The 260,482-nt window shown below is 40.2% G+C and overlaps 2 protein-coding genes and 2 long non-coding RNA genes across 26 annotated transcripts in view; 1 reads left to right on the top strand and 3 right to left on the bottom strand.

Moving 5' to 3' along the window:
• Positions 1–33,372: 33,372 nt before the first annotated feature.
• Positions 33,373–35,866, bottom strand: LOC148110732 (uncharacterized). The gene is made up of 3 exons (XR_015723797.1): positions 35,782–35,866; positions 35,112–35,292; positions 33,373–33,495 (listed from the first exon to the last, which is right to left on the bottom strand). It is a non-coding gene; the product is annotated as an uncharacterized LOC148110732 (long non-coding RNA).
• Positions 35,867–35,875: 9 nt separating this feature from the next.
• NEB (nebulin) lies at positions 35,876–245,688 on the top strand. Of its 20 annotated transcripts, XM_087860771.1 has the most exons (174): positions 35,876–35,997; positions 36,608–36,691; positions 37,218–37,282; positions 40,609–40,650; positions 42,192–42,413; positions 44,633–44,740; positions 45,212–45,316; positions 45,997–46,101; positions 46,754–46,858; positions 51,728–51,832; positions 59,063–59,167; positions 59,807–59,914; positions 62,337–62,453; positions 64,072–64,176; positions 64,264–64,371; positions 64,467–64,571; positions 64,977–65,075; positions 66,115–66,219; positions 67,191–67,298; positions 67,386–67,499; positions 68,688–68,789; positions 68,891–68,998; positions 69,087–69,191; positions 70,175–70,273; positions 71,795–71,899; positions 72,446–72,553; positions 72,640–72,753; positions 75,688–75,885; positions 78,354–78,461; positions 80,348–80,446; positions 81,212–81,316; positions 81,403–81,510; positions 82,983–83,294; positions 83,411–83,617; positions 86,027–86,131; positions 86,834–86,941; positions 88,735–89,046; positions 89,981–90,187; positions 92,267–92,371; positions 93,878–93,985; positions 94,926–95,237; positions 95,956–96,162; positions 96,623–96,727; positions 96,880–96,987; positions 97,619–97,930; positions 99,069–99,275; positions 100,862–100,966; positions 101,895–102,002; positions 103,548–103,859; positions 104,005–104,211; positions 104,664–104,768; positions 105,744–105,851; positions 108,708–109,019; positions 109,207–109,410; positions 112,619–112,723; positions 113,917–114,024; positions 114,377–114,688; positions 115,147–115,350; positions 115,671–115,775; positions 115,862–115,969; positions 116,950–117,261; positions 117,555–117,758; positions 118,218–118,322; positions 120,146–120,253; positions 121,833–122,144; positions 124,154–124,357; positions 125,357–125,461; positions 126,966–127,073; positions 128,310–128,621; positions 128,949–129,152; positions 129,869–129,973; positions 134,276–134,383; positions 135,740–136,051; positions 137,271–137,474; positions 137,942–138,046; positions 138,982–139,089; positions 140,359–140,670; positions 142,516–142,719; positions 144,026–144,130; positions 144,274–144,381; positions 145,111–145,422; positions 146,645–146,848; positions 147,316–147,420; positions 148,362–148,469; positions 149,749–150,060; positions 151,907–152,110; positions 153,417–153,521; positions 153,665–153,772; positions 154,154–154,465; positions 155,175–155,378; positions 156,227–156,331; positions 157,235–157,342; positions 158,731–159,042; positions 159,831–160,034; positions 161,129–161,233; positions 162,158–162,265; positions 163,106–163,417; positions 164,255–164,458; positions 164,788–164,892; positions 168,452–168,556; positions 168,657–168,968; positions 169,937–170,041; positions 170,610–170,708; positions 170,905–171,006; positions 171,142–171,249; positions 171,670–171,981; positions 173,295–173,399; positions 173,506–173,610; positions 173,978–174,085; positions 174,880–174,987; positions 175,081–175,194; positions 175,637–175,834; positions 176,227–176,331; positions 177,027–177,131; positions 177,231–177,335; positions 180,495–180,602; positions 182,288–182,401; positions 182,698–182,895; positions 183,202–183,306; positions 183,961–184,065; positions 185,166–185,273; positions 186,364–186,471; positions 187,367–187,474; positions 188,566–188,670; positions 188,768–188,872; positions 189,502–189,600; positions 189,950–190,060; positions 197,192–197,296; positions 197,941–198,045; positions 198,510–198,614; positions 201,270–201,374; positions 201,536–201,640; positions 202,272–202,376; positions 203,373–203,477; positions 204,779–204,883; positions 205,515–205,619; positions 207,050–207,154; positions 207,531–207,638; positions 209,175–209,279; positions 210,888–210,992; positions 211,427–211,531; positions 212,165–212,269; positions 212,359–212,469; positions 213,377–213,487; positions 213,726–213,827; positions 213,937–214,041; positions 216,057–216,167; positions 216,868–216,972; positions 217,512–217,616; positions 219,000–219,104; positions 220,494–220,604; positions 221,087–221,197; positions 221,745–221,858; positions 222,570–222,674; positions 225,637–225,741; positions 226,265–226,369; positions 227,018–227,110; positions 228,167–228,259; positions 229,690–229,782; positions 230,293–230,385; positions 231,369–231,461; positions 232,443–232,535; positions 234,240–234,332; positions 235,264–235,356; positions 235,917–236,009; positions 237,337–237,429; positions 237,726–237,818; positions 238,148–238,240; positions 239,442–239,549; positions 239,656–239,839; positions 240,152–240,244; positions 241,324–241,476; positions 241,760–241,866; positions 244,909–245,688. In XM_087860771.1, exons 3-174 carry the CDS (start codon positions 37,247–37,249, stop codon positions 245,080–245,082), a joined length of 24,150 nt encoding a protein of 8,049 aa, XP_087716897.1. In that variant the 5' UTR covers positions 35,876–35,997; positions 36,608–36,691; positions 37,218–37,246; the 3' UTR covers positions 245,083–245,688. The 20 variants fall into 20 exon arrangements, with proteins under 20 accessions (XP_087716897.1, XP_087716828.1, XP_087716833.1 ...); XM_087860702.1 differs by lacking the exon at positions 204,779–204,883 and having other exon boundaries at positions 35,877–35,997; XM_087860707.1 differs by lacking the exon at positions 205,515–205,619 and having other exon boundaries at positions 35,877–35,997.
• LOC148110731 (uncharacterized) lies at positions 235,833–244,914 on the bottom strand. The gene is made up of 2 exons (XR_015723798.1): positions 243,073–244,914; positions 235,833–241,522 (listed from the first exon to the last, which is right to left on the bottom strand). It is a non-coding gene; the product is annotated as an uncharacterized LOC148110731 (long non-coding RNA).
• A 9,096-nt stretch (positions 245,689–254,784) lies between the features above and the next one.
• The window catches only part of RIF1 (replication timing regulatory factor 1), a 60,328-nt gene continuing 54,630 nt past the window's right edge, over positions 254,785–260,482 (bottom strand). For all 4 annotated transcript variants that reach the window (XM_045781963.2, XM_087860698.1, XM_087860696.1 and 1 more), the window contains one exon: positions 254,785–260,482. This exon is cut by the window's right edge and continues 629 nt beyond it. The gene's annotated coding sequence lies outside the window, so the exon portion shown is untranslated.

The raw sequence follows: 260,482 nt of genomic DNA, 5'->3' as shown, positions 1-260,482 counted from the left end.
AGTTCACATACAACAGGAATAGGAAAAGACAAGTATAGGGAGAGAGGGGAATGAGAAAATAATGTTGAACATTGCTAATCCTAATTTTTTTCGAGATGAAGCATTTTGGGTATGGTTTTACGAAAGCCAAGCCAAGATTCAGTGTTGGGGGAGGCCCCCCACAGGAAAGTTTCCTTCGTGTAAGATGATGGCATCATTTCTCCCGAAGGCTGCGCCCTGATTCTCTTGGAGCCCGTGGAAGGCACTGGCCCCACAACTCCATGCAGAGGATTCTGGAAGAGTTCAAGAGAAATGAAAGAGAATTGTAACTTAGAAAACTCCTGCTTCTAAATAGGAATCTGGGACATTATAATCAGAAAATGTACATTTCACAAGTGCCTTCATTAGACCCAAGGAATAGTTTTAGAAAAGGGGAAGGTGTCAGGTTCTAGAGCAAACTTTGACACAGTCACCTATAGAATGTGATGCGAGGGGCATTTCTGCAAGGATTCCCTATTCAGCATGTCTCCCTGCAACCCCTCACTAACCCCAAGAACTTACCAAAGGGCTTGGTATTAAACTGTCATTCTGTTGGTTGGGGTGAGATTTTTATCTCTTGGGGTACAGGGGAAATATCCTTACCTGACATGGTAGATACATTAATAACAACAATAGAAATCCCATCTTCTACAGGGTCCCCCAAGACACCTAACTCAGCACACAGTCAGTGTTGCTCCTCGTGCATGTGACGGTATTGCAGCACTTCAGTGGACAAGTCAGGTCGCCTCCACTTTCCTCTCTCCGTCCCCAGCAGATAAAACCATGCCTCATAATTTAAAAACAAAAGCAAGGCTATGGGGTATGACCTTCTTGATTTTCCTGCCCTTTTATTTACATATTTCTCTTCCTCTGCCTACTTTGGAGAATTTGTTCCCTCTACTCACTCTGACTGATTCAAGGCTCCTTACATGACTATACTCCTGGTTCCATATCCTCTTGCATTAATTCTGTAATTGTTTGCTTCCTTCATTCCAAAACCTTTTCTTGAACACCTGATATGTGCATGCCACTGTGCTTGATGCTGGGAATATATATGTGATAAGATGGTCATGATCAGTTTTAACAAGAGGAGCCTTTATTGGATTTTAGATCTCTTTCTCTTAAATGGCACCGTCTCTATAATCAAAACCACATCTAATTCTGTTCCTATTACAAACAAATAGAAAAAATTTTAATGTCTCTTGACTTTATGCCTTCCCGTTACTACTTACCACTTTATCACTTCCCTCCCTTATCAGCCGCAGCTTCTTGAGAAAATATCATACTATAGTTTTTTCTAAAACCTAAGTTCACATGAACTATTTTTTTTTTAAAGATTTTATTTATTTGACAGAGACAGCCAGCGAGAGAGGGAACACAAGCAGGGGGAGTGGGAGAGGAAGAAGCAGGCTCATAGCGGAGGAGCCTGATGTGGGGCTCGATCCCATAACGCTGGGATCACACCCTGAGCTGAAGGCAAGACGCCCAACGGCTGCGCCACCCAGGCGCCCCCACATGAACTGTTTTTAAAGAAACTTGATCTATATTTGTACCCTATAAAAAAATAAACTGAAAATGAGATACAGACCTAACTATAAAACTTAAAACTGGGGCACTTGGCTCAGTTAGTTAAGCATCCAGCTCTTGGTTTCGGCGCAAGTCATGATCTCAGGGTCATGAGATCAAACCCCGCATCAGGCTCCACACTCAGCATGGAGTGTGCTTGAGAGATTCTCCCTCTCCCTCTGCCCCTTTCCCCACTCTTGCACTCTCTCTCTCTCTCTCAAATAAATAAATAAATAAATAAATAAATAAATAAATCTGTTTTTTGAAAAAAGAAAAAACTTAAAACTATTAAACTTCGTAAGAAAACCTAGAAGAAAAACTTTGTGACTTTGAGATAGGCAAATATTTGTTAGGTATGTTAACAAAATACGAGCCATAAAAAAAATTGAAAGGTGGGGTTTCATCAAGATGAAGAACTGTTCTTTGAAAGACACTGATAAGGGAAAGAACAGATAAGCCAGACACCGGGACACGATATTTGTAAATTACATATCTTACAAAGAACTTGTATTCTGAATACATAAAGAACTCAAAACTCAACAACAAGAAAATAAACAACTCAATTTACAAATAGGCAAAAGATCTGAACACACATTTCACAAAAGTAGACCTTCAGATGACAAACACATGAAAAGATGTTCAATAGCATTAGTCATTAGAAAAATGCAAATTAAAACCACAAGGAGTTACCATTACACACCCACTAGAATTGCTAAAATTAAAAGGACTGATTAAACCAAGTTTGGTAAGGATGAGGAAGAACTGGAATGCTTATACACTGCTGGTGGGAATGTAAAATGGCACAACCACTTTGGAAAAGTTTATCCATTTCTCAAGTTAACCCTACACTCAGCCATTTCACTAGTAGGCATTTTACCCAAGTGAAAACCAAACGAAACAAAACATATGCCCATACAAAGACTTGGACACAAATATTCAGAGCAGCTTTCTTTGTAAGAGTCCAAAACTGGAAACAAGCCAAATGTCCCTCTGCAGATGTGTGGATAAACAAATTGTGCTGTAGTCCTGCAGCGGAATATGACCCAGCATGAAAAAGGAATGAGGGAATGAGCTTTTGATGCATAAAGCAAGTATGGATCTAAAAATTATTATGCTTGGTGTATGCCGGGCAAAAAAGATTCCATGCCCCATGGTAACATTTTTATAAACTTCCAGAAAATGCAGGCCTGTAGCTGTCTAGGGCTGGAGGAGGTGTAGGAAGTGGCATTATAAAGGTGGAATTAGAAAGAGGTGGGATTATAAAGTGGCATGGGGGAACATCATGGGATGATGTATATATTTGTTTTATATTGATGACAATTTCATGAGTGTACTATACATATGTCAGAACTCCTCAAACGTGCCCTTTCATATGTGTGATGCATTATGTCAGTTATACCTCAACAAAGATATTTTCTAAAAGGCTACATAATGTTCAAATTCCATTAATATGACATTTTTGCAAAAGCACAATTATAGGGGCAAAAAGTGGCATGGGGGACATTTTTGGATGATAAAAGTGTTCTATATTTTGATGGCAGTGATGGCCATATGACTATATGCATTTGTCAGAATTCATAGGGCTCTATACTAAAGAGGGGAAATTTTATTGTATATAAATTATGCCTTAAATTTAAAAATAGAAAATCAATTCAATGAACAATAGTGTTTTTGTTAAAATTCCATGTAATAGTACACATTTAAATCAAATGTAATTTTATAAATGTTTATTATTTAAGCCAAAATACATGTACAAATAAAAATTTAAACACTCAATTCAGTGCCATCCAAGTAAGCACCATTAATTCAACAAGGTGGAGAACATGATTTTGCTGAAAATGAAACCATTATGGGTGCAGAATCTTTCTCTGAGACCCCTCAGCCACCCCCAACACCTAGCATAGTGTGTGTGCTCTCCACAGTCCTTTCTTTCCTCTTGGGTGGTCTCTCCCTTCTAACTCCCCTTCCTGCTGGAGCTTCATGGCCTCTCCGCCCCTCAGGGATTCAGTTGCAATTGTGTCTGATTTTGTAGCCTCAAGGATCAGTGGCCATTTTCTGCTCCCCACACATCTCCTTTTAGATATGGGAAAACAGGAGTTTCTGATCCTAAAGCGAAGAGGAGGAAGCGAAAGGAAGCCACCCCCTGGGGCTGACCTGAGAAAAGAACATTTGAAAACCAAACTGGGATGGTTGTACACCTGCTGAGAACATCCTTATTTTTATGCCGAGAGTATCTGTCTCTGTCACAGTACCGAAGGACCCCTTCTCTGACCACAGTCTTGGAAGAACCAGGCTTGAGAGGGCGGCGGGGGGCGGGGGGACAGAAATGTCTCACCCTACCAGGTGTGTCATCCCCTTCTGGGCTCCAAACTCCTTGAAGATGGTGGACTTGAAGTGTAGTCTCTTGTTCATCTTTGTATCCTCCATGCCTTGCACTACCTGGCATATGTCAGTTAACGAATGAGTAAATGAGTAAATGGATCAACCAAATTCATTCAATTGTGATAAATAAAACATCAATGAATAAATGGTGCAACCCAAATACAACTTAAATTTTGCCTTAATTGCTGTATCGGTAGGTGTGATGGGCATCTGGTTCATGTATCAATCCTTAATAACACCCAAGTGATATTTGCCTTTTCTAGATGCCCTGTTATCTGAAAGAGGCTTTGGGGACTGACCTTCACACAGGTTCCGGTGCAGCTTGTCTTGTTAAAGAGCCTCAGAAGTCCACATGTTTTGGGGTTTTTTAAAGTAATCTCAACACCCTGCGTGGGGCTCGAACTCACGACCCCCAGATCAAGAGTCGCGTGCTCCACCAGCCGAGCCTGCCAGGTGCCCCAGTCCGCATGTTTTTAGGATAGGAGGTACAAACTCTGTACGCTTGGGCAAGTTTGAGTTATTTCTCTGCGAGTTAATTTCTTTTGAGAAATTGAGTAAAATGGGGATAATAATAGCCACAACTTAACTGAGTTGATGTGAGGAATGAGTCAATACACATAAAGTGGTTGGTACAGTGCATGCCATAAAATAATAGTAAATGTTGGTATTCTACCTCCTTGTCCTCTTACTACCATCACCACCACCGCAATCTCCGCTAGTATTTTTGCTTTCTATTTCCCATTAAGATTCAAGGATAGCCTTGCTTCATTGGAGGAAGTACTCTGAACTGTGACCATTCTCTTCTTGAGCTCGCCTAGAATTCAAGAAATAGCCGTCTGGCATAATTTCACCTGGGATCTCCACAGGCAACGATTGCTTTTTATTTAAAGTTAAGTAGAATAAATTTGAATGACTTACAAGCTCCTGGGCACGCAGAATTTGTCCTGGAGAGAAAAAAACAACCACCACTTTATTCTTAGGAGGAAAAATGGCACTAAATTGGAATGTATTTTTGGCCATACAGATTCCACAAAATTTATTCTCTATTGAATCTCTAGTCATCTAGGTGAAAAGTGGATTTCTAAAAAGGAGGGGAGTAGGTAGTGGTGCCGTGTGGAGAAAAATGACCTTGCCCTTAGACCTTGTCTCTTCAGGGGAGTCGTAGGCTGGTGGTGGCCAGCCAGCGTTCCAGCTGGATTGAGTTTTGCATCTTCATCCCTTACTGGTTGTGTGATTTGGAACAGATTATTCTCTCAGCCACCACTTGTAGCTTTGCTTTGTTCACAAATGGAAATAACATCTACTTCATATGAGGATTCAATAAGGTCATACAAGTGTGGAGGAAAGAAAATGTGATTTAAAAACCTAATTTCAGCTGCTCCTGCATGAAAGGGCTTCAGCAAAGGAAAATGTATCCTTTTGACTAGGAACGGATGTTGATGGGCTGTTGACTTTTGAGAGGCAAAGCTGCGCACCCATCTGGATTGGAGAGGTTGAGATAAAGTGGGTAGTAAAGGTAACTCGCTCTAAGTAACGAAGTGTTGGGACTTTAAAATTTTCTCCCTGAAACCCGAGAAGAGGAGTTTGTACCGTGCAACTAGAGGAAAAGGAGATGGGGGAACAAGCCCCAAGTGCTCCATTGCAACAGGCAGAGTGGATAATAAAGTGAAGTTTGCTTTTTCTTTGGGGCTCCAACATTTTGTTACCCTTTCCCGTGTCTGGCAAAGCTTTACAGCTTCTTTAGACTTGTTCTAACACTGCTGTGGGCAATTGAGGGAAGGTCATGTTCAGGGCAAGCTGGGGTAGCCCACAGGAGGGCAATAGACAAGTTCTAGAGCAGGGAGCAGAAGCAAGTGGTGAGAGGAACCACCAGGAGAAGGTAACTTCCTCTCCCACACTCTTCAGAAATATTAAGGAGAGAGCTAGACTCTCCTAGTTGTTAATATGTTTGTATTTTATTGTCTTTGTATTCCTTTGAAGCCAGAAAGCTGGAGGACTTAGGGATAAGTGAAATGCACTTTCTCCTGTCCCCACCTTAGTACGAGCTCCTGCCGTCTCTAGCCTGCACTGCTGCATTGCCTCTCCGCTAGTTTCTCTGCGTCCTCTGTATCCCTTCCAATCCATTCTTTATACAATTGCCAGAAAGTATTTAAGGCAAAACGGAGGAAGTCACCACCCTTCTTAAATCTTTTCATTGGATTCCCAATTCTACCTTGACTAAAGTCACAACTCCTTACTTTGACCTGGGATGTCTGCCTCCTCTGTCCCTGCTGCCATGAGCAGCCTCACATGGTACCCAGTGGCCCCCTTCGCTAACGGTGCTCTAGGACCCTCAGGCTGTGAACTTGCTCTTGTTTCTTCCTGAAGTCCCCCTCCTCCGTTCTGCGCGTGTCTGGCCCATCCCACTTTCAGGTTTCAACACCAATGTCATCTTTTTGGTGGGGCCTTTCCTGCCCACTCTAGATAAATAGGTCTCACCCTTTGACCCTGGTTATGTTGCAACAACCTGCCTGTTTCTTCATCACACTTAAGCTCGTTTTGCAATTATTCATCTTTTTGCTTTTTTAGTTACTGTCTCCATGAGGCCAAAGGCTTGGATTATTTCATAAGCCCCACCATACACCTAGCACCTGGTTTAGTATCTGAATCCTAGTAAGCACTCAATAAATATTTAAAGGATGAACAAATGAACACGTATCCAGAGAAACATCGTCCAATAGAAATATAATGTGGGCCACAACTGTAATTTTATATTGTGTAGTAGCCATAGGAGAGCATGTAAAAAGAAACAGTGAAATTAATAAAGTATTTTATTTATCCAGTATATGCAAAATCTTATCATTGCAACATGTAATCAATATAAAAATTACTAATGAGATATTTTACATTTTTTCATACTAAGTCTTCAGAATCTGTTGTGTATTTTTACCCTTACAGCACATCTCCATTTGAACTGGCTCTGTTTCGAGTGCTTAAGAGCCAAATGTGGCTATCGGTCCTGTTTGGACAGTGCAGGTCTGGAGCATGCTAGCCCCTAATATATGGTAGCTATTGGATAAAAATGATGCAGAGCTTCAGAGGAAGAAAGGCCTATTTTAAGAGCTGTAGGGAAGAGCTGTGCTCACCGGCCAAGCCAACAGGAGGAGGCGCACTCACCCGCTAACGTCTGGAAGAGCAGGGAGACCATGAGTGCCCGGATGAATGAGTAAGACAATGGACTCAGAGTGAGGTGGAGATCTGTGCAAAAGCCCTTGCCTTCTAGATACCCGTGGAGAGCAGAGGAGCAAAAGAGCAACAGGCTTGTTGCATGAGTGGGAGGAGAGAGCGGGCAGCAGGCTTTGCTGGGAAGGCCTCTGCCAGCAGAGTATCTCAAAATGGAATCCATCCGGACACCATCAGAGTCTTGCAGAAACATACTGTTCCTGGGACTTGTTGGTGGCAGAATATGTAACATGGATTTTATTTTCTTCTGTAAAATTCCTTCCACTAATTTGTGGCCAACATGCTTCCAGTTAGGATGTTGGAACTAGATAAACTCTGTCTACTGAAAAGAGTTTTTCCCCCAGGTTTCTGGGTAGGAAACTGTCCCCTAAAAAGTAACTTTTAGATGTGAGCCACTCACTAAATAATATTCAGCATCGTATCTGTGGCACAGTGCTTTGGAGAAAAAATCCATTATGTATATTTAAAACTCAGTTTCCATACTATGAGAGTAAAATGTGTGCAGTGCAAAGAGATAAGCCACTTACTCTGGTGAAGCAAAAACCTGTCTCCCACCCATATTGATTAATGATTCTGTTTCATTGCTCAGTGCCTGGTCTCCTGTCGCTGCGAGTTCCTGGAGCAGAAGGACAAAAGGGCAGTTACTGCCAAGCCACCAAGCCCATCTCTTTGCTCTTCAGAAGCAATCTGAGTGGTGAATTCTGACTCATTTTGCATGGAGAGTTCCCAGAAGCATCAGTAGAGGTTCTGTCAGCATGGGTGAGTTTAGAATATTTAAGGGAGAATTCCACACTGCAGGTACGAGAATCCAGCCCACAGCTCAGAGTGAACAATTTTAACATTTTGACTTCTCCAGAAAGTGAAGACCCTTCCTCCCAAGTTGCCAGCAATAATTTTGTTGGAGATCCGTTACTTACAAAAGGTACAGTACTTTTGGTGAGAGATTTCCAAGGCAGGGGTAAGGATGGTGAGGGGTTCCCGTGACAATTTCCTCAGCACTTAGAACGCTGCTAACTTGATAAAATATCAGCTGCTATTTGACAACAAACAGAAACATAGCATGAAAGCACAACTGTTCCTTTCAGACTGTATTAATAGAAAAATCTGGTAAACAAGAAAGATTAGTACAAGAATGTTCTACCAAGCAGATCCAATTTCTCCAAGGAAACATTAATCCCTATTCACTACAGGCTTTCACATTAAAATAAAATGAGTCATTATTGTATCACAGATTATTTTAAGAGATTTTATCAAGGTTAACAGGTATAGAATCAAATGAGTCTATTTATTTCTTTTTCCCCTTCAAATATTCCTAAAGCACATTACAAATATAATCTTAATGAAATAAAACATTAACATACACTTGAAGATTCTCATGGGCTCCTCACCAATTTCATTCCTCATTTTCCAGTAAACTTATTATGTCTCAGTTCCTGGCCTGTTTTCTACTTGCTGTATATGTATGTATCTGTAGGTGAAATACAGTATTGCTTCTGCATATTTAAATTTTAAATAAATGGTAATTACTGCTAATAGTTTGTGTCTTCTTGCATAAATTTCTATGAACATATAAGCATGTATACACACACACACACTCATTTCTACACCTAGTGTTTTTCACTTAATGGATCTTAGATATCTTCTGTATTCACCCATATAGATCTCCCTCATTCAGTTTAACAGCTGTAAGTATTCCATGTTACATATACCTTCATTTATCATCCCAATTTCTTACTAATGGGCATCTAAGTTGTTTACTTTCCTCTATTGCAAACATTCCTGTATTACAAATATTGCTGGAGATATTTCTATGTATAAGTTTATCTGTGATCTAAATTTCAAAGAGTGTGTTCATTTTAAAGCTTGGTAGACATAACTAAATTGCTCTTCAAAAAGCATGAAAGTGCCTGTTTTCCCATAATCTGGGAATTATCAAATGATTTAACTTTAGATAAGCATTGAAAAATGATATTTTATTGCTTCAATTCGTGTTTCCTTAACTATGTGTGAGATTATAAATTCATTTGTTTATTGGTCCTTTATATATATTTTTTTCTTTGAACTGCCTGTCATAGCCTTTTCGCATTTTTTTAATTGAATTTCTTTTTCAAATTGCTATATGAGTGCTTTTGTATATGAGGGAAATTAACCCCAGTCTCACAATTGCACCCTTTGCACTCTTTTTTTTAATCAATTTTTTTTTACTTTGTTTATGGTATTAAGTTATAAGACCCTGCAGAATTTGATTCTTTCTTTTCTTTCTTCGTCTAGACTGAGCTCTTGCCACTCAAAGATTTCCTATTGAACAATTACAGAACCAAAGCAAGGCATTGCAGATAAACCTGCCTCACAATACTGAGGGATCCCAGACTCTGGAATGGCTCAAGCAGGCCCTGTTTATCTGATAGGAATGTTATGTGGAGGATAGGGACATTGCATTAGAAGGTACTAGAGTTCCTTCCAATTCTCAATAAAGTCTACGGTGCTAGGAAGTTTGTTTGGAGTCATTTTTTGTAGTCTTTCAGAATGAACATTTTTTAGTCCCCTTCATGGTCTGTGGTTTCTCACATTTATTATAGGGGAGTTTTCTTTCTAGGCTGTGATTTAAACCCATGTGGCCCTCTGGAAAGAAAAGATGTTGGAGACATAGCTTGGGCTATGGCCAACATCACACACACACTTCTGCCCTTGAAAGTCCCAGCACCCTCCCTGGTACAGGCGGGGAATGAGGAGAAGGTTTGTGTGACGTATGAGGCGTCCACAAGCTGTTGATCAGCCAGAACACAGTGTATCCCCCTCCCAGCCCACGTGCCGTGTGTTTGCTAGCTACTTCTTGAAGATGGACACATTCCCTGCTGTTTACACCATGACACTCAATAAATAGCAAATGGTGGTAGTCATAATAATAGTTGGGTGCCTCAAAATACAAACCCTTGAGTGAAACCAGCATTAGTAGACTCCAAACAACTGTCACATCTCAGGCGCCTCAGAGCAAGCTTGCTATTTGGTGGCCAATGACCTTTCAGTGAGGGCCTGCTCCTGAGTGTTACTGGAGGAGAACCAACCGCTTTCCCATAGTACACAGGGGTGGCTTCCGACAGCTGTGTTTGCCCAACTGTTTGAGATCACCTCTCTATTTAGTCCGTGGACTAGATCGGAGAAAAGAAAACACACAACAAACTCTAAACTGTAACCATGACATGGCAATGAAAATGGCTTGTTTGCTTAGATATTGGGAATGCTCCACAGAGGCCAGGCTGAAGGCTGAAAAGGGTGGCTAAGCTGAAGATTTGGGGTACCCATTTCTAAGTTAAGGCCTTCAAAAGTCTGGATTAGTTTAGCATGAAAATTCTTCAGACCTGGCCTTCCTCCATTGGGCTGCTGACCGGGGGAGAGGCTAGCGAAGAGAGTGAAAGTCTTCCAACAAGCTGGTGCGGTATAGCAGTAAGGGACCCGGAATGTTTCTGGAGAACAGCCTCCTACTTCTGGCTCTACTCTGGCCAAGACATTTTATTTCTAGGCTTAGTTTATGTTAGTTTGCCCATCTGCATAATGGGAGGGTCAGACTTCCTTAGATGATCCTTAAAGCCTTTTTTGGTCTCTCATTCTAAGTTTCATTTACCTTTGCAAAGTTAAATAGAGACCAGAAACTATCCAGGAGACTTAACTTCATCCATAAATAGGGCATATAAACATTGTTTGAAATGTCCTTTGTGAATTTTATATAGGTTTTGCCACTCCCTGAATCACACTTCTTAGACTTTGTACCCTGAAGAGGGTTAGGGAGATGGTAGGGTTCCACGATTCCATTCATTAGAGCAGAGGGAGTTTGACAAGTTGGAACCGTAACAGATACTGATAACAGTGTTGTCACTGATAACAGAAACAAATACGTATTGAATATTCACAGTAAATGAGGAACTTACTATGCCAGGAACTTGGTTAAAAACAAAACCAGCTTTGGGGGACCTGGCTGGCTCACTCAGTAGAGCATGAGACTCTTGGTCTCAAGGTTGTGAGTTCAAGCCCCACAATGGGCATCATGGAGCATATGTAAAATATAATTTTAAAAAAACACAAAAAACAAAATCAGCCTTATGCCCAATAGGCTCACCGTCATTGTAGAGGTTAATTTTAAATAACAAGGCAAAACACAGATGGAGTAGCATTTTGTGGATTTCAGTTGAACATGGGATCAGATGCTTTGTGGATGCAGAGAGCCCTCACAGGAATCTTGAAGGAGGAGACCTCAGTACAATGAAGAGGAGGTGGGAGCTGCTCCAAGACAGAAGGACATGACGAGTAAGGGCACACAAGTACCATGTTTTTGAGACACTGAGCAGATAAGCCTCTAAAAGGCAGGACCAGTGAAAGCAAGTGGACAGTAGACTCAGCTGAAAGGCGTTCAAGGTGTTGGCAGACACTGCTAGTTGCCTACCCCAACATTTTTTCTTTTCTTCCTTCTTAGTAACCTAACCCTGATTTTTAGCTGAGCTCCTTGCTGCTCAGAATTAAAGATTACATAGTCCAACCTTTTTTGCAGTTAAGTGTGGTCATGTGGATGAGTTCTGGCCAATGAAATATAAGCAGAAGTATTCTGGGGGACTCTGGGAAGGTGCATGATTGTATTCCACCTTTCTTCCTGTAACTTGGAATGCTGATGAGATGGCTGGAGATCTAGCAGCCATCTTAGACCAGGAGGATGACTGGAGAATGGGTATCATGTGTTGAAGTTTATAAAGAAGAAAAGCAGGAGGCTGGGTCATTAATAATGCTTGTAGGCTGCATACTAGCCCAAGGCTGCTTATCTTTAGACTTGCTTTACATGAGAGAGAATTTCAAGGCACAGTTATGTAGTATTTTTCTGGTGTGTGTGTGTGTTTGTGTATCTCCTATTTGAAGAAGAACCAGATTGTGGTAAGTATAGTATTCCAGAATAAATTGTTTGGATTTAATCCTTTAGAAACTAGGAAACCCTACAGATCTTAAATCGATCTATAAATTATATTTTGGACATCTAGTATACATCAGACACTGTGCTCGATGCTGGAGAGATGTTATGCTGACTTTCTGAAGACCACAATTCAGCGATGCTTTGTTCATCTAAATTAAAACACAGCTTCCTCTCTAGTAAGATACCCATGTACTTTGACTCATCATACACCATTAGAAAAAATAGCTTGATTATGCTTTTACTGCCCCAAAGCACTTAGAATATGCCAAATTCATGAGAATGTTTGGCCGAGGTGGGGAGGCTGGAGCATTTGAAGCATTTGAGCATTAATATTTTTAACGTTTGCTTAAAAAAAAATAAACTGGGAGCAAATTTAATAACTCCCCTCACCTTTACCTCAACACACATGCCCTAATTACTAAATCAAAAGTGGGGCTGCTGCCTCAAAGCTGATTTAATCAGCTTTCAGGTGAGGCCTATGCTGCCGGCCCGCAGACCACACTTTCAGTAGCAAGTGTTTAGAAAAGGTAATTAATCCTAAGGAGTGTTTTAATTCAGCTTCTCATGGACGCTGTGCCAGCCGGGATGATACCCACGGAAAACACTGACGACCAGGGAATATTTGTGCTGCTCTAATGGTAAGAATGTGGCCCCTCCAGGATGGCAGTCCACTGTATGTTTGAATACTCCTCGTAGTAGCAAGTTAAATGTTTTAAATTTGAGTGGGTAACATACAATGTTACATTAGCTTCCGGTCTACCGCGTAGTTTCAGGTGACCAACTCTACAGTTTGCTATGCTCGCAGGTGTAAGTACAATAGCACTTTCTAGTACAGTTCGTGATGAAGATGATGTTGATGTTAGGGATAATCCTGATAGCGAATCTTATTTTGAGTATTTACCGTGTGTCAGATACCACCAAAAGTATTATCTAATTTAATGCTAGCAGTAAATCTGTACCCTAAGTACCATTAGTCTCCATATTTCACATGAGGAAACTGACTCTTGGAGAAGTTCAGTAACTTTCCCAAGGTCACAGCAAAGTTCACAGTAGCAATGGCAAATATTTCCCTGTTCCTTTAAGGTTAGTGAGTCCTCTCTAGCACCTCAGCCAGGTGCAAGCTGAGTCAAGAGTGCTGAGCAGAGATTTTTAGGCTAATGGGAGGATTTATCTGGCTATTTCAGAGAGAAGGACGTCAATTTCGACTCCCTGGGTTTTGAGGACACTTTGACAGTGCCCTTCAATCTTGCTATCTGTAGTGATATTCTTTTTAAATATATCAGAGAGAGAGGGAGAGCTAAAATGATAAATACGTGTAACTTACCTTTGAAAGGCAAACCTAAACTCTCTGTTCATAAATCTATCTTCTTTCTTAAAGATTCAAAATGAGTGCATTTGGGATACGAAGATAGAAGCTTTCCTCCTGAACCACGGATGAGTCACAGGGACTTAAGGAACTGATGATTCAGCAAAATGACTCAACGAACGATAACAGTAAGTGAACCATTCAAGATGCCTTGGCGTCTTGGGGTTGGAAGGCCCATGGCATGCGGAGGTCCTCCCAGTGTTCCTACTCATACATTGTGCAGCCATCTTCTGGTTCTTTGAGTTGCAAGAACTGCTCCTCACCATGCAGGCTCTCCTTTTGCAGACAGCTCTAGTGACTGGAATATTAACCCCAAATCTACATCCCTGTAGCCTACCCTTGCCCTCCCTTGAGCCGTATTCTGTCCTTGGGAATTCTGCCCTTGGGAGCCGCTCAGTTTCTGACTAACCCCTCTTCCATGTAACACTAACATCTGACTCCAGCTTTGAGTTGTCTGCCTCCGATCAAAAAATAACACTGTGTGTGTGTGTGTGTGTGTGTGTGTGTGTGTGTGTGTGTGTGTGTGTATTGGGGGAAGGAAGGAGAAAAGATGAAGTCGGGTAGCTATTCAAGGACTATCTGGCTAACTCGGGTGCCTGAACATGCATGTTTGAGCTCACCTTTGCTAGGTGCTAACTGGGCTTGTTCATTCTAACTAACTGAGTTTTGTCCGGTGAGCTTCAGCCTGGAACATGCAACTGTTCTTTCTGTTGCCACTAAGTTGTCACATGAGGGAGGATGAGAGTGACTCCTGGGAGAAGCAGGTGCCACTGAGTTTGTCTCAGTCCTTGGAAGCCTCAGAGGATGGTGTCCAGAGGAGCCATTGTTCCAGAAAGCACCCCTGCACCCACAGACCTCCCTCAACCCTCCAGCACATGTACCCTAAACTCTGACTCAGAGGTAGGGCTGCTGTCACGGCACTGATGGAGGAGACTCAGCAGCTTGTGGAGAATCCGGGGGGCCACGGATTGCTGCAGGGCCAGACACATCCCCCGGTGACAGGGACACCCAACAGGAGACGGGGAGTTCAGGAAATTCAGTGCAGGAGCCTAGCTGAGCATGTAGGACCAAAGGGCTCTGGTGTCAGCACTGCAGCTAATGAGCAAAATTCCAGACCTCTCTGATGGCCAGTGTCTTCATTCCGTCGAATTGGGTTTGAATCCCACCTCGCAGGCTTTAGCACCTGAAGTTTGCTGGGTAGCTCTTTGCTTCCTTCCTTTCCTTGGCTCTATGTGGAGGCAGGAAACCACTTACTAAATAGCATTTACTTGAGATTTCCCTTACAGTCCATTGGAAACAAAAGGAGAGACTGAGACAGAGAGAGAAACAGAAATCTCAGGTCTGAGAGGACCAGGACCCTTGGACTTGGAAGCCCAGGTTCTGTTGCTGACAGGCTGTGTGGCCTTAGGGGAAACCATTCTACCTTCCTGGGTAGGCCTCATTTTCCTCATTTCTACCGTGAATGTCATCAACGAGGAAGAAATTTCTGGTGTTTTATAATACACAAAAATTCTGACCCGTTCCTACTCGTTCAAGATTATTGCATACCTTTCACATGCAAGGAACAACCCTGAGGTCCCTGCTTTCCAGGTGCCTGTGTCCTGGGGAGAGAGAGATAATAAAGAGACAAATCCATGGCCAGGGTCAGATGATGATAAGCACCATGAAGGGAAACAAAGCAGGGCAATGTGCTGGGACCGAGTGGCTGGTGGATGCTGGTTTATACACCGTGGGAGGCTAGTGCTGTTTGAGCAGAGAGCTTAATGACGGGAGGAAGGGAGCCCAGACTATCTGGGGGAAGAATGTTCCAGGCAGGGAGCCACAGCAGATCTGAAGCCTGGAGCTCCCAGCAAGAAGGCCAAGGGACTGGAGCCCACTCCATGCGGGAGAGGAGAGCCTGGGGGCGCAGGTGGGAGGTGGATGGAGGAGCCAGGAGGGCTTTCATTCTGTGTCAGTTCTCAGAGACGTAGTTCAGTCTGTGCGTGACCCACGTGGTGAGAGGGGAGAGATGGGGGCTGTCTGAGAGGAGGGGAGGGCCAAGAAGTCATGGTAGGGCTCCTTGGGGAACTCGGGCATTGGTGACTGAAGGAAGGAGACTGGAAAGGGGACACCTTCCAGTTCATCTTATATTTTCAAACTCTAAACTCACGATGTAGAACAATGAGGAGAGAAACCCTGAATTCCTGTGTATTTCCTCTTCGAGTGAGAACATAGAGATAATTAATGTCAATGCCTATGCTTTGTCTCTTGGCTTACTCTTAAAATATTTGCAAAAGCTGAATAATTATGTGGTGTGCAGAAATCATTCTCATATTATCTTCCAAAATCTTTATTTGATAAAACCTTTTGAAAGCAAAGTAGAAGAAAAAGACATCTTTATATGATAAAACCTTTTGAAAGCAAAGTAGAAGAAAAAGCCACAAGCTTCCTGGCCTTGGTTTCTCCTGAGGGAGGAGTGGTGTGGCGTGGCTGTGGAGGCCGGTATAAGTGCACATCTACTTTCCAGAAGCCATATAGGCAAGTTCAGGTCCTCTAAAACAAATAAAAGAAATAATAAAAAGTAAACTGATAAACGAGTAAGAAGAGCCAGGCTGGGACTGGATCCATGAGTCTAAAGCAAAGGGGAGACACAAATGATCAATGTTCCCCCGCTATGCGTCCCTTGCACCTTTGCTGGACGTCTGTCAAGGAGGGACGGCTTCAGAGGGTCAGCAGCAGGAAGCAGAGAAACAGCAGACCGATGCCCACTCCCAAAGTTACCCCGTCAAATCCGGTAGACTTGGATCAGAACTCACTCTCCACAAGTAATAGTGGCCCTCTGGCCATCCCTGAAAAGTCTGCCAGGGACACCAGCCCAAACAGCACAACTAAGACCCTTCCCAAGGTGATTGATGTGGACCACACTGCACATGGGTCCCACTTCCTGACTCAAAACCTTCCAACGGCACAACACAGACCAACTGGATCTGCCCCTGCCATGCACTCCTTTTCTTTAAAGATTTTATTTATTTATTTGACACAGAGAGAGAAAGAGAGAGAGGGAGAGAGAGCAAGCAGAAGCAGGGGGAACGGCAGGCAGGGGAGAAGCAGGCAGGGGAGAAGCAGGCAGGCACCCTGCAGGGCTTGATCCCAGGATCTTGGGACCGTGACCAGAGCCAAAGGTAGCCGCTTAACCGACTGAGCCAGCCAGGCGCCCCTGCCATGTACCCCTAAACGGTTCCTTGCTGATCTCCTTTGTCTCTCCCTTCCGGCCTCCTTGTCTTGGCTTCTGCTGGACTAGGCCAGGCCCATTCCTTGCTCCAGGGCTTTGCATTTGCTGTGTCCTCTGCCTGGAAGGGTCTCCCTCAGATGCTCACATGGCCCACTCTCTCCTTTCACTGAGGGCCGCGCTCCACCATGACCTCATCACAGAGCTTCCCTGGCTGCCCCAGACAGCTTGCCCGGCAGCCCTTCCCACTCCTGTTAGATTGACCTGGCTCTGCTCTGTCTCCCTCACTAGAATGTAAACTCGGGAGGGAAGAGACTTTGTCCCTTAGTCATTGTCATACCCGTGTCACAGTTCCTAGCACAGAGTTGACACTTGATAAATATTTGCTGGATGAATGCTCTGAGATGTGGGGCAGAGTCCTGCTTGCTGGCCCATCCTGTGTCTCAGTATAAGCTTGGTTCATGCGCCTACAGATATCATTTGCATTGATTGTATCCCCTGGTTGTGTGTTTGTGTATGTGTGTGTACATGCACGCATTTGAGTGTTAAGCATAATTGTTACTTCTAATAAATTGCTACTTTCTTTTTAACTTTTGAAAATTGTAAAAATAGGCATGGTTGCAAGTTCGGGAGCCCATTTGGCCAGCAAATAGAGGAAAATTCTGAAACTTCAGCCATGGAAGGCTTGCACTAGGGCTCGGGGAGGGAAGCTGGCATGCCTTCCTGCTGTCTCACCCTGCTGGCACATAGAGGGAATGCTGTTCAGGACACGCCCGGCCCTGGGCAGCTGAGGACAGATCTCGAAGAGATTCTGGTACTCAGATCTCTTTAGGGCCTTCAGAGCCCCCACGCAGCCCCAAGACCTCTGTGGCTTCACTCGAATTGGGTTGGGAGTATTTGATTGTTTTTTTGTTTGTTTGTTTGGTTTCTCTGTTCATATGAAGCATTTAAAGGTCACGAAAAGACCTCAGGACCTCTGAGTTCTCTTCACCTGGCTTCCTGTCTCTTCCCCGGGGGGAGGAGAGTATGCTGATGAATCCTCGGAGGCAGTATCAGGAGGAGGGTGGCACCTGTGTGGCATTCCTACAGCTCCCACTGAGTGGGTCTTTGTGGTCTGGCTTGCACTCGTAAGCACTGACATCATTTAGCATCTGCTAATCCAAAATGCACTAAGCACATATATTTTGAATCTCTGAGATCATTTAGTGACTCTTTTCTGAACGCCTGCTATCATGCATTAAAACAAAAAATCAAATTCTGCCTTGCTTTTTCAAGAGCTAAATTCCAGTATGTAAAGGAGGGGGAAATGCAGCAATTCTGTGGTAAGCTGGTACTGAGGGAACCCCCAGGGAACTCTACAACCACCGGGGTTCCAAAGGCAGAGGTCAGAAAACCTCTGGGCAAGAGTTGTTTTAAATGTTGTTTTTAAAAAAAAAAAAAAAGTGTTCTTTTCAGGTCTATATGAAGAGTTGATTTTAGGTAACGTGCCCCTAATTTTTTTATTTTTTAAAGATTTATTTATTTATTTGAGAGAGAGAGTGTGTGTGTGTGCACGTGTGCCCGTGAGTGGGGGGAGGGGCAGACAGCGAGGATCTCAAGCAGACACCTGGCTGAGTGTAGAGCTCAGGCACCGAGCTGGATGGAGGGGATGCGGTTCTCCACGCAGGGCTCGATTCCAGAACCCTGAGGTCATGACCTGAGCCAAAACCAAGAGTCAGAGTTTTAACTGACTGAGCCACCCAGGTGCCCCACATGCGCCCAATTTAAACCTGTCTGATTAACCCTCTGGCAAACTGCTGACCTTCCCACTGCTTGGTAGGTAGACGGACCTGAGCATTGATTTAGAGAAAAGAAGGACTTACACTAAGTTTTTCATCTAAAACACTTGTGCGCCCAAGTATGCATCTAGGTGAGTCAGAGTCTTCTAGATTTTTCTGGCATCATATTGTTCAAACCATATTTGGCTATCACGGTTCTGATCATTGAATCTGAGGTATGTTTACTGTGGTGTGGTCAGTTTATACAGTGGCAGGAAATATTTTTCTTTTTGGCAACTGATTTGAAGGTTAGCTGCCCTGAGTACTTGGATTTTCTGGATCTTTTCTCAGGCAATATGGGAAACAGATGGTGAGCACATAGTCATTCTCTTTCCCATCTGATCATCTGGGCAACTATCGAGGTTGACCGGATGGTTCCAATGTTCAAGTCACGATGGTTCTCTGTTAGAAATAACTCAATTTGCATCTAAGGATAAATAACAAAATACAACTTTTTCTAAGTGAGGTATAAATTGGATATCTTTGAAGTAATACATTTTGAAGAATTTAAAATGTCCAGCACTTCTGAAAACACATAATCGTTAATGAGTTGATTTTTGTTTTACCATTCTTTTCCTTTTATTATGAATTTCATTTTTATTAACTGACATGTTTGATGATAACATGATTATTTCCAACCAAACAGATGCATAGACAATAATCATTGTATTAGCTTCATTGTAAAGGTCATCATGTATCAAATCAAATGGTGTTGACACCAACATCAGAAATTTATACACATGGCCACACACATGTACATGTGTGTGTATGTATTCACACATACATGTGTTTAATGTATGGAGAGGGAGAAATGCTGAGTTATAGCTTATATCACCCAAATGTATACTTAACACTGAAGTGATACTCATTTTTAATTTTAAGGAGTTGTTTCCAAGGAATCAGTAAGGCATGTCAATTGTCTATAACTTACTTTTAAAAATACGCAAAGGCCAAGTGTGTAGCTCAGGGCTACTCAGAGGTTAGGTGAAGGCTGTGTGGTCCACGCCGTGTCCCAGGTCCCACAGTGTCCTTCAGGCCCATTTGCTGCCACCCTGGTTTCTCACACCTGGCACCTTTGCATACTTACTAAGTTGGAAAGTAGTCTAATACTCAAGGGCTGGAGGCTGGAGTTGGGTCAGCAGGCAGATCCTAGAGGTTCTTTGAGACGTACCCATTCATTCAAACAAGCAATTATTAAGCAACTGCTGTGTTCTGAGTTACTGGTGAATACATACCACTGCTGTTCAGAGCATAGTGAGGGAAGACATAATGCCACGCAGGGGACCCTGTTCTCACAGGTGCCTTGGACCAGCTAACAGAGGCTGGGGAAACAGAGGGAAAAATATAACTTCGTGTAATAGTTTGCTAGGGCCACCGTAACAAAGTACCACAAGCTGGATAGCTTAACACAACAGAAATCTATTGTCTCCCAGTTCTGGAGGCTGGAGGTCAGAAATCATGGCGTCAGCAGGACCATGTTCCCTCTGAAACCTGTAGGGGAGAATCCTGTCTTGCCTTTTGTTTGCTAGCAAGCCTTGGCTTTCCTGGGCTTGTCGAGGCAGCCCTTGAATCTCTGCGTCCGTCTTCACGTTGTCATCATTTCCTCTGTGTCTCTCTCTCCGGGGGGGTGTTCTCCTCCGTGTGTCTCCTCTTCTCGGAAGGACACCAGTCCTACTGCATCGAGGGCCCACCCTATTCCGGTACGACCTCATCTTCACTAATGACATCTTCAAGGACCTTCGTTCCAAATAAGGTCACTTTCTCTGCTCCTGGGAGTTAGGACTTCAACATATCTTTCTGGGGGACATAAATCTACCCCAAACACCGTTTCATTTCGTAAAATTAATATAAAGGTTCAGGAGATGACCATGCCTAGCCTGTTCCACTTCCTCTTTGGAAACTCCTGATCTATTAAAAAATAATTTTTAGGGGTGCCTGGGTGGCTCAGTCATGTAAGTGTCTGCATCCGGTTTGGGTCATGATCTTGGGGTCCTGGGACTGAGCCCCATGTCGGGCTCCCTGCTCAGTGGAGAGTCTGCTTCTTCCTCTCCCTCTGCCTGCTGCTGCCCCTGCTAGTGCTGTCTCTCTCTGTCAAATAAATAAATCCTTTTTTAAAAAATAATTATTTTTAGAAAATGTAGCAGGATTGGCAACATTATAAACATGGTAGAAGACTAAATGTTTTCAGTCAACAAATTAATTTATAACTTATAAATTTATAATTTATTTATAACTTATAATTTATAATAAAATAGAGTGTAATATAATTATGTTATTCACAAGATGATGACAGAATTTACTTAAAAATCTTTATAGTGTATCCTGGGAAGTGGGGTCCAAGTGTTAAGTCTCCTGATGAACGGAGGTTTATTTTAATCCAGTCAGTTTGTCTTGGTCAGTGATTATGTAACCTCATTAGACATAACTTCAGACGCCTCCTCTTGAGGCTTTTTGTGAAAATGAGACTGGGCCACGGGGCCTGGGCTCCCCACAGATAGCATGCCCCCACTTGGGAAAGAAGCCATTTTTTTCCCACTGAAGTGTGCCCAGTTCCTTCCCCTCTGTCTGCGGAGCCACACGGCTCTGGCACAGCCCTGCTCACACCCTCGTGCCCCTGACTCACCGCGGAGCCTGCTGTCTCCCGCCTGCTGCGTGTCTGCATCCTGCCTGCCCTTTGCCAGAGAACGGACGCGTTCCGCCGAGCCCGCAGGTGGCTGCTATTTGCAGCAGTGAGCTCCCCGGTCAACACTGTGCTGACCCCGGGTCCTAAGCCTGTTGGCTCTTGTTCGGTGACCCAGAGAAAGCTCAAGGGCTCAAGACAATTTTCTAAGCGCTGCAAGTGTTCTCCCGAGATGCTGCGATTGCTCCCATAATATAGTCCCCACCTTTTGATGGAGAGGGATTGCTTTGCCCGCCCACATGGCTACTGCCCCAGAGAAACGATAGTCATCACCAACAGTTATGGATTAGGCACTGTGCTCAACTGTCCCCACGACTTCTCTCATTTAGCCTACGCAAAATCTGATGAGCCTGTGCAGATACCAAACTCATGTGATAGGTGAGGAATCCAAGGCACAAAGTAGGGGGGCTAGTGCCCAAGGTCACACACTGTTGGTATCTTTGCAAAGCCACTGACACGCAGGTGCTCTGACCCCAGGGACAAGACCCTTTACCAGTCTGGCCACCTATGGAGGACAATGGCTAGGTGACCAGTGAGTGGGTAGATGGATGGATGGACAAGAGAGCAATAGATTGACCTCTGCACAGTAAGCACAGCTGGCCTGCCCTCAGATGTATCAAGCCCTTCAGATAATGTCACATACCTAAGTCACAGACACGCTCTGAGGCGGTAGCGCACAGGGATTGAGAGTTTGGGCTCTGGGGTGACACTAACTCTCTTTGAACCCCAGCTCCATCACCTCCAAGTTGTGTAACTACGGGCAAGTTTTTTCCATGTCTGCTTGCCTCAGTTTTGTCTTATGTAAAAGTGGGGAGATTATCATAGTACCTTTCTTGTACTCTAAATGCTCTCTAAATGCTGGCTAATGTAACTATCACAGTTATCGAACAACAATACTTTACTTTTGTCTTGTACTCTGAAGCTTTCAAAGCTTACTAAAAGTGTTTTCTCATTTGAGGGGCACCTGGCTGGCTCAGACGGAAGAGCATGGGGCTCTTAATCTTGGAGTTGTGAATTTGAGCCCCACGTTGGATGTAGAGATTACTTAAACAAGTGAAACTAAAAAAAGTTTTCTCATTTGAGCCTCACCAGCCCTATGTGCTAGAGAAGGCCGCATTTATCTCTAGTTCACAGAGGGAGAATTCATCTCAAAGAGATTAGGTACATAAGAAATCCTAGAGCCAAAGATAATAAATGCAGAAAGGGCTGGAAGCCCCAAGGCCTGACTGGGCCCTGAGGGGTGAGACCCTCCCTGAGGAAAACTCTAAGTAGAGAAAAATCTAGCTTCAGCCCTTCCCTCTTCTCCTCACCGATATGGCCCCGTTGCTGTAGGCTGTAGATCCTCTCCAAAATTTGATGCTGCCTGGAAGGGTCGTCCTTTACATTCCTGTGGTTTCTTTAGAGGGGCACCGGAGGGGCCGTGAAGACCCTCCGCAATGGACCTGTGAGAGAGAGATGCCAGTCTTTGAGGGGCTGGACTGCGGGGAGGCTGTGTCTGTGGTCTAGGAGAACTAGGCAGGCGGGCGCCTGCCCTCGCACACGGCTTTGCGTGCACGTCCTGAGGAGCTCAGGTTCACGTTCAGAGCGCAGGCAGCAAGGGAAGCGTTTGAAGCGCAGGGCTGGGACACACTTGCGTTTGACACATGCAAACCCAGCGGCTGCTGGAAAACAGGTGGGAGGCCTGCAGGGGGAGGCTGCGTGGGTAATTGAGGGGAGCAATACTTTTTTTTAAAAAAAAGATTTTATTTATTTATTTGACAGAGAGAGAGACAGCCAGCGAGAGAGGGAACACAAGCAGGGGGAGTGGGAGAGGGAGAAGCAGGCTCCCAGCGGAGGAGCCTGATGTGGGGCTCGATCCCATAACGCCGGGACCACGCCCTGAGCCGAAGGCAGACGCTCAACCGCTGTGCCACCCAGGCGCCCCCAGGAGAGCAATACTGACTGGAGGCAACGGAGGAGAAAAGAGGTTGACGCGAGAGAGATTTATGAGGTGGCACTGACAGTTTACACAGACTGAATAGTGTGGAAGATGAACGGGAACTGGAGTCGGAGCTTTTTACAGCCACATTGCGGGGCGGTGTGTGTGCGATAGGAAATAGTTCCCGAAACTGTTGTTCTCGAACTTCAGCATTCTCAAGTTCTATGGAATACTTGGAAGGCTTGTGAAAATAGAGATGCTAGGCCCTACCCAAGAGTATCTGATTCCAGAAGCTGGAGAAAGACTCCACATTTACATTTCTAGCAAGTTCCTGGGTGATCCTCATGCTGCCAGTCCTGGGACCACACTCTGAGAACCACTGTCTTAGAGAATAGTCTAGTTACATGTTGATGTAACTTGTAGGGAAGATTTAGGCACAGAGTAGCTGAGAAGACGGAGGACAGACTCTCAGGTGGGCTGAAAGGCATGGGCGAGGCAGGAATACGAGACCATGACTTGCCCATAGAGCAGCCTCTTGAGAACCTTAGCATATTGGAGGTGAGACTTCCTTTTATATCCAAGCTCCTTTGCAGTATTACCTGTTTTTGAGAATTTCCCTTCCTCATGTTATGAAATGGCCATGGGATATAACGAGTCTTAGTGTGGTTTTCCCAAATGCAGACACCCGAAAAGGATTTAAGTGAAAGTACTCTTTTAAAAAAGATTTTATGGGGTGCCTGGGTGGCTCAGTCGTTAAGCATCTGCCTTCGGCTCAGGGTGTGATCCTCATGTTCTGGGATTGAGCCCCGCATCAGGCTCCTCTGCTGGGAGCCTGCTTCTTCCTCTCCCACTCCCCCTGCTTGTGTTCCCTCTCTCACTGGCTGTCTCTCTCTCTGTCAAATAAATAAATAAAAATAAAAATAAAATAAATAAACAAAAAAGATTTTATTTGAGATCAAGAGAGTGAGAGTGCACGAGCGGCGGGGGGGGGGGGGGCAGAGGGAGAGGGAGAGGAAGAAGCAGACTCCCTAGCTAAGCTGGGAGCCCGATGGAGGACTCAGGACTTGATCCCAGGACTCTGAGATCATGATCTGAGCCGAAGGCAGACGCTCACCAACTGAGCCCCCGGGTGAAAGTACTTTAAGAAGTGCAGGCAACTCCAGGAGAGAAAGGCATGTTAAGCAGGGAAGAGAAAACACAGCTGCTAGGCCACGGGTAAACTAGAATTGGTGCAAAGCACGTGCCTCAGAATTAACCCAGCCGAGGTGGGTGGGAACTGACATATTTGTGCAGAAGTTCCCATCGGCCGGTGGTGTCTGCTGATAGAGGTGGTGTGGTAGTTCTTTGGCACTCTGGACGCAGCTTGCTGGGCGGTGCCGCTTTCCTTAGTCCGGACGAAAGAGCCTCAGGTGCAGAGTTGCCGCTTCAGCTTTAGAAGTGGTGCGATACAGTCACAGGGCTAAGGGAGAGGCTGGAAGTCTGCAGAGCACCACCCGCGGAACCTCCAGCTGAATACCAGTAAAGGTCCCTGATAAGGCACCTGGTCTGGGCCTTTGGCAGCATGGCAAAGCAATAACCAGCCTTGTGATTCTGTGTTCATTCCATCTTGTGCGTCTGGAGAAAGAGAAAGTCAATAGCATGAACTGAGGTGGAGTGGGGGGGGCGGATTCCTTCTGGTTTTCTAAGTATTTGGCCTCTGAGAAATGTACATTTTAGACTTAATATTTTCTACCTATTCCTAACATGTAGGACTATTTTCTTTCTTTCTTTCTTTCTTTCTTTCTTTCTTTCTTTCTTTCTTTCTTTCTTTCTTTCTTTCTTTCTTCTTCCTTTCCTTCTTTTCTTTTTCTTTCTTTCTTTCTCTCTCTCTTTCTTTTTTAGATTATTATTATTTGAGAGACAGAGCGAGAGAGAGAGAGCACATGAGCAGGGGCAGAGAGAGAGGGAGAAGCAGACCTACTGAGTAGGGAGCCCGATGTGGGGCTCCATCCCAGGACCCTGGGATCATGAGCTGAGCCAAAGGCAGACGCTTAATGACTGAGCCACCCAGGTGCCCCTGTAGAACGATTCTTTACCTACTCCCTATCCACAGAAATATTCTCTGCTTATTCCAAAAAGTAGAAGCAAGTTACAAACTGTTAAGAGGGTTAGGATTTTGTGTTGGATATCCACTTGAGATTAACACATTACTACTTTATCTCGCACTTTTTTCCTGAAAATACCATGACTTGGGTACTTCTTTATTCTTCCCTGGAAGTCCTATATTCCTGGGCATCTAAAGTAGATCTGTGTTTTACTTTCGGTCCCTCCGAGTCTCTGCAGCCTTGGATTCATTTTGAGATCAGCTGGAATGATATTCTGTCACCGTTCAGAGTTAACCAAAATGACAGAGAAACCAAGTGTCTCTGCTACTTGCTAAGCTCCTGGGGTGGTTGAATGAGGCATACCTATAACCAATTAAGAAAGGTACTAATCACATTGAAGCGTTTTTTTTTTTTATTGCTTTTCATAAAAAGCAAAAGGAAACAGCAGTAGGAATTTTCTAGGTTAGAAGTCATTAACCCAGTGGCTCCTGGGGTAGCTCTAAGGTACATCGAAATGCCTCTTGGATGTTTTCCTGTCCAGAGAAATTATCAAGTATTGTTTGGCTTTAAATTTTTAAAAAAAAATAAAAATCAGAGCTGTTATTTACATTTGTTAAATTAAAAAAAATACCATTGCTTTATAATGTAATGTAATGGCTAAAAAATAGTATAAAATATTTTTTCTTGGAGGTCAAATTGGTCTTGTTTGAAAGTTACTCCATGTCAGTCTTCAGCTATAAATTCATCCTGAGACCCAAGATACGGGACATCTATTTATGGAGGGTTAGCTGTGGTGCCTGTCACTCGGCAGTCCAGTGGGGCATCGGAGAGGTCAAGGTCTGACGCGAGCCTCACACAGGGACAGATATTTCATGCTGTCACAGAGCTGAAAGGGTCGCACAGCTCACTCATTTCACAGATGAGGAAAATGAGTCCCGAAGCAGGGAGTGATTTCCCAGAGTAACTCATTATTCAGCTGTAAACTGCATGGCACACAGGTCGGAGATAGGATCGTAAACAGACTCTCTCCTCCCAGCCTTGGTGCCAGTTTCTTTCTGTGCCCGTCCCAAGCATTTGGGTTTGGACCAAGGCAGATCTGGAGTTGCCACCCTGGACAAGTGTTAACGTGGGGATTCACAAACTGTATTTTATGGGATGAAACTGACTGATGTTATTTCAAGATATTGTTCTGTGCTTATGTCATTTTTAGACATGCAGTGTGAAACAAAAGAAGCCAACCACTTTGTGGCTCTGTTTCTTGGAGCCATCACAACTGAATGTGCCTGCAGATCTCAGAGAAGTGTTATGCTCTGCATTTCCCATACTTATCAGCAAGGGAACCCTCTTCTCATGGACTGGGTTGTGAGTCTGATGATTCTCAAGAACTCATACTGGGAAAAGCCAGTCCCAATTCCCTTGTTTACTTACGAGGAAAGGAAGCCACAAAGAGGCTCTATGGGACCAGGTTTCCATTTTGAAAAATAACTGTCCTCGAGTTTAACTAAGTCCCAGATCCTGCCACTCTGGGCAGCTGTCTACTGAAATAATAATTCCAAAAGTATACCAAGCTAGGCTTCGGTTTGAATCTGAGATTATCTGTTTAGTTCAGGTCCCTAGTGCCATCTTGGTTCTCCCGAAGGTACATCTTAGGTCACTGGAAATGATGGAACTGGCCTAGTTTTTGGTGACTTTCAAACCACTTACATTCAATAGGTCAGCCAGACTGTCCAGTCCATGATGAACTGGATTTCCACAATAGACCTGCACTGCAGGGATCTTCCTGGGACTAAATTGGACTTGGAAACAATGGGACAATGGTCATCTACTCAGCCCATATTTGCCATATTGTCAAACATTCCGACTTGTAATGGTATGTGACTGGCCATGAAAATGACCAACCCACTCATTTTCACTTTCCTCCTTGGAAAACAATCTGTTCTGCCCTCAGTGACAATGACAGAAAGATGAGTTAGGTATTAGTTCAAACTCTGTCAAGTGAGTTCGGCATTTCCAGACTGTTCATTACTCATGCAGAGCATGAAGGACTACTTAATCAATTTTTTAAAAAAAGGAAAAAAAAAGAACTATTTAATAAATCATTGTCTACAGATGGCCTGGGTGGGTTGGCCTGTCATATACAGGACCTGATAAAATGCCACCTCCTCCATACAGCCTTCTCTTGCTAACCAGAAGTGATACAACAGCTTCCTCACCTAGACCTGCTCATACAAAAACTAATGAACATGGAAATGTATCTTCAATTTAAAAAACTGTCATCTGAGCTAGAGGAAGCTTCTATGTTGTAAATTGTGTGGCTGCCTCTATGTTCATATTCACATGTATATATACATAAATACACATAATGAGTCCTTTCTGACCATTAGGCCTAACTTTTAACAACAATGTAAGGACTATATATTTAAACTCATATTTGGAATGTCTTTTCCCTGGGGAAACACACACACACACACACACACACACACACACTCTCTCTCTCTCTCTCTCTCTCACACACACACACACACACATGTATGCACACACGGACATACATACATTTAATTTGTGTGTGAGGGGACAGTTGGAGGTACTTGTGCCTTACAAGTCACACGAGATAATCAGCTTTGCTGGTTTTTCTTTATATCTCGGATTGGAAACTCCTTAGAAGTCAGCAGTTTAAGGCTGGCAGATTTTGAGACCCCATTCATTTGTGAAGTATCTGGAGATGGGCAATCAGTTGTAGATTCTGATAATTTACTCCATAGCAATTGAATAACTGGTAGAGTGGGTTCAAAGAACAACTTTGGATTAGGCTGTGGAGAGGAGAGAATAGAAGGAAAACACAGAAAACCCTTGGCTGTTCTCACTTCAGGGCAGAGACTGGAGAGACGTGTGGCCTCAAAGTCGGGTCTCTCCAGCAAGAAAACAACAAAGAGCTCGCGTAGGAAATAAGCCTGTGTCCAAGTCCCACAAGAAATCAGAGAAATGGGCCAGAGGGTAATTTAACATTTTAAAATCCCCCTCTTCCACGTTTCTGTATTTTTCATGGGATCTCACTTTAGGCAACATCAGTAGGAGGAGGTAGGAGTATTTAGAAAGATGAGTGTGCAACATGGGCGAAACTTACAGTGTTTGACGTGGATTTTGGAAAGCAGGCACCACCTGGACAGTTTGATAATTTGGGGGAGCTCCTATTCACACCAAATATCCTGCTGGGTTACTGGATCTGCACGTTCCACAACTGAACATGTTTAATTTTATACGGTATAATGTGTGTTTCTGATGTATTTCCATTCTGCTAATGTATGACTTAAAGTTTGACACTATATAGAAAAAAGTGGCAATTTGGAATGTCAATCTGTATCATTTTCTGCTGCTTAGCTAGGCATTCAGCGTCCTGACAGCATAGCTTCTACTCTATAGTCTTCCGTTACATCTGCACATATACCTTACTTGGCCTAAACCAGATTAATCTTCATTCCCCAAATATGCCTCACACCTTCCCACCTCTATGTGATTGCTCATACTACCTATAATCCTGGAATGTTCTTCCTCCTGTCCAAAATTTGCTCAAAATGCTATGTCTATGCTTGGGATGCAAGATGGCTGACTGAACACCCACATTATCACCTTTCTCAAAATCCTAATGAATTTCATGAAAAAGTTAATAATAATAATAATACATGATAAATCAATAATAACAAAAAAGAAACTTGATAAATAGTGTCTCTTAGAAATTATATACAAAATCTCATTTATAGTGAAAATAAATGCTTTAATATACCTAGGAATTCACTTGTACTGCTTATTGGGCAAGATCTATATAAAGAAAACCATAAAACTTTGTTGATGGATGTAAACAAGGATCTGGATGGGAAGATTAAATTATGAAAGTGTCAATTCTTGCAAAATAAATCCACAAATTCAATGCAATCACAAAAAAAAAAAAAACAAGGATAATTTTCATGAAACTTGATAAGCTAATTCTTAACACCTCTAAAAGAATGAAAGCATAAATAGCCAAGTGAATTTTAGAAGAATGAGGGCAGCTTGGGCTACACTATCAAAACATACTAAAGAGCTATAATAATTAGGGGCGCCTGGGTGGCACAGCGGTTAGGCACCTGCCTTCGGCTCAGGGCGTGATCCTGGGTTCCGGGACCAAGCCCCACTTCAGGCTCCTCCGCTATGAGCCTGCTTCTTCCTCTCCCACTCCTCCTGCTTGTGTTCCCTCTCTCGCTGGCTGTCTCTATCTCTGTCAAATAAAGAAATAAAATCTTAAAAAAAAAAAGAGCTATAATAATTAAAACAGCATGACACTGACTTAGGAAGAGTCAAGTAGATTAATTGAACACGAGACTACACTTTTTAAGGAAATTGATAAGCCATTTCTAAAATTTTTACAGAAAATTTATCATCAGGGAAATGCCAATCAAAACCTTACACCTATCAGAATGGGTAAAATAAAAAAGATAAGAAATACCAAGTATTGGCGAGGATGTAGAGAAAAAGGAACCCTCATGCACTGTCGGTAGGAATGCAAGTTGGTGCAGCCACTGGAGAAAACATGGAGAAAACACACACACGCATATACACGATGGATATTACTCAGCCACAAAAGAGAATGAGATTTTGCCATTTGCAAAAACATGGGTGGACCAAGAGGGTATGATGCTAAGTGAAATAAGTCAGTTACAGAAAGACAAATACTGTATGATTTCACTTGTATTTGGATTTTAAGAAACAAAATAAACAGACCAACCACCCCCCTCTTAACAATCTGGTGGTTATCAGAGGAGAGGTGGATGGGGGGAGGAGTGAAATAAGTAAAAGGTATCAAGAGTACACTTATTGGGTTTTTTTTTTTTTTAATTTTTTTTTTTTTACAGATTTTATTTATTTGTTAAAGAGAGAGAGAGCTCACAAGCAAGGGGAGCAGTAGGCATAGGGAAAAGCAGGCTCCCGCTGTGCAAGGACATGGGGCTCCATCCCAGGACCCCAGGATCATGACCTGAGCCAAAGGCAGATGCTTAACTGACTGAGCCACCCAGGTGTTCCAAGAGTACACTTATTGTGATGAGCCCTGAGAAATGTATAGAATTGTTGAATCATTAGGCATACAATCATATTGTATGCCTAAAACTAATGTAACATTGTATGTTAATTATACTTCAATAAAGAGAAGAAAATTAAAATTTGTATCAAATATCAAAGACAAGAAGAGCCAAAATTCTCTTAAAAATAAAATCTAAGGTGGGAGGACTTGCTTTTCCAGACATCAAGGCAGATCATAAGGCTATAGAATTAATACAGTGTGGTATTGGTACAGAGATGGACAAATAGACCAGTCCATAGGGTAGGGAGTCCAGAAAAAACCCATACATATCTGGAAAAGATTGATAGCAGAGGAGGAATTTCACCTAGTGGGGAAACAATGGAATTTTTAATAAAAGGTGCTGCCACAACTGGGTACCCATATGTAAAAAAAAATAAAATAAAATCTCTTGTTCATACCACATCCCCAAACATAACAATTTCCAGGTAGATTAAGACTTAAATGTGAAGGGTAAAACTCTAAGCTTTTAGAAGTATATATTGGGATACATCTTCATGATCTTGGGGTAGAAGGATTTTTATTCTCCAAGTCACGAAGGACAACACTGATGAAGTTGACTACATGAAAATGAAGAACTCCTGTTCATCAAATGCCAGTACAAAAATAGTAAAAAATAAGCAAAGAGAGGGGGAAGATACTTACAACACATATTAACTACCAAAAGATTATTATCCAGAATAAAGAGTGTTTATAGATCAATGAGAAGAAGGCCAACAACTGAACAGAAAAAATGGGCAAGAGAATTAAACAGACACTTCTCAAAAAACAATAGAACACCCAAATATCTAATAAACATATGAAAAGGAGTTCAACTTTACTGGCAAGTCACAGAAATGCAAATTAAAACCACAAGATTATACTATTACACACCTACGAGATAGACCAAATTTAGAAAGCTTCATCTCAAGTGGTAGCTAAGGTAGGAGCACACACTACTGATGAGAATATAAATCAGCACCAATACTGGAAAACAGGCAGCATGATTTATTAAAGTTGACGATGAGCAATACTCCTTGACTCATAATTTCCACTCCTACTTATATACTCTCATCATTTAATTGTTTATGACCACCAGAATCTGTGTGCAAGAATGTTCATCTATTCTTAAATGAAAAATGCTGGAAATACACAATTCTGCTTCAACCGTAGAATGGATAGATGGAATAGAGTCATACAATGGAATATTCTACAATAATAACAATCAACGAACATGATATTAAGTGACAAGTGAAGTTATAAAAATTGCACATAGCATGAATCTATTATATAAAATTTTAAAACAGACAAAACTAAACTATATTGTTCCGGAATGCATTCAGGTGTGATAAAACTAAAAATAAAAGAAAGGAAATTATTACCGTCAAGGTCAGGATAGAAATGACCTTTCTGTACCTGAGTGGTAGTCATATGGATGCTTACTTTACCATCATTTGCTCACCTGTACACACAAGATTTATATAGTTTTCTGTTTATCACACCTCACAATCAAATAAAGTAAAAAATAAAAATAAAAACCCAGAAAGTAAAAAAAGAAAACAAGAAAAAACACAAAAGACTCTGGAAACGGACATGCATACTAGTTCAATATGTGCTGTAAGTGGCATTTCAAAATCAAATTCAATTTATTCAATAAGCGGTGTCAAAACTGGAAAGAAGGCATTGCCGAATTTGACTGCAAATAAATTTAACACATCTCTAAGGCCACAGACACCACAAACAACTTGGAGGAAATATTCACAACATCTACAAGGCACAAAAGGCTAATATCCATAATATATTAAGAATGCCTATAAATCAATGTAAAAGGGGAGATGTGGGCAGGCAATACACAGAATGAAAGCTACAAAGATCAATAAACATGAAAAAATAATAAATTTTACTAGAATTTTGTAAAGTGCAAAATAGAAAAAAATTATAATATTCAGGGTAGTTTAAAATAATCACAATTTAATCATTTGTAAAAATTATATACTAAACTTATTAAGCTACAAAATAATTACAAAATATAAGAACTAGGAAGTCATTAAAGGCTAAGTCTCCTTCTGGCTTTACCATTCTTAATGTAAGACTTACCCTCATAGTCTCAAGAAGGCTGCTCTGTCCCCAGACATTACATCTGTGTTCTAGGCATAGAGAAGGGAAGAATGGCAAGAGCAAAACAGTACATGCCAGCTGAATCTGACCCTTCCCATCAGTAAAGTTATACCTTTCCCAGAAGCCCTATTCCCTAGAATTACACTTAAATCTTACTGGCAAAACTGTGACACGTTTACCCCTAACTCTTAGGGGTTTGAGGAGAAGTGTATTCTTTAAAAGAGGATATTTTTGTGCCAAACTAAATTGCGGTTTTGTTAATAAACAAGAAGTTGCTTAGTCAACTAGTGGTGCTGTGGGAAGGAAGCACCTAGAACGGTGCTTGGTACATTGTACATACTCGATAAACATTAGTAAAAAAGAATGGGACTTTTCATATGATAATCTACATAATCCCCAGAATGACAGTGAAGGGGGATCAAGATGAGAGCCGAGCACCAGCTACGGAGGAAACCAGTGCAGAGGGAACGGAAGGCTCCCTGAGATGTAGCATGAAGTGGATACAACGACGGAAGGCTACTTGAGGTCCCCGAGACTCCTGAGAGCAGAGGTAGACATGACGTTTGAAGTAGGGAGCAGTCCATCTCTAGGATTGCGCTATTCAATGCCACAGCCACCAGCTGCACGTGGCGATTTAAGTTGAAATTACATAAAAAGTATAACAGCTCAGTTCTGCAGGCACATTAGTCACATTTTGAATGCTCAATAGCCACTTGTGGCTAGTGGCCTCCGTGGTGGATGGTGCTGCTGTGGAACGTTCCCATCATTGCAGGAAGTTCTACGGAATACTGCTTGTCCAGAAGAATTAAGCCATGGGAAAAAAGAGAGAGAGATACCAATTTCCAGAAAAACAAACTCTTGGGCAGGAAAAGAAAAATAATCAGAATATGTGGGGTTCCTCTGAGATTAGCCTTTGCTAATCATGACGTAAACACTGAACTCTGAATTACCTAAGTAGAACTTCACTGGGAGGCTGCCGGGCTGAGACGAGGCTTGTGTCTGGTAAGAGCGGGGTCTCCTATGGAAGAGTGCGAAAGCCTCACATTCCGAGGCGGGAACCTGACAGGTAATGCCTGTGACCAAAACAATCAGAAAAGAACAAGAGAGACATTTTGTTAAATGTGTACAAATAACAAAAGGTTCGCTAAAAGAGTCAAAATGATTGTCTCCGTGGAGGGAAAAATAGAGGAATGGTGGGAACAGGGAGCACTGATTTAGGAATAAGCCTTGCAAAACGATTTGATTCTTAAATGATGTGCAGATATGATTTGATTGAACTAATAAATAAAATAGAATAAACTGCAAAAACAGGGGTGCCTGGGGGGGCTCAGTCATTTAAGCATCCGACTCTTGATTTCGGCTCAGGTCCTGATCTCAGGGTTGTGGGATTGAGCCCCACGGCTGTCTCCATGCTCAGCGCGGAGTCTGCAAGAGACTCTCTCCCTCTGCCCCTCCCGCTTGTCCTCTCTCTCTTTCTTAAATAAATAAATCTTAAAAAAAAAGAAAAAAAAAACCTTGCAAAAACAAAAGCTCTGTTACAATGTCATCTTCTCCATCAAGTCTATTCTGGTCCACAGACATGATACTTCTATACTTTGATATTTACGAACACATCGCCTGAAACTCTGCTCTTGGCACCGAACTCTACCCTGCTTTGCTCTGTAGTCAGTTGTAGAGGTTTATAGTCAAACTCTTACCTGTTCATAAATTCTTAGACTAACTACTGTCTGATTTCAGAAGTGTCACAATATTTCAGTCTAATACAGAATAAAGCATGAAGACTCCAATAAAATGTTTAACAACCGTAATAATATGGAGCACCTGGGTGGCTCAGTTGGCGAAGTGCCTGCCTTCAGCTCAGGTCATGATATCCAGGTCCTGGGATCGAGCCCCCTTTTGGCCTCCGTGCTCGGGGTGGGGGAGTCTGCTTGTCCCTCTGCTTCTGCCCCTCTCTCTGTTTGCCCTGTCTCTGTCTCTCTCTCAAATGAATAAATATTTTAAAATGGTAATAATAATTTTAAAATAATAATAGCCAACGTGTATGGAGCACTTACTATGTGCAAGGCATGTGATAAGAGCCTACCAATAAATCAGGGGGTCATTTCTTCTTCTACAGAGGAGGCCATAGATAAGGCAGGAACGTTGTGTGGCTCTTTCATGCCTAGGGGACATAGTTCCAGGTTGGCATCAGAGTGCTTATGCTTATTTTTTTATTTTATAAGATTTTATACTATGTGTTTTTTAAAAAGTCAGCCTGAATTATTTTTCAATTTAACACCATCTTTTAAAACATAAGGAATTACTAGTCAATTCTAGTTTACATCTGCCAACGGAATGCTCTCATATGACACACATATCTCTTGGTCATAAAGCCTGTGCGAACATAGAAAATGAACAAGGTTTAATTAGTTAAGATGATAAAATGATGCTCAGTTTTATTCACCACCATATGAATCACGGAAGGGGGAGAGGTACATATGTTTGAAATGTGACAATCCTTCCTAACGCTTAGTTAAAAAAGAACTATTCCAATAGGTTTAGTCTCAAATCCATGTCAAGATACAGGTGACCCGCAGGGTTTTTGCCTTAGTACAGAGGTTTAGAGAGAGATTAAATCAGTGAAAATTGTCTTTAGATAGAAAATTGCTGGGTAATTTTTACAAACTCAGTGTCATACACTCTGACTTACCTAATAGAGCATTATCTTCTCCTGGTAATTTACAGATTTCAATTTTATCTGCTATTGCTGTTTGGAAATTGAACCCTTTGGGCTTGCATTCACACTTTGCCTCTAGATGCCACCTAAGTCGAAAATCAAGGGACCCAGATACGTATGGAAGAGGCTCTGTATTCCCAGCAGCTGGCCTTACCTAAGGAGAGAGAAGATAATGAGTATGGTCTCAGGATCCCCCCCCCCCCACCACCAAAGGATGGGGCCTATTCTCTCTAATTACACCCTGTGGCTATCTTAGCTAGGGTCACATCAAATATTTTCACCTGTCATTTCATCTGTTCACAATTTTAAACATTGTTTTTGCCAACTTGAGGTTTCGTGGATTTTATTCCTCTGTTTATTTCACATCAATGCCTGGAACTTACCTGTAGCTCACCTGGTGAGCTGCACGAGGGGGAGTATGTTTACCTCCATGAAAGGGGGAAAAGTGACCTGAAGAAAGCAGCTAAAGAAGGGTCACAGCCCCTCAAAGACGTGCTTATTTTATCCTAAATTCTTTTGCGCAAGTACGGTATTAAACAGGGTGGCAGGAAATGGGAGAGTAAACCTAAATTTGAACCCCATATGCTAGAAGTTAAGTAAAATTCCATTACATTTGAATAGTTCTAAGCAAGCAATTTGTTACCCTTTATCCTTTAGTGGAATTGATGAACAGGTGGTTTTCAGAAGATCACTCAGTATATTTAGCTTCTGAAATTCGAGCAACTCGGGATCTGATTGGCTGCTGGTACCGCGTGATAATTCGGAGCCCAGGCACCACTCTGGCTCTTGCCTGGGGTTCTCAGGAGGGAAGAGTTGGGAGAGGCTTTGCTGCTGAGGAAATTGATTTGATAGATTAAAGGTAAGGCCGGTTTACGGCTTTTTCTGCAATGGTCTTGCTGGAGATGTTCTGCAGCTTCCCTTGAAGTATTTCCCAAAGTTTGGGGTCATAACTGGGGAAATTAGGGGTGGAAATGGGACTAGGAAAGTTTGTAACCCTGTTGCCCTACTCAGGCCCTACTTACATCTGCCGTGTGTTGTGTGATCAAGGTCCTATACTAACGAGCCTACTGTTTGAGTTGGCTCTCTCGTCTAACAGACAACATTTTAAAAAGTTTTGCCTTTGATTTTTTTCCCTAAATATAATGGTATGTAAAAGGATCTATGTTCTGCATTCCTATATTTAGCCTGTTCTACTGGGCTTCATTTGCCTCCGAAGAAGCGGCAGTTTCGCTGGCTTAACAAAACCAGCCATGGCGGGGTATTGGTTTACATGGCAAATATCTTCGGGCAAAGGGACAGCTGCTCCAAGTCATCATCCCCTTTTATCAAGAGAGTCCCACTCTCTGGCGTCAAACTAAGGAGGCCTTGGGAGATCCTCTCGTCGGTGCCTGAATTAGCAGCTTAGACCAGAGACCCACAGTCTTCTATGTACTTCAGTCAACGCTTGAAACGTTTCTTTTATTTTTCAGGTTTGAGGAAGAGCTACAGAAGCAGAACCGAAAAACCCATACAAGCCAATGGTGTTCCGGAAAAAATAACCCCATTGCCTTGAGGTTTCTATTTTTTCTTTTAAAGCTATTGACAGATTTGTTTGTGCGTGTTCTCATTTCAAGCCTAGGACAGACTGCTGTGGTGTTTTAGAGCAGTAGAGAGACCCAAAGCAGCCCTCTTAGAATTTTGGTGCTGGCGAAAAATTCTGACTTCTGGAAGCCGAGCTGACCCCCCTTTCACTAAGACGTTTGCTTGAAAATGTTTTTCCGCAAGTATTTAGAAACTTAAATACCCTGTTTCTTTGACTCCAAATCCTCTCGCTTTCTTACCTCCGCTTCCTTTTACAACTTGAGCTAAATTGGTAGTGTAGCTAGAAGCCGCGACACCTGACCTGTTACTGAGGGCATCAAGAGACGCTGACTGAAGTCTGCGGTTTTGAGAGCCATATTGAAATATCCCCTCTCACGTAGCCTGCGACAATCTATGGATGTGTAGGATGGATAATCTTACGTTCTGTTTCTATAATGTTATGATTTCAGTCCTAGGGATAGATGCTAATGCATTTTCATTTGTCTGGAATATGAGAAGTTTGTAGGTGCCACTACTACTCTGGGAAAATGGCAGATGACGAAGAATATGAGGAGGTGGTGGAGGTAAGATGAAGAGGCTGACTCTGACAGCCGGGTATTTTATGTGGCGACAGCCAAAGCCGTGTAGGTGAATTAATCATTTGAAAAATACATCATCTATTATAACTTCACAAAGAGTCATTATTAAAGCATGAGAAAGGAATATTTTACGTTCAGTTTCACTATAATTATGTGGGATTTAGAATTGAAAAGAAATCTCACTGTTTCCCACTTTTGCTTTTCTTTAAACTCTCAGAAAAACATGGTGTGGGGTAAAGATGGTGTTAATTTGTCTTCTGAAACTACCTTCTTCCCCACCTGACAGCCCTCCTGATCAGAAGGACGGAGGAGATGAAGGGACAGTTCCAGAAACTGAACTTTTAGCTTCCACATAGCGATAGGGGGAAAAGGGGCTACTTACTCTTTGCTTCAATCAGCTGATTACCTAGAGGGTAATATGGGTTAAATGTTCAGAATAATACACTAATGAGATTTTATGCATATGTGAGATTTGGTATGTATGTAAATGTGCACATGTGCCCATAAATATAAACTCATCACACTCACAAGTGACATTTGGAGCCACACTTTCTGACCAACTCCCATTCTATTTACCTAAGGGAACAAGACTAGCTTTTGCTTTTACATTTTGAAAAAAAAAAAAAAAAAAAAAACCAAAACCAAACAAACAAAAAACAAAACCCAAAGTTGACATCTTGGAAAAATTTCCTCCGGGTTATTTGTGGACATCTGACACATTCTACAAAGCTGTTAATTATTTTATAAAATTTTGTTTTTATGTTATGGTTTTTCTTCCTCAGCTCTTGGCTTCAGCTTCACATTCTAGAATCTCAAGGCTTGGGGACTATAATCCATATAAATATATTGCCATTGAATCTGAAAGTGCTTAATAATTTATGATTAATGATGATCTAAACATATAAAAATCTCCAGGTGCCTAAGATGCTTGGAGACAGTTTTGAAAATCTGTGCTTTTTCATCAGAATGAAATTAAGAGCTACCCAGAGCCAAATTCCAAACGACAGTGCCGAAATTTGTCTTTGGAAGATTATTTTAGTGACCAGTCTATATTTAGATGAAGAAAAATTTGTTCTACACATAAAATTAATTTTTTTTACTGAAGGATTTAGGAAGAAAACACAGAATGAATCTTGTGCAGTATAACAATGAACCCCTCTGGCTTGAATGCCAAAGGCTGCATTCTCCATGTTCAGTATTACTAGTGTGCATTTCACAAATTTCCCTGTGAGTTAGAATAATCACTATTCAATAATGACACAGTTAAAAATGAAATTGCCTTTCCTGTGGCAGTAATACCAGTAATACTTTTTAGCCTCCAAGTTAAAAATCCCTTGTTTTTCTTAAAATAATTGTGTTCATTGGTCATTGGATATTGTCCTCAGCGCTAGACCTGATTGATTTAACTAGATGGTGTAAAAATGGTGGGGTCTATTTTTAGGCATCTCATCCTTGCCATTTTATTCCTATTACTACTTCTGGGTCTGACCCGCAGTTGCTGAACTGCTAGACTTTTGCCAGAGAGTGTTCAACCAAGGTCTCTCTGACCTCAAAAAAGATGCCATGAAGAATGGAATGGTGGCAAATTTGAGAAAATGGTCAGGGAAGAGTTTAAAACCAGGAACTAGCTTTAAAAAGAGATCTTCTAGAGGCCTTGGACATCTAAATAAAATTGTGCTTTTGCTCTTTTCTCAAACTTAAACTTGGATAGAAAGTGCATCCTTGCTTCTTTTCCTATCTAATTAGTGGCACAGCTCTAAAAAAAAAAAAAAAAAAAAAAGTGGGATTTGGCATATAAGTTAATGCCGACCATTTGGGTAATGTTGCTTTTTTTATAAGGTTATTTCTAAGCTATGTTTACCAATGGTGAGAGCCCAGAAAAGGTAAACTGGATGGCTACCAGGGAGCTGCTTGTCCTTGGATGCTAAGAAAATCCAAAATACCTGTGCATCATTCATTTTAGTTTAGTATTTCTTCTCAAGGCACTGATGCTTTGTGTGGCCAGAGGCATGGTTCTCTGTGGATCATCATCAAACAGTATTCCCTAAAGAGTCCAAATGATATTTCCCATGTGATGAAGGCAAAAGCATATAAAAGAAATTCTCTGTCCTAAAAGAGCTGGTGGTTTCTCTAGCTATGCATAAGGCCATACAGATGGATATTCGATTTTAATAAAGAAATAGTGTAGGAACAAAGAAAGCGCAAGAGTGAGGGACATCAGGCAAATTTTATGCTAATCTTCCTGCAGATGAAATATAGTCGGTGGCCTATTGGCAGCGGTTAAATAACTCGATCAGAGTGCACTGGACCAAGGGCGGAAGAAAGGCCACCTGAGGGGAAATTTTGTAGTCAGTGTTTTTCCCTCTCCCTGAGTGTGTGTTTTGGTGGCAGAGAAAAGAAAAATGTAGCCTACGATGATATACATTTTATGGACCAAGAAAATGAGCCCAATGTTTCATTTTTGTCCCTTTCCTTGTGTGCGTTGGCCTGAGTCTTCACTTCTGCTCACCCAGCTTCTTGGGTGAGGCTAGGGGCAGGATTCCACTCCCCTTACGCGTCTGAAACAAAATGTCAGCCAGTTCCCATCAGCATCTATTTACTGCCGCTGATGTCAGAAGTAGAACAAAAGTAGGTTTGATTTCAGATCCAGCCTGCAGGCACCTCAGAGCCATCAGCTGCGAACTGCAGCCTAACTTTCCCACATCTTGCGCCTAAAGGTCTTTGCATTTTTTCCTTCTCCCCTTGGCGTTTGTAGATTTTCATCTTCGCATCCTTTTAGGACCATCGTGCTATAGAGGGATGCACCCCTCACTCTGGAAGAGACTCCCCTTTCTTAGTAATCAGGGAGCTACAGGGGTAATTGGGATGTGTATATGCTTTCGGATCTAGTGTTTCCATGATACAATCGGGTCAAAAAGTTCTGTTTTGTTTTATTGTTAGTTAAAAACAGTGGGTTATATCCAGTTCCTTTCTGCCCAACCCACATACTCAGGATATTGTTCTCACATTTTCTCTGCAAATTATACCCTGGGTACCAGAAGAAAATTTTTTATTTGTCATAAGTAAAATAACTGCCCCAGCAAATAGCCCCACACACCTTTCTCGTCACCCTGCATCTCCTTGCCTCGTCTGATGGCATCCATGTTAGTGTCCCTGAAGTTTCATCAAGCTGAAATGGATTCCTTCATGTACTTCCTTCCCACACATAGTGCACGCCAGCTGGGCTAGCAAAATAACCCAGTGGTTCAGCTGAGGCAGAGGAGAGGTGATTTCTGCTTTGTTCTCATGAGTCCTTTGTGCTCTATTTGTAGTATTACACAGAGGAGACAGTCTATGAAGAGGAGCCAGGAGAGGTAAGACACAACCCATGTCTGCACGAACTGCATGCTGATGAAAGCAGGCAGAGCCTTCCCTTCTCACAGACTCCCAGGGCTACAGAGCTGGCAAAGGGAGAGTCTGAGAGAGAGTCGCTCACTTACATGTGCCCAGCGGCGATGGTACAAGAATGAATGCTACCTGTTTGACAGGTTACGTCACTGTTTGTGCTATTCAGCATATCCAAAGTGGCTGGGGATGGTTTCCGCCATTGTTCCTGTGGTATTTTTGGTGTAGGTGGTACTAATCAAAATAACATTGTTGGCCACCAGCGCTCTGTGACTGTAGCAATCACATGGCCTTGGACATGTGATTTGCATGGGGACCCGCGGTTTTATTGTTTAGAGTTGTGACTTGTGGGGCACCATCTCTGCCAACAGGGAAGGCCCTCCAAGACTTTGTCCCTGATGATGCAATGAAATGTTACTTCGACTGTAGCACAAAGCCTCTCCCATGAATATTCCAAGGTGGAATTTTTTAGGGTGAAATACCTCACTCATGCTTCGTTTTCTGAATAGAGCTGTTTCTCTTGAGCATGATGAACAGGGATGGCTATCCCTGGATCCTGCTCAAAGAGCTTATGACTGCCCGAAGCCTAACATTTGTAGATGCTATAAATTGGTTAGTTTCTCACCATCAACGGTACATCGGTAATGGCAGAAAGCAACCTATCAGCAGTGATCTGACAGCGCTAGGGGAAGTGGACATAGATGGCCAACGTCCTTGTTGCTTCAGTTTCTCTTTTCATAATTGACGCTAGAACTCTTCCTTCGGTATAAAGGATATTAGCTGTGAAGTAAATCATGCTAGCAGAGGGATTGAAGACTTGGCTGCTTACCTTCTTTTCTTACATATAGTATTTTTAACTTTGGACTAGACCTAAACTTTGGGCCTTAGTTTCTTCTTTTATACAGCCTGTTGTAAGAAATTGTGATTTCCCACCTACTGCATGCATAGGACTATTGTAAGGATAATTACCCCCTTATGTTGTCATCATTATCGTTGTTTACCTAAGCATTTATTAGTGTACATGGCACTCCAGTTCATTGTGGGACAAGCAACCAGCTTTTTCTTAGACTCATTTAAAAGTTAATATGAAGTCAAGAAGTCGAGCTTTATTTGATCACCTTAATCTTTTGTTCTCTGATCCCAAGTTTGCTTTTACTCTACCCAAATGATTTAAGATTTTAAATGCTTGAGAATATTGTATTTCTGATTTTTATCCAACCTGAAAGCATTTGGGTTCTATTCTACAAATGGAATTTTAAGGCACTGTAGCAAATTAAGAAGGAGTGACCTTTTGACTCCACTCCTGAGCAATCAGCATTCAGATTTATGTAACATGGTGTACCTTCATATGGACAGAGTGTATGTTGCCTGCTTTGGCCTGTTTTAGAGATGGAGAAGTAACACTAGGGATGTAAGTCTGACTTGCAGTCAGAATAATGTCTATATACAAGATCACGCGATCACAGTGTTTACTTCCATAACAGTGTTGAACTGCATGTCCCATTTTCAGACAATAACAGAAATCTATGAAACTACGACAACACGGACAACCACGTCTGACTATGATCAATCAAAACCTTCCAAACCCGCGCTGGCACAGCCGGTGTCGGCACAGCCAGTCCCAGCCAAGCCAGTGGAGAGGAAGAGGGTTATCCGGAAGAAACTGGATACTTCGAAGTTCATGACCCCCTACATTGTACACAGTCAGAAAATGCAGGAACTCTTTAGCCCAGTAAGTTTCAAATGACTTCTGCTAATCTAGTTTTATTATTGAGAAATTACTGATTTCAACCAACTCTGTTTTGGGTGCTTGCTGGATTTTGTTTCTCAACCTTGTATGAGATAGAGACTTATCTGCAGAAATATAAGCTCTTGTGACTCTTGAATTTTCTTGTAATTCATTTGCACCATTGAGAATCAGAGAAAGCATCCTTACTGAAATTATTCCCACAAAATAAGCAGGAGGCTGATTATAAAGCATTTATTGGTAATCACAATTTCTTAGCCCGTCTAGAACCATGAAGTCATAAATATAGATTCAGTTGAAATCCATTCATAGAAGCTAAATAACATCTAAATAAACATCTGAGCAGGATGCCTCTTTTTTTTTTGTTTAAAGATTTTATTTATTTATTCGACAGAGATGGAGACAGCCAGAGAGAGAGGGAACACAAGCAGGGGGAGTGGGAGAGGAAGAAGCAGGCTCATAGCGGAGGAGCCTGATGCGGGGCTCGATCCCATAATGCCGGGATACTCCCTGAGCCGAAGGCAGGAGCCCAGCCACTGTGCCACCCAGGTGCCCCAAGGATGCCTCTTAAGTAGACTAGTTAGCAATATGTAAAAAGGTCTTTAAGAGTTGTATGGTGAAGAAGAACGTGTAGTTTAGAAAACCAGGATTAGACTAAGAGTTCATCTGAAATGAAGATTGGAATGTTCGACTGTACCCTAGAACAGTGTTTTGTTTCGTTTTTAAGATTTTATTTATTTGAGAGAGAGGGAGAGAAGGAGATAGCAAGAGAGAACATGAGCAGGGGATGGGGAGAGGGAGAAGCAGGCTCTCTGCTGATCAGGGAGCCTGACGTGGGACTCGATCCCAGGACCTCGGATCATGACCTGAGCCGAAGGCAGATGCTTAACTGGCTGAGCCACCCAGGTGCCCCAGAACCATGGTTTTTAACTGTGGCTGCACATTGGAATCCTCTGGGAGCTTTAAATCTACTGATACCCAGGCTGTTCTTGTTTAATCAGTCTGAGGCTGGGACCTGTCCGTAAAGACTTTTAAAAACTGCCCGGTCTTTGAAATGTGCAGCTCAGGTTGAGAATCACTGCTGTTGAAGGTCCCTGGTCCTTAACTTTCCGTGTACAGTTACACCGTAACAAGTTACAGTGACCCATTTGAATGGATCTGATTTGTTGATTGTCCATGTGGGCTGAGTTCTCACTAGGTGGCTTGATTGCACATCCTCTGGCGGCTTGAAAAAAAGAAGAAAAGCAGCTCAGGGGAACATTGGCTAATAGAGGACTAAGAGCTTACGTCAAAAGCATCCTGTTGTGATTGGTCAATAAATGGCCACGTCTGGTTTAGTGTTAACTCCTGGGGACTATTTGGTAAATTTCTAGTTTAGATTCTTGAATGATCTAAAACCTAGTTTTCTAAGACTTTGAGCTCTAAAAAAAAGACTATCTTGCCTCCTTTATCATTGCAGTATTCAGCAAAAACAAAATTTTTGTCCATTTATTGCCATAAAATCTCATAAATTCTGACAATAATATCCTAGAATTTCTGATAGTCTGAAGACTATGTTGGCAAAGGTTTATAGTATTTTTAAAGTGGTTAGTGATAAAATCAAGAGTATGATTTAGATTGTCGACTACACTCAGGAGTACCATTGAAGCATTAATAATAAATTATGCAGATTGTTATTAAAGCAAGAACTCATTGTATATTTAGCAGAAATAATAAAATTGCATTCCTTTTCAAAATACTCCATAATTCAGACTTTCCATTAATTCAGCTGGTGTCTCAGCTATCCAAACTGTCGAGATTTAGCTGCAACTTCTGAATTGAATATTTTTGCATTGTATTAGCAATCAAATCTTTTCAGACAATTTCTATATTTATTTTCTAAAATTATTGAGGTTTGGGCTTTTTATGTGTGCATTGAGACAATAAAAACATCGAGAGAATCATTTTAGGGCATTTTCAAGACAATAGTCTGTAATAAAATTTCTACTGTCTCAAGTATCCAACCATGTTTACGAAGAACAATTAACAAATCTATTTTAGTTTTTGCTGAGAATCGGGTAAGGGACAAAAAGCTGTTATAATTGATAATTGTTAGAACTTGTAGAAATTTTTTTTTTTTTTAATCAGAAGGGGAGGAATGCATTGCCTGAAATTTCCACTGCTGTCTTGTCAGGTTTTAGGCTAATGTCTGATATTCTTTTCAGAATAAATACAAGGAGAACTATGAGAAAGCAAAAGGACAGCCATACGCCATCACAACCGATACCCCAGAACTTCGCCGGATCAAGAAAGTACAAGATCAACTCAGTGAGGTGGGCTGCATTGCTAAAGTAAAGGAGAGAGACGTGTCAAAAACATGCCCACCGCTCGGAATCGAGGGCTTTAATGGGTGTAGGGAAGATGAGGAGTCAAATTACTGTGAGCCAGTGCAGAAATCTAGAGGAAGCATTGGCTATAGATTATGTGGCCCTAGATGTGAACCTCAAGAGATTTCTAAAAGCTGGCTTGGCAAGTCAGCTTAGAGATGATATGAGACGGGAAGTTCGAAGTCACTGTGGCCCGCACGGAGAAGGGCAGGGGGGCTGAAATTCAGCCAGGAAAGCAGATATGCAGTGACTGCAGGGGCTGTGCAGATCTTTGGAGATCATTGTTTTCTAAAATGCAGAAACTTGGCTTTGCGGTGCAGACACTGGGTCATTGGGTTACTGCTCTTTGAGTATGGATCTCCCTTAGTATAGTCACATGGGCGTGCCTGTCATGAACTCTGTGCGTTATTTCTGCAGGTTAAGTATCGAATAGATGGCGATGTTGCTAAAACTATCTGTCACGTAGACGAAAAAGCAAAGGACATTGAACATGCAAAGAAAGTGTCGCAGCAAGTCAGTAAGGTGAGGTCCTGGTGTGGATGGCTGGGGTGCTGAAGAGTGTGTAGGTGGCCTCTACCTGGCCTTAGGGGAGAACTGGACAGGCCTGATCCTGCTCGCCGGTCTCCCTCGAATCCAGGGGCTTTGGGAGCTCTAGCGCCCGCATGTGTCAGGCCGCACAGGTGACTGAAGTAGCCATAGGACCTACGGAAAGTCTCTGCCCTGCAACTCGGCTCCAGGCGGCTGCTGCACAGAATGCAGGCCCAGTGTTACCAGAGTCTCTTACTTCTTTCTAAACAAGTCAGGGAGCTTAATTTTTACGAGAAGTCCTCAAATTTCAAATGTAAGCAACTAATTAAAAACATTTTTAAAATACCACATAAGTCAAAGGGGACATGTTCACTACCCCGATTCAGTCAATGGCCAAGAAGGTTGCAGCCTTTGAAAGGAATCTATAGGAGAATCATAATCATGATTTTGTTTAAAAAATCAGTTTCAAGTAAAAGCTTACCAATGCAGGGAAAGTATTATGGGATGTGGACATGGTCAACGTTTTTCCAGTTGATTCTAGTAACACATGGGGACAAAGGCCGCCTCGGTGTGAGGACACTTTGAATGTGAAAGACTTCACAGCACTCTATTCTCTATACCCTCATGCCTGTGGGGGTGACATCAACCACAGGTCCTCTGCTTTTTCCGTCTAGGTTTTATACAAGCAGAACTGGGAAGACACCAAGGATAAGTACCTGCTTCCCCCTGATGCCCCTGAACTTGTCCAGGCAGTTAAGAACACAGCCATGTTCAGTAAGGTAAGGGGATCTGCTCTGTCGCTCCTTCTGTCTTTCCCCCGCGTAATTCAGCACAATACCCAGTGCTCTTAATGATCTGGAATGCGGTTGCCCAATCTCTTTGCGAGTATCCTTGAGCCCTGTGGGTTGCAGGGGTGAGGGTGGGCAGGGAGGAACTGGGAGGAAACCTCTGGAGTAGAGTGCAAGAGAGGGTCCTGGCGGGGAGAGGGGCAACCTGGGCGGAGAACAAGTGGGGCAAATGAGGATACCCCTGGGAACTGGCTCTCAGAGACCCTGGGCTACACTGTGGGTATCTCTGGATATCGCTCTTATTAAATGTTTATTTCATGACAGAGATCGTGCAGAGTGTCTCCTGGCTCCTTACACTTGCTTTAGTCCTTGTTGTAGGAAGCAGGTAAAGTCCCGGAGAGGAGAGGACACAAAATCAGACACATCTACCCTTCAGAAAATAAGATTTCTCAGAAGCAGCAGGACAAGCTATTAATAAATATGACGTGGACTGACTGGAAAGGGGGAAGTTGTCTGTGGATTCCGTTTACCTTTGCTCTTACCTTGCCCTCGGTTCTTGCTGTTGATGGAGGAATTCAAAATTGTGTATTTCATGTAAGTGGGAGCTCACTTTCTCACAACTTTTCACCTTTTTCTTATTTAGAAACTGTACACTGAGGACTGGGAAGCTGACAAAAGCTTGTTTTACCCGTACAACGACAGCCCAGAGCTGAGAAGGGTGGCCCAAGCCCAGAAAGCCCTCAGTGATGTAAGTCAAGTGCACGGCAGCATCATTTGGGAAGCGGCATCAGGACGTCTCAATTTACGTCTTCTGGCCAGATGTTCGTTGCAATTCTTCTTTCAGAAAGACTGAACGTCATTATAGCAGATAAATACATCTAGAATCATTATGATGTCTACTTAGATTTTATAATTTATATTAGCTATAATTAAACCCCATCTTGTTTTTTTATTAGGTGAAGAATCTGAGTCTCAGACCGCATAGGTCATTAGTGGCAAAGCCCAAATTAGAAGCCTGGTCTTGTGATCCCAAGACCAGAGTTCTTTCCACTGTAGCCTGTGCCCTCTGTCCCCTTGGCTAGAGTTGAAGTTTTTTTCTGTGACAATAGAACAGATCCCCTTTTGGGATCATAGCAACTTTCCCAAAATATATTAAGTGAAAAATGTTATTGAAGGCTTTTGATTTGCTATCCTAATTACAAAGTCTGAATTGTGGTGTGCCCCCCTTTTCGGCATAGACTGACACACTTGTTCAAACATGTTTGTGTCATGACCTCACAAAAATCGCTTGCCATTTGTCTCTGTACACAGCGGATATTTCAGAGACACGGAGGATATTTCAGAGTTCGTAAAATATCAGCAGTCCCCATTGGAAGTTTAGTGTCTTCGACCCTGAATATAGTGTATTAGAGGGACTTAGCAGGCGTACAAGAGTCCTTAGGTTGAAAGCACTAGAAGTAGTAGAGAGTAGTAGAGAGCTACACTCGATTGTAGTACTTTCCCTTGTTTTGAGAAGCTTTATTTTTTGACCCTTGGATTTGCTAGAGGCTATATCGAAAATCCAGACTATTGCTCTCATCTTCAGGAGAGCACTGTTTTATAAAATAACAAGTTACTTCTCATTCAGTTGTCAACTAGACCCCTCGAATCTCTGACATTCACTATGGACTTTACATTTTAGTTCGTGTCTTGAAAATTACTGGGATTTACTTCCAATGGATCTTAGGATCTTATCTTGCCCTGTTCTGGGATTATGCATACTCATTTGATGGTGTCTCCAACTTTTGAGATCTTAATCTTTTATCACCTCTCACTCGATATCATTTGCAAATTTAGGGGATATATTTCTATCCCAGTTTTCATATAATTAAAATATAGTATAGGTATACTCCTATCTTTCCATAAAGTAAGTTAGGAACTAAAGAAGCTATAACAAAAATTTAAGACCATCTAGTACGTGGTACCAATTTTAATGTGAGGGACTTCTTGCTTCTCTTTTAAGTTAGGTTTTTGGTTCTGTAGCTCATGAATATATAATATTATCGTGTAACCTTTATCAAGTGATCAGTAGTTACTTGTTGAAAGTCCTTTTTGGCATGCATAGCTAGTGGGATAGAAAAGTATGACAAGAAGTTTTCTTCCTTTCCCTTGAGACTTTATAATCAGGCTGGTAAGATGAAATTGTCATACATTAAACAATAAGAAATTTTTTCAAAAATTTTAGAAAGCAAATTCTATAGTCTAATACTTGCTGAAAGACAAGACGCATGCAAGTGATTAGAGAAGACCATGTGGAAGTGGCAATCCCAAGGGAAGGGGTGATGATGAACAGGAAAGCCATTTCAGGTAGAGAATACCCTTGAACAAAGGGACAGAGGTGGAATGACTTGGGGGGGGGCAAAGAAAGTGAAAGCTGTGGGTGCCTATTTAGGAGAGCACTTTTAAGAAGCTGGTAGTAGGACCTTGAAAATCAGACAAAATAGTTCTGACATGATACGGTAGTCCATAAGAGATATCATATGATTTTTGGAGGGGAAAACAATATGGTAAAAGTAGGATATGGAAAAATTCTGGAGGACAATAAAGTAGATTGAGACTAGGAAAAATTGTGATCATTTGAAGAAGACTGTTTTAGTAATATAGAGGGACCAAACGGATGACAGGGACAAAGGAGAGGAAGAAAGGAATTTGTATTTTAAAAGTGTTAAGGACGTTGGATATTGGAGATGAAGGAGTGAAAGGAACCATAGAGGAGTTTATGACGAAGTCTGAGTGTATAGGGGTACAACTCGTAACGATGCACTAGTGAACAGAGAAATGGAGTTGAGATGATGGAACATTCAGATCAAGGCATTTTCTGGATAAATCAGAAACTTCGTTTTACTGCATAGGTGTGAGAACAGGATGAGAGATGAGTATTTGAGAGTCGTCAGAATGAAAGGGACAGCTGAAGACCTGAAACTGTATGAGAGAGACAGAACAGTGTATGGCCAAGGGCAGAGTTTTGGAGGACACCCATTCTTAGGACATCTGGAAAGGAGAGCCAGCAAAAGAATGAGGGAACAAACGGTTAGAGAAGTTGAAGGAGAACCAGGAAACGCTATGTCATGTAAGCCTAGGAAGGGGTTTCCAAGAAGACACTTAATCTCCACATGTCTCCCTTTATCCATAAATGGAGAGATGAAGGGATACCTCCATGCCACTCTAGTGCTATGGACTTTGAACAGTTACAATTGACCCCATCTTTTGAGCTATCTCAATAGAATACATAATGGAGAATGTATAATAATGAAGTAAAGTCTTCCCATCCTTCCTCAGAAAAACTTGGCAATTAAGATAGGGCTTTTAATTTTATTGCAGATTATGTACCAAGTATCAGATTACCAACATGCCTATTAATACTGTTGTCCACACCATGAACTTCTATTATAATTGGGCACCGAGCCCCAAGCAAGCTGTTGTTCACAGAACATACTGCTGGGTAGGCATGTAGATTTCAAACTAAGCACTTGGGTTTAGAAGCTTTCTCTCCCTCTCCTGCACTTTCTTCCTGTTTCTCTGAAACCTACTTACTGTTTTTCTTGCTATCTGAGCAGAGACAAAATACTGTGCAAATACCAAGAGTCTTTAAGTTGATCTAGAGTGGAGAATTCTAACTAGACAGAAATCTGACCAAGGTTCCTGAGAAATCAGGACTTCTAGATCTGATTTCTCTGAAGGTTTTTGACAGGATGTCATACTTAGTAAGCATTTCTCCTGATAGGACGTTGCTTATTCTCTGAGGACTTAGCCAGCCGTGGAAAATACCAGTCACCCTATGTCTAAAATGAAGTCTTCCCTACTTAAAGATTGAGCAGTGGAAGTCATATAAATAAATGCATTTTAAAATGGTCTTTTGTATCCTCCACTGATCTAATGTCCATAAAACTTTTGTTATAGGCAGTAGGTAGATATTATCGGGTTAAGACATAGTTAGAGTTGGTTAAAGCATGAAGAAGATGACTGGGACCTTGGAACTATCCAACCTCTTTACATTGTAAATAAGAATACTGCCACGTGGAAGGAAAAATAATTTGTATAAGTCTCACAAGTGAGTAGAAGAGTTGGGGTGATAAATCTTGAGATTTCCCCCAATGGCCTCGGTATATGAAAAGCACATTCAGAAATCAGCCTCTGAACCTTTGCTCTGGTCAGGTTCTGCCGAAGCCACAAGGGCTCCCAGGTGCTGTCCTCCCAGAGCTCACAGGCCAAGGAGGGACAGGTAGGTAAACAACAAATCCCAGTGTCATCTAAAACTTCCTTTAAAGGAGATAAGGCTAAGTAAGTTGAGTGAGATCTCAGGACAAAGGTCCTCAGGTCAGGCAGGGCACAGGAGGGGAAACTGTTGCTTGTTCTGAGCCGTGGAGAATGAGCGGCAGTTTGCAGGCAGATGGGGAGAGCCCGGAGCTGGGGCATGCCAGGGAAAAGGTCCAGAGGCATAGGAGGGTTTCTTGTGTCTGGGGATCTACAAATGGTTCTGCATTTTTGGAGGCGGGGGTCAGGACTGGTGGAAGAAAAGGCCCAAGTAGTCAGTGAAGGAAAAAAGGAGGGCAAGAGTGAAGGGGTTGCATGGTTCATGGACATGATACTTGCAGGCAAGGGAGGCCTTTAATAGGCAAAGGAAAGGAGCTAATGAAGAGGGAGCGGTTGAAGCTGTCAAGAAAGAGAAGAGGTGATGGATGGAGCTGGGTACAGAGTGCAGCTGGAGGGAACAGCGGTCTGAGTACAGGGGTCCTGCCCTGCAAGGGCTGCTTCTCTGAGCCATGTAGCAGGTGGGAGGGGCAGGGATAAGTACAGGGACAGAGAAGTGTATATGCAGCCTTTCTTTACCCTATGAAAGAAGCAGCTGAGAGCTGACTGGGGTAAGGACAGTCTTGGGGATTTACACTAGCCACTGTGCACAGAGACTGACCAGAGGCGCATAATGGGCTGTTCAAGCTCCCTGGAAGGCAAAGTGGCAACTGGTTACCATAAATTCAGAGTATCGGGCACACAGCCCCATGCAAGCTCTTGTTCACAGAACGTATCACTGGGTAGGCACCCAGACTTCAAGCTAAGGGCTTAGGTTCAAGAGACTCCCTTTCCCACCTCTGTAGCCTTTTCCAGCGGCCCTTTAAGTCATGCTTAGAGCATTGTCATTCTCTGATCAGTAGAGTTGCAGGGTTTGCTTCGGTAGCGCTCAGCATCCTGGATATAAGCGGAGGAAGCGTGCCGTTGAGTTGGCCTAGAGCTAGGGGTTTGGTAGCTGGTGTGATCCAAAGACAAGAGGTTGGGAGTTGAGGATGCTAGTTAACAGTAATTCCAGTTACAAATGTGGCACAGAGACAAATGGAAGGAAACAGATCTAGGGCTCATAATCTTGGAGAAGAGGGAAGACTTAATGAGATAGGACACACCCTTGCTCTCAGTATTACCAGTGATTTCTATCTGCAAGGATACATTACTATTACGTGATACACTAAAGTTTAAAAACTTCAGATACAGATGAAAACATAGTCTTTAAAAAAAAATCCAAATGGAATCTGGGATGTAGAGTAATTTTCTATGGCTCATGAACATCCCCATCTTTTATTTTCAGATTGCCTACAAAAAAGGTCACGCTGAACAGCAATCTCAATTCACAACTCTGCCAGATCCTCCAGAAATAGAATTTGCTAAGAAAGTGACCAATCAAGTGAGCAAGGTAAGTAAATAGGGCTGGGACACTGTCTCCCTTAAAAACTCTGGCTTAATCATCTCAAACACCAGAGAAAGTAAGTAAGGGGAACCCGAAGATTCAACACCAACCCTGGGAGTATTTTTGCAACATGACCCTAAAAAGTCTACAGCGAAAACAATACATCCATCAACATTGTGGGCCATGTTAATAACTGTTCAGCCAGCTTAATGACTTGGTGATCGGAAAATGTGAAAGCCGCATTTTAAAAAACAGAACCTGTGTCCTGATGTCATTTAACGTTTTGGCTTAGGGAAGTGCTACTAACTGAGAACTGAGTCACCACACATTTTCTTGGAGGATCTGATTGTCTCGATTCAGTGTGAAGACCTCGTACGGTTTTACGCTCTCCGTCAGACATGGAGAAAATAAGAATGCATGAGCGATCTCTCAGACATGGCTTAGTTTGACAGCCGTGGGCCGTGCACCTCATAACTTTTAAGGCCCAGGCAAACAACTTAGTCTGTCTATATTTAGGCTGGTAAGCTAGCTCTGAGGAATGCAGGCCTCACAGAGAATGCCGAGAGACAGATGTGCAACTGATGACCAGACCCATGCGAAAGTCCTATTTTAAATTGGTTCAAATCAGGCCACTTTCTCCTGGGATACTAAATACTTTTCTTTGCTCTCTGTGGAGTTCCCGATTTGGTCTTCTTCTTGAGTTTTGGTGGAACCTCAAGGTTTCTACCTTGTTTAGGTATTTTTGGGGAAAGGATGTCTCCTGGAAAGGAGAAGAAGAAAAGTTATGGATGATGAAGTCTACTCAGTGACGTTTTTAGTGCCTGATATTGCAGACTACTAACTATTGCCAGAGGCTACATGGATAATAGAGCTAATACGTACAGTAAGTTTTCACTAAGAGGAATGCCATGAACCTGAAATTTGCCCAGGGCAAAGCAGAAATGAACTTTAGAACTGTCCATAAAGAGCTGGCCTGCTGAAAGTATGGATACTTAAATAAAGTTAGGGAACAAGGACAATTGATCTTTTTCAAAGAAAAAGAACAAGCTGCTTTCAAATGGTCATTTAGAAAGGAAAAAAAATCTATTTTTAATTTTTATTTAAAGCATATTTTAAAAGATATATTACTAATGCAACACACTTTTACCTTGAGTGTGCAGGTGGGTACTTGAACATGATAAAAAAAAATAATAAATCCCTTTCACACTGCTCTATAATCAGTCTCTCCACTAATTTAGACATGCCAGTTAGTCTAGAACTGCACTCTTCGATGTAGAGGCCGCCATCCACGTGTGACTATTGAGCATTTGAAATGCAATTGTATGAACTGACAGTCCTATATGCGTGGTAAATAGACCCTGGGTCTTGAACACTTAGGACAAAAAAAATGTAAAATAGCTCACTATTTTCATATTGACTACATGTCGAAATCATGTTTTTGGATCTATTGGGTTAAGTAAAATATATTATGAAAATTAATTTCGCACCTGTTCCTTCTTACATTTTAAAAATTGGCTACTAGAAAATGGAAAATTTCAGTGGTGGCTTGCACTATATGCCTGTCGGACTGCCCCACCCCACCCGGATACGGTGGCATCATTGGACATTTCGGAAACCTCACCAGTGCTGGGTTTGCCCTTGTGGAATAACAGTGTAAGCCACAGGGATGGCTGTGGGTGAAAGTCACCAGATTTGGCTCTTCATCCCAGTCTTACCCAAATTCCCAGTTTTTAATGGCTGCTCTGCCTCCAAAGTAACACTCACTTTGGGAAGAAAGGCTTGTGCTTGGCAGCAGTCCGTCCAACAACAGACCATCCAATAAGAGAGGACTAGGACCGCGGGTGCAGGAGAGAGAGGCGATTTAGCTGTGGGACTTGCCTCTGTTCTCTTGAAGTGCTCCCCACCGTCATGGGCTTTGACCCATGTTTCAGGATCATCATTTCCTTGCTTTCCAACATGGATAAAATCTCCTTTATCTACTCACTCTTAGGTATTTAAATTCAGCATTTCCTTGTCTGTGTCCAGCTCTAGTCCTTTGTCTTACAGCCTTCGGCTCATACGTTAATATAATGATTGTGTATCTGCAATGATTATATGGCTTATATTTTGATTATACTGCTTACCAGCTTTCCTTACTGTACCTGTCAGAATCTGTTCTCTCCCCTTTGTCTTTGGCCAAAGCCCCCAGCACCATACAGGCACTCGTCCTGGCTCGGCTGCATTTCACTGCTCCAACACAGATGGACAGGCAGGCAGGGTGGTTCGTGGAAGCGAGCATTCCAGTGAGGTTACCGTGCACACGACAGCCAGCTGAAAGTGGGGCTCTGAATGCAACATCGGGAAGTCCCTTTAGTTTCTCTGTGCTTGCCTCTCTGGTTCATAATGTGAGGGAAAATGTGAGCTTTCAAGCCTGAACTACCAGGGATACCTAACTGGGATCTAGAGTTGAAAGGAAAAGCTCTGTTTCCTCTACTCTCTGTGCACACTACTACTGCTACTACTTCTTCCCCTTCTTTTTTTTTTTTTTTAAGATTTTATTTATTTGACAGAGAGCATAAGCAGGGGGAGCTGCAGAAGAGGCAGAGGGAGAGGGAGAAGCAGGCTTCCTGCTGAGCAGAGAGCCCGACGCCGAGCTCGATCCCAGAACCCTGAGATCATGACCTGAGCCGAAGGCAGACGCTTAACCGACTGAGCCACCCAGACACCCCTCTGTGCACACTTCTGCTACTAAATGGTTTTTGTTTTGTTTTGCCTTTTTTTTTTTTAAACCATACTGGCCAATTCTTTGACACCAACTCGGTGTCCTATAACTCAGTTCAATTCCGACATTATCTACCTGGAGTTAGCCTCAGATCTCACAAGTTAAGGGCTCAGACCCACGAGACTACCCCTGTTTCAGACAACTAGTCATAAATCTGGACCTCGCGTACTTCTGACTGGCTCCAATCCAGGGTTCCCACAACCCCCTCCTCAGGTTTAATAATTTGCTAATCATTGGCTCATAGAACTCAGGGAAACATTTTCTTATGTTTATTACATAATAGAAGATACAGATGAACAACCAGGATAAAGAGGTACCCATGGTGAGGTCCTGTGGGTCCCAAACACAAGACCTTCCATCCCTGTGGAGCTGGGGTGTGCTACTCTCCCAGCATGTGGTTGTTTTCACCAACCTGGAAGCTCTCTGAATTGTGCACTTCAGGGACTTTTATGGTGGTTTCATCACATAGGACTGACTGATAATTAACTTCATCTCCAGCCCCTCTCCCCTCCTCAGAAGATGAAGGGCGGAGTGGAAAGTTCCAAGCTTCTAGGCACTGCTTGCTTTTTGTGGTGACTAGCCCCCATCATAGTGCTATCCAGGAGTTGTCTCAGAACAAAAGAAAACCCAGGGCACCTGGGTGGCTCAGTTGGTTAAGCCTCTGACTCTTGATTTCAGCTCAGGTCCTGATCTGAGGGTCATGGGATCGAGCCCCGTGTCGGGCTCTGTGCTGGGTGCGGAGTCTGCTTGTCCCTCTCTCTCTGCTCTCTTCCCCCCCAATGTCAAATAAATAAAATCTTAAAAAAAAAAAAAAACAACCCTATCACTCAGGAGATTACAAGGGTTTAGGAGCTCTGTATTAGGAACTGGGGACAGAGATATATATATACACATATATATATATTAGTATTATATATTATATATTAGTATATATTAGTATTATATATATATACATATATATATATTAGTATTTCACTAGAATGTTTTCAAAAACATCTTTCAGTAAATATTATTGCACAGCACAAAGATGCCAAGCCCTGATCTTTTAAAACCATGGAAACTCCTCTATCACAAAGAATTACGGAGAGATTTCCATTGAGTTCACCAGAAGAGATTTGGTTGAGTTAGAAAAGCAGCCCTGGGCCCACTATGGACGATGAAAATATCAGTTGGGACCCCCTCCACCTGTCTGAGAGGATAGCATTTCTATGAATGAAGCTGTCAGAAGTCCCAGTATTTAGCAACTCACAGAAAAATTGAAGTGTGATTAACTCACAGGCTTTGTATTACTTCCCTTTGATAACCACATGAAAACCACAGATGTAGATATGGAAAGTAGATAATGAAGCCACGTGTTTAAGTAGGACATTAGGGTGTCTAATTTGTGGCCCAATGCAAGCTTCTCAACTCATTTCTGAGAAGGAGGGACTATGGTCTGGGGAAGGAATTTTACTACATCTATCGACATGCGGTTACTCTCTTGCCCACAGAAGGTGTTCCAGAGCTTGTAATTGACCCAATGTACTGTCCTCTGTGAAATGAACAAACACAGAATCCTAGAGAAAGTTCAGTCGATTCTTGTTGCCAGGTTTCCATTGATTGACTTCAAACATGACAGAAGGGCTCGGGTGGAGTTGGAAAGTTGGGTTTTGGACCCAACACTGTGTCTAACCCATCTCTGTATACCATGTAAACACTCAGGTCTTGTGGCCAGATGTGTAGAGTGAGACCACTTGGTTGACAGAGGAGGTCCCATGTGAATATGTGTCTCTCTCTCCCTCTCTCATTCCTCAAACTACAGGTCTTTATTCTTTCAACTCCTCTCCTACCTGCAGATGAAGAGGAAGGCCATAACTTCCTCAACAGTTAACAAGCTGCAGCCTTAGTCCTTTGTAGTGAAAATCTTCCCAGACTTGGGAGTACTCAGGAGTAGATTGTGAGAGATCCACCTCTAAGCTGACCCATATTAGTTACTGGTTCATGAAGAGAAAGAAGTGGGGAAGGACTTTGGGTGAGAGTGCTGGGTGGTCTTATACTCTTGTTTTGCATGTTGTTTTATTTTACCTTTTTTTTTTTGGAGAGAGAATGTGCAAGTGGGGGTGGGGAGTGGGGAAGGGGCAGAAGGCAAGAGAGGGAATCTTAAACTGGCTCCATACCCAGTATGGAGCCCGATACAGGGCTCAGTCTCATGACCCTGAGATCATGACCTGAGCCAAATCCAAGAGTTGGACACTTAGCCAACTGAGCCCCCCAGCACCCCTGCGTCTTGTTTTAATATCTTTAAAAATATCAGATATCTATTTCTTAATGTGAGAATTAATTTTTACTTAATTTTCTTTAACAAATCTACATATGTGATTCTTATTACTTCCCCATAATGGCCCAACTTCTGGACCTCATTAAGAATGTCTGCTGTGGCCTTGCCTGAGTGGCTCAGTTGGTTAAGTATCTGCCTCTGGCTCAGGTCATGATCCTAGGGTCCTGGGATTGAGTCCCACATCAGGCTCCTTGCCCAGCGGGGAGCCTGCTTCTCCTCCTGCCTGCCACTCCCTCTGCATGTGCGCGCGCTCTCTCTCTGACAAATAAATCTTTAAAAAAAAAAAAAAGAATGCTGCTTTCTCAATTTTAAATTATGTTACAAAGTTTTGGGGATGCATCAGGCCCTGTTGGCCCTACCCCCTAATCTTGGAGGTTTCTTCTTTTGAGAGCAAACAGAGGAAGGGCAATATCCCCTGCCAAGAATGTAGATTGGAGATCTTAACCTGGGGTGCATGTACATCAAGAACCCTCTGAAGTTGTGTTTATGGGCAATTTATAGCTTTCTCAGATTTCTGAAGAGGTCTGCTCCCCGAAAAGATTAGAAATACTTCTGTAGGCAATCAGCCAATCGAAAAATACATTTTGACCGATTGAATTCAGTCTGAGTGACTGAAGAGTGACTTCAATTTTTTAAAGCTTCAAAAGAGGAGAGTAGACAAATAGCGCTTTAATGTAAATATTATCTCAACAAAGATTTCTATCGAAGAATACACACAAAATTTTCTTCAGTTTCTTACTCTGTTATGCTAGCAATGTTACCATTATTGTTACAGTTACTGTAGTCTACATTTGTTTAGCACTGTGGAGTTTGCAAAGGACTCTTCAGGGTATGAACTTATTTAATCTTCCCAACAATTCTCTGTGGAAGGTATTATTATTGTTGGTGCTGTGGTTGAGAACCTGAAACTCAGAGGCAAAGTCACACCTTTGGTAATGATGGAGTCCAGTCTTGGGCCCATAGCTTCTGGACTCAGGCGCAGGACTCTAAAAGTTCTTAAGGAGGGCACGTATTGCATGGTGCACTGGGTGTTATATGCAAGTAATGAATCATGGAACTTTACATCAAAAACTAGGGATGTACTGTATGGTGACTAACATAATAAAAAAATATTATAAAAAATGTGAAATTTCATCTATCTAAAAAAAAATAAAAGTTATGAAAACCACTTGGCTATTTATCGGCATGTTAAGGTCTTGAGAAGAAAGGATATAGACATTTGAGAAAGGGTTGAGCATCTTTTAACTCAAACTCACTGGCTCTGCACATCACTCCTCCTTGGCACTGGTTCTGTTAAAGGTATATCACAAAACCACTCTCTTTTCTCTTGTAGAGTGTAGTGGGGGTGTAGATGTGCAGACACCTTGAGACTCATTGGTTGTGTCTGTTAACACATTTCCCAAGAAGGGGAAATTGCTATAAGCCAGCTCTGGCTCATATGCACAAGTTTGGGATTGACCAGTTTAGTTTTATTCTAAGAACACTAAAGGCCAAGGTAGTTTGAAGCCGCATCTCATGGACTCAGTTCAATTTAATGTATTTGAGCATGCATTTATGAGGTCACTTTTGTGTGCTACATTTTGTGTTAGATTCTGAGGATATGAACATAAAGAAGACATAACTCCTCTCTTCAAAACGCTCACAGCCTGGGATTCAGGTGGGGTGATGTTTGGGAGTAAGATGGGGCAGTTCTCATTAAAATTTCTTTAAGTCTCAACTAGAAAGTATTATTAATTAGTCTGCAAGCCAGATTTTGTGGTGGTATTGCTTTCTGGATAACTAGAAGTTTTGGTAAAACTCAGAAATAAGTTCATCTGGCATGGAATCTGAGGCTGAGTGGTTTTATTATAACTGAGATATAAGTAGAGGATGCTTCTGAGTCTCCTCCCTCCGACATCAGAGAATATCCGTAAGTTCTGAATGAACTAAGTCCCCAGATTCAACAAAAAGAGGGTCAATTATTACCTCTACCTCCTTGCTCAACTTTCTTGTTGACACTATACTAGATTTGAAGACCTCTATTAAGAACGTAAGAAGGGCCATTGTCAAGATATTTTTGTTTATTTTTTTAAAGATATTTTTAAAAGCTGCCCATTACCACTTTTATTGTCAATTTCTGTATTTTCTATATTTTACCATTCCTTTTTTTTTCTCTTAGCAAAAATACAAGGCAGACTATGAAAATAAAATCAAAGGTAAATGGAGTGAGACACCTTGCTTTGAAATTGCAACAGCCAGAATGAATGCCGATAACATCAGCACAGTAAGTAGGAAGGAATGGCCGGATGTTCTTAGGTTGAGAGGGTGACCCTTTCCTTTATGACCCCTAGCCCCCAGCCGTACCTGAAGTGGTACCAGAACATTATTAGAGTCTAGGTACCTCTTCTTGGGGGCAAGACCTGTGTAGAGTTCCTAAACAGAAAAAAATCTCCCAATCTTTCCTCCCTTTTGAGAAATACTGTTTTGATCAGATTCCATTATTCTTGCCTCAATATTAATGTGAACAATAGGGCTTCAAAGTGAGTACATGTTAAAGGGGCCCTTTTAAATTTATTCTTTGCCCGGGGAACCCAAAACAGTACATTTATGAAACTGACTAGTTTCTTTCCAGATTTTCTTCACTGAAAAACACTCTTTTTCTCCTCTCTGAAGTTCTCTGCCCCTGGCCTCTGAGAGCTCCTTCTTAGAGGCTGGTTTTCAGCCTCTTATAATTGCTCCAAATCTCTTTTAAGTTGCTAATTGTTTTTGTGATGGCCCTACCATCTCTCATTGTAACCTGACCTGGGTAAGCCAAGAGGAGCGGGGCTGTGCGTAAGTTCTCCAAGCAGCCCCTGTCCCCCCATGTGAACCCTTGCACGGTCTGTGCTCCCAGCAGTTCTCCAGCATGTTTAATGTCTTACAGAGGAAATACCAGGAAGACTTTGAGAATATGAAAGACCAGATCTACTTCATGCAGACCGAAACGCCGGAGTACAAAGTGAATAAACAAGCTGGGGTGGCAGCTAGCAAGGTATGAGGAAATGCTCTCATTTGTCGTGATGGTCTTATTGTGGGTGGATTTCTTATAACTCTTGTTTTGTATATAATGAAAAAAAAAAGGGTTCTTGAGCAAGAACTAAAAAAGTACTTTGGGGTTATAATGAGGCTACCAAATTTTCGAAAAATTTTGCTGTGTATGAGCATTAACAATACTCAAGTACCATCTTCAATATTTCATAAAGGACCTTTTGATACCTGCAAGTAGAAAGGCTGTGCTCTCAGACAGAAGGACCCCTCAAGAAAAGACAACTGGCAACCACACTCATCATTACTACTGTTTTTCTTATTTTCCTACTAATTGGTGAAAATCTAGTCACAGACAAGATACACAAATCCATAGATATGCTCATATGCTCTATAGAGTAGACTTTGGTAAACAGAGCCCTTGGCATTCTAAAGCAATAGAAAGCATATAAACTTCAAAGCCAGTCAGATTTGATTCAAACCCTGGCCTTGGCTCTGCTGAAGCAGTGAAAGCAAGAAGATCTCATCACCTAGGAAGCTATTTCAGTATCCAGGTGCAAGATAGTGATGTTTTGGATCAGGAGGGCATTAGGGCAGGTGATGAAATGTACCTTGAAGGTAGAGCTGACTTGGTTTTGTTATTGGGTTGGATACGGGATTTGAGAAGACAGTCTGGGTCTAAGCAACTGCATGGATGGAATTTATCAAGAGAGAGAAGAGTGTGGAAGGAGTGGATAATTATTTTTGGAGGGGAAACATGGGCTTAGCTTCCAACATGTAAGATCTGAGATGCCTTTTTGACATCCGAGTGGAAATGTTAGGTGGGCAGTTGATTGTATGAGTGTGAAGTTTCAGGGGAGATATCTGGAAGGGTTGTATAAATTTGGGCATCATCGGTATATGCATACTATTTAACATCATAAGACTGGAAGCCATCAAGGGAACAAGTGTAGACAGAAAGCTCTAAGGATTGACTCTGGAGTATCTCCATGTGAACACATCAGTGAGATGAGGTAGGAGGAGAGTTGGGAGAGAGTGGGAAGTGAGTGAAGGGAGAGGGAAGTGATCAGCTGGGTCAAATGTTTCTGACATGAATTGACCAAAGTATGGTCTCTAATGAGACCATACAAACTTGGTTGAGTCTGCTTAGAGATGGTTCATGAATGGGTAAGAACAGAGAAATAGAAGAATGTTAAGTATACTCAGGTTTTCAAAGTATTTTCCTGAAAGGAAAAGAAGAAAATGGGGTAGTGGCTTAGGGATATGTGGGTGAAGAGGGGATTCTTTTAAGATAGCAGACAAAGACACTGTGTTTCTATGCTGATGGGAAAAATCCAATGTGGAGGGAAAATGTGATGCTATCTGAGGCGGGAAGAGTGGCTGGAGTGATATCCTTGAGTAGGTGAAAGGGGAAGGGTCTGGTGCTTAACAGGAGGGGGAGCTTTGCCACAAGTCCTGACAGTTCATCCAGAAACAGGAGAAGAGGCCGCGTATCCCAGAGGCAGGTAGAGAGATAGGAGGGTGTGTAGAATTCCTTTGCAGTGAAAGGTTATGTCTTTCATTCCTGTAGAGTATCCCCTGTGAGGCTTCTGTGTGCTGTAGGGAGTGGTGCTTCTGTCAGCTGTGCATCTCCTGCCTTTGGAGACCAAACCGATATTTGTTTTTTGAAGTTCTCAGATTTTGGTAGGCTAGGATGCTTTGAACGGTTCTGTATTCTACAGTTACGTTGCCGGAATAAATAGCTGGCACTGGGGATCATGGTCAGAACTAGGATCAGTTTCTTGTTCTCCCTTTGGGCATGTTCCTAACAGGGGCTTTGGGTGCTCATTCAAAGCTTCTGCTAAAGCTGGAATCGAAGGTGCAAAGTGGGAAGGGCAGAAAGAAAACGTGAGGTTGTCATCCTTTGTCCAACCTCTAGCCCCTTCCTCTCTCTTCTGCATGTGCGTTAAATACACACATGCTCACACACAGGCACAGAGGAAGCATGAGAGAGTAGATTGATGCTGCTTCTGGCTTGCTTTCTTTAAAAACGTGTTGGCAATTAGGCAGCTGGAAGCTAAGAGCTAAGTGAGGGTTACAGAGAGCAGCGTCTGGGACAGGAGGCACTATCATTATTTGTGTGTGTCTTTTTCTCTCTGAGGACGGGGACCAGGGGTTATTCTTTCTTGGACCTGTCCCGGAGCTAGCACGTAATCGATACCCTATGGACATTTTTGAATGAATGAATGAATGAATGGGAAGAAAAGTTATTCTGGAAATTTATGCAGTTTCTCTGCTGCTGTTATGAGTTACTATGAGTATTTTGTTTGTAAAATGTCAAACTTTTCTGGAGAGAACATTGATTTGTGGAACTATGTCATAATATCCATAATAGAGAGGAGCGAAAATAACCCAGAGAGTTACTTTATCATTTTATATCACTCCTACAGGTAAAATACAAAGAAGACTATGAAAAGAGTAAAGGAAAAGCAGATTATAATGTACTTCCTGCTTCAGAGAACCCACTGCTCCAGCAGCTGAAGGCGGCAGGAAATGCCCTGAGTGACGTAAGTACATTCTTGTCAAAAAGTGTTTTTTTAACCTTAGCTGCCAGAGAGATGAAATTTTGCTCCTGGTACGACTAAATGCGTATATAACTTTGCAAATACTCTAAGATTCTAGTGTAGCAGTTCCCCTGGAGCTGGTTACCCACAGGTAGACATGAGTGCCTCCGAGTTTGATGTGTGTCAGTTTGGGGGGGCTGTGGGTTTAGCTCAGTGGGCAGAGAGAACCTCATTTGCTTATGGGCTCTGGTGCCTGAGCTTCCATATGGGCAAAGAGTACTGTGTGGGAGATACATGGGATCTTGACACAGGCAGGAGGAGACTTTGAAAGGGGAGGAGAGAGAGAGAGAGATGAAGTTGAGTGTGTGCCCTGCCCTTGTGTTCTTGAGGCGGGGTGAGAACAAGTGTCCTATGTCGCACAGCTGCTTCCGCTCACCTCCGCCATTCTCGGTACAGATCTTGGCCCTAGAAACCATCACTTGCAAACAGCATGACTTGAAAGATGGCTCCCAGAGTCTTCACAGGAGTTTCTACTTGCGAAATTGAGAGTCTGACCAATCCGTTAGATGTAAAATAGATTGGATCAGTGAGAGACTAGCAGCCCGAGACCACGTTGACTATATAAATAAAGAGGCTGAACGTGTGATCAGTTGAGTTTTCCCCTTGTAGTTACACTGTATTAAGCTTTCCCAATATTTGAGGATTATACATGGTTCTCTCTGCGGGTTAGTTCTCTTTTCTTTGTCCCTCAAATTAAGTCAGCACCGTAGAAATGTGCACATGCGACTGAGGAATGGGGTGCGTGGAGCGGGAGTGGCGGTGAGAGTCAGTGCGTCTGTCCAAATAGCTCTGTTGGGAAATCAGTGCAAAGCAGGTCTCCTGTTTCCTAGATAAAGGTCATCTTTATCAAACATCTAAAAGCCCGGGTTCAAATCTCCTTTGTTGATAAAGAGAACAATACAAAAATGTAAAAACCAAATAGCACCATCTACAATCTCAAAACCCAACAGGAGAAAGACCCACTTTCTCAGTTGCACCTTTCAAATCCAATAGTTGTTTATTGTTCTCGTTAGAGCTAAATTTAAATCCTAGCGGAGAAGAAGAGTGAGTGACTTTATCATCTGAGTTCTGGTGTATACCGTAGTTTCAAGATATACTATCTGTTTGTGTAAGAGGTTTTCCCTTGGTGGAAGGAAGAAGGGAGACTGTTTTTCTCAGCGTATACTAAATTTTTCGTGAAGGTTTATTTAAAAAAAAAAATCCACTCTTGCTCAGAATATTCCTGTCTGCTGTGGCACCATCAGTGAGGGTCTGTGAGTTGGGGGAGGGGAGATGTAGCAGTTCTGAAACACAGGTTTCCACAACAAAGGGCTTGGTCTGAGGCAGCATACTGGTTTCTTGATATTTCGGTGACCGTTAAAAACCTGAGCTTTACAGTAATTGCTAATAGAAGAAACTTATCATTCACCACACCCCAATGTTTGATTGTCAGTTTTTAAGAGAGTTGACAGGCGATATCTTTTTTTTTCTTCTTCTTCTTTTGTTGAGTGTTGGGAAATACAAGTGTTATAATCAGTGTGGGAGTGACAGGAATCTAACTGACTTCTTTTTTCTTTGACAGAAACTATACAAGGAAAACTATGAAAAGACAAAGGCAAAGAGCATAAATTACTGCGAAACCCCCAAATTTCAACTTGATACAGTTCTGCACAACTTCACGAGCGATGTAAGCAACCCCGTGGTTACCTCTTCTGTTAAGAAAAGATCCATTATTTCCCCCCAATAAATACATGAAATATGTTTTATCTTTCAGACTAAATACAAAGATTCCTACTTAAAGAATATTTTGGGACATTATGTAGGCAGCTTTGAGGACCCATATCATACGCACTGTATGAAAGTCGCAGCTCAAAACAGTGACGTAAGTTCTAAGACAATCGTGTAGCTTTCCCACTAACACGTCTTTAGGGTGTGAATAACGGTTGCAACCTTATATCTGATTTCTTTTCCTCATAGAAAAACTATAAAGCAGAATATGAGGAAGACAGAGGCAAAGGCTTCTTCCCCCAGACTATAACTCAAGAATATGAAACGATCAAGAAACTGGATCAGTGTAAAGATGTAAGTCTGTAGTATGAACTTTGAGCGTCCTGTCCTTTGTAGCATCTAGGGGTCAAGAGATACTTACAACGTTAACACTTTTCAAATTAATGCAAGCAAGGAAATTGCAAGAAACACAATTTATTTTGTAGTAGATGAATTGATTTTTCCTATTGTCATCCATACCTTTCAAGTGCGGGTTCTAGTTCTTTTCCCCAAAGAAAGGTTATCGGAAATCTGAAGAATCAGAAAGTTTTTTGTACAGATGTGAAAATATCTCTCAAAAACACGGCAGTCTAATTAGAAAAGAGCCATGTGTTTGATTAATTACAAGTTTCTTTTCTTTTGGAGGAATGCGTTCTCCTTGCTTGGCCTATAGGTCAACTCGGATTTCACCACTAAAATGATTCCTTTTTCCCTCCACAGCATACCTACAAAGTCCATCCGGATAAGACAAAATTCACTCAAGTCACTGACTCTCCTGTTCTGGTGCAAGCCCAAGTCAATTCCAAACAACTGAGTGATGTAAGTTCCTTTAAATATGCAGGAAATCCAGTTAGGAGGGATAACTTATCACAACTCCGTATATAAAATCCAGTGACTTGTCACATTTGCCAAAAAAAGGCTAAGTACGTTTTAGCAAATTTAACTTGTCTATATTTGTAATCACCTAAAATATCTCCTTATTTAGTTGCCTTACATCTTGTCAGATGGATAACAATGATAGCAAAACGGTTCTAGAAGGGAACTGATGTAGCTTACCGTCTGGGAAAGAACAGGAGTTCTTGAGTCAGACAAGACTGGGTGAAATTCCAGCTCTGTCGTTTACGACTGGCAGAGTAGGCAAATTGGTGAGCCTCTCTATGCCTCCTATTTCCCTTTCATAATTTGTGGTTGCTTTGAAGAGTAAGTGAAAGGAGATATGAGCATAGTAAAGGAGATACTCTGGCCCAGAGCAGATATTCAATATGTGGAATGTCTCTGTCTCAAATAAGTTTTTGGAAAATGGAGTTTTTGAGGTAAGTTTTATCACATGAGTTTTAAGTATGAACTTCCAAGCTTGTGTTGAACTAAACAAAACAATAAAAGTAACCTCAGTCAATTTATGGCCAGAAATAAAGTCTTCACATAGAGTCTTAACAAACCGTAATGTATGAGGAGACGTAACCAGGCTTATTAGAACATGTTCCCCAGAAAGTGAGCGTTGACAATGGAAAGAGAGAAAAGGCTGAGTCTCAGAGTCCCCTGATTCTGAGGACCGATTGTGCTATGCGTGGAGAGGGAGTATATGTGGGAGAGCCACCTCCTTCCAGGACAGTCCTACCCCGGTGACAGATGTGATATCGCGCAGGGTGTCAGTAACGCAGGGTGGCCCACCCTAGCTCTGGACTTGTGTCTCGATCTTAACAACGTCAGTTGTTATTTAAACAAAATGTATTTTACATTTTATTTTATGAAATGTCCCACATGAGATTTTTGTATTTTGGGACAATTCTTCTTTAGAACTAATTGTCTCCTTTACTGTCTCTCTCTCTCCCTCTATCTCTGTCACTCTCTGTCTCAGCTGAACTACAAAGCAAAGCATGAAAATGAGAAGTTCAAGTGCCACATACCTCCAGATACCCCTGCCCTCCTCCAACACAAAGTCAATGCCTATAACCTGAGTGACGTAAGTTCCCACATACCATGCCGTGGGCTATCCTGATGACCTGTGCTTTTATTTCTGGATTGCTTCACTGAATAAACACTTCTGAGTTCAGATGGGAAGAACATTCAACCTGTGTATCATGTCCCTATGCCCCTGCTCACGTATCTTTGAATTCACCTTATAAATGCAGGTAGCAATGTTGTAAGTAGCTTCGTACAATCAGACAATCTTAGTATGTTTTAACCAACCCTCCAAATGCCCCCACTCATGTGGGTTTAACTGTGAATCACAGTGTTAGATATCTTAGCCGTATATTCATTTATGTTATGCAATAATTAATTTTCACCCAGGACCTGGTTTTTCAGATACAGTTTCGTTTTATTTATTCCTCAGATGGGTAATGTGCCTTATTTCACACAGATGATGCTTATTTCTACATGTAAGTGAGTTTACACTAGGATATATAGGGTATTCAAAAGGCATTAAGGCCAAACGTCCGTTGCTACCTTTCATTTTCAAAACTTAATTTCATAGAAAAGTCAAATTCCCCTTGGAGGGGAGATCTCAATTTCTTCAACAATTCTATAAATAAGTACTAGATTATCCAGCATCAGTGAGTATTGTAATGATTCAGGGAATAACCTTTTCAGAGGACTTTGAGATCAATGAACGTGCTGTCTTTAGATCACAAAAAGTAAATTAATGATAGAATATTTGTGCCCCTCTGTGACATACTCAGTGTTAGGAATCAGATATTAGTATGGTCACTAAAATTAGGTTAATTTGATGAAAGATTCTAATGGCGAGTGGAGAACCTTGGTCTTGGAAAATTAGAAGCTTCAGCGTAAAGAGAAATAACTCATATGTGTGATTTTCTGGACAATCCATTTATTTTGTCTTAAGCCAGAGTATTGAGATACTCCTTAGTCCTAAATGTGTGATAACACGTGTATCATTTTTGCCACTTCCTTTGTTAAAATGTTTCTGTCCAGAATATCTATAAGCATGACTGGGAGAAGAGCAAAGCGAAGAAGTTTGACATTAAAGTGGACGCCATTCCTCTGCTGGCAGCCAAGGCCAACAGCAGGATCGCCAGCGATGTGAGTGTGGCCTGGGCACCTGGGCAGGGGGCCCGCAGGGACGGTTCTTGGTGGGTGGGATCTGGCACGTGTATGATGTCTTTACAGGTGATGTACAAGAAAGACTATGAGAAAAATAAAGGGAAAATGATTGGATCCCTGAGCATTAATGATGATCCCAAGATGTTGCACTCTTTGAAGACGGCCAAAAACCAGAGTGATGTGAGTGTCTTTGTCAATCACCCTTATTTTCAGATGTGGCTGCACTTACTGTTTAATATAATTTCAGATGGAACGTTAGCCTAAATGAAATCTCAGATTCAGGACGACAAGTCAGATGCGAAAGCCCAGTGGTAAAAGATGATTAAGTGCCTAATTCTTATGATGTCTCTGTACTTTGAGACACCAGTGAATATTGTAAACGTTTCCTTAATCTTTTTTTAATGCCATCTGTTTAATTAGGGGGAAAATATACTAGCAATAGCATTTTCTTTATTTTTCCTAGAGAGGGGCTTAATATTTCCCTATGTGTAAACACATACTCATTCCATATCATGATCTGACTTCAGGGACTTTGCAAAAATATGTACAGAGAAATAAAAGGCAAGAAGTGAGAAAATCAGGCCAAAGACCAATAAAGTAGGAAAACTAGAAGAAGTATAACCTCAAGAACAAAGGATTTTAAGAATTTTATGAAATACTGATCTCATTTTAAAGACTAAAATATTAAAAATAAAACTCTTTATAAAAATTGCTTCTCTAATTCATGGCATGAAAGAAATACTCCCTATTCTGTATCATTTATAAGTATGCTTTTCTTTACTGAGTATATTTTTGAATTTCTAAACGGGAGAATGAAGAAGAATGTGTAGAAATACGTGATACCTAAAACAAAGTGGAAAAATCATCTTTTTACATATTATTACTCTAAAGAAAAATATTAGATCTCAGTGAGAAAAGCCAACTTCCAAAGGTATCGTAAAATGTGTTTTCATCAAGGGCTGAACTGAATACTTTTCTAGGCAGGACTGTGCCTACGTATCTGAGGTCCACTTTATACCTTTTACTTAATTTTGCGCTATTAAACAATTCATTTTCTTTCAAACGTGTTCAAGTGGGAAAAATTATTTTAAGACAAAAAGTTGCTTAGACAGCATCCTTGGCATACTGCGGTACGTTCTGGCTGAGAAATGTGAGCAAAAGTAACACTGGCATATATATGGATATTAGCGGACTAGATTCTTCAAGACACGAACCTCTACCATATTCATTCTGCCTTTTTTGCCTTGTGGAAAATAAATGCTGAAAAATACAAAATCTGCCTTTTTGGTTAAGTATCGCAATGATGGGAATGGCTTTTATACCATGAGATATATTTTTCTTTGGTTGATATTCTTTCTCCTTCGACAGAGATTATACAAGGAAAACTATGAGAAGACAAAAGCAAAGAGCATGAACTACTGTGAGACCCCTAAGTATCAGCTTGACACTCTGATGAAGAACTTCAGTGAGGTTCGAAAGGCTGCGGTTACCCCTGGGGTTTGAGGGCTTTTCTTCTGTTTGCCAAGTAACATACATAATCGACATATCTATCAATATGCTTTCTTTTTCAGGCTAAATACAAAGATTCATATGTACAGAATATTTTGGGACATTATGTAGGCAGCTCTGAGGACCCATATCAAATACACTGCATGAGAGTTTCCGCTCAAAACAGTGATGTAAGTTGAAGACCGTTTTCCTGTCTCTCAGTGACGTTATTTGGGGGCAATAACAATCCTGATCTATTTTTGTTCTTTCTCATTATAGAAAAATTACAAAGCAGAGTATGAGGAAGATAAAGGGAAATGCTATTTCCCTCAGACAATAACACAAGAATATGAAGCAATCAAGAAGCTAGACCAGTGTAAAGATGTGAGTCAGGGGCCCTGAGTTCTTGAAATGGGGTTTGGGATTAGTGTGCCATCTAGTGGTAATTTTAGCAGGAGTTTAAATGCTAACATCTAGTGGTTTGAAACTTTGGGTGGAATTGGGGAGCACGAAAATTACTGTGAAAAAACCTATTTGTTACAAAATAGCTTGTGGTTTTATAAATCTTTACTTCTAGTAGTTTATATACACATGGATGGGGGAGGCAAAATAGGGAAATTTCTGAGAGACAGGTGTTCATTTATTTAACGAATTTACATGAGGAGCTAGCTTGTGTCAGACACCATCCTTGATGCTGGGAAAGAAGAGGGAACAAGGTGGGCTGCCTCTTGGGGAGCATGCATTTGAGAGGGAGAGACAATAAAGAACACAGAAAGAAGAAAGATACCGGACAATGATAAAACAACACATGTAGAATGATGCTACAGAATTAAGATAGAATGACGTGGGAGAGAGAGACTGGATGGGCACCATAGACGGGGTGCTCAAGGAGTGTCTAAGGCAGGAATGTGCAGCCATGCCAAGATCAAGGTGAGAGCAACTGGAAGAACAGCCTAAGGGGAGAACACACTTGGCACTTAGGGAATTGAAAGGATGAGGGAGCTGAAGGGTGCTGGAGAGGGGGAGAGGAGTAAGAGGTGAAATGGTAGGCGATGAAGGGAGGGGGGAGATTCTGTAGGGTAGGGCTCATCCGTGAAGGCACAGTTTCGGTTGAATGCAAGTCCAGTGGAGAGCCATCGTAAGGCTCCAGCAGGAGGAGAATTAATCCGGTTCCTGACTTGCAGCACGGAGACCAGTTTGGAGGCAGTGTCAGGAGATGGAGATGGAGAGAGAGAAAGTAGGAACATGTCAACCAGGTTTTCAGGAAGTAATCTCTATTTTTAACTGGAAACTTTTTATAAGACGGTGTATATGAACAAGAATATAAAGGTACATTATGAAATTTCATGAAAGAATATCTTTTCTAGCATACATACAAAGTTCATCCAGATAAGACCAAATTCACGGCCGTCACTGACACTCCTGTGCTGTTGCAAGCCCAGCTCAACACAAAGCATCTTAGCGATGTAAGTGCCTTGATTTGCGCAAGCGTGGATGACCTAGAATGCTGTGTTTATTTGAAATGTACGCATTTTCACTTTAGCTTCATGGGCTCATCTATCTACCCAACAATGTCATTTTTCAAGATTTGTTTAATAAAATGCAAAGGAAACTGCTAGGTCAAATTGCAGCCTTAGGGAAAATGGTGTTAGACAGTAATAATAATATTTCTTCAATAAGGCTCCAATTTTTAGTGGGAAATTTGTCCATTATGGTCTGTCACATACCCAAAATGATGCATACTAAAACTTCATGGCACCTTAAAGACAACAAAAGTATCCGTGTAGGTAACAAGGGAAGCATTTCCCATTCTTGAGTTTGCTGGTGAAGACTTTACAAAAAGACAAAGAGTAAAGAAACAAGGAAGACATCAGGCAGTAAGAAGAAAACTAAGACGGGGTGATAGAGAATTCAAACAGAATGATGTGCGAGACAGTGAGTGGGGGGACACTTCCAACTGGGTGGGCAAGGAAGATCTAAGCAGACGGCCCAGCCATGCGAAGATCAGGGGAAGAATAGCAGTGCTTTTCGAACATTCACATCCATGTGGGTCACCCAGTGATTCTGACGCCGTGGGTCTGGGGGGATATGCTGGCCCTAACAGGCTCCTCGGTGATGTGGCTGCTGCTGTGGGTGGACCACACTTGGAGTAGCTGAGAGTAGCACAGCCTTCGCAGGAAGGAAAATACACTCTATCCTACTCTAAAACGTGCTTTAATATCACAGGGAGCTCATCTGCAATTGGTAAAGAAGGAAATGGCATCAGTATAACCCAGGAGTCCTATTCGTTCATTATGCAACTTTTCTAGCGTATTAACAGTTTACACCACAAGAAAGAACAGCTAAACCGTAACATCACTGACCCAGCTGAACTTGCAGGCAGCAAAGGAAGAGGGTGCTGTATGCAGTGCCTGGCCACCACACGCTCTTCTCGTTGGTGTGGCTAGGCCACGGGCTCTGTTTTGGAGGTGCTTACTACACAACATTCAGTCTCGTGCACTCGCCTTTGGCTCCAGAATTCAACAGCCTCGTTCTCTCTTTATACTCCCTGCCTTCCACCTATGTCACCTTTAAAAATTTTAAATAAAGGGCTATATTTTACATTTTTATTAATACAAATGTATCTTTTTAACTGTGCTAGCATATTAATTATTTAGAATTATTACTATTTCTGTTATTTCTCTGATGACAGAATTTAATAGACTTCGAGTGTTCCTGTCCTGAGGCACAGCCTAAAAGTTTAGATCTGACAATGAGTTTCCCCACATATACATTGTGATAGCATTTACGAAATGGCAACCCAAATTGGATTACACCACAATCCTGAAAGAGGGCGTGAGGGTCAAGGCCCTGTAATGGACTTTGACTGCATAGACTGCCTCTTTGAGGCATCTTTCAAAAAAGGGTAGAAATAACTTCGCCATTTATATACACTTGAGAAAATTCTGACCCCCAAACTGTTTGGATCTCTTCTATTTGTTTTCCAGCTGAATTACAAAGCAAAACATGAAAGTGAGAAGTTCAAGTGCAACGTACCAGCAGATGCTCCCCAGTTTATCCAACACAGAGTCAATGCCTATAACTTGAGTGATGTAAGTATTAAAGCCACAGAAATCTATGATTACGTGCACATGAGAAGAGGAAATGTTATGGGTATTTAAAAAGACTAGATAAGGAGTTATGCAACTAAACAACTGTGGCGATTGCTTCCAGGGTATAAGTGGAGCTTTTAAGGCCTAAATGCCGGGAAGGCTCTTAGCTATCCTATTTCATTTTCCACAGTCTCTGTTACCATCAGAAACCCTCAGCTAATCTCTAGAGTTTTGCAAGATCTCTCCTATAAATGTCACATCTCATCTCCTCCAAGTGGTTGTTTTTTTACACTGTCCTTCATACATCAGCGTAGCAGAATCTTTAGAAAGCTCACAGCATATTTAAAAAGTGTTTAGTATTATATGGTGGTAGATGGGAAGCTGGATGACAGAGTAATGAATAATTATACTATCATTTGGTAAACATAGTATTTGTAGGTGAAATAAGTCAACATATAAAAATTTTCAATCTCTTTCTTATTTTTACTGGATGAATCTGTGTTAGATGTTGTTCTTACAATTCTTCTGATCAAATTTTCTGTCCAGAATATCTATAAGCATGACTGGGAGAAGAGCAAAGCGAAGAAGTTTGACATTAAAGTGGACGCCATTCCCCTGCTGGCAGCCAAGGCCAACAGCAGGATCGCCAGCGATGTGAGTGTGGCCTGGGCACCTGGGCAGGGGCCCGCAGGGATGATTCTTGGTGGGCAGGATGTGGCACGTGTGTGATGTCTTTACAGGTGATGTACAAGAAAGACTATGAGAAAAATAAAGGGAAAATGATTGGAGCCCTGAGCATTAATGATGATCCCAAGATGTTGCACTCTTTGAAGACGGCCAAAAACCAGAGTGATGTGAGTGTCTTTGTAAATGTCTTGTTTTCAAGGTGGCATCGCTGTTAACATGCCCAGCAGTGGTAGCAAGTAAAAGGATTCCATATCCACGGGCTCTGTCCTGTTCACAACAAACTGCTGGGGATAAACTTTAGAAGTAGAATGATTTCCCAGATTCTTGTACCTTTCAGTGTTTGAGGAGAGAAATTACTGGTTTATCCTTGGTGTCCATTTCACTTTGAAAAATGTATGTTTTAATATTTAATAGAATATTGATTTTAATTCTCAAGGCTTTTTGGAAAACAACACTATTTTCATATTTTCTTCTGAGTGAAAAATAACCTTTAAAATGATGGCTTTAAAACGGTCTTTATATTAGAAGAAGATCAAGAGTCACAGAAAAAAATCTTATTGTTAACTCTCATTGTTCTTTATTGACTTTAGCAATTAGTACTAGTATAGTTTCAAGGAAAACACTCCATTGATTATAGGCCCCTTTGAGAATCTCATAAAAGACTTTGATCATTCATCTAGAAAAATGAACTTTTTCTTCATGCATTTTGTCTGAATTTCAGAGAATTTATAGATTCCCTAAGGCTTGTCTATGAGCCAACTCTCATCTTTTGGTTAGAATTCTTGCTATAGAGGAGAAAACATCTATTGCAAATTGCAGCATATACTGTGTTTCAAAAATGTTTAGAGAATTCCTTAAGAGTGGTAAGAATGTTCAACATAGCTTGCAAATATTTTTCATACTTAAATAGAAGGATGTTTGTATCATTTACTTTCATTTCAACCATGTGTTCACATCACGATCTATATATACCTTCTTTAATTCATTTTGCATGTGCTGTATAGTCATATGGCAGTTTAAAACACCCTGTATTCAGTAATTTTCTCTAATGACTTCACACTGAATTATATACAGTGCTCATATACATCATATTATATTTTTCACTAGTTCCTTATCCCTTCTCAATTCAAAAGGTTATAGCTGTCTATTGACAGCATATGTATTCTCTTTTGTTCTTTGTCCGATCACAGTACCCAGTAAAACACTAAGCACATAGCAGTGTTCAGTGAATACTTGTTAATTGATTGATATTGGCACCCAAAAGAGCTAGTCAGTGATGAATCATTTTCACATACTATCCAGGCTAAATGCTAAGCTGCAGATACAGAACATGCATAGCTTTTAAAGAGAATCTTTTAAAGCCGTTTGGACCTTTGACAACATTTTATATATGTAGATATGTGTGAACTGGTATGAACACGAACAAAAGAGTAAAAACAATTTAGTCAAAAACACTTCCACACATCAATGTTGTTGCAACATTGCTTTATCAGTTTATTTATTTTTTAAAGATTTGTTTATTTTAGAGAAGGAGAGAGAGAGCACGAGCAGGAGGGGCAGAGGGAGAGGGAGAGAGAATCTCAAGCAGACTCCACGCTGAGCGTGGAGCCCAACGTGGGGCTCAATCCCATAACTCTGAGATCATGACCAGCACTGAAACCAAGAGTTGGACACTCAACCAACAGCACCACCTAGGTGCCCCTATCAGTTTCTTCCTCCCTCCCTCCCTCCCTCGCTTCCTTCCTTCCTTCCTTTTTCTTTTTCTTTTTTTTAAGATTTTATTTACTTATTTGAGAGAGAGCAAGAGCGTGAGCAAGAGAGCACAAGTAGGGAGAGCTGCAGAGGAAGAGGGTGAAGTAGGCTCCCCACCGAGCAGGGAGCTCGATGTGGGGCTCCATCCCAGGACCTGAGCCAAAGGCAGACACTTAATGGACTGAGTGAGCCAAGCGTCCCCATTTTATTTCTAATAAAGAAAAACTGTATTTTTTTCACTGTTCTTGTGCACTGTCAGAAAGTTTCCATACTTTATTTTCATAAACCAGAGTCTAGATTTTACAATTAAGTGCTAAATTTATTCAGAGAAAGTGCCCACAAAATATTTAGAAGGAAGATCACATTCCCCGAGAAAGCTAAAAGATCAGATCGTTTGCAAAAGGAATTTCTACAGAAGACTTATAAGGCACCTGTATGCTTGCTACCTTGGGTCAATCTTTAATGCTTCTGTGATTATGGGGGGATATAATGGGTTTATAATTTTCCTACAGGCACTGGCTCAGAATTTTTCTCTCTGTTAAGGTAATTGGTGAGTGGACATGATGAAGCTGGGACCTTGACCTAATTAGCACCCTAACATTCCAGAAAACCAGCCAATGAAAGTGCCTTCTGAGGCCCAGTCAAGACATTTGGTTTATGAGAACACTGTAATAAGTGCCAAGGTTACTTTAATGGCTCAGTTTCACAGCCTTTTCTCCTTTGAGGTCTTATTACTGCTGCAATCTGAAGCTTCTTTTAAATTGTTACCAAAATTAAACTTGGTATGAAAAAACCTTTGGGATTCTCAGTGGAGCTTATCTACTGTCAAAAGTAGAATAATCCGGTTGAAAAAAATCAGTAGCCACTTAAAGATGACATTAGAAAAGCCAAGTAGTCAAGTGGACAGCTTTATTCATGAAGTAGTCATTTTATAAAATCAGAAGTATGAAATGATTGTCATGTGATTTTCATCAGTTAAAAAAATACTTCTTTATTGGAAAACAATTCGAAGATTAGATGACTTTCATAAAAATAATGCTTGTTAATGGTCCTTGAAAAACCTTGTGTTAAAATAAAATACATGGCTGACGCAGAAGCTGTGGCCCACTCCTGACGCCTGTCGCTCTTTGATCGAAAAAGAGATTTGATAAGATACGTCCACAGTTGACTTTTTTGGAGGCAAAGTGTTCAATGATGTGTAACATAGGAACATATTTTAGGAAAAAATAACTACCCAGATGTTGGAATGTGCTTTTGTAACTCGTGTTTGTTGTTTGTGAGAGATTTCTGTGCTTGTCTGGAAATCCATAGAGGATTTGTGGTAATAAATGGAAATTTCCTATTCACAGCGTGAATATCGTAAAGACTATGAAAAGTCAAAGACTATCTACACGGCACCTCTTGATATGCTCCAAGTCACTCAAGCTAAGAAATCTCAGGAAATTGCCAGCGATGTGGACTATAAGCATATCTTACACAATTACAGCTACCCACCCGATAGCATCAACGTGGATCTCGCCAAGAAGGCTTATGCACTGCAGAGTGATGTGAGTAATCGGGCTTTCTCGAGTCCCTCTTTCTAAGGTGGAAACTGAAATAATCTTTAAGCAGAGTGATGTTTTTGACAATTCTCAGAGTGTTGGCATTGTCTTCTGTATGTAGCAAATATGTAATAGGAAAATGACCCCTATGGCTCAATGAGAGCGTGCCATTCAGAGTTAGAGACCTAGGTCTAGCATGAATTCATCACTATATCCCTTTCGGAAAGCTATCAACCTTGCCGAGTCTCGAGTCTTCCTTGTAAAATTGGACTAAACTAAAAGAATTGTTTTGAGAATTTCAGTGCATGCAAAATCCTTAGCTTAGTGTCAGGCCCTAGTGAATTCTCAGTAAACATCCACTATTCTTATCTTCATTACTATCACAATGATCTCATTTATTGTTAATAATTTTTTACATAGATAGCTATCTTGTCTGAAAATAAAATATCTTCTACCATTTACAGCATCAATTTTCACAATCACCAAGGTTTTTTTCTGCAGATGAAAGCTTGTTTAGGCAACTTAATTTGAGCTACATAATTGAACATTTCATCCTAATAATTCTATTTTTTTTAATGTAGTGAACACATAACATACACATAACATAAAACTTGACATCTTTATCCTTTTTAAGTGTACCGTTCAGTAGCAGTTAATTGTATTCACGTTGCTGTGCACGCGGTCTCCAAAGCCTTTTCATCTTATAACATTGAAGCTCTAGAACAGTTAAACAACTCCCTGTTTTCCCCTCCCCCCAGCTCCTGGCAGCCACCCTTCTACTTTGTTTCTATGAGCTGGGCTACTCTATAGACCGCATATATGTGGAGTCATTCAGTCTTCGTCTTCTTGTTACTGGCTTGTTTCACTTAATGAAATGTCCTCAGTGTTCATTCATGTTGTAGCGTGTGTCAGAATTTCCTTCCTTCTTGAGGCTGAATAATATTCCATTGTGTGTGCATAGCACATTTTGCTTATCCCTTCATCTGTCAGTGGACGTTTGGGTTGCTTCCATCTTTCGGTTGTTGTGAATAATGCTTCTACAAACGTAGGTGACCAATATTCCTTTGAGATCCTGCTCTCAATTCTTTTGAGTATACACTCAGAAATGGAGTTGCTAGATCACATGGGAATTTTATTTTTAATCTTTTGAGGAACCACCCTCCTCTTTTCTACAGCAACTCTACAATTTTAAATTCCCATCACTAACAATCCCTTTTTAATGCATTATTATTTATTTATTTATTTTACTTTGCTACGTTTCTTTCTCCCAAGTAGATTGGAAGCCTCTCAAAGGCAGGAACCAGATAGTTTCTTGATTTTTCGTTCCAGTTAAAAGGCCCGCACTAAAGAACAACAATTTGAATTTTGTATCTAGAATATAAGTTTTAGGTACCACCTATAGCAGACAATAAGAGGAGCCTGTTATTTTACTTATTTATTTTTTTAGAGAGCAAGAGTAGGGGTGGGGGTGGGCCAGAGGGAGAGGGAGAGAGAGAATCCCATGCAGGCTGCACGCCCAGCACAGAGCCTTGTACGGGACTCAATCCCACAACCATGAGAGCATGACCTGAGCCGAAACCAAGAGTTGGACACCTAACCGAGTCACCCAGGCACCCCGAGAGTTGCCTATGATTCTGACGGCACCACATATGTCCCCCAAAATAGGAAAAATTCCAAATGATAATGGCCTTCCATAAACAAATTAATGAGTGCAACCATTTTAAAGTGCACTGTTAGTGTAGAAACACTCCTAAGCTCACCATTACACACGAAGGGCAAAGTATGCAAACACGTAGTGCAAGTAACTACTATCGTCTTATCGGATCAGAAAATGAGCAAAGTTATCCACCTTCAATGTGGCCATTAGTCCTAATTGACCAAAGAAACAATACTTAAGAGTTCCAGGGAGCAGACATCTCACGTTTGATTATCTAAATGTAGCACTTTCATTTATTCCTTGAAGGACAGCTTTAAATGTTGCACTTATCCAGATCAGAATTAGAGTTCCACATACTTCCCTTCGGTTAGAAATAAGGATGAGATGGAATATATACCCGCTAGAAGAACAGTAATAACCTAAGGGCTGTTAAAATCTCTCACCAAGGAAATACTTAGAGTAACTTAATATGGGGCAACCCCTTGGGGGCTCAGTTGCACGTCCGACTCTTGGTTTTGGCTCAGGTCATGATCTCAGGGTCTGAGAGAAAGCCCCACATTGGGCTCCACACTCAGCCTGGAGTCTGCTTGGGATTCTCTTTCTCCCTCTCCCTCTGTCCACCCCCCCCACCACCACCAGTTTGCACTCGGTCTCTCTCAAATAAATAAGTAAAATCTTTAAAACAAAAACAAACCTTAATGTATGAAGTAAGGAAGCTGGTCAGAAATCTTAACATCGTTTTGGGCAAAATGTTAACAATTTTATGAATAAGGATGATGTTGAGCAAAGACCTGTAACCTTTCTCTTGGTGTTTTAGGTCGAATACAAAGCTGACTACAACAGCTGGATGAAAGGTTGTGGCTGGGTGCCTTTTGGGTCCTTAGAGATGGAAAAGGCAAAGAGAGCTTCAGACATCCTGAATGAGGTAAAGCCATCCGTGTGCCATCCCAGAGAGCTGGGAATGTGACGTCCTAAAGCCCGCAAACCGCAGAAGGGCCTTCTTTTTCCCTCTTCATTCTCTAGTCATTGTTGCTGAGCAAAAAGCACTTAGCACATGCATGAATTAATTATCCAGGTACATAAGCTTCACATCAGCAAAATCATTTATGTTAATCATTCATGATAAAAATATTTTAAACAACTTTATCAAGGTATATTTGCATACCATAAAATTCACCTATTTTAAGTGTACACCTTGGCAAGTTTTAACAAGTTCATATAGTTGTACAGTCATCACATATTAAATTTTAAAATGCTGCTACTACGCCAAAGTTTTGTTGAAAAATTCCTGCTCACATCTTCAGTTCCGGGCAACCAGAGATCTGCTTTCTGTCTCTATAGTTGTATTTTTCTAGAAATTTCTTTTGGATCAGACTTCCTTCACTTAGCACCATGTTTTTGAGACTCATCTATATACCTGCCTGTGTCTGCAATTCATTCCTTCCTCTTACTGAGTAGTATTCCACTTTAGCTGTATTGCATTCTGGTTGTCCAGTTGGTGGACTTGTGGATTCTCTCTACTTTCTGGCAATTATGAATAATGCATACCATGAATATTATAGAATTTTTCCCTTAAGTGTTATACCCTGTGTCCTATTCTTGATGACTCTGAAGTAGTCTATAAGTTATTATTCAGTCTGAGGAAAAGGAGCAATGACCTTGCACTCTTCAAGTAGCCAGGTTATCTGTCCCTTCTCCAACAATGGAACATTCCCACTGCGGTCAGGTGAATCCATCATCAGGGAGGTTAACCTACATAAAGAAGGGACAGAGGTGTTGAGTGAGGGTTGTCTTCACACTCAAGTTTCTGCTGTTCTGTGCTTTTACTTGCTTTTGGTGAGCCACATTTTATCTCCTCAGAGATTTTTCATGAAAGTTCTCCTGGGTTGGTGATGTTCAGAAGTCTGAAGCTGAGTGATACTACTTTGTACACAGAAGTGGGATGTATAACATGCACAAAGGAAGAAGCCTGGGAGACTAGATGGAGAAAGATCTAGAAGTATAGCTAGAAGTTGCCAGCTTCCCAGTGGAACACCTTCCAATGTTCTCTCTCCTGTAGCTCCTCAGCGCTTTAGTAAAAGATAACCTGTGTACTAACCACAGGGAGGCTGCAGAGCGAAAGTCCTCCCTTTCTTATGGGAACCCCTAGCTGTTGCCCGAATTCCTCAGTCCCTCCTCTCTCAACCAGAGAGCTTCTTTACTTCAGTTCGAGTGACAGCAACCTGGCAGTCTGTTAGGGTCACGCAAAAGACACTCCAAATTTCCTCACATGCCTTTTGGTAATCCTTTAGAAAACTTTGTGGTGTTTCCGGGTTCTGTTTAGCGGAGAGTACCCTCTTTCATTTCTTTTTTTTTTTTTTTTTAAGATTTTATTTGAGAGAGAGAGAGAGCACAAGCAGGGAGGAGAGGGAGAAGCAAGCTCTCCACTGAACAGGGAGCCCGATGTGGGACTTGATCCCAGGACCCTGAGAACATGACCTGACCTGAAGGCAGACGCTCAACCTACCGAACCACCAGGCGCCGCCCCACAGCCCCCCCCCCACTTCCATTTCATAAGCAAGAAATAGTCTGGTTCCTGCAAGATGTATTGGTCTGTACTGCTCCAGACCATCCAAAATTAAGCCAATTTTTAAATCACTGGCTTTTGTATTGCATTCATCTTTTTCCCCAAGCCAACCAAGAATTGAGTGTTTTTATATTTTAAAATCTGGAAAAATCCTTATCCCTCTAAAATACATTTCAAGGAATTTTATATATTAGCCTTCAGCGAAAGTAATATGCTTGTTTCTTTTGTTTTAATTCACCAAACAGAAAAAATACCGCCAACATCCAGACACTCTCAAGTTTACCTCAATTGAAGATGCTCCGATTATAGTACAGTCTAAAATCAACCAGGCCCAGAGAAGTGACGTAAGTGTTCATTCCATCTGTATTTTAATAAATGTTATACAAATACATTTGTATTCTAAACGTGCTGATTACCTGGAGTTACTGTGCAGTCTGAAGAGACTCAGTTACATGAGCAACTGTGCACCTCTCCCAGCCTTTCACTAGCGAAGCACTCCTCATTCCTATCTTTAGAGTGTTACGTATGCTGTGCTGACTGTCCTTTCAGCCATTTAACCTTGCTTCCCACGGAGAAGGTCAGGGGCTTCTCCTGATGACAAGAAATGCTGCAGGCCTATTTGTAGGAAAGACCAGGAAGACGAATATAGGCAACACACCTTACAGAGGCATTACACTGAGACACGAATCATGTAGAGTAAACCTCCCCCAAGTCCTGTCAGTCACCCACAAAGTGTAAGAGAGATGGTTTGCGTATCCCACCCACTTAGCCTTTTCTGTGCGCAGGAAAGTGTCTGCAAGTTCACATCAGGTCATCTCCCAGGGCTAGCTTCTGTGAGGTGCCCCTACCGCAGTTCGGAGGTTCCTAGCGCATGCCGAGGGACCTTGGCCAAGGCTGAACTGGCACTAGGATATGACCCTGTGCATTGCACGTGAAACCTTGAAGGCCTACAGATCTTTGCAGGTGAATGTGAGGATGACACAGAGAATGTCTTTGACGAAGAGCACTGCTACACCATGTGACCTGTTCTGAGATGATTTTCCTGTGTCCTTAAACCCTTTCCCCTACTTTATACTTGTTGGTTAATGCATCTTCTTTTTATCTTTCAGGTGGCCTACAAAGCCAAAGGAGAGGAAATTCTTCACAAATACAACCTGCCGGCGGACCTGCCTCAGTTCCTCCAGGCGAAAGTTAATGCCTACAACATCAGTGAGGTGTGCCCGCGAGCTCAGCTGCCGATCGCGTGTGAGGCCTTTTCTAAATGGGCCTCGGTTACATTCAGATGCCTTTTTTCTTTCAGAATGTGTACAAAGCAGACTTGAAAGATTTGAGCAAGAAGGGGTATGACCTGAGAACGGACGCGATTCCCATCAGAGCTGCCAAAGCTGCCAGGCAGGCGGCAAGTGACGTAAGTCCAGCCGACGGTCGCCGGAGTGTAACTAGACCGTGTGGGTGGGGGTGGACCTGTGGTCCCGAAGCCACCACACCTGCCGTCCCCAGCTGAAGGGAGTCCTGCTGAAAACTGTTGAGAAAGGAAGATTCCCTAACCAGGTCTGAATTGTCCCGGTGTAAGGATTTGTAGAACCTTTACTGACCCTGTTCTAATGAACCACCCGAAGTGAAAGGTCTCCTCCGTATTTCTGCACAAATTCACATTATTCCCCTCGTGGAAATAAAACAGTGGGTGGAAAAGTCACTCACTATTTAAGTCCTAACAGCCTCCTGGTGGAAAGATTTTGTCTCGGAATTTGCTTAGTTTATATGAATTCCCTCTTTCCCTTATTTCTTTTTGCTTCATTGCTTCCAGTGATGGATAAATTGGCCCTAAGGTTCATAGCAGTCGTTAGATTACATGAAAGTTAGAGATTTTGTTTGTCTTTGTTTTCCTTATCTTACTTTAACCTAGCTGTGAACTAGTTACTTTCCTCTTTGAGATTCAAATCAAATTGACTGAAGCCCCCTCCTGTTGACCTCTAGGAAGTGGGATCCCCTCCCCCCTGCTTGTTGCAGATATTCTGAGGTTTATTCTCTTTCTGTGGCCTCTCGCTCCTGGTTTGCCCACAGCGGTTTTGCTCTGGCTCACCTGGACTCTCCCGCCCTGGACTCACTTCTCTTTCTGGTCTGCACGATCCAGAGATGGAACACAGCCCTGTCTTTTGGTTTCCCCCAAGTCCCAAGCACAGCTTCACTGATCGTTTGAAATGAAGTTGACATTGCACTGATGGAAATAAGTTGCAATTGAATAATAAAGATCTGTGTTGTAAAAGCCCCACCATCCAAAATTTCTCACCCGTTCCCTTTCTCAGTGGGTACTCTCCTCCCGCTGCTCCCCATGCCGACACACACACAAGCCTTCCTTCACATCTCTGCTTCTCCGTTTCCCACACTTCTTCCCAGATCTCCCCCAAGCAAGTTCAGTTCTTCTCACTTTATTATTCAGAACCAATTCATATTTACATACTGGCTCTGGGTCTCCCTTTGAATATCCAAAGACTCATTAAAATTCTACCACTAACACAGGCAGCTATTTGGGGTCTCCTGTAGCAGCACAATAGAATTGGTAAAGATTGCAAAATGCTTATTTTTCATTTGTCTTTAACAGTATACAAGTGGAAAGGAATTTTACCTAGTCACCGACACCGATTATGGCAATGCACCCACCCCAACCTCTCTCAGGGGGCTGAAGCAGCGACAGACCATCAAATGGGCTCTAAGTTACATTTTACCAGGCTACATTTCAAACTGTATACAAATGAATATCTAATTGTTTGGTCATTGCAGTAGTTTCTGGGGAGCTCAACTGCTTTAAGTCACAGCCTCATTGTTCAGTATAATCTTCACAACTACATTTCAAAATTTGCCCACTTTTGTTTCCAATAGATTCAGTACAAAAAAGATTATGAAAAAGCCAAAGGAAAAATGGTTGGCTTCCAAAGTCTCCAAGATGACCCTAAACTGGTTCACTATATGAATGTGGCCAAGATGCAGTCAGACCGGGAGTATAAGAAAGACTATGAGAAGACAAAAACAAAACACAACACACCCCATGATATGTTCAATGTCGTGGCGGCCAAGAAAGCTCAGGATGTTGTCAGCAATGTCAACTATAAGCATCAGCTCCATCATTACACGTACCTGCCCGATGCCATGGACCTGGAGTTGTCTAAAAACATGATGCACATACAGAGCGATGTAAGTGACCCTTACTCCACGACACAATCCCCGTCCCCCGCCCCCCCCCCCAAGGTCAGAACCTGCAGGAGAACCCGCGGCTTCGGGCACCTACTCCTTTTTCCCCTTTGCTGTAGAATGCTTATAAGGAAGACTACAACACCTGGATGAAAGGCATAGGCTGGATCCCTATTGGCAGTCTGGAGGTAGAGAAAGTTAAGAAAGCAGGAGATGCCCTGAATGAAAAGAAGTACAGGCAACATCCAGACACCCTCAAATTTACCAGCATCGTGGACTCCCCAGTTATGGTCCAGGCAAAACAGAACACAAAGCAAGTCAGTGATGTAAGTACAAGGGAGGGGGCAAAGAATGGAGGGAGGCTTTCACAAAATAAATAACAGCTCAAATTTTTATTCTTCTGAGCCATTAATTTTCCTTTATTTAATTTTAAATAATTATTACAATTATTTTTAGTTTGGGGGGGGTGCCTGGGTAGCTCAGTTGGTTAAGCATCCGACTCTTGATCTCAGCTCAGGTTTTAACCTCAGAGTCGTGAGTGCAAGCCCTGCATTGGGCTCCATGCTGGGCATGGAGCTTGCTTCAAAACAAAGCGAAAAACTGGACCACAGCAATTATTTTTAGTTTGGGCACTAATATTTTCTTTTATCTTGCTATTTATTTTCCTTTTTAAAATATCTTCCTATTTAGCTGCCTTTGAAATACTCTGTTATTGGATAAACGTCATGGTGAAAAATGCTACTCTCATACTCCACATGTGCGTGCACACACAAAATTCAGACTGAAATCCCAGACACTTTAAAGTAGCAAATTCATCGCATTCAATTCTGTACTAAGTTGCTTATATTTGCTTGTCATATGCAAAATACTAATACAGGGAAATAATTCACATGAGTATATTGTTTTGCTTCTCAGAATTCATCACACACAAATATTATAGAGGCTTTTAAAAACACACATCTTGGAGATTAGGACGTTTTTTGCCTGCCTGTTCATAAACAATGTACGTGACCTGGCTAAAGTCAGATCTAGAGGGAAGTTTAGTGTATAGAAGGATTAAAGGGACATCAAAAGCGTTCATTTGTTAATTCATTGAATGAATGTTTTTGAACTCCTTCCCTGTGCCCGGCATTTTATTATACGCTGATGGTATAAAGATGACGTAGACCAGGATTAGTGAGACATAGGGTATGACAAGGAAGGATGTGAGAGTATAAGACAAAGGCAAGGATAGAACCAGAGCACTGCCGTACCAAGAGTGAGTGCTGCAGGAGAGGTGTATGCCAAGTAAGTACAAGGCAAGAGGGTGACCGCCCACCAGGGCTTTCCTGGCAAATAGGGAAGGGTGCGTTCTTGGCGTGAGAAAAAACATAAGGACTGACAAGAGGTCATGGATGGAAGGACAGTGAAGGGTTTGGGATTGTTACCTGATCATTGAGGGTCTTGTGTGTTAACTTATCCTCTGGACATTGTGGGGTAGGTCGTGGGAGGTATTGAAGATTTTAATCCATGGAGTTGCATTATCAGGTCGGTGTTCTAAGACAGCTCTGACGAAGAGGCTGAGACTGCACTGGTGAGGGGAGAGATTGGGGTAAGAAGGTAGATGAAAAGCTGTTACAGAAATCCTGCAGAAGCCTCATCTGGATTTGAACCGAAGTAGTAGCAATGGCAAAGGAGATGTGTAGAAGGTAGAGTGGGTGGGATTCTGTGAATGCTTAGCTATGGTTTCTAAAGGCAGTGAGGAAGTAAAGGCAGCTCTTGGATGCTTAGAAGAAATTATTTAGTATTTGAGGATTCAAATAGGTATCAGCCTCTTTAGACTTTGTGATACATACACAGCAGTTTACGCGCGATGTCCCACATAGACCTGACTGAGGGCTTATATGATAAATGACAGTCAAGAGGCTGGAATACTTGTGATTCTAGTTGTATTGTAGATTTTAGAAATTAAGCAATTTCTTTCTTTTCTATTACCAAGAGGAGGATACAGGTGCACCTAGATGTCTTTCTGACATCTGTAAAGGGATAAAATAGGGTAAATATGAAATGGTAAACCTTGTAAGTACACTGGGCTTATGTATAAGGGCCTTCATATCAAGAGAAAATTATTATATGGTTTTACTGCTACAATTATAATTGTAAAGTTTTTAGAAGAAATGAAAGATTCATTCTAAATGCTGTTTTCTAAGAATCAAATACCAAAAATGAAAGAACAAGACTTTAAGAACTGTTCACTCTACTAGCAAAGACCGGACTTTGCTGGCTTTGGTGAATTCTGTTTATTCAAGTTAGGGTTGCACATTTGAATGTATTTTCCATTAATCTCTAACAGTCCAAGATCTGTTTTCTATTTTTCTATTTTAATATACAATTTTTAGATCTTTCTAAAGATAACAAAATGCTTGAGTTTTTTAAAAATAGGAAAATACCTCCGATGATTTTTTTAAAGGTTTTATTTATTTGACAGAGAGTGTGAGTGAGAGCGCACACGAGCACAAGCAGGGGGAGTGGCAGAGGGAGAGGGAGAAGCCGGCTCCCCGATGGGATCCGTGCCCTGAGCCAAAGGCAGACACTTAACCAACTGAGCCACCCGGGCCCTCCCCCTTTGATGATTTTTAACATTAGAAATAGTGAGGGGACTGTGTTAGGGAATAACGCCTTTCAATGTGCAATCAAAGCATTTTCCTTTTTGTGCTATCTGCAGTGCATTTTAATTCTGTGATTGTGTGTTGCAGATCTTATACAAAGCGAAAGGAGAAGATGTGAAACATAAATACACTATGAGTCCTGATCTTCCTCAGTTTCTCCAGGCCAAGTGCAATGCTTACAATATAAGCGACGTGAGTAGGGTTTTTGATGGGGTGTGAAATCCAGACATGATTGAACAATAATAGAATTTTAGAGTAGGATGGGGCCTTGATAATTATTTAAATCAGTTTCCCATACACCCTGTACGAAGCCTATGCCATGATGATGGCTCTCTGCCTCTTAAGCCTTTTCAAGGGTGGGACAAGTCGAAAGGATGTAACATTTTCCCTTATGTGGAGCCCAATATCTATTCCTCTAAAACTTTGATTTAGTTTTCCTAGTTTTGCAAGTGGAGGAAGATACTATCCTGCAGCAAAATGAGAATTATGAAATCCTTTTATTACAACAAACCTGAAATTTCTAAAGCTAACCACCAGGTCTTCCCTTGACCTTCCTTTCATAAGAGCGGACAACTTCATTTTCTCTAGTTGGTCCTCACACACCATGGTTTCCAGAACCTTTATTCCTGTCCTCTAAATCCACTCCAGTTCTTCAGTATCCCCCTGTGCTGTGTGCCCAAACCAGGCTGGGGTGAATAATTGGTGCAGTGTCCTATAATTTCATGCTACGCGAAGTGTGACGTTTTGCTAATGTGACTTCCTAAAGCAGAATGTGCTGTAGGAGATTCCTTTAGTTTATATCTGGAAACAAATAAAACAATCCCAGCAATCGAGGAATCACTTTAGCTGATTAATACAGAGCATGCTGACATCCTTTTTCCTTTTACATTGCAGGTCTGTTATAAACGGGACTGGCATGATTTAATAGCCAAGGGTAACAATGTGCTGGGTGACGCGATTCCCATCACTGCGGCCAAAGCGTCCAGAAACATTGCCAGTGATGTGAGTAAAAATTTTAGGTGAAATGTGGGTGATCGCCTGTTTAAAAAGTAATCAAACGTGTGCTTGTCTAAATGATACCAAATTGAAAACAATATGTTGAATTAGTGACATTGAAATTCTCCACAAAATATTGTTTTGAAAACCTGTCACTTTTCCAACATTCTGTGATTCTTTTCGGTTGACCCCACTTGGTAGAGCTGTCATAAATCTGACAGCCACTTCCTCCCTGGATTCATAGGCCAAATTACCTTTACTGACACATTTCCCTGACAGCCCACATTTATTTTCTGTGAGAACACCCTAAATGACACTAACGCATTAAATTCAAATGATTGCTTGCATTATAATTGTATTAAGAAGATGGAAAAGATGTTAGATAAAATGTAAAGTTTTTATAAGCCAAATGGGAAAAGGCCCATTTTTCTTGAATATACTTTTGGTTTATGTAAATCGATGCCCATTTCATCTCTAAAAGGAAAAGTATACACTTCTTCCCATCATTGAAGATCAAAAATTTCAAAACATGCGTGCCCGGTAGACTTCACTGTCACATACTGTTCCGGGGGCTACAATCACGGTTGGAGAAAAGAGAAGAAAGAAACCACCCATATGTACAGACTACATGGGAGCTAGGGGTGTAAGAATTCTACAGTTTCCTTGTCGGGATGCCACTGAAAATGTGTTCCTCAAAGATGTACACACCACTGTGAAATAAATTTCTAGTTTAAGGACAAAGTGAAAGTCCAAAATATGACATCAATTTTTTTTTGTTAGAGTTTGAGCAGAGCTTTTTCTAACATGCCTAGAAAAGTCTTGATAATCCTTCTGCCTGCTAAACTCTTGTTTATAAATCAGTGCATTAAACGACGGGAGCAGAGTGTTAGCAGAGTTGAAGTAGATTTGCGTTCTCTTGCATAAAAATGGAGGCTTTGACCTGTTACCAACAGTCCAACTCAATCTACACCCCACCCCCCGTTCAGCAGTGCGAGACCTTGGGCTGCAGAGCCGTCGTGGTGAGGCTTTTACTGCCGGGGAAGCTCGCAGCCTCTCCTGCCCTTGCTGCGGGTCCTGAACTCATCTGCAGCGGCTTCAGCCGCGAGCTTGGACAGTAGCTGCTGAGACATGGGCGGGGAAGGCCGGGCACCTGCCTGTGCCGCATCTGAATTGCTGCCACCCAGAAAGAAGAGGGTTTTGTTTTAAGCTGATCCTGTCAGCCTGAGACAACACAGTCAAGTTTTGCTTCCCCTTCCCCAAGAAAACCAGAGTGTGAACTTGCATGTAGAGTCCTTTAGAGTTTCTTCTGCATCTGTTGCGTACGTATCACTAGGTCTCTGGCAACAGCAAATGGAAGATTTTCTCAATAATTTCTCATGTTCTATGATGTATGATAACCTTCTGTGGTGGTAATAACATATTGGGTGGGGAGAATTCACATCCCAGGAAACCAAGAGGTACTGGCCTTCTGTTTGGAAATGTGTCTTGTTTATATTAAGCATGAAAATTCAGGCTTTCAGTAAAGTTCTACATGCCAATGCACTTGTAGGATCTATAGCAAAGAAAGAAACTGGTCCTGAATTTATCATGATGCCCATTTGTAACCCGGCAGTGTTGGAGATAAACGTTTTCACTCTGACCTTTCTGGGGCACGTGGGAGTGGGTGGGTATGGTTTGCATTTCTTGTACAATCTTCCAGAAATGCACAATGTTCTAAGTTGCCTTTGTGTGTGAATATACTTGCTACACATAATGTTATCAATGCCTAGGACTTTGCTAACCAAATTTCGCCTTTGCAGTATAAATACAAGGAAGCTTATGAGAAGTCAAAGGGGAAGCATGTGGGTTTCAGAAGCCTCCAGGATGATCCCAAGCTGGTCCATTATATGAATGTGGCGAAGATGCAGTCAGATCGTGAATACAAGAAGAACTATGAGAACACCAAAACCAGCTACCATACCCCAGGGGACATGGTTAGCATCACTGCTGCAAAGTCGGCCCAAGATGTCGTCACCAACGTCAACTACAAACAGCCCGTACATCATTACACGTACCTACCCGATGCCCTGAGTCTCGAGCATACCAGGAATGTGAATCAAATTCAGAGTGATGTGAGTATATATAACATAACAGACCCAGACATGTTGGTACTTAAAGGATAATCATTTCTTCCTGTTTTAGTAGACTTCACAATACAGTAAGGTATTTGAAAAATGCACTTTAAAACAAACAGTCATTATTGAAAGACTAACAAAGTCATGGTAGACGAGCTGTGTTTTTGCTGGCTTTCTGTGCTCCTATTGTAATCATTGATACTGTCTTTATTAACTTATGGATCAAAGATAAAACCATATTCCACCAAGTATATAAACCACCTTCGTTCTCAACAAGAGGAAATGGTTGCTCTTGGCAGGCCCGCTTCAATGGTGAGATGTATAATGCAAAATAGTATTCTCTATTCTTTCTGAATTCGGGAAAGGTTTTTTCTTTTTTTAACTAAAAATCACACTCTCGTGCATGTTAATCTATGTGATGAGTCATCTAGAATGAACCAGGAAGGCTTTGTGATTGCAGCATGATTCATGGAGAGCTGCATGGGGAGGCTGTTTAATATTCAGGGCATCTCCTTCTGCAGGAACCAGATTTCTCTAAGAATCATCCTCTGTAAGGGAATATATCGTGTTCATTTATTGTTGCTCAACGAAGATGTCTCTCCCCAGCTGAGATCAGGAATAGCCTAGATGAACAGGATGGGTGAAATTCAAAGTTGTGGGTTTTCAGTGAAATCAAAAAGAAAGCCCAATTTATTGTCAAAAGAGACACAACTTTTTTTTAGCATGAGCCATGGAGATATGTGGCCTAGATTCCCTCTGTGTCGTATAATGCACTCTTAACAACAGAACTGCTTTTTCTTATTACCAAATTCTGGGTAACGAGCTCAGGGGCATAGCCGGGAGCATGCTGGAAGGGTCGAACTGCAGATTTCAGAGAGCTCCTTTGAGTATTCGGCAGGGTATCTCCTCATATAAGGTTACTCTTTTACAGAATGTGTATAAGGACGAGTATAACAACTTCTTCAAGGGCATTGGATGGATCCCTATTGGTTCTCTGGAGGTTGAGAAGGTCAAGAAAGCAGGTGATGCTTTAAATGAGAGGAAGTATCGACAGCACCCAGATACCATCAAGTTCACAAGTGTGCCCGATTCCATGGGCATGGTTTTGGCTCAGCAGAACACTAAGCAGCTAAGCGATGTAAGTGGTTTCCCTTCAAAAGGGTTTATCCAGAGGCACCTGGGATTATCTGTGGATTTTATTTCTCAGGCCAGTCTCTGTTGTCACATTATCACAGATATCCAGGGGCGCCTGGGCGGCTTGGTCTGTCAGGCGGCCGACTCAGCGTATGATCTCAGGGTCCTGGGATTGAGCCCTGCATCAGGCTCTGCACTCGGCAGGGAGTTGGCTTGAGGATTCTCTCTCTCCTCCGCTCCCTCTGCCCCTTCCCCCGCCCACGTGTGTGCGCGCGCGCTCTCTCTCTCTCCCCCCTCTCTCAAATAAATAATAAATCTTATAAAAAGGGGGTTTATCCATGAATAACCCCCATTCCACCATCCTTAATTCAACGTGTGAAGGTGCATCCGTGTTAGCTCATCAACTGCTGTCAGGGGTATGATAGAAAGGTCTTACTTTTGAAACAACATGCAACTTGAACATAAAGAGAATGAGGGAGGAGAGAAGGAGGATTTTCCAAATTTGCTCTATTTTCCAAATGTAGAGAATCTGTGCCATTTATAAGCAGACCCCTATTATTATACACATGAAATGAAATGAAATGATTACTGTTATCATCTGTGATTCCATCTGAATTGTAAACCAAGCTATTTATTGCTCTGAGTTGCAACCGTCCTACCTAGCTACTTGAGGGGGAAGGCATAATGTCCTAATCTCTTGCGTAAGAACTCAACGTTCTGAAAGGCAAGCCAGAGAGAGGCCTCTGGGGAGGATGGAAGCAGTTTACTTTTCAAGTCGGCTGAGCTCATTTCTGAGCCCAGGTCTATCCGGACCCTTATTCTTAGAGCCTAATTACCATGCTCAGTGCTTCCCCTCATTGGGTAATTTCAGAGTTCTGTTAAAGTAACTCCACCAGAAAGAGAGTGTAGGTAAAAAGCAAAGAAAAGAAGAGGTTGTGTGTTTTTAGCCCCAGATATTGGAAGGTGGGGAAGGTTTTGCTTGGCTCAGACTTGAGAATTATCTGTGGATTTTCTTTCTCAGGCCAGTGTCTGTTGCCGCATTACCACAGTTATTTTGGGATTAGTTCTATTGTAGTAGGAATAAATGTGGAAATTCTTCTGATTACTTTTGTTCTCACTGTGGTTTTCCAGTTAGCTAGGAGCACTGGACACTCATTCTTTGTCTTCTCCACCCCAATAAATGCCATTAACATCTACCCAGTGACTCAAGCCAGAAACCTGGCTGTCATTGCTGCTGCCTCCCTGCGTGATCCCGGCATCAGTGCACCTCAGTCTCCCCCAGTGTCCCCTGGGGCACTCGCCTGTCATTCACCTGCCCACAGTTAGTTAGGGCTTCCGTACCTCTCATGGGGTCAACTGCACTAAGCTGGTATCTGGCTTCCCTGCCTGGAGTCACACATGACCACCAGAAGAACGGTCTTAAAATATAAATCACAGCCCTCTTATACTTAAAACCTTTTAATAACTTCTCCTTGAACTTAAAAGCTAAACTTGTTCCCTTGGCTGAAAAGACCCTCAGCTCTGTGCCCCTGCTCCCCTTCCTAATTCTGTCGGGCCCCCTTGGCACACTCCAGCCCTGTGATGCAGCTGCCTTCAGTCCCTCACGCTGGTGCTGCCCTTTCCAGACTCAGGGCCCCAAATGCTCTGCTTTGGCCTGGACCCCTCCCTTCAAGTCTGAGCATAAATATTATCTCCTTAGAGAGCCTTTGCTGACTACCCTTGTTTCTTTCCTGAAGTTATTCTATTTACAACACATCACACATTCTAGCTCTATCTTAGAGTTAAATTTTTATTTTCTGTCTCCTCCACTGCACGGTAACCTTCAAGAGGACATGTCCGCCCTTGTCAGCACATTACATGCAGAAACGTATCACCCTACCTGGTCCATTGTGCTGTCCAATAAATACTGGTGGAATAAGCAAACGGATATGTCTACTAACACCCTGCCATGTGGTAGTATAGGTATTTGACCTGTATATGGAAAAACACAAATGATTACCTTCCTTTTTAAAGGGGTGTGTACCTGCTGGAACTGACATTATATCAGCTAATGACATTTGCATTCTGCCTCCTTTGGTTTTAGTTGAACTACAAGGTGGAGGGGGAGAAACTGAAGCACAAATACACCATGGACCCCGAATTACCTCAGTTTATTCAGGCCAAGGTCAACGCCTTCAACATGAGTGATGTAAGTATTTGGGCTGGTACCAGTCTAACACTGCTAAGATGGGCCTCTTCTTTTCCATTCTGTATAACTCTAGCAGTGAGAATTTTAAGGGAAGCAAACTCAGTGTGGATCTTTTGAGTCTCTGTTCGCAGAGGTCGTTGAGAAGAGATGACCTCTGGTTAACCTGTGAGGTAGACCCAGGTAGAGTCTCCTCACCATCCCCCATCCTTGGGATGTACATTCTGTCTGCTGTCCCCACAAGGAGCCATTTTCAAGGATGCAGCCCTGATAGAGCAATATGTTATTGAGACCACCTGAACGGTATACGTGACTAAACCCAGTTAAGGCCTCTGTATAAACTTTAAGATCGTGGTGGGCAGGGGAGGAGAGCTGCTTGTCTTGCGGCTGCCCAAGACAAGCCTTGTGTGTGAGTTCCCTTGTTTATTAAACCTGCCACCTACCAATCGGTATGGGCTCCCTCTTTGTTCAGTTTCATCTTGTCCTCCATGTCCGGGGACCAGTTTTTGAATCAGCAGTCTAAAGATTGGCCCAGAGGGGAAGACGAACCATGAGAGACTATGGACTCCGGGAAATAAACTGAGGGCTTCAGAGGGGAGGGGGTGGGGGGATGGGTTAGCCCGGTGATGGGTATTAAGGAGGGCACGTAGTGCATGGAGCACAGGGTGTTATGAGCAAACAATGAATCATGGAACACTACATCAAAAATTAATGATGTACTGTATGGTGACTAACATAAAAAAAATAAAGATTGGCCCATTATCATAGAATCTGAGACTAGAAGCTACCATAAAATTTCACTTGATACAGGCTTTTCCAAACTGTGGACATGACTCATTAGAGGGTTATAGAATCAATCTAGTAGGTTGTATTGCACTTTTTAAAAAGTGGAACAAAATGAGACACACAAGATTGGAAAGTACAGTAGTGAATAGTCTGTAATAAGGACAAGTATTGCTTTATATAACTTTTGTTTCAGTTATTAAAACTTGTATAAAAGTTTATTGTAATTTTCTTTAGAAACATTTCTTGCATATAACCAGCCTCTTGGGTAGTCTAGATACATAATTGGTGGTGATCTTTAAATTCACTATTATAAATTGTTTCTTTTTGCTTTAAAAAAAGTTGGTGGATTCTAACTTAAAAACATCATCAAACCGGATAAAATCGTTCATTTCTTAAGAGATGACTTAGTCATTTTTCCTAACATTTTAGACTCTCTTTTGTCTCCAAATACACATTTTTTGGTACTCATTTCTATGCTTTTGGTTTAATTTTTTCCCCTGGTTTTATAAATAATATTTAAACATTAAGAGTAATCAGATCTGGGTGGTACTACATCCGAATTTTTTATTTTAGTATTCATACCTTTCTCTAAGTTTTAATTGTTTCATTACAAAAAATACAAGAAAATAAAGTATTGCATGCTTATTATAGAAGAGTTTGATAATATAGAAATATACTCAGATAGAATAATAAAATAATAAAATACTCTTTTCCTTTTTCAAGTCTCATTATAAAGCAGACTGGAAGAAAACTCTTGCTAAGGGCTATGATTTGAGACCAGATGCCATTCCAATTGTTGCTGCAAAAAGTTCAAGAAATATTGCTAGTGATGTAAGTATAATTTGAAAGTGGAAAACTCTTCTTTATATTTTAAAAATCTTTATATGGTATATGAGGCTATATGCGCTGTATTAGGAAATAAATAGAAAGTTATAATATAAAAATATTTCCTAACATCCAAAGTGCCAATGGTTTTTTTATTACTTTAAAATCTTTAGAAATTTAATACAGTTATTACAAAAAAGAAAATTCTTTGTTTTAAACTGAAATAGTTGGAACTGTCATTGGTATCATTGTTATGAACTTGGAAACTGCTGTTTATTTGGATTTTTTCAAGAAAAAAAGCGTTGGCATACTAAAATGTCACTAAATCATTTAAAATCTCCAAGTTTTTAAAAGAATAAGATTTTTAAATATAATTTTCACAAAAAAAAACCGTAAAATAGGAAAACCAGGAAGAATTATAGATTAAATGACAGGATTTTAGTTACTTACCTACTTAATTACTTTTTATAAATTAAGTTATATTTTCATGTGAGTCGATATAATACCTTGATAGAGTAAAAACTCATTCACGTGGAGTCCAGTAAACTAATTTGTATAAGAGCTTTGCTGAAATTTATTCAGGATTATACAACTACTTTATAAAGTAATGCAAATTATTTGGAAATAGATCATTAAAAAATATACACCAAATTCTTCAAAAACTTTTCAGGAACCTTTGAGAATATTCAAAGAATCTACTTATGAATAATCTAGATGTAAACCACAAATTATCCCATTCTTCATTATCCCCAGAACATATCTCAAGACCTTTCATTAGAAAAATTTTACTCGTTGTTTATTTAAAAATACTAAAATATTTAGGTGTTACTTGGATTCAGACCAGATTTGGCTGTTGCTTAATTTGTTATATAAATTCAGTCTGACACTTAAGCATTTCCTACAGTTGACCCTATCACACTTCTGTCTGCCCTTCTTTTTCATATAGTTCAAGTATAAGGAGGCTTATGAGAAAGCCAAAGGCAGGCAGATTGGATTTCTCAGTCTTCAGGATGATCCTAAACTGGTTCATTACATGAATGTGGCCAAAATGCAGTCAGATCGTGAGTACAAAAAGGGCTATGAAGCCAGCAAGACCAGGTATCACACACCCTTGGACATGTTCAGCGTGACAGCCGCCAAGAAATCTCAGGAGGTCGTCACCAACACCAACTACAAACAGCCCTTCCACAGCTACACTCTTCTGCCTGATGCCTTGAATGTGGAGCATTCCAGGAATGCAATGCAGATCCAAAGCGATGTATGTAATAGCCAACACATCACTGGCATAGAATCAGTTATCCCTTTCTAGCTGGTGGGAGGGGAGAACAAGAAATTGGCAGTTCCATTTACTTCATCTTACACCTGGCTGGACTCACTATAATTAGAGATCCTCTCCAGAATTTGGAGTTTTAGAATTTCACTCATTTGAACTATATATAGCTTTAGAATTTTTTTGGTTATTATATATGTGTGTGTGTGTGTGTGTGTGTGTGTGTGTGTGTGTGTGTGTGTGACACAGTACATGATGTATTCTGTGAAAAACCAATAGACTCAAATGAATGCCATGTAATATCTTTTCCTGTATAAAATTCTTTTACCTTTTCCTCTAAGAAAGTTAAGTTTTATAAAAGAATTATTTGGGTTAGGTTTTCCTGTTCAAAACCACCATGGATGCAGTCATTTTTTTTTTTAAGATTTTATGTTTAAGTAATCTTTGCACCCAATGTGGGGCTCAAACTCACAATCCTGAGATCGAGAGTCACATGGTCTACAGACTAAGCCAGCCAGGAGCCCCTGAATGCAACTGCTTTTGAAATTTTGTTTTTTCCAAAAGATGGTAGGGAATAAAAAGCAGGTGATTCTCTTCTCCCTCCCCCCCTTTTTTTTTTTTTTTTTGATAAGGAGTAAATCATCTAGCCAAAGAAACCCAAGCCCCAACTCCTTCTGAAATGAAAATTTCCTTTTTCTTTGTAAAGAATCTCTACAAATCCGACTTTACCAACTGGATGAGAGGGATCGGCTGGATCCCATTAGAGTCACTGGAGGTGGAGAAAGCAAAGAAAGCTGGAGAGATCCTTAGTGAGAAGAAGTATCGCCAGCACCCTGAGAAGCTGAAGTTCACCTATGCCATGGACACAATGGAACAAGCACTTAACAAAAGCAACAAACTGAATATGGATAAGGTAAGAACTCTCCTGCTGGTCTCAGCCCAAGAACCCTTACAGCGCTCAAGTCCTTGAGCCCTGGCGGTGCTGCTATAATCGTCCTCAGCATTTTTCTCTTTATGATGGTCGCGGTGGTGGTGAGAGGGGGCATTCTATAACTTTCATCATGTCTAGAGAGCTCTCACATACACTGACTCAGGCTGTCTACACCACGCTGAGGGTGCGACAACTGCAAAACTCCACATAGTATGAGGTTGGGGCAAGATGACATTTGTTTTTGTGGAAGAGGGCTCCCTAGTTTGATGTTTTTTTCCTCATTGTGTGTTCAGTCTCATCAGCCCGTCTTCTTGCTAGGTCATCCATTTGCCAATATCAAATTTAATCTCTTCTATCTTGGAGACGTGAGTCTCTTCCTCTTGATAGCACTATTACAGACTTGTCCTGCTGTACAGTCACGTGCCTGTCTTCCTTGTTGCAGAGGCTCTACACTGAAAAATGGAACAAAGACAAGACCACCATTCACGTCATGCCCGATACTCCAGACATTTTACTGTCCAGAGTAAACCAAATCACCATGAGTGATGTAAGTAGATTAACAACAACAGTAAAGTGGGAGAAGGTTGGAGGGAACTAATATATATGGAATGTCTCTTTTATATACCAGCCACTTCAAAATCAAGATTCCCATTCTGACCAAGTCACATGTTGCTGGTGTTATTCTATTTCATTGTTTAGAAACTGTACAAAGCTGGCTGGGAAGAGGAAAAGAAGAAAGGCTATGACCTGAGGCCTGATGCCATCCCAATAAAGGCTGCAAAAGCCTGTAGAGACATTGCCAGTGATGTAAGTGCCTCCGCTGGGCCCTCTGTAGGCTCAGCGAATGAGAAGCCTATGAGCCAAGTTCGTGTATGTGTGTGTGTGTGTGTGTATATTCAAGAGCTACAGTCAACCCTCCCCAGTGTTGGTGGGACCCTCCTCTGTGGAACACACAAGACCTTTTCCTTCACCCAGTTCAAGGACCCTCTAATCATTTGTTAATTATTTGATATAAAAAGTGACTAGGTCTTGTTAATATAAGTTGCTCTTACAGTACTCAAATCATTAATAGGCAATTCTGAGCAAATGCTGGATACAGGCTATCCATTTTACCCAAGAGACCCTTGGTTAGACTCGAATTAAAGATGCACCATGAGAAATTGTGCCTGTAGCCTATTCTGATGGGACAGCTGAGTGAGAAAAGCTGCTTTCTAAAGCACCCTAAAACAACTTATTCATTCATTTCTTTGATTAACTCTGAGATCATTTTCTTTCCATGGACTCAAGTCTGGCAACAAATTTGAAGTAAAAAGATTTTGCTCCCTGCCCCTGTGAGCTCTAAAACCGTACACCTTTGACAAAGCTAATGGCATCTAATGAATTCTGTTTTGCTCTCTTTCCTTCACTGACTTCACCGTGCTTCCTTTCCCATCCACAGTACAAATACAAGCAAGCTTATGAACAAGCCAAAGGGAAACACATTGGCTTCCGGAGCCTAGAGGACGACCCCAAGTTGGTACACTTCATGCAGGTGGCCAAGATGCAGTCAGACCGGGAATACAAGAAGGGATACGAGAAATCAAAGACCTCCTTCCACACTCCGGTGGACATGCTGAGTGTGGTGGCAGCCAAGAAGTCTCAAGAAGTGGCCACCAACGCTAACTACAGAAATGTGATCCATTCCTACAACATGCTTCCCGATGCCATGGGCTTTGAATTGGCCAAAAATATGATGCAGATTCAAAGTGATGTACGTGACAGCCACATCATTTGCAGAACATTGACCTTGGTTAATAAGCAAATCAGGAATGACCATAACCTAGGACATTTTGAAAATCCTGAAAGAAATTAATGTATAATTTCCAACCAAGTTGCCTATTTTCTACCTTAGATGGAATTTCTTTAACAAAGGAGGATACATTCTAGAAACCAAAGTCTTATTTTCTACCATTACTGCTGTGAGGATTGGTGGTTGCTGGATTCAGCTAGGGCAAATGAAAATTTGTTTCAGAGAACATGTTGAAGGAAACATGTCAAGCAAAGAGGGTCAGAAGCAGAAACAGCTCCTGATACACGAGTAAGAGGAAGTCAGGAAGTCCGATCACTTGCTAGCTCCTGCCCCTCACTCCTAACTCCACTACTTTCAATTCTGTAGTCGCCCATATTACTTGCTGATGAAACGTTGAGGAGGTAGAAACTATCAGAATGAATGTGAGGCAGTCACAGAGTAGAGCCAAGAATTCCACTATAGAGGTCATTTATTTGGTGGCTGGGAGAAGGGAATTTAAATTACTAGCCAAAGGCAGGCCACACCACGCTCGTGTTTCTCTTAGGGAATGTAAGAGCTCAGCTCTTAATTGCCAGGCAGGTATGTAGTGTCCATATAAAAGCCACCAAGGTAGACTTGTAGAGGAAAATATCAGAATTGGGGGGGAAAAAAACAAAATTTGCACAGAGTACCAGTGAGGTTTCTGGCATACCCAAGGGAATTGTAGCAGTGGTGGGTGATCAAAGCTTACAACGAAAGAGAGAACCAGGATCTTGGTGAGTCACCTGTCAACCAAGGGAACTTGGAAATTTATGTAAGAAAGGCCAGCACAGTCACATTTCTCAAGATAATAGTCACATGATAACTAATCCAGTTGGTATTTCTTAGCATTTTTTCTTTATGAAGGCACTGAGGAAAACAAACCACAAAGATATTACTGCTTATTTTTAATTTCTCATGCAAAAAAAAATGTAAGAAAAATGTTTAGGAACAAAAATAGTTGGAGTTCGATATACTACTGGTTAAAAACTAAAGGGGAACTTAGGGAATATTGAATACCCACTCATGGTTCTTGGCAGCTTTGGTTTCTTCTGATCCCTGAACTTTCCCTCTTTTGCAGAATCAGTACAAAGCTGACTATGTTGACTTCATGAAGGGGATTGGATGGCTCCCTCTGGGCTCCCTGGAGGCTGAGAAAAACAAGAAAGCCATGGAGATAATCAGTGAAAAGAAGTACCGCCAACACCCAGACACTTTGAAGTATTCCACTTTGATGGACTCAATGAACATGGTTTTGGCCCAGAATAATGCAAAAATTATGAATGAAGTGAGTCTTTTGATAGTATAATATTTCCTGTGCACCAGCAAAAAAGCCAGGTCTTCGTACATTTATTTGATCTGCAGGTTTTGCTAAAGGTTTTAGGGCATCACAATTAATGTTTATTCAGCTTTGAAAAAGGGTTAAAAAAAGATAGAAATTAGTCCTAATTAGTGGTGCCCTAAATGTTCAGTGAACCACTCTGCCCAACAGACATAAGAAAATAAATATGAATCGTTTCTCTTCATGCAAATTTTGGAAAGAAGTCTTGTTTGGCTAAGGTGAGGTCGAGTAGACGTTCACAATGCTGAATCAGCAAATTGTTTGCCTGCCAGCTGGGTGTTGCTGCCCACCCTGCTTCTTAGCTGCTTTGATGGAATCAAAGGAGACTCCTGGATCCTGTGGCTATAGCAGCATTCTGAGCCAGGACCTTCTCTGGGCAAATCACGAGAGCAGTTGTTCTGTACAAGTAGTTCCTTGGATCGTTAATTATTCCAGCTTTAGAAAAGCCTTACTGTATTTTTAAATTTATTTTTTATTTTTTATTTTATTTTTTTTAAAGAATTTATTTATTTATTTGACAGAGATAGAGACAGCCAGTGAGAGAGGGAACACAAACAGGGGGAGTGGGAGAGGAAGAAGCAGGCTCATAGCGGAGGAGCCTGATGGGGGACTCGATCCCATAACGCCAGGATCACACCCTGAGCCGAAGGCAGACGCTTAACCGCTGTGCCACCCAGGCGCCCCTATTTTTAAATTTATTAGCCATGATAGATACCAAGACCAAAAAGCATATCCACCTTGGACTTCTCTTTTTAATTGATAAATAATAAAATAATTGCAGCAGTTTGGGTTATATTATATAGATCATAATTTGAAATACCATTGATTAGCAAAAAAAAAATGGACTTTAAACAGTTGCAGAAAATGATGGTCCTATTTACACTAGAGAGAGCTGTATTATGCTAAGTGTCTGAGTAAACCCCTTGGAGTCTTCTGAGATTTGTCAAGATGACCGATCTCTTGGACGGGGACTTGCCTGAAAGACAAGGCACAGATCTCAGTGTCCCTTTTAAGATTTAGTATTTAAACTATCACAAGCTCACATTTGTTTTTTAGATGTTAAATCTTTCATTTTCAGTGTAATTTATTAATCATTTCAGAATAATGATGCCAAGATAAGATTCATCATCCTCTTATTGCAAAGTTCTGGAAATGATGGCCCAGACCTGCTGTGTGTCCTCAGGCAAGGTGCATTGCTTCTCTGGGCTATGGTTTTCTCAACTCTGCAATAAGAGGGTTCAACTGATGATCCCCAAGACATCTCTCAGTGTAGCATTTGCTATTTCTATGAGTCTCATCTTGGCATCATTTTACTTTCCATCTTGCGGCCTCTCCACTGTCTTGTTTGAATTAACACCTTTTCCATTTAAATTTAAAAAATAAGATCTAGCTAATAAAAATAATAAAATATGGGTATTTATGTACAATTTTATATATACATATGCATACACACACACAACACACACACACTAAATGAGCACCTTTTAAGATACTTAAATAATTTTCACTTTTTTTTTTTTTTAACTTCCCAGCACCTCTACAAACAAGCATGGGAGGCTGATAAGACCAAAGTCCACATTATGCCCGATATCCCCCAGATTGTCTTGGCAAAGGCAAATGCAATTAATATGAGTGATGTAAGTATAATTCCCCCTGATTTATTTGAACCAGTATAAACTAATTAATGTCTCTTAATTATAAGAGTGAATGTTTCGAAAATAAGAGTAGGAATCCACAAGTGAGAATCTTTCTTTTTCTCGCTTTGCTGAGAGTGAGAGCAGGCCTGTGGATGGGACTCCGGCTCTGTAGTCCGGAATTTGAAGGGCAGCTGGGTTTTGTTTGGTGGTGGGTACTCCTCAGACTCTGAGAGTTGGCAGGAAGAGAAGGGCTTGGGGACCCCAAAAGAGAAAAAGGAAGTGAGAATCCTAGGACCTGCTTCCTGGCATCTCTCTTCCAAGGCTTTGAGATGGTCCTAAAGAAGGGGTCTTGGGAAAAGTTAAGTAGGAAGGGAATGTGAACATTTTGAAGAATTTGGGGCAAGCTCCATAACAAGGAATGTTCAACACTTAGTGTTAGAAAATGCGTTAAGTGTTTTATTTCACTTTCTTTCTCAACCTAACCACAGTTGCTAGGAAATCTCTAATCCTACCAGTGTTTTCTATTTTCCTTGAATTATACAGGCATTTGTGATTGATGACTTATTTTTGGATTGTAGAATCCACACAGTTACATAAATAAAAGTGTCAATGGCAAAATAGAGAAATTTTCTTTTGATGTAAGAGTATGGTTGTTTTGAGAATCTACTGGGCTTTCACATTTTTAAAAAGCATATTTACAACTTAATAGAGACCATTAAGTCTTATGTTTTCTGGTGGTTTCTTGAAGGTATGTTTGAGTATATAGTAGACTTTTTTCAAACACAATTTTATTTGTCAGGACATTTAGCCATCGAACCACCAGTGAAGCGTTCTGCTCAAAAATAAACAATGCCACAGTGTTACTCTTTTCAAATCAACCCAGGCTTTCCTATTTAGAAGAACATTATTCCCTTGCCTCCCTTTACAGAAACTCTACAAACTTTCTTTGGAAGAATCTAAAAAGAAAGGCTATGATCTCAGAACCGATGCAATTCCTATCAAAGCTGCCAAAGCCTCAAGAGATATTGCAAGTGATGTAAGTCTGAAGGAGAGCACTTACCTGACTGGGTTCCTCCCCCCAATTTATCAAAATAATAAGGGCTGAATTTTGGAAACACTCAGTGGAAGAGATATAGGGGGAAAAGCATGCCTGCTAACAGTGGTCTCCTTCTAGTCTGTGAATGCTTTTTAGGCTTGCTCTTTTGTTTTCTCTGGTATTTCTGGGGAAAAAAACAAACAAACAGCATTGTGCTGTTTGCACAAAAAAACAAACAAACGTGCTAACCACACAATGACCACATATTTATGTGCTCCCTGGCTCATGAGCTCTAGGTGAATTTACTTTGAACTCCATCCCCAAGGCTATGGGCTATAGACACCCAGAGCCCTTCTCCAAGCTTTCCTGGTGAAAGACTTGGGTTGTTCCTGCTTCCTGCCTCTTAGGCGGTTTCCTCCTAGCAGGATGTCTCATTAAATGGTGTGCTGGGGATGCTGATCTTCTGGACTCATGACAGCTGATTATTAAGTAATCAGGAATTCTGCAAGCCAGTTATTAAATTCTTGGTAGCTTGACACCAGTCATGGTAGGAGTATTTACACCACAAAAATTGGCAAACACGACAGATCAGGGCTTTTTCCCTCCAGAGAGCTGGTATGCCAGCTCACCATTCCCACAGCATATCACCTGTATGAAACTCAATGCTTTCATTTGGTTGTTTCTGCAAGAAATCTTCTCACAGCGACCACTGAGTGATTGGGGGTTAATGGGAGGAACACACACATTTCAGAGTACTCTTTCCTTAGCCACCCCCCAGTGACACTTTCTCTTTCTTATTCTATGCCTGATCTTCCTCTTTTCCATCTGTCCATCCCTATGCCACTACTACATTGTCCTGAAATCTCAAAATTCTTTTCCCTCTATTCTGGAGTAATTTGCTCTCTGAGCTCCTACTCCTTAACTTGCACACTCAAACGCACAAGAGATAGGCAGAATAAGAAGCTTTCCATGTATCAGAACCTCCTCTGTAGAAACAGGTTGAGTGATAAATAGTAAAGTTTATTTTCCATTACACCAGTATAGAAAGTCTTAAAGGAAAAGGAGCTCCACAGATATAAGGGTACTCTACGATGATACTGTGTATGTCATAAACTAAGTCTATTTTCTACAGTAAAAGACTGGGTGATTTCTTTGGGCAACAGTAAACTGCTTAGAACATTCTGCTTTTTTTCCCCTCTCATTTGCTATACTGTTATCACCTATGAAAGATGTCCAAACTTAACAAAAGAAGTCAGTGTGGTATATCATCGTTAAGTTCTGGGTTCTAATCCTTAGTGACCTTAGCATGTCACTCACCTCTCTGGGTCTCAGCTTACTCATCTGTAAAACGGGGCAGGAGTAATACCTTTGCTATCTACCTCACAGCATGTAGTTGTGAGTATCAAGTTACACAAACAAATGTGAAAAACATGTTTTATAAACTGTAGAATTCTGCACAAGTATCACTTTTTATGAAATACAGAATATTGATACTGGAATGTTTCTAGTCAAGGGAATTGCTCAAATAAACTCATTTTTTCACAGTATAAATACAAATACAATTATGAAAAGGAGAGGGGGAAGATGTTTGGTTTCCGCAGCCTTGAGGATGATCCCAAATTAGTCCATTCCATGCAAGTGGCAAAGATGCAATCCGATCGGGAGTACAAGAAAAACTATGAGAATACGAAGACCAGCTACCATACCCCTGCGGACATGCTCAGTGTCACTGCGGCCAAGGATGCCCAGGCCAACATCACCAACACCAACTACAAGCATCTGATTCACAAGTACATCCTCCTTCCAGATGCCATGAGCATTGAGCTGAGCAGGAATATGAATCACATACAGAGTGATGTAAGTCTCTCTTCTTTCTGGGTGATGGTTGGATTTCTTGCATGGGAACAGAGATCACAATCTTCTCTGCCACACTTTTGTGTCTGAACTGATAAAAGTAAAGTAATTGGTAAGGTAAAGTCAAATTTGTCTCTTCTCTTTATAGAATGAATATAAGCAGGACTACAATGAGTGGTACAAAGGGCTTGGCTGGAGTCCAGCTGGTTCCCTAGAAGTGGAGAAGGCCAAGAAAGCTACCGAATATGCCAGTGATCAGAAATACCGCCAACACCCTAGCAACTTCCAGTTTAAGAAGCTGAATGACTCCATGGACATGGTTCTTGCCAAACAGAATACACAAACCATGAACAAGGTAGACAGCCATCCTTCTATACAGCTGCCCTTCCCTACAGCTCCCAGCAAGGCAGGGCTAGCAGCCTCTGGTTCTTGTTTGGGAAATTTGGTTTGGGTCCACCACTTCTGGGCAGTGACAGACTGTTCCAGGGCATGTCGCTACATCATTTTCTTCTGCCTACTTATTTTTATTTCCCCTGACATCCTAAATTGAGTTAGGAATCATTTGTTTTTTTAAAATTGTTATATATTAAGGACTTCCAATTAATTCTAGAAGATAGAGAATATCCAAAATATTATTTTTTTTAAAAAAATCTGAGTTTGTTTTTGGTATCTTTCCTGAGTCATATACCACTTTAATTACTGAATTTAATTCAAATTGAGTGCATTTAAATGCTTGGTTACATTTTTTTCTTTTCTGTTTGTCCTTCAAATATCAAATGTCTTTCTTTTTTTCTCCTGACTTCCTAGCACTTATATACCGTTGACTGGAACAAAGATAAAACCAAGATTCATGTGATGCCAGACACACCAGATATTTTACAAGCCAAGCAGAATCAAGCTCAGTATAGTCAGGTAAAGCTACATAAAAATTTGGCTTGAAACGAATTAAACTTTTTAAATGATGTAACGGTAAATAATTGACGTAAATGCTGAATTAATAGAAATGAATGACTCAAACTGGCAAGTTAGAGATGCTGCAGAATGTGGTGGTTAAAAGCAAGAGCCTTAGCTGTGACTCTTACGCTCCGTGGAGCAGGCACTGTGCTTGTTTTCTTTATCTCAGTACTCATTGTACTTGGCACAGAGTAGGAAATCAATAGATAATTGTTGAAAGAAAAAATGGCATCAGACAGACCTGGTATGGGTTTTTGGCTTTGCCATTTATGAGTTACATAACATCAGGTCTAAGCCTTCGTTTCCTCATCCCTGAAATTGGGACCATAGTAGTGCTTATGACATTGAACTGTTGTGAAGACCAAATGAGAAATTCCCATGTAAGGCTCTCAACACAGTACCTGGCACATAGTAAGTTCTGGAGGACTTTCAACTGTTTTTATTATTACCCTTTTAACACACATGCATCCATTCAATAAATTTCATTCATAAAGATTAATTCATCTATTGTACCTCATAAAAGACATTCAGTATCTATTGCTTTGATCACTTGGATAATCAAAATTTCGTTACCTGACTTTTTTTGGTTACCAATTTATTTAACATCTGTGAACAAAATAGCCTAGACTGTACTTAATAGCGGGGAGAAAGTATCTGATACACTTGATATGCCCAAATTGTGTCTGAACAGAAAAGCTACTCTAACATTGTAGTGTGTCTCTTGTAACTATTCTCAGAGCCAGAAAACTGAAGCAAGATCCTGCAGTGCTAAGTCAGTGCTCCGTAAAACAGCTTGAGCTGTACTATCCATATCTTTAGAGATAAGGTAGATGATAGAGTCTGATGCCTACTGTCTGGGTAGACTTTTGTCCAGTAATCCACTGGGATTTTAATATATACTGAATAACGCTAAATTAAGTGTTTAATTTCCAGAAACTCTATAAACTTGGATGGGAAGAAGCTCTGAAGAAAGGCTATGATCTCCCACTTGATGCAATTTCTGTACAGTCGGCCAAAGCTTCAAGAGACATTGTTAGCGACGTAAGTTTGGCTTGTTTGGCTTTTATGATGTATTTTATCTGAATCAGGTATCTTTAATACTCGTAACTGTTTTTACAGATAGGCTTTGCCTGTGTAACGGCAAAATGGCAAAATGTAATGCCATTCCCTTCATCTTCTCCTACCTACCCTCTTCATTTACTGAACATTCCCTTTTCTTTCTTACCGATCCAGTATCAAAATAAGGGCTTCCTGAATAGAGGTTGAGACAGAGGACCTGTAAGATCCATTACACTAAGATGCTATGTTTCTAGATATTACAAAGAAGCCAGAGATTTCAGTGTTCCCCTGCTTGCCTGAAAATAATTTCCTGTTTTCTCTTTGTCTATCTTAGACAAATTCAAAGCACCAGATAATAAATCAACCTCAACAACCTGATGTCGATAAATTTTTATATGCACATATTTAAGAATTAGATGCCAGTTCTTTTTATTTAACCTATTCTTACATTTACATAATTCTAATAAATTAGCTTGGGGCATAAAAAATTCAGGAAGTTTCAGGAATTTAGGTTTAAGTTCCAGAGTGCCAAACTTTCTGTTGGAAATCTGATCCCAAAGTTCATAAAACAGGGATATATTTGTTCTCCAAGGCAACTTCTAGTTATGATTGGAAGGGATAGTCAATTTGGTGAATAAACTAGGTACGATTCCTATTGATTAGTTAAATTTTTATTAATATTTGACTTTACTGTTCTGCATATAAACATGTCATTTTGTTAATTCTAAGAATTAACCTCAAAAAATTCAGAGGACTTTGGAATTTCAGAGGGAAGCTCTACCTCTTAAAATTTTTAAAACAAGACAAAGACTTGGGTTGGAAAAAGGAGTGTCTAAAACAGCATCCGACAATAAATTCTAAGAATATAAGGGAAGCTTTTCTTTAAAGCAGTCAATTTGTGACACTCCAGAAATGTGGGAAAATTAGATGATTTATTATTACTCACTGGCTTGCAGGTCAATTCCGCATTAAAACAAATCAGCGTGCTGCAGAACAGCAAGAATGATGCTTGAATATCCCCGCAGGAGCGTTTCGTGTTATGTAGTCTCCGTGAGGTGAAGATTAGTTAGAAATTGAAGAAATACATCAGTGATTTCCTAACTATACGTTTGATAGTACCTAATTTCTTTTAGTATGAAACCATTAGTTAGAACCTTTTGAAATCTTACCCTAAAATTCACTTTATGTGAACTTTACCACCATTGTAGAGATTATATCTCCCCTCAGTTTCAAATGCTTTTTTTAAAAGATTTATTTATCTTAGAGAGAGTGAATGGGGGGAGGGGCAGAGGGAGAGGAAGAGAGAATCTCAAGCTGAGTGCAAAACCTGAAGTGGAGCTCGATCTCACGACCCCGAGCTCATGACCTCAGCCAAAATCTAGAGGTGGACCCTTAACTGACTGAGCCACCCAGGTGCTCCTCGAATGGTTTTTATATTCTACAAAACTTAAGGAAATTAGAGATATTTTTATGAGAACTTAATTTAATAAATTAGAATCATAGAATTTAGTTAGACAACGTAAAAGCTATTTAATCCAGCCTCCCACTCAGTGTCCTGCCAACTCTACGAAAGCTGGTCATCTGGTCGTGTGAACACTTACACGTAAAAGAATTTTTGTGTCCTTCAGGGCAGGTCATCTCCTTGTTGGATCATCTCTAACTGTCATTATATAGTTCCCTATTTTGAACCTGAGTATGTTGTCGATCAACTCTAGGTCTGTGCTGTGGAACATCACGAAGTAGCTTATTTCCTCTTTCACTTGACATCTCTTCATATTACAAGCTTTTTGCTTATTCTCATTTGGTTTCAGTTTTCTGAGTCCTTCAGTATTCTGAATATTCACTATTCTTTAAAAGTCCTTCACTCTACCTGTGATTTATTCTATTTTTTTCAGTACCCCTCTCAAAATAGTTCCCCCAAACTTCGTGTTGTTTCCCTGTCGCAGGAGGTCAGGCCAGAGTAAACGAGCTTCTGACTTGTGTCCCTGTCTTTAACACTACTTTTATAAGCGATTTTGTCAGATTGCCCATATTGAGCTTATAGTCAACCTAAACTCCTGAGTATTTTTAACGTATGTAACTGTGAAGCTGGATGTCAAGAGAGAGTAGAACCTAACTCCATGAAGTAATGTATGCTGGCTGTCTAGCATCAAGTAAATGCTATTATTATTACTGTCATTATTATTGTTACGATTGTTGTCCAGTACTAACGCAGTTTTTTCCCCAATTGAATCTAAATAGTGGATTTCACTTTTCTTGAATTTATGTAGTTCATTTGGACTCATCTTAACAATATGTTGAGATCTTGTGAAATTCTCTTTCTAATCTAACATATTTAGCTATTTGTAGCTACATGCACATGAAGATATGGATCCTAAACAGGACAAGTTTATCGGACATAACCATATGGCAAACCACTAAAAATCCTGCTGCTTAATAAGTTAATCTGTATTATGAGGCTCGTTGATCAAGTCCTGAATCTTTCTTATTTTTCTGCCATTCAGCCCATACTTTCCGATCACTCCCATAAGGCTATCACAACAGCGTTAGCAGGGTCAGCATACCCAATGTCTAGCACATCATGGCATATATTTTTGTCTCTAGTTAGAATTTTTTATCATAACCTCTCTTGATAATCAACTACATTACATTTTTTTTGGAAGCCTCTATGTAAGTTCTTACTTTTCTTACTAAATTAACATGGACATCCCTTTTCTCATTTCAGCTTTGGAAAACAAACATACAAACTACGCAAATTGAGCCTTTAATTAAGCTCAAATTGTTGAGCTTCACTTGATCTCTGTATGTTAATAAAAGAAATGATTCCTTTGATTTCAGTTTAAATACAAACAAGGCTACCGCAAACAACTTGGCCACCATATTGGATTCCGGAACCTGCAAGATGATCCAAAGCTTGTGCTGTCCATGAATGTAGCCAAAATGCAGAGTGAAAGAGAATACAAGAAGGACTTTGAGAAGTGGAAGACCAGGTTCAGCAGCCCAGTGGACATGCTGGGAGTGGTGCTGGCCAAGAAATGTCAGGCCTTAGTCAGTGACATAGACTATAAGAACTACCTGCACCAGTGGACATGCCTGCCTGACCAGAATGACGTTATTCAAGCTAAAAAGGTTTATCAACTGCAGAGTGAGGTGAGTTTCTATTTAATTGAATACCTTATATATTACCATTTGAGTAGCCATTGAGTCACAGAGAGACAAAGTAAAAAGGAATTATTATTGAATATCTAAAATACATCTCTTTGTAATGTGTAGAATCACTTGAGTCAAGGGTCCAAATGAGGATGGGGTTTTGATGGAGTTCTTTGTAATTTCACAGAATCTGTATAAGTCTGACCTTGAGTGGCTGAGAGGCATAGGATGGAGTCCCCTGGGTTCTTTGGAGGCAGAAAAGAACAAGCGGGCTTCAGAAATCATCAGTGAGAAGAAATACCGTCAGCCTCCAGACAGAAACAAGTTCACCAGCATTCCTGATGCCATGGACATAGTTCTGGCAAAGACAAATGCCAAAAATAGGAGTGATGTGAGTAACTCTTTAGAAATAAATAGAAAAATTATAGTGCCTGATAAGTGGTAGGTGCTCAATAGCATTTGCTTAAGTAATTAATAGAATAACATAGCATCATATCCTCCAGCATAGCCCAACAGAGCATAATGTTTAATATTGGCTGCTTCATTTGAATTATCAACTACTCTATACTGAATCATGTAAAATGGGTTAATATCAATTTTGTCACCTAAAGTTTTCATACTTATTCACTTATTTATCTACCTATTTATCCATCCATCCATCATCCATCCTGTAAATGAGAAAGCTATTGAACATACTTTTTTTTCTTTGAAACTTGAACACATTAAAGACCTAGACTTCGTGGTGTTGGTGTTGTTGTTGTTGTTGTTGTTGTAAAGTGTATGAGAGGGTAATATTTTGAGTACTTTGCACAAGCAAGGTGGAAATGTTATAAAGAGTGTATTTTCTCCCAAGTGTTTATAATGCATTTAGCTTTGCCAAATCAAGAGAAGTAGATAATACTACACACATACACGTGTGTGTATGTGTGTATATGTATCCCATCTTCAACTTATTTCCCTCTTTAGCACTGATACCAGTGGTTGACATGTAATTCTAAATATTTATTGAATGAAATGAAAGATAGCCGTGTAGAGTAATTCTATGCAAAGAGAAAGAGTACTCATCATTGTTCAGTGAGAAGCATAACCCTGAAAATTACAGAAAGTTGAATTATGTGCACTGAGATTCTGGAACTGGTAAGAAAGTTTGAATTGATATGTAATAATAATTGGGTCTTAGAGGGATCTGAATACTTCTGTATATTTTTACACCTATCGTACATATTCACTTTATTATAAAGCTCATAACTAGCTTATAGTAAGCATTTGATAAATTGTAGCTCCTCTCTTCCCAATCAACCTCTCACAGACTTCTTGAAATTTTTATATCCAAAATTTATAATAAATGCTGACCTGTTGGCTTTATTATAAATATTCAAGTTTTCATTTCTTTTTTTTTATGATGGTAATTTGAATCCAACAGGCTGACTAATAAACAAGCAAATTTATGCAAAATAGCTCCCCCTTTGGAATCCAAGATTTTTTTCTCTCCATGAAACAGGGCTGTTTACAGAGCTCTGAACTAATAAGGTGGGGAAGAGAAGACCCTTCAATCATGAAATTTATCAACATTAAAATGCCTCGGGACAGACCTCTTCAACAGTATGCCCTGAATCTAGGAATGCTGAGATACAGACCCCCTCAGGCCTCATAAGAGGGCCACGTGGATCCTTGAGCCTGCTGTTTCTCCTTTGAATAATAGACCAATACATCTATCTCAGGATAAACAAATATTAGTATTTTCTGTTTTGGGGGGAGGTGAGGCGGGGTTGTGGTGAAAATGACACATACCATTGAAGAGATGGTACAACTTAGTGGTTCTCAAACAGGGACAGTTTTGTCCCACAGGGGAGATTTGGCAACACCTAGAGACCTTTTTAGTTGTCACAACTTGAGAGTGGCATTCTACTGGCATCTAGTGGATAGAAGACAGGGATGCTACTAAACATTCCAGAAACCTACAGGACAGCACTCCTACAACCAAGAATCCTCCAGTGTACAACACCAATAGTGCTGAGATTGAGAATCTCTGATCTTAATCAGAAAGGTTAGTACAGAACCAGGATAAATGTATGTGGAAATTGGCAAGCCTTGCTTTGTTTTGGTCCTGGAGGTCTTAGATTCTCTGGGTTACGTGGATTGTAGTGAGCATGTGCAGAAGTGAATTGGAGGAAGGAGAAAAGCACCAGCCCCTATACCCTACACTGAATGCCTCGAGGGGAAATTGACAAGTCCAAGGAACCAATGAGACTTCTAAATTTTTTTATTTTGAAATAATTTCAGGCATATAGAAAAGTTGCAAAAATAGTACAAATAATTTAAATACATACAATAAATATATAAACATAATCATGTGTGTATATCTATATCTTCATCCCAGTTCCCCAATTGTTAGCATTAGTCACATTTGCTTTTTTCCCCCCTATTTTTCTTTCATATATATATGTAAGTTGCTGCATTGATGCCTCTCTAGCCCTAAATACTTCAGTGTGCATTTCCTGAAAACAAGAACATTCTCTTGCAAAACCACAGTGGGATGATCAAAATCAGGAAATTAACATTGAAATAAATTGTGTAGACTAGTATTGGACATCACTACTGTCCTTTATACAAAATAAGAACTATCTTCTGATCCAGAATCCAATCTAAGATCACATCCTGCATTTGCTTGTCATGTCTGTAGTCTCCTTTAATCTGGACTGGCTCCTCACTCTTCCTTTGTCTTTCAAGTTCTTGACATTTGGGAAGAGCACAGGCCAGTTATTCTGTAGAATCTTTCTGTAATTTGGGTCTATTTCCTCTGATTCGATTCAGGTTTTGTACTTTCAGCAGGACATATGTGTAGTACCCTCCTCTGTATGTCCTATCAGGTGGTACATAGTATCAATTCGTTTCATTACTGATCATTTTAATTTTAATCCCTTGGTTATAAAATGGTGTTGAGAGGTTTCTCCATTGTCAAATTACATTTTATCTTTCGTAATTGATGAGTATCTTGTGAGGAGATTCTCTGACAGTTCTCTATTTTTCATCAGACTTTCACCCCCTTGTTTTAGTAAACCAATGAGATCTTTCTTTGGGTTATCTTGTCTTCTGTAGAAGACAGAGAGAGGATGGCCCTGGGACATATAAAAGATTTTGATCAAGTCCATACAAAATTCTCTCGGGATCCTAATCCACCCAAATTATTATAAGGTAGAGCTATAAATAAAACATATAGGAAATGTGAGTCCCTAATTTCTAGATAACCTCAAATATGTCATTTTTTTGAGAAGGGAAGTTAAATACCAAGGGTGACTTTTATAATCAGATGGAGAATTCTGCTCTATTTGTTGATCATGGCAAAGACTCTAATTACTTGGATTGATTTCTAATGGGCAGGGTTATTTGTAACCTCGAAAAGGTAATTCATACTTTATATTTTGAAAGGCAGTTATATCCCAGACAAGTCAAAAAATACACTGCCTATTTTCTGCTTACGTTACCTGCTTATGCTCTCAGTTATAATGCGTAATTCTGATGAATTCAGTGATCCTGTTTGAAGTTAATGATGTCATTCACTAATGAAACCACTGAAAAGCTCTTATTTCTCATTTTAGAGACTTTATAGAGAAGCTTGGGACAAAGACAAGACTCAAATCCACATCATGCCTGATACACCTGACATTATTCTGGCTAAAGCAAACTTAATCAATACAAGTGATGTAAGTCTCCAAATTCAGCGTGTTTTTCAGAAAGCTTTTAATTGCTTCTAAAGCAAGGAATTTATTTGGAAGTAAATTTGCATGTCTGAATGATTTTGATTAATAAACTACATACGACTTAGATTCCTTATTTAGTGTTTTTTAACTTGAATATCAAAATAATTGGCACTCCCTGTCTCAGGCAGGGTTGGGGGTCTGTGGTGTCTGTTCCTTGTAGTCGTTTATTACATATATTAGCATAATATAGTGGTTTATATTGCTCTCCCCTTTGTGGCTGGGAGCTTCTCAGGGTCAGAGACAATTTGTATGGGCCTGCAGTGCTTAGCTGGTATAGTGCCCAACACATGAAATTCAATGAAATTTCAAATGAATAAGCATGAAAAAAACCCATGCAGGAGAATTCCATTTTTATTTGTATTGTCATCATAGCATAATCTCCTGAAATCTGTAGATGTAAAAATTAAATATTTTAAAGACAAATTCTAAACCCTAATAGAAGGTCTTCACAACATTAAATAATATATTAGAATAATGCCACAAATGACTAAAATATAAACTCGTTTCAAGATCAGTAGGCATTTTAAACAATCTGGCTTCGGGATAAAGTGCATTAAATTTTATTTAATGTTATTTTGTTATGTAACAAATCTGAAGAAACAAATTATTCCACTTAAGCTTTTAAATTCAACATTTAAAGTTTCCTCCAAAAAAATCTTAGATTTAAAAAATTATGAAGGATTTTGTTTCTTACCTACAGCCAGCCCTATATCATGAAATAGGCTATTTTACAATGTGTTAGTTATGTGGAAGAGACAGCCCATTAGGCATAATTTTTCCCCACAAAAGGCATTGGTCTATTCTAACAAAAACTTCTAATGAAACACTCAAAGTTAATTGGAAAACAGCACCCAAATAATATTTTATTTCATTTCTCTATCAATTTACTTCTGCCTCATTCTCATAAGTATTTGGGAAGAGCTGAAATTTAATTTTGTTGATCTGGGTAATCGAAGAGCTTTAAGTTTAAAATAGGATCATTAGCAATCAATGGGCATAATTTCCAACTACATTTGAGTATTCTAGAGCAGATACTCTTTTCGGGGACTCTTAAAATAGTTAGCACATTGCATTCATTATGCTGCAGTTGTTTATGGAAAACAGCTTTTCCCAAAGTGATCTTCATCTCTTAACAGAAACTCTACCGAATGGGTTATGAAGAATTGAAGAAAAAAGGTTACGATCTTCCCCTTGATGCCATACCAATCAAAGCCGCAAAAGCATCTCGAGAAATTGCCAGTGAAGTAAGACTGTACCCATGGTTTATATTGATTTGATTGCAATTTATCACTTTAAAACAGTTTCAATTTAATCTTAAATTGAACAAAATCTTCCCAGGAGTAACAAATTAAAACAGAGTGAAATGATCCCAAAGATGTAGTGTGGGATGAGGATAAACTCAAGGTCTTTGGAACTGGAATCTGTATGAAATATATCGTGTATGACATTTGTACCTGGAGTTAGTCTTCAATCTTTCTTATCAGAAAACTTAAATCTGTGGCTCTCTAGGCTTTGTGAAATATGTGGAGTTCATGTGCTTTGTAACTGCAATGGAAGTTAATCTTGAAAGCAACAAGACATTTTTTTTTTCTTTAGTACAAGTACAAGGAAGGCTTTCGCAAGCAGCTTGGCCACCACATTGGAGCCCGGGACATCAAAGATGACCCCAAGATGATGTGGTCCATGCATGTGGCCAAGATCCAGAGCGACAGAGAGTACAAGAAGGACTTTGAGAAGTGGAAGACCAAGTTCAGCAGCCCAGTGGACATGCTGGGGTTGGTGCTGGCCAAGAAGTGCCAGACCTTAGTCAGTGACATAGACTACAAACACCCCCTACATGAATGGATGTGTCTGCCTGACCAGAACGACGTCATCCATGCCCGGCAGGCCTATGACCTCCAGAGTGACGTGAGTCTAAGATTTTCCTTTCGCCAACTGCATACCATGTCTGCTTTCCGAAGAAAGTAAATTTCCCCCAAAGTACATGGAGTTGAGTTTACACAACTGAGTTCTATATCCCTAGATTACTGCCCGTGGCCCATCCACTCCCCCAAATATCTGGAGGCACCATTATCCCACAGAGAAAGAGCCAACAAAGCCCTCATTGCTTTGGTGAAAGCCTCTAAGATTCTGATCTTGAAGAGTCGGATCGTTCTGTATGTGCTGCTATCTAAAATGTTTTCCAAAATAAAATGTTTTCCAAAATATGCTTCTAATTTGACTATTCCATTGATTCACAACTCAAACCAAAATTTGTAAATTTCCCAGGAATTCAAGCATTTAAATATATAGCATAGTAAAATATATATTTCTTTAGGGGCATATTATTATGCTTATGTTAAGTGGTTTGTCACCTGTAATTTCAGAATTTGTACAAGGCCGACCTTCAGTGGCTAAGAGGCATTGGCTGGTTACCTAGTGGCTCTCTTGAGGATGAGAAGAACAAGAGAGCTACCCAGATTTTGAGTGATCACATTTACCGTCAGCACCCAGATAAATTCAAGTTTTCCAGCCTTATGGACTCCATCCCAATGGTTTTGGCAAAAAACAATGCTATTACCATGAACCATGTAAGTCTTGTCTTTACTTGAAGGGGGTATTTGTGTGTGTGTGTGTGTGTGTGTAAACATGGACATCTGTTTCTATAAAAGAAAAATCATATTTAATTCTTTTGTAGTTTTTAAGTGGTTTTTAAGTGATTTTTAATTAAGTCCTGTGCATTTTACTGATATGAGACATCTAGACCTGAAGATGTCACAAATACCAACTCACAGAGCAGACTGCCTTTATTCTCATTAAGAACCAGATTAAAAGAAAGAAGAACCAGATTATTTTTATGTCTCTATTCATCACTAGTCTGTGCTAATCATGTCTGTTTTGTTTGCTGTAGCGCCTCTATACAGAAGCTTGGGATAAAGATAAAACCACTGTCCACATTATGCCAGATACTCCTGAAGTTTTACTGGCTAAACAAAACCAAATAAATTACAGCGAGGTAAGCAATATATTCATGGTGCATGGTATATTTTACTTACAGAGCACTTTATAAATCAAACTGATGATGATTTATGTCGGTTTCAGAAACTATATAAACTTGGCCTAGAAGAAGCCAAGAAGAAAGGCTATGATATGCGGCTGGATGCCATTCCCATCAGGGCGGCCAAGGCCTCCAGAGACATTGCAAGTGAAGTAGGTGCACCTAAAAAGTTCTTTGCCTTAGCTTTGGCTCAAAGACTTTTCTCTCTCCTGGTTATATAGTGGGGCAAGTAAGCTATGAGGTTAAAGTTCTTGCCAACAGTCTTTTTTCTAAGTAAATAGTTTAAAATAATGGTAATAAAATTCTCAATGCAAAGTTATGGTTGAGTCCATAGCAACATTCATTTCAAAATAGTGTCCATTTCCTGCTGAATGAAAGCATTGGATACTTGACTATAGTTCAGACATCCTTTGGGCTTGTCCACATGATATATTCTTATATACAATTGAACTCATTGTAGGATTCCTTCAAAATTAACCCATGCCTCATGAACCAATGAACCTACAAGGGTTGAATGAACAGGACACATTATTCATAGTCCAACCATCCATTGTACCATATGTTTGCTTCTGCACCTGTGATTGGTTGCCAATATTTACTTTCTTTAAGTGATATCTTTGCTTACATTTCTAGGAACTTTTATCCTTCTATTTCATTAGTCCATGAGGTCAAGAATATATTCTTTATTTCCAAAATATGAGAAGTAACCATCATAATTTAAAAATAAATGGTCAACAATCACAGAAGGGTTAAAAGTATTAATATGTACCAATATAATGTAATACCTGCTATCAAAATTCATGTTTATAGAGAATATTTAATGACACAGAAGAATGCTTGTATAATAACTAGAAAAAGCAAGTCCTATTCTAATTTTATTCTCTCTGTCACACACACACACACACACACACACACACTATAAAAAGCAGTTCTACAATGGTTATCACTGAATGGTAGGATAATGTCTTTATTTTTTTGTATACATATTCTTTATTTTCTAAATGGTTTACAAAGTACATGTATTTATATACAGAAAGAAATCATATTTTTAATGAACAGGAAAATTAGGGCCTAGTAATTGCTTTTTACTAAAAGCTAAAATAGTTGATGATAAGTGTTTTTCTTCCTCTAGTTCAAGTACAAAGAAGGCTATCGTCAGCAGCTTGGCCATCACATTGGTGCACGAGCAATACATGATGACCCCAAGATGATGTGGTCCATGCATGTGGCCAAGGTCCAGAGTGACAGGGAATACAAGAAGGACTTTGAGAAGTGGAAGACCAAGTTCAGCAGCCCAGTGGACATGCTGGGAGTGGTGCTGGCCAAGAAATGTCAGGCCTTAGTCAGTGACATAGACTATAAGAACTACGTACACCAGTGGACGTGCCTGCCTGACCAGAATGACGTCATCCATGCTCGACAGGCCTATGACCTCCAGAGCGATGTGAGTATGTGAGGATCATAGTGGCATGCAAAGGTAGGAAATCAGTGAATTAACACCCCTTGGAGAAGGTAGCGATAGGTGGCACCAAGCTTACCAGCCCCTGCAAGGCAGGGATAGCATTTCTTCTTTCCTTGTGAGTATTGTTTAACTTCCCAGACCAAAAAGTAATATTGTCTGATACACTGCCTGTCCATCAAACTGTATTTTCAAGAGTGCTCCTTATTTCATATCCTTTAGATGAAAATGTTTTCCCAATGCAGGGATAAATATTTATTGACTGTTTGTCTCAACAGAATATGTACAAGTCAGATCTGCAGTGGTTGAGAGGCATCGGCTGGGTTCCTATTGGCTCTTTGGATGTGGAAAAATGCAAAAGGGCAACTGAAATTTTGAGTGATAAAATCTATCGCCAGCCTCCAGACCAATTCAAATTTACCAGTGTGACTGATTCTTTGGAACAAGTGTTAGCCAAGAATAACGCCATCACCATGAACAAGGTAAGGCTTCAAAGTTCAGAGAACCAAGGTAGGACTCCTAAAGCCAAGTCAAAGAAAAAGCAGCATAATCAAGAAAAGCAAGCATGCAAGCATTGAGCAACAAAAGACATCTCTCCATCCATCCATTTCTATTTATCTAAGTGTCACTTTTATTTAATTTTTACTTCAGTAGTTGTTTCATAGTTTTGATAAAATGACATATTTTTATGGAAAACCATCTTTGCATAAAAGACACTCCCAATTTCCTTTTGTTAACATACATTTCAGATTATCATAAGGCACTAAATATCTGTTCTATGAACCAATTACTTGATGATGTGTCTGCCATACATAGCATATTACCTATATAAGATGTATATGACCTTTTGTTATTTCTGTTTATAAAGTTCTTGTGATGCTGAAATTCTTCTTAATTATATGCTGAATTTTTTTCCTGATGACATATATTTCCTCTGATAGCGTTTATACACGGAAGCCTGGGACAAAGACAAGACCCAGGTCCACATCATGCCAGACACACCAGAAATTACGTTGGCAAGAATGAACAAAATCAACTACAGTGAGGTGAGAGCACGTGCTAATTCTGTGAAGTTTGCATGCTGCTTCTTATTGCAGTTAATCTGCCCAGGGTGATATACTATTATATAACAGCTTTATAAAGAATCTTTGTTCTTGCTCCTGTGAATAGCAACTCTTGCATTTCTCAATCCTTATCCTAAACAAGAAAGTTCAGGTAATACAAGTAATCACTTATGAAGTGAAGGATATACGGCCTGATGATTTAAGCAGTAATCCTAAGATTAATCAGACCTTTTTCTTTTGGCAATCTTTTAAGTTGGGAAATTAGCAATAGTTTAAATATACATTTATCTTCTCCTTATGCTGTATTGCTGTGCTAGATATATTTTCCATATATGATATAATTTTAGCTTTAACTATAATTTTAGAGCTTATATAACTAGCTCTTCATTGTCTCCAAAACTGAAAAACATCAAGTCCTACTTGCAAAGCGAAAAGGAGTGAATTTTTTAGCTAAACCTATAATATGGGTCCTGTGTTGTTACAGGAAAGCATGTATTGTATGTGCAGGAATTTCAGAAGACAAAGAGCCTCTGTAACTGGCCACTCAGCATTTCTGGAATTCTGGACGCCCTGTCTTTGCTGCAAAAGCACAGGGAGGCTATAGTGTTGCTATTGGTTCGAAGACCTAAACTGCCTGGTCTGCTTTCTCTGTCTTTTCTCTCAGATTAGTTCAATTCTTTTTTTTTTTTTTCTCATTTAGGATAGGAAGATAGAATGCAAGTCTGATTATGTCACTCTTCCTCAAAGATTATTGTTGGTTTCCTATTTCCTATGGAATTAAACACAAACTTATATTAGCACTAAGCCTTCAGACCAACTCCAGGTTCTTCTCAGTCCTTTCCTGCCACTTGTCCCTCGCACTGCTCCCCACTTCCTTTGATACCCCTGCACTTTCACTCCCTTGTGCTTTGATTCATGCAACGCCCTCTGGCCTTTACTGCCATCCCAGTCTACTGAAACCATACTCCTCACTTAAGGTCCAGTGCGAAAATCAGTCCCTCTGCAGGAACCTTCCTGATTCTCAATTCAGAATTAAACACTCCTTCCTGGAGCTCTTTGTCAATAATATGGTTAAATCACCCCTCATAGTTTGACTTTTTGGTAGCTTAGTCTGTAGGCTACCAGTCTTTCCATGAATTCCCCCAGAAACCTTAACGATGGCAGAAGTCTCCTATTCCTCTGATTCCTAAGTACCCAGTATAGTCAAAGCACACAGTCGGTGCGGAATCAATGTGGATTGAATTAATTTCCATGATCAACAGTTAATCAAGTCTTTCCTCTTATTCACATTTTGCCACCTTATGCCCATGAGTTTCAGCTTAATTTTTTAGTTCTCTTCATTTTTTTTTATTTATAATATTTTTTATTATGTTATGTTAGTCACCATACAGTACATCCCTGGTTTTTGATGTAAAGTTCCATGATTCACTAGTTGCGTGTAACACCCAGTGCACCATGCAATACATGCCCTCCTTACTACCCATCACCAGCCTATCCTATTCCCCCACCCCCCTCCCCTCTGAAGCAAAACTGATTCATGGTTGTAACTAAAAATTTTGAAACAGTGGATAATATCTATATTTAGTTAATTCAACGTGCGTTTTAAAATAAAAAAGGTACAATGTTCTATATATGTATCATTTTTAAGTCTTCAGCAAACAGTGCAAAGGCTTAGAACTCTTAGAGTGAGATTATTATAGGTGCCTTCCTGTGTCAAATTTAGTGAATTATTTTAGTCCCCTGTCAGTTTTTGGATATGAATGTCAACATCTATGTGTATTTATATATTTTTTACCCAAACTTAGACTCTGTATAAACTCGCCAATGAGGAAGCAAAGAAGAAAGGCTACGACCTGCGAAGCGATGCCATCCCAATCGTGGCGGCCAAGGCCTCCAGGGACATCGCCAGTGACGTGAGTATATAATCAGGCTGAAGTGACATTTTCACTGGACTAAATCTTCAAAAAGAACTTTCCTTGCTCTTCGGAAATATGTTCTAATGTATTTATGTGGGATTTTTCAAAAACCTAGTTTTGAGGGCAATGAAAAATTTAATGTTCATACAAGGGGTTTATAACCTTTAAGACACAGTATCTTCAATGAAAACTGACCTATCGAAAATAGAGAAAGATCCATTCACGTGGAAATTATTAGCACAGCTGCAGGCTTGGAGATACAAAAATTATCACAGTGCTTCTAGAAAGTATAACTCATAAATTCAAGTATTCCAAGTGAAAAATCAGGTCCTGGCTTTTTTACATTTTACTATACAATATTCACAAAGTTCATATGACACTTGACATTATAATTCACCCTTCTAAGATTATGAAAAGAAGGCAGTGGATCAGTACCAGAGGTGGCTACTAGCCCAAGATTGCACCCTTAATAAGAGCTGCTGGCTGTAGCACATACGTCCAGGAATAAAACCATCATCCCTTCATGGTGCCTCAGGCGCTTCGTGAGGAACAGACCACTGCTGGCCCAGTATTTGGGAATATGGTAACACACTGCCCTTCATACTGTGTTAGTGACTCACTTTAGTGTATGTATGTTGTACCTTCCCCATGAATTTATGTCAACAATTATAAATAACATTAATAACTCAGAAGTATTGAGAATTCTGTGATAAGAGCTTGACATGTGTTATCTATACTTCATAATTATCCTAGCATGTAAGTTTTGTCATTATCCTGTTTTGTGGATTGCTTAAGCAACTTGTCTCACATCAAGCTCTTAGTAGGTGGTAGAATTGAAACTCCAGACAACTTCATTACTTCCCACTGTACCGTATTGCCTCCTGCTAACCCATCCATACTTCTCTTACTTAGTGATCTTTGAGACTAGAGGCATGTATTTTGAATAACTGACTCAGATCCCAGGACATCATTGAACATGGAATATTAAAAATATTCTTGGCCTATGCAGAAGTAGAACCCATGAGTTTTGGGAGCATGCTCTAACGAGTCGGATTCCTACATCAGCTTTACTAGTGTAATAATACTAGTGTTATATTAGTATACTAATAATATACTGTCTGTTTATAATAGTATAATACCTGGTGTACTAATACTAAACTAGGTCCTTGATCTAGAGTACTAAATCCTTCCAGGAACCAGACACTTACTTTATGACTTATGAAACATGCCATGTCACCAAGTGCATCTCTTTCCTGACATACTTTTAGTACCCAAAATTCATTTCTCCAAATTCCCTTGTTCAAATGGCCTCTCCCCACTGTGGGCACTACCTGCCTCCAGAATTATTCCTTATTACCAGGCCATAGGTGATTGGGGATATGCACTACAATTATATGTGTTCTATCTATTTTCTTACCTCTGTAAGCTTCAAGGGTAAAGGTTAGGATACCAACTTGAGTTAGTGTTTATTAGCAAAAGTCAATTTACAACTCTGATGTAAGCAAGGTGATTTTGTACAGACTTTTGACCTCCAGGGGCTTATAATAAAAACCTGATTTGTGTGTTTTCATCTCAGTACAAATACAAAGATGGTTACCGCAAGCAGCTCGGCCATCACATTGGAGCCCGCAACATCAAAGATGACCCCAAGATGATGTGGTCCATGCATGTGGCCAAGATCCAGAGTGACAGGGAGTACAAGAAGGACTTTGAGAAGTGGAAGACCAAGTTCAGCAGCCCAGTGGACATGCTGGGGTTGGTGCTGGCCAAGAAGTGCCAGACCTTAGTCAGTGACATAGATTACAAACATCCCCTACATGAATGGATGTGTCTGCCTGACCAGAACGACGTCATCCATGCCCGGCAGGCCTATGACCTCCAGAGTGACGTGAGTACCAGCATCTGTAAAAGAGCTGTGTTCAGAAATAATTTAAACTATATGAAAGTTATCGTTCATATGCAACCCATTGGCCCACTTAACCTAAGAGTTATTGATCAGTGAGTGAGATTTCAATCAGAATATACTTTTACTGCTTCATTGTGAATATGTTTAACAGGCTTTATAAGGAAATGAAGTTTACAATCTGGATTTGGTCCTATAAAAACAAAACCGGAATTATGCAATGTTAGAATTCAGAGTCCACCAGAGGGAGACATTTTCTTTTATTCTTTAAGGGGGTAGAAACAACACATGTTTATTAAAAATATTACTCCGAAATTTGTTTTTAGCTTCTTTGCACACCAAATGAGGTTCTCATTAGAATTCTGATGCCTGCTCCCATGCTAATTGTGATGCTTATGAAATAAGAGAAGTTGCTGTGTTTGTAAACTATTGGGTCAGTTCGCTGACATTTTCTTCTCTTAGCACAGTTCTCATGGAGGGGTGCAATGGTGCTGACAGACCCTAGTACTTAGCGCAGCTGCTTTCAGCATCAAATCTGGGTGTGAGGAGTACAGTTCCTAAGGCTTGTAGTTTATAACTGTTTGAAGGGATTATTAAGCATTAGAGGATTTGGGAGAATAAAACAAATGAATAATAATTATACATTAATTGGCCCTTACTGGAAACTGTACAGCCCACCTGTGAAAACGCCTGCATTTGTTCGGTAGTTTTTGACACACACAACCCTGTGTTTTGCAATTGTGTCCAAATAGAAAGGTTTTGCCTGTGCATGAAAGAGAATTAAAATGGCTAATGTCACCCCTGGAGTGACAGCATTGACAGACTGCCTGCTTCTGTCTATTTGTTGAGTGCCTTTCCAAGATCTCCCCAGCCCTGTGATATACAGCTTTAATGTTTATTTGAAAGTTAACAGTCATCTGAAAGTTAAAAAGCACTCCGGAGGCATGAAATGTTATTGTTTTCATTCTTGCTGTTGCTGTTTCGGGGCAATTAGTAGTCAGCATAGGGCAATCCAACAGGCTTTTTGTCTAGACTGCAAAATATCAGTCTCTATTTTCTACTTAATTGTTGTTACGGGTAAAATTCTTCAAATGAGCTGGGCAAAGGTCCAGTTCGTTTGCTGTGAAGTAGTTATGAATACTTAACGGGTTCACAAAAATCCTTAGCAGAAAAATGATTTAAAATAAATCACAAGAGAAAGGTATGGAAAGACAGTTCTGGAAAGGAGTCCATCTTCTCATCCTGAGCACTTGGTGGGAAGAGACTGGGGCCTTGGACCAATGACATGGCCTGAGCCTTGGGCAGGGCTGAGGCCGGGAAAGGTCTGCTCGGTGCTTCAGCGGCTCTATGCCATGACTAGATCTTCACTTCTTTTTGTTTTTATTCTTAAAGAGCATTACAGGTATTTTGAAATACAAGGAAAAAAAAAACATAGAAGGCAATAAAACCCAACATAATCAAACCACTGAAAAAGCCCACTCCTGCTCATGTAATTTATCCACAGACATTGTTTTATGTTTTTTCTTCATGTAATGTTATATTAATGACATTTCTACAAGTAGCCAACATTCTTTAAAATGTGGCTATTAGTAGCTACAGAGGATGTCCTTTGACTAGGCCTAACGTTTATTTACTGGTAGCCTGCTGTTGGACGTATCTGTGGTTTCCCCCACTCTGGGATGGCTTTGTTTTCCTGTACACACAGACTTTATAATAATATCCACTGACCTGACTGACAGAACATATTAGTTTAGATTATTCCTCTCCTTACAACAGGAAACATTATGACCACTTTTTGTTATGGCTAGGAGACCTTTCCGGGTTGTTTTTTAATGTAGTTGCTCTTTTAGTCTGTCTAACACAGTGAGCTTATTTTCTATTAAAAAACAACACACAACTTACTAGTATTGTATGTTATTAGCGATTGCATTGGCCTCTGTACCCTGAATCTTTTAGTCTTACTGAAGAGTTTCTGCCATTTTCCCTCTTCACAGAACATTTACAAATCGGATCTCCAGTGGCTAAGAGGCATCGGCTGGGTCCCCATCGGGTCTGTGGATGTGGTCAAGTGCAAGAGAGCCGCAGAGATACTGAGTGACAACCTCTACCGCCAGCCTCCGGACAAGCTGAAGTTCACCAGTGTGCCTGACTCCCTGGAACAGGTGCTGGCCAAGAACAACGCCCTCAATATGAACAAGGTGAGCCCCGGCTGCCTCGAGCTTCTCTAACATGCCCGAAGAGGGGCGCCTGGGTGGCTCAGTCGTTGGGCATCTGCCTTCGGCTCAGGGCGTGATCCCAGTGTTCTGGGATTGAGCCCCGCATCGGGCTCCTCTGCTGGGAGCCTGCTTCTTCCTCTCCCACTCCCCCTGCTTATATTCCCTCTCTCACTGCCTGTCTCTCTGTCAAATAAATAAATAAAATCTTAAAAAAAAAAAAAAGATGCTAGAAAAGGCTATCATACTCTAACGGCTAGTGCACTTAAAATTACACATCGAAGTGTAGGGTCACATTTACCTCCCGAATTACATACTTGAAATCCTCTAAATAACTTCATTATCCCCAGTTTTAACCTCGATAGCCAACATTAAGACTCAAACCTCAAATGGAATACCTATACCCAAGTTTGGTTTCCTTTTTCTAACTAGATTAATAATAATCACACTTTATTTGACTTTTTGTAATTCCTATTTCAAATGGTTTTTAAATTTTTAAAATGTACATTCAATTTAATTAACATATACCGTATTATTAGTTTCAGAGGTAGAATTTAGTGATTCATCAGTTGCATACCACACCCAGCGCTCATTACCTCAAATGCCCTCCTTAATGCCCATCACCCAGTTACCCCAGCTCCCCTCCAGCAACCCTGTTTGTTTCCTAAGGTTAAGAGTCTCTTATGGTTTGTCTCCTCTGTTTTTATCTTACTTTATTTTCCCCTTCCCTTCCCCTATGTTCATCTGTTTGTTTCTTAAATTCTGCATATGAGTGAAATCCTACGGTATTTGTCTTTCTCTGACTTACTTTGCTTAGCATAATACCCTTTAGTTCCATCTACATTATTGCAAATGGATAGAGTTCATTCTTTTTGATGGCTGCGTAATATTCCTCTGTGTGTGTGTGTGTGTGTGTGTGTGTGTGTGTGTGTGTGTGTGTGTACCACATCTTCACATGGTTTTCTATCAACATCTTCTTGATAGCGTTTATACACAGAGGCCTGGGACAAAGACAAGACTCAAGTGCATATCATGCCTGATACCCCGGAGATCATGCTGGCAAGGCAGAACAAGATCAACTACAGTGAGGTAGCTGCAGAATTCTGTGCTGCTGTGCTGGTTTTGTTATCATTGTTACTGTTTGTTGTCCTGTACTTAACTTTTATGGAGATTCTCAGGCCTCAGCTATCGTGATGTGTGTGGCTCTGTGTATGAACGCTCCTAGCACAACCTTTCGTTTCTGGGTTGATATTATATGCTATATGATTCTGTTGTCAAACTAAAGTCACGTTACCGTTTTAGTTTATGGTGATTGCCAGTGTGGGTCAGTGGGGCCGAGGAATATTTTGGCATTTCCAAGGGGTAAGATGGCCGGATAAAATACTGGCTCAATATTTATACTGAAACACTACTTGTTGTTTACCTAATACTTGAGTCCAAGTGGACATGCTATCTTTTTATTTGCTAAATCTGTCAATCTTACCAAGGGGAGCTCTGAGAATACGTACCTTTTTCCTACCTGGATCCTGAATAAAATTGAGAGGTAAAACAGAGGAGTATAAATAGAAGTTGAAATCTCATATTTATTTTTTACCACGAAAGTTAGGTTCAAGGATGCATTTGTAAGAGAACTAAATGAGCCTAACTAAACCCCAAAATTCGGTTCCCATTTGGACAGAGGCCACACTGGAGCAGGGCACTCAGCTCCACTCCCATCACAGCTAAGGTCTTGCTTAGAGCCCAGAGAAACAGAGAAGAGCACTGGGCTTATTCCTAGAGAGAACAGGTCAAAGCTAAGCAGGGAGTGTCCAGTTATCCCATCCCTACCAGTTAAATAAATCCATAAGTCAGTGCATCTCTTCACAGGCAGAGAAAAGAGAAAGGTCAGAGAAAAATAATTGAGCTCCTTCTATAGAAAGAAAGCTTCAGGCATGGGAAAAGAAGTGTTCTCTATGAACAGCACTGATTTCTTTTCTTTTCTTTTTTTTTTAGGTAAAATGTAATTTATAGGCGCATGTTTTACTATCATGATACAGCCAAAATTTAGAATCTTAATGTTGTGATTATAGTCCAGTCAGCTATGTTTTAAATTGTACTTCAGTCCTTTTTCATTTGTTTTTTAAACATTATAAAGTATCACATGATTGTGAAAGATGTTTTAATAAAGAAATGAATAAAAGTATATAAGTGTATATATTTTATATATAAATGAATAATATTAAACATTGTTCTACAATTTTTTCACTTAAAAATATGTAGAAAGTGAGGCTTTGTCAATTGATCTATATTATTGGATTATATTAATCTATGTTGATATGCATAATATTTCAAACCACATGATCTATATTAATCTAAAATATATAAAGTGGATTAATAAATCAATCTATGTTAATATCCATTGATAGATCACACTGATTTCTAAAGTTATGTATATGGTTGGTTGGTTGTTTTTTTGGTAAGATGTAATTTACTTTCAATATTGCTAGAAATTTAGGTTATTTCCAGAGCCTGTCCTTTTAAAAATTATTCACTTAGTAATCTCCCAATTGTTGCTGTCCAACCTTTTACTTTAACTCTGACACTATTTCTGTAGACTCTGTATAAACTCGCCAACGAAGAAGCAAAGAAAAAAGGCTACGACCTGCGAAGCGATGCCATCCCGATCGTGGCGGCCAAGGCCTCCAGGGAGATCGCCAGTGACGTGAGTAGCTACACTCCATGTAAGCACATAGCTGGATGGAGGCGGGGGGGATGATCATAATTACAGTAGGGAGATGCCTCTGGGTGCCCTTTAAAGCACACTTATTGTGCTTTAAGTGAAAAAAAAAAAGTTCTTCATTGGAGAAAGCTCTTTTATATTTTTAACTCCAAATAACTTTAATATTCATGTCCCATAGGTGGAGAGGGTATCCTAAACTTCAGTATAAAATTGAATTTGAATCTATAGTTGTTCGTATCTACAATTATGAGAGATTCATCTGCATATTTTGAGCACATAGCTTATAAAGAAATGAGAAAATGCCAGAAGGTTAAAAAAAATAACTTGGTTACATGTGTTGGCTCAACATGAGAAAAAGACCTGGTTCAGCCAGTTCTAGGAAAATGTACCTTTCCCTGAACCTGATCTGGAGTTTGGCCAACTCTTTCTTAGGAAAATTACCTTAAGTGTTTCCTTTTCAGTTCTTTTTAAATGAAAACAGAAAAGCGAAGACCACCAAAAGCGATAAAATGGTGTTCCTGATTTCTCTTTCTGCTGTCTCTGAAAGAAGTGGGTCCTTTGGTGAAGATTTCAGGCCTCCATAAATACACATTAGGATTTGTGTGATGTTGTTGCCTAAAGTGAAAAGAGACTATCCAGTCAGCACTTACCACTACCATCAAAATGCTTTCTTGTAGTTATATAATCTGTGTTCTCACTCGAAGAATCCCAAGAAACCCCAGCCAAATTTGATCTCCAACAGAGCAGGGTATGCAGGATAGAAAACGCAAGCCAATTTTAGGGAGTCAGGTGACCCAGTGAAGATCAACAGAGCTAGAATTGGGAGGCCGGAGGGATGGGTGGGAGAGGTATTATGGTACCTGTGGACTGGGGAGTAGCATTCTCAAAATCATATGTAAAATTTCTAGGTTAGTGATTTCACTGGCCCAAGATGAAGAAAGGGCAGCATTGTACTTTTGTGTACAGTACTATTGTGATTGATTTTCTGGAAGCGTTGCTGCCTTTATTTCCAGGGACTTAATGTCTGCAAACCATAGAACTATCTAGATCGGCCTGTTTTCCCATTAGAGCACTGCTGTGAAGTCAAATCAGAATTTAGGATGAGGAGATAAGTTGATATTTAGATTATTCCAAATTTAAAATAATGATGTTTTAAACTAAAGGACTTTCAGCCCTTCCCATTTGTGTTTATTTTTTAAATGACTACCTTTATTTCAGTACAAATACAAAGATGGTTATCGAAAGCAACTTGGCCACCACATTGGAGCCCGGAAGGTTGAGGATGACCCCAAGATGATGTGGTCCATGCATGTGGCCAAGATCCAGAGTGACAGGGAGTACAAGAAGGACTTTGAGAAGTGGAAGACCAAGTTCAGCAGCCCAGTGGACATGCTGGGGTTGGTGCTGGCCAAGAAGTGCCAGACCTTAGTCAGTGACATAGATTACAAACATCCCCTACATGAATGGATGTGTCTGCCTGACCAGAATGATGTCATCCATGCTCGGAAGGCCTATGACCTCCAGAGTGACGTGAGTACCAGGACCCATTGTATACATCTGGTGACCATGCTTATGATAATAATGCACAGTGATACATAGATAATGGTCTAGGATTAGTTAGAGCCCTCAAAAGTAATAACAGTTTTTCTTTCCGCCTCTCGTTGATTGCACCTTTTCTTTTAGAGAGAATATGATACCATCAAGCTATATTTAATTGGGCTTCATATTTGAAAATACATAGACATGAAATTTGGCTATTAAAGTTTTTCAGTCTTTTTTTTTTTCATTTTTTTAAATCAAGTCTCATTTGTTTAAATCTGCTTTAGTAATATTTGCTTTTGTGTTTGATCTCACCAGAACATTTACAAATCAGATCTCCAGTGGCTAAGAGGCATCGGCTGGGTCCCCATCGGGTCTGTGGATGTGGTCAAGTGCAAGAGAGCCGCAGAGATACTGAGTGACAACCTCTACCGCCAGCCTCCGGACAAGCTGAAGTTCACCAGTGTGCCTGACTCCCTGGAACAGGTGCTGGCCAAGAACAACGCCCTCAATATGAGCAAGGTAAGCCCCCAGTTTGGGGGGAAGTAAAATGGAACCATACATCCTTGAGAATATCTATGGTTAATTTAGTGTTTTTCATTTTATCCAATTGCCATATTGTGTTTAGTGATTTGGTTGCATTCTCTATGCAGTTACATCAGGATTCCAAAAATGTATGTGGGAGTTTCTGCTTTGACATCTCTTGTGAAATAGCCAGAGTAAAGAATAGGATAGATGTTTGGTGTTCAACTTGTCTTCAGTCAGTGGGAGTTTGATATCAATGATGGTTTGATATCAAGGTTTCTTTCTTGTTGAGTACTCATCTAGGTGAATGTAAAACAAGTCAGATGCAAATTGCCGTAACATTTATCAAAAAGAAATCTGGAGAAGGTGTACCCAGTTACATTTGCAGTTCATAAACAACAAAACCATGGGAAGAATTTAAGGTAGCCACAGTATATAGTGATATGTGTATATGCTTGGAAAACACTTGTAATATAATTGGAGGTGATCATGTAACGAAACACACACGTTTTCTTTTTCTACTTAGTCTGCGTTTATATTTAGTGACAATAAGTATCTTGTCACTTCAAAGAGATCGAAGAGTATTGGCATACAGCACACAGCATAGATAGTGAGGAGGCTGGCTTTCAGCTTTGTTGTGATCTCTAAATTGGAGACTCCTATTTACAACAAACATTGTTTTTCTCATTCATTACCCTTTTTATCATTCACAGCGCTTATACACAGAAGCCTGGGACAAAGACAAGACCCAAGTCCACATCATGCCTGATACACCTGAAATTATGTTGGCAAGACAAAATAAAATAAATTATAGTGAGGTAAGACCATTTGTTTTGGTTTCTTGATCTGACCACATTGATTTTTTGCTGATGTAATAAAAAAGTTAGAATTCTGGATTTAATCCTCATATGCACCAATTAGCTTAGCTTTGTCTTTTTATGCCCATCACCCTGCCCTGAATATATGGCTGTCTATCAAAAGGTAGATAGATAAGAAGATACAGAAATAGATAAATACAAAAAATGTCTCTATGTCCAGAGAAGGAAAAAAAACCTCTCAACTATGAGTGATTGAAACTAATTATAATTTTAATTTAAAAATAATGATTGCTATTTATCAGATTAGTACTTCAATATTCTGTGAGTTTTTCTTCAGTTACCTGTAAAATGGGATAAAAATACGTATCTTGAAAAGTTTTTTGTGGTGACTAAGTAAGGTTGTATGTAATATGCCCAGCATAGAGCCTGACGCAAAATAGATGCTTAAGAAACTTGAATTTCTTCCCCATACACTCAAGTTACCATGCATATTAGATTTATATAATGTGCTCAAAATAACTTGAAGTTTATTTACAAGAACTGAAATGAGAATTCTCAAATCCATCCATTTCAAAATTGCCTGAGGACAATAAAATATATTTTTTAAATGTGTTATCTCCCACCTCACTAAACTGGTCATCACATATCTTTGCAGCCCAGAAATACTGCTGCAGAAACAGCTTCTTGCCCAATTTTACTTGCCAAAGTCAACAATTCTCTGGTTTATTCAAGAAGAGGTTGATTTTGTACATGTTTTTGTGTCTTCATTTAAAAAAAAAAGACTTTTCTTGTTTGAGAGCATTGGAACATTAAGTACTCGTTTTCAAGACTTGACCATATTCATTCTTCTATCTACTAACTACTTCTGATTATAATAATGTGGCCCTAAAGAGGAGGCATGCTTGTATCGAGTAACCATGACAAGTGAGAAACCAAGAGGATACGATGTCCTTTCCTCCAGCATCATAAAGTAGACCTGAGGAAAAACCTGATCATAAGTATTTGATTGCTGTTGGCAATTCGAGCAAGCTGTTGTTCTCTTGGCCACAGAGGCTCTCTGTTGCTTTAGCGTTTCCCAAGAGGTCTGTCTCACCCCAGACAGATGAAATTAGTTTCTATCTCAAACTGTAATGACGCTTTTAAGCCTTTCCCTTTTGTTAAAATTAGGTCAGATGAGATAGGTGTTTTTTTGTTTGGTTATTTTTTTGTTTTTGTTTTTGTTTTTTCCAGACTGAGAGGAAATTGGGCTTTTATTGCCACAATTTTCAGCTTGATTTATTTTCTCTAAAATTACATGAGCGGGGCACTTGGGTGGCTCAGTCGTTAGGTGTCTGCCTTCGGCTCGGGTCGTGATCCCGGGGTCCTGGGATCGAGCCCCAGTTCAGGCTCCCTGCTCAGAGGGGAGCCTGCTTCTCCCTCTCCCTCTGCCCCTGCTTGTGTTCCCTCTCCTGTAGTCTCTGTCAAATAAATAAATAAAATCTTAAAAAAAAATAAAGTTTAAAAAATAAATAAAATAAAATAAAATAAAATAAAAAGACACGAACATGTTAATTACCTAAGGGCTGTCTCCTGAAGATTAGATTTCAGAATAGCTCTCTTGAGTTTTTTCTCAACCCACCTGGTACCTTCATTCCACACTTAGCTCATTAAATATAAACCAAAAAACAAAGCAACCACATTTAACTTTTTTTTCTTAAATTTTCATTTACTTTTTCTAGTTCTCTTGGGTAAATAACTTACCAAACAAGCTTTAAAATGTAGTCTAGATGGTGACCAGAAGTATTATCTTCTTTGAAGCCCTGCATCTTTTTCAAACGTTGAAAGAATGAAATAAATCTATTTGTTTGGCCTGAAGACATGAGATGATTTAAACACATTTTTTCCACTTATGCTTAAGGACAGAGTCCTCCGAGGAAAAATATAATAGAGGAGTTATTTGACTTTCCAGTTACAAAATAAACATTCCTAAGAATTTTTAGGAAGACCAAATGCCCTTGGGATTTTTTCCCAAATGTATCAAATTTATTCTTATTTCACTTTAACTTTTCCCTTATAAAAACCCTATCTTGGGAAGAATGTAATTTGTCACGTATTAATAATCTACATTAAAAACATACAAAAACTTCCTTCTAGGACTCTTAGGTCATTTAAAAATTAAGCACCTCTGTGTCATATTTAAAGATATTATTCCAGTATTTTAAATTCAATCTAGCATGAGAGTGGGGCATAATAATGAAGCAATTAGTTTTCATTATTTCTGCCACACCATTTAAAGGCTTTCCTTACGTTTAAAATTTTGTCTTTATACAGCCTCAACAATGACAAAATACTGAATATTATAAAGTAGAAAGAAAGATAAAGCCCTAAAGAATCAAGATCATTGTTTACCCTTAAAACCATAGGTAATTTCTGAATCCTTTTTCCAGAACTGTCTATGAGTTCTGAGACTGCTTCCCTTGACTCAGTTAACTCTCTTAAGAGAGGAAAGGGGAGACACTGAAATGAAGGATTAAGTTATTCCATCATAGACCAGTTTAAGAACTATGCCTCTGTTTGGGGCATAAAGATGACACTTTACGTGTCGTTGAGGTGTAAAACAGTCTTTCCAGTGGGTATGCTGACTTGCAGTGTTTTAAGCAGATCACTTCACAGAGCTTCCACTCTCCTAGTTCCCATCTAAGTTACCCGCCTGGGAGGGCCCCTGTCTTAGGTGGTGTCCACTTCTTCTGTCTTAGCCACTCTTCTTTCACTTTAAAACAAAAAGCACAGATTAAAGGCCCCGAAACAGATGAGACAGCCAAATGCCACTGTTCCTGACTTGGGTGCTAGGTAGAACAGCAGTAGTGCTATAAAGGACGTTATTGGAACAGTTGGTGACTTCTGAATATTCACCATCTATTAGCAGTATTGTGTCAATATTAAACTTCCCAAATTTAATAAATATATTACGGTTGTAAAAACGACTTTATTCTTAGGCAATACATGAGCTTAAGCATTTAAAAGTGAAAGTCATGATGTCTACAGTTTACTTGCAATTGGTTCCTATTATTGAAAATAAGAAATATACATACCACACATACACACGAGAGAAAGACAAAGTAGATATGGTAAAAGCGTTAATAAAGGGCTAGCTGGCTGTTCATTGTACTATTCTTAAAACTTCTCTGTAGGTTTGAAATTTTTCAAATTAAGAAAAATACACATATTTAAATATTAAGACATACTTTAAGATATATAGGTAAGATTTTATAAAGATTTTATTTCTAAAAAGAGAGAAAAAAGAAAGGCCCACCTGTGCCAGCAGTTAATGTGATGCATGCCTGAGAGTATTAAAAACAAACAAACAAACCAAAAAACCGTGCTGATTTAATTCATTAATGTCCACCAAAATCTTTTTCAATCAAGGTACCATGAGTTCCTATAAATCACAAAAATAACATTAAGAGATGCAATAATTTTTACTTTTTATGTTTAAAAATTATCAAAATGTATATTTTGATTTAAAAATATTAGCAATTATTTTAAGTTTTATTTTAACATGATATAGCATTGGTCAAAATTCTTATAGGTGGCTCACAAGCAAAAACGGCTGACCACTTCCAGGATAGATGATTTGTTTAATGCACTGGTTCTCAAACTATGTTCCCATGGAACACCTGTGTTCCACTTACCACAGAAACTGAACAGTGGGGTCGTTTTCCAATTTACAGAAAAAAATTATCAAATGTAATTTTATCAATTGTGTGCTTTCAACTCATAAATTCTTGGTACCTGCTATTCCTATGTCTGCTAGCAGTTTCTAGCAGTCGACAAAATGAATAGGGAACAAATTGATATTAACACAGACATTCAGGAACAGCAGATTATCCTTAGTTCAGCACTGTTTTATTTTGCATACATACTCATAGCGGTAGTATTGTGTATTGTTACACACCCATATTCTTTGCTAATAAAATTGTTCCTAATTCAAATGTGGTGTTAAATAAATCAACATCCCTTGGTTGTTTCGTGAGAAGAGCAAGTGCTGAACGATCTAGCACACTTGAAAGGTATTGACTTGGTGTCTATAATCTCTAAGGGTTTGTGTAAGAGAACTTGAAATGTTGAAACCTGCTGAATGTAAAATTTCACCTTTTATACGTAGTTTGGATAAAGAGAGAGTAAAAGATTTTTTTCAAAAGATTTAAGGCTGAACATTTTAGTGCAGTGAGTTCTGCATCCAAAGTAGTCTTCTTTTAGCAAAAATACATTTTTAGAGTGCAAGTGAGTACTATATCTAAAAGCCATTACTTCTTTCCTCAGAACTTCTATCGTCAGGCCATGGAAGAAGCCAAGAAAGAAGGCTATGACTTGAGGAGTGACGCCATTCCCATCGTGGCTGCCAAGGCCTCCCGGGAGATTGCCAGTGATGTAAGAGCTGACCACATCCTTCCCTTTGCTGCTACCAACAGGCCAGGACCCTCCAGGGGGTCATAGCGGGAATTCTGTAGTCATCATCCATAGGTCTGTAGTCCCCCATCTTACCTGCCTTCATTGTGCAGGCAGATAAATTGAGGATTTGAGACAGTAGGTAACCTGCCCAAGATTGCAAGCATCATAGAGACAAAGCCTGGCCTGGAATGTGATTCTTTTGACTCTTGTCCTTTGGTCTTTGCTTAATAAGATTGAGTGCCTTGATTAAAGCTAGATAGACATCTGTTGAGCTTCTCATAAAAGCTTATAAGCTCTCCCCAGGATATACCCAAGACAAAGATACCAGGAAAGAAGCAGGCTTTAACAGAGTTCTCCCCCATGACTTGAGGAAGGACAGAGGATAGCAAAAAAGCTATGTGTCCTTGCTGAGGGGTCCACAAAATCACTATTCCTTTACCCTGAAAATGAAGATCTCAGATTCCTGGACAACTTCAGTATTAATCCAAATAGTAGTGAATTGTCCATTTGTGTAGGTTTTTCTTTTTAATCATGATTAAAAAACATAACATAAAATTTACTATCTTGACCATTTTGGAGTGTATTGTTCAGCAGTGTTAAGGATATTCTCACTATTGTACAACAGACTCCCAGAACTTTTTCATTTTGCAAAACGGAAATTCTGTACCTATTAAAACAACAAAAATTGCCTATTTTTAAGCTACCCCTTCTATATTATTTGTGCAGAGGAAATTGTTTCTCAGAATGCCCTAGGAAAAAAAGATTAATAAACCTCTCGTTTGAGTCCACCCACAGGACCGAGTTCTGAGACACTGTTCATCACTGTAATTAAGCTCACCTTTTCAGAGTTCACTTTTTAATCACTTTTTATCAACATACAATTTTTTACCGTACTATAAAGGGATCGTTGTGGTGTTAGTCTGTGGAAATGTGCGAATGAGCACAGCATCCTCTCGGATGGGAGTAAGCATTCTCCAGTGTGTGATGTCTCAGCAGCACGTGATGAAACTCCCCTAGTGTCTTTCATTTTTTTTTTTGAAGATTTTCTTTATTTATTAGAGGGAGCGAGGCTGAGTGGGGGTGGAGGGAGAGGCAGAGGGAGAAGCAGACTCCCCATTGAGTGGGAAGCCGAACACAGGGGTTACTCCCAGGACCCATGAGATCATGACCTGAGCTGAAGGCAGCCGCTTAACCGACTGAGCCAGCCAGGTGCCCTGAAACCACTCTAGAGTCTTCAGGATTTCAGAGAAAAGCCTCATCACAAAAAGAATGACAGGAAATAGCCCTTGGTGCTCCCTCCTTCTCCCTCCTTACTCACTGGTTTCTCTCTTTCAGTACAAATACAAAGAAGCTTATCGTAAGCAGTTGGGTCACCACATCGGTGCCCGAGCAGTACACGACGACCCCAAGATAATGTGGTCTCTGCACATTGCCAAAGTGCAGAGTGACCTTGAGTACAAGAAGGATTTTGAGAAATACAAGACCAGGTACAGCAGCCCGGTGGACATGCTCAATATCGTTCAGGCCAAGCTGTGCCAGACGTTGGTCAGCGACGTGGACTATAGACATCCGCTGCACGAGTGGACCTGCCTGCCCGACCAGAATGACATCATCCAGGCTCGGAAAGCTTATGACCTCCAGAGCGACGTGAGTACCCCTGAGGCTTGTTCTGCACGTTGAAAGCAGATCTAAGACGCGTCCCTGGCTTCTGTCTGATGCCGGTGGACTGGAATTTATTTGTGTATTTTAAATGATATACGATTAAATGTTTAAAAAGTGTTTCCAACAGAAAGCACTACAATTTACTTCAGTTTTTCTTCCCCAAAAGTCATACGTAAAAGAGGAGATAAAATATGTATTGGCCGTTACATACAGGTATATTTCTTCCTGGTGTTTCAGGCTTCCTTTGCATGAGTTAGATGAAACTGAGTTCTCAAAAATATATAGCTGCACATTTTTGGCTGAAGAGGTAGAAACGTGGGTGTGGAGGGAGGTGGAAGAAGTAGGAACAGAAGTATATGATGCTAAGTTATTTCAATGAACATTCATATTTTATACCTACTGACAAGGAAATACTAAGATATTCTTGTCTTTTTCAAAACTGGTCATCAAATTCTTATAAACAGTTAGCATGCACTATTGAGAGTAAACTGAAATGAATAATGAGGGTAGTATCTAATATATTGTCTTTACAACACCATGTGACACACTTGACATTTTGTGATTTTGAAGGTGGATATAAAGATGTTTTTAAAGTTCTTATTACACACAAGAAATGTAGCTGTGTGTGGTGATGGATGTTAACTAGACTTCTTGTGATCATTTCACAATATATACATATACTGAGTTATGTGGTGCACTTGAAACTAATACATTGTTACATGTTAATTATACCGCAACTTAAAAAATGCAAGTCAAGAGCGTGATTTGCAAAGGTTAATATTACTACATGTTGAAACTCATTACTATAGTTGAATTTCACTTCTTTTCTCTTAAAAAAAAGGCAAGAGGTTTTGTGACTTCAGCACTCACACAGCCTTGGTCTGAGTGTGGGGTCTCATTGGAAGCTGTTAGGTCGCACTTTGCTAAAGAAACCCTGCTTTTGTGTAAAAATCCTGTAACACCCTCAAGAGGAGGTGTCTTCTTTTTACAAAAATTCTTTCATCATTCTTGGTACAATCCTCTATACCAAAAAATGCTCAGGGAAAAAAATTATTCTCAGGATTCAGTAATGCTCGTGAATGAGTGATGAGCTAGGCTGGGAGCTTTATCTGTCCATCCGTACTTTTGTACTTCTCTAGCCATTTTGTGACTATGAATCTGAAACTTGAAGTAGGAAATATGATTCCTATCCATTGATTTGCAGAATTTATATAAGTCAGACCTTGAATGGTTGAGAGGCATTGGCTGGGTTCCGATTGATTCCGTGGAAGTTGTTAAAGCCAAGAGGGCCACGGAGATACTGAGTGATAGTATCTACCGTCAGCGTCCAGAGACACTGAAATTTACCAGCATCACTGACACTCCGGAGCAGGTGTTGGCAAAGAGCAATGCTATGAACATGAGTAAGGTGAGTTTTTACCCCTTACTGTCAGATCGAGGAATTCGCCATAGGAAAATGTAAAAAATCTGACATGTTACGGCGTTCCTATAATTCTTTTAGGATTTAGGATACCTTTTAAAATGATTTTTCCATTATAATACCGTAGTTACTTAATAATACTTCAAGATATTAAACTATTAAAAATACTATGTGCTATAATTATTTCATAATTGCAGAGTTTACTGCAACCCAATTATACTTTTCAGATTGTTAAAGAATTTTAACAAGGAACGGTAACAACTGGGTCAATGAAATAGTAAACTGGTAAGCTAAATACTCTTGGAAATAGTAATTTATCTACATGAAAAGTAGGAATTTATGCAACTTTAGTCATTTTACTTCTGCTTTGTTTAGAGGAGAAGTGATCGGCACATAATCAAAAAGAAAAATGCCTGTGAATGCCCAAACAATTTTTCTCACTTTTTCCCCCCCAGCGCTTATATACTGAAGCCTGGGACAATGATAAGAAAACGATCCACGTCATGCCGGACACACCAGAAATCATGCTTGCCAAACTCAATCGCATAAACTACAGTGATGTGAGTACACTATTGGTCATATAATGAACAGTAAGGCAAAAAAAAAAATGAGCTGTTGTAACTATTTCCTTGGTGAAATGTTTCAACTAATTTGTTATACATACTCCAAACTAACATCAGCAGAAAAGAGTTCTCTCTTGATTCCATTTTGGGCTGTGTGATAGATCCACAGTATAGACCAGCCTTTTAGCAACAGGGAATCAGAGAATGGAACGCTTATGGAGAAAGACTTCAATGGTAATGACATTCCTATGCGTTTCCCTACCGGTCAGTGTGGGTATCATGTCATTACTTGATTAAACAATTATTTAGCAGGCAGGGTGCTGTACTGGAACCCAGTGGGTTATCATGCCATGTGTTCTTTTGGTGCTTCAGTAATGTTCTGGTTACCATTTAATGCTCTTTGCAAGCATTTTTCTAGGCATCTCTTTCACCAGCATTTTCATCAGGGCAGTCATCCTGGAAGTCTACCATACAGACTGATCATGGTCTGTGATGACAGTCCATAGCAAAATGAAAATATAAACACAATATATTGGGTTTTCCTTAAATCCAAATATATTCAATTTGAAAATAATGTCCTTATTCTTTTTCCTTCTGTAGTATTAAGATAGCCTTACTTTTCTATTATGATGGTGAAAGTAAGTAGTTATTTTTTTTATATGTGCTTATTTGGCAAAACAAAATTTTGGCAACCACATACTGATCTCCCCACCATTTTTTTTTTGAAATTTAGCAATCAGTAAAATCCCAAAGTTTAGAACATGTGCCTTAAAGTCCTTATGCACCTATGAAGCCGTTTTGTAGAAACCCACCCTCATACTTGATTTTGTGGATTTCTTTCGATAGTTTAAATGAGGACAGGGAAAATTTAATAATAAACAGCTTTATTTTTTTATGAAAGGAGTAATGATTAATGACTCTCTTTTCTACAGAAACTCTATAAACTTGCTTTGGAAGAGTCCAGGAAGGAAGGCTATGACTTGCGTTTGGATGCCATCCCAATCCAGGCAGCCAAGGCTTCAAGAGAGATTGCTAGTGATGTAAGTTGATGTTTTTGGAAGAGGCATTTCTTACTCAAAGATGTTCCCAAATGGCAGCTTTTGTCATTTTTCTTGGCAGAATTTTGGTTGTCTCTACAAGTCTCAATTTCATGTAGTGATTCCCCCATGTACAAAGTTGCAAATGAAAAACAGAAAACCACAAGTTACTGTGTCCATTATACCTGTTAATCAGGGATAGAGGTATAGTCTTTAAAAATGCATGTTTTATAGACACTAAAAAATGGGTTCATATTTTTGTGCCTCAGAAGTTGAGCAGATGTTTGTAGAAACACTGAAAGCACATGTTAAGTCAGCCAATACAAATGGGAGTTCTTTCCTACTCCTTCTATCCATTTATCCTGGCATTGCAGGGAGACTAGACGATGGATACATTTTAGAGTTTTGTTTCATTCTTTGTGACTTTTAGTGTGGTTCTTCTACCAAGCCCCTAACTGGTCGTAAGGACAAATTGAGAAGTGAGCGATGCTTTCTCCCAGCACCTACCTGTCTCTTCTCCGTAGCCCTTCCCTTCTCATGAGAAACCTCTCTTGAGGGTGTCTAGTGCCCTCGTTTTGTACCAGGGCTCCTTAGAACCCAAATCCAGGCTTTCCTTCTTCTGGAGGGACCCTGTGCCTTCGACTTACGCTTCATTCCTTCTACCATCAAAACGTTTTCTAGAAAAGCCCGCACTATGGGCTTTTATCATCTCATGGTAAAATGGACCATAATGTGTTATTCTTGAATTTTGAAAGTATAGAATATTAACCCAAGGCATGAGTCTCTCATGGTGAAAGATCAATAACATAACAGGCTAATAAGATATTTTCTGGTGAAACTCTCTAAATGTAGCCCATTCTCTCAATCAGGGCATTCAGTAAAAATTCTAATTAAAAGAGATATATTCTAAAATATTCTTAACAACACATTTTTAGAAAAAAATAGCCACATCTTTAAGTAGATGTTCTTTTAGATTGTACACAATGTTTTATCTTTCCTTGTTAAGCAATTAAATGTAAAGTACATAGTGCAGTTTGATAGAAGGGAAAAATATTAGGAACTAGTAGCTCTCACCTACTTGTGATGTCATCTTGAACAAATCACCTAAGACCCCTATAGGCTTTAGGTTTCTACTTTAGAAAATAGAGTTGATAATATTAACCTTTCTCCTTCACACTAAGAAAGGAAAAAATAATGTGTGTATGAAATTGTAAAATGTTATATAAATGAGATGTTATTATCATTAGACTCATAACCCTTTTCTTTTTTCAGTACAAGTATAAGGAAGGGTACCGCAAACAGCTCGGCCACCACATTGGGGCCCGGAAGGTTGAGGATGACCCCAAGATAGTGTGGTCCATGCATGTGGCCAAGATCCAGAGTGACAGGGAGTACAAGAAGGACTTTGAGAAGTGGAAGACCAAGTTCAGCAGCCCAGTGGACATGCTGGGGTTGGTGCTGGCCAAGAAGTGCCAGACCTTAGTCAGTGACATAGATTACAAACATCCCCTACATGAATGGATGTGTCTGCCTGATCAGAACGACGTCATCCATGCTCGGAAGGCATATGACCTCCAGAGTGACGTGAGTGGGTCTAATATTCATCAGCATGTGTTTATTTCTATTATGTTCATTTGAAGATTTAAGTGGCTCTATTAAGCAGTTCATGAATGGGGCAGCAATCTGTCCAGCAAGTAGAGGGTAACTCCAAAGAGTTGTAAAACATGGAAGGTTTTAGAGGAGGGACCATAGGACAAAGAAGTTATCAGCAAAAGAAAGGATTATTTCAGACAGGGTCACCTTCCCTTAGGGGGAGTTGAAGGAGGTCTTATTAGGTGAGTTACCTTTTTCCTTTGGGGATAGAGAGGGTCCATGTGACAGATTACCTCCTTGGTGCTGACCACATCAGCATATGTTTAAAAGATTTTTTAAAGGGGTTCTAACTTTTTTGTGCCATGGAATCTTTTGGCGGTCCTGTGAGCTTACAGGCAGCTTCTCAAGACAATGTCATGAAATGCATAAAATGCAGTATATAGGTTTCAGGAGAAATTGATCACATCAAAATATGGTTATGAAAATATTAAACTGAATCTGACATAGTAATATGCATAGTTTTTTTAACACATTAAATAAAAGATCTAGCATTGGGCATGATAACTAGTTTAATTTCAAAGAGGTAATGAGCATAAATATTTTAGGATGACTGCAGCAACTGTAATAGGATATGAAAATATTTGTGATTTTTCTTGCTGACAAAGTCTCATACGGTGCTAATGCTACTATGACCTGTGGCCCATACTTATAACTGAAAGAAATGCTATATTTCAATGAGAGGTTAATAAACATTTTATGTTTTTCCATTCAAGTTCATTGATGCCAGGTTCAGAATTGCTGGTTTAACACAACCTAATTTTCCAAATGAATTGATTGCATTATCGCATCATCATTTTTCTGACTGCTTAAAAGAAATATCTGTTACTGTGCCAGGAAGTTTAAGAACGAACTGTACATATTGGAAAAATTTTTCTAAGAAGCTGAAAATAGTAGCTCTCTAGAAATAGGTGAGGTACTTCTGTTGTCAGCCAGCAGATTGTCCTTGGGACTCAAATGCTACCTCATTGGTATAGTAGCTCCTTGTTTTTTTTGATCAGGCCCTGACAAGCAGTTGCTTTTGAAGGAATGATAATCATAGTGGCATTTAAGAAAGAGTTTTCCCAAAAAGCCATACAAAAAAAGAACTGTTACCTTTATTTATGAGAAAAGTTCTCCTTTAGCCAATTATTTAAATTCAGAAAAGGAAAATGAAGAAGAGATAAATATCTTTTTTTACTTAAATTATAACATAAGGAAGGGGATTGAGGATAAGATAGATAAGAGTAAAAATACATGTAATCTTTGGTTTAGGAGCATACATATAGAGTCACATGAAAAAAGAGGCCCCTTTTTTTGTCCCCAGATAGCACGTTAATTCCACATGTGGTCAGCTAGTAGTGTTCATCTTTATGATATGTGGCTAGTTGTGAAGACCAGTACCCCATGGGATAGGAATAAGCTGTATTCTGAGAGTATTCTTCCCACACAAGGAGCAACAGGCAATCAAATCAGAGAATAAATACTTTCTACCTGGGGACAGTCACTAATTTCCTAAAATGGGTTTGCATCAGTGAAATTGCATATTACTAGATTTTACGAGTCTTTAGTTTACGTGCTGCCAAAGTGAGCACAGATTTTATGAGTCTTTGAACCAGAAAACATTGGCTACTTTCAGGGACAAAGTGTTTGGCTAGCCACTCTACCCCAAAGTAAGCCAGTTCTGTGGGTGTTCCTGGAAATTCACACAAGACTCAGAATTATACGTCGTCTCTCTATGCTAAATCAAGATCAGACACCAGGCTGTCAAGGTAATATTTGACATTATTTCATTTTCAGGCTATTTACAAAGCTGATCTCGAGTGGCTGAGAGGCATTGGGTGGGTGCCCATTGGCTCTGTAGAGGTCGAGAAGGTGAAGAGAGCTGGAGAAATCCTCAGTGAAAGGAAGTACCGCCAGCCCGCAGACCAGCTCAAATTCACATGCATTACAGACACCCCAGAGATTGTCCTGGCCAAGAATAACGCCCTGACGATGAGCAAGGTGCGTATCCAATGGTTTCCAATTCCTGAGTCACCTCCCAAGTCCATGTGAGAGATGCCCTCTGAGGTTTCCAGAGAAAGGAGATGTAACGGGCCTGATTTTCACGCAGGTCTTCAACAGAGTATCTATTTGACTTCTAGTTGGGCCTGCATGTGCTTCTCAACCCTGTATCCCCTAATTCTCTGTGTGCACGAGGAGGCATAGCCTGGGATAATTTCTCTGGAGTAATGCACATATTCTTCTGGGCAGTGACATGGAGACATCCATCAATTATTGCTTCTCCCTGTCCATTCTCCTAGGCAGAGCAGATTCAAACCATTGAGTTCCCTTTATGCATCCTGAGGGAATATATAGCCACCTAGCATTTTGTTCTGAAGTCTGGGAAACAGTGTGTATAGCAATGCCAGTGAGCAACTCAAATCAGTTGCTTGGTGTGCTCTTCCGTATTCGGTTGTGGAAATCTACTCCGGGAAGTGAACTGTTACCGTTGCTTTCAGTATCATTACACAAGATAGATAATCACTTCTTTTTTCTGGAGTTCTAGAATTCTGTTTATTGATACTGGGCTCATTCTTCATCCAACGGATAGGTCCATAGTATACATATTTTAGATTGAATTGAACTTACCTGACTTCTTCCACACCTGCCTGGACGTCTGCCAAACATTCAGGTAGTGAGATTGGGTGCTCAGTGCAGAATAGGAAATCAATTCTCAGCAAACTCCAAAGCTTGAAGTTTTAAAACTCTCTAGAAATTCTATTTTATACCATACCTATCACAGCAACCACAGTGCTAATAAGAATAGGAAACACCATAAATTCTGCTGAGAGACTCGGGCATTTTACATGTTATGGTTAATCTTCGAAAGCACTCAGCAAAAATATGATTATCCCCCTCTTAGAAATGAGGAATATAAGGCATTATGTACCTTTCTCAAGATTACACAGCTTGGGCATAGTGGAATTGGGTTAGAATTTGGGATTAATTCTGAAATCTAGGCATTTCTACTATATCATAATTCTATAGCCAGGTTACATCCTTGGAGGTCCTATGAGTAAGCTTGAGATTCACTGGAAGAAAAGAATTAATAATTGAGACCATTGTATCACTTCATATTAGCTGTGAAGTTATCATATGGCAGCTTAAATATTTAAATATTGTCATGTTTCACTCTCCCCAGTACCCTTTTGCTTCCTTCACCTCTAAATAGCCTTTAAAAGGCTTTTTTACAGTAAAATGTGTTAAATTTGAAAATAACTGTAATGTGTGGGCTTTCATAAAGGGTTTTACTTTGCTTCCCCCATAGCATTTATACACAGAAGCTTGGAATGCTGACAAAGCCTCCATCCACGTGATGCCAGACACCCCAGAAATCCTACTGGCCAAGAGCAATTCTGCCAATATCAGCCAAGTAAGGGGTTTCCTCATTGTCTCTTAAGCCTTTCTAGGATTCATTAAAATATTTTTTCCACCTTACACTTTCCTGTCTGGAATTGGCCTATTAGCTTTTCCAAAACACTTTTATTTTTCTGTTGTGTATTATCCTTCATGTAGAAACTTTACACCAAGGGATGGGATGAATCAAAGATGAAGGACTATGATCTGAGGGCTGATGCTATTCCCATCAAAAGTGCCAAGGCCTCAAGGGACATCGCCAGTGATGTAAGTGCCCTCCATCCACCCCCCTTCGGTGTCACATTGCTGAATGGCCACTGTGAGGCTGGTGGGCCACATTTCACAATTGTTTCCACATGTATCCCCCACTTCTGTTTCCTATTTTCTGAGACTTTGTCCCGTTGTTGTCACAGAGAAGAATAGCACAGTTTGGAATTGTAGCTAGAAGGGCTAACCATGAAGATGTATGAATGTACTACAGTTATGTTTACGATAGTGTAAAAGAGTTTAAAATTACTCAGAGATGCCAAAATGTTTGCCATATGAAAGTCTTACCATTTGCTTGCGGGTATTCACATTTTCTGTAGTTGTCAGCATGTGTATGGTCTTAAAACTGAGTTTCTAAACCTATATTTCTCCTATTTTAGTACAAATACAAAGAAGCATACTAGAAACAGAAAGGCCACCACATTGGAGCCCAGAGCGTTGAAAATGACTATTAGAGGGAGCAAGCCTGAGTGGGGGTGGAGGGAGAGGCAGAGGGAGAAGCAGACTCCCCATAGCGGGGAGCCCAACACAGGGGTTACTCCCAGGACCCATGAGATCATGACCTGAGCTGAAGGCAGCCGCTTAACCGACTGAGCCAGCCAGGTGCCCTGAAACCACTCTAGAGTCTTCAGGATTTCAGAGAAAAGCCTCATCACAAAAAGAATGACAGGAAATAGCCCTTGGTGCTCCCTCCTTCTCCCTCCTTACTCACTGGTTTCTCTCTTTCAGTACCAATACAAAGAAGCTTATCGTAAGCAGTTGGGTCACCATATCGGTGCCCGAACAGTACACGACGACCCCAAGATAATGTGGTCTCTGCACATTGCCAAAGTGCAGAGTGACCTTGAGTACAAGAAGGATTTTGAGAAATACAAGACCAGGTACAGCAGTCCGGTGGACATGCTCAATATCGTTCAGGCCAAGCTGTGCCAGACGTTGGTCAGCGACGTGGACTATAGACATCCGCTGCACGAGTGGACCTGCCTGCCCGACCAGAATGACATCATCCAGGCTCGGAAAGCTTATGACCTCCAGAGCGACGTGAGTACCCCTGAGGCTTGTTCTGCACGTTGAAAGCAGATCTAAGACGCGTCCCTGGCTTCTGTCTGATGCCGGTGGACTGGAATTTATTTGTGTATTTTAAATGATATACGATTAAATGTTTAAAAAGTGTTTCCAACAGAAAGCACTACAATTTACTTCAGTTTTTCTTCCCCAAAAGTCATACGTAAAAGAGGAGATAAAATATGTATTGGCCGTTACATACAGGTATATTTCTTCCTGGTGTTTCAGGCTTCCTTTGCATGAGTTAGATGAAACTGAGTTCTCAAAAATATATAGCTGCACATTTTTGGCTGAAGAGGTAGAAACGTGGGTGTGGAGGGAGGTGGAAGAAGTAGGAACAGAAGTATATGATGCTAAGTTATTTCAATGAACATTCATATTTTATACCTACTGACAAGGAAATACTAAGATATTCTTGTCTTTTTCAAAACTGGTCATCAAATTCTTATAAACAGTTAGCATGCACTATTGAGAGTAAACTGAAATGAATAATGAGGGTAGTATCTAATATATTGTCTTTACAACACCATGTGACACACTTGACATTTTGTGATTTTGAAGGTGGATATAAAGATGTTTTTAAAGTTCTTATTACACACAAGAAATGTAGCTGTGTGTGGTGATGGATGTTAACTAGACTTCTTGTGATCATTTCACAATATATACATATACTGAGTTATGTGGTGCACTTGAAACTAATACATTGTTACATGTTAATTATACCGCAACTTAAAAAATGCAAGTCAAGAGCGTGATTTGCAAAGGTTAATATTACTACATGTTGAAACTCATTACTATAGTTGAATTTCACTTCTTTTCTCTTAAAAAAAAGGCAAGAGGTTTTGTGACTGCAGCACTCACACAGCCTTGGTCTGAGTGTGGGGTCTCATTGGAAGCTGTTAGGTCGCACTTTGCTAAAGAAACCCTGCTTTTGTGTAAAAATCCTGTAACACCCTCAAGAGGAGGTGTCTTCTTCTTTTTACAAAAATTCTTTCATCATTCTTGGTACAATCCTCTATACCAAAAAATGCTCAGGGAAAAAAATTATTCTCAGGATTCAGTAATGCTCATGAATGAGTGATGAGCTAGGCTGGGAGCTTTATCTGTCCATCCGTACTTTTGTACTTCTCTAGCCATTTTGTGACTATGAATCTGAAACTTGAAGTAGGAAATATGATTCCTATCCATTGATTTGCAGAATTTATATAAGTCAGACCTTGAATGGTTGAGAGGCATTGGCTGGGTTCCGATTGATTCCGTGGAAGTTGTTAAAGCCAAGAGGGCCACGGAGATACTGAGTGAAAATATCTACCGTCAGCGTCCAGAGACACTGAAATTTACCAGCATCACTGACACTCCGGAGCAGGTGTTGGCAAAGAGCAATGCTATGAACATGAGTAAGGTGAGTTTTTACCCCTTACTGTTAGATCGAGGAATTCGCCATAGGAAAATGTAAAAAATCTGACATGTTACGGCGTTCCTATAATTCTTTTAGGATTTAGGATACCTTTTAAAATGATTTTTCCATTATAATACCGTAGTTACTTAATAATACTTCAAGATATTAAACTATTAAAAATACTATGTGCTATAATTATTTCATAATTGCAGAGTTTACTGCAACCCAATTATACTTTTCAGATTGTTAAAGAATTTTAACAAGGAACGGTAACAACTGGGTCAATGAAATAGTAAACTGGTAAGCTAAATACTCTTGGAAATAGTAATTTATCTACATGAAAAGTAGGAATTTATGCAACTTTAGTCATTTTACTTCTGCTTTGTTTAGAGGAGAAGTGATCGGCACATAATCAAAAAGAAAAATGCCTGTGAATGCCCAAACAATTTTTCTCACTTTTTCCCCCCCAGCGCTTATATACTGAAGCCTGGGACAATGATAAGAAAACGATCCACGTCATGCCGGACACACCAGAAATCATGCTTGCCAAACTCAATCGCATAAACTACAGTGATGTGAGTACACTATTGGTCATATAATGAACAGTAAGGCAAAAAAAAAAAAATGAGCTGTTGTAACTATTTCCTTGGTGAAATGTTTCAACTAATTTGTTATACATACTCCAAACTAACATCAGCAGAAAAGAGTTCTCTCTTGATTCCATTTTGGGCTGTGTGATAGATCCACAGTATAGACCAGCCTTTTAGCAACAGGGAATCAGAGAATGGAACGCTTATGGAGAAAGACTTCAATGGTAATGACATTCCTATGCGTTTCCCTACCGGTCAGTGTGGGTATCATGTCATTACTTGATTAAACAATTATTTAGCAGGCAGGGTGCTGTACTGGAACCCAGTGGGTTATCATGCCATGTGTTCTTTTGGTGCTTCAGTAATGTTCTGGTTACCATTTAATGCTCTTTGCAAGCATTTTTCTAGGCATCTCTTTCAGGACCAGTATTTTCATCAGGGCAATCATCCTGAAAGCCTACCATACAGACTAATCATGGTCTGTGATGAGAGTCCATAGCAAAATGAAAATATAAACACAATATATTGGGTTTTCCTTAAATCCAAATATATTCAATTTGAAAATAATGTCCTTATTCTTTTTCCTTCTGTAGTATTAAGATAGCCTTACTTTTATATTATGATGGTGAAAGTAAGTAGTTATTTTTTTATATGTGCTTATTTGGCAAAACAAAATTTTGGCAACCACATACTGATCTCCCCACCATTTTTTTTTTTTGAAATTTAGCAATCAGTAAAATCCCAAAGTTTAGAACATGTGCCTCAGAGTCCTTATGCACCTATGAAGCAGTTTTGTAGAAACCCACCCTCATACTTGATTTTGTGGATTTCTTTCGATAGTTTAAATGAGGACAGGGAAAATTTAATAATAAACAGCTTTATTTTTTTATGAAAGGAGTAATGATTAATGACTCTCTTTTCTACAGAAACTCTATAAACTTGCTTTGGAAGAGTCCAGGAAGGAAGGCTATGACTTGCGTTTGGATGCCATCCCAATCCAGGCAGCCAAGGCTTCAAGAGAGATTGCTAGTGATGTAAGTTGATGTTTTTGGAAGAGGCATTTCTTACTCAAAGATGTTCCCAAATGGCAGCTTTTGTCATTTTTCTTGGCAGAATTTTGGTTGTCTCTACAAGTCTCAATTTCATGTAGTGATTCCCCCATGTACAAAGTTGCAAATGAAAAACAGAGAAAACCACAAGATACTGTGTCCATTATACCTGTTAATCAGGGATAGAGGTATAGTATTTAAAAATGCATGTTTTATAGACACTAAAAAATGGGTTCATATTTTTGTGCCTCAGAAGTTGAGCAGATGTTTGTAGAAACACTGAAAGCACGTGTAAGTCAGCCAATACAAATGGGAGTTCTTTCCTACTCCTTCTATCCATTTATCCTGGCATTGCAGGGAGACTAGACGATGGATGCATTTTAGAGTTTTGTTTCATTCTTTGTGACTTTTAGTGTGGTTCTTCCACCAAGCCCCTAACTGGTCGTAAGGACAAATTGAGAAGTGAGCGATGCTTTCTCCCAGCACCTACCTGTCTCTTCTCCGTAGCCCTTCCCTTCTCATGAGAAACCTCTCTTGAGGGTGTCTAGTGCCCTCGTTTTGTACCAGGGCTCCTTAGAACCCAAATCCAGGCTTTCCTTCTTCTGGAGGGACCCCGTGCCTTCGACTTACGCTTCATTCCTTCTACCATCAAAACGTTTTCTAGAAAAGCCCGCACTATGGGCTTTTATCATCTCATGGTAAAATGGACCATAATGTGTTATTCTTGAATTTTGAAAGTATAGAATATTAACCCAAGGCATGAGTCTCTCATGGTGAAAGATCAATAACATAACAGGCTAATAAGATATTTTCTGGTGAAACTCTCTAAATGTAGCCCATTCTCTCAATCAGGGCATTCAGTAAAAATTCTAATTAAAAGAGATATATTCTAAAATATTCTTAACAACACATTTTTAGAAAAAAATAGCCACATCTTTAAGTAGATGTTCTTTTAGATTGTACACAATGTTTTATCTTTCCTTGTTAAGCAATTAAATGTAAAGTACATAGTGCAGTTTGATAGAAGGGAAAAATATTAGGAACTAGTAGCTCTCACCTACTTGTGATGTCATCTTGAACAAATCACCTAAGACCCCTATAGGCTTTAGGTTTCTACTTTAGAAAATAGAGTTGATAATATTAACCTTTCTCCTTCACACTAAGAAAGGAAAAATCCAAAGAAATAATGTGTGTATGAAATTGTAAAATGTTATATAAATGAGATGTTCTTATCATAAGACTCATAACCCTTTTCTTTTTTCAGTACAAGTACAAGGAAGGGTACCGCAAACAGCTCGGCCACCACATTGGGGCCCGGAAGGTTGAGGATGACCCCAAGATAGTGTGGTCGATCCATGCGGCCAAGATCCAGAGTGACAGGGAGTACAAGAAGGACTTTGAGAAGTGGAAGACCAAGTTCAGCAGCCCAGTGGACATGCTGGGGTTGGTGCTGGCCAAGAAGTCCCAGACCTTAGTCAGTGACATAGACTACAAACACCCCCTACATGAATGGATGTGTCTGCCTGACCAGAATGATGTCATTCAGGCCCGGAAGGCCTATGACCTCCAGAGTGACGTGAGTGGGTCTAATATTCATCAGCATGTGTTTATTTCTATTATGTTCATTTGAAGATTTAAGTGGCTCTATTAAGCAGTTCATGAATGGGGCAGCAATCCGTCCAGCAAGTAGAGGGTAACTCCAAAGAGTTGTAAAACATGGAAGGTTTTAGAGGAGGGACCATAGGACAAAGAAGTTATCAGCAAAAGAAAGGATTATTTCAGACAGGGTCACCTTCCCTTAGGGGGAGTTGAAGGAGGTCTTATTAGGTGAATTACCTTTTTCCTTTGGGGATAGAGAGGGTCCATGTGACAGATTACCTCCTTGGTGCTGACCACATCAGCATATGTTTAAAAGATTTTTTAAAGGGGTTCTAACTTTTTTGTGCCATGGAATCTTTTGGCAGTCCTGTGAACCTAGAGGCAGCTTCTCAAGACAATGTCATGAAATGCATAAAATGCAGTATATAGGTTTCAGGAGAAATTGATCACATCAAAATATGGTTATGAAAATATTAAACTGAATCTGACATAGTAATATGCATAGTTTTTTTAACACATTAAATAAAAGATCTAGCATTGGGCATGATAACTAGTTTAATTTCAAAGAGGTAATGAGCATAAATATTTTAGGATGACTGCAGCAACTGTAATAGGATATGAAAATATTTGTGATTTTTCTTGCTGACAATGTCTCATACAGTGCTAATGCTACTATGACCTGTGGCCTATACTTATAACTGAAAGAAACGCTATATTTCAATGAGAGGTTAATAAACATTTTATGTTTTTCCATTCAAGTTCATTGATGCCAGGTTCAGAATTGCTGGTTTAACACAACCTAATTTTCCAAATGAATTGATTGCATTATCGCATCATCATTTTTCTGACTGCTTAAAAGAAATATCTGTTACTGTGCCAGGAAGTTTAAGAACGAACTGTACATATTGGAAAAATTTTTCTAAGAAGCTGAAAATAGTAGCTCTCTAGAAATAGGTGAGGTACTTCTGTTGTCAGCCAGCAGATTGTCCTTGGGACTCAAATGCTACCTCATTGGTATAGTAGCTCCTTGTTTTTTTTGATCAGGCCCTGACAAGCAGTTGCTGTTGAAGGAATGATAATCATAGTGGCATTTAAGAAAGAGTTTTCCCAAAAAGCCATACAAACAAAAAGAACTGTTACCTTTATTTATGAGAAAAGTTCTCCTTTAGCCAATTATTTAAATTCAGAAAAGGAAAATGAAGAAGAGATAAATATCTTTTTTTACTTAAATTATAACATAAGGAAGGGGATTGAGGATAAGATAGATAAGAGTAAAAATACATGTAATCTTTGGTTTAGGAGCATACATATAGAGTCACATGAAAAAAGAGGCCCCTTTTTTGTCCCCAGATAGCACGTTAATTCCACATGTGGTCAGCTAGTAGTGTTCATCTTTATGATATGTGGCTAGTTGTGAAGACCAGTACCCCATGGGATAGGAACAAGCTGTATTCTGAGAGCATTCTTCCCACACAAGGAGCAACAGGCAATCAAATCAGAGAATAAATACTTTCTACCTGGGGACAGTCACTAATTTCCTAAAATGGGTTTGCATCAGTGAAATTGCATATTACTAGATTTTACGAGTCTTTAGTTTACGTGCTGCCAAAGTGAGCACAGATTTTATGAGTCTTTGAACCAGAAAACATTGGCTACTTTCAGGGACAAAGTGTTTGGCTAGCCACTCTACCCCAAAGTAAGCCAGTTCTGTGGGTGTTCCTGGAAATTCACACAAGACTCAGAATTATACGTCGTCTCTCTATGCTAAATCAAGATCAGACACCAGGCTGTCAAGGTAATATTTGACATTATTTCATTTTCAGGCTATTTACAAAGCTGATCTCGAGTGGCTGAGAGGCATTGGGTGGGTGCCCATTGGCTCTGTAGAGGTCGAGAAGGTGAAGAGAGCTGGAGAAATCCTCAGTGAAAGGAAGTACCGCCAGCCCGCAGACCAGCTCAAATTCACATGCATTACAGACACCCCAGAGATTGTCCTGGCCAAGAATAACGCCCTGACGATGAGCAAGGTGCGTATCCAATGGTTTCCAATTCCTGAGTCACCTCCCAAGTCCATGTGAGAGATGCCCTCTGAGGTTTCCAGAGAAAGGAGATGTAACGGGCCTGATTTTCACGCAGGTCTTCAACAGAGTATCTATTTGACTTCTAGTTGGGCCTGCATGTGCTTCTCAACCCTGTATCCCCTAATTCTCTGTGTGCACGAGGAGGCATAGCCTGGGATAATTTCTCTGGAGTAATGCACATATTCTTCTGGGCAGTGACATGGAGACATCCATCAATTATTGCTTCTCCCTGTCCATTCTCCTAGGCAGAGCAGATTCAAACCATTGAGTTCCCTTTATGCATCCTGAGGGAATATATAGCCACCTAGCATTTTGTTCTGAAGTCTGGGAAACAGTGTGTATAGCAATGCCAGTGAGCAACTCAAATCAGTTGCTTGGTGTGCTCTTCCGTATTCGGTTGTGGAAATCTACTCCGGGAAGTGAACTGTTACCGTTGCTTTCAGTATCATTACACAAGATAGATAATCACTTCTTTTTTCTGGAGTTCTAGAATTCTGTTTATTGATACTGGGCTCATTCTTCATCCAACGGATAGGTCCATAGTATACATATTTTAGATTGAATTGAACTTACCTGACTTCTTCCACACCTGCCTGGACGTCTGCCAAACATTCAGGTAGTGAGATTGGGTGCTCAGTGCAGAATAGGAAATCAATTCTCAGCAAACTCCAAAGCTTGAAGTTTTAAAACTCTCTAGAAATTCTATTTTATACCATACCTATCACAGCAACCACAGTGCTAATAAGAATAGGAAACACCATAAATTCTGCTGAGAGACTCGGGCATTTTACATGTTATGGTTAATCTTCAAAAAGCACTAGCAAAAATATGATTATCCCCCTCTTAGAAATGAGGAATATAAGGCATTATGTACCTTTCTCAAGATTACACAGTTTGGGCATAGTGGAATTGGGTTAGAATTTGGGATTAATTCTGAAATCTAGGCATTTCTACTATATCATAATTCTATAGCCAGGTTACATCCTTGGAGGTCCTATGAGTAAGCTTGAGATTCACTGGAAGAAAAGAATTAATAATTGAGACCATTGTATCACTTCATATTAGCTGTGAAGTTATCATATGGCAGCTTAAATATTTAAATATTGTCATGTTTCACTCTCCCCAGTACCCTTTTGCTTCCTTCACCTCTAAATAGCCTTTAAAAGGCTTTTTTACAGTAAAATGTGTTAAATTTGAAAATAACTGTAATGTGTGGGCTTTCATAAAGGGTTTTACTTTGCTTCCCCCATAGCATTTATACACAGAAGCTTGGAATGCTGACAAAGCCTCCATCCACGTGATGCCAGACACCCCAGAAATCCTACTGGCCAAGAGCAATTCTGCCAATATCAGCCAAGTAAGGGGTTTCCTCATTGTCTCTTAAGCCTTTCTAGGATTCATTAAAATATTTTTTCCACCTTACACTTTCCTGTCTGGAATTGGCCTATTAGCTTTTCCAAAACACTTTTATTTTTCTGTTGTGTATTATCCTTCATGTAGAAACTTTACACCAAGGGATGGGATGAATCAAAGATGAAGGACTATGATCTGAGGGCTGATGCTATTCCCATCAAAAGTGCCAAGGCCTCAAGGGACATCGCCAGTGATGTAAGTGCCCTCCATCCACCCCCCTTCGGTGTCACATTGCTGAATGGCCACTGTGAGGCTGGTGGGCCACATTTCACAATTGTTTCCACATGTATCCCCCACTTCTGTTTCCTATTTTCTGAGACTTTGTCCCGTTGTTGTCACAGAGAAGAATAGCACAGTTTGGAATTGTAGCTAGAAGGGCTAACCATGAAGATGTATGAATGTACTACAGTTATGTTTACGATAGTGTAAAAGAGTTTAAAATTACTCAGAGATGCCAAAATGTTTGCCATATGAAAGTCTTACCCATTTGCTTGCGGATGTTCACATTTTCTGTAGTTGTCAGCATGTGTATGGTCTTAAAACTGAGTTTCTAAACCTATATTTCTCCTATTTTAGTACAAATACAAAGAAGCATACGAGAAACAGAAAGGCCACCACATTGGAGCCCGGAGCGTTGAAGATGACCCCAAGATTATGTGTGCCATACATGCAGGGAAGATTCAAAGTGAAAGGGAGTACAAGAAGGAATTCCAGAAGTGGAAGACCAAATTCAGCAGCCCAGTGGACATGTTAGGCATTGTGGCGGCCAAGCAATGTCAGACTTTGGTCAGTGACATTGATTATCGCAATTACCTGCATCACTGGACATGCTTACCTGATCAAAACGACATTATCCAAGCGAAGAAGGCCTATGAACTGCAGAGCGATGTACGTAACACAAACTTTGGGAAAGGTGGAATGAGAGGACATATTTATTAATTGTCCAGGAAGTACCATATGGACCCCTCTGTGGATTGACTCGTGGATTGTGCACTATACGCCCCCAGGAGGGCCCCACTCACATTGTTTAATACATAATCCACAGTCAGGAGTTATGTCCTAGGAACCAAAGAACATAGATGAAGAATCCGACTTAGGCCTTGTCTTTTATTCCCTGGCCTAGATTCCAGAATGTTTTCTTCATGTCATCTGTGCTTTCTGGTGGTGAAAATATATTGCAGACAAACATAAATTATCTGAGTATTTTTAAAGTAACTGCCACTATTGTACTATATCCAGTACACTAGCGGACACTTCAGTCAGTTATTGTGGGATTAAAATGGAATGAGATTCGACAAAATTTCCTTTGAAAATGTTTTCAGTTCTATAATTTTTTGGAAATATCAAATAATTATCATGAAATTCAGCATCATTATGATTTTTATCACTCTTCACAGCTGGTATATGTAATTATGCTTTTACAAATGACTCTGTCATTGATATTAAAACCCCTGAGTCCTATAAAATCTCAGCTCCTACTTTTTTGGAACCCCCATCTGCTGTGCTTATCAACCCCTCACTCCCATGTACTTTGCTTTTCAATTATGAGTGGGTGTGTCTAACCATGGGACATAATTTCTGTCTCACGTCTTTGTAGAGTGTGTATAAGGCGGATCTGGAGTGGCTGCGTGGCATTGGCTGGATGCCAGAAGACTCTGTAGAAATGAACAGGGTGAAGAATGCTCAAGGCCTGGTGAATGAAAGGCTTTATAGAACGCGGCCAGAAGCCTTAAAGTTCACTTCCATTGTTGACACTCCAGATGTTATCCTGGCAAAAACCAATTCTCTGCAAATAAGTGAGGTGAGAACTACCCTATTACCAAGCATGCCTTTTGCAGGGCTCCATTCTCAGATGATGCCACCCAAACTGAGCATGTGGACTGTTTGTCTTGGAAGACTTAGAGTGATGGGAGCAACTCTAAGAATCTGTTGGCTAGTTTCGTAAAGGCCCGTGCAAAGTAGAACAAATATTTAACTCCTATTAAATGCTAAAACCTGTAGCATAATGCTGCATTTTAAATGGTATAACGTTGTATTGGTCACGGTTCTCCAGAAAAACAGAACCAATAGGCGATATAGATATATATAGATAGAGATGTAGGTATCTAAATGTGTGTGTACTACATGTATATGTGTGTGCATACGTATGTATATGAGAGAGATGTAGATAGATCTGTAGACTGCACGTGTGTATGCACACACACACACAAAGAGATTTATTTTATGGAATTGGGCCATATGATTATGGAGGCTGGCAAGTCTACAGTCTGCAGGATAGGCTGGAGACCTAGAGAAGAGTCACAGTTCAAGTGCAAAGACAGTCTGCTGACAAAGTTCCTTCTTGCTCTGTGGCGGTCAGTTTTTTTTTTTCTGTTAAGGCCTTCAGCTCATTGGACAAGGCCCAGCCACATTATAGAGGGTACTCTGCTTTACCAAAGTCTACTGATAACAATGTTAATCTCATCTAGAAACTATCTTCACAGAGACATCTGTAATGATGTCTGACCACATATCTGGGTACCGTGGCCTAGCCGAGTTAACACATAAAATGAACCATTACAAACAGTAAAAGAATTTTTCCAGGTTAGTTTCTAAGGCTTAATGTTTCAGATATCCACTATTAAAGTAATATTTCCCTTCTCTCCACAGAAACTGTATCAAGATGCGTGGAATAGAGATAAAACGAACATCACCATTCCATCTGACACACCAGTCATGCTGCAGGCCCATATAAATGCCCAGCAAATCAGCAATGTAAGTGGCATAAATATGAAGTGTAAATGTCTTTATAGGACAATGTATGTCAGCTCGTGGGGTGTGGTATTATGGATAAATTACCTATCTTAGAGATATGTACAGCTTTCAGTGCTAGACAGTTTCTCTTTAGCTTCCATTCCCAATGCAATATGAATGGAAATTCTCTCTTTTAAACGTTAGTTTAGATCTGTGGCTGGGTCTCAGACTACAAAAAGTTGGGAATATCTGAATCCTGTGGGTGTCCTCCTTTCAATCTTCAAAGCATCGTTCTATATCCAATGTCCACAGCTCAGTTTCATCATATATTAATTGAGAATAATAAAATCCTTAGTTAAATTTCTCTTACTTGAGGGAGTATTAGGTAACAGTCTCTTTATAGGTTTTTGATTGATCCAGAACTTTCTTGTTTAACATTTCAAAGCCATTACAAAAGCAAAAGGACAAGTTTTAATCCTATCCAAAGAATAAGATAAATATAAATATCTACGTCACATCTCTTTAGTAGGGACCTCTGAAAAGTCAAAAGGCAGCATTAGGGGGAAAAAAAAAAAAACAACATACCGGACCTGTCATGATACCTTGATGAAGGTTTTCTAGCTTCACAGTTGATTCTTAGTTTCCATGTATTGTGTGGTGGGGTATTTCCAGATGTGTGCCATATTGTGATGAAGACAAATATCCAAACATTTAGTAGACCTAGATGTTTAGCTTTAAAATTTAAGTCAGAAGTGTCCTGCATTTCATAAAGGAAATAGCCAGCAATCAGAAGAACTCAGAAATGACTGTTCCTCCTTATGTTGTCTTCATTTACTTTATGTCATAAAAGTCATATTTTGAGTACTTTGAGTATATTGACTTATTTTCAATTTTTGTAAACAAACCTATGTTTTCCCTCAATAGAACCTTTACCAGAAACACTGGAATGAGACCAAGCAGAAAGGCTATGACTTCAGAGCGGATGCCATTGAAATCAAACAAGCCAAAGTCTCCAGAGACATCGCCAGTGAGGTACAGACTCTCTTTCCTTGTGGCTTTTCTCTTTTTACAACAAACAGGGAGAGGATTTTTTTAAAATTGGGTTTTAAAAAAAAATTATGTAAACAATTTCATTTTGTTTTGCACTGAAGACTTTATTTGAAAACATTAAAACGGAATGAAGCACATTAAGGTTAGCATAGATAAGGTATATGTATAAATAATTTCTAAGTTGTTTCTAAGTAGAAGTAAAAAAAAAAAAACCATGAAGTATCTACACAGAATTCTTGGGAAAAATTCAGGAATCAATATATTTGATTGTTGACCAGTGTCATTTTATTCCCTAAATATTTATGACATTCTCCATAAATACAGATCACAGTTGAAAGTTTCATATGAGACTTAAGACTGAAATCACATTTTATGTGTAAGATATATATATATATATCAGTAACCTTTTGAAGTTCATTTAATAGTAATTTAAAACCTTAATCAAAATAATTATCCTACTTAGCTGCCTACCTCTCACCCCGGCTCCAAATCTTGAAGCAACCCTGTTCCCTTTCTCTGGGTTCTTCTCTATTTTTTATCTCCTGTATCCACCTTTTTCTTCCCTCTTACTTCTCATTTTTATCTCTGAAAACAATAGCCAATCTGTAGTATCTGCCTTATTCCCCATTCTCTGTCCCTCCCTTTTGTCCTAACTTTTCTATGTTATCCAAATATGGAAAAGAAACAGACACTATCTTGCTCTAGTCCTAAGATACTTAGGACAGGCATGGACGAGGTGGAAACTCTTATCCCCAGGCCTTTTGTTATCATCTAATTAAAACCAATGACCTTGCTTTCCATTTCTGTGAAATAGACACCTTTTTTATCTGACTCCAAAACCATACAAGTGACTTTTTCCTATCTGAGTATTGTTAGTACTCTTGGGGGACCATCTGACTTTCCAGGCAACCTTGGAGACCATGATTACACCCACTGTGTCTTATTTACTGCATCCGAAATATGTGATAATAATAGTATGTACTTCACAAAGATGTTGCGAAGATTAAATGAGATTGTAGTTGCTACTAAACTATTTTTAACTAAAAAATTTAGTAATTTCACATGAATCAATACATTTGAAGCATTCATAATAGTGTCTGGCATATAGTAATTGTTCAGTAAATGTCAGCTATAATTTTTTGTAATTACTCTTATTCACCATACTATTTCCCTCCTGGTTTACTCATGTTCTCTATCAAACTACCTAAAATAGCCCTATTTTCCTTAAAGTTAACTGAAATATGTAATGACTGCCGATGTTGAGCCAAACTTCTATTAAGGCAAGGAAAATATTCTGAAGACATTTAATGAAAAGTTCTCTTACTACATTATTTTCATGTATCTTTTTATCTGATTTTTCACAACTTTAGTACAAATACAAGGAAGGTTACCGTAAGCAACTGGGCCACCACGTGGGTTTCCGCACCCTACAAGATGACCCCAAATTGGTATGGTCTATACATGCTGCCAAGATCCAGAGTGACAGAGAATACAAGAAAGCTTATGAGAAGTGTAAAGGAATTCACAATACACCGTTGGACATGATGTCAATTGTGCAGGCCAAGAAATGCCAGGTCCTGGTCAGCGATATTGATTATCGAAATTATCTGCACCAGTGGACATGTTTGCCAGATCAGAATGATGTGATCCAGGCTAAGAAGGCCTACGAGCTGCAGAGCGATGTGCGTATATTATCACCAGACTCCTGGGGAGATGTGTGTCTTTGTACGCCATCGTGGTGTATTCCCTAGGGACATAATTTAAGTGGTAATCTTAGTAGAACCTAACATAATCTGTACATTTCATGGTAGTAGAGTTATTGTGAACATTTTCTGTCTTATAGAGGATTCCTTCTCATGTGGCAAGGCCTTATTAATGAGGATAAAAAAAATCACTCTCTCCTTCTATGTAATTAGATATAAAATTTGTTTTAACCCATTACATTTGCACGATTGGATATCTAAATTTTAGAAATAAATGTGAACATAAGGAAATGTTGGATTTTAAGTTTATCTGGCACATATAGGAAAAATGTATATATATTTATATAGAGATAGAGTGATGTATACAGATAAAAGTATATATCTTTTCCTCATTATATATGCATCTAAAGACCTTAGTCTCCCAAATTATTACAGATGTTATTCTCAGTAATGTAAAAAAGGCAGATTTCAAGTGATGAGCACAGAAGCTCAACCTTGTATAAAAACAAAATTATGTGCCATTGCTATCTGTCATCCCACAAGTAGCACTTGTCAGCCCTGCTCCAGTTCCTGTAGGCTACTGTGAACTTCTCCCAGCGATGCGTGCCAGGGATTAACACCCAAATATTAATATTTAATGTTGGTCCTTCTATTTCATGGGATTGGCCACCCAGCTGATTTGAACAGAGGGAGTATGTGGCCTGCTGGCATCGTGCTCTCATGGGCAGATTTGACTCTTGCACTCTGTGGTCCTTTTCTTCATGCAGAACGTGTACAAATCAGACCTGGAATGGTTGAAGGGTATAGGATGGTTGCCAGAGGGTTCTGTGGAGGTGATGAGAGTGAAGAATGCCCAGAATCTCCTGAATGAGAGGTTGTATCGTATAAAACCTGAAGACTTCAAATTCACCAGCATTGTTGATACCCCTGAAGTCATCCAGGCAAAGATCAATTCTGTACAGATCAGTGAGGTAAGCCGGGTTAATGATACATTTGGACATATTGAAGAAGTCAATAAGAATTCTGACTGTGAACTTTAAATTGCTAATACCAGCATTAGAACCTTGAACATTCATGTATCCAGATAGAATTTCATATAGTCAATCAAGTAATGGTATCCACATTTCATTTACTTAGATGACCCTTTGGTTGACATAAGTGTGTGGCATCTTTATATTCCACAGACCCTGATACATACTTTGAATACATTTTGAGGTCTTGCTTGTAATACGAGCCCACCAGTTAATACCATGATCACAGAACTGCCACTTTTGGGGCGCCTGGGTGGCTCAGTTGTTAAGCGTCTGCCTTCGGCTCAGGGCGTGATCCCAGAGTCCTGGGATCGAGCCCCATATCAGGCTCCTCCACTGGGAGCCTGCTTCTTCCTCTCCCACTCTCCCTGCTTGTGGTCCCTCTCTCTCTGGCTATCTCTCTCTTTCTGTCAAATAAATAAAATCTTTAAAAAACAAAAACAAAACCAAACTGCCACCTTTTTTGTTTCTTTTCAATCATGAGGTAAGTTGAAAAGTCCAAGGGTGGCCTCAGTATCAGATATTCTCATAGTTATTTGGGCCAACAAAGCTAGAACTTGATTAGTGATACGGGTTATCATAATTACCTGAAATGTGGGTTTACCTGCCGGATAATTACTTGTGCATTAATGAAAAAGGATCATTTTACTACCATATTTCTGACTCATTTTCTATTTATATCATGTCACACATCAATATATTCTTCTTGTTGAAATCACTATTGGCACCTTTTAAGTAAAAACACAAAGGAAGGGGTGCCTGGGTAGCTCAGTCAGTTGAGCATCTGACTCTTGGTCTCAGCTCAGATCTTGATCTTGGGGTGAAAGCCCCACATTGGGCTCCACACTGGGTGTGGAGCCTACTTAACAAAAAAAAAAAAAAAAAAAAAGAAACTGCACAAATGAAAACAAAATGTGATCTACATTTATATCTGAGAAAATCCAAAGAGAACCTTTAATTGTACCTATAATTTTATTCATGTATTAATTGACTTATTTACTTATCAGCCATCCTTTGTTTTTCCTTTTTACCAGCCATTGTACCGTGATGCCTGGGAGAGAGAGAAGGCGAATGTGAATGTGCCAGCTGACACTCCAGTGATGCTGCAGTCCAAGATCAACGCCATACAGATCAGTGATGTAAGGGACTCCACGCACATGCATTGTTTTACACAGTATTTTCTGCCTAACTGAAACTTAAGTTGATATGCTCCAGAGGGAGTGTAGCAAAAGGCATTTCCTTACCATTCCTTTTATTTCTAGTCTTTAAACTAATAAGTGTCATGTGTGCACACACACGTGCACAGGCACACACATGTGTATGCATGTGTGTTTATAAAGAGAGATGTGTGTCCTTATCTATGTTGGAAGGAAAAATGCGCTGGTTTCCCCAAAAAACACAACATAAAAACATGCATATGTAAGTATAGTAATATTTGGTTCTCTTTTTAGTGGCCCCTTATTGATTTTTCCTTTTATTTTATTTTGTGCTTCAGATATGTTTTTGTATTACATTATGTTAGTCACCATACAGTAGTACTTCATTAGTTCCATGATTTATTGTTTGCATAGAACACCCAGTGCTCATTGCAGTACATGCCCTCCTTAATACCCATCACAGAGCCAAGCCATCCCCCCACCGTTCCTCCCCTCTGAAACCCTCAGTTTGTTTCCTGGAGTCTGTAGTCTCTTATGGTTCATTTCCCCCTCTGATTTCCCAAAAGCACAACGTTAAAACATACATATGCAAGTATAGTAATATTTGGTTCTCTTTTTAGTGGTCCATCATTGATTTTTCCTTTTAAAGCCAAACGATATATATTTTTCTCATTTTCACATGATTTACTGACTCCTAATTTCTTTCTTGAAAATAAATGAAACTTTACTAAAGTTCATTAAAAATTTACTGGAACTTAATTTCAATATGAAACCAGTCAATTTTATAAATCTTAAGGGGAGACTAATTTTCAGTGTAACTTCACAGGTTTTCTTAAACATGTCAGTAATGCTGACTCAGTGGCTCCCTCTTCAGATTAACTGTGGCATTGCGATCTCCCTTTGCAGAAAAAATACAAGCAAGCGTGGGAAAATGTCAAGATGACGGGTTATGACCTTCGGGAAGATGCCATCCCAATTCAGCACGCCAGGGCTTCCAGGGATATCGCCAGCGATGTGAGAGCTCCTCCTTTCTCAGCCTTAACCAACACTAACTAATAGACAACACACGGGAGTTAATACTTTTCTAATCCTTAACTTAATTCCCCAGTAATACACTTAAATAGAACGGAGATCATCGGGATTAGTGTCTTGTTTTGAAATCTCAGATTCAAGAATAACTTTTACAACAGTTTGGTGACCCTTTTGCATCAGTGCTTGGTTCTGCTCTTCTTATGTTTAAGCACAGATTTTTATTTTCTCTTCAGTATCTTCTCTATCATTTTATTTACAAGCACTTATAAAAATTCAATGGGTACAAAGAGTTCTGTTGTTTCTTGAAGTACGGCATACATAAGTTGCTCCTGACATAATTTTATATAGTTAATGTACAAGCATTTTTTTTAAATTATATGTTTTCATGTGTGCTAGAAAAATATGGAATTTTTTCCATTTAAATGGGATTATAAATTTTAGAAAAGAATATTTCAGAGTTTACACTTTAAATTTATTTAAACAAAGAATCTAGTTGATAAAGTATGAAGTCCTGGTGGTACTTGATTGTGGCAAAACGTGAAGGTGGTAGACAGTGACCGAAGTTTGGGAAACACTAGATAAGCCTGTACTGGGGATAATCCAGAAGCACGGTTCTTGCCTTAGAGCTGCTCACGGTGTTTTCTTGCATGTAGACGTAGAAGACAAACCAATGTGTTAAGAATCATAACACATAGTATGGACTTAAAGAAGAGCAGTGCCCAAAAAAAGCTAATCTAAGGGAGATGGAGATATTTGGAGCAGGCTGTGTAGACAAAGTGAGTTTGAAAAATGACTCTTCTTTCTTCTGTTCACATATACCAGTACCTGTACAAAACTGCTTATGAGAAGCAGAAAGGCCATTATATTGGATGTCGCAATGCCAAGGAAGACCCTAAACTGGTTTGGGCGGCAAATGTGTTAAAGATGCAGAATGACAGGCTGTACAAAAAGGCCTACAATGACCACAAGGCCAGGATCTCCATCCCAGGGGACATGGTGTCCATCAATGCTGCCAAAGAGGGCCAGGCATTAGCAAGTGATGTGGATTATCGCCACTACCTGCACCACTGGTCTTGCTTTCCCGACCAGAATGATGTGATCCAAGCCAGGAAAGCCTACGACCTGCAGAGTGATGTAAGTTGTTGCTTGTGCGGAGAGTACCAGCCGAGGTGCCGGAGTAGCGAGCTCTTCTCCAGGAAGAGAGCCTTCCACAGCTTTGCCTGGTCATTCCTCCTAGGACTGGGGAAAACAACTCTCCCTACATAAGCACTTCCCTTTAGCATTTTACCAAGTTTACTGATTGCCTCTCTTACTGCTGGGCTTATTGAGAAAGTTGTCTTTTTTACTGTTAGTGGCGCTACCAGAATGTTTCTATAGATTCCTTAATGTGTGCGGTGTTTGTAGTTTCCTAAACATGAGAATTCGCATGGTCTCTCAATTGAGGAATGACAGGGCTGCTTCCTTGAAATTAATGTCAAAGGTTAGCAGCATGCTCCGAACTCACTAGTTTCCCTTAATATGGTATTCTTCACAATATGATGTTTCATTAGTTTACCTCAAGTATTTTTAGATTTATTCATATTCTCTGCCCAATCTTTTGGAAGTCATGGATTCCATCAGGATACTTATTTCTTGTGTAGAATGAATATCTTCTTTTAATTATTTTTTTTATTGCTTTAAAAGTCCACCTGAGCTAGTATGATGTTCCTTAAATACTCTTCAAAATCTTCCATGCATCCAACAGAGACAGAGCTCGTTCTGCATCATTCTGCTTTTTAGAATGTGCATAGGTGCTCCTGGCACAGAAAACAAAGCAGGATAGAGCAGTGCTGTGCATGGGATGAATTGTGTTTGTCAGGCCAATGCTTAATTTTATTGCTTGTGAGAGGCAAAATGTAACCTAAAACAGCTTTCTTACTTTACCACAATTAAAAAAAACCCGCTTGTATCTAACTTTGTTTTCTTTTCCAGGCCATCTATAAGGCTGACTTGGAGTGGCTCCGTGGCATTGGCTGGATGCCTGAAGGGTCTCCTGAAGTGCTGAGGGTCAAAAATGCCCAGAAGATCCTACGAGACAGCGTCTATCGGACTCCTGTAGTGAGCCTCAAGTACACAAGTGTCGTTGACACACCTGAAGTTGTCCTTGCTAAGTCGAATGCTGAAAATATTAGTATTGTAAGTCACCTTTCCCCCTACGTTAAAATAAGTCCTTATAAGTGACTGGTAAATAATTAACCTGGTAATCTATTTGTAAGATAAGAACGTTGGTGGTAGAAAAGGTTTTTATAGTAATGTTGATAGGATTGTGTTCTTGTTATTTATAAATTTTAAACAAAAAAGATATTAATACCAATTTCATATTAAGTTTGAGCAACTTATGTGAAGAACCTGTAGATGTTTTTTCCTTAATATGAAAAAATTTGGGATCAGGAAAGTTGAAAGTTGTGCGAACTAGCAGAATTACAAATTGCAAAGTAATTTTGTTATTGTGGTTTTTGCCATAGCCAAAGTACAGAGAAGTTTGGGACAAGGATAAAACGTCAATCCACATAATGCCAGATACGCCAGAAATCAACCTCGCTAGAGCCAATGCTCTTAATGTGAGCAATGTAAGTACCTCAACAGACTCCTTTTTTGTTTGGAAAGTCACCCACTTGGTGCTATGATATCCCTAGGGAACTCTTCATAGGCAGGAGAGAAAAGATTGACTGAGTGGGGATGGGGAAGGCTTTACCATCAGCGCTTTGACCAGGAGTGAGGAAGGAGCAGATCCCTGGCTCTGAGTCACCCAGCAAGGCCAGTTACTGTGAGCCAGTGTCAATATGACAAAAGGGAGATGAGAATAAGGATGAGAAGGCTAAAAGAAGAATGGATGAAGAGACACATGGACAAGAAAGGAGCATTAATGACAGACAAACATAAAATAAAGATGAGAATTCTTTGCAAAACTTTATACAAATTAATTTTAAAACCTGAATCTATAGGGGATTTTCTAGGAAATCATAAATTACCGAAATGACCCCAGAAAAAGCATAAAAATATATAGCAAGAAATTAAGAGGGTTGTTAAAGACTCTCCTTCCTCCTCTCAGATGTCAGGGTCATCCAGATGATCTCATAGGAGAATCTTCCAGAACTTCAAGAAATTATCAAACTATCATAGAGCCTAAGGAAAGAAGGAAAGCCATCACAATTACCAAAACTTGTCAAAGATAATTCCACAAAGGAAAACTGTAGACCAGTAATGAGGAAAATCCTAAATAAAATATTAACAAATAAAATTCAGTAGTACATGAATATGATAGGAGACAAATAATTAGCGTTCATCCAGGAATGCCAAGAGGGCTCCATATTCAGAAACCTAATAATGTAATAAAACAAAAGAGAAAAATCACACATTCATCTTGTTAGATTTGAAAAAAGGCATGTGACCAATTCCAATATCCATTCTTATTTTTAAAAATGAAATCCTCGTAAAATAAGAATAAATGAATATCATTTTGATGCGACTAAAAGCATAAATCTCAGATCAAAGGCCAAGCTCATCCTCAGTAAGTTAATCTCATTCAAGCTAGGAAAAAAACAAGGATGCCCATGGACATCACCGTTATTTAACATTTGCTGGAACTACTAGCTGAGTGAGCTCCTCACTCAAGCTGAAATAATCACATAAGAGGAAGAATAAAAGCTAAATATTGGGTTTAAAAGGCAAAATTATCATTACTTGTAGGATAAATCATTATGTCTGGAAAAAGGAAGAGAATGAGCTTAAAAGTCTATTAGATAAAATGAGAGAATTCAGTGGTTACTATACAACTTAAGAAAGCTCAAGAAAGGTATTGTCTTCATGGATCATAGAGATTTCTTATATGTAGAATAAATATGACCCTAGAAGAAGGCTCGTGCCGTAGTGCAGTTCCCCATAGTTTGGAACTTCACCTCTTTCAGAAAATAACAAGTCTCTGTGAGAGAAGGAGACCACCCAGCAAAGATTCCTCACCGTGTGCCAAACCATACCCATCAACTCTGTTGTCATGAGATAACTTCTTCCAAGAGATGGGAAGAAAATAAAATTTGGGGCACTGATATATTTTTTTCAGACGAAAATAGTATGGTGCAGTGCCCTGTCATCACCAAGTGACAAGTTGGAGAGGCAGTTCAGTCTTCAGCGTAAACGGACTCCTCAGCCTCTTCTTTTCGATACAGAGGCATCTTTGGCTGGACAATCAGGGAAAGTCTCATGAGCTCTCTTTTGCCTAATATATTTCTCAGCTGCAAATACCAGAACCCTACTGTTGATATATTAATGTAAGCAGGACTAGTGTTTGAAACTATGGCAAAAGTGAAGTTGTAAACTTTAGATGTTTAGATATTCGATGTTAAGACATTAATGATAATGGCTTGTGCTTTGGAAGAAATCAAACACCCTATTTGAATGCTAACCAAAAATGTACTTTTTTTTTTTTACACATGGGGTCACCATTACTATAATCTTGATAAAATCCACTATTTAAACTTGTTTCTGTCATTTGGGAAACACAACTTTTTCAGGATATTTGTATACAATTTTCTAGTTAACCAAGCAAATTCATTAAATTGACTCATTTACTCTTCAAACGAATCATATGAGTAAAATAGTGTTACTTTGTTTTTATTAGATGGGAAGGTTGAGACTTAAAGTGATTGAGGAATTGACCCATGATCTTAAAGTTAGTAGATGAAGTTTGACCTCAAACTCAGATTTTTTTCTTAATAAAAAATATATTTGACTACATAAAAATTTATTACATAATTAAAAATAGTGTAACAATATATGTAATAAAACTAAATAATAAAAACAAAATATTTTAAATAACATAATAACAAGTTTGCATTAAATATTCTCCAATATGTTGAAATTTGAAGAATACTATTTCTTTTGTACAAAGAGTCTATTGTTAAATAGAACCACCCAAAATTTATACAAAAACTTGAATGAAAATTCATACAAAACTTACCTGTACTTAGAAGGACAAAATTTGTATGAGCACTCATATTTCAGATATGCAAAGCCCATGAAACTATGAATAATTGAAATTCATCTCTCCTTTCTGCACTGTTAAAGCTCCCATATTCATTGGTATGATTTCTGAATTAGACACTTAAATTACTGTTATTTCTGAGTCTTTCTGACGTTGTCAATATAGAATGTGTCCATTTAAATATGAGCATATATTTAAAAAGCTATCTGTAAATCAGTCACTACCCTAATTAACTTCTCTATACAAATAAAAACACACTGCATTTTAAAAAATGACTACTGTGTAGGCGCCTGGGTGGCTCAGTCGGTTAAGCATCCAACTCTGGATCTCAGCTCAGGTGTTGATCTCAGGATCATGAGTTCAAGCCCCACGTTGGGCTCCACGCTGGGTGTGGAGCCTGCTTAAAAAAAAAAAAAAAAGGCTGTTAACCTGTAACTGTCCTTCAGAATGAACATCTATTATTGTTTTTTATTTTTTTTTATTATGTTATTCACCATACGGTACATATTAGTTTAGTGTTCCATGATTCACTGTTTGCGTATAACACCCAGTGCTCCATGCAATACGTGCCCTCCTTAATACCCAACACCAGCCTATCCCAATCCCCCACCCCCCTCCCCTCTGAAACCCTCAGTTTGTTTCCCAAGTCCATAGTCTCTCGTGGTTCATTCTGCCTTCTGTTTACCTCCCCTTCATCTAAGAAACCGTCCCGGGGAAAACCTCCCCACCAATATAAAAGTCTATAATTCTGAAGATTACAAAATTAAGTTGAATTCTAAAATTAAATAAACTGAATTGTTGAATTGAAGAAATCCGGTAATCCTCATTAATGTCTGACGTTAACCTTATCCCAGCGCTACCAAAACGCTCAGTACAAAGAGCCGCTAAGCCCTGTCATATCAACCATGAGCAACTACATAGAAGCCATGATTTTAATTAGAAGGAACTCTCGTCAAGCCAGATCTTTGGACTCCAGACACAATTTCATCTTCCAGCAGTGTGGTGGAGAATTATTCTTTTACCTATTCCCTTCTTAACTCACTCTGGGACTTCGAAACTGGACTGCTTTGATATTAATTCTACTTGAACCCTTGAAGTTATCAGTACATCTGAGTCCGAAATGATACCCTATTTTTTCTCCTCTTTAGAAAATTTACCGCGAAGATTGGGATGGAATGAAGATGAGCTGTGATGTACGGCTGGATGCCATCCCCATTCAGGCTGCCAAGGCCTCCAGGGAGATTGCCAGTGACGTAAGTGTGGCCTTGTTTGACTTGTCAGTTTCTAAGCAAAAATCCTAGGTGCATCAGGAGTACATACTGTGATCCATCTGCTTTGTTTTTCCATCTTCAGTATAAATACAAGCTTGACCACGAGAAGCAGAAGGGACACTATGTGGGGACCCCCACCGCCAGAGATGACAACAAGATCCGCTGGGCCCTCATAGCTGGCAAGATCCAGAATGAAAGAGAGTACCGGATGCACTGGGCCAAATGGAAGACCAAGTTCCAAAGCCCTGTGGATATGCTTTCCATCGTGCATTCTAAAAATTGCCAGACCCTGGTCAGCGACATTGATTATCGCAATTACTTACACCAGTGGATATGCATGCCTGACCAGAACGATGTGATTCAGGCCAAGAAAGCCTACCAACTGCAAAGCGATGTGAGTGGGCTACGTTTTAGGATGAGCTCTTCTATCATTTTGCCATGACTCCCAGAAAGTTTATATCCTTAAATTTTTTTTTTTAAAGATTTTATTTATTTATTTATTTATTTATTTATTTATTTATTTATTTATTTATTTATTTGACAGAGATAGAGACAGCCAGCGAGAGAGGGAACACAAGCAGGGGGAGTGGGAGAGGAAGAAGCAGGCTCATAGCAGAGGAGCCTGATGTGGGGCTCGATCCCATAACGCCGGGATCACGCCCTGAGCCGAAGGCAGACGCTTAACCGCTGTGCCACCCAGGCGCCCCTATGCCACCCAGGCGCCCCCCTTAAATTTTTGTATCTTCACTTTGTGTCTTTATAAAGCCAGGAATTTGGTTTTAGTTAGACCTTATAGTACAGTGTCAAAAAGCAGCAAAGCCATGAAAGATCTGGATTCTGTATCAAGGAACAAATGGTTGTGTGAATATAAATCTTAATTGTAACAGTATAAAGACAACTGCTGTGAAAATATTATTTATGGAATTTAAGTAGTAACAGAGGTTGATATCATAAGTAAAACGCTGGCAGTTGTGGAAAGGATGCAGGCACAGACAAGTTTTTTAGTTAATACAGTGTTTAAAAATCTTGAATGTTTTAAAATCTTGAATTACGTTGCCAAGGTTTTTAAATCAGGAAATTTGGGGTACAAATCTAAGATTTCTTAGTTCTTAGGAAAAATCAGAGACTGAAGCTCCGGACATGCATTGGCAACAATAGCTGGAGCTGAATTGAGGCTAACCCACTTTAAATAGCAAATAGAGCCCCCAGTTTTCCTGTCACCTGACCACCTAATGAATTATGTTACCTGCCTGGCTGCTTGAGTATGTCATCCGTATATGTATTTCTCCATCAAACCGAGGGATAGAATAAACAGGACCGTATGAGCAGAGTTGCTGAAATCACTCGGCCTTGTTTCCACAGGCTGTCTACAAGGCCGACTTGGAATGGTTACGTGGGATCGGGTGGTTGCCAAATGATTCCGTTTCCGTCAATCATGCCAAACATGCTGCGGATATCTTCAGTGAGGTATTCTAAGATTTTTTACCCTGCCATTTGGTGCATTTCCTGGGAGACTGAACAAAAATATACAAGCCAAAACTCAAGTCATTCCCCATCGGCAATTTTAACAAGTGCAGCTGCTGTCATTTAAGCCAGACGTACCTTTTCGCAAAACAGTCCTCTACTGTCCCTAACACATCAGGGGACCACATCTGTAATATAACATCCAGCATACTCAGCTCATGCTTGGAATTATATAAAAGGAAAACGTCTTTTGTCAGCAATGGCAATACGCTTGGGAGAAGTTTGTCCAGTTGAAAAAATGTATTGAGTAACATGATACATGGAACGATATGGTATATGACCTTGGTCGCTAAGCAAACCTGCTACTTTAGAATCCTTGGGAGATATAAGAAGCCAACCCAGTTGTTAAAAAATAAAATGCTAAGGAAAAGGCCGAATTGCCAAGGAGGTGCTGTTCAACTCTGGCAGTTTACACTTCCAGTAGAGAAAGACCTTTAAACCTAGTGTCTCTTTCTCAGCTCAGGCAGGACCAGAAACTGCTACCGTCTGAAAGCTATTTTCTTTCCTATAGAAAAAATATCGCACAAAAATAGAAACTCTCAACTTTACTCCTGTGGATGACAGAGTTGATTATGTGACTGCAAAACAAAGTGGCGAGATCCTCAATGATGTAAGTACATGGCTCTCATTCTAAAATTGCCCAGTCGTGAAATGTCATTTCCAAAGCTTTCCACCTACGTTAGCTCAGCATGCAATCGCTGTCTGCGATACAGATTGTAATCATTGAGACAATGCTCAAATTTGCTCGGACAACGTTATGTTTTCTTAATATCAAGTAACTTAAGCCTCTTGCCTCTCATTTCCAGATTAAATACCGGAAAGACTGGAATGATACCAAATCGAAATATACCCTCACAGAAACCCCCTGGCTGCACACTGCCCAGGAGGCAGCTCGAATACTGGACCAGGTATGATTTTAGCCAGATGCCGGTACTCTGTGTGGGGACAGAGCACTATACTGTAACTGTGGGACATGGATACACACGGTCAGTGCCCCATTCCGACTCCTTAGTGTAAGCCTCTGTTGTGGCTCTGTCTTTTAGTACCTCTACAAGGAAGGCTGGGAGAAGCAGAAAGCTACGGGTTACATTTTGCCTCCAGACGCGGTGCCATTTGTTCACGCCCATCACTCCAACGAAGTTCAGAGCGAGGTAATCTACCCGTAGGCGAGTGCACGCGGGAGTGCGCCTGGGGCTAGCAGGCCCGGCCAGGCTTGGGGGTGGTTGAAGTACCGCTCCCTCCTGGTCCTCCCTGGGGGCTTTGGGAGTTTGGTCTTGTTTTGTGGGCTTCTTTAAAAGTTATCCTTTCGGTGCCTTAGTCTTTCTTCTAGTCCCTCACTTCCTTAAGATCTTAAAGCTTTCAAATAAAATACAGGCAGAATTAGAAAGCCAATATTTTTTTTCTAATTTTAAATTGATATTTCTTTATATTTATTTCAATGCTTTTTGTTGTTTATTCTCAGGGAGGCAGTTGACAAGAGGCTGAGGGGCTGTATCTGCTGAGGTCTCAAGCCCCCCTTTTCCTTGAGTGCTTGTCAAAACTGATGCAATCTCTATTTTTTCTCCGAGCAGCTGAAATACAAAGCTGACCATGTGAAACAAAGAGGTCATTATGTTGGTGTCCCAACGATGAGAGATGATCCCAAACTGGTTTGGTTTGAGCATGCAGGCCAGATTCAGAATGACAGACTCTACAAAGAGGATTATCACAGAACAAAGGCCAGGATCAACCTACCTGCTGATATGGTGTCGGTGTTGGCCGCCAAGCACGGGCAGGAGCTCGTCAGTGATATTGATTACCGTAATTACCTGCACCAATGGATATGTCATCCTGACCAAAATGATGTTATCCAGGCAAGGAAGGCCTATGACCTCCAGAGCGATGTAAGTGATTTTGTTTCTTAATTATCGAGAAATGTACGGTATACTCAGAATTATCAGCAGCACTCTCGAAGCACCAGGTTTTGAAACTTTAAGCCATAAATATTGAGTTTGTTCCCAGAAGGGTATTAAGCTGGGTATGAAGTAGAGAAAGACCCGGAGCGGTGATTGGCTGACAGCTGCCTACTAGTATATCTGAATAACTTTCAAAGTCATTAAAAAAATTTTTTTTTGCAACATCTCACATTTGCCTGGAAAATTATCAGCTGATTTAAGATAATAATTGGCTTGGGGTGAGAATGGAGAGTGAGTTGGATTTTAACAATATTAGTTGATAGTGTAGTTGAGGACCTGGGAATACGCCGTTCTTGCTTTGCCAGGCATTTTACTCCTGCAGGCATTTATGAAGGACTTGCTTGCAAGGAATCAAAGCAAAAGGGAAGCCAAGTACTGATGAGCCTCATGAGGGCCAGAATCCCTCACGCAGAGCTTTGGTAAAGGTGGGGTAGAGAGCACATGACATAGGCCATCTTGCAGTGAGGCCTGAGTCAGGACCTCTAGCTGCCACCAGCAGTCAGCAAGGAACAGAAACTGCACCGACGTGATGCTCAGGTGTCCCCGGGAGCTAACCCTACCTGGTCTTCTCATTACCAAAGTGGAAACAGGAAACCAAAGACTGCCTGCAGCACAGGTGCTGAGCTCGAATATCCCACCGCACTGTTGCTGCGGCAGAATGACCGTGGTGGACCTTTAGCCAGACTAGCTGCTCCATTGCAGTTGGCGAGGGGTGGCCTGCGAGAATCCAGGCACTAGGTGGGGGAGGGGAGAGCTAGGCTTGGTCAGAGGGATGGGTCCCTCTGCTCTATAATATATGAGCATTTAGTCATGTCACTTTCTTTATATAGTCTTAATGTCCCACATATTTCTAAGTAATTACATATAATTCCATCTAAAATTATATCCTCCTTAGTAAAACCTTTTCTTAGGCTCACTGCTGAAAACAATGGCTCCCTGCCCGTAACTCCCACAGCACTTGAGTGTTCCCGCTTTTACACTCTCCCCTTGTAAATGACTTCTCTTTACACTAGACTCCTTTATACTTAGCCCTCAAAACACCTAGGACAGTACCTCACTCCTAATAACAGGCTCAAGAAATATTTCTCAGGTGAATAGGTGAAATCATGACCGAATCAATGAGGCACCAGTCACTAGAGAGAAATCCTTAAAAAGCTTCTGAAAAAGTTGCTTCCGATCTACTGTCTGTAATCCTGTGTCAGTCATTTATACCTGCATTGTATCTCTCTTCCTGCTCTCAGAATGTCTACAAAGCTGACCTGGAGTGGCTCCGTGGCATTGGCTGGATACCCCTGGATTCTGTGGACTACGTGAGGGTTACGAAGAACCAGGAAATGGTGAATCAGGTACACAAAGCCTGTTCTCACCCAATGCCTGGCCCCCTTGCCTGCCGTGTGGGGGCAGATACCCAATGGAAGGAGGCCAGTCTTAATCATCTCTGTTTCCTTGCAGATAAAATATAAGAAAGATGCTCTTGACAACTACCCTAACTTCACAAGTGTGGTGGATCCTCCAGAGATTGTCTTGGCTAAGATGAACTCAATCAATCAAAGTGACGTAAGTTTGCTTCACCTATAACGGTGTGCATGGACTGGGGAGTTTGTTGTCTGTCATCGACTGCATTCACCTACCTCCGGACAACTGCTTATAAGGAAATGGACAATGGGGTGGGAAACTATGAGATCATCTTTGGTGAGAACGTCTTAAAAGTCACTAGTAAGAGGTACACTGTACTCACAGAAAGTATCTATATTCTTGTTCAAATTATTCTATTAGGTAAAATGAACTGAAATTCAACCAGTTAGTTTTAAATCTCTAAATGCAGACTGATTATTATCTTGCTAGGTAGAAACTATGAAATTTTAAATATACATGCATATTAACCAAAGGTTTTGTTTGGTTTTGTCTTGTTTTTCCTCCTTAGGTAAAATATAAAGAAACATTTAATAAAAAAATAAAGGGCAAGTACATGTTTTCTCCAGATACGCCATACATCACCCACTCCAAAGACATGGGAAAACTCTATAGTACTGTAAGTTTTATTTTATGTGATTTACACCTCACTTCTTAATTTTAAGCTCTTGTCAGTATTCATATCCTTGGCTGATTTTGTGAACCACTGAGCTTATTATTTTTATTGTATTTAGTCTTGTTTATTAGAAATAATTTGTCTTGTTTATTAGAAACAGCATTTATTCAGCTGGTATATTTTTGAGCTCCTGTGGTGTTCCAGGCACTGTAGGAAGCACTAAGGAGCTAAAGCTCGATAAGATAAGCCAGTCAGGAGCCCATGAGAATGAGGACAGACATACAAGTCAACAGATAATAATGTATCAGGTGCTATCGCAGCTCCAGGCACACACAGGACTGAGCACCTGCCAAAAGGGAAGAGAGGAAAGGCCAGTCCTTCTTTAGCAGGCACGTATAAATATCTCCAGCCAGCAAATGGAAGACTTGGCCTCCAAGTTTTAATTCATCTAAGCCAAAGGAGGATGTGTGTGTATGTAGTGGGTATGTATGTATGTATGCCCAATGGGAAACAATCTTTGGTGATTGTCTCCCTACGTGAAAATTTATTTTCACTTTTATTAGAACTGTAAATATAGTTCAACTCGGTTATAAACTGCCTCCTTATCTATAGATTTAATATGCAGTAAAATCAAAAAACTCTGCCATATTCATAGGAAGGCACAAGAATGGCTCTAAGTGAAGGTGTAAGCTTTGCCTCTCAACAAATATTTTACTGGGGTTTTACTATTTTCTTTTTAGCAATATCTGAAGGAAGTTGACCACAGACTTTTGTTGACACCCATTTCTTTGTTCCAGATACTGTATAAAGGGGCATGGGAAGGAACCAAGGCCTACGGCTATACCTTGGATGAACGCTACATTCCCATTGTTGGAGCTAAGCATGCCGACTACGTGAACAGTGAGGTCAGTGCTTTCTCCTCGCATGGGTTTAAGAGTCTTCACTGGGGAGCTGGTTAGAAAATCCCAGTGATTCTCAATGTTGTACCTACTTCACAGCTTAAATACAAAGAGACCTATGAGAAGCAGAAGGGCCACTACCTGGCTGGGAAAGAAATCAGTGAGTTCCCTGGTGTGGTTCACTGTCTGGATTTCCAAAAGATGAGGAGTGTGGTAAGCAAAGCTCGCTTTCATAGAGGATTTGTACCCTTAAGTGTACTGTTAGTCTGCCTGTCTGTAACTTGTTCTTTGGTTGAGAAGGGCATGGAGTCCTTCTTGAGATTCATCCCCACCCCTGCCAGTTAACCTTGTGTACCTTTGATAGCTATGGGATTCCTCCCTTTCCCTCCCTCCTCCACTATCCCCCCACCCCCCGCCCCCGCAGTGAGGTATCTAAGTTTGGAAAAAGGAGAAAGCAACAAGGTAACTCTTTACCCCTGTGTTATGAAAGAATGGGACATTGAAAAAGAAGAACATATTAACGTCTCTTTTTTTAGCCTTTGTTTATTCTAAAGGTACTGATCTATCCTAGAGCTAAGACTCGAAAAGAGATCAATTTGAATAATTAACATTTGAATTCCTTTCTTCTTTTTGTCTTTAAAAAATGATTCTTTAGTTGAACTACAGAAAAAATTATGAGGATACCAAAGCAAATGTTCACATCCCCATCGATATGATGAATCACGTGCTGGCTAAACACTGCCAGTACATCCTCAGTGACCTGGAATACCAACACTTCTTCCATCAGTGGACGTCTCTCCCGGAAGAACCCAACGTTATACGGGCCCGAAATGCGCAGGAGATCTTGAGTGATGTATGATGTCCCTTCTGCAGCTTGACTTAGTTACAGGCTTCACTCAACCATGCCTTGGCCCTCCACGCTCCATTTGTCCCCGTATTCATAAATGGTGCTGCTTTTTCAAACACAGTGGCACGAGTAACCACTTTTTGGTTTAAGAATCCCCTCTGAGCCATGTGACACCTATGTTAACTATTTCACCTGCTTTCACACCCGACTAAATTTAGCTATTCCTCTCCTCCTAAGCTTCTTTAGGTCAGTGCAGTAAAGACCTCCAGCTGTTGAGAGGCCCACCCTGTGACCACTAAGCACTAAGTCCAGCCAACATCTGAGACGAAATTATCAAAATGCCCAATCATAAATTCAGTTAGTACCTGTGACCTTTCATCATTTCTTCTTTCTTGCAGAATGTGTATAAGGATGACTTGAATTGGCTGAAAGGCATTGGATGCTATGTTTGGGATACACCTCAAATCCTCCAAGCCAAGAAAGCATATGACCTCCAGAGTCAGGTGAGATCTTCCTAGAACGACAGGTTCGCTGTGGATCAGTGGCCTCCGTGGTGCGCTCAGTGGGGTGGCAGCCGGGCCAGCCGTGTGCCAGGCAGAGAAAGCTGCTTTAACAGTGCAGGCTCCAAGGCAACTGAAGGCCCCCTGCCCAATAAAACCTCTCCTGGTGATCTGCTCTGGTGTTGGACCTTCTCAGTTTTAGTCTCTCCTGTGGTTGAAGCATTTCATGTTTATAACAGAAGGTTTCCTGAGAGGTGTTTCATAGTAAACATCTATACCGAAGCTGATAAGGCCAACTTGCAGAGAATAGAATGCAAATGCATGCTTTGACCTTAGGTAGATAAGTTTTGAAGTAAAAAATAGATATTTGGACAATTTCCCGCATATGGTTCAGCTCTGACAGGGCAGGTTAATGGAATGTTGAGGCTGTGGGTCTGTAGTCAGGGGTGGGGCGCGTGCATGGAAAAGACAACATGGAGAAGAGGACCTGACGAAGAGCCAGACCCCACTGTTGGGCAAGACAAACTGTTCGTTTTGACAACCGTACAAAGTCGGCAGGAATATAGAATGATAGCCTCTCTGTTACTATTAGAGCAGAAATCCAGAAATAAATAAAGGCTCATCTAAGTTGGCACAAACTGCTCAAGCTGAGGCAGACCTGTATCTTACCATTTCCGATAACTTGTTTTTCTCTACAGCTACAATACACGGCGGCAGGTAAAGAAAATCTACAAAATTATAACCTGGTCACAGACACCCCACTTTACGTGACTGCTCTTCAAAGCGGCATTAATGCCAGTGAGGTGCGTCTTCCTTGTACTTCTCTTCCAGGACAAGCCATTATTGTCTTTATGTATTTTCGAACAACAGAAAAGAATAACCCATCTTTTTTGTGTGTGTAGGTGAAATATAAAGAAAATTATCATCAGATTAAGGACAAATATACAACAGTTCTAGAAACAGTGGATTATGACAGAACCAAGAACCTGAAGAGTCTTTATAGCAGCGTGAGTTCTTTTTCTTATCTTTGTCTTTATTCTCCTTTAAAGACAACAAGGGAATAGTTGGGAGAGGCAGCTTACCCCCAAAGGTTTTTCCAGTTTTTTCAGGGACCTTCAGATTTCTGCTGTGTCCCATCGGTAGTCCCAGTTACAATTCAGTGAGCCTCAAGCGGAATATTGCCCCATCTCATGCAGTTGACCCAAATTCAGGAGCGCCTTCCCTATTGCAGGCAGGTAGGGTTGAAACTACGCTACATTGACACTGAACGTGTCCTTCCCTGGCTTCTCCAGGGGCCAGTGGCTTATAGCCTACAAACACACTCTTTTTTTTTCCCCCTCCTCTGAATTGGTTAATTCAACAAACATTTTTTTAAACTTCATTTTGAAATCATTTTAAACTTACAGAAAAGTTGCAAAAATCACACAGAGAATTCCAGCATACTTTTCTCTGTAATACAATGATCAAAACTAAGAAATTGATAACGTTGTTGCAGTGTTAATTATAGCCTTCATCCAGATTGCAGCAGGGCTTTCCCAGAATGCTTTTCTGTTTCAGATGCCTGTCCATCATCCCACATTGCATTTAGTTGACGTGACTCCTTAGCCCTCTCCAATGTGATCATTTCTCAATTTTTCCTTGTCTTTTTCTGACTGTGACACTTCTGAAGAACACTGGCCAGTTATTTTGTGGAATGTCCCTCCATTTGGTTTCATATGATGTTTTCTCGTGATTAGATCGAGAGAGTACATTTTTGGCCAGCATAACACAAAAGCGATGTGCTTCCCTCAGGCATCAGAGCAGGTGGTACCGATGTCAGTAACTCGTGCTGTTGAACTTGATGACTTGGATAGGTTGCTGTCGGCTGAGCTTCTCCACTGTAAAGTTACTATTTTTCCCTTTGTTATTAATAAATTTCATGGAGGAGATACTTTGGAACTATGCAGATACCTTGTTTCTCCTCAAACATTCTCTCACATATTTTAGCATCCAATGATGGATCTTGCACGAAGCAGTTATTGCTGTGGAACGTGCCTGTTGGTGATTTTCTGTTTCCTTCGTCCTTTCCATATGTATTAACTGGAATTCTTCTGTAAGAAACAACTCTTCCTTCCTACCATTTGGGTTTTTTTATTTGTATCAGTATGGACTCATGGATATTTATTTTCTTCTGTGGGATGTAGTCTAATACTGTTATTTATCTTGTTGCCCAAATTATTTCACCTTTGACCATTGGGAGCTCTTTCAGGGTGGCTCCTATAAGACCTTCACATACTCTGTCCTTGGTTTGAGCACTTCCTCACTTTCTGGCACCACAAGATGCTCACCTTGTATTTTCCCTGTTCCAGACCCACCTCTCCAAGGAGCCCTGGTTTATATATTAAAGAATAGCATTTCAAAACCAAGATCTAAGCACTAGGTGTGCCCATTGCTACTGAGGTGTCTTTGCTGCTAGGACCCTTATGTGGACTGAGCTTAGAAATATATGTATGTATACTAACCCATGTATGCGTACATATCTGTATTCGTTTGTATATTTACCTAATTATACTGTGTTTTTAACCATGAGTTCCTACTGATGCTTTCAATACAATTCAACACCACAGAGCTCATTCTAGACTTCTGCTTCTTATTTTTTCCAACATGTGACTTTTTCTTTTCCCAGAAAGCCTGGCTCTCATTACCTATGATACGTTTACTTATTTGTTCAACTCTTATAGGCACATAAAGTGTTTTCAGAATTGCTAACCCATATTCCTGTGAGAAACAAATTTACTAACTAGAGTACAGTATTTTGTATAGTTATTTTTGTCTATAGCATAACCAGTCAAAAAGCCATTTTTCCAAAATAACTTAGTTGTTTTCTTCCTCACTTCCTTCAGCGTGGTCTTGTTATGCATCTGTAACACAATTAGGTTTATTTGTTACAATTTGTATTCCATTTTAGTCCCCTCCCCATTATGGTTGATTCTATGTTTTAATTTACATACAGTAAATTTTACTCTTTGTGGTATATAGTACTACGGTGCTTTTTTTTTTTTTAAGATTTTATTTATTTGAGAGAGAAAACATGAGCAGGGGAAGGAGCAGAGGGAGAAGCAGGCTCCCAGCTGAGCAGGGAGCCTGATGGGGTGCTCGAGCCCAGGACCCTGGGATCATGACCTGAGCCAAAGGCAGATGCTTAACTGACTGAGCCACCCAGGCGCCCGTAGTACTATGGCTTTTAACAAATGCAAAGAGTCATATATTCGCCATCACAGGGGAGATACAGAAAACCTCTCTATCACCTCAAATTTTCCCTCTTGCTTCCCTTCTCTCCCTTGACATCCACTGAAGTATCTTCTGCACCTGTTTAAACAAAGCAAATTTTCAAAAACCTTTCCAGAGTATCATGTAAATGGAATTATGAAGTATGTAGCCATGAGGTCTGACTTCTTTCTCTTAGCAAAATGCATGTATGTACTACACACATTGCTGTAGAAACCAGTAGTTTATTGTTTTTATCGCAGAGTGGTATTCCACTGGGTGAACGTACCACAGTTGTTTTATCCATTCACGGTTGAAGGAGATCTGAGTTGTTTCTAGTTTTTAACAATTACGAATAGAGCAGTTATATACATTTGAGTATAAGTTTTTGTGTAGATGTAAGTTTTCATTTCTCTTGAGTAAATAAATACCTAGGAGTGGAAATATTTTTTGAGCTCCCACTAGCTACAAAAAAGTAGGAAAGGATAAATAGATTTTAAGTTAGTAGTTTTCATCCTTCAGGATTTCCTAGATCTATGGGGAATGAACATGGCATCAAAACTTTGCTTTATATTATGTACAGTGAAGGTCACTCTTTGTGGTATATGGTACTGTGGCTTTACAAATGCATAGTCATGCAGTCACCACTGTAGTCAAGATATAGAGAAGTTCTTTATCACCCCATGATAACTGCCAAACTGTGATAAGTACCACGGTAGAGAACAAAATAATGGACTGTGAAATTATGGTCATGGCATTGAACGTGTTATTCACTGAGGGGTACTTGGATCCTACCGAGTACGAAGATTGGGGGTTGTTAAGGAGTGTCTGAAAAAGGCAGATACAGGAAAGATCCCCTTCTCAAGAGCCAACCAGAATGCATTTTTCTGTATTCACAAGATGGTTTTTAACCCCTGCAGAACCTGTACAAGGAGGCTTGGGATAGAGTGAAAGCCACCAGCTACATCCTGCCTACCAACACCATGTCCCTGAAGCATGCCAGGAACCAGAAGCATCTGGCCAGCAACGTAAGTGACGTGCAGACGTGATAGCCTCCCACCCGCCCTCTGCCCTCCCCAGTCCTCTGCTCCTGGAGTTCTTCTGGCCAATTCGCATGTTAGCTATAATTATGTGATTATGTATATCGTAAAAGAAAATCCTAAATTACATGAGCTATTTAGATACAGTATTAAGTATTTGAACTTTATGCCTCTTATGAATCCTTTATGCCTAAAATGTTCTTAAGTAAAGCCTTTTATTGTAAAATCCCCTATAATCTTCATTGCAGTCCTAATAAGCCAGTTCCCTTTCAGAAACATAACTTCTTTTAGAGACATTTACCTCTTAATTGTGAACATTTTACATAGCATTTTAGATCAGTGTTTCTCAAACATTTTTTTTATACCATGACCCACAGAAATTTATTTTATATTGCAAGTCCACACACACGTGCGCGCGCGCGCACACACACACACACACACACGAGCTGGTGTTTACGTGAGCTCCCTCTGACATAATGTTTTACAGAAGACTACGTACTGCTACACTAAAGTCAATACAGCCTCATCATTTCAACTCGGTTCTAGTCATTTAAATGCTAGTGATCCAGTAAATTGATTTCACTGACTTCTAATGGGCCTAGGGATGTATATTTAGGAAAAGACTTTGTTAGACAATATATGGAGTTAATTTCATTTTTACCTGGAGGAAAAACTAATGTATGTGATCTTGCCCAGACCCAAGTCTGTTTGGAGGACTGCCAACAGACTAGCCCAAAGGAGCAAACTTCATTTGGGAAGAAAGGTCTTGTATATAGAATTTAGAAAGCCCAGCAGAGGTTTTCTCCTTTAGTCATAAAAGTAGTTATAGAAGCAGAATTTTCAGCAACTTGGTTTTGGAACAAGATGGGACACAGAGAAATTTTTTAAAAGAATTTCAATAGTAGTTTTGAAAAAACAGTGCCTTTGAATACTATCTTCTTTATAACTGAAGAATGGTTTAGATGTAAGGAGCATATGAACTAATATTCTGGAAAATTCTGTTGAGAGTTTTACTTGGTTTCCAGTCAACAAAGGGCTTCGCTGCAATTCTGACACAAATCTTTTTCTTTCTTTCTTTCTTTCTTTCTTTCTTTCTTTCTTTCTTTCTTTCTTTCTTTCTCTCTTTTCTTAACTAAGATGTGGTTCTCTGAGTAATGAGAATTGTTATTTTATCATGGGCTAGGAGTTTGGATCTTAGTCTCTGTAAGGGCCTTCACTCCTAGTTCATGCAATCATGGAGCCTTAATTCATAGGCAATATGGTTTTAAGAAGCAAAAGTTGGTTTCCCCATAGACATTGGTTACAGCGTATTTTTGGAAAACCTTGTAAAAACTGAAATTCAAGGAGTTTATCTCTGAAACATCAGGCTTGTCAATTACTAAAAACAAAGAAATTCCTGAGCACATTTCTAAAACAGTAACTTAAATTGTATAGCTCTCTACAGTCTAGACAGGACTATCAGACATAGATTAGTTCTTGGGATAACCCTGTGGCAGGCACTCATGGCACACCTGTATGTCTGGGCACAGATGAGGAGACAAGCCCACAGACGTGGTGACCCCGAGTTGGCTGGATCTCGGAGCTGGGCCCTTCTTATTAAGTCTGTTACTCTTTAACAACATAGATCCATTACCCTCCAAAACGTTTTCTTCCTTTGTACTTTGTCTCTATAGATCAAATACCGAGAAGAATATGAAAAGTTCAAAGCTCTTTATACTTTACCAAAAAGCGTTGAGGATGATCCAAACACAGCACGCTGCCTCAGAGTCGGCAAGTTTAACATTGATGTAAGTAATCCTGGAGACCTGACTTCAAGGCCGAGTCATGTAGCCCTCGGTCATAAATCAGAACACTCTCCAGTAATGCACAGGGCACTGACTGTGCCTATGTGAAGAAGCCAAGCGTTATTTCAGCACATGCTGCTTCCCCACCCCCATGAATCTGTAGAATGTGTCAGAAAATTCCAGATCCTGATGGCTGTAAGTTGTTTACCCTGACTTCTGCAGGGCATAAGAGAGGCGTTTATTGCCATGGTACCTTGCGCAATTCCCTGCGTAACTGGCATGTCACTTTCTCTTCATAGCGCCTCTACAGGTCAGTGTATGAAAAGAACAAGATGAAAATCCACACCGTGCCTGACATGGTAGAGATGGTTACCGCTAAGGATTCTCAGAAGAAAGTCAGTGAGATTGATTACCGCCTCCACCTCCACGAGTGGATTTGCCACCCTGACTTACAAGTCAACAGCCACGTCCGGAAAGTCACGGATCAGATCAGCGACGTAAGCCCACTGCTCATGCAGGTCCCCCGCCCCGACCCTGCACACCCATCCTGAAGAGAAGCAGACTCACCCGAGTCTTCACCTCAGCCTTCTTCCAGTGTTGCTTTCCTCTGCACCCATGGGTCTGTCCCTGGAAGCTGAGCTCTGTGGGTCGCTGTTTTCACGACACCCTCGGTCGGCCTCACTGCATGATGCCTTTTGATGTTCATTCCATAAAGTCATCCTGGGTCCAGGGGTTGTCCATGTCTTTGGTGTTAAAGTAAATTTTTTTTTTTCTGATTACGTCTATCCGCGTCAATCCTTTAGATTGTATACAAGGATGACCTCAACTGGCTAAAAGGCATCGGCTGCTACATCTGGGACACCCCTGAAATTCTTCACGCCAAGCATGCTTATGATCTGCGGGACGATGTGAGTTTGCCTGGTTTTTTGGCTTGTTTTTGTTTTTTTTTTAATTTAAGTGTATTTCCTTTTCTACGTAGTCTAAGTCAAAGGGAGAGTTATGGACATTGTCACAGACCAGCTATGTCGTAAGTGGTGTTGAGGATGGCTGAGCTGGAGAAAGATGCTAGGAGCAAAGAACGGCCATTCGCAGGAATGTGTGTGGCTTTCCTGTTAAACAACGCAGTCAGGCAGTTCTGTTGTCCTCTCGCGGAGAAGGGACCCCTGGCTCTTCTCTCTACATTTGGGCTATTTCAGATATATTGAGCACATAATTCCCATATTAGGAAAATCTCATTTGTGAGGTGTTTGTGATGCTAGAGACAGGATCTATTTATAAAGAGAGAATTTGCTAAGCAAATTAACACTGTAATCAAGATTTCAGTTAAAAAGCTTAAATGATTCTAGCCTGCTAGGAGGCTGCTAGAAGGCTCTGGAAGCTCCATAGGACTATAAGCATTAATTATGCAGATTATCATAAAATTCAAATGCCTCCTGGTCGATTGAATAAGTGCTAATGGAAAGTAAATGTCATGAGTGAAAAGCAACCAAGCCCTCTGTGAAAGCAGCAGTTTCTCATACAGGGAACCGTCTAACACAGGCTTATTTTATTCCTCTCGGCAGATCAAGTACAAATCTCATGCGCAGAAGACAAGGAATGACTACAAGTTGGTCACTGATACTCCAGTCTACGTGCAGGCTGTCAAAAGCGGGAAACAACTAAGTGATGTACGTGCCCGCGGGGAAGTAGTGTGGACAGTAATAAAGACGGGCCGCCACTCAAGCAGAGTGGGGAAAAAAAAGTGTCCTTTTCTAACTGGGAGACCAGAGTTAGTGCCTTAGAAAGTACTTAACGATTCTGCTCTTGTCTCCTAAAACCCGGTGTGTTCAATCAGTTCCCAGGGTGGAGGTGTCAGCGGTCTCACTCCATGAAGTACTCAGTGTTTTAGAGCTTTTTGCTTTAAAGTTGCATTTGGTATCCTTGTGTCAGGAGCAACAGTTCTGTCTCACTGCAGAAACCTTCTACTACGTGAGAGCTAACGGTGGTAGAGTGAGGAGGCAGCGGGCTCTGACGTGAGCGATGCGGGTGGAGTCCAGCCTCTCCCGCAGGTCCTCCAGGAGGCTCGGGCGGAGCCCGTCCGTGTGAGGCTCCGCGTGCTTCCGTGGGCGCCGACCGCATTATGTCCACTGTCACGTCTGACGCCGAGCAGGCAGAACCAGCACGAAGCTGCTCTTTTTTTTTTTTTTAACTAACCCTGCAGGTTAATAAGTAAACAGTAAATCCTACCAGTGAGTTAGAATGCTAAAACCTATTATTTTTCTTTAAAGATTTTATTTATTTATTTGACAGAGAGAGAGACAGCCAGCAAGAGAGGGAACAGAAGCAGGGGGAGTGGGAGAGGAGGAAGCAGGCTCCCAGTGGATCGGGGAGCCCGATGCGGGGCTCGATCCCAGGACCCCAGGATCACACCCTGAGCTGAAGGCAGACCCTTAACGACTGAGCCACCCAGGCGCCCCTAAAACCTATTATTTTGAAACTTACTTTGAAAGTGGTGGAATACCCACTCTTTCTCTTATCTGCTGCCTGAGACATGTCTTCCCGTCTCTCTCAGTGTGGGGTCTACACTCTGGTTGTGATCCTATTGATAAGACACAACAATAGATCAGACAGAGTTCTCTTGGGCAATTCCCTGTATAATTGGCATGTTAACATGGGAAGCAGGCTACTTTTTTTTTTTTTAAGAGAGACTTGGATTTCTATTTATGTTGCTTCTTTCCAACAATGCTGCTGCAGTAAGCCAACTGACTCCTCTTCTGTCTGCACACAGGCTGTCTACCACCATGACTATGTGCACAGCATCAGAGGCAAAGTGGCTCCAACGACGAAAACTGTGGATCTGGAGCGAGCCCTTCATGCATACAAGCTCCAGAGTGAGGTGAGCAGTGAGAAGCCTACACGGTGCCCAGCAGAAATCCAAGAGGCAGCCTGCAAGGGCCGGGCCGTCCGCTTCCGTAGAAACCGCCTTGGCCTGGGCATTTTCTCAGCCTGACCTTGTCGATTGTAAATGCTATTCCGTTCACATGAGTTAAAAAGACAAAGAAAACACTGAAACCATATAGTCTGTCTCCCCTCTCGGCTGGCAGGATCCTGACACCAAGCAAGCAGTGGGCATTTTTAGAGCAGCGTTTACAAAAGACAATGAAGGAAGCCAGCCTACTGTCTCAGCCTCAAAAACCTAAAACCAAGATGACAAAGACAAGGCATATAATCACAAGAGACTACTAATAATAAGAGCGAGAGCTAGAAATTTCTGCTGGAATTCAGAAGAGAAGGAAACTGGATTCCACTCACATATTTCATATCCCTATTCTGTGTTACCTGGTCATGCTACTTTGGCCTCAGCCTTTCATGTTAGTCTCCTATCTTGAATGTTAAAAGTAATTTGGTTTGAATTTGGTTTTTCATATTTCAAATACTATTCCTACTCCTGGAGCTCCCCCAAAAGACAGACTATTTAAGGTTACAGTCAGGAACTCCTTTTCCCCTTCTGCCAGGGATAGAGTATCCTGACCTCTTCCCAGCCTGACATCAAGACACTATGTTTATGGGGAGGATGGGATTCCAAAGATGTGCCTTACAGTTATGACTCTGTCAGGGATTGGTGATGAAGTGAATATTACCAGAGGTGGGGGTTAATGGCAGAGGCAGCCCTGACTACCTGTTTTCTCTACATTTCCCATTTTCTTGCTAGACACCATGTGACTAACTGGGCATATGTTCAAAACATAGAAGAATTATTTCCTATGAGCCCCTTCACTCATCATTCTCTTTTTCAAAAACAATTGGTTAAGAGTAATGTAATTCATTGCCTGACTCTTAGAACTTCCTTAATTTCTTCCTGAAATCGGTCTAGTGAACATAAGAACGTGAAGCATCTAATTGAAAACATAGCGCGGCTGCGTGTGACTTGTTGACTTAGTTACTTGATGTCGGTGTGGTTTACGCGCTCTTCCTCCTCCTGGCAGGGTCTGTATCGAGATGCTGGCCGGCGCTCTCTGCCTACTGGATATAGGCTTCCAGGAGACACCCCGCACTTCAAACATGCCAAAGACACCCGATACATGAGCAGTTATGTGAGTGGTTTCCTCCTCAGTAAGATGGGGTCTGAAGTGGGAGAGGGCACTGATATTCATGAATAGCCTCTCTCATGCCTAGTCACACCCCGAAGGTTCAATGTGTTATAATGACGGGACTAGAGACGGGGAGACAGTGTGTCTCCTAGGGGTGCTGTGGAATTGCAATCTGGCAGTGCTGTGTAGCCCAGTGGGTTAGCATAGGACTTTTGTGGGATTGTATCTGTGTGAGTCATTTACCTTGGCTTAGGACTCATGGCTGTCGTGCTGCCTCTCCTTCTGTTGGCGTTAGCACTGATGCGTCCTGAACTATTCCAAGCCATATACTGGAAATGGAGCTTCAGAAACGCATGCCGATGTGTGGCCATAGTGTTATCTTCAAGATAGAACATCACTGTGCATTCCTGTGAAAAAGAAAGGACTTCTTGCCTAGCTGCTGGCCAGGCAGGGTCCAAGAGCCAGGGGCCCAAAAATATGGTGTCCAAAGCAGAGAGTTGCAGATTTAATCAGCTCATGTGTCATTTTTAAAAAATCAGTCTATAAAGCCATTCATCATTCTCAAAAGTAGTCTCTCATTTCTTCTTTGCATCTCCTAACTTCCTAGTTGTACTGGGACGAAAAATATATGTTTTTTTTCTTGTATTTTTCATACCTGCCTATAAACAGATTTATCTAGGCAACACTGAATTTTATTCCTTTCTGGACCTGGCTTAATTAGCCAACAAAATAATTTTCATGGTTTAGATTACTATTGAAATTTTGTCAGTGACTTTTCCTTATACTTAATCCTAGAGGGTAATTTTCAAATGAAAGCAACAACTCCTTTCTGTTTGAGAAATGTAAAGCTACGCTCTGCTTACCCATCAGCGAGCTTATTTCTACTTTGCTTTTCCAGTTCAAATACAAAGAAGTTTATGAACACTTCAAGGCAAATGGATATACGCTTGGCCCCAAAGACGTTCCATTTGTCCACGTCCGGAGGGTCAACGATGTTACCAGTGAGGTACTGTGAATGTTGATTCTGTGGGGGAAACACTGAGTTTCAAAGACCATGGCTCTGAAATAAGTCAATCAGTAAAGACATATGGTCATATGTGGAATTTAAGAAACAAAACAGGATTATTGGGGAAGAGGGGAAAAAATAAAACAAGACAAAACCATAGAGGGAGACAAACCATAAAAGACTCTTAATCATAGGAAACGAACAGAGTTGCTGGAGGGGAGGGGGTTGGCATATGGGTAACTGGGTGATGGACATTAAGGAGGCACATGATGTAATGAGCACTGGGTATTATATAAGACTGATGAATCACTGACCTCTACCTCTGAAACTAATACACTATGTTAATTAATTGAATTTAAATTTTAAAAAAATTAAAAAGACCATGGCTTTGTTTGAAATGTATTAAGAGTTTACTATATCTTAGTTATAAATTTATACATCAGCAAGGTGTAAGAGGGTCCTTTTAGTTACCATTTTGATACTTTTTTTTTTAAAGATTTTATTTATTAATTCGACAGAGATAGAGACAGCCAGTGAGAGAGGGAACACAAGTAGGGGAAGTGGGAGAGGAATTAGCAGGCTCATAGCAGAGGAGCCTGTTGTGGGGCTCGATCCCATAATGCGAGATCACGCCCCGAGCCGAAGGCAGATGCTTAACCGCTCTGCCACCCAGGCACCCCACCATTTTGATACTCTTATCCATTGGCAACATCTTTCTGTATTTGGTAATGCCATTATAGAGACCTACTTCATAGATTATAATGCAAATTAATTCCTTTTTTGACATTTGTATTTAAAAACTTTAATACATTTGCATTTTAGTCTGACTCATGACCCTGGTTTTCTATCTAAATGATTGGTTTGTATATCTGATCCTATCCAATCATCTGATAGAATGTGGAAGTCTTTGTGCTCAGAGTTCTTCTCCTAAATAAAATAAATACCATTTTCTCTTTTTTCCTAATCTCACTTTCTTTATCCTTAATTGCCCCCTCATGGCTCTTTATGTAGAATATTTGGTTGTTGATTAGTCAACAGATGCCCTCATCTTCCTACACTAAATACCTGGAATGCTTTTTCTTCCAATGTAGAGATTGTATCGACAATTGTATCACAAACTGAAAGACAAGATTCACACAACTCCCGACACACCTGAAATCCGCCAAGTCAAGAAGACACAAGAGGCTGTCAGTGAGGTGGGTATTTTCTTAGGAGAGAGGGCAGGCTGTGGAACCCAGGGAGGAATGTCAACCATTTGGTCTCTGATGTGTGTGTTCCTGGGCATTTTTTTAGTTGATCTACAAATCAGACTTCTTCAGGATGCAAGGCCACATGATCTCAATGCCATTCACACCCCAAGTGATCCATTGCCGCTACGTGGGAGACATCACCAGTGATGTAAGCCTCTCATGGGGTCTTTCTGAAAGGTTCTTACCAAGAGGCTGTCTGCATTTAAGCCAGCCAGTTGTCTTTGAACATCCTTCTGCATTGAGTACTTCTAAACTGAGTATACAACTTGGAGGTGAAATTGTGTGGAAGCAGGACCCCACATTTCTCCAGCTATGGAAATAGTAGTAAGAGGACCACTTGGGAATTATAAGAATTGCTGACCACCATTCTGCATTCAACACTGAATCATTACCAGCTCCTCACTCTGCATGGCCTCTGTCCTGGGTCCTGTTTAGTATCCTTCTTCTGCTCATCTCCACTCCCATCTCCTTTAACAACTTCCTCCTGCCATTTCTTTTCTCCTTAAGTGTTTCCTTCTTCTAAAAGACCATTCCATTCAATCTATGATTTCCTCCCATCAATATAATAATAAGAAACAGCAGTGTTCTCCTCAGCTTCAGATTAGAGATTAAATTTTAAAACCTGTTATTCATTTGGACGCAAGCAAACTAAGAAAACAGTAGGTGTGTTCAACCAAAAAGAAAAATATTTCAGTATGAAAGTGTCACTACTCTGTCTTACTTGTTCCTGGTTTATATTTACTCATGGCCAGCTATATTTCTGTTTCTGCCACACAGATTAAATATAAAGAGGACTTGCGGATCCTCAGGGGGCTGGGCTGCTTCCTGTATGACACTCCCGACATGGTCCGCTCCCGGCACCTGCGCAAGCTATGGGTGAGTGCACACCTTCGCAGCACGGAGCTACCCTGGCACAGCTCCACACATCCCGTCACCAGCCGCAAGGTGCCGGACAGAAAGAATCTTTGCCTGCAGCTGCTTTTAAGGGGAAATTTACCATTAACCAACTTGAACAAGTTGTGACCCCCTTAAGGTGATACGTGCCTCTGTGAAAGGTGATGACGTCAGTGAAATGACAGTCATCTTTGTTGGGATGGGAAGACATCCAGGGTTCATGAAAGGCCTGCTCAGGTCGCACATGCCAGCCCTGTGAAAGACAGTGTGTGACCACGGCATGCAATTCCTTAAATGATCAATTAACTCCTGTTCCCATTGTGTTTTTAAGTCTAACTACCTGTACACTGATAAGGCAAGGAAGATGCGAGACAAGTACAAAGTGGTGCTCGACACTCCAGAATACAGAAAAGTGCAGGAACTGAAGACACATCTGAGCGAGGTAAGGATGCTGAACCTGTCACTACAAGTGACTTGTTCCTCTGGTGACTGTTTTTCAGTCAAAAAATCTCCCCTCTGCCTTTAATGACGGAATGGCTGCCATGTCTAAGCAAGTTAGTTGACCTCATTTTGCCTCAGTTTACTTATTTTGTCCCCTTTTGAAAGGATGAGGATGTCGATACTTGACTACCTGTGACTAGAGTTGCTGAGAGTCGACACGATTTCATAAATTGGAAAGGCCTTCTGTCTTACGCTACCGTTGTAGTCTCCAAACTGAATTATGTTAAAACTCTCCTTAATTCCTGCTGTCAGAAACCCTAATCCTGGCAGTGCCATCGGAAAAGTCTTTAATGGCTCCCTGCTCTGCTGCCCACTCAACAAATCCTAAACCACTGTGCTTCATTTTCAGTTGGCCCTGAGGCTTCTGATTTATCGCAGCTAATTGTGTATAGATCTCATGCTCTCACCTACACTCTTGCTTCCTTTTGAGGGGTGGACCCCATCTTGTTTAGATGCGTATCCCTTAGTGCCTTGGCTGTGATAGATGTCCATGTTTGCCAGTGACTAAATGTGCTTTGTAAAGGTAAGGGCATTCCACAAATGTGAACGGTCTTTCTTACCATGGGCGAGTTGGCCATTCTCACTCAACTTTATTTTGTCTTATGGCCTCATCACACTTCATCAAGCCAAGCCACACATTGGCTGTCAGGCCACTTCATTGACTCCCAGCTTTCAGTGGTTCTCATGGCTGCTAATTAGGAATCATTTATGCGCTTAGACGTAGAGATGTCCTGGCAAACCAAATGTTGCCCTCACTGGGGGTCGTGCGGCTTCCTAAACTAGTCAGCTAGAAGCAGAGGATGATTAATTCTTTAGCTTGTACAAATGCTATGTCGAGCCCCTTTGCTTTGCTGAAAGCTTATGTGTCTTCTGTCTCAGCAAAGCTATGTGTCTCCACACTGGCTGTGTGTCAGAATCACCTGGGAAATACTTCTGAACTACCCGAGTGGACTCCGACTCCCCAGCCTCACACCAGACTTTCTGATTCTCTCTGTGTCTGGGCATCTGCATGCTTTTAGCTGCTCCATAATGATTCTGACATGCAGCCAGTGTTGGAAACCACTGCTTTAAGTATCACATCTGTCCTCCAGCTGCCACATAAGAAAACATCATATGGCAACTTAACGTGCTTACTGGTGTCTCTAAGATACCTTTATTTCTCTTGGCTGTGTGGATTCAAAATTATCTAAAACTTTAAGTTCCCCTCTTCCCAATCCCTATTGGGATTCTCTGTGTGTTATGCATCAACATTGAGGAAGAAGAATAGCTAGTCTACAGGCATTCATTTTCTCCCACACTTGCCTCCCCGGAAGAATGACAGGAGCTTGATAAAATATTGATCCACTTCTTCTATTTTTTTGAAAGATTTTGAGAAAGATTGGTATTCATTCTTTGAAGGTTTGGTAGAATTCACCAGTGAAGTCTTCTGATCTTGGATTTTTATTTGTTGAGAGGTTTTTAATTATTGATTCAATCTCCTTACTAGTAATTGGTCTGTTCAGATTTTCTCTTTCATCATTATTCAGTGTTAGCATGTTGTATGCTTCCAGGAATTTATCCGTTTCTTCCAGATTGTCCAATTTGTTTAGCACATAATTGTTTATAGTAGTCTCCTTGATACTTTGTATTTCTGTGGTATCAGTTATAACATCTCTTTTATTTCTGATTTTGAGTTCTCACTTTTTCTTGATGAGTCTAGCTAAAGGTTTGTCAACTTTATCTTTTTAAGAACCAGCTTTCATTGACCTTTTCTATTATATTTTTAATTTGTATTTTCTTAGTTTGTATTTCTTCCCTGATCTTTATTTCCTTCTTTCCACTAACTGTTCTTTTTCAAGTTCCTTGAGGTATAAAGTTAGGTTTTTTGTTTGAGACTTTTCTTGTTTCTTGAGGTAGGCATTTTTATGAACTTTCCCCTTAGAACTGTATCCCATGAGTTTTGGTATGTTATATATTCATTAGTCTCAAGATTTTTTTTTAATTTCTCTTTTGATTTCTTCTTTGACCCATTGTTGTTCAGTATCATACTATTTAATCTCCACATATTTGTGAATTTCCCGATTTTCTTCATGTAATTAATTTCTAGTTTTATACCATTGTGGTTTGAAAAGATGAGTGATATGATTTCAGTCCTCTTTAATTTATTGAGGCTTGTTTTATGGCCTAACATGCAATCTATCTTGGAAAATGTTCTGTGCACTTGAAAAGAATATGTATTCTGTTGCTTTTGGATGGAATGTTCTGTAAATATCTGGTCTACTCTATCATTTAAGGCCAATGCTTCCATATTGATTTTCTGTCTGGATATTCTATACATTGATGTAGGTGGGGTACTAAAGTCCACAACTATTATTGTATTGCTATTTCTCTGTTTAGGTCTGCTAGTATTTGCTTTATATATATCTAGGTGCTCCTAGGTTGTGTGCATATTTACAAATATTATATCTTTTTGTTAGATTGGCCCCTTTATCATTATCTAATGCCCATCTTTGTCTCTTATTAGTCTTTAAAGACTAACATAATATAATAAAAAATCATTATAAAAAAAACTGACCACATTAAAAATAAATAAGTTAAAAAAATAAAGTCTGTTTTGCCTCATGTAAGTGTAGCTACGCCACCTTTCTCTCGGTTTCCATTTACATGCAATATCTTTTTCTATCCCTTCACTTTCAGTCTCTGTGTGTCCTTACATATAATGTGAGTCTCTTGTAAGCAGTATACAGATAGGTCTTATTTTTTATTTTATTTTTCTAAAGATTTATTCACCTATTTGAGAGAGAGAGAGAGAGAGAGGAAGCACGAGTGGGGGGGGGGGGCAGAGGGAGAGGGAGAATCTCAACCAAGACTCCATGCCAAGCACAAAGCCTGACACAGGACTTGATACCACAACCCCAAGATCATGACTTGAGCTGAAACCAAGAGTCAGACACGTAACCAACTGTGCCACCCAGGTGCCCCAGTAGGTTTTGTTTTTTAATTCATTTGGCCACTCTATGTCTTTTGATTGGAGAATGTAGTCCATTTAGATTTAGATTAATTATTGATATGTATGTGTTAATTGCCATTTTGTTCATTGTTTTCTGGCTGTTTTTATAGTCCCTCTCTCTTCCTTTCTTCTTCTTTTGCTCTCTTCCTTTGTGGTTTGATGATTTCTTTTAGTGGGGTGCTTATATTTCTTTCTTTTTATCTTTTTTATATTTCCTGTCAGTTTTTGCTTTACCGTTACCATGAAGCAACTTGTAACAACTTGTATCTATGTAAGTCCATAACAACTTAAGTTTGATCCCATTGTAAAGGTCAGCATTACCCACCCCCCCACTATGTTTTATGTTTTTAATGTCCCATTTTACATGTTTTTGTCTTGTGTATCTCTTACCTAATTGTAATCATAGTTATTTTTACCACTTTTGTCTTTTAATCTTCATACTAGTTTTATGTGATTAATTCACTCCTTTTACTGTATATTTACCTTTCCAGTGAGATTTACTTTTCATATGTGTTCTTATCACTAATTAGCACCCTTTCTTTTCAACTTAAAAAAAATCTCTTTAACATCTCTGGTAAGGCTGCTTTAATGGTGATGAACTCCTTTAGCTTTTGCTTGTCTAGAAAACTCTATCTCTCCTTCACTTCTGAATGATAACTTTGCCAAGTAGAGTATTATTGGTCAGAAGTTTTTTTCTTTCAGCATTGGAATATATTGTGCCACTCCCTGTGGTCGGCAGTTTCTGCTGAAAAATCTGCTGATACGCTTATGGGAAGAGGAGGGGTTCCAATGTATGTAACAAGTTGTTTTTCTCTTGCTGCTTTTAATAGTTTCTTCTTGTCTTTAACTTTTGACATTTTAATTATTATGTGTCTTTGTATGGGTTTCCTTGGGTTCCTCTAATTTGGAACTCTCTGGGATTCTTGGATCTGGATGTCTGTTTTCTTCCCCAAGTTAGGGAAATTAATATTTCAGCCATTATTTTTTCAAATAAGATTTCTGTCCATTTCTCTCTTTTCCTTCTGGAAGCCCTGTGATACAAATGTTAGTCTATTTGATGCTTTCCCACAAGTCCATAAGGCTATCTTCACTTTTTTTTCATTTTCTCTTTTTGCTGCTCTGGTTAGGTGAGCCCCACTGCCTTGTCTTCAAGTTGACTGATCCTTTCTTCTGCTTTATCTAGTCTGCTGTTGAACCCCTCATGTGTATTTTTCAGTTCGGTTATTGTATTCTTCAGCTCTTCTGTTTGATACTCTTATATTTTCCATCTTTTTATTAACATTCTCACAGTGTTCATTCATTCTTTGCAGTTTGGTGAACATCTCTATGACTGTTAAACTCTTTATCAAGTAAACTATCTCCATTTTATTAAGGTTTTTTTCTGAGTTTTATCTTGTTCTTTCATTTTGTAACATATTCCTCTGTTTCTTCATTTTTGCTTGACTTTCTGTGTTAATTTCTATACAATAAATAAAACAACTACCTTTCCCATTCTTGAAGGAATGGCCTCATGTAAGAGGTGAAACTTGTCACTCAACCCTGTCTCATCTCTTGGTTGTCTGTCAAACCTTTATGCTTGTGCAAGTAGACTATTATATTTTTAATAGCTCCCAGTAGTTGAGGATGTGCCAAGACCATGTAGTGTCCCAAAGGGGAGGATCTCAGCACCTAGATTTAGGCTGGCTGGAAGCCAACCCTCGCAGGCATCAGCTTTTAAATGTATGCAAATACATACAGTCCTAAGGGACTGCAAGCATACAAACAACAGCCCCAAGCAGATGAGCTACATTTTGTTTCAACTCATGCCTGTATGTATTTTATATTTAAAGAAATAGACATGCACCTACATAGGTATATACATATTATTTCCTATATTTTGTCTGTTCAACTGGCATTTATATCTATGATTGGAATTTATTTGCTATCTATTTGTACTTCCTAGTTTGCTTCATTGTATTAAACTCCCTCAACATTTATCAGAGGACTACTGTTTTTCATATCTTTTATCCAAGTACAAGGTGATAAAAGAATGATGGAACTGGGGGCGCCTGGATGGCTCAGTCATTAAATGTCTGCCTTCGGCTCAGGGCGTGATCCCAGAGTCCTGGGATCAAGCCCCACATCAGGCTCCTCCACTGGGAGCCTGCTTCTTCCTCTCCCACTCCCCCTGCCTGTGTTCCCTCTCTTGCTGGCTGTCTCTCTCTGTCAAATAAATAAATAAAAATCTTAAAAAAAAAAAAAAAGAATGATAGAACTGAGCCCCTGCATTCCATGGGCCCGTAATCTGTGAGGAGAAACAAACATCAATATGATGAGTGATATCGTATAGGAATAATCAAGACAGTGTGGACTCTAGGAGCTTTCCAGGCAGATAAGAGGAGGAAGAACATTCTAAGTGGAAAGGCAGTATATGAAAATGGCCATGATGAGTTCTTAAAATTCGAAATAGTTTCAAGTAGCGTAAAGGGAGTATGGAAGAATGTTGGGAGATGAGACTAGAAACATAGGATAGAAGACTTCAGCTCATGAAGACTCTGGGGTGCTATCTTAATATTGGACTTGATGAAAAATCGTTGAAGAATTATTTCTGAGTATTGAGATATGATTAGATCTGAGCTTTAAGAAAATCTCCTTCTTGAAGAGCCTGGGTGGCTTAGTCGTTAAGCATCTGCCTTCAGCTCAAGTCATGATCCCAGCTTTCTGGGATCAAGCCCTGCATCGGGCTCCCTGCTCAGCAGGAAGCCTGCTTCTCCCTCTCCCACTCCCTGCTTGTGTTCCCTCTCTCGCTGCCTCTCTCTCTGGCAAATAAGATCTTTAAAAAACAAAAAGAAAGAAAATCTCCTTCTTGGACTTGTGGAAGATGAATGAGCCATGCAGAGTGGTCCAGTGGAGGACCTAGGAAGGTGTTTTAGGAGCCTCTTGAGGATGTGTAGAGAAGAAATGATACAGGAGGCCAAGCTAGGGCAGTGTCTGTGAGAAAGGAGAAGGTGGATCAGACTTTAAGGCTATCAAAAAGTTAGGAGCCCAGAATTCATGACCATTTGTTATGGGAATGAGGGAGAAGTCTAGGATGAGTCCCCAGGTTTCTGGCCTGCATGACTGGGAGATCAAGGAGTCATTTAACAAAGTAGAAAAAATAAATGAAAAAGCAGATTTGGGCTGGAGATGGAGATAATATAAAGAATTCTGCATTGAACATGGTAAGTTCAGAACATTGTTGAAAATGTGGGTCTGACTTAGGAGAAACACTGGATATATAGATTTGGAAATCCTCAACCTCAAATTGGTGATTGAGTCATACAAACAGATGAGGTTACCCAAGGAGAATGCATAGGGTGAAAGAGGCCAACCCTGACTCCAGCCAGTGGTAGCCTTTGGGGAAGGGCAGAACCATAGAAGGAAGCTGAGGAGTGCCTAGCAAGATGGGAGGCCACATAGGGGAGAGTGTCAGAATGGGAGGCAGAGAAGAACATTTTCAAGAATGAAACTGCTGTGCAGTTTCAGTAGCTACAGAGAACCATTCTTGTGTATTTGGCAGTTGTAAAGGTTTTGGTAGTCTTCATGAGAGTGACTTCGTTGGTGTGGTTGGGTGGAAGCCACACTGTTGCCTTGAGAAAGTAATCAAAAGAGAGAAAAAGAAGAAATACATAGTCTGCTTGGTTGTGAAAGGTAGAAACAAGGTCGTTGGTAGAGACTGGAAAGGCTTAGTGAAGGAAGGGACTGGAATTTGTTTTCAGATGAAGGGAGAAGCCTGGAGAAACAGGAAGGTTGAAGATATAGAGAGGGAGGATATATTTGCTGGCACAGGCTCCTAGAATGAGACAGGTGAGAACAGGACCAAGAACTCAGGAGGAGGCTGAAATCTTGGACTGGCTACAGAATGTCTCTTATTTTGATAAAAGCGAAAAAGAAAAAGAGGGCTGGGGAGGTAAATAAATTATTGGTTTATTGGACAGAAACTGAGACTGTTGCAGTGGGACAGGCCCTGGTTTCTTTATGAAGTAAGCACTAAAGGCATCTTTCAGCAGAGAACATGATATGTCAATGAAGCAGAAATAATGGTAATGACTCTTTTATGTCCAGCTGGTGTACAGAGCTGCAGGCAAAAAGCAGAAGTCAATCTTCACCTCAGTTCCTGATACTCCTGATCTTTTAAGAGCCAAGCGAGGGCAGAAGCTTCAGAGTCAGGTGAGATTCATAAACAGAGATTCCTAAACCCGCAGCCGGCATCACGAGGTGGTTGGGTATGGCTGCCCGCTCCAGCTCAGTAACACACTCTCACACCTGTTTGTCCTTGATGCAGCCTCATGGCCCTTATCTTCTAGTAGTGTTCTTTGGGGCCATCATAACCGTGGTTATGTTGTACATAAGCAATATCATGTCTATTTTTCTAAGTTGTGTGTACAGTTTTCATCATTGGATGAATGGTCTGTAGACCAAACTGCTTGATTCGTTCTGTAGGACTTATCTATTGTTCATGATAAATGAAACCACGTTTTATGCATTCAGACAAAAATTGGGGGGAAATGTGTCAAGGGCTTTGTCAGAATCCTCTCATTCTTCCATCAGCATTCTTTTATCACATGGTTTTAGATCGGGCCATACTCAACAGTAAGGGTATTAGGTAACTAGTGTATGTATGCATGCTTCCAAATGTGGAACACAGAAAGAAACAAATGAACAGAAATACATATGATAAATGAAAAACCAGGACGACAACAAGTAGACACGACCCTCCCATTGAAGAGTTAGAAATGAATGAAAATGAATGAATACTAGATAATAAATGTTTTATCTCTATAACATCTGATCCCTCTTCTTTAATCATTTAGTATCTGTATGTTGAACTTGCCACCAAAGAGAGACCCCATCATCACGCTGGAAACCAGACCAAAGCCTTGAAGCACGCTAAAGACGTAAAGGACCTGGTCAGTGAGGTAAGTCGGGAATTTGGCATCAAGATGCACTGGGTTAAAGAAAAAGCCCTTGGGCGCCTGGGTGGCTCAATTGGTTAAGCAGCTGGCTCTTGATTTCAGCTCAAGTCATGATCTCAAGGTCGTGGGATCGAGCCTCACATCGGGCTCCACACTTAGCAGGGAGTCTGCTTAAGATTCTCTCTGTCCCTCTCCCTCTGGCCTTCCCTTCTCACACTTTCTCTCTCTTAGAATAAATAAATCATTAAAAAAAAATCTTTCCTTAAAACCTTCCCTTGCTGCCTCTGATCAGAGAGCTCATTTCTATAATTATGCTCAGCAGCGTCAAACACAGAAGGTAAAGCTATTCTCTAATCAAGCCCGATACATTATGTCCCTGGGCTGGATCTGTGACATGGTTGTGAATTGGGAGGGATGAAATTTAAGTTAATTTCAGTTTGTCTCTTTTTTCTATCTTTATTTCTTAGAACAAGTACAAGATTCAATATGAAAAAATGAAGGACAAGTACACCCCCGTTCCGGACACGCCAATCCTCATCAGAGCCAAGAGGGCTTATTGGAACGCCAGTGATGTACGCATATTTTCTTCTTGCTTCTGCTGTGATAGGGACAGCTGAGGTTGCACTACCTAAGACACAGAAGATATTACAGTCCTCCGTAATTCAAAGACCTGGTCCGCAGCATGGATCATGAGAACAACAACAACAACAACAACACTGAAACAACAAAAGGCACAAACAGTATCAGTCAGGCACAGTAGCTAAGAATAATGCTGGGAGATACTAAAAGCCTGTTGTTTTTCTTGTTGATCTTCTTAGCAAATTATGACCCTTTCTTATAATTCTTTGGTAGCATTTGCTAGGAATACTTAACAAATAATTGTTGCTTATCCATAAAGTCATGGTCTTGGAGTCAGCCAAATGTGGTTCAAATCTTGTTGCTGTCACTTGCCCATTATATGACTCTATATAATTTACTTAATTTCTCTAAGACTCTGCTTTCTGGTATGTGGAATGAGGATAAGAACTGTGATAATGAAGTTAGACAAAACAAGGTAATGTATATAACATTCCTGGCACGGTGCTGGCCTCTTGTTAACATGAAGAAAATGTTTGTTCCCTTTCTTCTTTTGACCACCTCAATCGTGAGAATGACACATTTGTTAGAATTAGGAGGGGCAGACTTTCATTTCCCATACCACATGATCAAGGACACAACTGGCTTTTAGTGGTAATGAGATTACCTGTTAATAAAGATATGAAATTAACTCAGGGTAGATAACCAGTTCTTACCAGTTTCGTTTCTCAGAGCCCACCTGCAGATGCATTGCACCCATTACCAGAACCAGAATCCCTGGAGGACTGGGCATAATGGGACTTCAACTCAGCCCAAAGCTCGAGCAACCCCATGGCCCCTCAATTTAAGAATACTGTTCTAAATTATCATATGATTTCTCTCATCTATGGAACATAAGAACTAGGAAGATCAGTAGGAGAAGAAAGGGATAAAGAAAGGGGGGATAATCAGAAGGGGGAATGAAGCATGAGAGACTATGGACTCTGAGAAACAAACTGAGGGCTTCAGAGGGGAGGGGGGTGGGGGAATGCGATAGGCTGGTGATGGGTATTAAGGAGGGCACATATTGCATGGTGCACTGGGTGCTATGCGCAACTAATGAATCATCGAACTTTACATCAAAAACCAGGGATGTACTGTATGGTGACTAACATAATAAAAAAATATTATTATAAAAAAAAAGAATACTGTTCTAGGATTTCAGGGCATCTTAAAGTCATTACAGTGATAAAACTGAAACAGTATCTCAGTTCCATAATTTCGTCAACAGTTTTCATTTGGAGCTGAAAGGAGTCTTCTACTTGGACGAGCACCTTGTCCCCTGACCCTATGAGATATCGTAGGTCCCCACCCCTCACCACCACCACCGCCCCCCCCCCCCCCGGTGTATAGGGGCATGAGATCCAATGGCCTGATAGAAATGGGCTGAGCACAGAGTGCTGGCATCTCCTGGTCGTTAGCACGCTCTTCACTAAATGTAAAATGCCCATGGGTGCTGCTCAGCGCTACAGCATACCAACATACCGAGGCACCGGTTGTACACTCTCAGGGCCCAGGGGCAGACCATTTTGCCTAAAATATAAGCTGAGAAAGTTGTATACTACCCTAAAAATCTATCCCCTAGGGTATTTTTAGTCTTCTTGTGACATCCCCATCTTTATCACTTCAAGGCTACTGTTGAATATTAACTTGAACCACGCCTACTCTATATCACCCCTCTCTGAGAGTGGTCGCATGGTGAAATTGGCCCCTAGGACTCATGATGCCCCAATGGACAGCCCCACCCCTAGGCCTTTCTCATACCAATGCTGATAACTCTAACCTTTAAAATAGTGCAGTGTAACAAGGATGGTATCTGGCATTGAGTTTGGCTTTTCTACAGTAGCAATCCCCCCAAGTGGAGTTAAGCAATTTTATGAGATTATTCATGTGAAAACTTAAGTTACAATGTCAGAGAAATGACACCTTTAATTATGAATTGTTCAGCTACCCAAAAAGACTTGAGGTTGAAAAAATATTGCTCAGAGAAATACTCATCTTGTGGAAATGGGATGAATCTTCTGTGATATTCTTAGGTTAAGGTCAGAGATGTTATCTCTTGAAATACCACAAAGATCAAGATTATAAAGTAAGATTTCAGGACTGCCTCGTGGAGAAGGCATTTTGATAGTAGGAGTTGGAAACGAAATCTTTCTCCTCTTTCCATGTACATTAATAAGTCTTAGGCTCAACAAGGTTGTTTGCTTTTTCCCTTCCCAATTAGCTTTTTGTTTGTTTGCTTGTTTTAGATTTAAATAAACTTCTTATTTTAAGCAGTTTTAAATTTACAGAATAGTTGCAAAGATAAGACAGAGTTCCCGTATACCCTACATCCTTTCCCCTACTGTTAATACCTTACATTACCATGGTACGTTTGTCACAATGAGTGAATCCATATTGATACATCATTATTAAATTAAACTCTATTCAGATTTCACTAGTTTTCTCCTAATGTCCTTCTCTTCCAGGATGTGAAAATGAGCTTTTTAATCTCTCCTAAATTTATTCATGGGAAAACCTAAGACACAAGACTCAAGAGAGATCAAGCTTAAAAGAACTCAATTATTTAACTTGGTGGTTTTTCACGATCTATGTGCTTTTTCTCTTTCCAGTTACGCTACAAAGAAACATTTCAAAAGACCAAAGGAAGATACCACACTGTGAAGGATGCTCTGGACATTGTTTATCATCGTAAAGTCACAGATGACATTAGTAAAGTATGTCCTTACGTATTTCTATTTTGTGGGCTGAATAACCTACCATCTTTTCTTTTCTTTTCTAAGTATTCTCCCTTTCTTAAAACTCTCTAGAGAAATGTAGACTTTTTTATATTAAAGTTGGGTAAGACTTCATAGCTGTCTTTGTGTTTTTACCACAGGTGAAATACAAGGAGAACTACATGAGTCAGTTGGGAATCTGGTTGTCCATTCCTGACCGCCCAGAGCATTTTCACCATCGGGCAGTTACCGATGCAGTCAGTGATGTGAGTCTCAAAACTTTCTGTTTTCGCATATGAATTCATTTTCCCATGTGACTTATGAACTCAAACACTGCATAAAAACTGATGAAACACTTGGCTCAGTTTTAGATCTTCTGTATGGATGTTTAAATCCTAAAACTCACTGCTACATAACTGAGCTGTAACTTGAGAGAGAGAAAAAGATATCCAAATTTATGAACTTAATTTTTCTTCTAAATGTATGATATCAGATTACAGGCCTGGAAGTGATATACTTCATCTAGGAAATAGACTGTTTGGTCGTTCAAAGAGACAACTTCATGAAGCAATGAAGACACATAACAATGTTCGTTTTTGAAATTTCAGCTCTCTGAATGAAAATATAGCTGCTGAGCTAATAAACTTTCTAGGAAAATATGCCTGTTAGATTTGAACTGCTTTAATTAGTATTAAAAAATTAAAATTTCCATATACAACAATACACCATAAAATGAACAGAAATCAGTATTACTGGAAACTTAAATAATTGTTTTAAAACTTTAATATTATTTATACTTCAGAGCTTCTGTTTGTTCTATTTGTTCTACTTGTATTGATCCTAGCCTACTACTGTTTGGAGATAAGTTCTTAAAATTCTTTGATATTCTTCTCCCAGGTAAAATACAAAGAAGATTTGAACTGGCTTAGGGGCATTGGTTGCTATGCCTATGATACCCCTGACTTCACTCTGGCTGAAAAGAACAAGACTCTCTACAGCAAGGTGTGTCTACTTAAGGATAAGAACCACCTGCATTTAACATATTCCAGTGGCCACAGAGAGAATCACTACTAAAGAAACAGCTTTCCATATGTCTCGCTCTATCCTGGCTTCTAGACCCTGTACTTGGAGCACATACTGAATGGTTCACCCTACTAGGAAGTTTCTTAGTACCGACCTCACTGACTATAGTCATCATTTATTTATATCATTTATTTGAATTTAATGAAAAGTCATCTTAGTATAACTCATGACTCTTCCAGAATTTCTTCCCTGTTACTATGTCTCTGGGTGACTTACTTTGTTAGAGTTGATATGGTAGCAAATACAAAGTGGGATTATTTTAATCCACAAACTTGATGTGTGAGTTGAGGCAAATAACTTTGTTTTTATGGCCTTGTTTTCCTATTTACAAAATAAAGTAGTTGGATTAACTTCCTTTGAGTTCTAAAATAGGAGTCAACAAATTTTTCTGGAAAGTGCCAGATAGTAAATATTTTAGACTTTGTGGACCACATTTATTCTGTCACATAGTCTTTGTTACAATCCCCTAAAATTGTCAAAAAACTTTCTTAGTCCATGGGGCCATTTCAAAACAGATGGTGGTTTAGATGTTAGCTCACCTCTGCTTTAAAATATTATGATTATTTAATTAACTACTGGAAAATTATTTCAAATTCATGAATTAAAATGCCTTCAAGTTCACATGGAATAAAATAAAATAACACTTATAATATATAGAAACAGAGAAGGAACTGATTTGTGTTTTTGCCTAATATGGCAGATAGATCGAGTGGATATCTGTTCAATAAAGTATGTATTGTGGGGCTCATATCCATGTGGGTATACCTTTCATTGCCTTAGGAGACAAAGTGTTCAGTAATTACTTGTTCTCCTCCATGAATAAATTATCTCAGTTGTGTGATAGGATAAATGACATGTCTCATTCTTAAGGTAATCACAGCCTGCTCTCAAGTAACCATATTCTCTTTTCTCTAGTATAAGTATAAAGAGGTATTTGAAAGGACGAAGTCAGATTTCAAGTATGTTGCGGATTGTCCGATCAATAGGCATTTCAAGTATGCAACTCAGTTGATGAATGAGGTACGTATGACTTGATCCAGTTAAGCCCATTCAGTTCCCTTAAGTCTATAGAGTTATTTGATTAAAACCCAATACATAAAATGACAAGAAGGTCAATTTAAATGTTGATTCAAGTTAAAGATTTGGAAAGACTCTTATAATGTCACCCTCTGATGGGCTGTGCCAAAAGCAGAGTGAAGAGACTGTCCAATGAATAAACAAGTGAAGGGACTGTCCAGAGTCATGTGAGGGCCCCACCGCCATCATTGTCTCTGTTGGCACTAGCATAGGGCGGCAAAGCCTTTTGGGTAACAAGAGGAAGGAGGTCAAAGATTTTGTTGACTATCAGCTGGACTCCCTTAAACGTGATACTGTGTAGGGTTGGGAGACCCAGAAGCTCAAGGTTAATTTGGCATCCCTTACCAGGGCACAGAAATGGCAGTGGTTGGAAGAGCCACCCCTAAGGGGATAATTGTGATTCATGCATTCAAATGTATTGCCACTGTTACTCATACATTGGTGCAGAGAAGTATCTATTTGCACCCAAAATATTCCTTTATGGTCTACCCAGCCTTTCCTGGAACTGTTGTTGCAATAATCTAAATTCAGCTTAAAATGGCTAAAATGAGCAAGCTATGAATTATCTTATGTTTGGATGATTTTATATTTAATTTCCTATCTTTGGATTTTCCATAGATTTATGTAAATCAAAAAGCAATGTCAGGAAATTAGCAAAATGTATCTAAAAGTGAAAATGTGGCCAATGGTATATTTATTTCAATATATGAATATTTTGTTATTTTTAAATTTGATTTAGTTCATTTTCAGTAGATTTCCACATGAGACGACTGAAGAACTACAGTCAGCTTATGAAAACAGTCTTGATAAATTTTGTTACTGTTTTTATAATTTGCAAAGGATTTCCAGGGTCTCTTTCATAATCAATTTACTACCATGAGAAGACTGGTAGAATTTGCCCATGAATATGCTTTTTGATTCTCACAGCGTTAGATAGTAAACCTTATTTAAGATGCCATAAAACCTAACATTGCTAATGGCATTGCATTTAAAGATGGAAGATGTTTAAGCACAAGGTAGTCCAATTTTGGTGTCATCAATCAGATCTATCCCAAGCCCTAGCCTTCTCCAGGTATAATCTTCACTCAATTCTCTTTACCACCATGTTATTACTACTCTGGATGCTTTGGAAGCCCACCTCTAGAAATGACCTGTTTCTGGCTCTCTGGAGTGTTTATGTTGGGACATTTCTGTGTAGCCTTGAAGTTGTACTCTTGCTATAATTTGATATGATGTTTGAGCAGAAAAAATACAGAGCTGATTATGAGCAGCGGAAAGATAAATACCACCTGGTAGTCGATGAGCCTAGACATCTGCTGGCTAAGATCGCAGGCGACCAGATCAGTCAGGTACTGTGATGGGGCTGGCCGGACGGCCCAGGCAGGACTGTGCTCCAGATTTCTCATGAGATGTCGTTCCGTCTGCTGCAAGGATGTCATAGGTTCTGCCTATGATATTGGGATGTTCTGTTTCAAAGTATCTGTCTAGCCACCCAAAGAGCCCATGAGCTCTCTGAGTGCGCCAGTCCATGCTCTGTGTCCTCACATGTGCTGTGGTGAAGATAAAAAGAAAAGTCGGTCCTCCCACCCTTGAATCTTCTAGAGGATCTAATTGTAAACTGCAAATGGAGTTGCAAAAGTGAAAATAAAGACACAAATTAATGGAAGGAAAGAAGACAGAGCTCCTTACTGGTTTTTTTCTACTCCAATGACGTCTTTTTTCCTGTAAGGCGGCGTTGGCGGGACCAGCTCTGGACCAGCTCTGTTACTCCCCATTCACAGGGTTATGGACGCGGGGCTGCAATATTGCAGTCATCTGCTTTGTGCTAGAACGTATTTGGTGCTTCACCCACATGTATATCTGAGTACATAAAGTGTGTGTGCCTACATCTCTTCACTCAGCAGTGATTGGGATATAGAGCCATGTTCTCTTCCGTCTTCCTAAGTCTCTTCTGTGCTTCACTGCTCTTTGCATGAACAGAGAAAATATAAATCTAGTGCCAAGATGCTTCTGAAACAAGGATGTAATGAAATCCTGCGTCCAGATATGTTGACCGCCCTGTACAACACACACATGTGGAGCCAGGTAATGTCTGATACGATGTGCAGAAGAGACTGAGAAGCCTTGAGGGCGTTCACTTTAACGCTTTCCTTGATTTCCTTCCCCTGCTCCCTGCCCAGCCTGGTGTCACACGGTAAAGCTGCATAAGTGTTCATTCCTTGTAAATGGCCCCTGCCCAGGGCCCCGCGTGACGCGCAGCAGCCACCATCCGCACGTCATCTAGTGACTCCTAGTAAGGGTAACTGAGACTTTTCCAGACTTTATTTCCAAACTTGTATAACATTGATTTCAAGTTTTTTAATATTGGCCCCCAAAGAAATGGATTCCTTAGGGATTGAGGGTATTAAGTAGATTCAGTGGCATCTAAAATACCTGAATAATGTTTTCATCAAATATCTGTTGTTCAGAGATCACTACAAGTGTACCATTTGGGACAGATGAGGGTTGCAGTGCAACGCCTTGAATACTGTACATATTTATGGCCCCTCTTGAGTTTGATGCTAATTTGCTAGGTTATTTCCAGCATATCTGTCCTCATATATACTTGTCGGTAATGTTGCTGGTGACACTGTCTTCCTACAAGGTCAGCAGAAGCACATACCACCGCTTTTGCATCACATGCTGAAAGGTACATTTGACGCAGAAAACACACACACACTCACACACACACAAAACCAGTGATAATTGCTTAATAAAATGCCGTTTTCCCACATGAAAAAAGTTTTTAATCAGTCTTTTATATTAGGAACTCATTTTATCACTTTAGTTTGACACCAGATCAACGTGAAATGAGGGGGATGAGGTCTCCATAAGAACCACTTGTTTGCCTGAACTTGTTCCTCTGTCCTGATATGATCATCAAATAGTCGTGCATGAAATTTTGTTGCGCTGTCTCCGTATCGCTTTAAACAGCTTGTGTGCATGAAAAACCCTCATGACTTGGGAATTACAAAAATGAATGTCTTCTTTAAAATGATAAATACTTCCAACCGTATATACTCATTTTTAAATTTATATCTCTCTCATCTGTGACACGGATACGTACCTTAAGACACTATACACATTTGATGCAGCATATTGTAAGTGAATCATTACCTGTCAGAGTCCAGAGAACAAGGATCCAGTCCTGGCTCCGGGATTCATTCTATATGTGTCCCTTAGTTCAAGTTTTTTAACCTCTCTGGGCCTGAGCTTCTAATGTATAAAAATATGGAAAATATCTTGAGGATTATGATTATTTGCCCACCTCATTACACTATTGGTATCACGTACAGTTTTATATTAAACATTTCTGTTAGGATTAAAAGAGAAAGTATGACACCATGGCCCACCTTCCCCACATCTGTGGCTTCTTCTAATAATCCTATTTGCTGTGGGGCTCTTGAGGAAAATCAGCTTTCTTAAAGCCCTCTACTCCACCTCAAGTTAACTTGTTCTTCTCTTCTACAATTTAGATCAAGTACAAGAAAAATTATGAAGACTCAAAGGACAAATTTACCTCAATTGTGGATACTCCAGAACACCTGCGTACTACAAAAGTCAACAAACAAATTAGTGACGTAAGTGCAAGAAACACTGAATGGATTCTCAAACTCGGGGAGCATTTGCAAATGTGGAGGGACATTTTTGACCATCACAATGTCTGGAAGATTCTCCTGCCATTTAGTGGGAGGGAGGCAGGGATGTTAAATGTCCTGCTATGCTCACAACTCTTCTTTTACAATAAAGAATTATTCCAACTAAATTGTCAGACACCCCAATTTAGAGGCAATGGAGCTTTAGCAGAAAGCGTGAAAGTGCCTGTTGATTTTATAGACTTCTCTTTCCTTTAGGTACACTCAAAAACACACGAAAAACTTTGCATTTATATTTTTACATTACATTGTAAACTGAGGTGCGCAATATTGTCTCCTTCTGCTTTTACTTCTCCTTCAGATACTTTATAAGTTGGAATACAACAAGGCCAAGCCCAGAGGCTACACGACAATCCACGACACACCCATGTTGCTGCATGTCCGAAAGGTCAAAGATGAAGTCAGTGATGTAAGTACCAGAATGTTTGCAGCCCCTCTCATCTTGGGCTCTTTCTAACGTGATATAATGAACCCCGGTCCAGTTATCTATTCCTGTGTAGCATTCACCCTAAAACTTAGTGGCTTGAAACCAAAATCATCTTTTTTTTGCTGGTGATTCTGTGAGCTGACTGGGCACGGCCGAGCAGATCCTCTCAGCCATGTGCCATGAGAAATGTTAAATACACCCAGTGCACTGTGTATGAAGGCAGGAATGTATAAAACATTCTAAAAATATTTTTTCATATTTTTTTATGTTAAGATAAGTTTCGGCACTTCAATCATGAACATCACTTGTTCATAAATCCTCTATCAGATAGATCCTTTCTCTGGAGCAGCCCGTTCCCTCTCACCATAGAAAAATGAAGCGTTTCTGTATCCATTCCTCCAAACTTTCTGATTATAACAATAACCAGAGATACTGATGAAAAATATGGACTTCTAGGCCTTTCCCCTAAAAAAAACTGATTTACTAGGTCCATGGCAAAGTGCAGACAACTGTGATTTGTATGATGACACTATGGGGCTTCTTTAGAACAGTTTTACTTTCAGACTTAACCACATTAAAACCTAAAATCCTCGGGGCGCCTGGGTCGGCTCAGTTGAGTGTCCAACTCTTGGTTTCGGCCCAGGTCATGACCTCATGGTCGTGGGATCAAGCTCCTCATCGGGCTCCATGCTCAGCAGAAAGTCTGCTTGAAGATTCTCTCCCTCTGGCCCTCCTTCCACTCTCTCCCTCCCTCTCTCTGTGTCAAGTAAATAAATAAATCTTAAAAAACAAACAAACCTAAAATCCTCTGCAACAAGTTAGTGAGAAGTCCCCGACGATGCCCCAGGGCCCGTATTTAGAGTGGCAGAAGTGGGTGAAGCTAGAAATGCCAGGCCCAGGATGGGCTGAGTTGGGCCCACAGAAGCTAAGCCTTCCCCATCCCTCTCCCTCCCAACCAAACCCCACATGCCCCAACTTGCTAAATTTGGCTCTAGTAATGAGGGTAATGGACGGCATCCATCAATTCTTTCATTTGTCATGTACTTATTGGTACACAGTCTTTGCCCTCCAGGGGCTCAGCTTAATGGAAGAACAGACAGATAAGCACATAATTACAACTTGATATAGATAAAGCCAGAACTGTGGGGGCACAGACGGAGGGCAAGACTAACACCATCTGGGTGAGCTAGCGGGGGAAAGTTTCTCTTCCATCAGCAGTTTTCAAGATGTTCTGAACTCAGGTTTTTCTGAGTTGGGGAGGGAAAAACACACATGGCCCTTTCAGCCAAGCTTAGGGGACATAAATCCTATGGGGACACAGGTGACCATACTCAGGTCTGGGGAGCTAGTTTGAAGATCTGAGACAGGAAAGTACATGGTGGCATTTTTTCTTCACAACAGATTTATTCTGTCTAAAGAAGCATTACGTACTACAGTCATGGTTTTAATTTCTTGCTTTTAAATGCTTAGTAGGCCATTGTAAAAATTAAACTTGTCTCACTGTGTTTCCTCCCACAGCTGAAATACAAAGAAGTTTACCAGAGAAATAAGTCCAACTGCACCATTGTGCCAGACTCTGTTCATATTAAAGCAGCCAAGGATGCCTACAAAGTCAACACCAACGTAAGTTCCAGAAGCTTTCCCAAGGCTAATGGGGGATTTAGCTTCTGCAGGACACATGACCTCCTTTTTCGTCTCTTCAGGTGATTGAGCTCTAATGAGTCTGGATCCAGGGTTAGCCCCAGCAGCATGACTACTAATGCTGGAATCTAAGTGCTGCCTTGGTTCTCACAGAGGAGAGCGGGGAAGAGCCAGGGTGGCAAACCCCATGTCACAGGTGTTACACCCACTCGGCCTCCCTGCCAGGTGGCTGAGAAGTAGGAGATATAATTCTAGAATGAAGGCTGCATGTTGGAAAGTGTCTCAGCATCTTTCATTCCCTCCACCCTCTATACCTTCCTCTTGCCCTGCTCTAGAACCTGCTTCTTCTGGAAAACACGCACACACACGCACGCACGCACACATGCACACGCACGCACACACGCACATTTTAGTCATGTGAGCCTGTCAGAAGTCGGTCTATGTTTCTCCTACTCCTATCTCTCCGTGCTTTTTTTTTTTTTTTTTTTGTGGTAGGACATCCTAAAGCCTCAACCACAGAAATATTTTCGTGCATTTTGATGAGTCTGAACTTTTAAAAATATATATAAATGGTTAACTAATGAAACCATTATAACCCAACGAATGCCCACTAGTGCCAGAGAGAGCATACATTAATCAGGGTCAGCAAATACCCTCAGGGGCGGGCAGGGAGCTTACAGGTGTCCCGAGGATGGATTGAGGGCTGGGTAGGTAGCAGGATGGGTGCGTGAAAAAGCAAATGCAGGCAAATGTACAACGTAGAATCTGGGCAGTGGGTGTATGGGTTGTTCTCTAGGATTCTCGTAGCTCTGCTGTATGTTTGAAAAGTTTAACAATAATGGGGGGAACTCACGGCATCAAAAGCAAACCTCATGGAAAGACATGCAGAGTCGATTGTGTGCAAATTATACCTTGACAAAACAGAAAAAGAGGAAAGAAATGTGCCTGATGCTGAGGGCTCTTCCAAGGACGCAAATGAAGCCGTGTGTGCTTCTGGGCCTCACATTAGGCCCAGGCAGCCGGCTGCCCAGCTCAGGGGACAGTCTAGCAGGCGTGCAGGCCAGTCTCTGCCGGGGTGATCCCAGCTCCATCCTGTAGGAGCTGCCTGCCCTTGGGCAGTTCGTTTAACCCTCTAGCTGGTTCCTCAGCTGTCGATTTCATGCAGTTGTTACAAAGATTAAACGAGGTAGTAGTTACCAAGCACCGAGAAAAGTGCCTGGCATAAAATAAATACTGTAAGTTTAATCATTTCACAAAGATTAAGGCCGAGTTTAGCTAGAAACTGAAAGTCCTTGACTCTGAAGGTGATAAACTACAGCTGACGGAGTTAAAGGGATTGCAGAATTATTTCACCTGGAGGCCTTTAAACGTTTTAGCCCCTATTTTGAGACCAAAGGGTCCCACGAGATGACCTCTTCAGTGGCTGACTATTGGCATAAATCGTACAGAAATGTTGCTTGGGGCCCTCGCTTGCATAAAGAACCATGATTTGTTGTATGTTGAGTTTGCACGATGAGTCCCTCTGTGCCACGCGTGGTTACGAATTCAGCCCGCTGAGCGAAATGACCTGTTTTCGTCTTTTACCAACAGCTGGACTACAAGAAGCAGTACGAAGCCAACAAAGCCCACTGGAGGTGGACCCCTGACCGACCGGACTTCATCCAGGCGGCCAAGTCGTCCCTGCAGCAGAGCGATGTGAGAGGGGAGGGGCAGTGGGGCTCTCTGCACGCCTGAGACAGAAGCATGAATAATGACTCCTGATAACCACTGTTGCGGGTGTCAGCCTGGCTCACTTGACCTCCAAGCGGGGGGGGGGGGGGGGGGGTGGTGATGTGAGGAGCGGAAGGCAAACGCAGGGAGCAGACCTGCCCTGCAGCCTGGTCTCCCACAGCCGGGCCCAGGCACCATGGTGCAGTCTTGGGTGAGGCTGGGGAGGAACTGGGCGTGAGCAGGCGGGAAGGGCCTGGTCCTGCCGCAGGGCTGGAGAGGAGGGAGCCCAGCATGCAGTGAGGGGCCAGCGAGCCTCCGCCCCCATTTTGGTAGCAAGTCCTTCTAGTACCCTTAAAAGAAGAAATCCATAGAGATGACCGTGAACACTGGCTTCCTCCTCCGCCTTTCTTCTGTTTCAGTTTGAGTATAAGCTGGACCGAGAGTTCCTCAAAGGTTGTAAGCTTTCTGTCACCGATGATAAAGACATGGTGCTGGCCCTGCGGAATTCGTTAATAGAAAGTGAGGTGAGTATCCAGTGCCTTCCGTGACACCTAACCTGGCTCAGGGCCGTCCTCTGCGGCACAGTCCCCAGCGACACCAGGGAAGGACGGAGGAGGCTGGTGTAGGAGTTCAGGACTCTGTCCCCACTGAACGCCAGTGACATGGCAGAGCAGGGCGACAGGCAGGGGAAGCTATAAAATCCAGGTGACCGTTCTCGATGTATACTGCACTGCGAGATCATTCACACGGCAGGAATTGGGAACTGAAGTTCTGGCTGGATTCTATGAGGAAACGTTCATTTTTGTGTGATCGTATTCTTCTTGTGTTTCCTCATCTGTAAAGGAGAAATAATGCCTCCCAGGATTCGGGAGCCGGTCAAATGACATATTTGAAAGTCCTTTGAACTAAGGCTGGGTGTATAAAGATTCATCATGAGATCCATTTGGATCATTATTAAAGCCTCAACTTGCAAGAGAGAAAGAAAATCTCTTTTGTATATTTCCCAAGATTTCCCAACGTCAAATCTTTTATGGAGTTTAATGTTGCTACTGTGTCAAAGATTCTGTTTTCCCAGCTCTATCTAGTGATTCGGGGACTGAATAAATATATACCGGATACCCAGAGGAGCTAACAAAATACTTTTTTCACCCCTGCAGCTGAAATACAAAGAGAAGCATGTCAAAGAAAGAGGAACCTGCCATGCTGTGCCTGACACTCCTCAGATCCTCCTGGCAAAGACTGTCAGCAGGCTGGTGTCTGAGGTAACCCTCCAGCAACCATCTGCCCTGCTTCCATCTTGGGCTGATGCCCCAGGCAGACACTCTAACCAGCTCTCTGTGGATTCCCTCAGAACAAGTACAAGGACTACGTGAAGAAGCACTTGGCCCAGGGCTCGTACACAACACTGCCAGAGACCAGGGACACCATCCATGTCAAGGAAGTGACCAAGAATGTCAGTGATGTAAGTGACCAGCCCCGGGACTCTTGGCAGCAGCAACGCCACTCTGCCTTAGAATCCAGGGAAACCCAGGGCAAGCTGCCTTGTTGCTTATAAGTGCTTTCCTGTACGTCGCTTCACCCTTCCCATCCTCAGTGCCTATGTGTGAGTTTTCAGTTCTGCTTTAAAGGAGGACTCATATTTATTAGGTTTCCTATTATGGCAACTATGGCAGACATGCATTTTGCCAGAAGATACGTTATCCTCAATATGTTAGTAACTTAGCATTAATAAAAGGAGGAAGCATTGCTGATTAAGAATGGCCTCTCATATCATTAAATTGCTGAAAAATTTTAAAGATTTTATTTATGTATTTGAGTGAGAGAGCACAAGCAGGGGGAGCAGCAGGCAGAGTGAGAGGGAGAAGCAGGCTCCCCGCTGAGCAGGGAGCCAGCCCAATGCGGGGCTCGATCCCAGGACCCTGGGATCATGACCCAAGCCAAAGGCAGATGCTTAACCGACTGAGCCACCCAGGGGTCCAAACTGCTGAGCAACTTTGGAGAAGTAAAATCACTACTTTGTAACTCAGTAATCCCTGCCCACTATGTCCTTATCAATAATGCATTTATAATCTTGCTATTATATTTTTATGAGCCCAAATGGTTCCATATATTTTTTAAAGCTAGAAATGGGAAATGAAAGAGTTTAATTTGCTTGTAGTCAGTTCTCCCAAGATTGTCATGTGTGTCAAGTGTTGGGTCCCAGGACAGAAAGGACAAGGAAGAGCTAGAATATGGATCAGAGATCCAGGTTCCGGACTAATTGTAAACTGGGGAGCCATGGATTTTCCTGGAGATCTCACAGTTCTTCAGGTAAACCAGTTCTTTTCCCAGATTCCTCTGCTCATGTAAGTAATTCTGGCTCTATTTAGACAAATTACAAAAAGAAGTTCGTCAAGGAGAAAGGGAAATCCAACTACTCCATCATGCTGGAGCCCCCGGATGTGAAGCACGCTATGGAAGTGGCCAAGAAGCAGAGCAACGTAAGTTCCCCTGGCCGCACTCTCAGGGCTCCCGTTGAGCCAGTGGATCCCAAATTGGTGCATATTGGGCTAGTTCCATTGAGTGGTATTCCTAATTTCCTATCTGGTAGTTTAAAAAATATGGTAGTTTAAAAAATCGGTTTGGTTTTAATAAAACGGTTCCTTGTGCTTGATGAGGACTTTTTCAAAGACAGCATGTCTCCCACGTGAGTAAACATTTTTTTCTCTCCAAATGAAGGTCGCATACAAAAAAGACGCCAAAGAAAACCTGCATTACACCACGGTGGCTGACCGGCCCGACATCAAGAAGGCCACGCAGGCTGCCAAACAGGCCAGTGAGGTAAGCCTGTGGTGAAAATGTACCTGTTCCCCAGAGGTCACGGCCACCAAGCAATTCAAGGCACCCACCTCTTAGAATGTATTGCCCATCTTGGTTTTCTTTGATTCAGGTGGAGTACAGAGCCAAGCACCGCAAGGAAGGCAGCCATGGGTTAAGCATGCTCGGTCGCCCAGACATTGAAATGGCCAAGAAGGCAGCCAGGCTGAGCAGCCAGGTAACACAGACGGGGGAGTGGCAGCTCTCATGTGAAAAACCTTGCAGGAAGACATGATTCCCAGCATGGAAGGGCAGAAGTAGCCACAAGAGAGATCTGGGTCTTTGACAGCATTGCTGAGCTTCGATAAGTTAGATCGTAAAAGTCTACCAGGGGCCTTGTCTCTGGTTTGTCTCTAACATCTCCAGGCCTTTCTCATTCTCCACTTCTCCATTTATGAGGGTGTGTCTAGATGTTTGTGTGCTTAGTAGTCTTCATGGAACAAAAACATCAGCTTGTGAGGTCCTACTGGCACCTCTCCTCGGTAGTAAGATTACATCCCAAGGGTGGGATTCATACTTGAGTCATCTGTGGGAATTTAACAGGCAAGAGTCATGAAATTCGAACTTCTAAAACCCAACCAGATGCAGTCACCTTTACTCTTCCATTCAGCATCCATATATCGCATGACTGGGCTAAGAACTGGGGGGGTGAACAGATGTCATCAGTCCTTACGTCCATCGATAAATAATTACAATTTCGGGTGATGTGTAATCAAGGTATATCCAGGGTGCTGAGGGGAAATGTCTCGTTCTGTCGAATTTTCCCGTAAATCACCTTCTGTAGCCATTTTACCTAGGCATGACAACTCTCTTTCTTTCATTCAACTCAGTCACATTTATTGAGCAAGTCTACTCTGTCTTCCTACTCCAAGTGGCATGTTCTAGACGGAGGGGATGGGCCTGCACAGAAGTAAATCCTTCAACAAAGTTCTATAGCATTCTACACGTTCCAACACAAAATCAACAGAAAAGAGTGTAACTTGGTCAGTCCCCTGACCAAAGTTAAGAAAGCAGATGAGAAAAATGGAAAGAGATGTCGGCTTGCTGGTGTCAGTCCCTCATCCCTGATGAGTGCATTAGTTTTCTTCAAATGCCCCATCACAGAGGCATTGCAAGATGCAGCCCTGTGCCTTTGCTCTCTCTTTTGGCCTTTGAGGTATTCTTCCCAAGTATCAGCCGGGCAGTGAAGTCAGGATGGGGGAGGCCCCCACATCAGAAAGCCCCCGTGGGCCCAGGGCCACACTGAGAAGTTACAAACCCTGAGAAAAACCTTCCACAGAAAGTAATCCCAGATTCCTTCTCCACATTTGAGATTTCACATAGGATTAGAAATGCGAGCCTCTTGATTTTCAAAAATAACAAAGTCTTCAAAATTTCAACATCAAAATCATTTCTTTGTCTTTACCTTGATGTTGGCACAACCTTGGAAATTTTTTAAAAAACGTATTAAAATTTGGAACAGCTATTAGTAGAGTAAGCTGGTATTTATGCTTATTTTTTAAATTGAAGTTAGCCCTTTGTATATTCTTACTTTCATTTATCCTAAAAGTATACTTAATCTTATTTTTGTCATTACTATAAAACGTCTCACTCCTTCTAGCCTAAATCATATTGAAGGCCTTGCCCCCCCCACACTCTGTTCTTTTTTTACTCAGAAATTATGCCATTGTTTGCTAAGTTTTTAAAAATCAAAATGATTTGGCCAAAGTACTATTTTAAAATTACAAAAAATTCTCCTAATTTAACAGGTTCCTTATGTCTCACTCTTCTGAACCATATACAATCCCTCTTTGAACTCCTTACAGTAGACCTGAAATGCTTTTGGTTTCACTGGTTACTAGGGTCAGAGCTCCAAATCAAATTCATTAGGTCACTGAATGTAGCTTGAAGCCTTTAGCTTTTTTCCACTTACTTTTGCTCTGTATTAAAAAGAGGTGATTATCTTTCTTACTTCTGGATAATATAAAATGAACAAGGCAAATACTATAGCTCTCCGTCTTACCCTTGACTGCCTGTTGCCCCAACGCAACTATTGGTTGTGCTCTTTACTCTTAAAAGCGTCCTAATGCAGATAGTAAGTTATATGATCACTTTACATATAACACATTCTTCTGTATTTATAGTTCCTCCATTTCTTAGTTTTCGAATTAAGTGATGTTCGAAAATAATTTGGAATTTTGCATTTGCTATTAGGTTAAATACCGAGAAAATTTCAACAAAGAGAAGGGCAAAACACCGCAATTCAATCCAAAAGACAGCCAGCTCTACAAAGTCATGAAAGATGCTAACAATCTCGCAAGTGAGGTATGTTTGTTTGTTTAATTGTGGCAAAATATATAACATGAAATTTGTCATTTTTAACTGCCATTTTTTAACTGTATGATTGGGGGCACCTGGCTGGCTCAAAAGAGTGTACGACTGTTGATCTCAGCCTTGTAAGTTCAAGCGCCACGGGTGTAGAGATTGCTTAAAAAAATAAGTAAATAAATAAAATGTACAGTTGAGTGGCATTGATTACATTCACGGTGTTGTCTAGCTACAACCATTATCTCCGTCACCCCAAACAGTACAACCATTAAGCCATAACTCCATTCCTCTCTCCCCCCAGCCTCTGGTAACCTCTGTAATCTATTTTCTGTCCCTATGATTTGCCTACGAAAGAATCTTATATAAGTGGAATCATACAATATTTGCCCTTTTTCGTCTGGCTTACTCCGCTTAGCATCATGTTCTCAAGGTCCATGCATGTCATAACGTTTGTCAGAACTGCGTTTCTTCTAATGGCCAAGTCCTATCCCATTGTGTGTGTGCACCACATTTTACTTCTCCTTTTGTTGACGGACACTTGAGTTGTTTCCACTTTTTAGCTACTGTGAACGAGATGTGTGGATTTTCATCACCATCTCCAGAATTTGTTTCTGGATGGGATATCTTACCATGGCTTCCATTAGTACCGTCTTCCAGTTCCTATTTATGTGATTTCGTTTTCCCCCTTCACATGCAGGTGAAATATAAGGCCGACCTAAAGAAACTTCACAAGCCTGTGACTGACATGAAGGAATCTCTGATAATGAATCATGTGCTGAATACAAGCCACCTTGCCAGTTCTGTAAGCTCCGTCATTTGCTACAGACACAGCAGCTTTCGTGCATGTGCAGCTGAACTCCTTTGCTGAGCTCACATACATGTCCTTGTCTGCTCCCAGGACACTAGATTTATTAGAAAGCTCTTTTGTGTAACTGCATCCTTCCAAATTACAACACTAGTCTGTCAACTCTCCACGGATTGTGACACCTCTCAGAATGTAAAAAAGCTTTTATTCTTAGACTAAACATTTTATTTTCTAATTAAGCACTTCCCTCCTTCTAAGGACATCGAATCATGGTTTGGAATAGTTCCTTTCATTTTTCACTTTTCAAACCTCCTTTGAATACGCCGTATAACCTAAGCGTTGACCGTCTGTATTAACTGGGCAGGACTGGACGTGGGTCTTCCACCTTTGACGTGTTTTCGTAACCCCCCACTTAGTGTTTGCTGCTCTTAGTTTGGTCTTGACGAGGATGCTGTGTAAATGTCTAACCTAAAGAGGAAAAACAGAAATGCTGAGCAGCTTTTCCATCTGTGTGTCTCTTGCCCTCTTCCCCTCAGTACCAGTACAAGAAGAACTATGAGAAGAGTAAAGGCCACTACCACACAATTCCTGATAATCTGGAGCAGCTTCATCTCAAGGAGGCCACAGAGTTACAGAGTATAGTAAGTCAGTCAAGACTTTTCTCTCACGCACATTCAGCTGCAAGGTCAAACATGTCCATGAGTTCGCCTCAGAATGGTAGTTATAGTTTTAGTAACCGTTGCTGGAGGAAAAGGTCGAAAGATATAAGGGAGCTTGGAATTTAGCACCATTTTGAAACAAAATTTTATGCTATAAATAACAGCATCAACGTGTATTGGAGAAATAGTGCCTATACACACAATGTGTGTTATTCAGATCACTGACAGGGCCTGGAAACGTAAAGATGATGTTCTGAGGGAGACAAACCCCTTACAGTAACCCCAATGTGCCCTCATGGGTCTGCACCCCCACTTAGGAAACCTTGCAATGGTGACAGCCTTTGGAGGGTTTTTGAGCAGAAAAGTAACACGATTGGACCCACCGTTGAAGTATCTGTGGGTATTTAAGGAATTGAAAATTTGTGAAATAATTAAGATCCTCAAAAGAAAGCACTCAGAGAAGGAGTTTGCTATCACATGACTTCCTGTATCACAAATCCAGAATTATTTAGGACCCTGTTGGGCATAACTGAGAGGGCGAAATGATTAGAAGTGTCTTCATGTCATCTGTGAAGGAGCCTAGGCCTCCAGGTTTCTATTTTCAGCAAGAATGCTGAGAGTGAGCGTTGCATGAAGAGGCTGTGTGAACAAGGGCCTCTGCCTCTCTGACTTTCCATTCCCGAATATCTGCGGGCTGCCCCCACTCCTAATCACATGTCCGCATCCTCCTTTGGATTGGGCCAGTGTATTTGTAGTGATGAGGACATTGTGTTTGTAAAGTAGCACTGGGGCTCTTTTGAGAATGTCAGATTTATTAGTAAGTCAGTCGACATGTAAACTAGTTCTCATTTTTATATGAACTTATATTGGCTGCATTGAAAAAGTGACCAATTATGACCTATGACCAGTACAATAACTGTACTGACGTATAAAGAAAGTTGTATCGAGACCCCAGGTCTCTGATAAAAGTCCTCATGAAAGAAAAACTGGAGCTATTTCTTGGAAACATTGGCAGATGCTGTGGTTACAGTGTTCACATCTACACCTATCAGATCTTGGCCGACCTTCTCTGATGGGGGACTTGCCCCATGCATTTCCTTGTCTTGGCCTTTCTCTCAGCTGATCCTTCTGCAGTGAGTCTTTTGTTTCCTTGAATTGAACACAAATCCTGACTCTGCCTTGCCGACAGCAAGGGTGGTTTCTCCCAGGCAACAGCAAAAAGGTACTAGATCTGAAACACAAGAACCTGTTTTGAATGGCAATGAGCTGCCACCCATGTGGACTCATGTATGAATTAAAAAGAGATTGTCCCTACCCTTGTCTCTGGGAATTGACCAGAGGAGATCTAAGGCTTTTCGTCACTAGGTGAAATACAAAGAAAAGTATGAAAAGGAGCGAGGAAAGCCCATGCTGGACTTTGAAACACCAACGTACATCACTGCCAAAGAGTCTCAGCAAATGCAAAGTGGGGTAAGTCCTACAAAATGCACCACACAACAAACACACCATCAGGCTGTTAAAGACAAACTCTGCCCACACGTGTCTCCAGCCTTCTGTTATCCAAAAGTTGTGCCCGTGATGGAACTTTTTATCATGTGGTCACTAAAATGTTTCTGTCTCAGAAATCTTACGGTTCACTTGCACTAAATGTTCTGAACGGTAAATACTTAATATGTATGTTTTCTTTCAACTCTCATTTTCATAGCATTAGAACATAGCAAATTATTCTTAACTCTGAAACAAATTATATTGAATATAATATGAATTTTTCTTCGATAAATGAAAAGTTCCCTCTGCACAGACCCACCATTGGCTTTGGATTGCTCTTAATTGGAAGCCCCAGGCCAAACAGAAGAATAATGATCAAGATGTCTATCAAAACATCAGATGTCAAGATGCCATTTTTCCTAAAAAAATTTGTTTTTTCCTTTTTAACGAACAGAGAAGAGTGGCATCTTATTTTGAATTTTAGGAAGTCTGTGTTCATTGGGAAACAGACTTATTTTGGGCTTTTACGGCTCCCCCATGGGGCATAGCACCAACTGTAAGGACAGAGGGTTGATGAGGTAGCACTTTGCGGAGCTTTCTGTTGTGTAGACGGCCAAACAATCACAAGTGTAACATAGCCTCATACAGTTGGCAAATCTGGGTGAGGGGCTGTGGACGTTCCTTGTGCTAGTCTTGCAACTTTTCTGTAAATTTAAAATTCTATCAAAATTAGAAATTATAAAAATGGAACTCCAGCGTTTATTCCAAGTCTCCCGATGAGACAGCCTAGTCCTGGGATTGGAGAGGAGACGGGGGAGCTTGTGACTCTCTCAATGGAGGACAAAATCTTAGAATTTCTCTGTGTCTCATTGTCCACCTTATCTATGCAGAGATTAAAAATAATAAGTCTTGATTATGGAAAAGGCCAGATTTGCATTTCATGCCTTCAAGCTCTTCTTCCTCTGCGTTGTTATTTTCCCCTTACTTACTTTTAGTTCAGAACTAAAATCTTGTTGCCTCAGGAGAGATAACAGTGGGTTCAGAGTCTCGGCGGCACACGTGTCCTTCCGCTGTCCTTCCCTGCTGCAAGGCAGGCGGCCGGGCAGCCCCAGTTACAGTGTCGGACATATGAATGAGGAGCCCAAAAAAGGCTTCTCAAATTCTGAGTCTCTTTGAGGCTGTTTATTGTAGACAAAATATTTCCAGAACAGTCAGACACCTTTCAAATGTGTGACCTTCACAAAACTATAAACCAGTTAAGGGCTCATACACGAAAGGACAATGTTGTAATTTTTTCTTCTTCCTAGGTTTGAGAAATAAGTTGTAATAAAGATTCTGTTTTTAATTTGTGTTTCCTCCTACTCACATTAGAAAGAATATAGGAAAGAGTATGAAGAGTCCATTAAAGGCAGAAACCTGACAGGCCTGGAGGTCACGCCAGCTTTATTACATGTCAAATATGCAACCAAAATAGCCAGCGAGGTAGTGCCCACATGGTCTTTGCTTTCCCTCTTGATCCCAATAATTGCACTAATGACACTTGTCGGTGTGTTCCTCCTACCACTTTCATCACCATCTAACTTTTGTGGGTTTCAAGTTGGGTTCACATGTGTTTGCTATTACCACCTAATCTCTGTCTTTTTTTTTATGTAATCAACATTTTATTTTTTTTTAATTATGTTAGTCTCTTACGCACGTTAATTCTTCGCATTTTTTATTTGAATACCTAATAAAATGTGCTTACCTTAGCATCCTGTTAATGTCTAGATTCTTATTTGATATTTAATTTAACTGATGAAGCTTATAACGCTGCCTTTATCATATCTTTAATCACTAAACTGTAACTACTTAAAATTGGAAGGGGTTTTTCTTTGTCTTTGTTTGCTTGTTTGTTTTGGCTCTTCACCTAAGAGGAACGATCCAGGTTTTCTTGTCAGTGGTGTTGCTTTTATTTTGTGATATAGAAAGAATACAGGAAAGATCTAGAGGAGAGCATCCGTGGGAAGGGTCTCAGTGAAATGGAAGACACGCCCGACATGCTAAGGGCAAAGAACGCCACTCAAATCCTCAACGAGGTAGGCCCACAGCGTCCTCTCCTCCCTAGCCAAGTTACAGAAAAAAGAGAAGAGAGAGAAAGAGAGGGTTGACTTTCAAATTCCATATCCAACATGGTTATTAACTGTTAAGTGAAGTATATGTCAGTTTCCGATGAGCTGGTATTACAGCTTGTGTCCAGCGGCTGTCGTAATCTGTTACTTATCTAATGGTATCTGATTAACTACGGTCCATTTGGCGTGCTCATTTAAATTCAAACACTACACTGCAGTGTTAACACCTAAGTTCAGTACTAGTTACACAGCAAACCAGATTAAAAATGTCCTTTTTACTTTGCTTTTCTAAGTGGAGAATGCTAAAAGTGTTCAAAAGGAAGCCTTACTTGTGGACACGAGTAGAACAGTTTCCTAAAACAGGTTTCTGTGGCCCCCACTGCACCTGGCCACAGGAGATAGCCAAGGTGCACACGAGCGACCGAAGTGGTATAGCCTGTGGCTTTCCAGTCACTCTGTACATTGACTACCTAGCCGTGGAAGTTAGGTAACTCTTCTTTTAATGCTACCACAGAAAGAATATAAGAGAGACTTGGAGCTGGAAGTCAAAGGAAGAGGCCTGAATGCCATGGCCAATGAAACTCCCGACTTCATGAGGGCCAAGAATGCTACTGATATTGCCAGTCAGGTCAGTGTTACTATTCCATGTCAACCTAAGGGGGGAAAAAGTGATTACAAGGACACGGTGTTGTCCTTCTATTATCTTACTTGGTTGATTAACAGTCACATGTCTATAGTGGCATTTTTAAATATCTGCCTGATGGAATCCATTCTGATAGAAAGAGCAGAGACCCTATGTCAGGGCTTCTTTCCATCTGTGTTTCTGAGTCTATAGCCACAGAAGACATTCAGAGCAAAGGGTAGAAGTTGGGGAGCTTGAAGCTAGGACAGATTCGGACATCCTGGTCTTGTTTCTTCGTCAATACCCTCCCCCCCCATTTCGGCACCAAGAATTCCTTGCTTAGAACATTTTGGAAGTTCGTTCTTTTCTTAAATCACCTTAATTTAAAAGGTAGTTTTTAACATCCCACATTGTCTTTTGCTTATTTGTCTTGCTCCTAGCTCTTACATATGTAAACAATCTATACCTTACTATGTGTTGATTATCTCACTCCTTTCCCAGCCCCTGGGCATAGTAAGTCTTTCAACAACTAGGACTCAACCTTTCTGAATCTCACTCTTCCGGAGAAAGCTATAAACACAAAAGGAAAAAATATATGTTGAGTCTCAAATGAATGAATCCTTTTGGAAAAGAAACATTGACCACCTTGTAATCAAATGAAATCAACAAATATGCACACTGTAAACATTTACCCAAGTGTTGGGTGTTCCTTTGCAGATTAAGTATAAGCAATTAGCAGAAATGGAAAAAGCCAATTTCACTTCTGTGGTTGATACTCCTGAGATCATTCATGCCCAGCAAGTCAAGAACCTTTCAAGCCAGGTAAGGACATTCATTGCAATATCACTCATAGACCCCAATCGTGAAGTCTTTCCATTAATACCCAAGTAGGCTCCTTCAAATCACAGTATTGCCCAGTAAAAGAGAAGGGATTAATCTGTGATGCAAGTTTGAGTCAGAGGTGAGATTTCTGTATCAGAATTAAGATAGATCATATGAGGGAACTTTAAGGTACTGAAGAACTCTTACATGGTAACATCCATGTTAATGAATCAGTATTTTAACCTGTAAAATCTATAACGTGGACGTAAAAATGTATGTGTGACTGTGGAAGGAACAAAGTAGACAGTCCACATCTGGATTATCAGGCTCCTTAACCAGATTGACCTGTGTCATCCAGAGCAACCACGAGATCTCACCCTGCTTCCTCCGTGAGGGATAACTGGGCAATGAAGGAAAGCACGATGCCCTTCATACAGCGGAATGTACCCTTGTCTGTTTTGATCTGCAGTGATATCAGAGATCTGCAGTTTGTTTAAGCGGCTCCAAACTGTCTTTTAGGCAGTGAGTTATGACCCGCCCAGGCTGCGCTTTATAAAACCTGGGAGCGTAGTTTTCCTGGCCCCACCCTGGAATTTTGAAGCTAGTAAGCCTGATGTAGGCCCTGGAAATCTGTTTTTGTTTGTTTGCTTCTTTGTTTTTGTTTTTTTTAATCTTGACAGGTGATCTCTCAATGGCCAGTTGCGTCAGGGGAATCATGGATTTAAATCCTTCATTAGCAACGTATGATTTTATATCATAAAATTAGACATGAGAAAGTATCACCAGAGAATGGTTTATTTAAGAAATAGCTATATTCAAAGGAGAGAAATGAACATTTTTGGGGGGAGGGGGGTTGCGGAGCATCTTATTACCAAAATTATCTGGGTCCCAACTACCATGTTGTGTTCATTGAAGGAGGTCAACATTCTTGAGGCTGTGAGAGGCCTGCCAGCCATGTTACCTTGAGCCTTTTCCCATTGCTAATCTTTACGGAAAACCCCAGAGCAAAGGCCTGTTCGAAGAATTTAAGCCACTCACTCTGTTCTCTTGGAGCTTTCCCCAGCCTAGTTCCTCAAGGCCTAAGACATGGCCAGGCAGGTTTCTTCCTTTCCAGTTTAGATTAGTATTTACCTTTGAGTAGTGTAGTGGTGCTGGTGCTTTCTACAAAATTAATTCTTGGTTTACAGTGAAAATATGTATTTTATAACTTCTAAGCCTCATACTGAGGTTAATGCAAGCAGTGCAAACAGACCTAAAATTCAGGATAATATACTACATATTCCCTAATGCCTTTCCTCTCAGAACACCCCCAAGCTCCAAGTACAAGTTAACCACTCCTCTCATGACTAGCACTAGCACGGCAAACCAGTTAAGGCAGCTTTTGCTTAATCTTAAGAAAATAAAAGGAGAAGAAAAGAGAAGGAGGACTAGTCTTACCCTTTCTCAGGGCAGTGAGACCTGTTTGCCTTATATTTGCATAACTAGGAGGAGTCATCCAGGTGACTTTTTCCTGAACAAGGAAGGAGGTGAACTGCTCTTTCCTTCCAGAAATCTTTGTTTTAACTGGCTTCCAGTTCAAAATCTAGGCTAAAATCTCTTATTGGTTGAAAGGGCTTCTTTGTTGCCTTTGAGGAGATTAAATCTTTCGATGCATAAATGTAATTAATAATTTGTGTGTAATACCATTCAGATGAGATATAGAAAGAATAGTTTTATCCCCTTGCACAAGTAGCTAGCCTTTCCTCAGCCCTCTACACCCAAACTTCCCTGAAAAGTGGGAAAAACTGGAGCTAAATAAAGCTGGAGAGGAAAGTGAAAGGACTCAGCAACAAGCAACAGAAGAGAAATCTGGCCCTAAGGCAGAGTAACTGTTCTGCCGCGGAGATTCCTGGAAGTGAACCAGCTCAGTGGGGGGACTGAGGGCAGGTGTCAGGCGGGAGAGCAGACCTCTGTGCAGTCTTCAGCCAAACGCTAGGCAGTGTGGTGCATGAAAGGAGTGTCTCTCAATGGGATGGGGGCTCCAAATGTGGGACCATGATCAGGTGGAGGCTGGTGGCACGGGTGGTGAAAGAACTCACCTGAGGCAGAAGGAAGGAGGTAGAAGTTTACTGCGTACCCCTGGTGGTGGGGGGGGCAGGAGAGCAGAGAGGCAGTCTGCTGGGAGGTAGTGGGTGGGGGCTGCTTTTAAAGGGGGGAGGTAAGAGGGTATGGCGACGTATGGAATTCTCCGTTTGGTAACTGTGCCTCATTGTAGGTAATCCACTGGTCAGTTAGGGCTTATGGATATTTTGAGGTGGGTTGCCTCGTGGGCTTTTCTACTTTCCATCGCTCAAGGCTGTTTGCCTGCAAGGGGCCTCTGCGGGCAGGGGCAGGAAAGCCCAAGAACGATGCTGGCCGGTGCAGAGCCGTGGCCGGTCAGTGGGTCATAATGGTGGCCCCAGGTCTGTGGGAGCCTCCAGTGCCGCAGAATCAGAGCCACATTCCGCAGGTGCCTGCTGGTCCCGCCTGCGACCACACCTGTTCAGAGCTCAGCAAAAATCTCCTTGTCACCAGCCCAGGCCGGCTTTACAGAGGCCTGCTGATGGCTCTTAAGCCTCCGCTTTTCTCTCCCCGCCTGTTGTCTGGCTCCTCGCTAAATGGCTCCATCCAGTTCACAGTGGGCACCCATCGCCAGGAGCTGGTTGTGTGTCACCTTCCTCTGTGTGGACCAGCCAGCAAGGGCCTCCTGCTGCTGTCTTTGCCATGACAGTGGGTTTTATTCAATGCCCATGCTCAGCTCTCCCGGAAGGCAAATGCATGTCACTCACTGACCATGCATGCTTTAGACCTCCCCAACATCCATGAACAGTCCTAAAACTACAAAGGACTTTTCCTTCTGCTGAGCAGGATTGGCAGTTGTAGGGCCCATTGGCCCAGATCCCTGTGGAATTCACCATCCTTATTTCTTGGAATCTATTCTCAGAAAAAGTACAAGGAAGATGCAGAGAAATGCATGTCCTATTATGAGACTGTTTTGGACACCCCAGAGATACAGAGAGTCCGGGAGAACCAAAAGAACTTCAGCCTTGTAAGTTTGTATTGACTCTAAGACGCAGCCCCCTGATACCTGGGATAAGGTGGGCGCGGTGGTTGCCCCTGGGCGTACACAGTGGGCCTCCCCTCTGCCGTGGGGCTGTGGAGCAGCCCGACACAACTCCCACCTGGGGCCCAGGAAACATGTGCTCCGTGATATTCCCCAAATCATAGTGTGAAAGACCCACTGCTTCTTTGTTAGTGGCTTTTTGTCACGGTATGTGAACTATCTCCGTCTTCCATCGGTGGTGACATCTGTCTTTTCAAAATTAATTCAGGAAGGGACGCATTTTTTTTTTAAATCTAACTTGACACATCCATTTTTAGGGTTTTTAAATTTTTTTTTTTCAAAATTCTTATTAAAGAATTTCCCGTCAGCTATCAGACCATGATTGTTGTGGCATAGACATTCGGTTTTTGTTTTAGTTTGGATTTTACTTCCCTTACACAATAGAGATAGTTGAAACTATATTTTAAAATGTTGAAATCTTAACAAGATGTTTACTCTTTCTTCATAGCTCCAGTACCAATGTGACCTTAAAAACAGTAAAGGAAAAATTACAGTTGTTCAAGACACGCCAGAAATACTGCGTGTTAAAGAAAATCAAAAGAATTTCAGCTCGGTATATTTACTATTTTTTTCCATTGAATGCTAACCTAATAATTCCATTTTCCTCTTTAAAAATATGCCAGCCTCATGTTGATTCAGACAATTCACATCTAACCTCCCCAGTTAATACTAGCAGTTATTTGTTAAAATTTCCCATACTTTGCTCTAAAAACCTCACTCCAGAGACCATTTGAAATAACACGTTAAATCTGCTAACAAAGTAACTTCTCTTTCTTCTTAATTCTTTTAATCCCAGAGCAGTAACATGTGCTGTCTTGCTCCATGAGGATGGATTTCTTTTTGACATTGTGATTTCTTTTACTATCCTTCCCCAGAATAACTGACTTCCCACTTCTTTAATGGATTTTGTGTTTCGTATGGAAGGGGTCTTTTCAAATCAACATTTTTCTGGTTTTTCTCATCCTGTATTAATACAGTACAATAATCTTAAAAGAAATATCAAGATCTGGAAAGTTGTCTGTGTTGTACATTCGGCTGGAGTTACTGATGCTGACGTGGAAGACGTCAGATCCTCGAGCACACGGCTAAGAACATTCTCTAGTGTCTTTTGTTTTCACAGAAGCCGTATTTCCTAGTCTTCCGGGAATTGCTGGGCTTTCTTTTCTTCTGTGTAATGTTGTCCTGATTCTGAATGCCCCAGGTTTTATATAAAGAGGATGTCTCACCTGGAACGGCGATCGGAAAGACCCCTGAGATGAAGAGAGTGAAGGAAACACAGGACCACATTAGCTCGGTAAAGTTGCCCCCCACCCCCACCTGCAGCCCCCCACCCCCGCCTCCCTGCCCCAAGGACTCATCCGATACATTTCCTGCCTGCCTTTGATCATTTACTTTGAGGGCTGAGCTGTGCTCAATCAACTTTTGTCGCCAGAAGCCGCTGAAGCTGCTGAAGGAGGTGCCCGTGGTGAGGGCCCTCCCACAGTCAGTGCAGCGAGCGGGAGGGGAGGTTACCTGTGGGAAACCGAGAGGCTGGTGTCAGAGCAAACCCAGAGCTGGACAGTGGTTAAAGCTGTAAAACATTTTATGCAGGACTGTTGCAATAGGGGAAAGAGATCTCAGTATAGAACTGGGCTCAATTCCAAACATTGCAAGGAAAAGGATTTATAATCGGGGTGGGAGCAGGGTGGATAAGGAGGCAGGGGGAGGATAGAAGATCAGAGCAAATGTCAGGGGTAAGGGGGGTTCTGGCTGAACCTACCTAACATGAGTCTCGCTGGCAGTAGGCCAGGTTGACCAGACATTGCCTGGTGGGGCTGGTGGGTAAGAAATTTGGTCAGATATCATGGGTGAGGACATACCAAAGGTGGAGGGATTCTGGCTAAACGGACTTAGCGGGATTCTTGCTAAAATCAGGTGATACAAAGATAGAAGTCCAAAAGTCGAGGCCTAGTCGGGAAGAAGATTCAGAGGACCCTGGATGAAGTTTAGTCAAGGAGAGACTCCTTGTCACTTGTAAGAAAATAGAATATGTTAAAGTTGAAAATTCAGCCTTCCTGGATATTTGTTGTGAATGTGTCTGTCCTAGCCAAGCGAACTGTTGGGGATAGAAACATGAGTGCACGGGACAGGCAGAGGGCTACAGTCTGAGTATGGCCTCCGCCTCCTCCCCACCCCAAACAGACAGGCGAGAGACCAAGAGTCCTTGCCCGTGGCATGGTTCTCCAACCCAGTGTCGGAACGGAGCCCCGTGCACACTAAGTATAGAGTTCCTATTATTTAAATTGTGACTTTACAAACTGCAGGGCTACTAACCAAACATATGCACATGTTCCCGTTTTTATATCTGCAGGTGAAGTATAAGGAAGCCATTGGACAAGGAACTCCAATCCCTGACCTGCCTGAAGTAAAACGAGTCAAGGAGACACAGAAGCACATTAGCTCGGTAATGGCCCGTGTGCTCAGCATGCATTTGTGCAACCAGCCACCTCCCAATAGCCCCCTGGCTCTCTGTCATCCCTCCTTCCCAGGCCTTGGGAATGGTGTGAACCTCCCTCCTCCCTAGATAAGAAACCTCTGTCTTCACACCATCAGGGAGCAGAAGGGACTTGGCTTCTTGATTAATGATCATGCCTGCAGTTTCTAGAGTAAAATGTGCCAACAGTAGTAATAAGGTTAGCGGAATGATCTCCAGTTAAAAGATATAAACATAGAGAAACACAAAATATTATATATTATATATATTATCATATCTTAGATAATTGGTATATACATTTTAATTTTATATAATGTACATAATTATATATGATATACATATACAGAACTTATATTCTGGCTTCCTTGTGGTACAAATTTCATTTAGAGTTTTGTGTCCACAAATCAAGAAAACTCCTTTAGTCACTTTTGATGGCAACTTCCTTTCTTTCTCGGATTTTGGGGTTTTTTTTCTGTTATCCGTGATTGGTTCTGCTGCCTTGCTGGGTAAAGAAACACAACTTTGTACTAAAACAGTAGATTTTTAAAGATCCCTAAAAGTTTCGCAGCAAAACAAAGATATCACCATCAGTTTGTCAGTGATTTTGGGAATTAATCTGTGACTTAAACCCCCTGCGTTGTTCATGGTGCTCCCACCCCCTGCTCAAGTACACCATTAAATCCATTTATTTAAAAAGCATTCATTCATTCCTTTAGGCTGATGATTCTTAACATTAAAAGGGAAGAAGGAAAAGAAGGGGCCAGAGGTTCAGGAGGTTCTTTACTCTCTTCATTAAAATGTATAGACCTTTGATACAACCCCTAATAAAATAGGGACCTTCCCTCAGTTTGAAAAACACTAGTTTACATGATCCAACAACCATCAGTAGAAATTTCAAGGAAAGATGCTCTTTCTGAAAAATATACTTTTAAGTCTCCTCATATATTAAGAGTACCTACGGACTAGGGTACCCCTAGGAATTTTCAGTAGAAAATACAAAACAAAATTCCCAACCCTGAAGGAATAGAGTATCACATGATTAGAAAATTTTAAACCAAGTAACCTATTTATTAAAAACAAGTCTACTGTGGAGCTACTAATACTAAATGTTATGAAATGGTTAGATTTTTCTCATTGTTGAATGTATTACTTTTGAATGCATTTTAGGAATGGTCTAAGTGTTGACCATAGAAAGTGCATAATTTAGTACCAAGTGTTCAAGGGTAGTGAGGTTACTTTTGAAGAGAGAACATAAATATTTGTGGAATTTCTTCTCATTCTTCCCTCAGTGTCCTACTTGAAAGCTAGATTGTCTTTAGGAGTTTCCACCACAGATGCAGCTGTAATCCAAGACGGTCTGGTCATTTCCCCTTTTTGGCTATTCTCATTATTTTCTACAGGTTATGTACAAAGAAAACTTGGGAACAGGCATTCCAACCCCTGTCACTCCAGAGATTGAGAGAGTCAAACGCAATCAAGAGAACTTTAGCTCGGTATTTACAAATTTATCAAATAAGAAACTCTGTTTCCCCACTTAACTCTACTAGGATAACCCATTATCCTTTTTTAAAAAGTAACCTCTTAACAATCCTGTGTGTGTGTGTGTGTGTGTGTGCGTGCGTTGGGGGGGTGTTATTATCTGACCAAAACCATCTGGACTTATAGAGTGACTTGCTTTTCTGGTGGTACTTTAACATTTTTAGCAACTGACAAGTGTGAACGCTTAGATCTGAAATACTGTAAGTAGAATTAACAGAAGATCCCTCATCATTGTACTCATTTCCTATAACTCAATGCTTTGTGTTGTACTTTTTTATCCCCAGAATTAGCATGGTAGAATTCATCATTAAAGTTGTGAAGAAAAAGTAAACACATTATCCTTACTAAATATTACTCACTAAAAGACTCCCTCTTCACACAAACTACCTGCCCCTAATTTTCTCCCTTCCTTAATCTTTGTGCCTGTTTTGAATGTCTTCTGGGTACTTTCTTGTATCTCACAGGTTTTGTACAAAGAAAATTTGGGGAAAGGAACCCCAACACCTATCACTCCAGAGATGGAGAGAGTCAAACGCAATCAAGAGAACTTTAGCTCGGTATTTCTTAGGGGGCAAAAATAAAATCCCTTAATTCTTATTTAAAATAATATTTTTAACATGTTACAAACATATGATTTTTCTTCCTGTAAAATTACTAAATTCATATAATGAAAGTAATGATACCAAATATTACCTCAGTTTTCAACCCAAATCTAATTTAGTATTTACTTGAGTTCTGGTGTGAAATTTTAACTGTGTTTTCCCTAAAACATAACGACAGATCCCTTTCCTTAAAAACCCATAATATTCAGTGTTTTTTCCCCCCCTTAAACCCTCCTTTTAATAACAACAGGTGTTTCTAACTGGTGTGACACAAGTCAACAGTAAAAGTCTAACATCCCTTCAAAAGGTCAATGTTAACTAGAATTTTCTTTGTGTTTACTCTGGCTCTGTTTGATGTATTTTTTGTGTTTGTAGCTTTTTGTAAAAGAATGTGATTCTTAAATATTTTCATTCAAGAGATGGCAGAGCAATTTACCATGAAGTCAGAAATGTGGCTCAGCTATTTTTTGTATGCCGTGTAAGCTATAGATGAGCTTCCTTTGGAATAGTTTAAGCATCACTGAAAGCTAATATTTATTTAGCTTTTAATATCTATTAACATTTATTTTATCCCCCAAACCTCTCTTTCTCTGGTTCCCTAATTAGGGTTTCCAACAACTCATTATGGATATTAATTGCAATTAACTTGAACACTGTTTGCTAAGGCCTCATCCTCTGTCTCCGAGAGAGGTCACCTGTATTAGTGTAAGTGACTCCTGCCGGTAGCCTGGCAGCTGTGCGTTTATTAATGCCACTCAGAGACAGCGCACTGGGTGGGACTGAACTTCTAAGGTGGTCAGTTGTTCTATTTCTTGAAGTTGTTTAGGCCTATTTTATGCCATTATGAAAACAAAAAATACTTTCAGGGACTGTTTTGAAGATCAAGTTACCTAAAAGATGGGTCAAAGCTGATGCGATCGTTGGTTTTGTGCACACAGATTTTGTACAAAGAGAACTTGAGCAAGGGGACCCCCATTCCCGTGACTCCTGAGATGGAGCGAGTCAAACGCAATCAAGAGAACTTTAGCTCGGTATTTCTTAGGGGGCAAAAATAAAATCCCTTAATTCATATTTAAAATAATATTTTTAACATGTTACAAACATATGATTTTTCTTCCTGTAAAATTACTAAATTCATATAATGAAAGTAATGATACCAAATATTACCTCAGTTTTCAACCCAAATCTAATTTAGTATTTACTTGAGTTCTGGTGTGAAATTTTAACTGTTTTCCCTAGAACATAACGACAGATCCCTTTCCTTAAAAACCCATAATATTCAGTGTTTCCCCCCCCCCTTAAACCCTCCTTTTAATAACAACAGGTGTTTCTAACTGGTGTGACACAAGTCAACAGTAAAAGTCTAACATCCCTTCAAAAGGTCAATGTTAACTAGAATTTTCTTTGTGTTTACTCTGGCTCTGTTTGATGTATTTTTTGTGTTTGTAGCTTTTTGTAAAAGAATGTGATTCTTAAATATTTTCATTCAAGAGATGGCAGAGCAATTTACCATGAAGTCAGAAATGTGGCTCAGCTATTTTTTGTATGTCGTGTAAGCTATAGATGAGCTTCCTTTGGAATAGTTTAAGCATCACTGAAAGCTAATATTTATTTAGCTTTTAATATCTATTAACATTTATTTTATCCCCCAAACCTCTCTTTCTCTGGTTCCCTAATTAGGGTTTCCAACAACTCATTATGGATATTAATTGCAATTAACTTGAACACTGTTTGCTAAGGCCTCATCCTCTGTCTCCGAGAGAGGTCACCTGTATTAGTGTAAGTGACTCCTGCCAGTAGCCTGGCAGCTGTGCGTTTATTAATGCCACTCAGAGACAGCGCACTGGGCGGGACTGAACTTCTAAGGTGGTCAGTTGTTCTATTTCTTGAAGTTGTTTAGGCCTATTTTATGCCATTATGAAAACAAAAAATACTTTCAGGGACTGTTTTGAAGATCAAGTTACCTAAAAGATGGGTCAAAGCTGATGTGATTGTTGGTTTTGTGCACACAGATTTTGTACAAAGAGAACTTGAGCAAGGGGACCCCCATTCCCGTGACTCCTGAGATGGAGCGAGTCAAACGCAATCAAGAGAACTTTAGCTCGGTATTCAGGAGAAAGCTCCTTTAATTCAAAATATAAAAAATAATCATTTTCTAAAAAACAAACTTCTATTAGTTCCTTTAAAATAATCAATTTAACATTTTTAAAATTTCATAAACTGAAGTCTGTTTTCCACGTCTTTTACTTACCATTTGATTCTAACATTTTATACATTCCATAATAGTCCCTTAAAACTTTTAATTGGTTCCTTTCCTTCTCTTTTCAACTTTTATGTTGCTGCTGGGACTTTTGAAGTTCATTGATGTCCAAAAAACCCAAACGCTATAGCTATCATTTGCTCGAGACTCTTTATTTAAGATGCTTCTGAGTTAGCGTTGCTCAAAGACACAGTACTTGAGGCCACATGTAGAAATAGTGGCTCTTGTTTGGGAACGGTGGTTGCCTTAACCTAGGCCCTAGCTGGATAAAGACAGGACAGAAAAAGAAAGCTCAGTGTCAGAACCCAAAGCAGCCTTATCTTGATACTTGTGCTAATAAACAAGCCATTCCATGACTAGAAATCCTTCTGATTTCTTTTAAATACACAAATCAGATCATAAATTTATATTTAATGCTTTTTATTTCATTAATATTGCAGAAAAATTCTAGAATAGTCTGTGAAACTTCTGTATAAGGATCTTAAGAGTTATTTGCCTGAGATAGAAAATCAAATGTTAATAGGAAAATTTAGCTGGAATTTTTTTTTGGGGGGGGGGAAGGGTAGAACAGGTTTGATCCAAAATGGTTTTTAATTGTGAGTTCAAATACTTTGAAAAAGTTTGATTTTTCATAATTAGATCAGTAACTTTCTTTGGTCCCACTGTCTTTTGTTTTCCCTTAATTACTATTCACTAACAACCTTTCAACTTTGTTAAATTGTCAATGTAAATTAATATCACTTTTTGGAATGTTCACTGTTTTCCCTGTGGGATGATGATGGTGGTGGTGGTGGTGGTGGTGGTGGTGGTGGTGGTGGTGATTTCTTCTTTTGGAAGAATTAAGGTATGCATTAATTTTCAAAATTGTATTTTAATTATTCTAAATTAGAGTAAGTATATTGTTATTTAGATCTGAGATCTTAATGATCCCAATGATCCTGGACAATTGTTTTTTTCCTAAGTAACCACTTGTATTCATTGTTACACAAATTTCATTTAGGCAAAATTGTCCAGTGGTACACAGAGTTTTTAAGATTCTATGGGAAATAAATAGTACTGTGTATTAAAACATTAACTTCCAGACTTGGCCACCTCCACAACTTGAGTTTACTCAACAAAGACCAGTTTTGCTATACTGCATAGATTTGGCCTGGGGTTTTAAATACCTGTTATTCTGCAAAACAGATGTTCTATGGAGGAAAAATAAGTATTTGCCAATCTAATTAAAAGATAATTTTTCTATTGTACACTAAGCACTTTAGTGCTCTTATAAAATTATTTGTAATTTTTTCCTTAATTCCCAACACAGAAAACAAACCTTCAATATAACATGAGTTAATAGTGAGGTGAATATCAGATACACTGGCACTGTACTTAAGGCAATAGAGCTTATTCTCCTCCCGATTTGTGTTTGAAGAGACAGGTCGACTTGGTGAATTTGTCTTTTCTGTTTGATGTCTGTAGTCTCATACTAGGGGCCCTACAGGATAGATGAAAGGGCTGTTTTGACTGCTCTTGTTTTTTCTGGATGCTTTCTTGTGTTGTACAGGTGTTGTATAAAGAAAACCTCGGGAAAGGGATCCCAATTCCCATCACTCCAGAGATGGAGAGAGTCAAACACAATCAAGAAAACTTTAGTTCGGTATTTAAAAGAAAAAAAAAATCCCTTTAACTATTTTTAAACCAAAAATTAATGGCTATATTTTAAATCTAATCAGCTTATCCCAATAAAAACTCTGACATGTCTTGTTCACAACTTAATGCTGCCATCTCCTGTGACTCCGTTTCCCCATTTTGGTTAAACATTAATACCATCATTTGACTTTAAAAAGAGAAAAGTGTTCAGTATATATCCTAGCCTTTAAAAACATAACCTCAGTGTCTAAGCACCCACATTTATCCTGCTTTGGCAAATTTGATCTGGACGTAAAGCTTACAAACATGTATTGAGCGAAGATCGGAGTACTGGCCTCACTTCCTGTTCTAACCTTCTCTGTCCCTACTGGTATTCGTATAGATACTGTCAAGTTTCTTTTTTTAGCATTTTGTCATTGCTCTCCATTTGCTTTAAAAATAGTTAATTCTTCCCAATATGTTCACCCAAACTAAATACTTGGACTTCTTTTGAAAGTCAACAAAAGAAGGTTTGTGCACATGTATCTTTATATATACAATGTTTATAAAAACCCAAATATCCTTATGTGGTTTATTAATAACATTTCCAAACCAAAAATAACTTCCTTGGTTCTCCTTTTGTCTCTTACTTTCTCTTCCTCATAACAAACTGGCAGGGACTAATTGTTCCTTTTCATGGTGCACTGTTGCTCGGCGCTGCAGAGATTAATTCAAACAACAAAAGTAACAAAACTTTCCTTTCCTGTCTCTTAGTTTTCTGCCGCTCTTTCCTGCATTCCCTTACTTATGACTTTATGCTCCTACAGGTTGGATTAGAAACTTCTGGTATTTCCCTTCCGCTTACCTATTCTCTTCCTCTTTGCCCTTCTTCTCCCCACTTCTCCACAAAAGGGGAAAGTGGTTGATCGTTCTTTTTGTTCTGGATGCTTATCATACAGGTGCTATACAAGGAAAACCTGGGGACAGGAATTCCAATCTCCATCACTCCTGAGATGCAGAGAGTCAAACACAATCAAGAAAACCTTAGCTCGGTATTTTGGAAAGAAAGGGAAAAGAAGATGCCACTTAACCTCATAATTATATAACACTTAACATTTATTCGTTTTTAAAACCCACTACCCTTCGTTTCTAATATATCTCACTTAGCAAAAGGACAATACTTTCTGCATTTTTATGTTACTACTATGGATTCAACTTTTTAGAACATTTTAGTTCTGATATTGATTCCATTTGGTATTTTTAAATATATTTTTTAAATTTGCTTGGATAACAACAAAACTGAGTTCTAACATCTCAAACCCCCATGTAATTGTTGGGAGGCACTGTACTCATAGAAATGACAAAATAACATGAATAACTGACAGCCTTTCCCCAGCAGCTCCTAAGGTCCTTGCTACCTAGAGACTCTGCTTCCCCAGCCCAACTATGGCCGCCATTAGTTTGTGGCAGCTTGCCAACCTGTAACTCCTGGCTCCCTGGACTACTGTGTCATTTGGTAACAAGGAAGTTGAACTCACACTTAAAATCTTACAACAAATGTAATGTTACTTACGTTTTGTTTTTTTTTTCTGAATGCTTTCTCATTACACAGGTGTTGTACAAAGAAAATATGGGCAAGGGAACCCCTATACCTGTCACTCCAGAGATGGAGAGAGTCAAACACAATCAAGAAAATATTAGCTCGGTACTTTTGCAAGAAAACAAAAAGCTACTTCTTTAATGATTTAAAATAATACTTATTAATCCTACTTTTAAAAACCAACTTAAATTTTGTGAATTTTGTTGATCCCATTTATCCTTCTCTCCTAGAAGGCTACTCTTAGCTTTAACCCCATAATAACAAGATTGCTTTAATCTATAAAGTTCTAATATCAGGAAGTAACAGATTTTCCAATAAAATGTCCATTCACTCATCTGTCCCTGAACTTACTATCTACTATCCTCAAGGTCTCTTTGTTTTACATACTCCTGAAATTTGGGGGGTGGCATGGTAGGTATGAGAGATCTTTCTGGAAAACGAGTTATTTTCTCTGTTTTTGTACCTATGACTTTAGGTTCTAATTTACCCTGTCAGATTTAGACAAAGAGACCTTGGGAAAAATAACCCCTGAGCCTCTCCTCCAAGGATAATGACATTTCTATTCCATCTTGTATTTAAAAAAAAATTTTTTTTTAACTTTTTTTTTTTTTTTAGTTTGCTTGGATTAACAACAAAATCAAGTTCTAACAATCTCAAATCTCCCATGTGATTGGAGTCAGACTGCTGGGTCCAGCCGCGCCCCCCCCCCTTTCCTATTATGTACATCTGGGGTGGGGGCCAGAAAATTTGCATTTCTATCAAGTGCTCAGGTGATGCTGACCTTGCTATTCAGGGACCCCACTTTAAGAACTACATTCTTCTTGAATGCCATTTTCCAAACTTCCCATGTCCCCATGACTGACACTGAAGGGAGACACTTGAGGTAAAGGATTTATCATGTCGCTAGTGATTTCATTGCTGAAAGCGCTTTCCTTTAGTGATAAGTTGGGTGAACTAAAGCAGGAGGCAGAGCACAGATGACTGCAGGGGGGAAAAAAGGAGGAATCCTTGTTTGTGGGCCCACAATTTACGGATGTGTCTATATGAGTTTAAGTGCTGCCATACAGGGAGCAGCCCCACCTTCTCCGTGTCAGTCAAGTGCATTTCTCCTAAGTCCTGTTAAGATGATCTGTCTGGTGCTTGAAATGCATAGATGAGCAGTAAAATGAAGGCCGTCTCTCATCCCTTTTGGGCACCTGCAAGTTCTGTCTTGCAGTCTGCCAGGATTTCAGGGCACAGTCCTACCCTGGAAATGTGTGTCTTGCTGTAACTACACTCAACTTTGTTTGGAAACACACTCCTTTCCACCTAACCTTATTGCCCAAATGGTTTGGCACCCTGAGCCTCATAACAAATTATCTATTCTGTTTAATCTTTTGGTAACTGTAATCTTTTTTCTTTTTGCCTCTTTGGATCCATTGGACTCGCATAGGTTTTGTACAAAGAAAATGTGGGGAAAGCCACCCCAACCCCTGTCACGCCAGAGATGCAGAGAGTCAAACGCAATCAAGAGAACATTAGCTCGGTATTGTCTTGAGAAATCCAAGTGCTTTTAATTTTGCAAAGTAACCCCTGCAGTTTGGCCTGCTCCTAACTCCATCCCAGGTTAAAAAAAAAGCAAAATGCCAGTTTTTTAGAATCTCCTGTAAATGATATATGCTACTTACTATTGCCATTAACTGTTTTTAAGCTTTCTTCTTCAGAGCTGTTCTCACTTATGTAACAGATTAAACATGGAGTTTTCTCCCCCAAATTGCATTATGTTTAATAGCCTGAATATTGCCTCTTCGTGATTTTCGGGTCCAACTTTGTATCTCACAGGTGTTATACAAAGAGAACCTGGGGAAAGCGACCCCTACACCCTTTACTCCTGAGATGGAAAGAGTCAAACGCAATCAAGAAAACTTTAGCTCGGTATTTTGGAGAGGAAAAAAGAAATTGTTACACTTTTAATAAGCCTGGCAAATATGGTTATGTCACTAATTTATCTCACAGTTTCCCCAAAACTTTGGTTTATTTTTTGAAATTCTTTACCCACTTGAAAACAACAAAACCCCACCAGCTCAACCTGATTTAATTCTTTCCTCACCTTGTGCTTTATACAATAACATTTTAATGGCTTTATCTTCCTGACATGTTTCTTACAGAGTGTGATATAATCGAGCTGTAACAGCAGCTAGATGATGGTTTTCAGAACTGGTTTTCTGCTCTCTGATGTCTGGATGCTCTCTTGGCTCCTCTAGGTATTATACAAAGAGAATATGAGAAAAGCAACTCCGACACCTGTCACTCCAGAGATGGAGCGAGCTAAGCGCAACCAAGAAAACATTAGCTCGGTATTGTCTAGGATTAAACACAGTAGTGCAACGACTTGGAAAATAACATTTTAACATCATATAAACACGCCTTTCTCATTCAACTGGAAAGCACACTAAAATGAAAAAAATTGCAACATCTTGAAAAATAACATTTTAACACCATAAAAATGTGCACCTTATTCAACTGAAAATTTACATTAAAATTAACACAACTGTGCTTTTAAATTCCAAATGATCATACTAAGAAATAACAATTGCCAATGTTTTCTCTTCCTTTTATTTTACTGGGCGGGGGGGGGAGTAGTCTTACATAACCAACTGTAACAAATTGACTTCCTAACATCCTGAATGTTTTGCTTTCTTTTATTAAGGTACTCTATGAAACAGGTAATACTCTGAGACGGATGTCTTCTTTGGCTTTGATATTTTAGGTTTTTCATGTCTGGAGGACTTTGATTTCTGTATTAACATTGGTTTATGAAATCTGCGCATAAACCTATGACAATGATCACTTGATGAAAAGGATAGTTGTTTGGAACATCCGGCTGGCTCAGAAGAGCATGAGACTCTTGACCTCAGGGTCGTGAGCTGAAGCACCATGCTGGGGGTAGAGATTACTTAAAAAAATTTAAAAGAATAGTTGTTTTGAATGTCAGAATCCCATCTAGTGCCAAATACCATCCAATCTGCTGGTGCTGCAATTCCTAGCAAATTCCGGAGACCACTTTCTTCCTATCCTCTCTGAAATTCTGTGTCTTGTCTCCTTTGAAAATTAAAGTTGCATTTTCAAAGTCAAAACATGTCCTTTCTCTCCTGATAAGAGCCCTGCCCATTGGTCCTCATGCTTATCTGTCCTGCTGTTATTAAGAATATCACTGGGTCCTTTCACATGACTCAAACTTCCTTCCCCAGCTACTTTTTTTTTTTTTTAAAGATTTTATTTATTTATTCAACAGAGACAGCCAGCGAGAGAGGGAACACAAACAGGGGGAGTGGGAGAGGAAGAAGCAGGCTCATAGCGGAAGAGCCTGATGTGGGGCTCGATCCCAGAACACTGAGATCACGCCCTGAGCCGAAGGCAGACGCTTAACCGCTGTGCCACCCAGGCGCCCCAATCCCCAGCTACTTTTTATCTCCATGTGTTGGAAAAGTTTTTGAGGCTTCAGAATTAGAACACTACCATGACCTGTAACTTAATTCATTGTGTCTCCTCTTTCAGGTTCTTTACTCTGATAGCTTCCGGAAACAAATACAAGGCAAAGCTGCCTATGTCTTGGACACTCCAGAGATGAGACGGGTGCGGGAGACCCAACGCCACATCTCAACGGTGAGTCAGAAATTCTTAAGGACTGATGGGCCAGTCTGCTGAATCATGTGGAAAAGGAAATGATCACATCATCATATTTTCACAAAATCAATTCATGAAATTTCAGGTGAAATATCATGAAGACTTTGAGAAACACAAGGGTTGCTTCACACCAGTGGTGACAGACCCTATCACTGAACGAGTAAAGAAGAACACACAGGACTTCAGTGACATTAACTACCGAGGTATTCAGAGAAAAGTGGTAGAAATGGAACAAAAACGGAATGACCAGGATCAGGAGACCATTACAGGTATATAAGCCCGGGGCGGGAATCAACTCTAACAACTCTAAGGGGATAGAAGAACAAGTGGCATTACCCATAGGAAGCTAAAGGATAGAGTACTTCAGCCTGTGTTTTCACCAGCTGTGAAAGAAAACCACTGTTTCACAGCTTGCAAAGCTGGTATCTTTCCTACCTTATGCTTTGTTCTCCTCTGAGAAGTCATGACCAGAATTAAGCTAAATTAGTGTTAGTCCTCCTGTGGTTAAGTTCATGCCTTGCTTTCCAAGCTATTAGGAGTCCTCCGAGAACATCTGCTCTGATCCTTGATCTCACTTGCAGGTTTTCGTGTCTGGCGTACTAATCCTGGCTCAGTGTTTGACTATGATCCAGCAGAAGACAACATTCAGTCACGAAGCTTACACATGGTTAATGGTATGTTAGAGCTTACAACATGAAGGTCACCATTTACTGGGCTAGGGTCAATGACCTCTAGGAAACTAGAGTTTTCAGTGTTGAGATGTCCTTTGGCATAAATCACCTTGCTGACTAGTGGGATGGTATCATTTTCGAGGCAAATTTAAGTCAGGGAAAGACTGTCTCACTGCCTCTGTGTAAATCTTCTTCAAGCCCCATTATTACCATTTTGTTTCTAAAGAAGAAAAAGTAGACATCTTTCTACTGGAGAAATAAGAAAGAAAAAAAAAACCATAAGCAAAGGGAAGAGAATGAATTTACCTTTGGCAACTTTCCAAATACTCTTATGTCATCAAGGAAGGCTGTTAAAACAAGCCACATGCATTTATGCCTTCTGTTCACGTTAAAATGTAGTCTGTCCTTAAAGGATTTACACTCTAGTCTGCTGATGGAGAGAAGGAAATCAGTGGTTACACCCTGACGTGTAGTTTTAAAGGCCTGCACACAAATTGTGGGAACTCAGGTAATGGGCATTTAAATAAATTTGGAAGTAAGGGAGGACTTTCTGGAGAAGTTGAAGGTTGAATCTGAATGTGAATATTTGCGAGCCAGGAAAAACGGGCAGGGTGGAAGGAAGAAGTTCTGCTCCAAGACAGACTCTGGCATTCTGAAGCCTGGCTGTACTATTTAGCAGCTATATGACCTTTGATGGGGTACTTCAGCTGTCACGTGCAAATGAGGATGGCAACCATACATATAGGGTTTCGAGGGTTTATTTTTTTAAATTTAATTATATATTTTTTAAAAGATTTTATTTATTTATTTGATGGAGAGACAGCCAGCTAGAGAGGGAACACAAGGGAACACAGGCAGGGGGCGTGGGAGAGGAAGAAGCAGGCTCCCAGCGGAGGAGCCTGATGTGGGACTCGATCCCCCATGCCCTGAGCCAAAGGCAGATGCTTAACGACTGAGCCACCCAGGCGCCCCTCGAGGGTTTAATCCATGGGAGTCTACTGAAAACCATGCTTAGCAACCAACCCACCCCACCACGCACCAAGACTGTTTCATGTCTGCCCCCCTCTCCCCCGTCCCCCCAGCACAAGCACAGCGCCGAAGCCGGGAGCATTCGCGGTCTGCCAGCGCTCTGAGCATCAGCGGCGGCGAGGACAAGTCCGAGCACTCAGAAGCCGCTGATCAGCGCCTCTCCACCTACAGTGACGGTGGGGTCTTCTTCTCGGCAACCTCCTCAGGTACAAGTGCGCGGCCCACCCGCTTGCTGGGTTACTAGCACAGATGCTTTGAGTGAAAAAAATGAAAAAATCTGGATCATTTCTTCTGATGAGAAAAGACTAGAATTGTGGAGAGGTACATGAAACCAGATGTTTCACTTTTCATTAACTTTATTAGAGCCTCCCTTCTTGGAAATCATTCTTTAAGTGAGGGGACAAGAGAGCACTGCTCAACTGTTTAACACAGATTAAATGATGTCTGGTCACCTTTTCTTCTTACAAACTACTGCCCCCTACCTTTTAGCTTACAAACATGCAAAAACCACGGAGCTCCCACAACAGCGATCATCTTCAGTTGCAACTCAACAGACAACAGTATCCTCTATCCCATCTCACCCATCTACTGCTGGGGTAAGTAGACAATCAAGAGCTTACTCAAATCATTCTTTTCAAATGTGCAGTAATGATTATCAGTATTCTGGATGGGTTTTTTTGTTGTTGTTTTTGAGCCAAACCTTCTATTTTATGCAGTGCTCTTTTAATACACATCATGTTACCAGCAATACCAGAAAGCCTTCATTACCAAACTCAAAACAAACTAAACAAATGATCACTTGGGGCTCATTGGTCCCACCCAGTACATTAAGGTATTTGCTGCTTGGAATCATCCTTCAAGAATATGTATATGTATGCATGTGTCACGCATATAAATGTGTCATTATCTTAGATCTCCGTTGTTAATATATATATTGAAGAGATAAGTCAATCATGCTTACAATTCACCAGCTTACTTTAAAAACTCTTAGTTTAAAACCCTGGACTCATTCATAATACCACAAAAACATAATTCTTTAGGGTTGAAGTAAAAGTATTTGTATTAAAAAAAAAAAACTATAAAGAAAACTCTTTACCAAAAGACAAAGATCTAAGTAAGTATTGAGAATTAAAATCCATAAATTCAAGGCAGCTCCAATCAAAATCCTAGAAGCATTTTGTACATTAATTCTAAAATTTATTTGGAAGAATAATCAAGTAAATTTTGAAAATGACAAAATTATTAACCAGATAAGAGCAAAACATGTAATAAAGCTATTATCATTAAATATGGATTTAGCCGGGAAATAGATATGAAAATAGATGAGGTCCAGAAATTGATTCTAAAAGAATTACAAATCAACAGGGGGAAAAAAATCCAAATTGTAAAATAGTACAGAAAAGTAGAGACTAATTTTACAATACAGGGGACAAGGAAGGCTTTCCTCAGCAGGTTCCAGAACCTAGGAATGTGAAAGAAAAGACTGCGTATTTGACCATAAAATTTTAAATGTTTTGCAACAAAAACATGTCAGACTGGGAGAAAATATCTGCAGCATACATAACAAAAAGATTTACATCTAAAAAGCCTAACACTCAAAAATTCATTGGCAAATTATTTCCCTTCTGGTCAAAATAAGACCTGGAAGCAAATGAATTAGACAACTTACAGCAAAAGAGACAGAAATAGCCAACAAAAAAGATGTCCACCATAACTGCAAGCCAGGAATATGCAAATTAATAAGTATTATATTAGAACATTATTAGGGTAGTGAATTTTTTAAAAAATTAAAATGCACATACCATTCAATCTACTCCTTTCACCTTTACAAGCTCTTTTTCTGAAATACTTGCCTAAAGAGAAACACTAAGGTAAGAAAAAATGGTGAATTAAATGTCCAGAAGTATAGAAATGGCTAATTTGTGATCTTACTAAAATACAGAATTCTCTGTAGCAGTAAAAAGTATAAAAAGTATGAGATCTAAATTTATATGGAAAAGCCCTGAAGCTATATTAAATGGAAAGAATGGGTCAGATTATTAATCACGGTAATTGTTTCACATATGCGGGGGGGGGGGAAACCTATCCTTGAATATGAATATATGTATGTATATTTCAGAATGCTAGGAAAAAATATGCAGGTTACATACCAAATTACTAACCATTGCCTGCTCCTATGAAGGTAATTTGGGCACTTTCAATTTTTGTTATTTTTGTCTAGAGATGATTACAATTTAAAAAATTATTTTGCTGTTGTAAAAACACTTATCTATCTTCTTACCACATTTTTAAGTGTTTAGTACATTCTTGTTTACTATAGGTTCAAACTTATGTACAGATCTCTAGAGCTTATTCAAATTGCTGAATAAGCAATTAACTGAAACTTCATCCTTATTCATTAGTAATTCCCCATCTTCCCTTTCTACCATGTTAGTTTTTTGTTTTGTTTCCTTTCGTTTTGTTTTTTTTTAAATGTGGAGGATAGCTTTTAGAAACTTTTAGTATGCTCCCAAATTCCCAGCATGAAAGATACATGCAATACTGCTTTCTCAAAAGGGAAGAAAAGGCCATATACAAAATAAGCATATTCTTTTTTCATACACACAGTTTTATCATTAACATACTATTAAGGTCATTTGAAGAGTACAGGTCCACGATTTTATTTCATTTACAGTTATAAAATTAGATTGTAGTAGTGGTCGAATAACATTTTCTCACCCTAAAAGAACCCTTGTACTCAACAGTCACTCCACTTCCTGAGCCTCTCCCTCCCCCACTGTCCAATCCAAGGGATTCACTCATGTACTTTGTCTCTTTGCCTGTGTAAGACATTTCATGTAAATGAAATCATACACTATGTGGTTTTTTGTGACTGGTTTCTTCTACTTAATGCTCTGAGGTTCATCTAATTTTATCATACAACAGTAACTCATTCCTTTTTATTACCAAATATTCCATTGTATGGAAATACCACCCTTTTTTCTTTTATTCATCCATTGGGAGGCAGTTGGGTTGCTACCATTTTTTGGCTGCTATAAATGATACTATGAATGTGGATGTACAAATTATTGTACAGACCTATGTTTTCATTCCGCTTGGGTATATACATAGGACTGCAATACGGTTAACTTCTGTGTTTAACATGGGAGGAACTTAGAAAAACTCTTTTCAAAGTGGCTGCACCATTTTACATTCCCATCAGTTTATAAAATTTCTCCACATCCTCCCCAATACCTATTATTGTTTCTTTTTGATTATCACCATTCTAGTGTGTGTCATGTGGTATTTCATTGTGGTTTTCCCTGACGATTAGTAATGTCAAGTATTTTTTTCATGAGCTTATGGGCTATTTGTACATCTCCTTTGGAGAATTCAGATCCTTTGCCTCCTCTCCCACCTTTTTTCCAGTATTGAATGGTAGGAGTTATCTTCTCTGGGTGGTAATCCCTTACCAGATACAAAATAGGAGAAAATATTTGCAAATTGTGTGAGTAGTCTTTTTACCTTCCTGGCGGTGGTTGTACATTCTCTTTTGTGCAACTTAAGTTTGTGGAGTAAGTCATAAGAGATCTTAAAATTAGACATTTGGGTTGACTGTTGCAAATCTAATACATATTTTCCTACCTTTTTTCGAATAGAAGATCTTCCGTGCCATGTACGACTATATGGCTGCTGATGCAGATGAGGTGTCCTTCAGAGATGGAGACGCTATTGTGAATGTGCAAGCGATCGATGAAGGGTGGATGTACGGCACCGTGCAGAGGACGGGCAGGACCGGCATGCTGCCGGCCAACTACGTGGAGGCTGTTTAGGCGTGTCCGCACCACACCTGTGTGCAGGGCCTGTACATCCTGCAGTCAGTATTTCAGCTCAGGCTAAGTCCTCAAGCTGCCTAGTGGTCTTTCTGTGTCAATATGATTAATAGTTGTACCATCCCTTGTTTCTATATGAACCTTGGTAATTCTCCAGTAAAACAAATGTTAATATCATCTCTGTCCAATTATTAAACTAGATTTACTTCATTATTTTCTGGACTTGGACATAGAACTGGAGACATTAAACACACAGGTTCATTATTTTTTAAATTGTCATTAAATTTTCCATAGTGTTTTAAAGGAAGTTTACTTATAGCATAGATATTTTAAAAGTTTATGCAATGTTATTGCTGTATCAACCCAGAGTCTTTCTCCATTATGAAAATGTTTAACATTATTTTTTTAAAACAAGGATTCTGAACATGTTAAACACATTAAAGAAAAATGGCAGAAATACTCACCTTTTCCTTGCTTACCAAATGCTGATGCTTTTCTTACCAAATGCTGATGCTTTTAATTCTATTCCAGTTCTGAAGTTATAAAGGTGAGTCAATATAAACTGTGGATAAGCTACTAATAAAGTCTGTAATTCTGCAGTAAACACCACTGATGCAATGACTTTTATTTTTAATAGTTTTATGACCGACAAATTTCAGTAAACCAAATCCATTACTTTAGATTTCACCAAAAAAAATTTAAAAAATGTACCATTAAAAACGCACAAGCATAGGCTTTCTCAGAACTATACTGTGTTTGTTTAGCAATCTTCCCTTATGGCTCAGCTGATTGATAACATTTTAGAAACAACTGTGGGATCAGCAGTGGATAGCTGGGAAATAATGGATGGCACTGCATGCCCCATCCCTACTATTTCCTACAGACCTGCTCCCTCTAATATGCCTTTGGCCAGAGTCTATCCAAAGTGGTGTCATTAGTCTGGCAGTATGCAAGCAGCCTCAACAGGGGCCAGCACCACTCCACAGTGACTCCTGCCCTGAGGAGAGGGAAAGAAAGACAACCACACACACCAGCCCAACTGCGGCTCCAGCAGTAGACTGGGAGCAGACATCAGTCCTGACTGTAGGCCCCACCCACCACAGGAAAAGCAATGGGCAGTTCCATAACTACTGCATCTCTAGCGAACACCTGGTCTGACTCAACTCAAGCCCAAGGTGGCCCCAGACTGGTCCACTAGCACCATGGGGATGAAACCCTGTCCACAAGTGGCAAAGAGAGCCATTGCAGATGACTGGATTGAAGGCAAACATGACAACCACAAAGTAGGGTACACTCAACACACATAGGAGACAGCCCTGAAGAGTCAGGTTCTGGTGAACAGGGCATATTGTGCAGGAGGACACCACAAGACCTCTTCTTCATAGGCCCCTACTTGCAAGAGCAGGAGATGTAGCTGACTTTCCTAACAAAGAGAAATAGACACAGAGATAAAATGAGGTCATAGTCAGAGGACTATGTCCCAAATGAAAGGACAAATCACAGCAAGAGACCTAAAAAAAAAAAAAAACAGAGCTAAGTAATATGTCTGATAGAGAATTTAAAGAACTAGTCATAGAGATACTCCCTGGGCTTGAGAAAAGACTTGACCTTGGTGAGGTGCTTAACAAAGAGAAAACATGAAAACCAGAGATAAACTCAGTAACTGAAATTTAAAATATAATGGAATAAAAAATATATCCTGGAAAAAACAGACTAGAGAAAGCAGAACAAATCAGTGCTCTGGAGAACAGAGTAATGGAAAGCAATTAAGCTGAACAGGAGAGAGGAACAAATAATAAAAAAAATGAAAATAGACTACGGAAAGTAGGTGACACCATTAAGCATAATAACGTTCGCATTAAATCTCAGAAGGAGGAGAGAAAAGCGGGCAGAAAATTTATTTGAAGAAATAATAGCTGAAAACTTCCCAAATCTAAGAAAGGAAACCAATTTCAGATCCAGGAGCCATTAGAAAGTCCCCAACACAGCCCAAGGAACTCCATACCAAGACTCACAGTAATTAAGATGGCAAAAGGACTGATAGAGAATTTTAAAAGCAGCGAAAGAAAACAGTTACATACAAGGGAAACCCCATATGGCTGTAGGTTGATTTTTTTCAGCTGAAACCATAGGCCAAAGAGGAGTGGCATGACAAAGTGCCAAAAAGAAAACAAAGTACAGAACACCTGAGACCCAGAATACTCCATCCAGCAAGGCAAGGCTATCATTCAGAATGGAAGGAGAGAGAAGGAGTTTCAAGATAAACAAAAAGTTAAAGGAATTCATGACCACTAAACCAGTCCTACATGAAATGTTAAAGGGGACTGTGAGTGGAAAGACAAGTAGTATGAAGAAAAGAAAGAAGCACAAAAGCAGTAAAATTAAGTTATCTAGAAAAATAAGTCAAGGAATCCACAAAATAAAAGGATGTAAATTATGACACCATGTACCCAAAACATTGAGGGGAGAGAAGAATGGGTTAAAACTTAAGCCACTATCAGCTTATATAGAGTACTATATGCAAAAGATGTTTTATATGTACCTAATGGTAACCACAAAAGTAACATATGCAAAAAATAAAGAGAAAGGATCCCAACTACATCACTATAGAAGGCCAGCAAACCATGAGAGAAAACGGGAAGGAACAGAGAAAAACTACAAAAACCACCATAAAACAAGTAACAAAATCAGTACATACCTATCAATAATTACTTTGAATGTAAATGGAGTAATGCTCCAATCAAAAGATATAAGGTGATGGGGGCGCCTGGGTGGCACAGCGGTTAAGCGTCTGCCTTCGGCTCAGGGTGTGATCCCGGCGTTACGGGATCGAGCCCCACATCAGGCTCTTCCGCTGTGAGCCTGCTTCTTCTTCTCCCACTCCCCCTGCTTGTGTTCCCTCTCTCGCTGGCTGTCTCTATCTCTGTCGAATAAATAAATAAAACATCTTTAAAAAAAAATAAAAAGATGTAAGACCCATCTACACACTGCCCACAAGAGACTCATTTCAGAACTAAAGATACACACAGATTGAAAGTGAAGGAAAGGAAAACCAGTTACATGCAAATGAAAGTAAAAAGAAAGCTGAGATAGCAATACTTATATCGGACAAAAGAGACTAAAACAAAGACAGCAACGAGAGACAAAGGACACTATATAATCATAAAAGAACAATCCAACAAGAAGATACAATAATTGGGGGTGCCTGGCTGGCTCAGTAGGAAGGGCATGTGACTCCTGATCTCAGGACTGTGAGTTCGAGCCCCATGTTGGGTGTAGAGATTACTTAAACTTTTTTAAAAAGATATTATAATTGTAAACTGGGGAGCATCCAAATATATAAAGCAGCTAATAACAAAGATAAAGGAAGTAACTGATGGTAATACAATAGTAGGCAACTTAAACACCCCACACATCAATGGATAGATCATCCAAACAGAAAATCAACAAGGAAACAAGAGGCTCTGAATGATACACTGGGCCAGATGGATCTAGCAGATACATTCAGAACATTCCATCCTAAAACAGCAAAATACATTCTTTTCAAGTGCACATGGAACATTCCCCAGAACAGATCACATATTAGGCCACAAAACAAGTCAACAAATTCAAAAAAATTAAAACCATACCATGTGTCTTTTCCTACCATAACACTATGAAACTAGAAATCAACCACTAGAAAAAATCTGGAAAAAACACAAATACATGGAGGTTAAATAGCATGCTACTAAACAATGCATGGGTCAACCAAGAAATCAAAGAGAAAATTTAAAAATACATGGAGACAAAAGAAAATGAAAACGTAAGGGTCCAAATTCTTTGGGACACTGCAAAAGCTATTCTAAGAGGGAAGTTTATAGCAATACAGGCTTACCTCAAGAAGAAGAAAAATCCCAAACCCAACCCTAGACTTAAAGGAGCTAGAAAAGGAAGAACAAATAAAACCCAAAAACAGAAGAAAGAATAAAAATTAGAGCAGAAATAAGCAAAACAGAAATTAAGGAAACAATAGTACAGATTATTGAAACCAGGAGCTGGTTCTTTGAAAAAAACCAACAAAATTGATAAACCTTTAGCCCAGACTCCTCAACAAAAGAGAGGACTCAAACAAAATCAGAAATGAAAGAGGAGAAATAACAACCAACACTACAGAAATACAAAGGATTAAAGTATTATGAAAAATTATATGCCAATAAATTGGACAACCTAGAAGATTTGGATCAATTACTAGAAACATATAACCTCCCAACACTGAATCAGGAAAAAATAGAAAACTTGAATGACTACCAGCAATGCAATTGAATCATTTAAAAAATCCCAACAAACAAAAGTCCAGGACCAGATGGCATCACACGTGAACTCTACCAAACATTTAAAGAAGAGTTAATATCTGAGAAGGGCATATCATATGCACCCCAATGTTCATAGCAGCACTGTCCACAATAGCTAAACCGTGGAAGGAGCTGAGATGCCCTTCAACAGACGAATGGATAAAGAAGATGTGGTCCATATATACAACGGAATATTACTTAGCCATCAGAAAGAAAGATTACCCAACATTTGCAGCAACATGGACGGGACTGGAGGAGATTATGCTAAGTGAAAGAAGTCAAGCAGAGAAAGACAACTATCATATGGTTTCACTCATTTGTGGAACATAAGGAATAGCAGGGAGATTGGGAGGAGAAGGAAGGGAAGAATGGGGGGTTGGTAAGCAGAAGGGGGAATGAACCACGAGAGACTATGGACTCTGGGAAACAAACAAAGGGTTTCAGAGGGTTGGGGGGTGAGGGATTGGGATAGGCCGGTGATGGGTATTAAGGAGGGCACATATTGCATGGAGCACTGGGTGTTATATGCAAACAATGAATCATGGAACACTGCATCAAAAACTAATGATGTACTGTATGGTGACTAACATAACATAATAAAAATTTAAAAAAATAAAGAGTTAGTACCTAGTCTTCTCGGGGCGGCTGGATGGCTCAGTCGGTTAAGTGTTTGCCTTTGGCTCAGGTCATGAGCCCCGCTATCAGGCTGCCTGCTTAGCAGGGAATCTGCTTCTCCCTTTGTACCCACCCCCTTGGCTCATGTTCTGTCTCTGTCTCTCAAATAAATAAAAATCTTAAAACAAAACAAAGTCTTCCCAAACTATTCCAAAAAATAAAAGAGGAAGAAAACTTCCAAATTCATTCTATGAGGCAGCATTATCCTGATATCAAAACCAGATAAAGACACTGCAAAAAACGAGAACTACAGGCCAATATCTCTCATGAACACAGATGCAAAAACACTCAACAAATTTTAGCAAACTGAATCCAACAATAAACAAATCATTTGCCATCATCAAGTGGGATTTATTCATGGGATACAAGGGTGGTTCAACATACACAAATCAGTCAACATGACATTACATCAACAAGAGAAAGGAAAAAAACCACATGATCATTTCAACAGAGGCAGAAAAAGCATATGACAAAGCACACATCCATTCATGATAAAAACCCTCAATAAAGTTAGGTTTAGAGGAAACATATCTCAACATAATAAAGGCCGATTCTGAAAAACCCACAGCTAACATTATACTCAATGGTGAAAAACTGAGAGCTTTCTCCCTATGGTCAGGAACAAGACAAAGATGTTCACTCTTACCACCTTCACTATGTTGAATCAGAACTGGAAGCCCGAGTCACAGCAATCAAAGAAAAAGAAATAAAATGCAACCAAATTGGTAAGGGAGAACTAAAACTTTCACTATCTGTAGATGACATGATTCTATACATAGAAAGCCCTAAAGACTCCACCAAAAAACTACTAGAACTGATAAATGAATTCATTTAAGGTCGCAGGATACAAAATCAATATACAGAAATCCATTGCGTTTCTATACACTAATAATGAAGCAACAGAAAGAGAAATTAAAGAAACAATCCCATTTACAATTGCACCAAAAAATAATAAACAGACCTAGGAATAAACTTCACCAAGGAGGTAAAAGACCTGTCTGATACCGAAAAAGTATAAAACCCTGATGAAAGAAACTGAAGATGACACAAACAAATCCAAAGATATTCCATGCACATGGATCGGAAGAACAAATATTGTTAAAATGTCCTTAATATCCAAAGCAATCCACAGATGGAATGCAATCCCTATCAAAACCCGACAGCATTTCTCACAGAAGTAGAACAATCTTAAAATTTGAATGGAACTACAAAAGACCCCAAATAGCCAAAGTGATCTTGAGAAAGACCAAAACAGGGTATCACAATCCCCCCAAACAAGATATATTACAAATCTGTAGTAATCAAAACAATATGGTACTGGCGCAAAACCAGACACACACAGATCAATGGAGCAGGACAGAAAGCCAAGAAACAAACCCATGATTACACAATCTTTGACAAAAGAGGCAAGACTATGCAATGTGAAAAGGACAGTCTCTTTAACAAATGGTGTTTGGAAAACTAGACAGTTACATGCAAAGGAATAAAAGTGGACCACTTTCTTACACCATATGCAAAAATAAACCAAAAAATGGATTAAGGACCTAAATTTGAGACCTGAAACCATAACAATCCTGGAAGTAGAGTGCACACACATTATCTCTGATACTGACTGTAGCAACTTCTTTTCATAGCAGCATTTTTCTAGATATGTCTCCTAAGGCAAGGGAAACAAAAGCAAAAATAGTGGGACTATTATCAAAATAAAAAGCTTCTGCACAGCAAAGGAAACAATCAACAAAATTAAAAGACAATCTACTACAGAGCAGAAGATATTTGCAAATGACATATCTTATAAAAGGTTCATATCCAAAATATATAAAGAACTTATGCAATTCACCAAAAACACAATCTAAATAAAAATGGGCAGAAGACATGAACAGATATTTCTCCAAAGACATACAGGTGGCTAACAGACATATGGGAAAATGCTAAACATCACAGATCATCAGGGAAATGCAAATCAAAACCACAATGAGATATCACATCACACCTCACGCCTGTCAGAATGACTAAAATAAAAAACGCAAGAAACAACAAGCACTGGCAAGGATGTGGAGGAAAAGGAACCCTCACGCACTGTTGGTGGGAATGCAAACTGGTGGTACAGCCACTACAGAAAAGAACTATGGAGGTTCCTCAAAAAATTAAAAATGGAACTACCCTATGATCCAGTAATCACACTATTTACCCAAATATTAAAACACTAATTTGAAAAGATATGTGCACCCCTATGTTGATGCAACATTATTTACAATAGCCAAATTGTGGAAGCAGCCCAAGCATCCATCCATAGACAAATGGATAAAGATGTGGTATACATATAATGGAATGTTACTTAGCCATAAAAAAGAATGAAATCTTGTCATTAGCAACACAGATATATATACAGGATATAATGCTAAGTGAAATAAGAGAAAGACAAATACCACATGATTTCACTCATATGTGGAATTTAAGAAAAACAACAACCTAACACAGATAAAAGGAGACAAAAAAAAAAGACTCTTAACTATCGAGAACTGATGGTTATCAGAATGGAGGTTGGTTGGGGGGTGAGGGGAGGAATTGGTAAAGTGAAGGGGATTACGGGTACATTTATCAAAAGCATGAAGTAATGTACAGAATTGCTCAATCACTATATTGTACACTTGAAACTAACCTTGCATGTTAACTATGCTGGAATTGAAAGGAGCAAAATAAAAGGAAAAAAATTTGCATACATATTCAATGCCAACTTACTATCTGTTTAATAATGCAATTTGCTTCCTTGTTTGTAATGCATGGTGTTGGGGGAGCCCTATGGAAAATGGTATCTAGGGAGGAAGCCCATGGAAAATGAGGAAGCTTTAAAAATGAGTTGTCACTCTGGCTCCTCCACTCGGGGGAAACGTGGCCTGAGAGGGGCTAAGTACAATGGAAAGAAGTAGGCAACTGGCCTCCCCAAATACACATCCTTAATTTAAGTGCTAATTTAAATTTAGAAATAGGTTAAAAATTCACTACTGCAAAACTAAAAATTAAACTTATGCTAAAAAAAAAAATAGCTATGGGATCGAAGCCTAACCTCAGGGGATCTTTCTAATCTGCAGCCGTTAAGTTGACAGCACAAGGCAAAAACGTTAAACTGTCCTCAAGCTTCTTAATGCGTCTCTCTCGAGGAGACTCACAGTAAGCACACATTAGTGCAGAATGTACACGTGTGAATGCTCGGAGATCACATTTGTGTGCCAGGCACCACACCAGATGCTGGGGTTAGAGAGATGAACCAGAGACTGTTGGTGTCCTTATGAAACTCAACAGTTCCACAAAAAAGGCAGGCCATGCCAAAGTGTCCTAATGATGGGAGCGGCAGCCACTCTGCCATCTTCAATCTTCCTTTAACCTGGGTTAAAAATCCAGGTGAAACACAGCAATACCGTACGTGTGCTATTTTTCCAACCTTTGGGAACAAAGTTTATGCTGTCTCAGTTACAATAAATGTTTGTTTTAAAATTTTCTGTTCACTTTTTGAGGCTGCCAAAGCATACTTTGCAGTTGCTCTTACAGATAAACAGACACAATTTTTATCTAATTCTAGGGCTTTTAGTTAAAAGCTTGGAAATTTTTCATACAGAAAAATAGAGAATCCTACTATACCCACCTCCTGAAGGTTTCAATTCATGGCTGATCTCGTTTTGTCTACCCTACCAATGCTCTCCTCCGTTAAAGTAAATCCTACTAATCATATCTTAAAACAATCACAATTGACAAACCTTAAAACACTTGACAATCCGTATCCAGGGCTCAAATTTTCCCGCTCATCCAACTTTCAAGACTTCTGCTTGGAACCCCATTCTGTCAACACAGTGATACCAGGGAAGTCCTTTGTACAGATATCCACTACCACACAGACGACCTATGGCTGCAAAGATCCTCAGTGACTAGCTGTTCATACCATCTGCAAGAGGTTATAAAAGAGATCAATTGGCAACTGAGTTATATTGGAGTCAGAGTCAGAACTCCAACCCAATTTCCTTAATGACTAGAGTTCACCTACTCTTGTGAAATTCTTATGAGTTCTTCAGGTCCTACAAGCCCTAACACCCTCTCTGCGCCCCCCCTCCCGCCCCCACACCTCAGAATGTGACCTTATTTGTCAACAGGGTCATTGCAGAAGTTAGTTAAAATGAGGTCATTAGGATGAGCCCACAGCCAATACAACTGGTGTCTATAAAAAGGGCAAATACACAGAGAACACCTTGTGAAGATGAAAGCAGAGATTGGAGTGAAGCTTCCACATGTCAACAAAGTAAAAAATTGCTAGCAAAGCACCAGAAGCTAGGGGAGAAGCATGGAGTTCTTCCTCACAGCCCTTACAAAACACCAACCCTGTGAACAACTTGTCTCAGGCTTCTAGTCTCCAGAACCGTGAGACAATAAATTTGTTAAACAACTTTGTGGTTCTTTGTTGCAGTATTCTTCAGTATCATTAAGTCTATTTCATTTTTAATTTAGATGTATGGATCTACAAGCATGTGGAACCCATAAACTATGACTATGAGAGAACCTCTTCTATGGCTAAAATGGGCCATAAAATATGAATGGCTCATGTGTCTGTGGAGGGTCATGGTGTTCGCTAATGTTGGTATGTGAATTATGCGAATCTTACTCAATTCAAAGCCAAACCAACCAACAAAAACAGTGCCAGAATTGCTTAGTTTTTATAGTTTTATTTCAGATTAAAGTGCACTTCTTTAAAAATGTTTCAATATCCAGTTTCAATTGGCAAGTGATAACAGTTAACTCTCAATAAGATCATGAAAAGTTTTACTGTGGGTAAGACATATTTTCCCTCTCTCAATCCAATCATAATAAACCTGAAAATACACTTTTAGTATTGGTCTGCCTGCTTCAAACATTGTATAAAGCATTACACAAATACTGACCACATCCTTATTTCCCAAATACTAGTGCAGCTGAGTAATGAACAGGTACTTCTGCGAAATTTCAACTTAAATCATTCGACTTATCAAATATAAATACTTTGAATGTAAAACTAAGCTCTCAAGAGTTTATCAAGTGGTGGGAACAAAAATATTGTAGGGCTAATAAATGACTGATTTGGCTTCTCTCAGCCTTGTCTAAGTGCATTTAGTCAAGTCTATCCACAGGAGGTAGTGTTAAGATAGATTGAAAGCAACTGATTCCCCACCAACACAGAAAGTAAACTCCCTCAACTCCCAATTTATTTCACAGGTATGACAGAACCACCGAGTGCCAGATGCCTTTCCCCCACACATTGATGTCCCTTAACATCCATGGTAAACACATTACTATAATTGAGTTTAAATAGGAGAAAAAAAGCATGCCTCAGAAGTACCAGTATCTCCCAGTGTACGTCTATTTGAGCAACATAGTTAATATAAATGCAATCAGGAGAACACATTTTTGTAAAAGTAAAATCTAAGTAACAGCAATAAAAATTAAGGACTTAAGGAAGCAAGATCCTCACTTGCCATCTAGAAGCAAATGACCAACTGGATTTACATGCCATGTATGAACAAACCCACCCTTTGTAACAGGGATCAGCAAACTTTACACAAAGGGGCCAAATATATATGTGAATGTTAGGTGTTCACAGGCCATACGGTCTGTCACACTACTCCAATCTGCTATTGCAGCAGGAAAGCAGCCAAAGATATTATGTAAATAAACATGGCTGTGTCCCAGTAAAACCTTATTACCGGCACTAAAATTGAAATTTCGTTTTTCTATGTGTCACAAAATATTACTGTTTTTTTCAACCTTTTAGAAAATGTAAAAACCATTCTTACCTCAGAGGATGTATATAAAAAACAGGTGGCAGGCTGTAGTTTTTCGACCTGTTCATAACAACTTACTAGGTTAAGACCGCCATATTTGTTTCTATACTCAAAATTCATCGTTCTTTCATTTTTTAGAAAATTCCCATTCTACAAAAATAAAAACGTCTTTAGATACTTGCTAATTATTCAATTAAGTATCAAAATAGCTATTACACTATATTCCATTTTCTATTCCATGACTTTATTCTGAAGGTGAACTTCCTAGTTCTATGCAATTTATTCACTTAAGAAATAATTCTGCCTATTGTTGGGAGTTATTTACTCCTTTTTGGGGGGCAGGGTATTAAATAATGTATACTTTATTTTTTCGAGAGATTTTATTTTTAAGCAATCTCTACCCTTAATGCGGAGCTTGAACTTATAATTCCAAAATCAAGAGCCGCATGCTCCACCAGTGACTGAGCCAGACAAGTGACCTGTAAATAATGTATATTTTGAACAATTATTCAGGGTATTTACGAATATCAGTTCTGGTACTGTCTTATATACAGGATAACTGCCAGCTATTTTCAAAGTATATATGACTGTCCCCATACTAAAAAGCTACATACTTTTTTTTTTTAATTCCATGTGCTATCAATTTAAAATACTGCCTTCAATCTTATACTCTCAGGTAAAAGGAGCGATTATCTTTTCTTCTAATGGTATACTTCAGGAGAGCAAGCATTTACAGCTTGGCACTTCATGTTTGGTTTTAACTGTTCTTTGGCTTGGTATATAAGGAAAAAAATGGTTAAGACCATCTTATAAAATTTAACATTCTATTACAAGCAATGAGTGAACACTCAGTTCTGTTAGACTACTATTCTATCAAATAGCTAGACATTTCAAACCCTAATGACTCAGATTTTAATACTTTCAAAAAGCAATATACAAAGCCTGGCCTATGATAAACATATCATTAATTGGACCATCACAAACCAAAGCCCAGATTTGTTTTACAGATCAAGCAATCAACAAATTTTGATAAATCAATTAAAAAACCCCATTATTTAACCTCTGGCTGTACCTTAAGTGCTCTGGATGAGTACAATTCGTATGAAGAGAGTATTTAAAACATGTGAGGGAAATAAAACAGAATGCCAAGAAAGACTCATTTTTAGAGAATCAAATTATTCAACTGTCTTTCAAACACCACTTTAAGATGAAATAGAAACTTTCAACAATATAACAGCAAAGTAACCAGAGGTCTTTACTAAAATGACAAGTCAGATCTGTCAGATAGGGCTTATTTTGGTACTGCTAACTTTACTGCCAAGTTCATCTTAGTTAGGGTAGTCTGTTTGCAATGTTTATTAGTAAAGCAGTGAAGCCCTGTAACTTAGAAGGCAAGATTTATTTAGAAAGTAAATATATTTCTAGTATCTGAAAATTTACGTTCATATTTAAAAAATGAGAACATAATCCACATACACTACTCATGAAAAAAAGCTCACACTGTCTCATCTGTTTAGTAAGGTTCTTTGTAACATGAGATACATTAACTGCCTGCCTATTTAAAAACCTAACTCTTCCTCCCAAAACTGTCCATATCTAAAAAAAGGCTCCAAATAAGGCAAAATTCTACCTTTAACTCTTGAAAAAATTTCGAACTTTAATTTGAAGACTTCAAGACCAGTCTGCTTCCCCAGAACATAAACTTGAAAAAGTTATTTAAAAAACACTTAAGTCTTTTGTGGCAATAATTCCTGGGACTTAAACCTGATCGTGTTACCTCCTAATTCACAGCCTGAAGCCTCAAAGGCCTAACCACCACAAAGGCAATCCACGATACCAGCATTTGTATGGGTCATGTGGGAGCTTTTAGAGATCAACTATCAGGCCCCATCCCAGACCTCCTGAGTCAGAATCTGCATTTTCATACATACATAGATAAAAGTTTGAGAAACACTGTTAAAAGTCAAAACTTAACTCTAACGCTTATATACCATGCATAAGACCTTTCTGATGGCTTAGGGATAAAAGACATGGGTTGTGCTAATGAGCAAACAGCTCCCTCTCCCCCACCAAAATCTTAGCCTAATATTCTAACTGCTATTTTATGGCCTAGCCTAGCTGCAAATTATCTCCCTGAAAATCAGTAATGAAGAATATGAGATGGAAACTAGGCCCTTCTTACTGAATTATAAAGTCAAGTTGGAAAGAATGACATTAAGGTAAAATGTGAACCATTTTTAAACTCGTATCTTCTGTTAAATTCCAACAAAGTTTTTTTAAACAGCACTGATTTTTAATTACTGTCATTCCCTTATCTTAAAAAAAAAAACTCTTTAATTGTACATTTTAAATACACCCCTCCCATTTTCCCCTAATTTTGTTTCTTGCCCTGGCACTTTTATTTTAGGCAAAATACAATCCAGTTTCCTTGACATTTTTATGATTCTTAAGTATATAACAGAAGCCCTGACTACTTTCAAGCTGTAAAGAATCCATGAGCAATGCCAGAAACTACCATGTTCATATTTAAATCTTATTTTTGACTATATTATCTGATAATATTATCACTAAACCTGATTCATCCTATACTATATGGAATCTGAGCAAAAGCTCCATTCCATTCAACAATGGCTTTCAAATTTGTTCAAATATAACATCTCTGACAATGGGCTCAGTGCAATACTGAAATTTAAACCCACTATATGGAGTCCATTTTGGAACACGAGAAATTATACTGTGCTTCTGTAAGCAAACAGATTCTTTTTATAAATGCATAAAATAAGAAATCACATTTGAGTGTTCTTATTAATATCTGCCATTTGTTTTATTAACTCTTAGAAAATATTGAAAAAACTGATTTAATTTTAATAGTTAACATAGTGAACTGATCATGGAGAATTAATATTTTTTGCTATTTAGGAATCACTCAGGGCAAAATTTAAGGCAAGAATATTAAAAATAAGGTGCCTCAAATATACACTTAACAACTATCAACAATGAAGATTTAGCAAACTGGTTTCTGCCTTCAAGTAACATTTTTAAACACATCCTTGTTCAACCACAGTATTTGCAAATGAATACTTGTGCTTTTATCAAATTCGGTGATTTAAGTAAATGCTAATCAATCACTTTAAGTCACATTTTCTCCTATACTGTTCAGGTTCTCAAGAACTTCATTCACCAGCTAGTTACACAAACATTAAGATAGTCATGAGATAAGCCAATTCTGACTCCATACAAACACATATACACACTCCTCCTTATACCTGTTAACTAAAAATTTATGTGCCTCTTTACTATAAAATAATAATGTGGGAAGTGGGAGGCAATATAAACCACAATTATAATTCTGTTATTCTATTTTTAGTTATTTCTTCAAGCTACAATCCTCAGTTTTATGGTCCCAGAATTTCCTTTAAATCCAACCTTGGTATAGGACTATGAAACTTATACCCCCAAAATATCTGTAATGATGATGGATTTATAATTATGAAAAAGACAGCAACTTTTGTGGCTGGCAGGTGGTCCCCTTCTGAATATAGGAACTAACTAAACACAAGAATTAAACTTTCTGTAACTTGTTGAAGACTGTGTGCCTTTTCAAGCTGGTTAGTTCTGAATAAAATATGAAACTGTGAAGGTCACTCACTCATTCTAATCAGAGAGCAAATGAGATATTCTCACTGGAAAGAGATGAAACAAATATGGGAGTCAGGCACTAATACTAGTCGGTAAAATTTACAAATGTTTTAATTATATACACCCTACTTTTTTAAAACTAGGCAAAACATACATATTTCAAAAGAACAGTTTCAAATTTCCAAGTCTGCTTTAAGTGTAGGTGAAAAGAACAGATAAATTCTGGATTTCATATAGTCCAAGTTGTAACAAAAATAGTCAAACTAACTCTCCATTAAAAAGAAATGTAATGAAGCTTTCTAGTGGCTGATACCCTCCTTCCGAACCAAAAAAAAAAAAAATAGTATGGGTATGAATAGCGAAGTTCTCATGTAACACTTTCTCATTTCTATAACTTTAACTCCTTCTGGTTACTTTAGAAAATAAACTCATGTTTTTACTAAGACTACTACGTACAAAACTATTTGTATTTGTAGATACAGAATCCTACAAACATCTGCAGCAAGCCCACAAAGCACTTCTACTGTCCATACTGATATCTCAGTATTTAATATATACAAAATAGGTTTCTATTAAACAAAGGTATTCACAAGTAGCTGCAGAAAAATTCATGCCATTAACAAAGGCTGAAATTTATAAATTAAAAACATTGTAATCTATACATAATGTACAAATAGTCATGCATTTTAAAATGAATAGGACATGTTTCATATGACTGAATTTTCACAAGCAATGCTGCACAAATATTTGCTAACGCAAATGAATGGACTCTTAGTAAGTTCTGCTTTAATATTTTAACCCCAAAAGTTGCAGCTTTTGGTATTTTCCATTAAAGTTGTCCAAAGCTGACATCTGTGGGAAAATGTTCCAATTCTTTTGCATCTCATCTAAGGTGTTCTGAGAACAAATTTCTTAAACCTCAGGCACAACAAATATAAATTAAAAAAATAA

This window comes from Ursus americanus, chromosome 1 (genome assembly GCF_024610735.1).
Source record: "Ursus americanus isolate L20-20 chromosome 1, mUrsAme1.1.p, whole genome shotgun sequence".
NCBI classification, from domain to species: Eukaryota; Metazoa; Chordata; class Mammalia; order Carnivora; family Ursidae; genus Ursus; species Ursus americanus.
This window is presented reverse-complemented; position numbering and strand designations above follow the sequence as displayed.

Bases quoted from the DNA above. Each gene is read 5' to 3' on its own strand.
- NEB (XM_087860771.1), top strand. From the start codon at position 37,247: ATGGCAGATGACGAAGAATATGAGGAGGTGGTGGAG. The intron at 78,462-80,347 runs GTAAAGCCATCC...TTCACCAAACAG, and splicing joins CTTCAGACATCCTGAATGAG to AAAAAATACCGCCAACATCC. The intron at 162,266-163,105 runs GTGAGAGCTCCT...CACATATACCAG, and splicing joins CCAGGGATATCGCCAGCGAT to TACCTGTACAAAACTGCTTA.